At 43.3% G+C, this 243,793-nt stretch overlaps 1 protein-coding gene across 1 annotated transcript; it reads left to right on the forward strand.

The window, feature by feature from the left end:
• Window positions 1-127,065: 127,065 nt before the first annotated feature.
• SRD5A2 (steroid 5 alpha-reductase 2) lies at window positions 127,066-239,887 on the forward strand. The gene is made up of 5 exons (XM_089669829.1): window positions 127,066-127,420; window positions 204,969-205,132; window positions 231,728-231,829; window positions 234,751-234,901; window positions 239,556-239,887. The coding sequence occupies exons 1-5, from the start codon at window positions 127,140-127,142 to the stop codon at window positions 239,620-239,622; spliced, it is 765 nt and encodes a 254-aa protein (XP_089525955.1). The 5' UTR covers window positions 127,066-127,139; the 3' UTR covers window positions 239,623-239,887.
• The last annotated feature ends 3,906 nt before the right edge of the window (window positions 239,888-243,793 follow it).

The following is a 243,793-nucleotide window of genomic DNA, read 5'->3' on the forward strand; positions in this document are numbered from 1 at the left end:
ACAGCATTGCATGACTGAAATAGTGCAGCGCCGAATAGCAAAAAAAAAGGCCTGGTCAGGAAGGGGGATAAATCCTCAGGAGGGCAAGTGGTTAATAAATTCACAGACATTTTTAAAATTCTGTTCGAAGTTTGTCATTATGGGGTACTGATTGTAGATTAATGTAAAAAAAATACCTTAAATTGTAGTATCAGACCGCATCACAACAAAAGTGAAAAAAGTGAAGGGGGTCTGAATACTTTTTGAATGCACTGTATACATAACATATATAGACAACTATAAAGTCACAGTCACCTGTATATATAATTCTTTGTGGGTCTTACCCTTAGAAGAAATAAGATCATCCATATCATGGTTTGCTGATAGATTTCAAGTGTATTGAGCTTTGTTTACCAGCTTCACTCTATCTCCTGGTAACTTTTTAAGTGAGTTTTAATGCCCAGAAGGCAGAGCAGCTTACTTATCATGTGACTGCTCTAACTGACTCTCAGAACGGTCACATGATAGTGAGCCAGTTTCGCTGATCAACTACTAAGAAGCTGTGACTGAGAGCTGTCTGATACAACTCAGTCAGTGTGCTATGATCATGCTGTGGGTTTGTTTTCTTCTTTGCTGCAGCCTTTTTGATATACTGTAGATGTGATCTGAGTGCATGGGAGGGTGATTGTCACCCCCCCCATACCATGCTGTCTGGGATAAAATTCATATAGCTTTAACATACAGTATACTGTATATACATAAAGTTATAATTGACCACAAATGTGACTACATTATCATTTGACATTCTACACACTGCTTTGCCACCCTGTACATACTTCTAAGAAATTTTTGCATAAAAATTTTGGTTTGCATTAATTACAATATATGGCCAGGCTGGAAAACTACATCAAAGTGGTTCCTGTCTGTCCAATTACCCCTCTACGTTACAAAATGGCAGAATCTTGCTAATAGCATACTTTATTGGACATATAGTGCCAATAAAAGTGACTGGCTCGCGTTTTGATGCATTTTTCATGTCGTTTTTACTGCATTTTGCGTTTTCTTCAGCTCTTTTTTTTTAAACTGGAATTAGTTTTTTGCTGGGCAGAATAAAAATGCAAAACGCAGCAAAAACGCACTATCATGCATTTCAGAAGATTCTCCATTGAACTCTATTGTAGAAAAAATGCTGCTTTTTGCTTTTAAAAAAAGTCCCTGACCCTTTCCAAAAATGCAGCAGCTCAAAAAAGCATAGATGTGAACATGTTCCATAGGAAATCAGGTTAAATGGACTGTAATGTGTTTCTGCAAAAAGCACTATAAACTCATTGGTGTGAACGGAGCCTTACAGGAGAGCTGGAGACTCAGGTCTGGTCATGGAGGCACCCTGCAATAGAACTAAAATAGTGCCTTGTGTAAATTGAAATAGATGATATATACTGTATATAAAACGTGTGGTGCACAAAGCCACGTGACTACATGTTAACACTCAAAAATTGTCATTAAAGGCATAGTCCATCTTATGGGATAAACAGACTATGTAGGCATAGGGACCCCAATATGCTACAATGCACTGTGCCATTTCAGAAAAATATTGTGTAATGTGACAAGCACACCTGTAGGCCTCCGCTGGCACCCTCAAATTCTGTCTGGTATATTCCCATATTCTTTACCTTTTCTTGTCCCTAATCATTTCCAGGATTTGTTCTCAGCCTCACCACAGCATGCAGTGCACAATCTTTCTCTATCCTAGTAACGTTGAGCTGCTGGACAGCATTTCTTTGGGGGAAGAGAATGCACACTGCATGTGCCCCATTTTGAAAAAAGTGATGTGTGATGCTGAGAACAAGAGCTGATGGCTACAATGGAGAAGTACTTGGGTGAATTTAAAGAAGAACTCTTGGTGGTCACCATGTATGATTTTAATTGCTAATACAAAAAGCAGATAAGAGGCCTAAACTTCAGGATGTGCAAAGTGGTGTTACCCTCCTTATGTTATATGGCCATACAAGACATCAACATGGCTTATGTAGAGCTTAACCCCTTCATGCCAGCACCTCCCAGCCATTTAAAGGTTTCAGAAGCCGGGAGGCGGGGTTTAGGGTCATGTGACCACCGTAACACGCCATCACGGCGGTCACATGACCTGGAAAGGTCCCGATCAAAGAGGAGATCGGGACCTTCCCATGAGTCCCGGCCATGTGTGCTGAGAGCACGCAGGGCACGCTCTCTCAGCACATATGTTCTTTTTTAATAATGGCAAATGTGCGGCCACTTAGCGTCTAGGCCCAGATGCCAGGAGGCCGCACATTTGCGTTCGGCTGGCGTGAAGAGGTTAAATACTATTTTTGTTTCAAAACTGTGTAGTTACCAGTTTGGCTTGTGTATCCCATGTAGTGCTACACTCTTGAGGGCTAATGAGTTTTGGGTCCCCCAAAGCTCTACACAGCCAGGCAACACGCATTTTCCACACTTTCATCCAAGTCAGTAAACAGTCCATGAGCTTGGCTTTTGTTGTTTTATTAGGGGTTTACAACTTGGATGAGATTCAGGAGTATACGGGATGCCCAATGGAACTGATCAGCTTGGAGGACAAACATGGCAAACAGCACAAAAATGGATTCTAGGCTTTCTACTCCTTCAGGAGTGGCACTTTACTTCTGACAGATTAGCACACAGTCTTTGTAAGGAGCACTTGGTCCCTTTAAATGTACCTCCTCAGACTCCAGATGAAAATCTCCTCATCCACCTGTCTGTTTTGAGAGCATCCCAGTCAAGGGATTCCAAGACACACAAAGAATGTAGTCCCAGGGAAAACTAGATGGGTATTGCACCTGACCGCCCTCTGCCTTCTTTGGCCCAGGGGGTTTAAAGGTTGAAGTTGCTTTCAGGCCTTATGCTGGGTTGGCTCCTTCCCTGCTGAAAGGCTGTCTTGCCCCAGTAGACTACGAGACAGTGGAGGACCGTCTGTCCAGCTTCAGCCTGTAGGCAGACCTCTCTCCTCTGGGGCCCCCTCCCAGGCTCCACACCCGCAGCACCTCCTCACTCCATCTTCCACCCGACCAGGCTCTTTCATATTTAAGGGATGACCTAGCCACCATGCCAGGTCTCTTTCCTGGGGATTGGCCAGATTCCCCTAAGTATGCAAATCAGGCCCTCCTCACCCCCTCCTACTGCTTCTAGAAAGTTCTTCAAGTTTCTAGAGTGGGGGGAGGTGTCGGAGAACTGACCTGCAGAGCCCTTCCGCTTTAACCTGAAGTAACCTCGCTGACTCACTCCCAGGATTCTAGCAAGTTTTTAACTATGCACAGGGGACGCCCTAGAGGGTGCAACATTTATTAATAAATGTTAGCACTGATGCCATCAATACAATACATTTGGTCACATCATCACCATTAACTCCCAAAAGTGATCTTTGCACTTTGATGTTAACCTAGTTTGCATCTTCAGTATGACCCAGGGATTTATGGATTTATTTTATTCTTGTTATGTTTCATGTGGAGCAGATTATACTGCACAGCCCATGTTTGCATCACAGCCAATGTAACCCCTCCAACTGTGTTAGTTGGAGCTGATGGGTAGGATGGAGAAGTACTTGCATATGTTTTAGAAGAGTTCTTGGTGGTCACCATCAGGGATGATGTTAATCACTAATCCAAATAGCAGATGAAAGGCTTAAATTTCAGGATGTGTTACTTTCCTTATGCTATGTGATCATACAAGGCATCAACAGGGCTTATGCACAGCTTAGTTACTATTTTTTTTCAAAACTCAATATTTACTAGTTCTTATTAATAAATGTTGGCACTGATGTTTAGTAAGAAATGTGAATTCCACAGAGTACATGAAGCCAGAAAGAGATCTTGTTTATAACAGTACATCTGGTCACATCATCACCATTAACTCCCAAAAGAGATCTTTGCACTTTGATGTTAATCCAGTTTGCATCTTCAACATGACCCAGCCATATATGGATTTATTTTATTCTTGTTATATTTCATGTAGAGCTGATTATACTGCACAGCCCAGCACATGTTTGTGTCACAGCCAGTGTAACCCCTCCAGCTGTTTTGGTTGGAACTGATTGGTAAGATGGAGAAGTAGATTTATAAAAGAGTTCTTGGTATTCACCATCACTGTATTGGTCACACTGCACAGTCCAGCAACTGTGGGTTTCAGTGACACCAAGTCAGTTCCCCCCAGTGTCAGAATGCCCACTGCAGTCCCGTTAAAAGTTGCTGATCGCCGGCAGTACTAGTAAAAATTTTAAAAAGCCCAGTATATATACCGCTATTTGTAAATACTATAACTTTCACGTAAACCAATTATTTACACGTATTGGGATTTTTTTTTAGCAAAGACATGTAGCAGAATACATTTTGGCCTAAATTTATGACAAAATTAGATTTTTTACATTTACATAGCAAAAAGTCAAAAATATTGTTTTTTTCTCAAAATTGTCGGGTTTTTTTTTCTATAGCAGAATAAAATAAAAAACACACAAGGGATCAAATACCACTGAAAGAAAGCTCTATTCATGGGGAAAAAAGACTCAAATTTAATTTGGGTGCAGCTTTGCATGACTGCGCAATTGTCAGTTAAAATAATGCAGTGCCGTAACGCAAAAAAAAATGGCCTTGTCAGAAAGGGGGTTAAATCCTCAAAGTCTTAGTTAACCTGCAGGCAGTAATAGTGCAGTATAGAAGTTAAGTCAAAAACTCCTGCACTACCAGAAAGATTGTAAACCAAAATTGAAAAGGATCAAGAAATGATTGCAGCAGCTGTTGACGTGTTCCCACACCATAGATTTATATATATATATATATATATATATATAGTTGTGTTCAAAATAATAGCACTCAGACATCACTAACCTGATCAATCACTGTTTTTAGTAGAAATTATATTTCTACATGGCAAATAATTTACTAGCAGGTGTAGTAGAGTAATAGAAATCTAACAGACCCAACAGTCATGACATGCATGCTGCTGATTCTGTGTAGTTGAATCATTAATTGAAAGGGGCATGTTCAATATAATAGCACTGTGGAGTTTTATTAGTGAGGTCATTCATTCTTTGAAAAACAGGTGGCAATTATTACCCTTATTTAGGGAAGGAAGGCAGCAAATGTTGTACATGCTGGTTACAGTGCATTTCTCTCTGAAATTCTGAGGAAAATGGGTCGTTCCAGACATTGTTCAGAAGAACAGTGTACCTTGATTAAAAAGTTGATTGGAGAGGGGAAAACATAAAGAAGTGCAGAAAATGATAGGCTGCTCAGCTAAAATGATTGCAAATGCTTTAAAATGGCAAGCAAAACCTGAAAGACGTGGAAGAAAGTGAAAAACTACCATTCGAATGGATAGAAGAATAGCCAAAATGGCAAGGACTCAGCCAACAATCAGCTCCAGGAAGATCAAAGAAGGTTTAAAGTTACCTGTGAGTACAATTAGAAGACGCCTATGTAAAGCCAAGCTATCTGCAAGAAGCCCCCGCAAAGTCCCACTGTTGAAAAAAAGACATGTGCTGAAGAGGTTACAATTTGCCAAAGAACACATTGACTGGCCTAAAGAGAAATGGCGCAACATTTTGTGGACTGATGAAAGTAAGATTGTTCTTTTTGGGTCTAGTGGCCGCAGACAGTTTGTCAGACGACCCCCAAACACTGAATTCAAGCCACAGTACACTGTGAAGACAGTAAAGCATGGTTACGCAAGCATCATGATATGGGGATGTTTCTCATACTACAGTGTTGGGCCTATTTATCGCATACCAAGGATCATGGATCAGGTTGAATACATCAGAATACTTGAAGAGGTCATGCTGCCTTATGCTGAAGAGGAAATGTCCTTGAAATGGGTGTTCCAACAAGACAACAACCCCAAACACACCAGTAAACGTGCAACATCTTGGTTCCAGACCAACAAGATTGACATTATGGAGTGGCCAGCCCAATCCCCGGATCTTAATCCAATAGAAAACTTGTGGGGTGACATCAAAAATGCAGTTTCTGAGGCAAAACCAAGAAATAGAGAAGAACTGTGGAATGTAGTCCAATCATCCTGGGCTGGAATACCTGTTCACAGGTGCCAGAAGTTGGTTGACTCCATGCAACACAGATGTACAGCAGTTCTCAGAAACAGTGCTTATACAACTAAATATTCATTAAGTGATTCAAAGGAAAGCAAAATCTTCAAACATTTTTCAGTTTATATATTGAATGTTTGAGTTTGTAAAGAAAAATACAAACACTGCTATTTTTTTTAAGTCTAATATTCACTTTTCTTCAATTTTTCTAGAGAAACAACACAAATTTGATCTATTTTTATTCATGTTTTGATTTGGAATAGAATCTGTAGTGTTCCCAATGCATTTGTGTGTATGGAAATAAAAGCTATTAGAAGGATTTTGAGCTTTATTCACTTTTTTCAACACACTGCTATTATTTTGAACACAACTTGTTTTGTAATTGTACTTTCTCCCTTATATTGTAAAGCGCTGTGCAAACTGTTTGCGCTATATAAATCCTGTATAATAATAATTTTATATATATATATATATATATATATATATATATATATATATAAACAGTGCAATCAAATTATATAACCTTAAACACCAAATGGAATCATGTGACTTAATAAAAATCATAATATAAATGCAATACATCCACATACATTTATAAATACTGTGAGGTTCAGCTTCAAGTGGAGCGTGCAGAGAGGTCAACCAAGCTGCATGTAGGGTTAAGGGCTTCCTGCCCACATTTATTAAAAGGCAAAAATAAAGCAAAGGTCCAACATAAGACAGATTGCCCACACAGGGGTAAAGATTACAGTCCAAAACAAAGGTTCAGCAAACAGTTGTTAAGCCTCCTGGTTAGTAAATAGACCTAGCTGGGTCTGCTTCAGTCCTGCAGACATGTTGTTCTCACAGTCCCGGGTGAGGAGCAAGGTATGGTGAGGGCTTAACCTCCTATCTCCTGCTCCAAGCTTCTCACTGCCACCCATTTACCTCATGAATCGCAAAATCCTATACGGCAGATACACCCCATCCACAGCTGTCGGGCTGGTTGTCACAATACATGTGAAAAAAACTCATCTTATTTATATCTTCATTAAATATAATTGCCAATCTCAATTATCTACTGTTGGCAGAGTATTCACATCTGTGCAGATAATGCAAAAAATGGAAACAAAAAAAACTATAATAAATTAATATATATATAAGTGAAAAGTCCACTATATTTCTTCTTCCACCTTAAAATAAGTCCATACAAATGAAAAACATCCACCAGTGTGGGTATTTGAAGAAATCACCACCAAGAGAAGTGCATCTATCACCTTCCAAACAGGCTGCTTACCTCTGATTTTGACCTGTTATACTAGGTCAATATGCGCCTTGCCCTTTAAAAGGGCTCTATTTCCATGCATCTCTATCCATGCCTTATCTTCACAAGAACCACCATTGCTCCATATATTTGCTCAAAGGAACAAAAAAGAACCTCATTGCTCAATATATATATACTCACCATAATAATTTATTAAAAGGGTTAAAAACTCACTAACATACTGAGTGCACTACATCCAGTGCACATAGAATAGATTGCCTCTTTAAAACAACACAATTTCCCTCTTAAGGCTGGTTTTTGACTGCAGATACCTCTCCAAGATGGCCGAGTTTCGGTTCCTGTTTGCGTGATGATGTCATCCAGCCACGCCCTTGAAGTGTTTCGTCATCCAATCATGACTCTATTCTATGTGCACTGGATGTAGTCCACTCAGTTTGTAAGTAGTTAACCCTTTTAATAAACTATTAGCAGTATGGGTGGATAGACTGGGTACACTTGGTTTTCCTGATCTCAGTGGCTCACTGCCCTGTTAGCAGTACCAGTTCCTGGGATGCCATGGTGACCACTTGCTGTAGAAAGAGGCCTCCTCAGTCTCTCCCCAAAAGCCTCTGGTGATTAGTGGTGGGAAAAAGAGTGGACACTCCAGTCTCCCTATGGCAGCAGTGCTGGTGCTCTGATATGGGTGGTGCTGCACCGCCCCAGCTGTCCTCACTCTCAGTCTCAGGCTCTGATCTCCGGGAAGGGCAGAGCTGCTGTGTGTGAGAAGACAGCATTTCTCCTCTCAGAGTCCTTGAATGTAGTGATAGCTATTCTCCCAGAGCTCCATAGAACTGTCAGATTTAAATAAAAGAGATAAGTCCAGGGGGTGCCTGCATATTTTACAAAGTGGTTGAATTCTTGGAGTTCAGCTGTAAGTATGTGCTGAATGTTATGGTTCACATATAGTACCTAAATTGTATTCCAAATAATTAAAAAGTGCATAAAACACTGGCTTAGCCCCATATTAAATATGCAGTGAAGTTTTGTTTATCAGTTCACAAGAAGGATATCCTTGAGTTCAGGGAAGAACAGCAAAATGAATACGGGCTTTGAGGACCTAAGTTATGAGGAATGATTACAAAGAATACATTCATTCACTCTAGAGAAGAGGCACATAAGGGGGATATGATCATGTATAAATATATCAAATGGAATTATATAAACTTCAATAAAATGTTTAATTTAAGGTCCTTGAAGAAGACATGTGACCACAATTTAAGATTGGCTGAAAAGAGATTCAATCCTAAACTCAGAAAGTTCATTTTTACTGTTGGAGCAGTGGAAACGTGAAACTCTTTACTACATGAAGTGGTATTAGCAATCACAGTTGTAAATAAAGGCTGCACGCACAGGCGTATTTACTGCAAGGCAAACAAGGCATTTTCCTAGAGTGGTATTTTTCAGAGGGGTGGTGCCAACCCCCCCCCCCCCCCCCATCTGTAGCAGTGGTATCTCTGAGGCTGGTGACTGAGCCAGAGCTTAGAGTGGTAGGTGACGAATTGAGTGGAGAAAGGCCGTGGTGGCAGGGGCAGTCACACACAGGGTGTTCCTGGGATCTGGTAGGTTGGAGGTGGCCCTCCCGTCCCATCCTTGTGGGCACTCCCTTGCTATGTGTTATGGCTGGGATGATTCATCACAGACTGGCTGATTGTCAGCCAGGGTGCATGGTGAGTGGAGCAGGTAGCTGGGGCATTTCCCTGCCTGGGGATAATCTGTCAGAGCCTCAATGATTGATCTCCCATCTGATGATGGGTGTAGTGCTATATATATATATATATATATATATATATACAGCAGTAAGTCTCTTTCTCTCATTTCCATCTAAAAATAAAATATTCTTACGTTCCAATACACCCCTCGCTACAATTTAGATCGCGGGGGGGGGCAATTTAGTGTTGCCCAGGGCATCACAAAACCAAAATACACCACTGGCTGCATGCTGAAGTTTGTGCTGTTTCCCCTCACAGCAACTGACTGTGAGAGGAAACAGAATGTTTCCAACTGAGATCAATACTGTCGGAAATATTCAGTGTGTGGAGAAAAAAAACTGATCAAAGTCTCTAAGTCTCTAGAGCAGTACAGTGTCAGTATGGTGACACTGGGACTGGTGTTGCTAGTGATCAGGAACACTGGCTGGCTGCTCTGATGACAATGTATGCCAATGCAGCCAGCCAGTTTCCCTGATCACTAGTCATACCAGTCCCAGTGTCACCAGACCAATGCAGTCAGTCACAGTGTCTGTGCTTGCCTCCACACAAGTACAGTGGCACCATGCTAGCGTAGCCAGAAACAGTATTCCTGATCGTAACCATACCAGACCAGTGTAGCCAAAAACAGTGTTCCTGATCATGACCATACCAGACCAGACCAGTGTAGCCAGAAACATGGTTCCTGATCGCCATCACACAAGTCCCAGATTATGCACCACCAATGTAAGTTTTACCACACCAGTGTAAGTAAGCAACAGTGTTCCTGATCACTGTCACACTGATTCGGTTGTTACAAGTGTGTAAACCAAAGTTCCTGATTATGCGCCACCAATGTAAGTTTTACCACACCAGTGTAAGTAAGCAACAGTATTCCTGATCACTGTCACACTAGTTCAGTTGTTACAAGTGTGTAAACCAAACCAGCCCCAGTGTCCCCAGACAGTATAAGCTAGCAACAGTGTTTTGATGAAAGGTCCAGCCAGTGTCAGCACAACCACTGCAGCCAGCAACAGTGTCCCTGGTCATCACCACACCAGTCCCAGTGTCACCACACCAGTGCAAGCCAGCCACAGTGTTTTTGATGGCCACCAGTAGAGATGAGCGAATCGAACCTGGCGAAGTGGAATTCGTTTCGAATATTAGGAAAAATTCAATTCGCGCCGAATCCGAATATTAGCAAACTTCGGATGCACGAATCGAATTTTCCCCGATCGGCCGATTTTCATCCCTTCTACAGCCGGCAAAAAGTGTCCCTGCAGAGAGCTCCGCTATTTCTGACAGTTCTCTGACAGTTCCTTCACATTTACAGCAGTTGAAACATTGTATCTATTTGTTTCCATTTAGGATTTAGGATACAGATGTTTTTATTCGGAAACAAATAGATACAATGTTTCAACCGCTGTAAATGTGAAGGAACTGTCAGAGAACTGTCAGAAATAGCGGAGCTCTCTGCAGATACACTTTTTGCTGGACTGGAATTCTTCTTCATCCTCATCCTACTTCTTCTTCTTCTTCTTCTTCTTCTTCATCCTCATCCTACTTCTTCTTCATCATCCTCATCCTACTTCTTCTTCTTCTTCTTCTTCATCCTCATCCTACTTCTTCTTCTTCTTCTTCTTCTTCTTCATCCTCATCCTTCTTCTTCTTCTTCTTCTTCTTCTTCATCCTCATCCTACTTCTTCTTCTTCTTCATCCTCATCCTACTTCTTCTTCTTCTTCATCCTCATCCTACTTCTTCTTCTTCTTCATCCTCATCCTACTTCTTCTTCTTCATCCTCATCCTTCTTCTTCATCCTCATCCTACTTCTTCTTCTTCTTCATCCTCATCCTACTTCTTCTTCTTCTTCATCCTCATCCTACTTCTTCTTCTTCATCCTCATCCTACTTCTTCTTCTTCTTCATCCTCATCCTACTTCTTCTTCTTCTTCTTTTTCATCCTCATCCTACTTCTTCTTCTTCTTCATCCTCATCCTACTTCTTCTTCTTCTTCTTCATCCTCATCCTTCTTCTTCTTCTTCATCCTCATCCTACTTCTTCTTCTTCTTCTTCTTCTTCTTCATCCTCATCCTACTTCTTCTTCTTCTTCTTCATCCTCATCCTACTTCTTCTTCTTCATCCTCATCCTACTTCTTCTTCTTCTTCTTCTTCATCCTCCTTCTTCTTCTTCTTCTTCTTCTTCATCCTCATCCTACTTCTTCTGCTTCTTCATCCTCATCCTACTTCTTCTTCTTCTTTTTCATCCTCATCCTACTTCTTCTTCTTCATCCTCATCCTACTTCTTCTTCTGCTTCTTCATCCTCCTCCTCCTCCTCCTCCTCCTCTTCTTCTTCATCCTCATCCTCATCCTCTTCTTCTTCTTCTTCTTCTTCATCCTCATCCTCTTCTTCTTCTTCTTCCTCTTCCTCATCCTCATCCTCTTCTTTTTCATCCTCTTCTTCCTCTTCTTCATCCTCTTCTTCATCCTCTTCCTCTTCTTCTTTTTCTTATTTTTGTCTTCCTCTTGCAGGTCACTGCTCATGCGCAGATTTTTTATCGGCAAAAAATCGTCCGATTTGCCCACTATTGCCGCGGGTGCTGTATGGCCTCCCATTGCTGCTGCCTCCACCGCCACACTGTGGCTCCACACTCTGGTTTTGGCCCCGTGACTGCCCAAATGAGGGAAGTGTGCGGTGATTCTAAGATCGACGGCACTCATCTGCATGTCATACTGACTGACAGTATTATTTCTCTTCCCCAGCAGACTCCAAGGGCATTTAAATTAAAGGTACAGTGTTCTGCACTAATATAAAGGCTCTCTGAAGCCTAGAAACCCTTTTTATAAGTTAAATTCGCAGCGAATAAATTCGCATCGAATCGAATTTATTCCACAAATTCGGCGAATCAGCCGAATCGAATTTTTGAATAATTCGCTCATCTCTAGCCACCAGGAATGAGCTCAGGCGTGTTCAGTTCCCGAGAGTGCCTCTTGCATACATGTGGCTGGCTGCAAAATGACTCTGCTGCCTCTGATTGGCTGTGACAGCTTCCCAGCAGGGAATATCCCAGAGCTCATCCCTTATCACCAGAACACCAGCCCCACTTTTACCAGACCAGTGTAAGCAGCAACAGTGTTCCTGATTGCCACGAAAACCAGTCTCAGTGTCAGTAGATTAGGGCAGCCAGCAACAGTGCTGAACCTGGCATGTTTGTTAACCACATTTGTTCCTGCTACCTGTACTGATCCTTTGTCTGTTTGCTGACCATGTCTCTGCCAGCCGCCTTACCTGACCCAACTGCACATCCTCCTGTTCCTGTGAGACACCTTTCCTAGCCATCCCCTGCACTAATGGAACCACAGGAACTCTTTTGCTCACCCTTTGTACTTCCTGGCCAGTGAACATGGCATCCTTGGGGTCAGCCATGAACCAATAGGCTAGGCCTACTTGGCTTGAAGGAATGGGGACTGCTGTATGTGATGCTACACTAAGCTAAATTCCCTAACCATTCCTGCAGCGGTGAACATTACAGTACACTGTTTTTGATACAGTGTCAGTTGACTTTTGTGATGCACAAGATACAATGTTTTGTGGATAATCAGTCCAAAATTTAAAAAGTCTCACACATGTGGTATCCACATACTCGGGAGGAGTAGCAGAATGTGTTTTGGTATATAATTCTAAGAATACCCATACTGCGTGTTAGAAATATCTTATTAAAGGGATTCAAAAGGTAATTTTAGAATTGGATAAAATGCGTAATTTAGGCTGTCACATGTCAGCCGCAGATTCTTGCATGTGTATTCTTACCTCTTTGCTGCAGTGCTTTGCCTGCCATGATTCCTTTCACATCTGTGGTTTGGCTGTGCTCACCTATGGGCATCCCTTGCCATTCTGTGGGTCTCATTTCCTTCTCTTCCGTCACTTCCTGGCCCACCTCCTAGTTTGCTTGCCTACATAAGACATGCTCAGTCTAGCCCACAATGCCTGAGCAACTTCACCATTCTCTGAGCTCCTGCCCATTGTTACTTGTGTATCCTGTGTGCTTGACTACCCGAGTACTGAACCCATCTTCATTCACTGTCTGTGCTTGTTTGCTACCTGTCCAGACCTTGGCTTGTCTCCTGGATTTCCTTTTGTCTCTTGCTGGTTGTACTCTGCACACATGGGTGCTCTCCACATCCGCAGCTGGGCGACCTGGTTCCAGCTTTCTGCAAGTCCATCCTCACCATCAGGGACTCTGGTGGAGAAGCTTAGACTGCATGCCCTGGGGAACCTCAAGTTGGTGATCTACAAGGGCTTACTACCACAGATGCTTGACATGCTTGACATTGAGTTTGGACCCCTCTATGTAGCTAGGATCCGAAAAAGTCTTACACAAGTGGTATCCTCATACTCAGTAGTAACAGCATGTGTTTTGGGGTGTAATGCTAAGTATGTCCATGCTGTGTGGTAGACATATTTAATCAAGGCACTATCTTTGTCTAAGAAAATTAATTTTCTATTTTTTTTTTTGCATTCTCCGAAAACTTATGGCAGAAAAATTAGATCTTCAACAGACTCACCATGCTTCTTAAAAAATACCTTGGGGTGTTTACTCTCCAAAACAGTCAGTCATTTTGTGGGTGTTTCCACTGTCCTGGCACTCCAGGACCTCCAACACTAGAGAATTAGTCAGGAAATTAGGTAATTTATGCACCTTGAAAACTTGAAGGTGTGCCAATGTTGTGTCCGAGAAATCTCTTAAGTCATTAAAGTGGTTCTAAAGGTATGAAGGTGAAAAACCTTTTGTGTGTAGCATCACCCCCAGCCCCCCTAATACTCACCAATAAGCCCCCTCTCGATCCAGCGATGTGCACTGGAGTCTCGGCTATCCCAGGACTCCCTCTTCTCATTGCCTGAGACAGAAGCAGGAGCCACTGGCTCCCACTACTGTCAATCACAGCCAGTGAGCCAATGAGAAGAGAGGGGGTGGGGCCAAGCCACAGCTCCATGTGTTAATGAACACACGGAGCAGCGGGTGCCCCCATAGCAAGTGCTTGCTGTGGGGGCACCAGACAGGAGGGAGGGGCCAGGAGAGCCTACGGGGGAACCTAGAAGAGGAGGATCCGGGCTGCTCTTTGCAAAACCACTGCACACAGCAGGTAAGTATAAACCTGTTTGTTATTTATTCTTAATTTTCTTTCTTCATTCCCCAGAACTTCTGGCAAAAATGAAATCTTCAAAAGCCACACCATGACTCTAATTAAATATATTGGAAGGTCTACTTTGCAAAATATGGTAATTTTGTGGGTGTTTCTACTGTCCTTTTTTTGTTAGGAAATCAGATGCATTATTTATGCCCCTTAAAAGCCTAAAGATGTTTATTGGATTTTGGACCCCTTTATGCACCCAGGCAGCAAAAATGTGGTATCCCTATACTTTGAACAAGTAGAATAATGTGTTTTGGAGTGTAATTGGAAGTATGCCCATGCTGTGTAAGAAATCACTTGCTAAAATGACAACTTTATTTTCTTCATTTTCTAAAAGATTGTTGCAAAAAATTACAACTGCCCTGCGCAAAATCATGCATATAAACATGATCCACACTCCCGCACCAATCACTCACCAGATTCAAACCAATAATGTTTGGCCTGGACCTGCTGATTGGTTGTACCGAATTAGAGGTCTTTCTGTGCCTGTGTTTACATTACAATCTTCTCTCCCTGGAGCGCATTCCATTCCAGAGAGAGAAGAAAGCAGATCTACAGTTGCAAGAAAAAGTATGTGAACCCCTTGGGATTACGTGGAGTTTTGCATGAATTGGGCATAAAATGTGCTCTGAACGTCATCTAAGTCACAAGAATAGAAGAACACAGTCTGCTGAACATAATTCTACACAAACATTAGATGTTACCATGGTTTAATTGCACATAACATGTAAACATTCACAGTGCAGGGAGGAAAAAGTATGTGAGGCCCTAGCTTAATGACTTCTCCCAGAACTAATTGGAGCCAGGAGTGAGCCAACCTTGACTCCAATCAGTGTGATGATATTGGATGTGTTGCTGACAGCTGTCCTGCCCTTAAAAAACACACACCTGTTTTGGGTTTACTGGTTTCAAGAAGCACTGTCTGATGTGAACCATGCCTCGCAGAAAAGAGTTCTCAGAAGACCTACGATCAAGAATTGCTGATTTGCATGAAGCTGGAAAGGGTTACAAAAGTATCTCCAAAAGCCTTGATGTTCATGTGTCCACGGTAAGACAGACTGTCTACAAATGGAGAAAGTTTAGCACTGTTGCTACTCTCCCTAGGCGTGGTCGTCCTGTAAAAATGACTGCAAGAGCACAGCGCAGAATGCTGCATGAGGTAAAGAAGAATCCCAGAGTGTCAGCTAAAGACCTACAGAAATCTCTGGCACATGCTAACATTTTTGTTGACACATCTACAATAAGGAAAACATTAAACAAGAATGAAGTACATGGGAGGACACCACGGAGGAAGCCATTGCTGTCCAAAAACATAATTGCAGCACGTTTGAAGTTTGCAAAAGAGCACCTGGATGTTCCACAGCACTACTGGCAAAATATACTGTGGACAGATGAAACCAAGATTGAGTTGTTTGGGAAGAACACACAACACTATGTGTAGAGAAAAAAAGGCACAGCACACCAACATCAAAACCTCATCCCCACTGTAAAACATGGCGGAGGGAGCATCATGGTTTGGGGCTGCTTTGCTGCCTCAGGGCCTGGACGGATTGTTGTCATTGATGGGAAAATGAATTCCAGAGTTTATCAAGACATTTTGCAGGAAAACGTATGACCATCTGTCCGCCAACTGAAGCTCCGCAGAGGATGGGTGATGCAAAAGGACAATGACCCAAAGCATACAAGTAATTCAACAAAACAATGGCTGCAACAGCACAGAATACGCCTTCTGGAGTGGCCCAGTCAGAGTCCTGACCTCAAACCGATTGAAATGCTGTGGAATGACCTTAAGAGAGCGATTCACACCAGACATCCCAAGAATATTGCTACACTGAAACAGTTTTGTGAAGAGGAGTGGTCCAAAATTACTCCAGATCATTGTGCAGGTCTGATCTGCAACTACAGGAAACGTTTGGTTGAGGTTATTGCTGCCAAAAGGAGGGTCAACCAGTTATTAAGTCCAAAGGTTCACATACTTTTTCCTCCCTGCACTGTGAATGTTTACATGTTATGTGCAATTAAACCATGGCAACATCTAATGTTTGTGTAGTATTATGTTCAGCAGACTGTGTTCTTCTATTGTTGTGACTAAGATGACGTTCAGAGCACATTTTATGCCCAATTCATGCAAAACTCCACGTAATCCCAAGGGGTTCACATACTTTTTCTTGCAACTGTATGTGAGTCAAAGCACTTCACTGAGACAGTAAAAGCACAGCTAGGTCACATTTAACCCCAATTGCCCCACCAGTTAACCCTTACATTGCCCTCTCACCAGTGTCATTAGTACAGCGTTAGGTAGTCAGGAAACTGGCTATTGCATTTTGAGAGTCCCTAAAATTCTGGAAAGTTGATGTTCTGTTGTTACTGTGTTTTATTGTTAACCAGTATGGATTCAAGAAAGACAGAAGTTGTCAAACAAATATGATTTCTTTTTATGAGGAGGTGAGCAAAATCTTGGACAGAGGGGTGACTGTGGACGTGTTATACTTGGATTTTGCAAAAGCGTTTGACACAGTTCCCCCACACATGGCTAATGTGTAAGGTAAAGTCTACAGGCTAAGAAAAATCAGTATGTAAATGAATAGGAAACTGGCTAAAAGATCGTATTCAGAGAGCAGTGGTTAATGATTCATACTCTGAATGGTCTGGGGTTATCAGTGGTGTACCCCAAGGTTCAGTGTTGGGACTCTTACTTACTTACTTAATATACTTATAAACAATATAGGGTCTGGGATTAAAAATACTATTTCAGTCTTTGCAGATGACACCAAGCTGTGCAGTATAAAAACGTCCGTACAGGATTTCTCCAACTTGCAAGCCGACCTCAATGCACTGTATAATTGGGCAACTATGTGGCAAATGATGTTTAATGTTGATAAATGTAAGGTTATGCACTTGGGGGCTAAGAATATGCATGCATCATACATACTAGGGGGGGTACAATTGGGGGAATCAATGGTGGAGAAGGATCTGGGAGTTCTGGTAGATCATAAGCTTAACAATGACATACAATGCCAAGCTGTGGTTTCCCAAGCGAGAAAAATCCTCTCTTGTATTAAAAGAGGTATAGACTCCAGAGAGAGAGATATCATTTTAATCCTGTACAAATCATTAGTAACACTTCATCTGGAATATGCAGTTCAGTTTTGGACACCAATTCACAAAAAGAACATTGGGGAACTGGAGAAAGTACAGAGAAGGGCAACCAAACTGATAACAGGCATGGAGGAGCTCAGCTATGAGGAAGGATTAGAGGAATTGAATTTATTCTCTCTTGAGAAGAAGAGATTACCGGGGGATATGATCAACATGTATAAATATATCAGTGGTTCATATAGTGAACTCGGTGTAGAGTTATTCACCCTGAGGTCATCACAGAGGACAAGGGGGCACTCGTCTGGAGGAAAAGAAATGTAATCTCCAAATATGGAAAGGTTTCTTCACAGTAAGAGCTGTCAAAATGTGGCATAGACTCCCTCAAGAGTTGTTTCTAGCCAGCTCAGTGGATTGCTTTAAAAAAAGACTGGATTCTTTTTTGGATACACATAATACAACTGGCTACTAACATTTATAGGTAAAGTTGATCCAGGGAATATCCGATTGCCTCTCAGGGGATCAGGAAGGAATTCTTTCCCCTGCAGTAGCAAATTGGATCGTGCTTTGCTGGGTTTTTTGGCTTCCTCTGGATCAACTGTGGGTATAGGATTATAATTTTAGGATTATATTTTTTTTATTTTAGGATTGAACCGGATGGATTTTGTCTTTTTTCAGCCAGACTAACTATGTAACTATGCAATTGTTGTTTTCTTTCCAGAAACGCCATTCAGCTGCAGCACCGATCTGTTTATTCTGACAGCAACAGGATGTGCTCTCAGAATTTGCATCAGTGAGTGCAACGCTGCTGGGTGAGTTTTCTAATCTACAGTTAAAATAAAAAAAAAGAACATATATGTCAAAACATGGAGGCCTGGGGTGGTCAGTGGGTAGATCGCTCTTATGCTTCAGGATATATTTAAAACATTTTCATATTTTAAGTGGATGGATGCAGGGCAGTATATTCTAATGATGGGCATACCATACACTGTTTCAGATATTTCTTCTCTTTTTTTATTCAGCCCACAGGCTGCATAAAAAAAATAGAACAACATGGAACAGCGACGTACTGGTACATCACTGGACTTTGTGTTTTTATACCAGGATGATGCCTGTAGGTACAGGCAACACTCTGGTATTTTTTTTTTTTCAGCCGGCGGTTGGCTTTCATGTAAAAACAGTCCTAGCGACTAATTCTCAGAAAAGAATAGGTGTCACTGCCCATTGCTATCACAGGGGATTTTTACATTCCCTATGATGACAAAAATTAAAGGGAGAGTGTAAAAAAAACAAATCCATTAAAGCACCCTCGTCCCCCCACGCTTGCGCACAACGGTGTACGCAAGCATTGGCCCCGTGTTGGTATGTAAACAGAGGTTTTTCCGTAAACATCAGATCAAGGGCAGTAATTCTAGCACTAGGCCTCCTGTGTAAATCTAAAGTGGTAGCCTGTAAAGGCTTTTAAAGCATTGCCTATATATTGAAAATGTATGTAGTTTGTCGCTGTTGCGTGGGGCGTGCGCAGTTTCAAACGTCATGTTTGGTATCTATTTATTCGGCATAACGTCATCTTTTATATTTTACCAAACAATTGGAAAATCGCTGTGCTTGTACTGAGTAACATAAAAAATTGCGAAACCCCCCATTTTATTCTCTAGGGTATCTGCTTTAAAAAATATATAATGTTTGGGGATTCAAAGTAATTTTCTAGTAAAAAAATACAGATTTTTTCATGTGAACAAAAAGTGTCAGAAAAGGCTGGGTCTTCAAGTGGTTAGAAGAGTGAGTGATGTGTGGTATAAGCTTCTAATGCTGGGCATAAAATGCCAAATAACAACACCCCCCCCAATGATCCATTTTTGGAAAGTAGACACCCCCAAACTCTTTGCTGAGAGGCCTGTTGAGTCAACAGAATTTATTTTTACCACAAGTTTTTGGAAAATGAAAAAAAAAAATTTTTTTTAGAAAACATTGTCACTTAAATTATAACTTGCTCACACATGCCATGGGTATATGTGAGAATACTCCCCCAAATTCTGCTACTTCTCCCAAGTATGGGGATACCACATGTGAGTATAGCCACATACAGGACCCCAAAATCCAATAAGCATCTTCAGGCTTTTAAATGGTTTTATTCCTCATTACACTTCCTAACACCTATCATAGTTTCGGAGGCTCTGAAATGCCAGAATCGTACATCACCCCCCAAATGACCCCTTTTTAGAAAGTTGACACTCCAAGGTATTTGCTAAGAGACATGGTGAGTATTTTTCAGATCTAGTTTGTTGCCACAAGTTTTTGGAATATGAAGAAAGAAAATGAAAGCGCCCCTGAAACTGTGATAGTAGTGAGGAATTACGCACCTTTAGGCTTTCAAAAAAGTCATTGGATTTCAGTCACCTGTATGCAGCTAAGCTCCCAAAAAGTCTTACACATGTGGTATCCCCACAATTGGGAGAAGTAGCATAATATATTTTGAAGTGTAATTCCAAATATAGCTATGGCATGTGTGAGAAATATACCATTTAAATGACAACTTTGTGTAAAAAATTATTTTTTAAAATTTTTCAAAAACTTATGGAAAAAAATAAATCTTCCATGGACTCAAGATGCCTCTCAGCAAATAGCTTAGGGTGTCTACTTTCCGAAAATGGGTCATTTGGGGGATGTTCGTACTGCCCTGGCATTTTAGCACTTCAAGAAATGTGATAGTCAGAAGGTAAAAGCTGCGTAAATTCCAGTTCCTATAACATAGTTTGTAGATACCTTAACTTTCACACAAACCAATTAATATACACAAAAAAATATAAATTTTGTTTGGGTACAGTGTTGCATGACCACACAATTATCAGTTGAAATAGCGCAGCACCAAACAGCAAAAAATGGCCTGGTCAGGGGGGTTGTTGTAAATCTTCCAGAGGGCAATTGGTTAAAATAAAAAAAAGTGTTCACTTGAGTGTGTTTTTACTGTTCTGGTGTTTATATATATGTGTATATTGTGGGAACTAGCATCAAATGTAGAGTTTTTTTAACGCACACAGCCACTCGCTTTATTCCTTTTTAAAGGCCTTTTAGCCCAATTTTATTTAAAAGAAAGTTTCACAACATGCTTCCCACGCAGGGGTGTTCACCATCAAAACAAATGAAAATATTCAGCCTCCTGGCCCTCTTTATCAGCCCTGCTGGTTAGCAGTACCTGTAATTATATGGGTCTCCCAGACCACTGGCTAGTCCCAGCACACAGCAGTTGGACTCCTTGAATGCACACAGCAGTTGGACTCCATGAATGCACACAGCCTCCTTCCAAAATATGGCTTTTTGCACACAGTTAGCAGCCACTTGCACACAGCTGCCCAGCCCCCTTGCTGCTCTGGCTTCCACCTCTCCTAGGTGGAACCCTCCTGATTCCTGGCAATGACCTCCTGTCTGTTGGGGTGGAGCCCTCCAACGCACACAGCCTTGGAGTCCTTGGACCGCACACAGCCTTAAAGTCCTTGAACGCACACAGCATCAGTCTCACACAGAGACACTCATTTAAAGCCCTGCACACACCTGTACCATTAGTGTGCTGGGGGTTCAGAGATTTCATCCCTCCCAAATCACTTAGAAATCTCCAGGCCACAGGTCCCAAAACAGGCTATACCAACCAAAGAGGAAACTGAAAACCCAGTTTCCTCTGCATTAAGAGAACTGCCTGGAGCCCATCAACCTGTATGGTTGAGAATCCTGGGTTATAACCTTAATTTTCACTGTGGCAGGATACCGCACTGCCACAGTATATATATATATATATATATATATATATATATATATATACACATATATATATACACATACATACATACATACACACACAAACATACACTATATTGCCAAAAGTAATTGGACATCTGCCTTTACATGCACATGAATTTTAATGGCATCCCAGTCTTAGTCTGTAGGGTTCAATATTGAGTTGGCCCACCCTTTGCAGCTATAACAGCTTCAACTCTTCTGAGAAGGCTGTCCACAAGCTTTAGAAGTGTGTCTATGGGAATGTTTGACCATTCTTCCAGAAGCGCATTTGTGAGGCCAGGCACTTATGTTGGACGAGAAGGCCTGGCTGGCAGTCTCCACTCTAATTCATCACAAAGGTTCTATCGGGGTGAGGTCAGGACTCTGTGCAGGCCAGTCAAGTTCCTCTACCCCAAACTTGCTCATTCATATCTTTATGGCCCTCGCTTGGTGAACAGGTGCTGTCACGGTGTAAGGTCAGGTTCAGAGACCAGTTGCTATAGCAGTAAAAGGCTTACCTGGAACCAGCAGGATAGGTACACCAGCGGATCCCCCTGGGAATGACGCAGGCTCACCTGAGGTGCGGGGTCTAAGTATTAACCGGTCTTCACCAGAGCTCCTAATGGTGGAGATGGATTGGGCTGCGTGTTAATACCAGGTCGCAGGTCTCAGGATCACCCCACCAGGGAATGAGCAGACTGGGAACCAATAGCGGATCAACAGGTTAGGGATCAGACGAAAGCAGAGTCGGTCACAAGCCAAGGGTCGGTCACAAATGGTAGCAGATCAATCGTGGTCAGGAACAAGCCAAAGGTCAGTAGCGGAGGTGTAGACAGCAGCAGGAACAGTAGCAGGATATTGGCTGGAAAGGCACAATAATCTGGCAAGGAGGAAGTCCAAGGACATGGCTTATATAGGAAGTTCATGGGAGGAGCAAGGAGTTCAAGGTTCAAGAGCAAACAAGGCACAAGGCAGGATTATTCAATAGATGAGGCAAAGTGTAGTCCAGCATCCTAGGTAGCTCAGTGAGTAGAGTTACTGCCTGACACAGTAGAAGTCCCAGGTTCAAGTCCAGGCCCTGACAGTACTCCCCTCCTCCCAGGACGTCCTCTGGACGTCTTAGGACTAGGCTTGTCTGGAAACCTCTGGTGGAATTCTCTTGTTAGTCTAGGAGCATGAACATTCTCCTTAGGCTCCCAAGAATTTTCTTCTGGTCCATATCCTTCCCATTGAACCAGATACTGTAACTTATTCCTAAAGATCCTGGAATCAAGGATTTTCTCCACCACAAATTCTTCTTCACCCTGTACCTCAACAGGTGGAGGAGGTGGAAAAATTCTTCCAGGGAAAGGATTTTCCTGAAACGGTTTGAGTAGTGATATATGAAAAACAGGGTGAATCCTCATACTATCCGGAAGCTGTAAGCGAAAGGTGACTGGGTTGATTTGGGCAGAAATCTGAAAAGGACCCACAAACTTTTGACCCAACTTAGCAGATGGCACCTGGACCTTCAAATTCTTTGTTGATAACCAAACTTTTTCACCCACATGAAAAGTAGGAAGTGTTCTCCGGTGTCTGTCTGCAGACTTTTTGTAATACTCCTGGGCTTCCCTCAAAGTCTCAATCAATTTCTCTTGAATCTCCTGCAATGTAGTTAGTCTATCGGTAACAGCAGGAATTGGAGTTGTGATAGGGAGATCAGGAATAAAAACTGGATGGTAACCGGCGTTTAAGTAAAAAAGACTTTGAGAGGTGGAACTATGTTTAGAATTGTTGTATGCAAACTCTGCAGTGGGAAGACAGTCCACCCAGTCATCCTGAAGATAAGTGACAAAGCATCGAAGATACTGTTCCATTGTTTGATTAGTTCTCTCAGTCTGACCATTAGACTGGGGATGAAAAGCAGAGGACAGATTAATTGTAACACCTAAGGCTGAGCAAAAACTTCTCCAGAATTTCGAAGTAAACTGCACACCTCTGTCCGACACCACATCATCAGGGATTCCATGCAGTTTAAAGATTTCTCGAACCATCAGTTCAGCAGTGTGTTCAGCAGTGGGCACCCCCTTAACTGGAACAAAATGGGCCATTTTAGTGAGACGGTCAACCACTACCAAAATGGTGGTCATTCCTTTTGAGGGAGGTAAATCCACCACAAAATCCATAGAAATAGACCCCCATGGTCTTGATGGAACAGGGAGTGGCTGAAGCAACCCCAAAGGGGAGGCTCGGGGAATCTTATTGCGTGCACAGGTCAAGCATGAGGTCACATAGCGTTTGACATCTTTCTTGTACCCCGGCCACCAAAAGGAACGTGATAATAGTTCTTCGGTCTTAGCGACTCCAAAATGCCCAGCAAGTTTGGAATCATGAACCAACTTGAGAGCTTCCACCCGAACAGATTCAGGTACATAAAGATGATGTCCTTGAATCCAAAAGCCATCCTTATAAGTCAGGTTAATGTCCGTAGGTGGATGATTGAGAAGTGGGTCATTTTCATACCCCTCTTTAAGAAGATTCAAGAATGCCTTAGGACTTGTGGCCCCTAGAAAGTTCTTTTGAGGCAGGATTGTGCATTCAGAAGCGTTCTCCTGGAGAGGCCCAGACGACATTCGTGATAAGGCATCAGCCTTTCCGTTTCTTGACCCAGGTCGATATGAGATAATAAAATTGAACCTGGAAAAGAACAGTGACCAACGTGCTTGTCTAGAAGACAATCTCTTGGCAGAACGGATGAATTCTAGATTTTTATGATCCGTGAAGACAGTCACAGGATGCTTAGCCCCTTCCAACAGATGCCTCCATTCGGAAAAGGCTTCCCTAATTGCCAGCAACTCCTTATTCCCAATGTCATAATTCCTTTCAGCAGATGACATCAAACGAGAAAAATAAGAACAGGGATGAAGCTGCATTTTTTCTCCTCGTCGCTGAGAAATGATAGCTCCCACGGCGGAGTCTGAGGCATCCACTTCCACAATAAAAGGTAGCTCAGGATCAGGATGTACCAATATTGGTGCAGATGTGAAGAGAGTCTTTAGCTTACTAAAAGCAGTTTGTGCCTCAGTTGACCATGCAAAGGGCACTCCTTTCTTTGTCAGCTGTGTAATTGGTGCTATTACCTTAGAGACGTTTCTTATGAAATTCCTATAAAAGTTTGCAAATCCAATAAATCGTTGTATTTCCTTAACGTTTCCAGGGGCAGTCCAATCCACCACTGCCTTGATCTTTTCAGGATCCATGCTCACTCCTTCTGAAGAAACGATATATCCCAAGAACTGGATCTGGGCTCGTTCAAACTCACACTTCTCCAGTTTGATGTAGAGTCGGTTCATCCTTAACCTTTTGAATACAGTGCAGACATGCTTGCGATGCTCCACCAGGTTGTCCGAAAAGATGAGGATATCGTCCAGATAAGCAATAACAAACTGGTCCAACAAATCTCGAAACACATCATTTATGAAGTGCTGAAAAGTCGCGGGAGCATTACATAGGCCAAAAGGCATAACTAGGGACTCAAAGTGTCCATATCTGGTTCTAAAGGCAGTCTTCCATTCGTCGCCTTGACGCATGCGTACCAGGTTATATGCCCCCCGTAAGTCAAGTTTTGTGAAGACTTTGGCAGAGCGGAGTCTTTCCAACATCTCTGCGATTAAAGGGAGTGGGTAACGGTTTTTAACAGTGATTTTATTCAAGCCCCTAAAATCAATGCATGGACGCAAGGTGGAGTCCTTTTTCTCAACAAAGAACAGGGCTGCTCCTGCAGGAGATGTTGAGGGTCTGATAAAGCCCTTCTCCAAATTCTCATCAAGCCACTCCCTTAGCACCTTTAACTCAGGTTCTGATAAATTGAAAATGCGGCTGAATGGTATTTCTGCTCCTGGAAGCAGTTCAATGGGACAATCATATGGACGATGAGGAGGTAGTTGATCCGCATTTTTCTTATCACAGACGTCTCGAAACTCATGGTATTGTGGAGGCAGATTGTCATATGACTGTGTAGTTACCATATCAGCCTGTGATTTCCTGATTGGTAGACAACTTGTAGCACATGGTTTCCTACAATGTTCCTTACAATGGGGGGATGTAAAATTTATGGTCCGTGCTCCCCAGTTGATGAAGGGATTATGGGTAGTAAACCAAGGGATGCCCAGGATGACAGGAAATTTAGGTGATGTAATCAGCTGAAAGCTGATGGTCTCAAAATGGTCAGCCTGAAATTGGAGTACTAGAGGAACTGTTTCATGAGTAACTGGTCCTGATGATAAAGGTGAACCATCAACTGTCTCCATATCAATAGGGGCAGATTTGTTTCTCCTGAGAATATTATTATTGTGGGCAAACTCTATGTCCATAAAGTTTCCCCCAGCCCCAGAGTCCAGCATAGCAGAACAAGGAATTTCATGGCCCTCAGTAAAAAGTTTGATAGGGACAACAAAATGAGACTGTTTAGGACCAACTTTATTTTCTTCATCGATCAATGGGGAGATAGACTGGGTAATTGAATTTATGCGTTCAGGCAGGATAACATCAGTCGCAGCAATTGTTCTTTTGACTTTATTAGGACAATTGACTGCGTAATGCCCAGAGTCCCCACAGTATAAACATAAATTCTCCAAACGTCTTCTCTCCTTCTCTTGAGTAGAAATTGATCTTTTAACAGTATCTACTTGCATAGGTTCAGGTGTGTAATAATCTGAAGAAATGTTTAAATCCTTCTGACTGAACTGATTAGCAGAAAAACGCATGCCACCATTACTTCCCAATCTCTCCTTTCTTCTTTCTGTCAGTCTCTGGTCAATCCGAATGCATAATTGGATGAACTCCTCAAGATCGTTAGGAGTCTCTACTCTGGCGAGCTCATCCTTCACCTGTTCAGAGAGCCCCTGCTGGAACTGACTCTTTTGCGCTGCTGGGTTCCAGGTGGTGTCTGAGATCCAGCGTCGAAATTCAGTTGTATACTCCGCAACAGGGCGTCTACCCTGCCTCAAACTATGCAGCTTTGCTTCAGCGGTAGCGCAGCGGTTGGGATCATCAAAGACCTGGTTCATTGCAGTCACAAAAGTCGCAAAACTGTTTAACATTGCATTGTTTTGCTCTATATAGGGAGAGGCCCAAGCTAGGGCTTCCTCAGTCAGGAGGTTTATAACAAACAATACCTTCTGCCTCTCAGTATTAAATGCAGCAGGTTGCATCTGGAAATAAATGCGGCATTGGTTAAGGAAACCCCTGTAGTGGCGGCGGTCTCCATTGAACTTGAGTGGCAGAGGCATGCGTGTATTAGCAACATCGCGGGAGCACATGTCCAGCAATCGTGTCTGCAGAGCATGGATCTCTTCCTGTTGCCCCTCTACTACACTTTGCAGTTCAGCAAATTTCTTTTGGTAGGTAACACCAAACTCTTGTAGCTCTGAAATTTGCTGCCTGACAGGAGCCATGGCATTTGCTATAGCGGCCTCCATGTGTGGGCCAGATTATTCTGTCACGGTGTAAGGTCAGGTTCAGAGACCAGTTGCTATAGCAGTAAAAGGCTTACCTGGAACCAGCAGGATAGGTACACCAGCGGATCCCCCTGGGAATGACGCAGGCTCACCTGAGGTGCGGGGTCTAAGTATTAACCGGTCTTCACCAGAGCTCCTAATGGTGGAGATGGATTGGGCTGCGTGTTAATACCAGGTCGCAGGTCTCAGGATCACCCCACCAGGGAATGAGCAGACTGGGAACCAATAGCGGATCAACAGGTTAGGGATCAGACGAAAGCAGAGTCGGTCACAAGCCAAGGGTCGGTCACAAATGGTAGCAGATCAATCGTGGTCAGGAACAAGCCAAAGGTCAGTAGCGGAGGTGTAGACAGCAGCAGGAACAGTAGCAGGATATTGGCTGGAAAGGCACAATAATCTGGCAAGGAGGAAGTCCAAGGACATGGCTTATATAGGAAGTTCATGGGAGGAGCAAGGAGTTCAAGGTTCAAGAGCAAACAAGGCACAAGGCAGGATTATCCAATAGATGAGGCAAAGTGTAGTCCAGCATCCTAGGTAGCTCAGTGAGTAGAGTTACTGCCTGACACAGTAGAAGTCCCAGGTTCAAGTCCAGGCCCTGACAGTTGCGCAGTCGTGTTGGAACAGGATGGGGCCATCCCCAAACTGTTCCCACAAAGTTGAGAGCATGAAATTGTCCAAAATGTCTTGGTATGCTGACACCTTAAGTGTTCCCTTCAACAGAACTAAGGGGCCAAGCCCAACCCTTGAAAAACAACCCCACACCATAATCCCCCTCCCACCAAACCTTACACTTGGCACAATGCAGTCAGGCAAGCATCGTTCTGGCAACCGCCAAACTCAGACACATCCATTAGATTGCCAGACAGAGAAGCGTGATTCATCACTCTAGAGAACACTTCTCCACTGCTACTGGTGGAGTGCTTAACATCACTGCATGTGACACTTTGCATTACACTTTTTGATATAAGGCTTGGATGCAGCTGCTTGGCCATGGAAACCCATTCTATGAAGTTCTCTACACACTGTTGTAATCTGAAGGCCACATGAAGTTTGGAGGTCTTTAGCTATTTACTCTACAGATAGTTGGCGACTTCTGCGCACTGTGCGCTTCAGCATACGCTGACCCTGTTCTATCATTTTACATGGCCTACCACTTTGTGGCTGAGTTGCTGTTGTTCCCAGTTGCTTCCACTTTGTTATAATGCCACTAGCAGCTGACTATGGAATATTTAGTAGCAAGGATATTTCATGGATGGACTTATTGCACAGGTGGCAACCTATCACAGTAACACGCTTGAATTCACTGAGAGAGACCCATTCTTTCACAAATGTTTGTAGAAGCACTCTGCATACCTAGGTGATTGATTTGATACACCTGGGGCTATGGAGGTGATTGGAACACCTGAATCCAATGATTTGGAGGGGTGTCCAAATACTTTTGGCAATATAGTGTGTGTGTGTGTATACGTATATATATACATATATATATTTATATATATATATATATATATATATATATATATATATATATATATATAAAAGAAATACAGCAGAATACATTTTGGCCTAAAACTATGAAAAAAGATTATTTATTTGCAACATTTTATAGCAGAAACAAACTTTTGTTTTTCAAAAATGTTGCTTTTTTCCTTTTTATAGTAAAAAATCCAGTGGTGAATAAATACCACCAAAATAAAGCTCTATCTGTCTCAAAACAATAATATAAAATTAATTTGGGTACAGCGTTACATGACTGAGTAATTGTCATTCAAAGTATGACAGTGCTGATAGCTGAAAAATGGCCTGGACAGGAATGCAGTTTATCATGCCGGTCAACAAAATAATCACTTGTGCTAGGTCCCATTTTCAATGTGTCACACTAGCCATTTCAAAATCAAGAAATCAACAATAGAGTGTGATTATTTCACTGAAAAAGGCCCTAAAATATTGTAGTGAGTATGTGCACAGTCTTAAAACACTTTGACTAGGCTGGTTTGTCAACAGGTCCCATGCTATGAAAAAAAAGAGCTATAATCTATTTATTTCATTGTAAAAATCCCAGAAAATATTGTTGTGAGTACGTGTACATTATCACTAGGCCAACAGGACCTACACCAGCCAACTTTTAAAAATCAGCGTACTGAGTACACTCCCAGGCTTCAAACAATTTGATTAGGTTTCTTTGTTAACAGGATCCACACCTGCCAGTTTTGAATAAAAACCCAGGATTAGAGTGCATTTATTTCACCATAAAAAGCCACCAAAACATTGCAATAGATACATGCTGTCTTTAAATACTTTGACTATTGGTTTTGTCAATAGGACACACACTAACAAGCTTTTAATATTAAAAAAAAATTTGTATATTTATTTTACTGAAAAAGTCCCCAAACTATTGTAATTGGTATGTTCGCAATATTTAAGTTTATTTTCAAAAAATATACCCAGGCCACCCTTTTTTAACCCAACAGAAGAAAAAAAATAACAGGCCCCCATTGGGGAAGTGTCCAGCAACCAGACTGCAGCAGAAGTTGTAGCTGACACATACACAAAACGGTATATCTGTAAGGGAATTCCCGTGAGACGGCTGGTGAATAGACGTGCGCATGTGCACAGAAATGCACGATCACGCACACGCACGGTGAAGATTGGCGCCAGACGGACTATTTAAGAGGTGCCTCTGCCTGTGCTGAGTGCTGACTGGTCTTCAACTGTTCCCTGTTTCCTGCTCGTTCCTGTGTGTGACTTCCTTGTTGCTGACCCGGCTTGTTCCTGACCTGACTCTGATTCCTCTCCTGCTTGATACTGGTTCCTGACTTCGGCTCTGCTCCTGACTTTGGCTTGCTTATGATTTGGTACCTCGCTGTCCGCCCATTGATGACCCTGGCTATTCCTTTGACACTGCTCCTGTCTCCTATCCCTGCTTCCTGCCTTGCTCTGGTGCACACCTGGCGATCTACCATACCAGCTCTGCATATTACTACTGTGCCTGAATTGGAGGTTCATCAGTCTTCCAAAGTCTCCAACTGCAAGAGCTGCAAACAACATCTGCTGGCGCTCTTGTCCCCCTGGTCCCTAGACACCCCCTGTTCCACTTCCAGTGGGGTCAGGGCTAGTGACACAAGTGAGGCCGACCTCGTCATTTCAGTCTCCAATCAAGTACATGACAATATCTTCCTAAACACACTCTGATGCTTCCCCCATGATGGGCCTTTCTAAACAATTTTTGACACAGTTCCGAGGCTAGGAAGTGCATTGTTTGTAATTTGATGTTATGGGCAGGAACAGCTGTATTAGTTTTCCATCTTTTTGAACTGTGAATAACTGTTGGGTCAAACTCATAGTGACCTGAACCCAGAGGTTATTCCTACAGATGACGTGTGGTTTCAGATCAGGACTGTGTTAGGCAAACCTGACCCATGAATATGGTAACTCTTATGGTCATGATCAATGTGAATGGACCTGTCAGGAATGGACTGGCCAGCTATGGTGGGACTCACCTGCCTTTTGATCTGCAGTACTAGGGCTGGCCAGCGGGTGTTCCCAGCAATCAGAGACTCAACTTTGCAGCCAGCTAACACCTGTAACTGATTATGCTGGGGTATTTAAGGGATGGCCAGACCCACAGACTCTGCCTTGGTGTGTGTTTGTCCTGGGCCCTGTATCCTGTTTCTGTCCTGCATCCTGTTTCTGAACCGCTGCTGACTTTTCCTGCTCTGATCCCGGCTCGCTCCTGACCATCCCTCTGTCTGACCCTCTGTACCACGCTGCTTGCTACCTGTTCTGATCCCTGGCTTGTGACCCTGACCAATCTCCGCTTGCTCCCCCTGTACCTACCTGCCCTATTGATATTGACCCGGCCTGCCTGACGACGCTTGCTTGTATGTACTGTTATCTGTGGGTGGTTTGGTTTGGTTTGTTTGCACTGTATTATGTTTTAGTATTGCACTGCGTTTATGTTTGTATTGTTAGTGTTAATAAATTATATTGTTTATAACATATCTGAGGTCTGCGTTTCCCTGCGTCAGTCACACATCTCTGGTCACACCTGGGAGCCCTGACAGGACCTTTAAAGAAAAGCAAATCATTTTTAACAGGGTTAATATAAAAGAGCATTTCCTACTCCTTTGCTTCTTAGACACAGGAAATTGTCTCCTGTATATGTATCAGTTTACATTTCTTTGTAGATGACTCATTGTTGAGAGCCAGATCTGTCATTTGTTTCATTTTCCAGTATTCAAGAAATAATGTATTACATTGCTACATATTAGTATTTCCTATAGTGTTTCCACAGTTCAAAGTTGTTCCCCCAGCACCTGCACTGCTAAAATAGCCAATTCGAAGGCTAAGTCATTTGGGCTTATTTAAATGTGCTGTATTTTTTTAAATGAATTTTAAATATCCAAAGTGACATTTCTTTTATATACACAGTGAATGAATGATTTAATGATGATATAGTAAATACTGCTAACCTTTATAATTGGACAGAAAACAGTGATAGGCAATATAATAAATATAGAAGGCCTCCGGTGCGGCCCTCTATCCTAAAATACACTATATTGTCAAACGTATTGTGACACCTCTCAAAAAAAAATAGAATTCAGTTGTTCCAATCACCTCCATGGCCACAGGTGTATGAAATTAAGCACCTAGGCATGCAGACTGCTTCTACAAACATTTGTGAAAGAATAGGTCGCTCTCAAGAGCTCAATAAATTCAAGCGTGGTACTGTGATAGGTTGTCACCTGTGCAATAGGGAACAACAGCAACTCAGCCACGAAGTGGTAGGCCATGTAAAATTACAAAGCGGTGTCAGCGCATGCTGAAGTGCACAGCACACAAAAGTCACCAACTGTCTGCAGAGTCGATAGCTAAAATTTGTGTGGTCTTCAGATTAGCACAACAACCATGCATAGAGAACTTAATAGAATGGGTTTCCATGGCTGAGCAGCTGCATCCAAGCCTTACATTACCAAGTACAATGCAAAGTGTAGGATGCAGTGGCATAATGTACACCACCACTGGATTCTAGAGCAGTGGAGACATGTTCTCTGGAGTGATGAATCACTCTTCTCAGGGGTCGGACTTGGCCTCTTAGTTCCAGTGAAGGGAAATCTTAAGGCATCAGCATACCAAGACATTTTGGACAATTTCATGTTCCCAACTTTGTGGGAACAGTTTGGGGATGGCACCTTCCTGTTCCAACATTACTGTGCACCAGTGCACAAAGCAAGGTCCATAAAGACAATGTAGTGTATTTCATAAAGATCAGATGAAATCAGGTTTGCATGCAAAGAGATAAGGATTATGGGGAGATTTTTAAAGGTTTGATTTCAGCAAAATTCTGAATGACCTTGAACTCACTCATGCAAGTTTTTCACTCTCATGCAGCAGACACAAATATCATTCATTCAGTTAGCATTTTGGTCTTGTCACACAAAAAAAACCTTTATAGAAAAGCAAATATCTGCAGAGTTTGAATGCTGTCTGTTGCAGAATACTGGTATCCAGGGACGGACTGACAACTCATGGGGCCCCCGGGCAATAGAGGATCATGGGGTCCTTGTGTCCTTGCCCAAACCCAAAAAAGCCTATGAAAAAGGTACCAGGGGCATCTCATGGGGCCCCCTACCGACCCTGGGCCCTCGGGCGGTGCCCGAGTTTCCAAATGTCAGTCCACCCCTGCTGGTATCCCTAGGTCTGCTGAGAAACCAAGACTTCTAGAAATATAGATTTCTTGGATCCCCTGCAATTCCTCCAGCTGAACTCCCACTTTAGCTCTTCCCTGCTGGCCAAAGGAGAATGGTGGAGCATAACATCAGTATCTCAGTAGAGGGAGAAAAGAATAAAAGGCAATGTCTCCTTCTCCATATTGCTGTAGCCCAGCAACTAGCTGCATACTCCCCCCACTAAAACTATTTGGTCTCCAAAAATGGTAGAAAGTCCTTCAAACACATAGCGTCCATAACATCAACATAACTGGAACAAGTAACTTAAAATGAGCATCAGTTAGCATGCACATAGACCTAAATAATTATCACTGACACCTGAGACCAACAATGAAACCTCCTACCTATTGTCAGGGGGTGCAAGGATATCTTGTTTATTGGCCATCAATGTAGGCATGGCCTACCTCAGTGTGTCATGGGGTAAGTACAAGTCACCCCCTACCAAATTTATTGTAAGGACGGTCAGCTTATCATTAGTCCGTTTTGTCGTGTAGATTACTTCTTCTGAGCTTTCTCCCAAGGTGTAAAATATCAATCTATTTGGGACTGAATAGCTCACTTGGTTTGTGGTTTCTGTGATACAGTGGGTTCAGCATCTTCTATTTCTGTTGTTACCTCCATGTGGTCATTTTATATATCTTTTGCTGTTGGTAATATTACAAGGTCTTCTGGGGCCTCTAACAGCTGGGGACCCCCGGGTCTGTTTCTTTGGTTAGAGAAAATATAGTAGTCTCATCAGGTGGAGAGAGCCACAGCCAGTCTATAAGAATGAGATAAGTAATTTTTCCCCTTCACTGATGTGCACTGATGAGGCTGCACTGATAGGCTGCACTGATGGGCACTGATAGACAACACTGATGGGCACTAATAGGCAATGCTGATGGGCACTGATAGGAGGCACTAATGGGCACTGATAGGTGCCACTGATAGACGGCACTGATGGGGAGGCACTATTAGGTGGCACTGATAGACAGCACTGATGTGGCTTCACTGATCATCAGGGCACTGATGATCAGTGTCCTGATTATCAGTGTAAATGTCCTGTCAGAATTGCTGGCTACTGGTTCTCCTCTCCTCATGCTGTGACAGCACGTGAGAAAAGGACTGCCAAAAGGACTGTCTGTTTACTATGTGATTAGCATTGATTGGGCACAGCTGACCCCAAGGTAAAGAGCCACCGTGATTGGCCCTGTATTGCGATCTGTGATCAGAGGTGTCCCCTCTTGGGGTGTGGTTCTGGGAGGATGTCTATAGTGTGGTCAAGAAGAGGTTAAAGAACATCAGTAAAGTGAGGAAACTAAAATATTTTTGTAGACATTCCTTTCTTCTGAATATAGGCTAATGGCTGGATATGTCGTGGGAAGGCCTCTGGAAAGGAATAGGGCATAATATGGTGAAAGTTAGACTATCTGTAAGTGGGTACCTGTCCTATCCAGGAAGAAGGGGGCGGGAGCTTGTGTGGTTTAGAGTCAACTGTCAGACAGTCACAAGCCCCCTTACACGCTGTCCCTGCAGTCACCTATTCCACATCTCACCCAACTTCCTCAATCCCACTTTTCTCTTCCTCCCCTCTTCCCATGCCCCTTTCCATACCGTTCTCTCCTCCCCTTTTCATTTTTAACTTTTCTGATTATTTTCCTTCACCTTTCTTTTGTAAATTCTTCTTTTCTAGCTTACTGGACATCGGCTTCTTCAATCTCAGACTTTTCCATGTGGTGTCCTCCATCATGCAGTCCCAATGAGTACCAAAGTTTACGTTACTCTTGGAAATTTGAATGATTTCTGTACTATTTTCACCTGCCATGGGGTGGGAAAGATTTGTCACCCTGCTAACCATGTCAAAGTTGTATTCTGCTATTATGTTTACTTTACTGTTTGTAATCTATTGTACCTGCTTTGGGTATGCTGTACTCAACTGTCACCTGAATCAATCATGTCTGTATTATTTTAAATCTTGAAAATAAAAAAAATTTACGAACAAAAACTATTTTGGGTTTCTTTTTGTGCACATATATTTAAGTGCATTTATAGGCAAACCATTTATTTTAAGTTTAGGATAGAATGAACCTATGTCAGGTTTTTCTTGTTGTCTGTCCCCACTGAGTATAATCACCTTCTCTATTTGTCCCGGTGTCCAGGACAGAGTAGACATGGACACAACCCGCTATTCTCTATGGGGAGAAGTCCATATGTTCTCTTTTTCTGAAGCAGCACTTATCCCTCTAGTCAGCTCCCTCTGGTCAGTTTCCCCTGCAGAAGCTCTCTCAGAGGCTCCAAGCACCCTTCTGCCCAAGCATACATAAACCGAACACTTTTCCTGAGATCTACACTGGGGAAGCTCTATAGCCCTGTCCCCAGGCCCCCGGGGTACAGCTTACAGTATCCCTGGGCACACACAGGCTCCCCCATGCACTTGCATGATCTCTGTTCATGTGATAGGTGGAGTTATCACCTCCTGGCCATGAAGAGGCCACTTGGGATCAGTTTTTCCCACTGGGCATAGTCCTGGCTATGGCAGCAGTCAATCAGTGTCCTAGTTTGCAGCAGCAGCCAATTATAGTTTGTCTCTCTCCTCTTATCACTCCCTGCTATTACCTAAGATTGCAGGGCTGCATTATGTATGGGTGGCTGCAGACCAGGGGAGGACTTACCATTTGGAAACTCGGTCAGTAGGGGGCCCCATGAGATGCCCCTGGTACCTTTTTTATAGGCTTTTTGAGTTTGGGCAAGGACACAGGGGCCCAATGATCCCCTATTGCCCAGGGGCCCCATGAGTTGTCAGTCTGCCCCTGCTGCAGACAGCTACCCATACATAATGCTGACAATCAACAACACATCCCCATGAAAACAGGGTTCTACGTTGCCATCCTGACAGTTATGGTTTGCTGTCCTGCTGTAGTTGGCATAGAAGCAAGAAGTATTATTCCACCCTACAGAGGGCCTCCTCTCATTACTCCGGGTGATCAAATGGAGTGGCCTGGGAGTGAAAATAAGGTTGTTATGTGCAGCAGAGGTAGGGATGGCCGTTAAGTAAATCTGTTGCCTGTCCAGTTGGGTAGTACCTCAATCTGGGTGTGTAGATGTGTGGGTTGCTCTGTCATTCTTAAAGCAGTATTAAACCTAATAACAAAAAAGTATTAAATTGCAGCTCACCAATTTTTAAATGTGGTGGCTGCATCAGTTTTCTTTTTTAGGTTTCTTTCCTTTATTATCACCAGGCGATCCAGCTAGTAAGTCTGTAATTGTTCAGCAGACCAAGCTGTCCAGACAAAGTAGCAGTTAGAGGGTTGAGGCAAATCATTTACCACTGACAGCAGTGCTTACAAAGGTCAGCTTTTATTCATTTAAAACCTTTATCCCAAAAGGAACAAAATCTGTTTGCTGTAAGTGTTTATAAAGTGTTAGCTGGAGTTCAGTCAAAATCTGCTACATATCAAAAGATGCATTTCTTGGCCATTCTACAATCTTTAGCCTGCATTCACACCTGAGCAGAGGGTATTCCTGGTGATTTTGTAGCATTTTGCTCAGGCATTTTTCAGGAATTTTACATGCATTTTTCAAGCATTTTACAGACATTTGTGCATGTGTATCAAGCTTCAGGAGTTTGTTTCCTGGGCTGGGCAATGGGAGGAGAAAAGTTTAATAGCAAGAGTAGAGACGTTCAGGCATAAAACCATATGCAACAATGCAAATCTCTCTCATTTACAGGCACTTCCATTGAAATCTATGAGACCAAAAATGCCTGAATACACACAAAAAATATGTCCTACACTCAAAAAAAGACCTCATGTACTTTTTTGAGTGTAGGATGTAGAGCAGGGATCTCCAAACTTTTTAAACAAGGGGCCAGTTTACTCTCCCTGAGAATTCAGGGGGGCTGGACTGTGGCCAGCAGGAGCAGAAAATGTGCTGGTGTCACAGAGAGTAAACAATGTCACATCTTTAGTGGGAGGAATAGTGTTCCACCATTGGAGTCAGTAGGAAGAATAGTGCCCCATTGTTGGTGTAAGTGGGGAGAAAGGTGCCCCATCATTGGTGTTAGTAGGCAGAATAGTGCCTCATTGTAGGTGTCAGTGGAAGAAATTATGCTTCTATTGGTGGTGTCAGTGGGAGGAATAGTGTCCCATCATTGATGTCAGTGAGAGGAATAATGCCCCATCACTGGTGTGAGTGGGAGGAATAGTGTCCCATCATTGATGTCAGTGAGAGGAATAGTACCCCATCACTGGTGTCAGTGGGAGGAATAGTGCTCCCTTGTTGGTGTCAGTGGCAAGAATTATACCCCCATTGTTGGTGTCAGTAGGTGGAATAGTGCTCCAAGGGCTAGTAAAGGCAGGCAAAGGGCCACATCTGACCCCTGGGCCACAGTTTGGAAACCACTGATGTAGAGCATAGGGTGAATGAATATACAAGTGTGAACAGGGAAAATTAGAATGAATTGGATTCTACTTCTACATAGTGAGGCTTAGCAAGGCATAATCAGGCGTAAGGAAACAAGCAGAAAAATGCTAAAGTGTGACTAGGGGCTTGCAGTCAGATTTTTTTTCAGTATTAAAAGTTAGTGATGTAGTATAATTTAGTATATCCAGAGCTCTTTGTCTGCAGCAAAAGATCAAAGAATAGAGAGCAGAGTGGAAAGAAGAGCATTGGTAAAATCACACGAGAAGAAAAGAAGGAGCAAAGCAGGGGGCATCCTGTAAAAATACTTTTTCTGGAGCACGTCCACATGAAAGCTGTATTCCTTTGGCCAGCTATATAGGGCCTCAATATACATGCATAGCACCAGTCTGTAATTTGAGGGGTCCTATTTCAGCCAAACCCCTTCTTCCTTAATTCTATGGCTTCAACTGAGTGTCTGTCTTGAAGTTTTGCCCAGCTTCCACATTTATGTATTGTATTGAGTTTTAAATGTCAAATAGGAATTGTACTAGTGTATTAAAGTGATTTGTATTTTGTAATATCCTTTTTTGTTGAGGTGAGCTGTTGTTGGTATTTGTAATTAAATGCAATTGGGTCTATTGCTTATGAATTCTTGCTGTCATGTGTCCTGGAACGCTTAGCCCCGGTTCACACTAGAAAGTGGTGCAGGAAACCCACAATCCCTGCGCATTTCCCACAACGCATTCAAATCACACTGCCCTTGCGATCTGCAGCAGGTGTCAGTGCAACAAAACTCCACACTCAGCTTGCAAACGCAAAAACGACCATGCAATTCAGTTGCAGTACAATTCAAAATTGGTGCATGCACTACTTTGGTGCCATGCGGTGCAAATCGAGCCCATTCAAAATTAATAAGCTCAATCTGCAGAACACCGAATCGCATGTGAATTGCATAGGAATGCGCTGCAAATTCTTGTACGATTCATGTGTGAACCTAGGCTTATTATGTATTCAGTACTGTAGCTTTGGACTTCATTATGTATATATTAAAGCCGTAGTAAAGTACGTTTTGTGATTTTTACCTGCAGGCAAGCTTATAATAAAACTTGCCTGTAGGTAAAATGAATATCTCCTAAATGTGCATAGTTTAGGAGATATTTGCTCTTTTTGACAGCTGGTGAATGCGCTCTGAAGGAACAGCATACCTATGCCCTTCCTCCAGAGCACTGTGGCGCATCCTGTGACCCATGCGTGACAGCAACGCGGCTCAGCCATTTAAACTGTCACAGCCCGTGAACCCATAAGGGAAACCGGGTGAACATGGAAGCCCTGTCAGTGGTGACAGCGCACTGCTGGAGGACTTCATTCTAAGGTAAGTATTTAAAAATGTGGTAGTATGTGATGCATACTAGCACATTATGCAACTGCCTTGCAGGGGATATAATTTTTTTCTTTTTAAGGCTGCAGTTTACTTCCTCTTTAATGTCCTGATTCTGACCTCTATTGCCATTTCATTGTGACTACAACTTATTTCTATATTGTCAATGGTAAAACCTAGCTCCCTTGTCTGTTCTGGTTAGTTAGATTAGTATTTTAGATAGTTGATTCTCCATGTTCCCTAAGTAAGCTGCCCGCTTTCATGACAGGCATAAAACTTTAAATTCAAAAGACCACTGAACATTCCTGGAGTTACGTTTTAGAAAGTAAAACTATGGGATTAAACTTCCGTGTCTTTTTGGAGAGTTAAGCTGTTTTTGAAGGGTGCTTACTCAGAGCGGGTCAATCTGACCAGATGGGTGTAAAGGAGGTATGTCAATGCATAAAGCTTGAAACATAAAAGCGTGACTGGACGTCTGACAAGTGTGTGTCTTTAGCTTAAATATTTTAGAGCCTAAAGGTATTCCTCTATCCTATCTTAGGTGTCCGTTTATGAACCAGTGGTAATAGATCGCTGCTCAGTTCTCCGGCATTCTCGGAGAACACAGTTCTCCTGTAAATGCAGTTTATGAAGCAGTTCTCCGAACGAAGGGAGAACATTCTCCAAACGCTAGAGAACGGTCTACAAACTCTGGAAAATGGCTGATTTTACTATAATCTCGTGAGATTACAGTAAAAGATCAGTTTACTAAGCAGAGGTAAATTATCTCTGCTTAGTTTGCGGTCCCTCTGATTCTCCAGCTCTGGGCTGGAGAATCTGGAGGGAGAACACAGATCTCCAGTGAAGGGCTGACACGATCTCGTGAGATTACAGTAAAAGATCAGTTTACTAAGCAGAGGTAAATTATCTCTGCTTAGTTTGCGGTCCCTCTGATTCTCCAGCTCTGGGCTGGAGAATCTGGAGGGAGAACACAGATCTCCAGTAAAAAGCTGACATGATCTCCTGAGTGTCATAAACTGTGAATGACCAAAGAATAGCTGAGATCCGTTGAATCGCAGCTATTCTCTGTGTCATAAACGGACACCTATGTGAGTTTGAGATAGTCATATCCAATTTGGCAGTTGTGTATATTTGACAGGGAAGCCAGATCAGTGCTTTTGCAGTTTAATGAATTAAGAGTGTTTATAAGTTATAACATATTAATACACAGTAGCATGATATGAGCAAGATTGGTTCTCATTTCATAAGGGATGTACAATACACAATAAAATATTATAGCTAGTGGTATGTTACAGTAAGGTGCTTTTTTATTACAATTTCTGTATACAGACCTACAGAACAGACCACAGTCCACATGTGCTTTTCTACTTTACTGCAACAAGGAAACAGGAAATTCAGAGATAAGACATTCACCATAGATGCAGCCACAAACTCATAAACACTGCCATCTATTGGTTGAAGAATATATCTCTACTGAATACTGATGTAGTTGCACAACATACATAAACACTGTATTCCAACAAACCTACTCAACAACTACCCATTATATTAGTCCCAATTCGGATCTCTTCATCAGCAGCTCTGATTTTTTTTTTTCTCATTGGTTGTAAGTCTATTCATCCCATGAATCTGATTTTAATGCTACGCGAGCAACATAGGACAGATGTTTGGCTGGGATGCCTATATTGCTTCTGGTGGATTTTCTGATTTAAGCCTCTTATGGCCTGGTTTCTTCTTTTACAGTATTTGGATTGTCTGCAATAATTTCTATTTCTATGTCACATTGTTGTTTATCTTCATGTAATTCTGGTGTGGAATTTCTGAAGCGTTTATGTTAGTTCATGTAATTTTGAACACTGAAGTTTCATCAACAATTACACTGCTACTGATGGTTTCCTTGTTTGTGTCTTGGTGTAGAGTTCTGTATCCCTTTTGAGGTTCACTGTACCCCCAAAACACCTTCCTATACACAAGCATCCCATTTTGGTTGTTTTTGTTGTAGGATGTGCGCATAGGCTTTGCATTCAAAAATTTTTAGGTGGTTCAAATGCTGGACCTTTCTATTCCACAATTCATTGGAGTTTTCTCAGTTGATTTTCCTGGTAGTCAACTTTGGAGATAGAATGTGGTCATAATTGCCTTCTTCAGTATGTGGTTGGCATATCTGCATCAAACAGCATGGTTCTTCCACTCTCACACAGAATATGGTTACTTTTTTTCTGCAACCCTGTTTTTTTCTGGGTTGTATGGTACAGTGGTTTGAATTATTATGCCTTGCATTCAGAAACATGCCTGTGTGTTATCCCCTGAGTATTCAGTTCCATTGTCTGTGCGCAAAATACTCAGCAATTTGCCAAATTTGTTGCCCACTTGCGCCAAATACTGTTCAAGTTTCTCTGGTACTTCACTTTTGTTGTGTGGCAGACATAGTGTAGTATACCTGGAGTAATCATCTATAAAAGTGAAAAAATGCCTCTTCTTTCAATTTTTCCATTGGAACATAAAGATCTGAATGCATTAAGTCTAGAAGTTGTTTTAGCGCTGCTGTTACTCTGCTTTGGAAAGGGTTTTCTTGTCATTTTTCTTTTTATTCAGCTGGTGCATTTCATCATTTGATCACATGGACCAATTTGTATTCCACTTGCATGGTCATTCTCAGTTAATTTTTTTATTATGTCAGGTCTTCTGTGCCCAAGTCATATGCACCATCTGGTAATGCAGTTTGAATGTTTTCCTCTTTGGCAGTATTAGCCACCTCATTACAGTTTAGCTGATACAGTTCACCTGTTATTTTAGCCTTTGCAAGTTAGATATCCTATCCCTTTTGTGATGGCACAACTGTCACCTTGGAAGGTCACTACATTGCTTTAATTTGTGAGCTTCTACACTGACGAAAGAAATAGTTTCAAGAACAGGGACATATAGGACATTTTTCACAGGTATCTTTCTGGTGACACTCTAGGAAATAGGATAGTAAAGAAATCCATCTCCTATTCCTTCTAAATCCATTATTTTCCCATTAGCTGTGGTGATTTTTTTCTGTTTACTCTGATCCAGGTGGATAAAGAAATTGTTGCCATTTGTCATGTGACTGGTAGCTCCTGAATCAACACACCATGCCTGAAAAGATGAGTTGCAACTTTTGGATAGAAAAACATATTATCTGAAGAAAAATCAGTTTCTTCCTTCACACTATTTGCTTTTTGTAATATAGTTTGTTTTGTCATTCTAGCTTTCCAGATTCTGCCATCTGCTTTTAAATGGCCTTTTTTCTTGCACACAAAGCATTCACGTGCTTCTTGTTGCATTTTAATGTTTTTATTCCCATTTCTCATTTTTAAAGCAGACCTTGTGAAAGAAGCACTGTCACTATTAACGCTTTCTGTTTTACGCTTATATTCATCCATAACTTGCCCTTAATATATTCCAATGTCAATTCATCATCTGGGTGTGCATCAAGTGCTGTGACGAGCTTTCCATAATTTTATGGTAAACCACTAAGTAATAGTGCTGTATACATTAGAGTTGAAGTCCTCTTGGGTAGAAACAAGATCTCCTAAAAGGGTACAGTAGTAGAAGTTCCCCTTAGACTGATGGTAAGAAAAACTGGGGAAAAGTCTCTTTAACAAAGAAGATGAATGCAAGAATTGTCAAAGTTGAGAAAGGGGCGGGAGTAAACTATAGTAGAATTGAATCCCTATAGCTGGTGAATTAGCCTGATGAAGCAAGTTCCTTTGCATCTGGAGGAGGTTTGAGATGAGATACTAACAGTTTTCCTGCCTGCAAGGACACATGTGCAAGTAGCAAGAGTCCTGAGTTCAAAGCAATTGGGAGACAGTAAAAACAGTAGACCGCAGTATTGAATGGGCTAGGAAGTCTGTGTTTCTTGAGTGGCAAACTGTGATGAAAGGTGTACTGAACTGAAGAAACTGAAAACAATTAAATCACTTGTACCTTGTGACAGTCTGGGTTATGGAACCTCTCACCCGGTTTGTATTCCTAGCAAAGCTAATGATGATCTTTCGGTTGGTCTATCTGAGGAAGAAGCCATGCCAATGATGAAACCACAATCCGCCTGCCTGCAGAGTCAACTTTCCTGCTTGTCAGCGATAACAGCATTCTGTAGTCCCTCTTTCCGGCTCTCCGGTGTGACCAACTCTGGCCTGTGTCCTCTGAGTCCCGCACTAGCTTCTCACACATGTCCTCACTCTTCCACAGTCCCCTTCCTTCCTCTCCAGGAAGTTCCCGGACTTTTGATTATATAGACTCCCACCCCTTTGCCAGCTCTTCTGGGAAATGTAGTCTATTTCAGCTTGTCTGGTTACAGAAGTCCTGCTATCAGAATACAAGTTCAGCAGTAGTTTGCTTTGTTATATTAAAGTCTGTAATAACTAAACTGCAGATCACTTCCATCTTGTGGTTAAATAACATTCTGTAATCAGTAAAAGTGTGTTACGTATTCCCCACACTTTAAGTGTTAGTAAACCACCGTCAACAGATAACAAAAAAAAAAAAAAATGTCTCCTGCAAGGTAATGTCATCATGTGCTATTATGCATTACACACCAGCACATTATGTAAAACTTACCTTAAAATGAAGCCCTCCAGCGGCGTGCTGTCACCGCTGTAGAGGCTTCAATCTTCATCCGTCCTTCCGGGTTCTCGAGCTCTGACATTCTGACAGGGCAACAACATCACTTTAGCATATGTGTGTGGGAGTCCCAGGCCACTGCACACAGCTCTGATGGAACAGCACGGGTATACCGTTTCTTCAGAGCGCAAGCATCAGATTAAATGAAGAAAGAATATCTCCTAAAAGGTGCATATTTAGGAGATATTCATTTTACCTACAGGTAAGCTTTATTAAAAGCTTACCTGTAGGTAAATGAAAAAACAGAGTTCACAACCACTTTAAAGTCTTTGATCCCCAAAGACCTAATGAGTAAAACCAACAGCATTTGAAAACAAAACATATGAAACAGACTTAATCACTTTACTTTATCAATCAGGAGGCAGAATATTTGGTAGCTTTTCGTTATAAGGCAGGTTTAGCAGAAAGGTTTCCCACCAAGACTCGAGACTTTAATTGGCTCTGAGAAGAGGTTACTGTCTCCACATTTATCACATCGGTAGTGTCAGTGGGGAATCTGCAAGTTTGAAGTGCAAATAAACAAATAACAGGTGTAGTTGATCTATCAGCACCACATCCCAAGTAGGTGTATACAAAAACTAGATAAAAAAGGTTTGGGACTTTTAAGGTGCTATTTCCCCCTTTAAGAAAAATACTCGAGCATACTGTTTATGAAATATACATGACTTTATTACAAAACAATAAAATCAATAATTATAGTCATAAAAACTGTAAGTATACAGTAACTCATGAAACAAACTGTACAGTGAACCCCATAACACCTTCCTTAATCAAATACTTCACATGATACCATATATTGATAAAGAAAACAAGGAAGGTGTCGTCTCCCAATACGTTTCCAGGTAGGCTTCTTTAGGGAATTCAATTAGGGTACACTGTAAAGACTTTGAAGGCTTTGAAGTGCAGTCAACTGCATGAGACACGAGGGCTTCAGGGGTCCTTTGACTAAAATGAAATACTTCCTTGGAATTTTTACCAAGTGTCACGGTCAGGTGTCAGGCTCGGAGGCCAGTAGCTATAGCAGCGGAGAAGCTCCCACCAACGAGCAGGATGTATACAAGCAGGTCACCCTGGAAGATGACGCATGCTTACCTGAGGTGAAGTGGTCAAAGCACTATTTACCAGAGCTCCTGATGGTGGAGTTAGGTTTTGCTGCATGTCAGTATCAGGATCACCCCACCAGGAGGTGAGCAAGCTAGGGTCAAGTAGCAGATATACAATAGCAGATAGGGATCAAACAGAAGCATAGTCAGTAAACAAGCCAAAGATTGGTAACAAGTGGTTGCAGGTTGGGATTGGGCAGAAGCATAGTCGAGGAACAAGCAAAGGTTGGTAACGAGTGGTAGCAGAAGTACAGAGGGCAGCAGGAGAGACAAGAGCAAGATATTGGCTGGAGAAGGCACAATAATCTGGCAAACAGGGAGTGCAGAGACATGGCTTAAATCAGGAAGTTCATGGAAGGAGAAAAGAGTTCAAGGTTCAGCAGAAAACAAGGCAGGATTGTACAATGGATTAGGCAGAGTGCTGTCCAGCATCTCAGGTAGGTCAATGAGAAGAGTTACTGCCAGACACAGCAGAGGTCTCGGTTTCAAGCCCAGGCCCTGACACAGAGTGTCATTGATTAGTCTTTTGGGTGGCTTTATGGATCTCTTTTCCCTAGATCCAGTATAGGGATTGATTTCATCTTCAGCCTCTGAGGCTCTTAAATCCTGCTCCAACACATTTCCTAAGTCCCCCTTGGCTAAGGGCTCCATTAGGTCCTCTACCGTGACAGAGTCTGAGAGATCTGGTTCAGGTTCAGAGGGGTTAGAGTCATTACAGCCTAAGTCTAACTGAGGTACTGGTAGATTTGAACTGGGAGAAGAAGATAGTCTTTGATGGCAGATAGAATCTGTCACCAATCAAGCCCAATATACACTCCCTTTCCACTTCTGTCCCCTCCTTATCTGAAGTTTGAGTACAGCAAGGAGGGGATGGAGAAGGTCAAAGTCAGCGGGCTTCCCCAGCAGTGGACCTGCACAGCATCAGATATGGGCAACAAATTATTCTGTTTTTTTTTTTTCTAATTTAAATATTTATTAATTTTTCATTTTAAATACATCTCATCATCACAATATATATATATATATATATATATATATATAAAAAAGTATATTTTATAATATTATAATATCCAACATTTCTGCTTTATTTACTCTATGCAACTTTCCCTCCCACCTCCACCCCCCACCCTAATCCCCTCTGCCTATCCTACCTTTTCTCTGCGTCTTCTTATATCAGCAAGTGAAGTTTTTCTGTTGTTTTCTTTATTCTTTCCTATACTTCATATATAATCTAGCTTTTTCCCAATTCTCCCATTTCCCATAATAAGCCTCCATCCTATCTTCTTGGATATGACACAACCTTTCCATCTTTTTGATCTGCTCAACTCTTTCGATCCAATCCTCTTCCTTCGGTATCTCTATTCGCCGCCAGAATTTGGGTATCAGAGCTTTTGCAGCATTTATATAGTACCATATCCCTGATTTTTTATATTTATTTACTGTTATGTCCATGTTATGCAAAATACATACTTCTGGATCTAGAACTATGTCTATTTCTGTCAATTTTCCTATCAAGTGGATTATTGTCTTCCAGAATATCTGGATTTTTGGGCATCCCCACCATATATGGTATATTGTGCCTATTTCTCCACATCCCCTCCAACACAGTAGTGAACTCTCTCCACACATCTTATTTTCTACATTTGGTGTAATGTGCCATCTTGTCAAACACTTATAATTCATCTCTTCTTCTCTCATAGAAACGTTCTCGTGAGTTAGTCTATACATTCTCCTCTGCTTTTCCTCATCTATCACAACTCCCATATCCATTTCCCATTTTGTTATATATGTTGGCTTTGTGTTTGTATCTAATTCAGTGAGTATTTTATAAACTTTAGCAATCCCATGTTTCCCATCACCTTGTATTCCCAATACCTTTTCAAACAAGTTCCAATTGTCTCTTGTCCTTAAAGGTTTTGGCAAACTTCCAACAAAACACCTCAAATGAAAATATCGCCATTCATCTAATTTAGTGAAAATCTCTCCCTCTTTTTTTTTCAATTCCCCAAATGATCCTATTTCATCCCCCACTAAAATATCTCTTAATTGCACCTTGTCCTTTTTAAACCACCTCCCTCCTATTTCTTCTCTACCTGGGGGAAAAAACTCTGTGTTTTTTAGTGGAATCAGTGTTGAATTAAAAGTCCATTTCATATTTTTGTGTAGATTATCCCAAATTTTTAAAACATTCAAAGTGTATGTATCATTTAAACCCCTATACTGTGTTGGCACCCATATCACCCTACCCAGGTCTATTCCACTGAGTTCATTCTCTATTCTCACCCAGCTTTTTTTATAATTATATGTTCAATCTATGGTTCTTGCCAATATTACAGCTTTATAGTATCTTTTAAAATCTGGGAGCCCTAAACCACCTCTTTCTTTCCTCCTACTCAACAGCTCGTATGACAATCTTGGTTTTTTATTCCTCCATATGTATTTTGTTATCAGTTTCTTAATTATTCTAAAAAAGATCTCTGGGAGTTTAATTGGGATCATTTGATATCTATATATAATTTTTGGTACTACTACCATTTTTACCAGGTTAATACGGCCTATCCATGTCGGGGTTCCTCCCTCCAATATTTTTAACTCCTCTCTAATCTCATTAATCAATGAAATATAGTTTAATTTATATAGATGTTTATATGAGGCTGTAAGTTTTACTCCTAGATATTTTATATCTCTGTCTTTCCATTTAAAGGGAAATTCCTTTTGTATCTTTTCTTTTTCATTTTTTAAGATGTTTATATTTAAAATCTCCGTTTTTGTTGGATTAATCTTTAGGTTTGATAGTTCTCCATATTCCTTTAATGACTTCATTAAGTTTGGAAGTGTTATCCTGGGATTTCCTACGTAGAACAACAGGTCGTCTGCAAAAGCAGCGACTTTATGTTCTGTGTCCCCTATCAGGATTCCCTTTACGTCTCTATTCAGCCTTATTGTTGACAACAATGGTTCTAATGATATAACATACAACAATGGGGACAATGGGCATCCCTGTCTTGTTCCGTTTGACATCTCAATGGGTTCTGACCTCTCCCCATTTACCCCAATAACCACAGAAGGATATCTGTACAACTTTCCTATCCACTCTCTCATCCTAGGCCCAATTCCCAAGGCTTCTAGAGTATCCATCATGAATCTCCAGTTCACTCTATCAAACGCTTTTTCAGCATCTATAGAGAGTAACACCACCGGTTCTTTTCCCTTTTTGCTCTTTTGGATTAAAATCAGTGATCGTAGCCCATTATCTTTACCCTCCCTCCCTGGGACAAAGCCCACCTGATCCTCATGTATCCTTTCAGGCATTAGCTCTTTCAATCTATTTGATAGGACCTTTGCGTACAGCTTAGTGTCGGTGTTCAATAATGAAATAGATCTATAACTCGAACACTGTAAGGCGTCTTTTCCCTCTTTTTGAATGAGCACGACTTGGGCTTGTAATGATTCTCTTATTACTTCCATCTCTCCACCTAGTGCATTCATATAGTTTCTAAGTTTTGGTACTAAAATTTCACTGAATTTTTTATAGTATTTCACTGTATATCCATCTGGTCCTGGACTTTTCCCCGCCACTGTCCCCTTCAATGCTAATTTTATTTCGTCCTGTGAGATATCTGCATCTAGGGAGTTCAATTGATCCTCGCTTAATTTTAGTAACCCAGCCATCTCCAGATATTTCTTTCTTTTTTGATTCTTCTCACTTTCTATATTTTCTGAGCCTTCCAGGGGGCTTATATTGTACAGTTTCCTGTAATAATCTATGAAGACTTTGATGATATCTTTATTTGAATGCATCAGGTTTCCTTTAGCATCTTTTATTTTTTCTATATAATTTCTATTTTTCTTTTTCCTCAGAGCTCTCATCAGATACTTTCCAGGTCTTTCTCCCCATCTATATCTCTCACTCAAAACTCTATTATATACTTTTCTCCTCTCCTCTTCTATCACTTCTTTCAATTCTTCTTTCTTTTTTTTTAACTTCAACTCTATTTCTTTTGTTATTCTATTCTTGTGTATTTGTTCTAATTTACTTATTTCTTCTAAGAGCCCACTCATTTTCTCTCTTCTTTCTTTTTTCTTTCTTGCCCCAATCGCTATTAATATTCCCCTTATGTATGCCTTGTGAGATTCCCACACTGTGGCTGTTGATACCTCACCTGTCTCATTCTCCTTAAAAAAGCGTACGATCTCCTCCCCTATTTTCTGAGCTATTTCCTTTTCTACTAGGAGTGTCTCATTCAATTTCCATCCCAGCCCTCTGATTTTCCTCCTCCCTATTCCATTTTCATAATAACTGGGGCGTGGTCTGATAGAGATATTGTCTCTATATCTACCTGGACCAGATGATCAATTAGTTGATGTTCTATTAATATATGATCTAATCTTGAATACCTCTTATGCATGTTTGAAAAGAAAGTATAATCTCTATCTTGCATATGTGTAATTCTCCAGGCATCTACCAATTGACTTATATGTAATTCTTTTTTCAATAATTTCAGGGCCCTACTTCCTTCTCTCTGTATATGGGAGGTAGCGTCTCTTTGTGGTTCCATAGAAAAGTTAAAATCCCCTGCCAGAATCAGACGTCCTTTTTTAAAGTCCATCAACTTCCTCAACACTTTTTTCAGATACGCCTCCGGTCTTTTATTAGGACAGTAGATATTGGCCAGTGTACACTCGATCTCCTGTAACTTGCCCTTTAAAAACCAGAATCTCCCCTCCGGGTCTGTTTTTCTATCTTCCAACTCAAACCTAATATTCTTTGCCAAACCTATTGCTACCCCTTTTGCTCTTTTAACCGGGAAGTCTGCGTAATACCATGTTGGATGATTTCTAGACCACAGCCTAATATTTGATTTTATCTCAAGATGTGTCTCCTGTAGAAATATCACTGAGGCTGCCCTATGATGTAGTTCTTTAAATAATCTATATCTTTTCCCAGGGCAGTTCAACCCATTTACGTTATATGTTATAAACTGAATCTCTTCCATCTTCCTTAAATTTCCCCTTTTCTCCTCCATTTATATTTTTCTTTTCTCTCCCCTTTTCTCTTTTCCTCTTCTCCTCCCTTCTTCTCCTCTCCTCCTTCTCCCTTCTCACTTGCTTTTATATCTTCTTTTATCTTGCAGAAACCCCCCCCCCTCCCGTTTCCCACCCTTCCAACCCCCTCCCTCCCCCCTCCCCTCCCCCCTCTTTTTAGGCCTGTCATTTGCCTACTAATCATTTATGGAAAAATCCACTTTTGATTTGATCCTTGGGCTGAAACTCCGTCCATGGACGACTATCCCCTTGTCTAACCTCCCCATAACCCCCCAAGTCCTACCCAGATTTATCTCAGGCACAGTAAGACATGGGTGAGGGCAGAAAGAGATAGAGGAGAGAAAAAAAAAAAAAAGAAAAAACCCTATTTCTCCTCCTCCATCCCTCTCCCCCTCCCCCCTGCCCCCCGCCTCCCCCCCCCCCCCCCACAGATTGCCAGTCCTCTTTTCTCTTCATTCTATTTTCCCATTGTTCTTCTTCCCAGCCAGGGATTTCAATTCTTTGGATTTTTAAGCTGTCACAAAAAATTTTCAAATCTTCTGGAAACCTGAGGTATGCTGTAGTCCCATTTTTCCATCCTATTAAGCATTCGGGAGTCCCCCATCTATATTGCGCATTATGTTCTTTCAACCTTTCCAATAGGGGTCTCAAAAATCTCCTTCTCCACAGAGTCTCTGGGGCCAGATCCGCATATATCTGTGTGTCTCCTCCTTCATACTTAATTACTGGTTTTCCCTTGATCTTCTTCCAGATTTTTTCTTTATCCCGAAGCTCATAAAATTTAACTAGTATATCTCGCGGCCTTTCTTTCCCCAGAATTCTCTGAATTTTTCCTTTTCTAAAGGTTCCTTCTATTTTAGTCCTTTCCATTTCAGAGCTGTCTGTTATAGTATTAAGTATTTTACAAACCACCTCTTGCAGACTTTCTCCCTTTGAGTTCTCTGGGACCCCTCGTATCAAGACGTTTCTCTTCCTGTCTTTGTTTTCTTGTATCTCAACCTTATATAACAATTTTTCTTGGGCTTTCCCTATGTTAATTATTTATTTTTCTAGTTCAGAGATAGCCTGGGTCTGACTTTTAACTTTCTCCTCCGTTTCTTCAACTCTCTCCAACAGGTGTCCCAGATCGCTGCGGATATTTACCATTTCTTGTTTTATTGTTTTCTCCAATTCTTTAAACATTTCTGCCATTTCTTTTTTATTAGGTATTTGTAGATCTTTTTCCAACTCTATATTGCCTGATATTTGCTGGTTACTAGTATCAAGGCCTAATGATACTCTAGGACTACTTTCCATACTAAGATCTGCTTCTCCTTTTTCAGTCCTGCTCTGGGGTCTTTCTGGGGTTACGTTTCCTTGGGAGGTATATTTTTTAATTGTACCAGTCTGGGACCCTTTAAGCCCACTTCCTTTTACATTTTTATTTTTCATTTTTCTCTGTAGCTCTTATCCTTCTTATACTCCTTTATAAATTCGTGGGTAGGGAGGGGAAACAATTCTTTAACTTCCAAATCTCTGCCCTATCCCCCTGCTGATTTTTTAAGTTTTTCTTTCCACGGGCCTCTTCCACCTTTTAGACAGTCTCTGGGGGTCCCCCCTTTCACTTACACCCTGCTTCTCTTTAGGGGTCAACTCAGTACTTCACACCAATGCAAGTCAGAGATCAGCCATGATCACTCACCCTCCTCATATGTTTTCTTCTTGTGAGTGCTTCTCGCTCCGTTCCCCTAAGGTTCCGTTCATGGGGGGGAACTCCCCAGGATCTCCTCGATCTCCTTGTCCAGGTCTCGGTAGTTCTCCTCCCGCAACTTTTAGCTCGAGGGGTTTCAGGGGGATAGGGGGAGAATGAGTTGGCCACCGGCAAACAGGTCGGCGCAGCTCTCTCACTGCAAAACACCGGCCGGCCGGCTTCCCGATCTCCCAGTGGTGCCTTGCGGCCGGTCACGTGATCACGCCGGCTTCCTTCGTCTCTCAGCATCCAGGGACTCTCTCACTGCCAGTCTCCAGCCGCTCCCCTCTCTCCTCACGCCAGCATCCACCTCTCCTCCACAGGGAGCCGTCAGGCCAGGGTAAGTCCCACACCACAGGGCTCTAGCATGCCTGAGGGGGTAGACCCGGAGGCCTGGGGAGGTCAGACAACGGAGCTCCGTCCAAGAGCTCCTACATGGAGCTCTCCCCTGCCGCCATGCTCAGGCCCCGCCCAGTGTGAGCAGCTAGTTTTTGTAGCTGCTGACTTTTAATAAACACAAAACCGTCTGGAACTGCGCTTTGACATCAGATCAGTTGAGTGTCCTTAGTGTAATACTTGAAAGTTACCGCTAGGTGTCATGTGGCTCAACAAATTATTCTGTTGCTATGACTTCACTGGTCCTCTCTTCCCTTCTGGGCAAATCTGATAGAAGAGCAAGCCTGGTAACTTCCGACGGATGACATAGGACTGTAGTCTCCAGCGAGCTGCTATTTTGTGTTTCCCCAGGACTCCAAGGTTCCTCAAGAGCACTTGCTCTCCTGGCTGCAAGTCATTTAATTTCACTTTTGATAGTTTCTCTTATTCATTTGCTCCACCACTTTGGAGGCCTGATGTGCCTTCTCATAAGCAGTTTCTAATTTGTGTTTCAACCTCTCCACATATCCTTGATGTGATGAAGGAGTACTGTGGTTGGGGGCAGTATCAAAGGTTAGGTCCACTAGTAGTTTGGCCTTTCGCACAAACATTAGGTGATAGGGTGAATTGCCCATGGCGTTGTTTTCCATGTTGATGTATGCGTGCACCACGGCAGCAATATGCTGACTCTACTGCTGCAAGGTGCCAAGCATATTCAGAAGAGTATGGTTAAACCGCTCCAGTTGATGGTCACCTTGGGGATGGTAAGGAGTAGTTCTAGATTTTTTTTATGCCCAAAAGAGTCAACAGTTCCTTGATCAATGTACTCTCAAAGTTTCTGTCCTGATCTAAGTGAATGCTTTGTGGAAGTCCATAGCGCACAAAGAATTTCTCTACTAGGACCTTGGATACCGTAGAGGTCTGTTGATTCTTTGTAGGAAATGCCTGGACATATCTTATGAAGTGGTCTGTTACCACTAGAACATATACCCGGCCACTGAAGTCCAGCTCTAGACACAGGAAGTCATTACACACCAACTCCATTGGTCCCTGGCTCTGAAGGTGGCCCATTGAAGTGGTCTGTTTAGGCAAGGTCTTCCTGTGGATGCAACTCATGCAGGTGCGGCAATACTCCACTTTCAATTTTAATTTGACGCTAGCAAAAACAGTCCCTTACTAAAAGGAAAGTTCTCTCCAGCCCCAGGTGTCCATGTTCATCATGCAATGACTTTAGCACGATTTTTATGAATTGTCAACTGCCATAGGACATCACTTTTGTCTGAGGGGCCCCTTTGGTAGACCACCCTGTCCCTCAGCTTCAGCCTATCCTATTCCTTGTGAATGACCTTGGCATCCACCCAGACCAAACTGGACTTCGCAATCCTAAGGGTTCTCTCTGTTAGCTGGCAGAGCGGGTCTTGATACTGGGCCTCCTGAAGATCTTTCCTAGTGAGTTGATTTAGCTCATCACTTTTCAACTGTGACATGTTGCAGTAGTACTGTGGAATGCAAGCGCCTCGTGCTCCTACAACTTCAACATACACCATCTCCTTGGCAACATATTCAGCTCCCTGGCTCAATGCCTGCATTCCTTCAGGAGACACTTGCATCCACTTTTGGTAACCCATGTTTCATAAGGTCTTTGGGATAGTACATCAGCATCCTTGTTTCCTACTCCAGGATGATACTTCAGACTGAAGCAAAATCCTGAGAAAGCAGCTTACCACCAGTGCCCAGTGGCATCTAGCTTCTCTCAGCAGGAGAAAGACTGTGGCTCACAAAAGCTACTGGTTGGACAACTCAGCATGTCCTTGATATAGTACAGCCCCGAGACCCTCTCGACTGGCATCCACATGTGGCTTGAAGGGCTTGGAAGGATCTGCATACACCAACAATGGGGCCTGAGTCAAGCACTGCTTTAACTTATTGAAGGCCTGTTTGGGTTTCTGTGAACCCTTCATTGAAGGAGTCTTAGCAGTCCCGCAGGCTTCTCCTTCACTATTCTTCAGTAGTTCCATGGGGGGTGCAGATGTTTTTGCAAACCACCCAACGAGACGGTGGTAATACATACAGAACCCCAGGAATGATCTCAGCTAGGTGACATTGTTGGGCTGAGGCCAGGTGGTTACAGCTTCATTCTTTTTGGGGTCCATGGCCACTCCTTCTACTAAGACCACATGCCTTAGGTAGGTGACTGAGGTAAAACTGTCACTTCTTCAAATAGTTTCAATCCTTCATCATGGAGATGCTGTAATACTTTTTCCAGCCATGCTTCATTCTCCTCCAGGGTCCTTCCAAACACAATTATATCATCCAGATATATCGCAACCTCGATCAAGTTCCCGAATGTGCACTCCATCAATCTCTGGAAAGTGGCAGGTGCCCCCGACAGGCCTTGAGGCATGCAATCAAACTCGAAGAAACCCAGTGGGCTAATGAAAGCTGTCTTTTCTCTGTCCTTGGGATGCAATGGCATTTGGTAGTACCCACTCTTCAGGTCTAGAACACTGAACTATTTGGCTCTCGACAAGCATTGTAATGCATCCTCAATTCTGGGGGTGGTGTATTGATCCGGTATAGTTGTCTGGTTGAGAATTCGGTAATCTATACACATCCGCAAGGTGCCATTCTTCTTTCACACCACTACAATGGGGGAAGCATAGGGACTTCTGAATTCTCTAATGATACCAGCTTTCTTCAGCTCTGCTAACTGCTCTCTCAGATCTTTCAGATCCCCTAAAGGAACCTGTCCAGTTCATTCTTAAATTGGTTTGCCCTCACTTGGATCTGGTGCTGAGCACTCTTCGCTCATCCAATGTCATAATCATTCTTGGAAAACATTTTCTCTCAGCCTAAACTTTGCTCTATGTGTCCATTCTTCTGGCAAAGGGGAGTCTTGCAGGCTGTAACCCTCTCTGAAGGTGTCTTCGAGTGGATTGGGCACATTGACCAGGGTCACAGCATACACTTGGCCAACAGCATCTGGGGTTTCAAGGTGATAGAAGCTGCTGAGTTGTTGCAGACTCTAACAAGTGCACTGCCATTACTGCTTTGCAGAGCTCTTGTAGTGGTCACCTCTGGAACTACTTCTACTCTGCTCTTCTACTAGGGCCAGTCTTGAGAACAACAAATGGCCCAGGTCGATCCCAGGTCTAACTCTCTCATACAAGTGACTTCACCCAGCTGAAGCACTTTCTCTTCGGGCTTACTCTTCCAAACTCTCCTTGCTTCCTCCTCAGGAACCTTCAATTCTCTGACGACCAGCTGGTAAACTTGATGAAGCTGTGAATGGATACTTTAGATGGACACTGCATTCTGCTTGGCCAGCAGAGTGAGTAACCTGTGGACTAGGTTAGCTTTGGTGCCAGTTAAAAGGGAGCACTGTTGGGGGCATGGCCGGCCGGAGCCCAAGATGGACGCTGTGCTCTAAGGCTCTGCACACTGGATCAGGCACAGACATCATCCAGCGACAATCCATGGTGCACATGAGCGGCATGGCAGCCAAAAGGAAAGAGGAACGGCACCCTCAGAAGCTTATCGATTTCTTGTTCCAGCCTGTGGAACGGCACAGGCAAGATTGAGCCAATACCGCGACTCCTGCATCCATGTCTGCTCCTCCCCTGGCCTCCCAGTCTAAAGCGCCCCTGACTCAGCCAGACAACCAAATAGAGGTTCAGCCTCACAACTGCCTCTCATCCTGACAATTTCTGGCAGGCCAGGCAAAGCAAAGATGCGCATGGATTATCGTGCAGCAGATCTGAGGTGAGCCGTTCTATACACACTTTTGGATCACAAATTACTCATCCAGATACTATTGCTTTCTTCCTTGCCTCTAACCAACCAGTAACGGACACCACTGTTAATGAAATGCTAATGTCACTCAGAAGTCCACTAAAATCTAACATGCTTACTCTTATGCAGTAATGTAAACAGGACATCTCGTCCTTAGAGAATAGGGTGGAACATGTGGAAGCAAAAATGAGGATTACACAATTATAGTCAATGATCTAATAGATGCCCACAATATACATGTAGAAGAGCATAATTGGATTAAAGATAAAATAGCGAACCTGGAAGATTGGTCCCGCCAAAATAATGTAAAAATCAGAGGGCTAATTGAAGATGTGCAGGATCATGAACTATCCACCTATGCCCAAGGCATAATCAAAGCTCTATTGCTACAGCTAAAAAAAAATTGAGCTAGTCATTGACCATGCACATAGACTCCCCAAGCCTTTGCATCTGCCAAATTTAGTACCCAGGGATGTTATTTTACACATCCACTTTTACCATGTCAAGAATCCGCTTATGCTAAGAGCTGCAGGGAACCTGCCCGAACCTTACACTCACCTACAACTGTTTGCAGATTTATCGCAGCATACTCTACAATGCTTCAGACATCTGAACACAATAACCAAAGTGTTGCATAACCATAAAATCCCATATCAATGGGCCACTCCTTCAAAACTAATGGTTACATTCCAAGGATCCAAACATATAATTTCTTCACTCCAAATTGGTCTAAAACAACTACATTCCTGGGGCATCATACCAGAGCCCCCTGCATCAGAATCCGCACATTCTGAGAAAATGGCAACATCTCATAACCTTCGGCAGCCTCGACGTAACTGCAACAGGTCTAGACCACGCTAATCCTGCACCGTGGAACACCTAATATTGTAAATGCCCAACCCGGTGTCTATCTCCAACCGTACACTCAAATCTGTAACTGTACAAAGACTTCCTTTTTACCATCAACTCTTCCGCAAGGAGTTGTATTCTAACAACTAACATCTTGATCAGCTACCATGACCATTAAAATACTCTCCATTAATACAAAGGGACTCAATCATCCAGCCAAAAGATCCTCACTTTGGAAACTGGCTCTATCACCCAAGTGTGATTTTCTCTGCACAAAAGAAACGCACTTTCATGCTCACCACCAACCAACCTGTACCAATCAGTCTTTCCCGTACATCTTCCCTGCAAGTGCACTGGCCAAGAAGGAAGGTGTTCTTTTAGCCGTTTTTTTACACCGTATCCTTTCAACTTCAGTGATGTACTGAAAATCCAGAGGGTCGTTACCTTATTCTCCTATGTCACCTTAATAATTTTCCTTACAAAATTGTCAATGTGTATACACCTAACATCCATCCAATTCGCTTCCTATAAACTAATTTAAACTTAATATAAACGTATGTGGGAACTCTGCCTCTTTTGTTAGGGTTGTCTTCGTTTTGTGTGCCCAGCATGAAAAGGGTCTCTCATATTCATTTCCCACATAGGGGGACCTGTTTATGGCCTTACAGAGCAATGGGGGAGGCAATATCTCCTTTCCTCTTGTTTTTCATGCACAGTTTTGTGCAAGCCATCTCTTTCCTTGTTGGCGGCGGTCTCCAATATGGCCCCTGTGCGGTCTCCGGAAATATGTCTTTTTGGATGTGACGTCAATGTGCATAGCGCATTGGCGCATGTGCAGTTTTGGAGAACACCAAGGAGCACATGATGGGCGTCATCATCCGCCCCCCACATCCGGCAGACTTGGTTGGCTGGAGGGAGGAAATAGGAAACACCACACCTATTATTTGCCCTATTTAAGGCTACAATTAGAGCATCTGGGTGAGGATCTCAGAACCCAGTTGGAGTCACTGTTTCATGTTGCTGGATGATTTGGAGGAATGCTGTTTTTTCTTATTACAATCATTGGTGAGTTGGGAAACAGGCATGAGTGTTGGTTGCTGGTATTTATAGCAACTTTTTGAACTTTAGTAGAGAATAATAAAATGTTTGAGCTTTTATGTCTCACTATTTGGCATTTTATAAATTATTCTTCATGCCTTTTTGTGTAGTACCTGTTATGGACCACCTGGTGTACTCTAGCAGTCCACAGGACAGGATTACCCAGAGCGTGGAGTCTAAGCCCCAGCCTGCTTGTTCACCAGAGCCCCTGATGGTGGGGATGGGCTTGGAGCGGACAGTGACCAGGTTGCGGCCCCTGAGTACACCCACCTGAGGTAGAGGAATCACCAGAGGTAATGACAGGTAGAGAGCCTGATGTGAAGAGGCAGACAGGTCTGGAGAGTAGCAGCTAATCCGTGTGGGTCGGATGGATGGCTGAGCAATAGCGTGGTCAAACGGGCCAGGTCGGTAACAGAGGGGTCAGTGTAGTACAAGGCAGCAGGCAGAAGGATAGTCAGGTCACTCGCCGGGGTCGGTACCAGTAGTTCAGATCAGGTAGGGATATCCAAAAGAGAGGTCGAACTTAGCCAGGGGTCAGAGCAGGAGAAGTCAGCAGGGGTCAGGTCCAGGCAGGTCAGCAACGAATCTCAAACAACGGCAATACAGGAACACAAGAACAAGATCAGACCATACGGCAACTTGTGTCTGTGCAGGGCTGGTTTAAGTAGCCCACCCTGCACCTGACAGGTGCAGCCTAGGTCCTAGTGCTTGCCCAGCACTGCCATAGGTGACGGGTGCGCCTGGGTCCTAGTGCCCTGCTGCCTGCATGTCTTGACAGACACCTACGCATGTTCAGACCCATGCGTCGTGATGGTCCCTGACAGTACCAGTTGATGGGTACTAGTTGAAATGTATGCCTTTATTAACATCTAGTAAAGGGGTTCATATATTGATATTGCTATTTTGATATTGACCTCTATTGATCTATATATATGATCAGCTGATGGTGATTATGTTTCCCTGCGCTCCTACTGCTTTATCACCAATTATTTGATAAAGAAGAGTAAAAAACTTATAACAATCTATTGGATGTATAAATAAAATGTTGATTCTTTTAAAGAAGTAGTTTCCCTTGTGTATTTAAAGGTTGTCTTTAAAATCCCATCAAATGTAAGAAAAAAACTTTTTATATGATACAAATTGGGATTGATGGCAACTACACCCTGAGCTACACTGAATCATTTTCTTATAATATCTATATTGCTACCTTTATTGGTTTTATTACTGATTTCCTGAACTCTGCTTTACGTAACAGAGTTTGACTTTTGATATTAAGAACCTAATGTACCATTTTTCTCTCCTCTTCTTCTTCTATCTCTCCTGATTTTTGTTATCATTAGTAAGTTAGCATTTTACAGGACCACTTTTTCACGCTTTCTGTTTGTTGATAAACTTAATAAAAGCTATTGAAACAAAAAGGGAGCACTGTTTTACTCCCAGAGGTCACTTCTTTGAGAGACTTTTTCTGGAGTGTACAGAGTAGTGTGTATCAGCTCCCTGTGTCCAAAAACCAGCTAACAGAGTTGAATGGTGGGCTGGCTCTAGGGGACAGCTATTAGGAAATGTCTGAGTAGTTTTGTTCTTTCAAGTCTGAGAAGTGGAGCTCATAGTTTTTTTTTGGCCCTCAGTTGCCTCCTTCACTGAGGCCACCTGAAGTTTCCCACTGGCTTTGGGAGAGACAGCTTCTTTAGGCTTGTATTACTTTAGCTGTAAAGTCAGCTGCACAGATGTTTTGTGGGCATTGTGCCCGAAAGCTTCCCGGCTCACCACAGACCTAATGGGCCCAGCGCCAGGTTCCACTTTATCAGCAGCCAACACCATCACTGTCTGTCCTATCTCAAACTTCTCTCAGACATCTCAGTTTTCTGGGCAGCAGGGTAGGTCCATGATGTCTTTTGATTTTCACCAACGGACTGTTAAATCATGGCTTGAGCTAGCTGGGACATAGTCTGGACCATAGTTTCTACTGGAAACATAGCTTGGGCTTCAGGGGTCTCCTCACAACCAGAAGTAGTCTGGGTGACACAGGAGGAGGCCCGTGGCCTGGTTCCTTGCTAGACATCAGCCTTCTGAGCTTTGGCTGCATTCAGGGCCTCTTCCTTGTGTATAGTCTGTAAAGGTTTTGAGTCACAGATCTATAGGGGTAACTATAGGGGTAACTGATATTTGCATAACGGGATCAAGTGGTTGGGCCCTTTTCTGCACTTAGGCCCAAGGGGCCTTGCTAGCACCTTCCACTCAGTCCCCCTTGTACGATCACTTGATGGAGAATCTTATCTAGCCTTTGGACATAGTCAGACAGATTCTCGCGTTGGAATGTATGCTCAAACAAGTACATCAGTTCCTTGCAATTTTTGACCCTATCAAACACTTCTCGCAAGCTCTCAAGACACTCTCAGGCTGTACACTCTGGCTTGTCTCACTTCAGGTTCTGCATGATGTCAGAAGTGGGAGTCTGCAAACTCTCCACTACTCTGCCTTTTTACAGCATTGGCTACTTCCCATTCTTCTATGGCCTGTATAGACTGATCGATCCAACTGTCAAAGTCATCCTCTCTGAGGGGGGTGGACATCTTGTAAGCAAAGAATCTCACCATTCGATAGTTATAACTAGTGATCAAGCTCTTCAAGAGTGACATTATGAACTTTCCTAATTCAGCCAGACTGGCATGTGTTTCCCCAGTGACATCAGCAGAAGTAGAGGGTTCAGGGTTGGGTATACCCCTTTCGGTACCCTCTGTGCTAGCATTAGGGGACCAGGCCACGGAATCTGTACAACAACTGCTTCAGACAGATGAATAGTCTCGTCTCCTAGCAGGAAAGGGATCCCTTTCTTCCATTCAGCCAGTACAAGGGTATGGGATGATTGTGTACCACCTCTCATGTCCAAGATGCTCATTCTTGGGTCAGGAATTTGTGTGGTTAGTGTCTGTTCAACCTGCCCTTCCGTCCAGTCTCCACCTGGAAGAGTCAAAACCACACATAAATCTGGCCACCCATACTTTTCTAGGAACCATGCAGTAATATCGTAGCATTCCACGCTCTCTTCTTAGGGTTCATAAACTCTGTGAACAGGGAAATCATGGACAAGCCCCCATATGTAGGGCTACCCTCTTAAGAGCCGCTAAGTATTTTGGGACCCTGTTCGCTCTGAGCCTGATTTGGAGAACAACCCCTGATGACATCACAGTATACCCTTGACCAAGAGAACCCCCTGGCTGTGAAACAAAATAATCACACTGTTTAAGGTGAACCGATGCTCTGATTGTATTAAACAAAATTACAAGTATCCTCCTGCGCTCAATACAGGCAAGGTCCCTATCTCAACAGCTGCTGTCACTTTACCTTAAACCATTAAGTAGCCAAATATATACTATAAAATAGTGAAGCGCTAAATAAATAAATATATATACATATTAAGGTGCCAACAGTGAGTGTAAGTGCTATAGTGTTAACAGTTCCTTGTTAAACACTGGAACATTATAACCAATAGTGTATATTAAATAGAAAAAATCAAACTGAATCCATAATATATCAGTGATGATAAATAAATAAACAAACCAGTGACAAATAATCTTATATCTCCAAAAAATTCCTTCTTCTCATTCACTATTTAAAGTGAAGAGTGCTCATCAATAATAAAAGGTGAACACGTGTATACAAAAAAACTTTTTTAAGTGCATATATAGAAAATATATATATGTATAAATAATATATCATATATATATATATAAATAAATAGAGTCCATGCAAGTGTAACTTGCGAGGGGAGGGGCGGTGACGTCATCACGCATCCACAGAGGAACGGCGAGTATATTCAGTGAAGACAAACACACTTGCAAGGCTGTTTGTAGTAGGATCTGGACACATTTTATACAAAGCGCTACTTTTATTTATACCATGTGAGTGGGAGATCAGAAGCTCAATAAACTATTGTTATCCCGGATAAGACACTATGTTTCTTTTCCCTTCTCTGTATGTAGCGTATATGGAGGAATAAATCAAGCAGCCAGTGGAGAAAGTCCTATTGAGAAGGCAGAGAGGCTGTCAGGTAGATTCAGTGTGGTATTCTGAGTAACAGAGTGCTGTGATTGATTAGTCAGGTCTGCTCATGATGATCTGGTGCTGTTGGAGTTTGTCTGAGTTCTGCTCACCTTCAGGAAGCTATGAGATCCTTCCCAAACATCTTTTGTTATCTTATATTATTTATACATATATATATTTTCTATATATGCACTTAAAAAAGTTTTTTTGTATACACGTGTTCACCTTTTATTATTGATGAGCACTCTTCACTTTAAATAGTGAATGAGAAGAAGGAATTTTTTGGAGATATAAGATTATTTGTCGCTGGTTTGTTTATTTATTTATCATCACTGATATATTATGGATTCAGTTTGATTTTTTCTATTTAATATACACTATTGGTTATAATGTTCCAGTGTTTAACAAGGAACTGTTAACACTATAGCACTTACACTCACTGTTGGCACCTTAATATGTATATATATTTATTTATTTAGCGCTTCTCTGATTGTATTGAAGTTAGAGTAAAAGTAATGCAAGCGTAAAAAAAGAAAAAATGGTAGGTGTGTACAAAAGATAATTATTCTGGAAAACCTATCGAAAAGGAACATACACAGTACCACTTTAAATAGACTCATTTGTCCTGCAGGACCAGAGTTTAAACATCAATCCCACCACTGAGATGTTTTCTTTCCCAAAGTGAGCTGAAATAGAGTATAACATAAAGTTGGGCTAACTCACTTGTGGGTTCTCAATGACCAGGAACAAGGTTCAACTCTTGAAATGAATTTGCATGTAATAACATTGTCAGGGTAAGGAAGCTTCGCGTCGGCGCACATCTATGCGCCAACACTGGGTACCCGCCGGCTGTGCCGATGCACAAGCGCATGCGTGCGCGCCAGCCGTGCACAGACGGGCTATTTAAACCCCTGCTGCACTTTTTTTTTATTATTTAAATATTTATTGATTTTTCATAAATCCCTGCTGCACTTAAACCTCTGGTCTACTACGTTCTGTGTTTGTTGCTTGTATCCTGATTTCTGTTACCTACCTGATTTGACCTGACCGCGATTGAACTCCGCCTGCACCGACCTGGCTCATCCCTTGACTATCCGCTTACCCGCTCCTCTGTACCTGATCTGCCCGATTGATCCTGACCCGGCTTGTCTGAAGCTGAAACCTCTCCTGCTTGTGACTATCTCTGGCTGCCAGCTGCCTGCGGTTGTCCAAACCTCCACTGTAACTTCCTGCTGCTGCACCTGCTCACCTGCATCCGCAACCGACCTGCATCCTGGTTTTCTGGGTCATCACCTGCCAGCTGTCACCTCAGACCCATCAGGCACTCATGCCCCTCCTGGCTCTGTGCCTTCTGTTTACCCTGTCAGGAGTCCAGAGCGGGAGTGGTAAGAGGACACCCTCTCTCCACGTCAGGCTCCCCAACCAGGTACGTGACAGTACCAGAAGGCCATGTCTGAGTTTGAGAGAGGGGCCTCTCCTTTAGATGAGATCTGTCATCACATTTCAGCACTAACACAAGCCGTCAAGGATTCACGACTTGAAAACTGCCTTCAGACCGTGCCCTCACCTGCACCTGCACCTTCCGCTAGTGCCGCAGCAGCACCTGTCTCCGTTGCAGCTCCAGGAACCGTGATGACTCCTGCTGTAATGATGCTACCCCCGGAACCAAAGTTCCCCACACCTCAGATTTTCTGGTGACCACAGCAAATTTCGGCCGTTCCGCAACGCTTGTGAACTTTATTTCACATTACAACCCCGTACCTTTTCACTAGAAGCAACTAAAGTGGAGTTTGTGATATCACTGATCCAGGGTGAACCGCAGGCATCACTTGCTGGAATAGGAGGATGCCAAATTAGCCTCCTTAAATATCTTTTTCTATTCCATGGCCCAGCTTTACAATGACCCCCAGCGATCAGCATCAGTAGAAGCAGCTCTTCACTCACTCCAGCAGGGACACAGGGCAGTGGAGGACTATGTTACCGAATTTAGGTGCTGGAGCGCTAATACCAAGTGGAATGACGCTGCCCTACGTTACCAGTTCCGCTTAGGCCTTGCTGAGCCCCTCAAGGATGAACTAGCCTGCGTAGGAGTACCCAACACGCTGGAAGAACTCACTATACAACACTATACTATCAATCTCACTATACATATTGACCATTGTCTTAGGGAGCGAAGATTAGAAAGATCTACCGGGCTAGGCTGCTCCATATAGATGCTACCCAGGGTGCCACCACCCGCAAACATGGCACCAACCAACTCCGCCACACCCTCAGTTGATGAACTTGAACCCACACAACTGGGACTGTTATGAACCTCACTTACACCTGAAGAACGCCGTCGCCGTCAGAACAACTTGTGCTTCTATTGCGGAGAATCCGGGCACTATGTACGAAATTGTCCCACCAAGTTGCGTAAGTCGCCAACCACCTTACCCACCAGTCCACCTTCTGCTCCCATCAACCCTGTTCACATCTCTATTCCCGTCTCATTTCAGCTTTCAGAAAGTGCTCTTCCAGTCTCTGCTATCCCTTACTCCAGAGCTTGCAGCTGCTTTATTGATGTAATCTTTGCCTGGCAAAACCAGATACCCCTACAAGCCAAAGCGTAGAGACTTACAGTGTACTTGGCTGATGGATCCAACATCAAATCCGGAGCAGTCACCCAGGAAATGACTCCCCTACCAGTCATGATATCTGCTGGCCACAAGGAACTACTATGTCTGGATGCCATTGCTTCACCATTATTTCCGATTATCTTGAGAATCCCCTAGTTGCAGGCACACAACCCTAACATCGATTGGGTATCTGGTGAGGTGAACTTCCAGTCTGCCTACTGCCACAAGCATTGCCTGCCCCAACTTCCGGCTCCATCTGGGCCCCTACTGTGTATAGATGCTGAAACTGAAGTGCGTCAAATAGTCCCGACGGTCTACCACAGCTTCCTGGACGTCTTTAGTAAACATGGTGCTGACACCCTGCCACCGCATAGACCGTATAACTGTCCAATTGAATTATTACCTGGGGCCGAGATTCCCTTTGGCCGGATTTTCCCCCTATCAGAGCGTGAGTTGGAGGCACTGAAGGATTACCTTAATGACAGCCTGAAGAAAGGGTGTATCCGCCTAGCTACCTCCCCGGCGGAAGCAGAAATCTTCTTTGTAGAAAAGAAGGATCACTCTCTACGTCCATGTGTGGATTACCGCAAGCTAAACAACATCACAGTCAAGAACAGATACCCCTACCATTGGTTTCGGAACTATTTCAGAGACTGAGGTCCGCAACTATGTTTACCAAACTGGACCTAAGAGGGGCATATAACCTTGTACATATCCGAGAAGGAGATGAATGGAAAACTGCCTTCCGCACCAGATTTGGACATTTTGAATACTTAGTTATACCCTTTGGCCTATGTAACGCACATGCAACCTTCCAGCATTTTGTGAATGATATTTCCAGGGACTTCTTAGACATTTTTGTTATAGTCTACCTTGATGACATTTTGATTTTTTCCGCATCCATTGAACTCCACCAAGGACATGTACAAAGGGTCCTCAGTTGCCTGAGACTTCATGGTCTTTATGCTAAACCCGAAAAATGTGAATTTGAACACCAGAGCATTCAATTCTTGGGATTAATTATCTCCACCGAAGGTTTCAGGATGAATCCCCAAAAAGTCTCTGCCATCTTGGAATGGCCTGCACCATCAGACAAAAAGGGAGTACAACGCTTTATAGGGTTCGCAAATTTCTACAGGAGATTCATCAAGGGCTTCTCAGCTATCATTGCCCCCATTAACCAGCTGACCAAGCAAGGCATCCGATTCTGTTGAACATCCAAAGCTCAAGCAGCCTTCGACTCATTAAAGAGACTATTCATTTCAGCACCATCCTAAGTCACCCAGGTCTAACACTGTCCTTTGTGGTGGAAGTAGACACCTCAGAGAATGCAGTTGGGGCAGTCTTAACTCAGCGGCAGGGCCTGCAACTCCTACTACACCCAGTGGCATTCTTTTCCCGCAAATTATCCTCTCCAGAGAGGAACTATGATGTAGGGGTTTGAGAACTGCTGGCTATCAAATCAGCTTTAGAGGAGTGGAGGTATCTCTTGGAAGGAGAGGCACACCCCATCCTGATCTATATGGACCACAAGAACCTTGAATACCTGATGATGGCGAAACGTTTGAAACCCTGACAAGCCAGGTGGGCACTTTCATTTTCCCGATTTACATTTCACATAACCTATAGGCCAGGATTCTGTCCTATCCTGTCTCGGATGTTCGATGATCCTAGGGATCTTCCCATTCCTGACATGGTGCTTTCAGCAGGAAATTTCTGTCTCTTACAAAGAGAACTGTTCTCACAAGTCCAGCAGGCATCATTGGGAGCTCTCTCACCACCAGGAGTAACTTTATTGGCTAGAGAGGGCTTACTGTGGTCTGGAGACAGAATTATTGTACCAGAAAGTGTGTGATTAGCAGTTTTAGGATTATATCATGATCATCCCCTGGCAGGACACTTTGGGGTCCACAAGACTTCAGACTTGATACAACGCCTGTTCTGGTGGCCTGAATGGGTGAAAGACTGCAAAGCATACATGAACTCTTGCCCTACGTGTATACGTAATAAGAGTAATAGGAGCAAAACATGGGACTACTGAGGCCCTTACCAGTCCCTGATGGGCCTTGGAGGATGATCCCAATGGATTTCAATTGCCCTATCAGAAGGATGTTCGGCCATCTTTGTTGTGGTGGCCTGATTTTCCAAAATGGCTCATTTCATTCCCATGAAAGGAGTACCCTCTGCAACAGAAACAGCCCAAAGCTTCATTAAAGAAGTAGTAAGACTCCATGGAGTTCCGGGAAATATTGTTTCCGATCGAGGAGTACAATTAACCTCAAAATTCTTGCAAGGACACCACAAAAGCACTTTGTGAGAAGCTAAATTCTCTGCCTATCACCCCCAGACCAATGGGCAAATGGAAAGAACTAATCAGACTTTAGAACAGTATATCGGTTGCTTTACCTCATTTTCACAAGACGACTGGGTGTCATTATTTCCCTTGGCTGAGTTCGCTTATAACAACTCAAAGCACTCGGCCACAAAACAATCTCCCTTCTTCTCAAACTATGGATTCCATCCGTTATTTCTATCCAATGCAGTGCCTGAATTGCCAATTTGGGCAGTACAGAATACTTTTGAGTTTCTTCAACAGAAAAAAAAAGTACTACAAGAGGTTCTTTGCTAAGAAAAGGAAGGGGGACTTGATCCTGGAACCTGGTGAGGAGGTATGGCTATCTACAACCAATTTAAAATTGACTTGTCCTTCAAAGAAGCTTGGTCCAAAGTTCCTGGGGCCTTTTCCAGTAAAGAAAAGAATCAATAGTTTATCATATGAGCTTACTTTGCCAGAAACACTAAGGATCCACCCTGTATTTCACGTGTCACTACTTAAATCCTCATTTCCTAACCCTTTTCCTGACTGGAAGTCAAAGCCAACTGAACCAGTAATGGCGAGGAAAAATATGAGGTGGAAGCGATCATTGATTGCAGAAAAAGAAGGAATCAGCTCCAATACCTAATTAAATGGAAAGGATATGGACTAGAAGACAATTCATGGGAATCAGAATACAACATCCACGCTAGAGACCTAATCTTGTCGTTCAGATGCAAGCACCCTGAGAGAATGGCCCAGTTGGGCATCCGGAGGCTGCCCTTAAGGGGGGGGGGGTGCACTGTCATGGTAAGGAAGCTTCGCATCAGTGCACATCTATGTGCCATCGCTGGGTACCCATTGACCGTGCCGGTGCACATGCACATGCGGTTGTGTGCACGCAAGTGCAGCAGGTGGGCTATTTAAACCCCTGCTGCACTTAAGCCTGTGCCTTCTGGTCTACTACGTTCTGTGCTTGTTGCTTGTATCCTGATTCCTGATTACCTACCTGATTTGACCTGACCATGATTGAACTCCACCTGCACCGACCCAGCTCATCCCTTGACTATCCGCTTGCCTGCTCCTCTGTACCTGATCTGCCTGACTGATCCTGACCCGGCTTGTCTGACACTGCAACCTCTCCTGCCTGTGACTATCTCTGGCTGCCAGCTGCCTGTGGTTGTTCGAACCTCCGCTGTACCTTCCTGCTGCTGCACCTGCTCACCTGCATCTGCAGCCGTCCTGCATCCTGGTTTTCCGGGTCATCACCTGCCAGCTGTCACCTCAGACCCATCAGGCACTCATGCCTCTCCTGGCTCGGTACCTTCTGTTTACCCTGTCAGGGGTCCCGAGTGGGAGTGAAAAGAGGACGCCTTCTCTCCACGTCAGGCTCCCCAACCAGGTATGTGACAAACATTACTACTAGCATCACTCCCAAGTATAGAAATAGATTCTTCTGCATGCTTAATGGTTCCCTGGTTGGTACATATTTCAACCAATGACTTCTTGGGTGGAAACAAGACCTCCTAAAAAGGGTACAGTAGTGAGAGAAGCTCCCCTTAGACTGATGTTAATACAAACTGGGGAAAGGTCCCTTTAACAAAGAAGATTAATGCAAGAATTGCAAAAGTTGAGAAAGGTACGGGTGTAGACTTTAATAGAAATGCATCCCTATATCTGGTGAATTAGCCTGATGAAGCAAATTCCATTGCAGCTGGAGGAGGTTTGAGATGGGATACTAACAGTATTCCTGCCTGCAAGGACACACATGCAGTAGCAAGAGTCCAGCTAAAACAGTGAGCTAGAAAGTCTTTGTTTCTTGAGTGACAAACTGTGATGAAATGTGTACTCAGCTCAAGCAACTGAATCATTTGTAACTTGTGACATCTGGGTTTTGGATCCCTTTCACCCGGTTTGTAATCCTAGAGGAGCAAAAGCTGATCTCTCAGTTTGGGGGCCCCCTTGGGATGCCAATGATGAAACCAAAATCTGCAACTCTCCTGCTTGTTAGCAATACCAGCAATTTGTAGTCCCTCTTTCTGGCTCTCCGATGTGACCAACTCTGGCCTGGGTTCTCTGATTCCCTTGCTAGCTTCTCACACATGTCCTCACCCTCTTACAAACAAACGTACATATTCGCCAGCACACCACGGATCTCCAATATAGTCCAAATAAGGTTTTTATAGCTGCTGACTTTTAATAAACACAAAAACGTCAGGAACTCTTCTTTATCCTGTGTATTTTTTACTGAAATTTTTCGTTTGTTAGACCTTTGTGGTAATATTATCTGATATACATAACTATCAATATGTTATTCTCTAGGGCCTCTGCTTTCAGAAAACATATAATGTTTGGGGGTTTTGTGTGATCTTCAGGCCTAAAATGATTTGTTAAACGTTTTCAAAAAAGGCAAAAACGGCTCTGGCAGCAAACAGGATAAAGGATACGCCTGACACTCCCCTTTCCTGACAAGCACCCAATCAGTGCTCATTACACTGCAAGGTCTCTTTCCTCCCTGCTAGTCCCTGGGTGCAATGCTGGTGACAGGCAGAGATTAGCTTTCCGGGACAGCGTGCAACAGTGAAGTACACCCCGCCCACTAGTAAAACACTGCCCTCACACAGTTAACCCTTTGATTACCTAAAAAAATTACCCCCTTCCTCCCCAGTGCCATTAGAAGTGTTAGTGGTTTTTATTTTGCACTGATCACTGTATTGGTGTCACTGGGGATGTCAGTGACTCCAAGTCAGTTCCCCCCCAGTGTCAGAATGTCCACCGCAGTCCCGCCATAAGTCGCTGATTGCCGCCATAAGTTGCTGATCGCTGCCATAAGTCACTGATCACCGACATAAGTTGCTGATCGCCGCCATTATTAGTATAAAAAAAAAATAAAAATCCAGTATCTATACCGCCATTTGTAAATGCTGTAACTTTCACGTAAAGCAATTAATTTACACATATTGGGATTTTTTTTTAGCAAAGACATGTCGCAGAATACATTTTGGCTGAAACTTATGACAAAATTAGATTTTTTAATTTTTTTACTGGACATGATTTATAGCAAAAAGTCCAAAATATTTTTTTTTCTCAAAATTGTCGTTTTTTTTTTATAGCGCAAAAAATAAAAAACACACAGGCGATTAAATACCACCGAAAGAAAGCTCAATTTGTGGGGGAAAAAAGATGTAAATTTCATTTTGGTGCAGCGTTGTGTGACCGTGCAATTGTCAGTTAAAGTAATGCAGCGCCGTAACACAAACCGCTTATGTAACCGCTTCCTGACTGTCCTATAGCAGAAATACTGCTACAGGGCGGCACGGGTGCGCAAAATCACATATATATACGTGATTGGCGCTCCCGTGGTTTTCACACCCCTCCCAGATGGTGTCAGATTGCCCGTCAGTACACTAGTAATCACATTTAACCCCTTGATTGCCAGGAAGACGCTCATACACAATAACCCTTCATTGCTAGTATAGTGTCTGAACGGATCAATATCTCTGATCAGATTAGCACTATACCAGCGTTCACATTAGTATAGCATCCCCAAAAACGCAGCATTAGCGGGATCAGCCCTGGCACCTGCCAACACCTGTGTTTAGCCCCTATGCTTACCCCCCTTCTCCCCCAGCAAGTGCAGTGTCAGTAGGTCACTGTCACTTGATACATTGCACACAAAACCGCAGTGTTGGCAGAATCAGGCCTGATCTCTGTTAGCACTTGTCACTAAATTTTGATGACTCTGATATGCAGCAGAGAGCCAGTACTAGTGCCGCGATACCTTTTGGTGAACTGGCGACACCAGCAGTCTAGTACATCCTGGTCTTTCACATACCTCTTAGATTGTAAGCTCCCAGGATCAGGGCCCTCCTAACCCTCTTGTATTGAACTGTATTGTTGCTGTATTGTCTCCCATTATATTGTAAAGTGCTGAGCAAACTGTTGGCACTATATAAATCCTGTATAATATTAATAATAATAATACTAGCACTGCAGTATGACTTGGCGATGTGGCAAGTCCCATAAGTGTAGTACAAACTGGTGCGGTGGCGAACACAAGTATTGTTTGGATTTACGAGGGAAAAGATAGTCACGTGGAGCCCCCCAGATGCCCAGACTACATGGGGAGCAGTGGCAAGATAGTTTGGGACTTGGTGTCATCCTTCTCCATATGGGGTACTACTTATACATGGACAATTTTTATTCAAGCGTGCCACTATTTAGACATTTATTCAATCTTGGAACTGGCCCATGTGGCAAAGTGTGACCTAATGTGCGCCCACCATTAGAAGTGGGTGGATGCAGGGCGGTATATTCCAATGGTGGGCATGCCACACACTTTTTCTGGCAGAGATTTCTTCTCTTTTTTTCATTCAGTCCACAGGCTGCATACAAAAAAAGAACATAGCATATATAGTAATACCTCAGTTTACGAATACCTCTGTTAACATAATTTTTGGTTTACGAATGAAAATCCATTGAAAATAATGCCTCGGTTTACACATTTTTTACTAATTATTTTCAGAATACTAAGCGTATGTCAGTGCTGATTTTTAAATGCAATTGCCATCTTTTTTTTTTTTTCAGTATAGCTCACATTAGCTGTCAGTTTCCCAGAGCTAAAGAATACTTTGTATATTTTAAGAAACTGAAAGGATACATTGTATCTTTTAAGAAACTGAAAGGAAACATTGTATATTTTAAGAAACTGAAAGTAAACATTGTATCTTTTAACTTGGGGAAATAAACTAAAAGAGAATTTCTCTCTTTCAGCTGTAGGGGGACAGTAACTGCTGAACTACTGTATGGTGAAAAAAAAAAATGGTAATTACATTTAAAAATTGGCACCTGACAGCTGAGTGAATTGCCTGCAATTAAAATTTTTTTGGTAATTACCAGCAATTCTTTTACATTCATCTGTCAGTGGGGAACCCCGCTGACAGCTGAAATATTAACACATGGTTGTCACTACTAAAATACTGCATGAGTTTATAAAATAACTAATGCGGTATTTTAGTAGCTTTTAGTGTTTTTCTGTCCTTCTGAATGGATTAATTGGTTTTTTAATGCATTCCTATCGGAAACAGTGTTTCGGTTTACAAATTTTTCACTATATGAAATGTCCTGCAGAACGAATTAAATTCATAAACCGAGGTACTGGTACATCACTGGACTTTGAATGGTTATACCAGGATGATGCCTACAGCTGCAGGCATCATCCTGGTATCGTTTTTTCAGCCAGCGATCGGCTTTCATGTAAAAGCAATCCTAGTGGCTAAATAGCTGCAGGATTGCTTTTACAAGCAGCGGAAGATGATGACCCCCTCCCACACTGCCTTCCACGGCCTTCTCGGGCAGTCCTGTGCCATCGAGGCAACCTGAGAATGCAGCCGATGTTTCTGCTAGCTGGCCATAGAGCTGATTGGAGACCAGAATGGTGCCAATCATCTCTATAGCCTAAGAAATTGGAAGCTACGAGGATTTCATCACTTCAGTTTCACAGGATATAATCAGCACCATTTGTAAATTGGGAAAGCATCTGATCACACCGATCTTGGTTTGATTAGATAATGTAAGGGCAGAGGAGATATGTAGAGTCTGATAGAACCCAGATTTCTCAAAAAAGAATCTATGATAATGCCCATTGAAGTTATAGAGGATATTTGAATTCCCTGTGATAGCATTAAAAGTGATAAAAAAAAAATGAAGGGACAGTTTAAAAATAATAAAAAAAAAACAAAATAATATCTGCGTTCGTGAGCATTGACCCTGTGCCAGTATGTAAACAGCAGTTGCACCATGCATGTGAGGTATCGCCACAAACATCAGATCAAGGGCAGTAATTCTAACACTAGACCTTTTCTGTAAATCTAAAATGGTAGCTTGTAAAGGCTTTTAAAATGTTTCCTATGCACGGGGCATGCGCAGTTTTAAAGCATGTCATGTTTGGTATCTATTTACTCGGCATACCATCATCTTTTATAGTTTACCAAATAATCGGCCAATATTTAGTGTTTTTATGCATTACAAGTAAAAAAAGTGTATTTTTTTTTAAAAAATTGCTTTTGAAAAACCGCTGCGCGAGTACTATGTAACATAAAAAATTGCAACACTAGGGTGTTTGCTTTAAAAAAATATACAATGTTTGGGGTTTAAATTAATTTCCTAGCAAAAAATACAGATTTTTTTCATGTGAACAAAAAGTCTCAGAAAAGGCTTGGTCTTCAGGTGGTTAGAAGAGTGAGTGATGTGTGGCATAAACCTCTAATGCCCCTACCCACCTAAACTACCCCTTTTTGGAAAGTACACACCACAAACTATTTGCTGAGAGGCATGTTGAATCAATAGAAAAACTTTATTTTTTTTACCACAAATTTTTGGAAAATGACAAAAAAATGTTTAGTTTTTTTACACAAAATTGTCACTTAAATTATTTATTGCTCACACAAGCCATGGGTATATGTGGAATTACTCCCCAAAATACATTCTGCTACTTCTCCCGAGTATGGGGGTACCACATGCGAGAGACATTTAGGCAGTCTAGCCAAGTACAGGATCACAAAATCCAATAAGCACCATCAGGCTTTTAGGGGCTTTATTTCCTCATTACACTTCCTGACTATCTATCACAGTTTAGGAGGCCCTGAAATGCCAGGATAGCACCAACCCCCCCCCCCCCCCCATGACCACTTTTTGGAAAGTAGACACCCCAAGGAATTTGATCAGAAGCATGGTGAGTATTTTGCAGATTTGTTTTTTGCCACAAGTTTTTGAAAAAACATATTTTTTTCTTTTCTTTTTTTATATTTCAAAACCTTGTGAGAAAAAATGAGATCTGCAAAATACTTGTCCTTTCCAACATAAGTGGCTAAATATTTTGCAGATCTAATTTTTTCTCACTCATCATGCCTCTTTTTAAATTCCTTGGGGTGTCTACTTTCCAAAAAGGGTTAATTTGGGGGGGGGGGGGTTGGTGCTATCCTGGCATTTCAGGGCCTCTGAAACTGTGATAGGTAGTGAGGAAGTGAAATGAGTTACGCACCTTCAGGCTTTCAAAGTGGTCATTGGATTTCAGGCTCCTGTATGTGGCTAGGTTCCCAAAAAGTCTCACACATGTGGTATCCCAATACTCGGTAGAAGTAGCAGAATGTATTTTGGGGTGTAATTCCACATATACCCATGACTTGTGTGAGAAATATATAATTTAAATGACAACTTTGTGTAAAAAAAAAAAAAAAAAGTTTTTGTCATTTTCCAGAAACTTGTGGGAAAAAATAAATCTTCTATGGACTCAATATGCCTCTCAGCAGATAGCTTAGGGTGTCTACTTTCTGAAAAGGGCACTTTTGGGGGATTTTACTGTCCTGGTATGTTAGCATCTCAAGAAATGTGATGAGCAGTCAGAAAGGAAAAGCTGTGTAAATTCCATTATCTATACCATAGTTTGTAGACGCTATAACTTTCACACAAAGCAATCAATAAACACTTTTTGGGATTTTTTTAACCAAAAACATGTAGCAGAATACATTTTGGCCTAAAGTTATGGCAAAATTTTAGGGTTTTTTTTATATTTTTTATGACAGAAATGAGAAAATATTGTTTTTTTCAAAAACATTTTTTTTCTCAAAATTTTTTTTGTTTATAGCGCCAAAAAAAAAAGCACACAGGTGATAAAATACCACCAAAATAAAGCTCTATTTGTGTGAAAAAAGGACATAAATTTAATTTATGTACCATATTGCATGACCGCGCAATTGTCAGTTAAACTAGTGCAGTGCTGTATAGCAAAAAAATGGCGTAACTTGCAATATCTATACCATAGTCTGTAGACGCTATAACTTTCACACAAAGCAATCAATATACACTTATTGGGATTTGTTTTACCAAAAACATGGAGCAGAATACATTTTGGCCTAAATTTATAACTAACTTTGAGTTTACTATATATTTTTTATAGCTGAAACTAAAAAAGCGCACAGGTGATCAAATACCACCAAAAGAAAGCTCTATTTGTGTGAAAAAAAGGACGTAAATTTAGTTTGGGTGCAGCATTCCATGACCGTCCAATTATCAGTTGAATTAGTGCAGCGCCGAGTAGTAAAAAGAGGCCTGGTCATTAAGGGGGGTAAATCCTCAGGAGGGCAAGTGGTTAAATATAGTTTGGGATTAAAAGTACGATTTTAATGTTTGCAGATGACACCAAACTATGCAGTGGAATAACGTCCTTAAAGTATGTCTCCAACTTTTAAGCCAACCTCAACACATTTAATTGGGCAATTATGTGGCAAATGAGGTTTGATGTTGGTAAATATAAAGTTAAGCACTTGGGGGCTAAAAACATTCCTGTATCATACACATTAGGAGGAGGACAACTGGGGAAGACAATGGTGGAGGATCTGGGAGTTCTGGTAGATCACAGACTTAATAATATCTTGCAATTCCAAGCTGCAGTTTATAACGCTAGCAAAATACTTTCTTGTATTAAAAGAAGTATAGATTTCAGGGAGAGAGACATCATTTTGCCCCTGTGCAAATCGTTAGTAATACCTCATCTGGAATATGCAGTTCAGTTTTGGGCATTCTCCAAAGATATTGGAAAACTGGAGAAAGTGCAAAAAAGGACAACCAAACTAGTAAGAAGCATGGAGGAGCTCAGGTATGAAGAAATAATAGCTGAACTGAATATATTTTCTCTTGAAAAGAGGCTATTATGGGGGAACATGATCACTATTAGAGATGAGCGAATCGAAGTAGGCGAAGTGGAATTCGTTTAGAATATTGGAAAATTTTCGATTCGTGCCGAATCCGAAAAATAGCCTACTTCGGACGCGCGAATCGAAATTTTTCCTAAAATGGCGGCGGACATGTGCGGCGACGGAGCGGGGATGTCTGGGAAGGCGCGCAGACAAGGCGCGCTGACCCATAATGCATTCCTTAATGACATGTGATCGCATTAGCCAATCAGCAGCCAGCCAGCCAGCACTGTGTAATGGTCGAGCTATAAATGGCGGCCATTTTAGAATTCTTCATTTGCCTCCAGTCATTCAAGAGAGGCAGACCGCTCTGTATTAGGGACAGAGTTAGGGCCACAGAAACGTTACTTGGGGACAGAGAAACGTTACTTAGGGACAGAGAAACGTTACTTAGGGACAGAGAAACATTACTCAGGGACACAGAATTGTTAGTGAGGGCCACAGAATCGTTACTTAGGGCCACAGAAACGCTAGTTAGGGCCACAGAATTGTTACTCAGGGACAGACAGAATTGTTACTGAGGGCCACAGAATTGTTACTTAGGGCCACAGAAACGTTACTCAGGGCCACAGAATTGTTACTGAGGGCCACAGAACTGTTACTTAGGGCCACAGAAACGTTAGTTAGGGCCACAGAATTGTTACTCAGGGACAGACACAGAATTGTTACTGAGGGCCACAGAATTGTTACTTAGGGCCACAGAAACGTTACTCAGGGACACAGAATTGTTACTGAGGGCCACAGAACTGTTACTTAGGGCCACAGAAACGTTAGTTAGGGCCACAGAATTGTTACTCAGGGACAGACACAGAATTGTTACTGATGGACACAGAATTGTTACTGAGGGCCACAGAACTGTTACTTAGGGCCACAGAATTGTTACTCAGGGACACAGAATTGTTACTGAGGGCCACAGAACCGTTACATAGGGCCACAGAATTGTTACTCAGGGACAGACACAGAATTGTTACTCAGGGACACAGAATTGTTACTGAGGGCCACAGAACCGTTACTTAGGGCCACAGAATTGTTACTCAGGGACACAGAATTGTTACTGAGGGCCACAGAACCGTTACTTAGGGCCACAGAATTGTGACTCAGGGACAGACACAGAATTGTTACTCAGGGACACAGAATTGTTACTGAGGGCCACAGACCCGGTACTTAGGGCCACAGAATTGTTACTCAGGGACAGACACAGAATTGTTACTGAGGGCCACAGAATTGTTACTTAGGGCCACAGAAACGTTACTCAGGGACACAGAATTGTTACTGAGGGCCACAGAACTGTTACTTAGGGCCACAGAAACGATAGTTAGGGCCACAGAATTGTTACTCAGGGACAGACACAGAATTGTTACTGAGGGACACAGAATTGTTACTGAGGGCCACAGAACTGTTACTTAGGGCCACAGAATTGTTACTCAGGGACACAGAATTGTTACTGAGGGCCACAGAACCGTTACTTAGGGCCACAGAATTGTTACTGAGGGACACAGAATTGTTACTGAGGGCCACAGAACCGTTACTTAGGGCCACAGAATTGTTACTCAGGGACAGACACAGAATTGTTACTCAGGGACACAGAATTGTTACTTAGGGCCACAGAAACGTTACTCAGGGACACAGAATTGTTACTGAGGGCCACAGAACCGTTACTTAGGGCCACAGAATTGTTACTCAGGGACAGACACAGAATTGTTACTGAGGGCCACAGAATTGTTACTTAGGGCCACAGAAACGTTACTCAGGGACACAGAATTGTTACTGAGGGCCACAGAACCGTTACTTAGGGCCACAGAATTGTTACTCAGGGACAGACACAGAATTGTTACTGAGGGCCATAGAATTGTTACTTAGGGCCACAGAAACGTTACTCAGGGACACATAATTGTTACTTAGGGCCACAGAATTGTTACTCAGGGACAGACACAGAATTGTTACTGAGGGCCACAGAATTGTTACTGAGGGCCACAGAACCGTTACTGAGGGCCACAGAATTGTTACTTAGGGCCACAGAAACATTACTCAGGGCCACAGAACCGTTACTTAGGGCCACAGAATTGTTACTCAGGGACAGACACAGAATTGTTACTGAGGGCCACAGAATTGTTACTGAGGGCCACAGAACCGTTACTTAGGGCCACAGAATTGTTACTCAGGGACAGACACAGAATTGTTACTGAGGGCCACAGAATTGTTACTTAGGGCCACAGAAACGTTACTCAGGGACACAGAATTGTTACTGAGGGCCACAGAACCGTTACTTAGGGCCATAGAATTGTTACTCAGGGACACAGAATTGTTACTGAGGGCCACAGAACCGTTACTTAGGGCCACAGAATTGTTACTCAGGGACAGACACAGAATTGTTACTGAGGGCCACAGAAATGTTACTTAGGGCCACAGAAACGTTACTCAGGGACACAGAATTGTTACATAGGGCCACAGAACCGTTACTTAGGGCCACAGAATTGTTACTCAGGGACACAGAATTGTTACTGAGGGCCACAGAACCGTTACTTAGGGCCACAGAATTGTTACTCAGGGACAGACACAGAATTGTTACTGAGGGACACAGAATTGTTACTGAGGGCCACAGAACCGTTACTTAGGGCCACATAATTGTTACTGAGGGACACAGAATTGTTACTGAGGGCCACAGAACCATTACTTAGGGCCACAGAATTGTTACTCAGGGACAGACACAGAATTGTTACTCAGGGACACAGAATTGTTACTTAGGGCCACAGAAACGTTACTCAGGGACACAGAATTGTTACTGAGGGCCACAGAACCGTTACTTAGGGCCACAGAATTGTTACTCAGGGACAGACACAGAATTGTTACTTAGGGCCACAGAAACGTTACTCAGGGACACAGAATTGTTACTGAGGGCCACAGAACCGTTACTTAGGGCCACAGAATTGTTACTCAGGGACAGACACAGAATTGTTACTCAGGGACACAGAATTGTTACTCAGGGACACAGAATCGTTGAATTAAAGAGTATGTCAGACAACATGCAGAGGAGTGGCAGAGGAGGCAATGTTTTAGGAGTGAGCAGACGTGGCAGCAGAGGAAGGGGTCGAGGCAGCACTATTCGCAGCCAGAGGCCAGTGCTCCCGGTGTCATCCAGCGGTCGTGTCTCCACCGACAAACCTGCCATCATCGATTGGTTGGCTCGGTCGTCTTCCTCTTCCCAGGTCACCTCTGACACCTACAGCCAACGGTCGGTGGGTACGTCAGACACAACCGTTAGTTGGCATGGCCCGGGACCAAGCCCACTGAAATCACGTGTCCTCTACCTGCCCCTGTCCTTTGGTGTTCCCTCACCAAGCGAAGTATCGCATGCTGTGGGCTCAGCCCCACTGTACAGTGAGGAAGAGCTAACAGAGGGCGGTCAGGAACGGGGGGAGACATCCGCCTTTTCAGAAGCCAGGCGAAGAAGTACTGGCGAGGAGAGTGGCTCGGTAGCCGGTCTAGAGACAGGTCTGTCTCCTGACCCAGACGCAGCCGAGGGGGCTAGTAGTGAGGCGGAGACCCTACTTGATGATGAGGAGGTTGATTGCACTTGGCAGCCTCGTCGTCATCAGGCAATTTCTTCCGCATCATCAGGAGAAGAGGGTGGCAGCTTGGCAGCGAGCGAAACAGTCGGTGGGTTGCCCAGGAGGCAGCAGGGTCGCAGCAGTGTCAGTGGAGCCAAACGGCCACGGAGTAGAGCACCAGCTCCACTGCAGCCTACCACCACGGCCAGTAGTGGTGCCGGTGTGCACGGAGGAAGCAGCAGTCAGCCAGTGAGGAGTATCGGGGGCAAAGTTTCCTACTCGGCGGTGTGGCAATTTTTCGTCAAGCCGCCCGAGGAAGTAAACGTAGCCGTATGTCGACTATGTGGCCAGAAAGTCAAGCGTGGCCAGGGGGCCCATGTTGGGACTACAGCGTTGCGGCAGCATATGCAGCGTCGCCATTTGGTGGCCTGGGAAAACCGTGATAAAGATACGGCGGTTCTGCCCGCCCCAGCCCCGGCTCCATCACCCGCTCCGTTACTTGCTCCGTCACCCGACGTCAATCGCCCTCCATCAGCCAGTCAAGGCTCCAACACCTCTGCTGAGGGGAGTTGTCGCTCGTTGGCATCTTCCGCTCGTTCAGATGCTCCTTCTCCTGCTACTCCTCTTCACGGATTCCGTCAGCAGTCTTTCTTGGAATCCGTTTCCAAGAGACAACAGTTTGCGAGCACGCACCCGACGGTGCAAAAGCTGAACGTCCTCCTGTCCAAGTTGCTGGTGCTGCAGTCCCTCCCTTTCCAAGTGGTGGACTCAGCACCTTTCCGAGAAATGATGGCTTGTGCCGCGCCGCGGTGGAGAGTGCCAAGCCGTCATTTCTTCGCCAAAAAGGCAGTGCCAGCCCTTCAACTACGGTCAGGGACAGTACATGTCATTTACGGCCCACTGGGTGAACGTGGTGCCGTCACAGCCGCACCAGCAACTTGGACAGGTCACGCCGCTTTTGCCTCCACGTTTGCACGTCCTTGGTCCACAAAAGATGTCCGCCTCTACCACCTCTTCTTCCGCCGTGTCCTCAGCCGCCACCCCCGTGCCAAGTCCCATTACCCGACCGGCATATCACATGTGCAGGGCGCAACGGTGTCACGCTGTTCTGCACCTGGTATGCCTTGGCGAACGTAGTCACACAGGGGAGGAACTTCTCAGTGTAATGAACAGAGAAATCGACAGATGGCTGTCTCCGCGCAAACTGAAAATCGGAACCATGTTGACCGACAACGGAAAGAACATGGTGTCTGCTCTGCGTCAAGGAAGGTTGTGCCATGCGCCATGCATGGCTCACGTGTTCAATCTGGTTGTCAAGCGGTTCCTAAAATCCACCATCCCACTGCAAGACATCCTTAAAATGTCACGTAAACTTTGCATGCATTTCAGCCATTCCTACACCGCAAAGCACACCCTCCTTGAGCTGCAGCGGCAGAACGGAATTCCACAGCATCGCCTGATCTGCGACGTTGCAACAAGGTGGAATTCAACCCTACACATGTTAGACCGCCTTTACGAACAGCGAAAGGCCATCACCGATTTCCTGATGTTACAAGCGGATAAAGGTACTCCCCTGTGTAACTTCGATGTCAGCCATTGGCAGCTCATGCGTGACACCTGCCGCTTGCTGAGGCCCTTTGAGGAGGCCACGCTATTCGTGAGTCGGCAGGACTATGGGATGAACGACGTCATTCCTCTGTTGCACGTCCTGGAACAAATGCTGTTAACAATGGCTGGTCAGGGTGCGGTAGACGTGGCGCACAGATCTCAACGCCACATGACCCCTGTGGGGGCAGGACAGGAAGAAGAGGAGGAGGTAGAGGAGGACATTTGTGCTCAGGAATTATTGAGTGAAATGGGTGGTTTTTCCACTCAGCGGACAGGAGTGGAGGAGCAGGAGCATCTGGTAGAGGAGGAGGAGGAGGAGACAGAGGACCCAGACGCACCGTGGCAGTATGCTGTGGAGATGGAGGCAGGGAGTCCCTCGCATTCCTTGGCACAAATGGCCCATAGCATGCTCGGTTGCTTGCGTAGCGACAGCCGAATAATAACCATCAGACAGAGGGATGACTTTTGGCTGTCCACCTTGTTGGACCCTCGCTACCGTTCAAAAATGGTGGCCTTTTTCACACCTGCTGAGAGGGAGGCCAAAATAACGTACTATAAAAACCACCTGTGTAGTCAGTTGGTCTCTGCCTTTGTGGGCCAACGTCCATCCTCAGACACTGTGGGCCCTGTGCGCTCGCGTTCCGCTGCCATGGCAGCAGGGGAGGGGTGGGGTGGTAGGAGCAGTGGCAGCTCCACCAGCAGCGGCTGCCTCAGTCTGCAGTCGATGATGAGTAGCTTTCTTCACCAGCGCAGTGAGGAAACTACTAACCAGCCGCAGCAGCAGCAGCATCAGGTGGACCTGGAGCAGGACCTCAAACAACAGGCTTGGGCCTACTTGGACAGCACCCTGCCAACCGAGGTAGACAATCCCCTTGACTACTGGGCAACGAAACTTGACCTTTGGCCCCAACTAGCTGAATTTGCCCTTGAAAGGCTGTCATGCCCAGCCAGTAGCGTGGCATCGGAGCGCGTGTTTAGTGCGGCAGGAGGTATTGTAACTCCGCGGAGGACACGACTGTCCACCCAAAGTGTGGAGAGACTCACGTTTGTGAAAATGAATCAGGCGTGGATTAGTCTGGATTTCAAACCACCAGTTCCTGACACAACTGACTAAATCCGCCATGAATCATGCCCCAAACATGTGCCACTTTCAGGTCTCCTCACACTGCTGGTGTGTTGAATTTTTTGACATAGGGTGCTGGCAGATTACGGGCCTCCCATAGCTGCTGCCAGGCCCCTAATCTGCCATGGGCCCCTATATACCGCCTCCTCATGCTGCTGCCAGGTCCAGAGTCTCTCATGGGTCCCTGTACGGCCTCCCATTGCTGCTGTCTCCATCGCCACACTCTGCCATGTGCCACTTTCAGGTCTCCTCACACACTGCTGGTGTGTTGAATTTTTTGACATAGGGTGCTGGCAGATTACGGGCCTCCCATAGCTGCTGCCAGGCCCCTAATCTGCCATGGGCCCCTATATACTGCCTCCTCATGCTGCTGCCAAGTCCAGAGTCTCTCATGGGTCCCTGTACGGCCTCCCATTGCTGCTGTCTCCATCGCCACACTCTGCCATGTGCCACTTTCAGGTCTCTTCACACTGCTGGTGTGTTGAATTTTTTGACATAGGGTGCTGGCAGATTACGGGCCTCCCATAGCTGCTGCCAGGCCCCTAATCTGCCATGGGCCCCTATACCGCCTCCTCATGCTGCTGCCAAGTCCAGAGTCTCTCATGGGTCCCTGTACGGCCTCCCATTGCTGCTGTCTCCATCGCCACACTCTGCCATGTGCCACTTTCAGGTCTCTTCACACTGCTGGTGTGTTGAATTTTTTGACATAGGGTGCTGGCAGATTACGGGCCTCCCATAGCTGCTGCCAGGCCCCTAATCTGCCATGGGCCCCTGTACCGCCTCCTCATGCTGCTGCCAGGTCCACAGTGTCTCATGCCATGTGCCACTTTCAGGTCTCCTCACACTGCTGGTGTGTTGAATTTTTTGACATAGGGTGCTGGCAGATTACGGGCCTCCCATAGCTGCTGCCAGGCCCCTAATCTGCCATGGGCCCCTATATACCGCCTCCTCATGCTGCTGCCAAGTCAAGAGTCTGTCATGGGTCCCTGTACGGCCTCCCATTGCTGCTGTCTCCATCGCCACACTCTGCCATGTGCCACTTTCAGGTCTCCTCACACACTGCTGTTGTGTTAAATTTTTTGACATAGGGTGCTGGCAGATTACGGGCCTCCCATAGCTGCTGCCAGGCCCCTAATCTGCCATGGGCCCCTATATACCGCCTCCTCATGCTGCTGCCAAGTCCAGAGTCTGTCATGGGTCCCTGTACGGCCTCCCATTGCTGCTGTCTCCATCGCCACACTCTGCCATGTGCCACTTTCAGGTCTCCTCACACACTGCTGTTGTGTTCAATTTTTTGACATACGGTGCTGGCAGATTACGGGCCTCCCATAGCTGCTGCCAGGCCCCTAATCTGCCATGGGCCCCTATACCGCCTCCTCATGCTGCTGCCAAGTCCAGAGTCTGTCATGGGTCCCTGTACGGCCTCCCATTGCTGCTGTCTCCATCGCCACACTCTGCCATGTGCCACTTTCAGGTCTCCTCACACTGCTGGTGTGTTGAATTTTTTGACATAGGGTGCTGGCAGATTACGGGCCTCCCATAGCTGCTGCCAGGCCCCTAATCTGCCATGGGCCCCTATACCGCCTCCTCATGCTGCTGCCAAGTCCAGAGTCTGTCATGGGTCCCTGTACGGCCTCCCATTGCTGCTGTCTCCATCGCCACACTCTGCCATGTGCCACTTTCAGGTCTCCTCACACACTGCTGGTGTGTTGAATTTCTTGACATAGGGTGCTGGCAGATTACGGGCCTCCTATAGCTGCTGCCAGGCCCCTAATCTGCCATAGGCCCCTATATACCGCCTCCTCATGCTGCTGCCAGATCCAGAGTCTCTCATGGGTCCCTGTACGGCCTCCCATTGCTGCTGTCTCCATTGCCACACTCTGCCATGTGCCACTTTCAGGTCTCCTCACACACTGCTGGTGTGTTGAATTTTTTGACATAGGGTGCTGGCAGATTACGGGCCTCCCATAGCTGCTGCCAGGCCCCTAATCTGCCATGGGCCCCTATATACCGCCTCCTCATGCTGCTGCCAAGTCCAGAGTCTGTCATGGGTCCCTGTACGGCCTCCCATTGCTGCTGTCTCCATCGCCACACTCTGCCATGTGCCACTTTCAGGTCTCCTCACACACTGCTGTTGTGTTCAATTTTTTGACATACGGTGCTGGCAGATTACGGGCCTCCCATAGCTGCTGCCAGGCCCCTAATCTGCCATGGGCCCCTATACCGCCTCCTCATGCTGCTGCCAAGTCCAGAGTCTGTCATGGGTCCCTGTACGGCCTCCCATTGCTGCTGTCTCCATCGCCACACTCTGCCATGTGCCACTTTCAGGTCTCCTCACACTGCTGGTGTGTTGAATTTTTTGACATAGGGTGCTGGCAGATTACGGGCCTCCCATAGCTGCTGCCAGGCCCCTAATCTGCCATGGGCCCCTATACCGCCTCCTCATGCTGCTGCCAAGTCCAGAGTCTGTCATGGGTCCCTGTACGGCCTCCCATTGCTGCTGTCTCCATCGCCACACTCTGCCATGTGCCACTTTCAGGTCTCCTCACACACTGCTGGTGTGTTGAATTTTTTGACATAGGGTGCTGGCAGATTACGGGCCTCCTATAGCTGCTGCCAGGCCCCTAATCTGCCATAGGCCCCTATATACCGCCTCCTCATGCTGCTGCCAGGTCCAGAGTCTCTCATGGGTCCCTGTACGGCCTCCCATTGCTGCTGTCTCCATCGCCACACTCTGCCATGTGCCACTTTCAGGTCTCCTCACACACTGCTGGTGTGTTGAATTTTTTGACATAGGGTGCTGGCAGATTACGGGCCTCCTATAGCTGCTGCCAGGCCCTTAATCTGCCATAGGCCCCTATATACCGCCTCCTCATGCTGCTGCCAGGTCCAGAGTCTCTCATGGGTCCCTGTACGGCCTCCCATTGCTGCTGTCTCCATCGCCACACTCTGCCATGTGCCACTTTCAGGTCTCCTCACACACTGCTGTTGTGTTCAATTTTTTGACATACGGTGCTGGCAGATTACGGGCCTCCCATAGCTGCTGCCAGGCCCCTAATCTGCCATGGGCCCCTATACCGCCTCCTCATGCTGCTGCCAAGTCCAGAGTCTGTCATGGGTCCCTGTACGGCCTCCCATTGCTGCTGTCTCCATCGCCACACTCTGCCATGTGCCACTTTCAGGTCTCCTCACACTGCTGGTGTGTTGAATTTTTTGACATAGGGTGCTGGCAGATTACGGGCCTCCCATAGCTGCTGCCAGGCCCCTAATCTGCCATGGGCCCCTATACCGCCTCCTCATGCTGCTGCCAAGTCCAGAGTCTGTCATGGGTCCCTGTACGGCCTCCCATTGCTGCTGTCTCCATCGCCACACTCTGCCATGTGCCACTTTCAGGTCTCCTCACACACTGCTGGTGTGTTGAATTTTTTGACATAGGGTGCTGGCAGATTACGGGCCTCCTATAGCTGCTGCCAGGCCCCTAATCTGCCATAGGCCCCTATATACCGCCTCCTCATGCTGCTGCCAGATCCAGAGTCTCTCATGGGTCCCTGTACGGCCTCCCATTGCTGCTGTCTCCATTGCCACACTCTGCCATGTGCCACTTTCAGGTCTCCTCACACACTGCTGGTGTGTTGAATTTTTTGACATAGGGTGCTGGCAGATTACGGGCCTCCCATAGCTGCTGCCAGGCCCCTAATCTGCCATGGGCCCCTATATACCGCCTCCTCATGCTGCTGCCAAGTCCAGAGTCTGTCATGGGTCCCTGTACGGCCTCCCATTGCTGCTGTCTCCATCGCCACACTCTGCCATGTGCCACTTTCAGGTCTCCTCACACACTGCTGTTGTGTTCAATTTTTTGACATACGGTGCTGGCAGATTACGGGCCTCCCATAGCTGCTGCCAGGCCCCTAATCTGCCATGGGCCCCTATACCGCCTCCTCATGCTGCTGCCAAGTCCAGAGTCTGTCATGGGTCCCTGTACGGCCTCCCATTGCTGCTGTCTCCATCGCCACACTCTGCCATGTGCCACTTTCAGGTCTCCTCACACTGCTGGTGTGCTGAATTTTTTGACATAGGGTGCTGGCAGATTACGGGCCTCCCATAGCTGCTGCCAGGCCCCTAATCTGCCATGGGCCCCTATACCGCCTCCTCATGCTGCTGCCAAGTCCAGAGTCTGTCATGGGTTCCTGTACGGCCTCCCATTGCTGCTGTCTCCATCGCCACACTCTGCCATGTGCCACTTTCAGGTCTCCTCACACACTGCTGGTGTGTTGAATTTTTTGACATAGGGTGCTGGCAGATTACGGGCCTCCTATAGCTGCTGCCAGGCCCCTAATCTGCCATAGGCCCCTATATACCGCCTCCTCATGCTGCTGCCAGGTCCAGAGTCTCTCATGGGTCCCTGTACGTCCTCCCATTGCTGCTGTCTCCATCGCCACACTCTGCCATGTGCCACTTTCAGGTCTCCTCACACACTGCTGGTGTGTTGAATTTTTTGACATAGGGTGCTGGCAGATTACGGGCCTCCTATAGCTGCTGCCAGGCCCCTAATCTGCCATAGGCCCCTATATACCGCCTCCTCATGCTGCTGCCAGGTCCAGAGTCTCTCATGGGTCCCTGTACGGCCTCCCATTGCTGCTGTCTCCATCGCCACACTCTGCCATGTGCCACTTTCAGGTCTCCTCACACACTGCTGGTGTGTTGAATTTTTTGACATAGGGTGCTGGCAGATTACGGGCCTCCCATAGCTGCTGCCAGGCCCCTAATCTGCCATGGGCCCCTATATACTGCCTCCTCATGCTGCTGCCAAGTCCAGAGTCTCTCATGGGTCCCTGTACGGCCTCCCATTGCTGCTGTCTCCATCGCCACACTCTGCCATGTGCCACTTTCAGGTCTCTTCACACTGCTAGTGTGTTGAATTTTTTGACATAGGGTGCTGGCAGATTACGGGCCTCCCATAGCTGCTGCCAGGCCCCTAATCTGCCATGGGCCCCTGTACCGCCTCCTCATGCTGCTGCCAGGTCCACAGTGTCTCATGCCATGTGCCACTTTCAGGTCTCCTCACACTGCTGGTGTGTTGAATTTTTTGACATAGGGTGCTGGCAGATTACGGGCCTCCCATAGCTGCTGCCAGGCCCCTAATCTGCCATGGGCCCCTATATACCGCCTCCTCATGCTGCTGCCAAGTCCAGAGTCTGTCATGGGTCCCTGTACGGCCTCCCATTGCTGCTGTCTCCATCGCCACACTCTGCCATGTGCCACTTTCAGGTCTCCTCACACACTGCTGGTGTGTTGAATTTTTTGACATAGGGTGCTGGAAGATTACGGGCCTCCCATAGCTGCTGCCAGGCCCCTAATCTGCCATGGGCCCCTATACCGCCTCCTCATGCTGCTGCCAGGTCCACAGTCTCTCATGCCATGTGCCACTTTCAGGTCTCCTCACACTGCTGGTGTGTTAAATTTTTTGACATAGGGTGCTGGCAGATTACGGGCCTCCCATAGCTGCTGCCAGGCCCCTAATCTGCCATGGGCCCCTATATACTGCCTCCTCATGCTGCTGCCAAGTCCAGAGTCTGTCATGGGTCCCTGTACGGCCTCCCATTGCTGCTGTCTCCATCGCCACACTCTGCCATGTGCCACTTTCAGGTCTCCTCACACACTGCTGGTGTGTTGAATTTTTTGACATAGGGTGCTGGCAGATTACGGGCCTCCCATAGTTGCTGCCAGGCCCCTAATCTGCCATGGGCCCCTATACCGCCTCCTCATGCTGCTGCCAAGTCCAGAGTCTGTCATGGGTCCCTGTACGGCCTCCCATTGCTGCTGTCTCCATCGCCACACTCTGCCATGTGCCACATTCAGGTCTCTTCACACTGCTGGTGTGTTGAATTTTTTGACATAGGGTGCTGGCAGATTACGGGCCTCCCATAGCTGCTGCCAGGCCCCTAATCTGCCATGGGCCCCTGTACCGCCTCCTCATGCTGCTGCCAGGTCCACAGTGTCTCATGCCATGTGCCACTTTCAGGTCTCCTCACACTGCTGGTGTGTTGAATTTTTTGACATAGGGTGCTGGCAGATTACGGGCCTCCTATAGCTGCTGCCAGGCCCCTAATCTGCCATGGGCCCCTATACCGCCTCCTCATGCTGCTGCCAGGTCCAGAGTCTCTCATGGGTCCCTGTACGGCCTCCCATTGCTGCTGTCTCCATCGCCACACTCTGCCATGTGCCACTTTCAGGTCTCCTCACACACTGCTGGTGTGTTGAATTTTTTGTCATAGGGTGCTGGCAGATTACGGGCCTCCCATTGCTGCTGCCAGGCCCGTAATCTGCCATGGGCCCCCGTACCGACTCCTCATGCTATGACGTTGCAACAAGGTGGAATTCAACCCTACATATGTTAGACCGCCTTTACGAACAGCAAAAGGCCATCACAGATTTCCTGATGTTAAAAGCGGATTAAGGTACTCCCTGTGTAACTTAGATGTCAGCCATTGGCAGCTCATGCGTGACACCTGCGCTTGCTCAGGCCCTTTGAGGAGGCCACGCTATTCGTTAGTCGGCAGGACTATGGGATGAACGACGTCATTCCTCTGTTGCACGTCCTGGAACAAATGCTGTTAATAATGGCTGGTCAGGGTGCGGTAGAAGTGGCGCACAGATCTCAACGCCACATGACCCCTGTGGGGGCAGGACAGGAAGAAGAGGAGGAGGTAGAGGAGGACATTGGTGCTCAGGAATTATTGAGTGAAATGGGTGGTTTTTCCACTCAGCGGACAGGAGTGGAGGAGCAGGAGCATCTGGTAGAGGAGGAGGAAGAGGAGACAGAGGACCCAGACGCACCGTGGCAGTATGCTGTGGAGATGGAGGCAGGGAGTCCCTCGCATTCCTTGGCACAAATGGCCCATAGCATGCTCGCTTGCTTGCGTACCGACAGCCGAATAATAACCATCAGACAGAGGGATGACTTTTGGCTGTCCACCTTGTTGGACCCTCGCTACCGTTCCAAAATGGTGGCCTTTTTCACACCTGCTGAGAGGGAGGCCAAAATAACGTACTATAAAAACCACCTATGTAGTCAGCTGGTCTCTGCCTGTCTGCGCCAACGTCCATCCTCAGACACTGTGGGCCCTGTGCGCTCGCGTTACGCTGCCATGGCAGCAGGGGAGGGGTGGGGTGGTAGGAGCAGTGGCAGCTCCACCAGCAGCAGCTGCCTCAGTCTGCAGTCGGTGATGAGTAGCTTTCTTCACCAGCGCAGTGAGGAAACTAATAACCAGCCGCAGCAGCAGCAGCATCAGGTGGACCTGGAGCAGGACCTCAAACAACAGGCTTGGGCCTACTTGGACAGCACCCTGCCAACCGAGGTAGACAATCCCCTTGACTACTGGGCAACGAAACTTGACCTTTGGCCCCAACTAGCTGAATTTGCCCTTGAAAGGCTGTCATGCCCGGCCAGTAGCGTGGCATCGGAGCGCGTGTTTAGTGCGGCAGGAGGTATTGCAACTCCGCGGAGGACACGACTGTCCACCCAAAGTGTGGAGAGACTCACGTTTGTGAAAATGAATCAGGCGTGGATTAGTCTGGATTTCAAACCACCAGTTCCTGACACAACTGACTAAATCCACCATGAATCATGCCCCAAACATGTGCCACTTTCAGGTCTCCTCACACTGCTGGTGTGTTCCATTTTTTGTCATAGGGTGCTGGCAGATTACGGGCCTCCCATAGCTGCTGCCAGGCCCCTAATCTGCCATGGGCCCCTATATACCGCCTCCTCATGCTGCTGCCAGGTCCAGAGTCTGTCATGGGTCCCTGTACGGCCTCCCATTGCTGCTGTCTCCATCGCCACACTCTGCCATGTGCCACTTTCAGGTCTCCTCACACACTGCTGGTGTGTTGAATTTTTTGACATAGGGTGCTGGCAGATTACGGGCCTCCCATAGCTGCTGCCAGGCCCCTAATCTGCCATGGGCCCCTATATACCGCCTCCTCATGCTGCTGCCAGGTCCAGAGTCTGTCATGGGTCCCTGTATGGCCTCCCATTGCTGCTGTCTCCATCGCCACACTCTGCCATGTGCCACTTTCAGGTCTCCTCACACACTGCTGGTGTGTTGAATTTTTTGACATAGGGTGCTGGCAGATTACGGGCCTCCCATAGCTGCTGCCAGGCCCCTAATCTGCCATGGGCCCCTATATACCGCCTCCTCATGCTGCTGCCAGGTCCAGAGTCTGTCATGGGTCCCTGTACGGCCTCCCATTGCTGCTGTCTCCATCGCCACACTCTGCCATGTGCCACTTTCAGGTCTCCTCACACTGCTGGTGTGTTGAATTTTTTGACATAGGGTGCTGGCAGATTACGGGCCTCCTATAGCTGCTGCCAGGCCCCTAATCTGCCATGGGCCCCTATACCGCCTCCTCATGCTGCTGCCAGGTCCAGAGTCTCTCATGGGTCCCTGTACGGCCTCCCATTGCTGCTGTCTCCATCGCCACACTCTGCCATGTGCCACTTTCAGGTCTCCTCACACACTGCTGGTGTTTTGAATTTTTTGTCATAGGGTGCTGGCAGATTACGGGCCTCCTATAGCTGCTGCCAGGCCCCTAATCTGCCATGGGCCCCTATACCGCCTCCTCATGCTGCTGCCAGGTCCAGAGTCTCTCATGGGTCCCTGTACGGCCTCCCATTGCTGCTGTCTCCATCGCCACACTCTGCCATGTGCCACTTTCAGGTCTCCTCACACACTGCTGGTGTGTTCCATTTTTTGTCATAGGGTGCTGACAGATTACGGGCCTCCCATTGCTGCTGCCAGGCCTGTAATCTGCCATGGGCCCCCGTACCGCCTGGTCACGCTGCTGCTGGGTCCACAGTGTGACATGGGTCCCTGTACCGCCTCCCATTGCTCCCACTCTGCCATGTGCCACTTTCAGGTCTCCTCACACTCCTGCTGGTTTCCATTTTGTCATAGGTTGCTGGCAGATTACAGGCCTCCTATAGGTGCTGCCAGGCCCCAAATCTGCCATGGGCCCCCGTACCGCCTCGTCACGCTGCTGCTGGGTCCACAGTGTGACATGGGTCCCTGTACCGCCTCCCATTGCTCCCACTCTGCCATGTGCCACTTTGAGGTCTCCTCACACTCCTGCTGGTTTCCATTTTGTCATAGGTTGCTGTATGGCCTCCCATTGCTGCTGCCTCCACCGCCACACTGTGGCTCCAAACACTGGTTTTGGCCCCGTGACTGGCCAAATAAGTGAAGTGTGCGGTGATTCTAAGATCGACGGCACTCATCTGCATGTCATACTGACTGACAGTATTATTTCTCTTCCCCAGCAGACTCCAAGGGCATTTAAATTAAAGGTACAGTGTTCTGCACTAATATTAAGTCTCTCTGAAGCCTAGAAACACCCTTTTTTAAGTTAAATTCACAGCGAATATATTCGACTCGAATCGAATATTGTCCACGAATTCGCCGAATCAGTCGAATCGAATTTTTGAATACTTCGCTCATCTCTAATCACTATGTATAAATACGTAAGTGGTCTATATAGTGAACTTGGTGTAGAGTTATTCACCTTCAGGTCATTACAAAGGACAAGGAAGCACTCTTTGGGGTAGATTTATTAAAACCGATGCACTCAGAATATTGGTGCAACTGTGCATGGTAGCCAATCACCTTCTAATTTCAGTTTATTCAAATAGGCTTTGGCAATAAAATGTGGAATAAACTGACCTAAGAACTAGTTCTGGCCAGCTCAGTAGATTGTTTTGAAAGAGTTGAATGCATTCCTAAATGCAAAAGATATAGCTGGATACTAAGATTTCTAGGTAATAACACCAGGGGTAGAGTATCCAGGGAATATTCGATTGCCTCCCGGGGAATCAAGAAGGATTTTTTTTTCAAATTGACTGTTATGTAACTATATAAATGTTTGGAAAAATACAAGCAAAAGAAAACCTGTTGAGGCGTGTGGCTTCATAAAGTCAGTAACTATTTTCCTTCTTGTCTTTATATTTAGTATTAGTAAATCATTTTTATACAGGGAAATGAAAATGATGGTATGTAGGAGCACGCATGGGATGTTTCAGCTGGACGCACCCATGACTTCAAGGCCAGCTTGTGGATTTGTGGTGCTCTTTTCACTTAGCTTTCAAAGGCATCACCTGTCAGCCACCAGCCCATCAGCCTGTACAAATATGATTCCTTTTCGCTATGGCTGGACCCAGTGTATGTGTGACATTTTAGAACTTTAGCCACAGCGGAATGGGATATACACTGTCTGTCCCTGGACAGGCCATTGCAGAGAGCGAACATGTTGGCTTTTTGTGTTTATCATCCACACTTACAACATTTGATTGCTGAGTTGTAAAAGTATATTTAAATAATGTGTTGCAGCAGAAAAAAATTATGAATCCAGTAACTATATAGTTAAAAATTCTCTATTTTTTCCTATGAAATGAAATACACGTCTTTGAATAAGCAGAGAATTTGAAATTCCACTGAAACTGTGAGACTGAATTCCTTAAGGTTTGCTAAGCAAAGGAAAGAAATCAAACATTTTTTTTAAATCGTCTAAATGAATGTCTTTGTGTGTGATGACAAAATTTATGATGTTCAAAGCTAGATTTGCCAGCATCCCATGATGTTTATGATGTTTTAGAAAATAATTAATTTGCCAGGCACACACAGATTTTGATGTACAAATTTTTTTATACACACAAAACCTTTAGAAAAATGTTTGTTTTTCTTTGGTTGCATGTTTAATCCTACATACTGTATAAAGTGGTTATAAAGGCATACGATTTTTTTTTCACCTTAATGCATCCTCTGCATTAAAGTGGTTTATGATGTTTTAGAAAATAATTGATTTGCCAGGCACACACAGATTTTGATGTACAATTTTTTTTTATACACACAAAACCTTTAGAAAAATGTTTGTTTTCCTTTGGTTGTATGTTTAATCCTACATTTAAAGTGGTTATAAAGGCATACAATTTTTTTTCACCTTAATGCATCCTCTGCATTAAAGTGGTTGTAAACCCTCAGACATGAAAGAAAAGATATCCCTCTATAGTGTGTACATGTTTCAATTAAGAGCACTAAGTGTCATTTCTGTCTGTTGCTTCGTCCCCCTGCTATCAGCATGAGTCACTTCTGACAAGGTTTCCTGACACTGAGAGAAAAATGGTGACAGGGGAGGGACCTTCAGCAGAGTGACAGCCTCAGCTCTGTTCCTGTGAACTGTGTGGAGGGGGTGTGTCTCTTCCCGCAAATCAGCTCAGAGCTCTGCAAAGTGTAAATTCTGCTCTCCACCCCCCCTTTTTCTAACAGCTCTACAAGCTTTATAAGTTCAGCATTTTGAATAGATGTAGAGAAGAGAAAACTCCAGATAAACAGGTACGACATATGTAGGAGGATTAGTTTCATCTCTGTGTATCAACCAAGATCTGTCACTTCACTGGGTATATGTAAGTGATTACAACCACTTTAACGTAAAAAAAACTCTTGATAGCTGTTTCCATCAGCCCCACCCATCCTAAATACTTACCTGAGCCCTCTCCCAATCCAGCAATGTGCCCATCTGCAGCAATTGTTCTCCCCTCTCTCTCTTCTCACAGAAGTGTTTGCAGCAGCAAGAGCCATTGCCCCCACTGCTGCCAGTCAAAGCCTGTGAGGAGTGAGTGGCAGGTGGTGCCAAGCTGTGCTGTGTGTGTCGATAGACACACATAATCCGGCTCAGGAGCGAGTGCATACCTGTGCCCCCATAATAAGCAGCTTGCTGTAGTGGTGCATGCAGAAGAGAAAGAGTCTAGAGTGCCGATGGGATATCCCAGAAGAGGAAGTTCGGGTCTGTTCTGTGCAAAACTATTGCACAAAGCAGGTAAGTATAACATATTTGTTATTTTAAGGGAACAAAAAAATAAGCTTTACAACAGCTTCAAGGGATTATTCACATTTTTGCTTTTTTCCTCCTGCTGTGTTTTCTTAAAATTTGCCTTTTACAATTTGTCTTGTACATTGCTATAATGGTGCACACAGAAAAGAGGAGTGGGTCTAGTTAGAGTGCCGGTGGGAGATCCCAGAAGAGGAGGTTTCAGGGCTGTTCTGTGCAAAGCCATTGCACAAAGCAGGTAAGTATAACGTATTAGTAATTTTAAGAGAACAATAAAAAAAGCTTTACAACTGCTTTAAGGGCTTATTCACATCTTTTCTTTTTTCCTCCTGCTGTGTTTTCTTAAAATGTGTCTGTTACAATGTATTGAATTTTAACGCATGTAATAATGAATATCACATCATAATGTCTTGATGTGTAATAACATGCATCTCAGCACGTTTTGATGTGTTTCCCTTGATTTCAATAGAAAACACATCTGTTGAGTGCTGTCAGTAACACTTTTGCACTTGTGCATGTTACATTTTCAGGAGGTGATTGTAGCCGTATTTTCAGCCACATTTTCAGGAAAAAGCTTTTGAGGATCTACTCTCTTTTTATACGGTTTAAACATTAGTCATACACAATGGTTTGGCAATATATTAAGAAGAAATCTGCAAAGATAAAAATCTCTGGAAAACACACAGTTACTCTTAGAAAAGTAAGAAAGTTCAGCTGGCCATACAGCAGGGAAATTTCGTTCAAACATTTTAAGGAAATTCTGAACAATAAGTTGTCTGTGGTTTTGGCATCCTGCCATCAATGAGTCAAATCATTTTGTTTGAAAACCCTTCGGGTTTTATCCAGGCCTGCCACTTGAATACAAAGAGACTTCTTTTGTGTGTAAGCAGGTGGAGTATGGGAGGGTTCCCCTTTGAGTAAGAAACCTACCCTAATGGGGAGTCCCTAGTAGGTACGTGGTTGGGGTGCTTGGAGATCAGTTTAGGTCTGAAACAGGAAGAGAAGAGAGGCATAGCTGTGAAGAAATGTCACCAGCACACCGAGGATTCCTCCAACAGGTCCAAAGCTATTAAGTGGTCACATGGTGCACACAAAACCTCAGTTTCAGAAGCCACACAGTGCCCCTTCATCAGGCAAGTGGAGGCATAGCAGGTCTCCCTTGCGGGGGGGGGGGGACAAGGAAGCTGGAGCAAGCCCTGTGAAGCCTAACTGTGTATGTGGGATGTTCCTGGACATTGCTGGGTTCCCTCAAGTGATACAGTAAGAGTGGAGGTGAAATGGTATATGGACAGCCACCATATGCAGCCGCCTTCCGCATGCCAGCCAAACATCTACCTGGCTATTGACTGTAATTGCCAAACAGCCATTATTTTTTGAGGTGTGCCTTTCTTTATACTGACTATACTTCATCAAGTCACTTTTCCAGTAAAAACGTTTTGTTGGGAATCTGGCCTCGGTCTGAATTTGTCCACATATCACTGTAGTTCTGCGGAGAATACAGAGTATCACAGTGTCAACCTAGCTGTAGAACCCAAGGAAGAATAGGGTCAGCATCTGGATACCCCTGGGAGTGAGGGGGTGAAACTGCACAGTCAGTTGAGTGGAGAGGGGTCCATGCTCCGATGGCCACCCACACATCCGGGAGACTCATAGGTCAAAGCTAAATGATTAGCCTACATTAGGGGTGGCCCTGCTATTTGCTATGAGGCAACCCATCACCCGCTAATACGTGCCTAGAACATGCACATCACACTATGTATGATTTTACCAAAATGAAAATCACATTCTGCTACTACAATTTTCCTCCTCACTATGTTTGAAAGCGAAGGCTGATTTGACCAAGCTAGAAAACTGAGCAAAGATTTGGGTAAGGAAAATGTTCAAACAGAATTCTACTGGTGTATCTCCAGCTTTAGTGAGATACGGAGTAGAGATGGGGGTTGTGAAATGAGAGGGAAGGAAAGGGTCATAGAAAAGGGGCATAAAACTAGTTGAGACTGATCAAAGCTGGCCATAAAAACTGACCCGATTCCCCTAGCCACACTTTCGATGTGGATGCGGGAATCCTCCATGCTGTGTCATTGTATTTTGACAGACTCCTCAGAATACACAGATCAGAGCTGCAGCCTATCCTGCGATGCTGATTCAGTGAAATTTTATCGACAGGGTGGTTGAACAGAAGTCAATCAATAGATCGACTTCTGTTTACCACATTGACCACACATATACTGAAATGTGGCCAGTCCCTGCTGAACCAGCCTAATTTTGATCCATGTGTAGCAAGGTTTAGTAAGCTAAGGTGCGCAGTATTGACAATTTATAAATGCAGTAAACAATAGATAAATTGCACTTTCAAGATACATAGTTAAAGGTCTGAAGAAGGAGCCTACTGAGCATGCTCCGAAGCGCGTTACCGCCCCCTTCACCTCTTACATCCGTCTCTGCTCTCCAAGCCTCATTTTGACGCACAGGCACATCCTGGGCTCTAATTCCTGATCCTAAAGACAGAGTTTGCTGCTGGACGGCTGGATGTCCCACCTGGATCTTATTACACCACACAATGAGTCTTTTTAACTATGTATCTTGTAAGTGCAATTTATCTATTGTTTACTAAATAAATTGTCAATACTGCACTTAGAGGTGCCTTCCTCTCTTTTTCATTCCACATTCAAGTCCATTATCTCGTGTCAAATAGAAAACACATACTGTAGGTGTGAGTGCATCCAAATAAATTACCAACTGAAATACATATGTGCAAACTGTCACAAAAAAATTTGTCATTCTAGTTACTTATTTTTCTAATCCAGATATCTCTACAAGACACTACACAAGGTCCTGACCAATCTGACAGTGCAGTCAAAACAATATATATTGGTCAATATATTATTATACGTTTATAATACATATGTTTCACAGCAATGTGAAATGCATGTAAGCCTGACAGTCTTTGAATAAAGATAAAGAAAGGACGACGTTACCCATCGCTCTCATTTTGGGTGACCATGTGCAGGGGGCAATTGAGCCTTTAATGAAGCTGGTGTATACCAGCGAAACCGATCAGACTGCCATTTCTCCATGAACCCCTCCACTCTTTACCACTTGTACATAGATAGATAGATATAGTGGACTGATAAGTAAACCTTCATGTTCTCTCTTATTTCCCTTCAACGATCAGGCACAGGCTTTGGCTACCCCCTCCCCATTATGGTGGGTGACTGAGTTTCAATACCTGGGTGTTCAGGTGACCAGAGATGTATCCCAATATTTTATATGCAACCTTCTTCCCCTCCTCTCGATATTTAAGGACAGATGTGCCTCGTGGGCTGGGCTCCCCCTCAAACATTTGGGACGTATAAATCTTATCAAGATGACGTTCCTGCCTAAATTTAACTACAGTTGCAAGAAAAAGTATGTGAACCCCTTGGGATTACGTGGAGTTTCGCATGAATTGGGCATAAAATGTGCTCTGAACGTCATCTAAGTCACAACAATAGAAGAACACAGTCTGCTGAACATAATACTAACAAACATTAGACGTTGCCATGGTTTAATTACACATAACATGTAAACATTCACAGTGCAGGGAGGAAAAAGTATGTGAACCTTTGGACTTAATAACTGGTTGATCCTCCTTTGGCAGCAATAACCTCAACCAAACATTTCCTGTAGTTGCAGATCAGACTTGCACAACGATCTGGAGTAATTTTGGACCACTCCTCTTCACAAAACTGTTTCAGTGTAGCAATATTCTTGGGATGTCTGATGTGAATCGCTCTCTTAAGGTCATGCCACAGCATTTCAATCGGGTTGAGGTCAGGTCTCTGACTGGGCCACTCCAGAAGGCGTATTCTGTGCTGTTGCAGCCATTATTTTGTTGAATTACTTGTATTCTTTGGGTCATTGTCCTGTTGCATCACCCATCCTCTGCGGAGCTTCAATTGGCGGACAGATGGTCGTACATTTTCCTGCAAAATGTCTTGATAAACTCTGGAATTCATTTTCCCATCAATGACAACAATCCGTCCAGGCCCTAAAGCAGCAAAGCAGCCCCAAACCATGATGCTCCCTCCGCCATGTTTTACAGTGGGGATGAGGTTTTGATGTTGGTGTGCTGTGCCTTTTTTTCTCCACACATAGTGTTGTGTGTTCCTCCCAAAAAACTCAATCTTGGTTTCATCTGTCCACAGTATATTTTTCCAGTAGTGCTGTGGAACATCCAGGTGCTCTTTTGCAAACTTCAAACGTGCTGCAATATTCTTTTTGGACAGCAATGGCTTCCTCCGTGGTGTCCTCCCATGTACTCCATTCTTGTTTAATGTTTTCCTTATTGTAGATGTGTCAACAAAAATGTTAGCATGTGCCAGAGATTTCTGTAGGTCTTTAGCTGACACTCTGGGATTCTTCTTTACCTCATGCAGCATTCTGCGCTGTGCTCTTGCAGTCATTTTTACAGGACGACCACGCCTAGGGAGAGTAGCAACAGTACTAAACTTTCTCCATTTGTAGACAGTCTGTCTTACCGTGGACACATGAACATCAAGGCTTTTGGAGATACTTTTGTAACCCTTTCCAGCTTCATGCAAGTCAACAATTCTTGATCGTAGGTCTTCTGAGAGCTCTTTTCTGCGAGGCATGGTTCACATCAGACAGTGCATCTTGAAACCAGTAAACCCAAAACAGGTGTGTGTTTTTTAAGGGCAGGACAGCTGTCAGCAAAACATCCAATATCATCACACTGATTGGGGTCAAGGTTGGCTCACTCCTGGCTCCAATTAGCTCTGGGAGAAGTCATTAAGCTAGGGCCTCACACACTTTTTCCTCCCTGCACTATGAATGTTTACATGTTATGTGTAATTAAACCATGGCAACATCTAATGTTTGTGTAGTATTATGTTCAGCAGACTGTGTTCTTCTATTGTTGTGACTTAGATGACGTTCAGAGCACATTTTATGCCCAATTCATGCAAAACTCTACGTAATCCCAAGGGGTTCACATACTTTTTCTTGCAACTGTACATGTTCCGTAACTGCCCAGTATGGATCCCACCCTCTTTCTTTTGGGATGTAGAGAGATGTGTGAGCTCCTTCATATGGAATGGCGCCCTCCCCCGCCTGGCCAGGTCTACCCTATACCTTCCTATCCAGTTGGGAGGCTTAGCCTTACTCAATTTCCAAGTATATTACTGGGCAGTGGTGTTGGTTTGAGAGTTCCCTTTCTAATGCTGTGGTGTGCGTGGAGGCTTTCTGTCTGGGTAACTTGACAGACCATCATAATTTGGTCTATAGGGGAGCTAGGGCATATGATGATGTACCGGGTCCGACTAGAGCGATTTGAGGGTCTGGATAGTGGAAAGATGCCAGATTATACGAGAACCGGGTTGGTCCCCTGATCAGCCTCTCTGGTGTAACCCCAACCTACCTCACTTTCTGTCTGCCCCTGACCCCCAGCTATGGGCAAGATACAAGGTAAAGACGTGATATTATGCCTGCGGGCACCTTGCTGTCCTTCTCTCAGCTCTTTCAATCGTTTCCAGGCTGGATGTTTTTTTGTTATGTCCAATTGCATCACGCTGCCAGATCTCAGTTACCTACCCGGCCCCTCCTCCGGATAGATCCTGTGGAAGACCTTTTATCTCAGGATGCTCTTGACAAGTCACTATCTGCTCTATACAGGACCTTGCTCATCACTGACTCTTCCAAAATTGACAAGTTGTGGGACCTGTGGTACGGGAAAATACCATCCCTGGATAGAGAGGATTGGGAGGACTGTCTTGAACAATGCTTAAACTAGTGGTCTCCTCTAGGCATAAACTAATCCAGATTAAATTTCTGTATCGCATATATTATACCCCTATGAGACTCACAAAATGTACCGGGACAGTTTTGGGAATGTCTTAGGATTCAGAGGGCTTGGTCGGAAGTTTTCGATCTTATCAACCTTAGACTTCAGCTGCCGATCCCTAAAACCCCGGAGCTGGCCCTCTTAGGGATTCATGATGACGATCAGCATCCCCATCATTGTAAATGATTGATTTCTTACCTTTTATTCTACGCTAAGAATGAAATCCTTTGTAAATGGACATCCACTGCATCCCCAGACATGTCCTCATGGGTAGCTATCATCAACATTGCTCTGCCACTCTACAAGCTGACATATATTAGTTGAGGCTGCCCTTAGAAATATGATAAAGTATGGCAGCCATGGGTGTCCCAACTGGATGGGGCTGTTTAGGACCTTCTCTATCTAACTGTAAGTTAGGTGTTGTGTGTGTACTTGGCTTTCACAGATATTTACTAGGTATTCCCCCACTCCATACCTGTGTTCTCTTGTCCCCCCCCCCCCCTTCTTCTTCTCCTGACAAATTGCCTTTCCCTGAGGAGTTAGAGCTGATCATCATACTAAAATTGTTGTGGTCGAGCCTATGACTGCAGTATTACATTCTGCATGTATTTTATGTGGTGACGCTGTATTTTTTTTTTTGGATACCTTGTTAATCCTTTCAACTTCTATGTTCTGCTATGTCAACTGTTGTTTTTCTGTTTTAATGTTATGTACAATGCCTTTATTTATTTCAGAACTCCTGATTGTTAAAAAAAAAAACCTTTATGTTCTCATATGGGCATTTCTCCCGTGGCACTACTTATTTTTAAACTGATGCATGGACATTTGCTGTTGTTATGGGAGGACATTTGTGAACTTTAGAAGTTATAAATGAGTACAAGCCTTTATGGTTCATGTGAATGCAGTATACACCCCTGGTGGGTCACTATATTACTCATCCTCTGCTACTATATGTAGCCTCTGAAGTCTTTTTTGATATAACAATTGGCATCACTAGGCTGGTTTGCATGGAACCCATTTTGGAGATATACTTTGGACTATATTGATTTCAGGAAGTATATGGGGTCCTTTCACACGGGCATTCCGTATGTCCGTTTTTCATCTGTCTGTTTACATATGAAAAACGGACACCCATGTATTTCTATGGGCTAACGGATGTAAACGGATGATCATCTGTTTACATCCATTAATGTCCGCAGCCGTCAACATCCATTTTTTTGAATGGAAGAAAGCCCTATTCTAAAAAAAAAAAAAAAAATGGACAAAAAACTAATGTAAATGGACATACGGTCCATTTTTGCATCTGTTTTTGTATTGGTAAAGGATGTAAAAACTGACAAGAAACTGATGAGAAACTAACGAGATACTGATGAAAAAACTGATGTAAACTGATGAAAAACTGATGTGAACTGAAAAAACGTGACTGAACTGATGAAAAAAACGGAACGCCCGTGTGATAGGACCCTAACTCAGGACAGAGATACAGATGAGAAAACATCATGAGCTAATTTACCGACACTCCTCCGGATGTGGTGGAAGATGGATGCATAGGGGTTGATTTACTGAGGGCAAATAGACTGTACACTTTGTAGTAGAAGAAAGTGTTATGGGGTGCAAATATGAGTATGCCAATGCTACAAGTGAGAAAAAACTTGCTAAAATGACAACTTTGCAAAATTAAATCACATTTTATTTACTTATTTATTTACTGGTTATTTTGAGGATGTTTTACCCGGGCTTGGGTGTTTTCTTCGTAAGAAAAAGGCTTCCGACTTGCCACTCTACCCCATAGTTCAGACATATGAAGTATATGGGAGATTGCTGTCATATGTACCACACAGCCAGTACTTGCCAGATATTCCTGCAGCTCATTTAATGTTGCTGTAGGCCTCTTGGCAGCCTCCCAGACTAGTTTTCTTCTCATCTTTTCATCAATTGTGGAGGGACGTCCAGTCTTGGTAATATCACTGTTGTGCCATATTTTCTTCACTTGATGATGACTGTCTTCACTGTGTTCCATGGTATATCTAATGCCTTGGAAATTATTTTGTACCCTTCTCCTGACTGATACCTTTTAACAATGAGATCCCTCTGATGCTTTGAAAGCTCTCTGCAGACCATGGCTTTTGCTGTAGGATGCAACTAAGAAATGTGGCAGGTGTGTACTGACTCCTATTTAACATGATTTTGAATATGAATGCTTAATTCTGAGCACAGCTACATCCCCAGTTATAAGAGGGTGTGCACACATATACAACCACATTATTTTAGTTTTTTATGTTTACTTCCCCTGCACTCCCTTACTCACCCCCCTAAAAGATTTCAGTTTGTTTTTCAATTGAGCTGTACAGTTTATAGGTCACATTAAAAAGTAGACTTTTAGGGGTTTATTTACTAAAGCTGGAGAGTCCAAAATCAGACTCCCTTCTGCATAGAAACCAATCAGCTTCCAAGTTTCATTGCCAAAGCTTCATTAAACAAGCTGAGGTTAGAAGCTGATTGGTTTCTATGCAGAAGGGAGTCTGATTTTGGACTCTCCAGCTTTAGTAAATAAACCCCTTAATATCCACTGTCTATTTTTTGGACAAGCTTAATAACATACACTTATTTATTTGTTTTTAATCAAATATATATAGTAGAAAGGAAAACTGGGAAACAGTTTTTTTAAAAAATGTCTGTATTTTTTCCCTTTATATAGAAGAAATAAAAACCCAGTGGTGATTAAATACCACCAAAATAATGCTCTGTCTCAAAAATTATTTCAAATTAATTTATGTATAGTGTTGCATGACTGAGTAACTGTCAGTCAAAATTTCATGGTAATGAAAATTGAAAAATGGTCCGGACAGAAAGGGGGCTTAACATGTTGGGCTCCAAGTAGTTAAGGTAGGCTCAGACAGAGTGTTAGCTCTACATCTTTATTCTGTGTGCACAAAAGCATATGTAATAGAAGAGCTTGCTTTTTTCTCACTAAAAATCACATCAATATTTTTTTGCTATTGCTTACAATTACTGTTTTTCCATTTTCTAGTTCTATGCAGAGTTTCAGAAAGTAAAGGGAGATTGCTTCATCTACCTGTGCTAAAAATGGCCACCATGAGAAGAATGGGGGAAAAAAAGATATGCAAGGAATAAAACTCCACAGTTATCTATAAATATCTGTTTCTAGATTGTCATTACTGAATATTTCTAAAGGTGTTTTGTTACAACTTTAGGATAAAAATTTTTCTTTAAACTGGCCATACACTTAGTTTTTTCCTTTGAGCCTGCATCCAAAATATTCCCCCATCATTGCTTTTGAAACAACTGATCTCCTGTCAGTCAATGACCTGGAATATCCATGTAGCACGTGAGTTAGGAAACCTTATCAAAATACTTCAGTAAATTGTTCATACAACAGAAAAATCAAATAACATTTTCAAAAGGAAAGGTTAACAAAGGTCAAAAGGAAAGGTCAGCATTTTCTACACATCTTGGCACAGGTTATCCTTAAAAAAAATACACCAAAGGCCTTCTCTGGTCTATGAACTCAGAAATATGAAAACATAGGTACAAAGTGCACTCTTCCATTAGATAAGATAATACAGCAGTAACAAAGGTAGAACTGTAGAACTTTCACGTGCCATTAGAAGAATTTACTGCAGTCTATTATTTGTATCTGTAATGAACTATTGCTAAGTCAGCACAGGGCTTCTGACAATAGATAGCCTATATTGATTACCTTTTATGTCAATTCTCTAGTAAGCTATGTGATATGCTATATATACAGTATAGGTATACAACGAAATTGCAGAAAGTTGTTTGGAGTGAAATTACAGTCTTCAGATATGAGTTTTAACACATGCCAACTTTTTTTTATATTTATTGGTCATGTCATGAAAATCAGCACCATTGGAGAAGCATTACTGAATTTTTTAACCTCTTCCTGACGATGGGGCGCATATGTGCAGCCTCTCGGTGGGTAGGCTTTAATGCAGAGAGACCGCATATATGCGGCCCAAAATAAACAACACTCTGTGTTGAGATCATGCACCCTAGTGCTCCCAGCACAGACACTGGCAGGGACTGCAAAGCTCTCAAAGCTTAACCTCCCTAGCGGCCTGATTATGTCAGTATTTCTGTGCTCAAAGCGGTACAGTATTTTCAATGGAAATATGTTGTTTTTTTATTGTAGGCCTGTAATTCTTAGGAATAACTCACTGAAATCTGTCCGTAGAAGAGTCTAGTAAACATCCCGGGTCTGATAAAATTTGAAACAAGAAATCATAAATTATAATATAATAAATAATCATAAAAAATAATAATAATAAATTTAATTCAATAATGGAATCAAACCAAAAACACTAAAATTTGTAATAGAGCGCATCACTGAGCTTAGTCGCAAAATTGTTTTCAGTGTCTGATGACAAATTTCCCCACGAATCATTATCACTCAATTCTGCAAGTGGTTCTAATTTACTATCGCTGTTCTCTAGCTGGTCTAAAACTGCTTTTGACCTAAAGGGACGCTTTTTGGACGCCATGGACGTTTCTCAGTTTCCAGGCAGAAAGAACGGTAAAATTGCAGGCAGGGCACAGGACAAAGCACTAGGGACAAAATGTATGTGAAATGGTTTGATACAGTAATGGAATACTATCAGATTTTAGTGTATTTAGTGAATGTCACATTTTTACATTTTTGAAATTCTCGCCTGTTCCGTCCCCCATAGGTCCCGTACGTCCCGACGCTCTCAGGGAATGGAACCCGGAAGACAAATTCCGGCATCGGCCGGAGGACATGGCCGGGGGCACTGCAGGGGGACATCGCAGGAGCACAGGACAAGGTAAGTGCTGGAGGGATCCCAGAGCAACTCTGCAGTGTAATCCCGAGTGTAGCTCGTGGTTACCGCTTCTGGTACTGAAAGTTTTCCCCGAGCTACACTCGGTAATACCACCAGGGCGGTTAATAGTGATTGGGAAATTTCCGATCATCCAATCACAGCGGTCACATGACTGAACTGCCCACCTTCGCCTCCCAAAATTTAAATGCTCTTAAAGGGCCAGGAGGCGGTGGTGGGAAGGGGTTAAAGGATAACTCCATTTTTGTTTAGAAAATGAACCAATCCCCTCTGGGTGTTCAATGTACATTGAGAGGATTTTAACAAACTTTGTTGTAGACTTATACCAGTTTCTGGTCTGAAAAAATAGCTCTTTAGTAGATCATGTCTTGTGCTGGACTGATTCTAAATGGGAGTGGCTAAATAATTTTAATCAACTGGTGCACTTTCATGGTTTCTTATTAAAAAAAAGCTACAGTGTCTACATCCATTTGAAAGTAATTACCTCTTGGGGAATACTACACTAAAAATATTTTTTTATGCAGAGAATGCCTAAAACCTGACTTGTGAGTTCTTCATCCAAGCAGGAAATTACCTTTTTTGGAGGAACTCTGTACACCAATTGTGTACAGAATACCTCCCACTTGCTATATTGCATTGACGTTTAAAGGAAACTACAGTGATGCAGTTAAAAAGGAAAGCCATGTTTTAATGACATTAAAGTGGAGCTCCAGTCTCCCTCCTAAAAAAAAAAGTCAACAGCTACAAATACTGTAGCTAATGACTTTTAATATAAGGACACTTACCTGTCCAGGGATCCAGGGATGTCCTCATCTGAGCCGTTTCTTCAACTGGCTTCGGGTGCAGGCGCCGGCATATTGGGTAAGGGAAACCGGCAGTGAAGACTTCCGACTTCACAGATGGCTTCCTTACTGACCTGTGATGTGTCCCAGAAGCTGCCGAGGGAAAGAGAAGGGGTCCAAACTTCCTCACAGATAGCCATGGTGATCTGACCCAGAAGTGGGAGCGGGTACCTGTCAAAACCAGGTACCCACTCCCCCCCAAAAAAATTGGAAGTTGAACGCTTTAAGTTGAAATATGGTTTGTGTAGCTATTGTATGTGGTTTTTTTTTGTATTTGCTATATTTTTCTTCCACAAAAGAGTTACCCTTTAATACGGGGTTTAATTTTTTTTCTTACTGTCACCCCTCCAATCAGTCTGCAGGTGATGCTTGGTTATATAGTAAAGATATCTTGATTTTCTGACTTTCATGTGGTACACAGATTTGCAATGAGTAAGCCTCAAACCATAACACTTTCTTGAACCTGAAAAGGTTAATACAGATGTCAGACAACACAAGTATACACATCTGAAAAGGTCAGCCTGATAATATTTTTGAAAACTGTAATAACGGTTGACTGTGAAGATTCTACATTTTCTGCTGGTACTTGATACTCTACTGTTTGACTTTGACGTACGTTCTCCTCCTTTCCCAGGAGTGTAACTACAGGGGTGTCAGAGGTCGCATTTGTGACCTGGCCTCATGCTCTGGGGGCCCATGTGGCTCCCCTGTACACTTGGATAGGAGAGGTGGTGAAGGCATCATATAGAGCAGGGGTCTCCAAACTTTGTAACCAAAGGGACGGTTTTTTGTCCTTCAGACTTTAAGGGAGCCGGACTGTGGCCAGTGGAAGCAGAAAATGCCTTGGTGTCAGTGGGAGTAAACAATGCCCCATCTATGGTATTAGGGGGAGGAATAGTGCCTCAGTGTTGGTGTTTGTGGGAGGAAAAATGGCCCACTGTCGATGTCAGTGGGGAGAATAGTGCCTTTTATCAGAGGGAAGAAGAGTGCCCCAATTGCCAGATAAAGATAAGCAAAGGGCCACATCTGGCCCCCGGGTCGCAGTTTGGAGACCACTGATATAGAGGAACCAATGGCCTCCAATTTCCACCCCTCCTAGCCAGGTTACTCCTGGTGCACCTGGGCCCCTGCGTGCTCCCTTGGCCCCTCTGGTTCCTCCTTTACCTCCCCTGCTAGCTGTAGGGGATCTGTCAGAATGGACAGCATGGAAGGGGCTGGTAAATATGACATTTACCAGCCCCTTCTTTTCTGAATGGACACAGTGAATTATTGGTAACTATTCATTCATTCATATCTGAGGCATAGTAAACTGTCTCACAGGTGAAACATGTTTAGACCCCTGATATTTCATAAGCTCCTAAAAAAAATTGTAAACAATAATAAAAATTTAATGAATGAATAAAATGGCAAAAAAATAAATAATATAAAAAACTGCTATATTGTAAAGCGCTGAGAAAACTGTTGGCGCTATAAAAATCCTGTATAATAATAAGAATACTGACACCAGTGGCGCAACTACCAGGGCCTCAAAGGTCACACTTGCAACCGGGCCCATACTTTCCGCCACTGTGAAGGGGGGGGGGCAAGATGGCTGGAAAGAGGCTTGCTGCAAAGCATGTGAAAGGGTCCTGCTGTTGGACCACAGATTATATACTATATATATGCTAATATATATGGCTAAATGGTTAGCACTGCCGCCTGGCAGTACTAGGGCCGTTGGTTCACCTGCCTGGAGTTTGCATGTTCTCCCTGTGCCTGTGTGGGTTTCCTCTGGGTACTCTGGTTTCCTCCTACACTCCAAAGACATGCTGGTAGGTGAATTGGATCCTGTCTAAATTGGCCCTAGTATGTATGAATGTGAGTTAGGGACCTTAGATTGTACACTCCTTGAGGGTTAGGGACTGATGTGAATATACAATATACATGTAAAGTGCTGTGTAAATTGACGGTGCTATATAACTACCTGAAATAAATAAAAAATAAATATACATACATACTGTACTAATCAGGGGTATGGCTCCTCAGGATCATGTGCAAAGCCATTTGTCTTAAACATAAAAGTGTTTCATTATCTTTAAATGCAAACAAAACAGTACCTTCAGTAGCAATTCACTTAACTCCCGAAAACATAAAAGAAAAAGTCTGCTTATCCTCAGCACAAACAGCATAAAGGAAACATAAAGAAATTTAAACTTAGACGGGATATACCCCAAGGTTACCACAGTCCAACTCTGGCTGTTTGGCAGCTCCCAGCACACATGCAGCACTTCAACAGGTCTCTATCAAAACTGCTACTTCCTACACCACACCGAATGGCACTCCAAACCTCCAAAATTCAGGGTCCCAAATACATCTCTACTAATACAAAGAGGACTGCGAGCCAGTCCTCTTCTTTACATGACAACCCCGGAATACCTAGCCCATCACGAGTGTGACCCCTGAGTACACACACCTTTCCCTTAAAGGGACTGTAACCCAAATATTGGTGCCACATAGCACCTGTCCATGATCCATCCTTGGTGTCCTGTACATACCCCCCCTATTCCTTATCGCTAAGGTGTTAGAGGCACCATTTGACATCATACAATGTACTCAGGTGAGGGCATCAGTATTTTGATGTGGTTCTGTGCTCTACTCCGAGATTGAACTCCTGAAGAGAAAGGGACCATCTCGTCACCCTGGCATTGGCCTGCTTGTTTTGTCGCATCCTGGTCAATGGGGCATGGTCTGACACCAGGTGAAACCTCAGAAAGTATAGATCCCATTTGATGGCGAGACACTTATGTTCCACCACAGCGTAGCTTTTCTCTACTGCCTTCAGTTTCCTAGTTTGAAAAACTATGGGGTGCACTTCCTCATTGACCGCTTGAGGGAAGACCACTCCTAAGCCCTCACTTGAGGAACATGTCTACACCACAAACTCTTAAGCTTCTGAAAAGATTCATTGGCATCTGAATTTCACTTTATCGTTACTGACTTCCTGCATTTAAGTCAGTCAATGGTACGCCAATGGTGGCAAAGTTGGGAACAAACCTCCTATAGTAGCCAACACTGTCCAAAAATGCTCTGACCTGTTTTTTGGTTAGGTGACAGGGCCAGTTCTGTATAGATTCCACCTTATTCATTTGAGGTTTCACTAGCCCCCTACCCACAATGTACCCTAGGTACTTGGCCTCCTCCATCCCAATTGCACACTTCTCTGGATTGATTGTGAACCCTGCTTTTTCAAGGAGTCTATGACTGCCTGAACCTGGGGAAGATGAGCCTCCCAATCGGTACTCAAATTGACAATATCATCCAGGTAGACCGAAGCTTATTGTCGATGCATACATAATGTTTTGTCCATTGCCCTTTAGATTGTAGTCGGAGCAGAGGGTAAGCCAAATGTGATTCTTTTATACTGAAAGTGGCCTTTAGGGGTGGAGGAAAAAAAAAGAAAAAAAGGGTTGAATACTCCTCAGGTCTAGGGGGGGCTAAAAAGGAGGTAATACATAAGCCAGCCATAGATTGATCAAATCTCAGCCAGTTTAGCAGGATTCTATTAATCTATGGACAGAATGATTTGATCAACTTCAGTGCAACCAGCCTGTCAGAATTTTTGTATGTGATAACTGCCATTGGCTATAGCCACAAGCAGGGCCAGTGCTACCACTAGGTGAACTAGGCAGCAGTCTAGGGCGCACTGCCACCTAGGGCAGAGCCACGGCTGCTGTTTTCCCTACTCTCCGCCATGGCTGGATCTAGGAGTGTGTTGGGGTGGGCTACACCCCCCGGATTTCAGTTGTCTCCCTCAGGCTGGTCTTTCTATGGATGCTATGCCTGGCCACTGTGTGCCTTCCCCATCCGCACACTCAAGGCTGAGACAAGGAAAGAGCAGGCTGGAGCAGTAAAGCCCGCAAAGGAGAAAAGACCATAGAGAGCCAGGAAGTGCAGGCTGTGCTCTCCTGTCAGTGGAGCAATCCTCCATAAAGCAGATGACACAGGATCGCTTTTACATCTGCATGTTCAATGTTTGATTCATTCCCTGGTTTCCTGATGACCGGTCATTGGAGGAGATAGGGGTTGTGGTAATCAAACTGTGTACAGCCCGAGACAAGAGCGATCCTTTGTCATCTGTTGTATGAAGGATCGCTCCACTGACAGGAGTGAGAGCACAGCACAACCCCCACCTCTACCTGGTTTCCCACCGGTTAGTTTGGGGGGAGCTCACAGGCCGGGGGGAACTGTACACAATGGAAGGGGGGAGGGGTAACAATCATTTGTGCTTAGAGGACGTTTGTACAGGGTAGTGGGGGTATCTGTGCTGGGAAAGGTAATTGGGATGATGGGAGGGAATTTGTGCTAGGAGAAGGAATGGGGGGAATATGTGTTAGGAGTAGGAGGGAGATTTTGGGGGGGAGTGGGGGTTAGGGGGATTTATGCTAAAAGTGGGGAGGATTTGGGTAAGGTGGGAGGATTTCATGCTGGGAAAGGTAATTTGGAGGGGGTTTAGCTAGGGAATGGATTTGAGGGAATTTGTCCTAGGTGGGGGGATTGAAGGAAGGGGATTGTGCTGGGAGGGGAGATTTGTGCTAGGTGGGGGGATTGGGGGGGATTTGTATTAGAAGAGGGGATGGGGGGCTGCGTTAGGAGAAGGGATTGGGGGGAATTTTTACTAGGAGGGGGAGATTTGTGCTAGGAGATATGACTGGAGGGGGGATTTGGGCTAGGAAGGAAGATTGGGGGGGGGGGGAAATTGTGCTAGGAGGGGGGGATTGGGAGGATTTGTGCTTGGAGGAGGGATTGGTAGGATTTGTGCTAGGAGGGGGATTTGGGAGGGAAATTATGCTAGGAGAGGGGATTGAGGGGAATTTGTGCCAGGAGAGGGGGATTGGAGGAGGGATTTAGGGGGATTTGTGCTAGAAGGCAGGGATGGGGGGGATTTATGCTCGAATGGGGGAATTGGGGGAAACGGGTTTGTGCTAGGGTGGAAATTTTGAGAAAGAGGATGTGTGCTAGGAGGGTTGAAGTAGAACTACAGGTGAAGTTTTATTTTTTTTGGGGGGTACAAGTAACTGGTCTTGCCTAGGGTGCAAGATAGTCTAGCACCAGCAGCAATTAATGTGTTCTGCTGGCAGGGACGGCTCCTGGACATGGGCTTCAATTGTCGTATTCCTCTTGTCAAGCCGCTCAACAAACAATGTCAGAAGCGTCTTACCTGGGCTAAAGAAAAACAGACCTGGTCTGTTGCTCAGTGGTCCAAAGTCCTCTTTTCTGATGAGAGCAACTTTTGCATCTCACTTGGAAACCAAGGACCCAGAGTATGGAGGAAGAATGGAGAGGCACACACTGCAAAATGCTTGAAGTCCAGTGTGAAGTTTCCACAGTCTGTGTTGATTTGGGGAGCCATTTCATCTGCTGGTGTTGGTCCACTGTGCTTCATTAAGTCCAGGGTCAACGCAGTCTACCAGGAGATTTTGGAGCACTTCATGTTTCCTTCCGCAGACGAGCAGAAGGGGCATTGTCAAGAGAAAGTTAAGAGACATGAGACCGAACAATGCAGAATAGCTGAAGGCCGCTATTGAAGCATCCTGGTCTTCCATAACACCTCAGCAGTGCCACAGGCTGATAGCTTCCATGCCATGCCGCATTGAGGCAGTAATTGCTGCAAAAGAGGTCCAAACCAAGTACTGAGTACATATGCATGCTTATACTTTTCAGAGGTCCGTTATTGTTCTGTGTACAATCCTTGTTTTATTGATTGCATGTAATATTCTAATTTTCTGAGATTGTGGATTTGGGGTTTTCATGAGCTGTAAGCCATAATCATCACAATTATGACAAATCACGGCTTGAACTATCTTGCTATGCATGTAATGAGTCTATCTCATATATTAGTTTCACCTTTTAAGTTGCAATACTGAAATAAATGAACTTTTGCACGATATTCTAATTATACCACCTGTATATTAGGCTGTTTGTAGTAAAAGCACTAGGCGTTTGCGCCCTCCTGTGTGCTTTTTTACAGTTACTCAATAGATTCCCCGATCTTACTTTACCCATCTGTGGTGGTCTGCTGCACATTGAGACTGTATAGCAGAACTCCAAGTGCTGGAATTGATTGAGTGATTTTCTCTGTCTCTTGTATCATATCTTCTGTCTCTGGCCATCTCTTGTATCGTGTCTCTAGTCTGTGAGACATTTAAATGCTCATCTCTGTCTAGGGGACCATTTAAAGCAGTTTTACGCACCTTATTCTTGGTTACCATAGTATTCCTTCTCTCTCTTTGTGATTATGTTCATCGCAGGCACTCTGATATCATCATGTACAGTGGAGGAGCTCCATTGTAAATTAGGCCACTGAGGATTCATCCAAAACCCAATGGGAGAGGGGAGCGCCGTCTTCCAGGGAAGCAAGGGATAAGGTACGTAGCTCTCTCTTGTGTACATAGTTTGTAGTATAGTTAGAGGTTTGTAAAAGCCTGGGTATGAGTCAGTAGGTTCAGTGTGAGGTCAGGCTGTATAGCTGGATGGCTCCACAGAACAGGCTTCTGGTACCAAGCTCTAGAAGCTTGGAGAAGTTTCTGGAAGCTAGTGGGTGGAGGCCAGAAGGTGCTCACAAATATGAGAGAGCCTGGCCAACAGGAGAGTTGGTGGAAGACGGAGTGCTAAGGGGTGTGCTGATGTGTAGCCTGGGAGGGGACCCCTGAGAAAGGGGGTTTTGCCTCCAGGCTAGAGGTCGGAAGGATGGGAGAATGGGAGAAGGAAGTTGACAGAGGACAGCCTGTTATCCTGGAAGGAAACCAGCCCAGCAGAAAGTCTGAAAGTAGTTTATCCAAAGCGGGACTCAAGGATAGTGTGAGTACCTCTACAAGAGAGAGGACTGCTAGGTGCTATACCCAACCAGTTCTCCTTGGGATAGCGCTACAAGTCTGTTCTAGAATTGCTTGCTCCAGGATACTCTTCAAAGACAGCCAGGTGGATGGGTAGTTTCTAACTGGGGTTTGAAGAGATTCACTTGAAGGGGACCAGGTGCTCCTTACAGAGACTGTATTACTGATCCATCAAGAGCCTGTTGCCACTCCGGAGAAAGTAGAAAGTCCAGGATCCTTCATTTTGTACAGAAATTAGGAAGCTGGTTTTAAGTCAAGTTGGGCAACCCATACAGCCCTAGACCCTATCCAAGTTGTTTACCCCCAAATAAAACAACAAAAATAAGCCCTTGGACTGGTTACTGACTCTGAATGGAAGTTGAAAAATGCTTGTTTCCTGGCTGTGCGGGAAAATATGGGGACCCAAATCAAGGGGCTTTCAAGGGGGTAGCACTGCAAGTATGTAAATCTGCCTTTTAATGGTACCCTAGACTAAGACAAGCATTTACCCTTGCACTGCAGGGAGAGCCCCACTGCAATGGTAACTTGGTACTCTTTTTCTCAGAATTGGATCAGCTTTATAAACAAACCAAACAATTCTGTAAGTTAACCATAGAGGTTGCCAAAAACATTTCAGTAAATCTGGTGTATGTGGAAGGTAGAATCTTCTACTTGCTGTCCATCAGACACAGCTCCTGCTTGATTTTGAATTGTGGCTTCTATGTGTTTAGGTCCGATGTACTCAGGCTGCAGCGCCATCTACTCATGTGTCTAACGGTATTATTAGGTTCTAAATATTCCTATATTTGACATGGCATACAACACTTGTAAAATATAGATTTGTAGGAAATATATGCACTTGATATACTATATTTTATGGTATTATGATGAGACATGTCTCCTGTCTTAGAAAACAAAAGCTTTTTCTTTGTGCCTTCAATAGCATATTAAAGCCAAATGTTATGCAATGTAATTAAGATTGTCCTTTTGCCTTTAAATCCCTGTGAGTAGGGTAGAAGCTAGTTCATAGACTATGTGTCTTCATGGGTCATATGGCTTTTGAATGCTAAGTTGGCTGATTGTTTATGTCAGGAGATAGGATAATGAACTTGTAGAACTTGACAGCCAGCTTTAAAAACCGAGACTCCATTAATATTGGTTAGGTATCACAAATCATTGTAGAATTTGATTGTATTGAGAGTCACTCTTATATATGATTGTGCCAGTGATGGCATTAAAAACACCAAGTGGTTCGTCAAGCCTGCCCTTTTTTTTATTTATACATTTGTTTGTTTTTTGGGTTTTCTTTTTGTTAACTTTTCTAACTGAGTATAGATCAATGTTTGCCCAAGCATATTTAAAGCCACTTACTGTTGACTGACTCACTATCTCTGCTGGAAATCTATTCCAAGCATCAACTACCCTTTTAGTAAAGAAATACTTTTAAAGATTAGTCTTGAACTTTCCTCCAGCTAGTTTGGGGTCATGTCCCTATGTTCTTGATCTTGGCTTCATATTAAAAATACTACCCTCTTGAACCTTATTCACCTCCTTGCTGTATTTAAAGGTGTCAGTCATGTCTCCCCTTTCCTTGCTTTCCTCTAAATCTATGTTTCTCAAGTAATGGCTCACGACCCAAAAGTGGGTCGCAACCAGGGGTTGACTGGGCTGCGGGGCAAGCGCCCCCCAGGCCTCTCTAATGCCCAAGTAAACCGTCTGGTGCCCTGACAACATAGCTTACCGTCTTCACGCTGGCCACACACAAATGTGCGGCCTCCCGGCGTCTGGGCCTAGACACCGAGCGGCCGCACATTTGCGGTCAATTATAAAAAAACATATGTGCCGAGAGCGCGCGCCCTGCGCGCTCCCAGCACATGTGTCCGGTACTCACAGAAAGGTCCCGGTCTTCTCTTTCGATCGGGACCTTTCCCAAACATGTGATCGCCGTGGCGTCTTGTCATGGCGGTCATATGATCCCTAAACCCTGCCCCGCCCGAACCGCCTCCCAGCTTCTGAAACTCTTAAAGGGCCGGGAGGCGCCGGCGTGAAGGTGTTAATAAAAACTGCTGGCCGCACTAATATAAATGTTAAAATGGCCGGGACTTTCATTTTCACTAGCACTGTGATTACTGCACTATCCATTTGTGGAAGGAAGCCGTCTGTTTACTTTTTAAAAAGTGCATATACATTGTAGATCACTGCACAAGTTGTTTTCTGGAATAAATTACAATGTTTTGGAAATTTTATTATTTTTGGGTTGCGACTCAAAGTGATTCTAAAGGCTTTTTTTTTTTAATAACAAACATGTCTATACTTACCTACTGTGTGCAGTGGTTTTGCACAGAGCAGCCTGGATCCTCCTCTTCTCGGGTCCCCCGCAGGTTCTCCTGGCCCCTCCCTCACGTCGGGTGCCCCCACAGCAAGCAGCTTGCTATGGGGGCACCCTCTGCTCTGTGTATCCATTCACACAAGGAGCCGTGGCTTGGCCCCACCTCCTCTCTCTTCTCATTGGTTCTCTGGCTGTGATTGCCAGCAGTGGGAGCCAATGGCTCCTGCTTCTGTCTCAGCCAATAAGAAAAGGGAGTCGAGGGTTGGCCGAGACACCAGTGCACATCGCTGAATTGAGATGGGGCTTGGGTGTGTATTAGGGGGGGCTGGGGGGTGATGCTGCACACGGGTTTTTGAATGCATGAAGGTAAAAAACCTTGAGCCTTTAGAACCACTTTAAGGACCAAGGACAAATATGGGTCCTGAGCTTCCACAGGTTGAGAACCACTGCTCTAGACTGTACATATTAAAGCGGAGTTCCACCCAAAAGTGGAAGCTCTTCTTTTCTGTTACCTCTCCCCCTCCGCTGCCACATTTGGCACCTTTGGGGGGGGAGTGGGTACCTGGTTTGATCCCCCACAGTCCTCTTGGACACTTCCCAGAGGACTGTGGCCCATTAACAAATGGTGAAGCTTCAAGGCTTCACTGTCAGTTTTCTTTAGTCAAAAAAGCAGCATCAGCACCCAACAGCCAATTGACGAACAGGCTTGGGGTGAGGACACTGCTGGATGCATGGACAGGTAAGTGCCCTGATATTAAAAGTCAGTAGCCACAGTATTTATAGCTGTTGACTTTTATTTTATTTTTTTTTTGGGGGGGGGGAGGCGGCGGGGGCCAGAAATCCGTTTTAAGTTCCTGGAGTCTCTCCTGGAGTCCCTAGATTCTATCCCTCAGACTTTTTGCAATTTTTGTTACTCATCTCTGGACTCGTTTCATTTTATCAATATCTTTTTTGTAAGTGAGGTCTCCAACACTAGACACAGTATACTAAATGAGGCCCCACTAAAGATCTATATAGGGAAATCAGGGCTCCTTCCTCCTGCTGGTGACCCCTCTAGTGATCCATCCTAGAATTCTATTTGCTTTTCCCTCTGCCTAGTCACACTCTGTGCTCATTTTGCAGTCACCTGAAGTAATCACCCCCAAATCTTTTTCTTCTGTTGTGCTGGCCAACACTGTACCCCCAATGCTGTACTCTGACAAGGGATTCTTTTTACCTAATTGCATTATTTTACAGTTAAAACATTGAACTGCATTTTCCACTACTTTGGCCAATCTTCCAGCAATCCCAATCATGTTCCATGTTACAGTGATGTGTCATCAGCAAAAAGATATACCTTACTGAACAACCCTTTAGTTATGTCACTTAGTACAGACCTAGTACAGAGCCTTGTGGTACACCATTAGTGACTGGTCTCTGTTCCAAATGAACCCCAGTATGAGAATAGCAGAAGATGGGCCACTGGGGGAGCTAGACTGGAGAGACCTTCACTGTAGACATGATGGGGGAGATCTTGACTGGAGGATGACTGAGAAGAGTGGTAATATTAGATGTGCTTGCAGGCTAGAGTTCTTTGATGGTTTATTTCAGTATTGTTGCTGACAATATGTGCCTGTAAGTGATATTCCACTTAGAATTGGTTTGTTAATATTGGTGGAGTGTTTTCTTGGTAGTCTTTGTCTGTACTTCTTATGTCTCTAAAGTATTGGTAGATTAATTCCTTATCAGTATCTAAGTTGTTCATGTTTAATTCTTGGTACAATATAATCATTTTCACCTACAGTGTGTGTTGTCTGTTTCATTGCTGACCTGAAGCGGGAATGGAATAATAATATGGATATTATTTAGTAATGTCCGTGTTATCATTTGTTTCATCATCTACCCACTTCCCCATTTTTTTACATTTGTACTCTAATTATATGGTATAGTACTGTATATGGAATATTATTTTGCACTTGTTCTGTTGAATAGTTTGTGATTGGGGGACTCTTTTCATTCAGCTATTTGATAACTTGTCAAGTATCTATGTAATACATTCCTACTGTGTATGCTATATTGCAGAGACTGTCCTTTATATTCCTTTGACTTAATATGTACAACATAGGTGCATGTTTTGTCAAAACGTTTAAATACATTAAAAGCCCTTTTTAGTGAGTCCAATTAAATGTAAGCCAGCTCATTATGTTATAGTGTGGTCTCAATGGTCCTATTAAATTCGATTATGCATTATTATCCATTATCCAATCTTTAACAAACTCGTGCAGACTCCACCTCCGCAACATCGGCAAAATCCGCACGTTCCTAACTCCAGAAACCACTAAACAGCTCATCCACTCCCTCATCATATCACGACTCGACTACTGCAACTCCCTCCTCACTGGCCTGCCTCTCCGCTGGCTATCCCTGCTTCAGTCCATCCTGAATACGGCTGCCAGGCTCATACACCTTTCCAACCGCTCCGCCACCCCTCTCTGCCAATCCCTCCACTGGCTTCCGATTGCGCAACGGATCAAATTCAAAATCCTAACGCTGACGTACAAAGCTGTCCACCATACTGCCCCGAACTACATCACTGACCTAATATCCAAGTACCGCCCAACACACACACTCCGCTCCTCACAAGACCTCCTTCTCTCTAGTTCCCTGGTCTCCCCCTCCCATGCCCGCCTCCAGGACTTCTCCAGGGTGTCACCCATCCTCTGGAACTCCCTGCCCCAACCCATCAGATTATCACCTACTCTCCTCTCCTTTAGGCGCACCCTGAAAACCCATCTCTTCAGGGAAGCCTACCCCACCCCCTGCTAACTTGTCGACCTCCTCCACTCTTCCTACCACTCCATCCCCCACAGCTATCTCCTCCTGTACCACTATCCCCTCCCTCCTAGATTGTAAGCTCGAAAGAGCAGGGCCCTCGATCCCTTCATGTTTTGCATTGTATTGGTATTGTTCTGTCACATGTTCTGTCCCCCTTTGTAATGTACAGCACTGAGCGAACTATTGGCGCTTTATAAATACTGTATAATAATAATAATAATAATTATGCAAAAAGATATTCATCACAGCCAAGACAGAGACCATATTATAGTAAACCAGGTGGCAAATACTTAATATTAGGGGGTTTTTTTTTTCATTTTATCTGAAAATCTTTTAGTACAAATATTGCCCAAATAGGCGTATCATAATCACCAAGTTCATTTTATAACAACCAGCTATCCTCTACCACTTACCACATTAAACAAGACTACATTGTCTTTACACACACAGTTCTTCCACATAAGAACTTTAAGAATGCTTATTTAGGCATGTCAACCACTACTGAAACATAATTTAGCTGTTAACAAGCGATTGGCATTTGCCACTAACTGGTTGCCATGCATTTTATATACCATATGTGATGTCCGGACACATTTCCTATGTGTATAAACACAACTTTGTCTTGTTTTAATGTAGTAAGTTTTGGAGGGTAGATGGTTGTTACAGTGGGGATCGAAAGTTTGGGCACCCCAGCTAAAAATTTGTATTAATGTGCATAAAGAAGCCAAAGAAAGATGGAAAAATCTCCAAAAGGCATCAAATTACAGATTAGACATTCTTATAATATGTCAACAAAAGTTAGATTTTATTTCCATCATCTACACTTACAAAATGACAGAAAACAAAAAAAATGGCATCTGCAAAAGTTTGGGCACCCTGCAGAGTTAATATCTTGTACAGCCCCCTTTGGCAAGTATCACAGCTTGTAAACGCTTTTTGTAGCCAGCCAAGAGTCTTTCAATTCTTGTTTGAGGTATCTTTGCCCATTCTTCCTTACAAAAGTCTTCCAGTTCTTTGAGATTTCTGGGCTGTCTGTCACGCACTGCTCTTTTAAGGTCTATCCATAGATTTTCAATTATGTTGAGGTCAGGAGATTGTGAAGGCCATGGCAAAACCTTCAGTTTACGCCTCTTGATGTAATCCCCCGTGGATTTCGAGGTGTGTTTAGGATCATTATCCATTTGTAGAAGCCATCCTCTCTTTAACTTCAGCTTTTTCACAGATGGCATCAAGTTACCATCCAAAATTTGCTGAAATTTTTTGAATCCATTTTTCCTTCTACTCGTGAGATGTTCCCTGTGCCACTGGCTGCAACTCAACCCCAAAGCATGATTGATCCAACCCCATGCTTAACAGTTGGACAGAGGTTCTTTTCATTAAATTCTGTGCCCCTTCTTCTCCAAACGTACCTTTGCTCATTCCGGCCAAAAAGTTCAATTTTAACCTCATCGGTCCACAGAACTTGTTTCCAAAATGCATCAGGCTTGTCTATATGTTCATTTGCAAAGTTCAAACGATGATTTTTGTGGTGAGGACGTAGAAGAGGTTTTCTTCTGATGACTCTTCCATGAAGACCATATTTGTACAAGTATCTCTTTATAGTGGAATAGTGTACCACAACTCCAGTGTCTGCCAGATCTTTCTGGAGGGATCGTGCAGTCAAACGTGGGTTTTGAATTGTTTTTCTCACAATCCTGTGAGCTGTTCTGTCTGATATTTTTCTTGGTCTTCCAGATATTGCTTTAACTTCCACTGTTCCTGATGACTGCTATTTCTTAATTACATTCCGAACAGAGGATATTGACATCTGAAAACGCTTTGCTATCTTCTTATAGCCTTCTCCAGCTTTGTGAGCGTCAACTATTTTCAGTTTCAGTTTTCTAGACAACTGCTTAGAAGAACCCATGGTGCTGATTGTTGGGGCAAGGTCAGATGAGTCTGGGCATTTAAAACCTTTGAGATTGACATAACCTGGTCTTCCATGACGATGATTGAGAACAATCTATGACACTGGCAGGTCTCAGCTTTGCAAAAGGGGTAGTGCATGCTATAAATTCTGCAGGGTGCCCAAACTTTTGCAGACGCCATTTTTTTGTTTTCTGTTATTTTGAAAGTGTAAATGATGGAAATAAAATCTAAGTTTTGTTGACATATTATAAGAATGTCTAATCTGTAATTTGATGCCTTTTGGAGATTTTTCCATCTTTCCTTGGCTTCTTTATGCACATTAATACAAATTTTTAGCTGGGGTGCCCAAACTTTCGATCCCCACTGTATATAAATAACTGGGCAATTATGATGTCTGGTTATCTCTTTTATCTTGTCTGTAGTATCTGGCCATCCCTTGTATTATGTCTCCAGTCATTGACCATCTCTTGTATCATATCTTCTGTCTCTGACCATCTCTTGTATCCTATCTTCTGTTTCTGACCATCTCTTGTATCCTGTCTGCAGTCTCTGACCATCTCTTGTATCATGTTTTACAGTCTCTGACCATCTTTTGTATCCTATCTTCTGTTTCTGTCCATCTCTTGAATCCTGTCTGAAGTCCCTGGCCATCTCTTGTATCATGTCTCCAGTCACTGATCATCTCTTGTATCATATCTTCTGTCTCTGACCATCTCTTGTATACTGTCTGCAGTCTCTGACCATCTTTTGTATCATGTCTCCAGTCTCTGACCATCTCTTGTATCACGTTTCCTGCCTCAGACCATCTCTTGTAACCTGTCTGTAGTCTCTGACCATCTCTTGTACCATGTTTAGTCTTTGACTATATCCTGTTGTCTGCCTTCTCTGACACTTTTATGTGCAGCCTTTTGGTGATGTTGAGGGCCGTACTTGAGGGCTCCCTGTGAGTCCAGGTGCAGAGTAAGAAGAATATATTGCAATTGGAGTTCGGCAATACACAACAAGCCAGGCAGGAAGGCAACCTGGCCAGGAACACCCACAGGATGTAACAGTGATGTATCCATAGCAGGTCTCAGGGGTACCGACAGCATCTGTCTCAAGGAGTGGAATGTGTGCCAAGCCTGGAAGCCAGTGTCTGAAGTAGACTTTGCCTGACCCAAGATGGCTAGCCGGATCTAGGGGGGTGATGGGGTGGGATGCACCCCCCAGATTTCAGTTGTGCCCCCCCTCCCCAAAGCCCCAATGGAGTAGAGGTCTAATTTGTGAGCTCTGCTGCCTCTCTGCAAAAAAAGAGCCTCTGCGATCTCATTGTCAGATATTCTCTTCTGCAAGGTCATTCTCTCCCTGTCACTGCTGTGTACTCTCTGGCAAGCAGCAGTGAGCATTCCCTGTTCTCACCCAATCTCCTGAGCCTGGGGACCGCCGCACTACTGCTCTACTGCTCCCTGGACTCTTCCTGCTCTCTCCTGGGCTGAACAGCAGGTAAAGAGCTATGAATGCTGCTCCCTGGATTGGTTGCCAATCTGCCACTCTCCCTCCCAATCCAGCTGCCTCATGTGGTTTTAGCACATCTGAGGTGGTTCTGTCCCCCTAAACTGGCTGTCTTCTCCACTTCCCTCTGCCATAATTTTAGAAACTAACTACCTGTGCATACTTCTCCTTCAACTCTGCCCTCCAGAGTTGCTGCTACATCTAGCACAGGGGTCCAAGCACTGTGATCCTTCAGTTTCCTCTTACTTCCTCCAGGATTAAAGGATAAGTTTACCTTTATGGAAAAAAATAATAAATGTACATACTCTTGCAGAAAAAAATGTGCATTTATTATTTTTTCTGCAGTAGCCTAGAAAGCATTGCACCCGTGATCAGTGGATCATGGGTGTAATTAGGGATCCTGTGACATGTCGTCCAGCTTTCAGCCTTTACCTCTATTTAAAAGCTGGAAGACATGTCACTGGACTACAGGAGTGCTCATCCTCACCCTGCAGCCCAGTGAAACTACAAGTCCCTCTACCGTGGTGACAGAGAGTACTTGTAGTCTATTCATTCACATTAATTCACACAGCCACGCTGTTTTCAAAAAGTGACAGTGGATACAGGAAAAAGACCCCCACTCGCTGTCACAGGGAGGGGGAGTAGGGGCAGGAGCTGGAACATGTTACATGTTCCACCCTAAATGTGTTCTGAAGGTGAACTGACCCTTTAAGAAGTGGGAGAAAAAGATCACTGTCACTCCCTGCTTATCATAGGCTGCTGCCCAACACTGTCCATCCAGGTCCTGCTGCTTCTGCATTGATATAGTTGTGATTTCCTCCTGCTATTCCCCACTTACATTTGTAGAAGCCAAACCCCCCCTTCCCTCACCCCACCCCTCCACCTTGGACGCTGTGCCTGGCTCTGAGCTCCTTCTCCCATCCCTGCACTGCATACAACCTGGGCACAGACAGCAAAACTCCTCCTCTATTATAAACAAACAGTAGTGCAGAGCTTGAGAAAAAGTCGGAAGTGACGAAACGCATCAGGGTCGTGACGTCAGACGCAAAACCGGAAGGAGCAGCGTGGCCATCTTGGATAGGGTCTCAGCATAGGATGGACGGTTTTTTCCTTAAATGTAAGCGGATAATAAATTTGTGATTTTCATATATATACTCCACTGAGTTTGCTCTTCTCTGCCCTGTGAGGAACGGGGGATCCCAATGCCCACTGCCCTGTGAGGAACGGGGGATCCCACTTCATACTCCCATAAGAGGAAAGCCATCTGGCATATGAGGAATTGTGAAACGCCTGTGCAAGCTGAAAGAGGGTAATAGCATGTTATCCTAACGCAGAGTGGTGGCACTTATCTGGTCCTGTACACTTTTTCACTGGACACATACTTTGGATTTGTTGTGTTTCACTTATTGGAGTGATTATTTCACAATATCACTAGTGGAGTTGTGTGGATCTTTAATTTCAGGTGTTGATTTATAATATTGCTTATATCATGTTTTACATCACTAGTGCTTTTGCATGATATCACATAATATTATATTTTGAAAGATAATGCACTATATTTAGTTTATTTTTTTGAGGTATCTTGGATTGGAGTGACGAATCGGATATTTATCACAGTTGGAAGATTGGATAGTGTGGACAATTTTGGATTTTGTATTGTGGACATTTTGATATATTGGGAATGAGGGGTAGGATTTGAGTTTTTGGGGAAGGTTATAGAAAAGGTTTATGATATTTGCACTTTCAAGGGTGAAAGATTTACTTTTCTTTGGGGATTCACAGAGATTTTGATTTGATAGTAGTGCAGAGCTGATATGTAAAAACCACCATATCCCTAGTCTTCCCTATGCAAGGACATCTGTATAGTAAGTGCACCCAAAATATCATAAATCAAAATGAAAAACAATCTAAGGTGCAAAAAAATAAACTACATGATAAGGACGTTTCATCAGATAATATAAAGTACCAGGTAGTAACCAATAAACTACATGAAGGAATGTTCATCAGATAATATAAATGTGCAGATAGTAATCAATTCTTCTGATTATACATTTATATTGAGCATCAGATTACACCCTCCTGCTCCAGAAACCCACAGCTCTCTGTGAACCACCACCAGTTGTGCTCTCACCTCATTGCTATGACCTCTCACATATATGTTTGGTCATCAGGCGCTTTTGTCCAACCCAGAGAACTACAGTCTCCTCTTTGATAATGATCACACCATCCGTGATAGAGATTTCCTTCTCTTGCTGTTTCCGCTCATCACCAAATAAACAAAACACCATCTATAGTGCTTTATCCTTATAAAAATGTATATTTGTATCAAAAAGATAAAACCTACTCACACTGCTGGTGCTAGTTCGCACCAGATATAGACAGCCTGAAATAGATGTGAAAAACACTCCATAATAGCATTATGTTAAAGAATGGCAATCAGAATAACAGACACTTGCCGTCTCGTGTATGAGTATTGTGACATCATCCAAGCCCCGCCTCAATGTGTTTCATCACAGGGCACGTGACTTCCTCAGGATTCCTCTTTGCACGATGTCCTTGCATAATGGAAGATTAGGGATATGGTGGTTTTTACATACCAGCACTGTGCTATTGTTTGTTTATAATTTTGGTATATGATCAGTATTTGGGTGCACAGCAGCTGGTTTACCACGTTGTTTTTAATATTATGTTGTAACAGTATATTATGGTATATATATTACAGTACGGTAGAGGTTATTTCTGCACTGTATTTTGTATAGTGTACATATAAGTTTATTTTATATGGTGGATATTGCACATTGATTTGTGTTTATTTACACACTTATGCACGTTTGTTGACACTATATTTATTAGTCTAGATTAGGTTAGTTGTGGACAAAATACATTGATTTGTATTTATTCATACACATATGCACATTCTTTTGGCTTTAATATATTAGTGACACATAGCAGCTAACAAGGGTTTAGTGTGACAAGAACTCCTCCTCTAGACACTACACATAGCTCAGGTTGCATTTCCTTACACACAGCCATAATCTGCACAGTGTGTAGCTGGCTACTGCAGATGCACTGCTGTTCCAACTAGGGAATTTCACATGACTAGTGCATAAGAGATATGCTAGTTAAGACCCCCCCTACACCACTATCTCACTCTCTCACATACCCCCTAACATACCATTAAAGGAAAAACATAACACCGATTGGAGTATAATGGCCAACACGGCCTTTTATTAACAATTCAACTTCAATACACAAAACATTCCTTAAAACAGAAGCATACAGGAGAAGTTGGTCTTCGAAGGCACCAAACAAAACATTGTTATTCCCCTGTGGAACCTATATTATATATAGGCCCCCAGCCACAAAGTACCTGCTCGGAGACAAAAACATACCATCCGCAGTGCAGAACCTCCACCTTCCAGTTAAACCTCGGTTAACTGGAATGCACCCGGGCACACCATACCACCGATGGGTCCCAACCATTAGCTTTAGCTTAAAAGTATGTGCCGCCTCCAAAGATCAACAAACGCCCCCAGAACCAGAACAAAAACCGGGAATCGAAAAAACACCCACACGCCCCAACGGTGGGTGGGAGGGAAGCTCGCTCCACCGCTGTCTCCTCCTGCACTGAACTGGACAACCCTCCCAGCCACATCCAAAGGTGTCGAAGACCCTACCCTGCACACCCATCAGGTAATTTGCCCATATTCTAACGCCCACCTTTTTTCTTTAACCCTTTCCTGTCTTTCCTACCCCCTCTTAACCTAATTATGTCTGCCCTGAGCTATTTTTCTTTTCTTCCTTTTCACAATGGGCATCTCTTGACTAGTGCATAAGAGATATGCTAGTTAAGACCCCCTACACCACCTTCTCACTCTCTCAAATACCCCCTTAACATACCATTAAAGGAAAAACATAACACCGATTGGAGTAAAATGGCCAACACGGTCTTTTATTAACAATTCAACTTCAATACACAAAAAATTTGTTGGTCTTCGAAGGGAACAAACTAAAAACCGATATCTTCCTGCGGAACCTATATTAAAACTATGCCTCCAGCCGCTCAGAGACAAAAACATACCATCCGCAATGCAGAACCTCCACCTTCCAGTTAAACCTCGGTTAACCGGAATGCACCCGGGCGCACCATACCACCGATGGGTCCCAACCATTAGCTTTAGTTTAAAAGTATGTGCCACCTCCAAAGACCAACAACCGCCACAGCACACTGGGTAAGCCCTTACCAATGCGTGCCACGTCCTGGCGCTCACGGTACCAGGCAGAGAGGTTTCAGTAACACGCTGACAGTATTGTATCAGGAATTCTGACAAGCTGAAAATAGCTGGTGTGATTGAGCACCGAAAGCATGTGAGTGGCTCATTTGTATGTTTTTTAAATAAAGGTGTTTTTAGTGATAAAGCACTATGTTTTGCTTATTTTGATATTTATGCTGAGCGGTGGAATGTGACGGAGGAGATGGTCTACAATTGACCCAGAAGGAGAAAAGATACCTCAGGATATACCATTACTTTGTCCGTTTAAAGGGACACAAGCAATATTTGACCAAACATTGTGAATGTGAGCTCAACACAGCTCCAGGTGAGAGCACATCAAGTGTATTGGTGATGATGCACAAATTTTGGGAGATTTGAATGTATCGATGGAATATTCACAGATGCGGCATAAGCAGGGGCGGACTGACCATTTGGAAACTTGGGCACTGCCCGAGGGCCTGGGGTCAGTAGGGGGTCCCCGAGGGCCCGGGGTCAGTAGGGGGCCCCATGAGATGCCCCTGGTACCTTTTTCATAGGCTTTTTTGAGTTTTGGGCAATTACACAGGGGCCCCACGATCCCTCTATTGCCCAGGGGCCCCATGAGTTGTCAGTCCACCCCTGGGCATAAGATAATTTTTTTAAGGACCATGTTAATTCAAGGGACATTTTTTGGAAGCACATTGATTATGTATATTGTATATAATAGTACAAGTTTAATCACAGAATGATTATGATGGAAATGTTGTAGATGGAAGCACGGCATGGTGTTTTATATTAGGTTTGTGGCACATTAATATAAGTATGTGTAGTATGTGAACTGCTTCCAAATAGGTACACATAGATTTGGTATCACTTTCACTTTATATATTTTTAACATATTTTATTGCGGATTGCTCGCAAGAGTTTATGGGTTTATTGCTTTCATCCTCCTGCTGCCTCTGGTCGAAGAACCTCTGCTGTCCAGATGTGCTACAATCTGTTCCAGGATTGACCAGTCTTCATCCAGTAGTGCCATCACCACTAGCTCTGCAATCAGCTGGATGGGAACATGATACAAGCACACAGCACTTTCTTGTCTCTCCTCCCATTCACCCAGGGTAATATTGGAGCCATTAGCCTTTGATACCAGAGTCAAGGCTGATTCTAACAATGCCATAATGGTTCCTGCTCCCCTTTCAGCACCCGCTGCAGAAAGGGATATATCCTGTCTACCACCAAGTGTGAGTAGGTGCAGCGTGATGTGTTGGCCAGGTGCAGAATAACAGGAATATATTGCAATTCAAGTTCAGCAATACACAACAAGCCCAGTGGGAAGACAACCTGACCGGGTACACTCACAGGATGTAACGGCAATGTATCAGTAGCAGAAGGTCTCAGGTGTGCAGACAGAATGGGGTTTATTTACTAAAGCTGGAGAGTCCAAAATCAGACTCCCTTCTGCATAGAAACCAATCAGCTTCCAGGTTTCATTGCCAAAGCTTCATTGAACAAGCTGAGGTTAGAAGCTGATTGGTTTCTATGCAGAAGGGAGTCTGATTTTGGACTCTCCAGCTTTAGTAAATAAACCCCAATCTGTCTTGAGGAGCGGAATGCAGCCTGGCTGGCTGGTCCATACCCAAGTGGGGAGGCTTCCAGGTAGGTTGGCATGTCCCTACTCTTTTGGACCTTTCCCTGAAGCTAAGCACTGTCCCTGACAGATGGTAGACCTACTCTAACCAAACACAAAATGTGTACCAAGCTATTAGACTGTGGGAGCCAATAGACTCTGCCTGACCCAAGATGGCTGTTAAAGGGGTACCAGCATTGCATAGCTGCCCCCTGTGACCCAGGAAACCATAGAAGAACTAGGCTCCTCTTGGCTTCTTCTCCCTCTGCAATGCTGCTATGGATGAGCACCACCTGCAGTGGAGAAAAAAAATGCACCTGCCTATACCCCCATATCAAGAAAGCTGACCACCATTGACATAATACATAGTCCATCGTGATAGAAGGCAGGTAAGTTCCTACATTCAGAGGGACCATGGAAAATGAATTTAGCCACCCTCTAAAAGGAAGTCCGATCAGAACAGCAAAAAAAAGGAATTTAAAGATATGGAGGAGGCTGAGAGTAATAGAAGGTACTTTTTGAGTTAGGAATACATACATAAACAGATATTGCTTTTTTAACCATGGCTCAGTGTCTCTTTAAGGTAAGCCGGGTTTCTTTCCTTTTTCAGCAAACTTAAAAAAAAAAAAAAAAAAAAATAGGATTTTTAAAAAAACAAATTTACCTTTTGCATTGCTTTAAACGATTATGTCAGAGATCTTATTGGATTAATTATAAAAATCTGTCCATGTATGGCCAGCATTAGACTGAATATTGCATATTAGACTGTAAGTTTCTTCACTGTATGTGAATTAAATCTGTACAGTTTCACAATGTGTGTATTGGAGCAGCATGGTGGCTAAATGTTTAGCACTTCTGTCTAGCAGTGGTTCAAATCTCAATGATGGCATCACCTGCCTGGAGTTTGTATGTTCTTTCTGTGCTTGTGCGGGTTTCCTCCCCCACTCCAAAGACATGCTGGTTAATTGGTTAATTGGCTCCTGTCTAAATTAGCCCTAGTATGTGTATGTATTAATGTGAGCTAGGGACCTTGGATTTTACGCCCCTTGAGGGTTAGAGACTGATGTGAATGTACAATATATATGTAAAGTGCTGCGTAAAATTGACAGTGATATATAAGTATCTGTCATAAATAAATAATAATCTACTCTTCCTACCAGTCCATCCCCCACAGTTACTACCTTTTGTACCACTAGCCCCTCCATCCTAGATTGTAAGCTTTTATCCTCCTATCCCTCTTGTATTGAACTGTATTGTTGCTGTATTGTCTCCCATTATATTGTAAAGCGTTGAGCAAACTGTTGGTGCTGTATAAATCCTGTATAATACTAATAAAAGGACAAATGAATATCAGGGGCTGGGACTTTTGCCACAAAGTATTGTATATATAATTCAGTTGCAAATGTGAAAAGCAATTGAACTCATCACCCTTTTTGGAATGTCTGTTGTACAAATGTTGTAGTATTACAATTCTGTTTAATAGAAATGTAGTAAGCTAACTATCTCCATTATCTACATACCCTGTAAGCTTTACAGCAGTCATGGGATGTTCCTTAAACTGTACACTTTCATCTTACTTTATGGGAGGATACTATTACAGAACATTCTTCCCAGCAGTTTCCTAGAAATGTGTGAGCTTCCTCTTGTAGTATTTATAGTGAATGGAGAGCTGGTGAAAACACCTCCGAGCGTCTCCTCTGTCAGTAATCCTCAACTATGCAGTGCACACAGGAACTGGACTTTTACTTGAGTTCAATACTTATCATTATTGGACTATTGTTTTTTCTCCGTCAAGTGACTGAACCTGCTGGATATGGGAAACATGTTTCTAAAAAGTTCACATCAAAAGATTATCTGATTTCTGCCAAATATGGCTGGTTCATTCAGGAATCACCATCATTCTTTGTACCTGTTTTGACAGTGCTATACAATCAACGATGGGACACACTGGGATGTAAAATGCTCCTGCTGATGTTTTGTGGACACTACTTTCAAAGGTAAGACATACAAAAGAATTATTAAGTAAGAAATAAGTATATAGATATCATCTGCAATATGATGTCAGTGTTACGCTTCGAAGGTATCTTCAGAACTATTATGTAAGATATCATAATCCATTGGGTGTGTTAAATTTGATCTCCAGGGAAGTTTCAAAGGTGGGGAGCACCATTTACATGCTCATTTTTGTCTAGGAGACAATTTAAAAGCAGTTTTATTTACCTTAATCCTCATTACCACTGGATTCCCTATCTGATGTCATAGTGTACAATGGAGGACCAGAAGTCCTCCATTGTAAATGAGGGGGCTGAGGACACAACCACAACCCAAAGGGAGAGGAAAGCCCCGGCATCCAGGAAAGCAAGGGATAAGGTATGTAAAACTGCCTTTTAATGGTATCCTAAACAAAAAAGATTTACCATTGCAATGTAGGGAGAGCCCCACTGCAAAGATAACTTAGTATTTTTCTCAGAATTAGTTCAGCTGTAAACACAAACTCCATAATCCTGTAAGTTAACAAACTTGTCACAGCTGACCAGAGGTTGCCCAAATTAAATTCAGAAAACCTGATGTATGTGGCAGGCAGAATATTCTACTTACATCAGACACAGCTCCTACTTGATTTTGAACTGTGGCTCCTATGTGTTTAGGTCCAATGTACTTAGGCTGCAGTGCCTTATACTCGTTTGTCTAAGGGTACTATTAAGTTCCATATATCCCTATTTTTGACACGGCACACAACACTTTGGGTTTAGGTTTTCATTGCTTCTCAACTGAGAAAGAAATAGCATTGTCCAGTAAAATATAGATTTGTGGGAAATATATGCATTTCATTTATTTTATGAGATTATTATGAGATATTCCATTCAATCACTACCTTGAAGAAAGATATGATTGTGCCATTTGGACCAATCAGAGATTCTTCCACGATGGTGAATGGAGGGAGCATAGAACCATAGAAAAGTGACGTCAGAAAGAAGACCAAGTGGTCCATTGAGTCTGCCTGTTTTTTTTTTAATTTATTATTTAGTTACACATGTTTTTGTATTTTTTTTGTGTTGAGTTTTTGTCTGAGTATAGGTCTATGTTTGTCCCAAGCATTTATTTATGGTACTTATATAATGCTGTAATTTTATGCAGTGCTTTACATATATATTGTATATTCACATCAGTCCCTAACCCTAAAGGGGTGTACAATCTAAGGTCCCTAACTCACATTCACACATACACATACCAGGGCCAATTTAGACAGTATCCAATTAACCTACCAGCATGTCTTTGGAATGTGCGAGGAAACTGGAGTACCCGGAGGAAACCCACGCAAGCACAGGGAGAACATGCAAACTCCAGGCAGGTGGTGCTGTGGTCGGGATTTGAACCGATGACGCTAGTACTGCCAGGTGGAACTACTGACCATTCAATCACTGTGCTAGTTTATATCCATTTACTGTTGACTGACTCACTGTTCTACTGGAAGCATCAACTACCCTTTCAGTAAAACAATACTTTCTAAGATTAGTTTTGAACTGCTAGTTTGAGGTCCTGTCCCCATGTTCTTGATCTTGGTTTTATATTGAAAATACTGCCCTCTTGAACCTTATTTACCCTCGTTATGTATTTAAAGGTTTCAATCATGTCTCCCCTTTCCCTTCTTTCCTCTAGACTGTACATATTAAGTCCTGGAAGTCTTTCCTGATATGTTTGATCCCTCAGACCTTTCACCATTTTTGTTACCAGTCTCTGGACTTGTTCTATCTTATCAATATCTTTTTATCCTTTTTATCTCCAGAACTGGACACAGTATTCTAAATGAGGCCCTAATAACGATTTATATAGGGGAATCAGGTCCTCCTTCTTCTTGCTGGTGACCCCTCTAGTGATGTATCCTAGAATTCTATTATTTTTCCCATTGCCTGACCACATTCTTTTCTCATTGTGCAACCATCTGAAACAAGTATCCCCAAATCTTTTTCCTCTGTAGTGCTGGTCAACATTTTACCCCCAATGATGTACTCTTTCAAGGAATTCTTTTTCCCTAGATGAATTTTTACATTTAGAAACATTGAACTGCAGTTTCCACTGCTTTGACTAATCTACTAGCAATGCCAACCATGTTACATGTTACAGACACCTCTAGGGATATCAGCCCTATTGAACACCTTTGTGTCATCAGCAAAAAGACATACCTTACCCAACAAACCTTTAGTTATATCACTTACATATAGATTAAATAGAACAGGACCTTGTACCGAGCCTTATGGTACACCATTAGTGGCTGGTCTCTGTTCCCAATCAACCCTGGTATGAAAATAGCAGAAGATGAGCCACTGGGGAAGCTAGACTGGGGAGACCTTAATTGCAGACTGGGGAGACCTTGACTGGAGGCTGATTGAGGAGAGTGGTAATATTAAATTTGCTTGCAAGCTAAGGATCTTTACAGTTTGATGGTTTTGGGGCATTGTTGCTGAGAATATGTGTCAAATGGTTCTGTAATATTGGTGGACTGTTTTCTTGGTCGTCTTTGTCTGCACCTTTGTATGTCTCTAGAGTATTGTAATAATTCCTTATCATTAACTAAGTTGTTCATGTTTAATTCTTGGTACAGTACAGTGTGTGTTGTCTGTTTGATTGACGTACCCCTAACAAACGATGAGAAGTTGTAGTGGAATAATAATATGGATATTTTATACAGCATTATGTCTGTGGTATTATTTGTGTAATCACCCCCCCCCCCCCATTTTCTTTCATATCTACTCTAATTATATGGTATAGCATTGCTATATTATTTTGCACTTGTTCTGGTGAACGGTTTATGATTGGGTGACTCATTTCATTCACCAATTTCATAATTTGCCAATCGTCTACGTAATACATTCCTGCTGTGGGTGCTATATTGCAGAGACCTTGTCTTTTCAATTCCTTTGACTGAATATGTACAACATAGATGTATGTCTTTATCAAAATGTTTAAATACATTTAGAAAACGTTTAGGGAGTCCAAATAAGTGTAAGCCAACTCATTGTATTATAGTGTATTCTCAATGGTCCTGTTATATTCCATTCTGAAAAATGATGGGCTATGACATAATCACAGCCAAGACAGCGACCATAATAAAGGAAACCGTGTGCCATATACTTAACAAATCTTTTTGTTTTATCTGAAAAATGTATTAGCACAAAATCACCAAATTAATTATATCACAAGCAGCTACCCTCCATCACTTATCACATTAAAACAAGACTACGTTTGTCTTTATACACTTAGGGGTTGATTTACTAAAACTGGAGAGTGCAAAATCTGGTGCAGCTCTGCGTAGAAAACAAACAGCTTCCAGATTTTTTTTTTTTGTCAAAGCTTACAGTGGAACTATACTCACCTCAGTTCCAGTGATGCAGCATCCCTCGTCTACCCGCCCGGCCACTGACATCTTCGAGCGGTCGGCTTCTGGGTCTTCCCGATCACCGGGCGCTGTCATTGGCCGGGCAGGGATGATGTCACTCCTGTGCGTGCACAGGAGTTCCATCAGATTCAGCATTGCTGAATGTGTATAGTGAGCTGCGAATGCACGGCTCACTGTACAGGGGCAGACAGGCAGGTAAGTAACTTGAATAAAGAAGAGGCAAAACATGTCTCTTCTGCATTAAAATTCCTGCGAGTCTGCCAATTTTATTTTTTTTTTTAGTTAAAGTTCCACTTTAATTGAACAAGCTGAAGTTAGAAGTTGATTGGCTACCATGCACAGCTGCACCAGATTTTGCCCTCTCCAGTTTTAGTAAATCAACCCCACAATTCTTACTGCAGCATATATTTACACATCAGCCACTATTGAAACTTAATTTGGTGAACAGTAGGCAATTGGCATTTGCCACTAACCGGTTGCCATCCATTTTATTAAACCTATGTGATGCCTGGACATGTTTTCAGTGTGTATAAAGACAATAGGGTTGATTTACTAAACTTGGAGAGTGCAAAATCTGGTGCAGCTGTGTATGGTAGCCAATTAACTTCTAACTTCAGCTTGTTTTATTAAGCTTTGACAAAAAAACGGGAAGCTGATTAGTGTCTATGCAGAGCTGCACCAGACTTTTCACTCTCCAGGTTTAGTAAATGAACCCCAATACAGTCTTGCTTTAATGTGGTAAGTGGTGGAGGGTATCTGGTTGTTATATAATTCATTTGATTATGATACACTTCTTTGGGTGATTTTTGTACTAATACATTTTTAGATAAAATAAAAAGAACTACTAACTACTGTGTGTGCCACTTGGTTCTTTTTAAATAGTAAAATTATTTTTCTCAAAGATATTGTATCACTTGTGCATGGTCTTTATTACTCTTTGTATGTTATACGAATAATGATCATTTGAAATTACTCATCTTTTTGGCATTTATACAGTTGAGTACCCAACCTTTGTATTCAGCAGATATTTGACGTAACTCTTCATGCCCACAAAACAATGTTTCAACTATTGTTCTGTATTACAGCACATGTGTTTTCAAGGACAGCGTGTCTGCTTTGACCATTTTTTATTTCCTACCAAACACTGTGTAAAAGGAATTTGTTTTGTGCTCTAAACTGACAGTAGATCAAGTTGGGATTTTCTACTCCCTCTAGAACTGAGGTATCTATTGTATTACCTTTTTCATGTTATTGCTTGTTGGCCATATTAACACACACGGTTTGTGAAAATAATACCCACAAAACATATTATGTTTAAACTACTACTACAAGCAATGCAATTAGAATCACAGCATGTCCCATAAAAACAGTATTGGTAGTCAGGGGGTGCCACATTCCACCGAGAACACTTAAAGGATAAGTCCACCTTTAGTAGCATATCACATGGTACACCCATACATAAAATGTAACATGTTACTAAATGAGCAGCCCCTGCGCCCCCTCAATCCCCGTTGTGACAGCCACCCGGGGATCTTCCCCCCCACACCCACTGTCACGATTTTATTAAAAAACGCATCCAAGTGGGGCTCTGCCCACCTGCCCGCATCATTCTTTCACAGAGTTCTGTTAATGGAAGAACTACAACTACCGACAACCATTGTGGCTGACAGCTTGTAATTCTCAATGAACTATGAGAGAGTTGGTGAGCGCTCTAGGTAGTTAATTGATCTTTCCTGTCCTTTAGTAACTGCCTGACCGTACGAGGTATGGGCAGACAGCTACACTGACAGTCTGCAGGAGTCTGACATTGCACCTGCAATCTGCTGATCGAGGATGCAATGTTTTACAGACTCCTGTGAAAAAATTAATAAATTCTAGTGTTTTTACCTGCATTTTGCATGTATTATTGCATGCAGTTACGTGCATTTATTTTTTTTTTAAAAAGGTGAACATATCTTTTAAACAGTAAGGGGCGTATTTATAAAGAGATGACTAAGACATTTACCAAATATTCACCAGGAAGATTGGTGAATGTCAGCTAAACTGCTTTATAAATACTGTATACCCGTAAGTGTAATTTCAGTAAACATCCCAGATCCAGTCCAATCTTCTGTATAAAATTAATGAATTCACCCATAAAAAAAGGAAAAATGTGCATTTATCATTTTTTGCATTGAAGCCTCCAAAGCTTTCCAACTACAATCAGTGGATCATGGGTGAAATCCATAGGTTCCTGCAGACTATTCCTCCAGTCCCGGGTCTGTATGGAGGTGTGGACCTTCAGTTAAAGTGTTAATAAACCCACAACAGAAGAATAAGTCTGTATATGCAGTAAAGCTTGCTTGTTATACTCACAGTGAAACCGGAAGGGTGTGTAAAAATGCGGTTTGATCCTGTCTTCTCAGATCCTCCCCTCCTTTTACTGTCCCAATCCATCTGCTAATAGAACAGAGCCTTCTTACCACCTTGTGAATGAGCCCTTAGTTGCATTTGGCAGCGGCACCCTTAGGGCTCGTTCACATGTAAAGTTGGGGGGATGTAAAATCCCGCGGTTGAGTCACGGTTTTACCACCCCAATCCCTACCCTTAGATGCTGAAGCAGCAGCCAAAGATGTATACATGCCCAGGGGCGGACTGACTATTTGGAAACTTGTGCACTGGCTGAGGGCCCAGGGTCAGTAGGGGGCCCCATGAGATGCCCCTGGTACCTTTTTCATAGGCTTTTTTGAGTTTGGGCAAGGACACAGGGGCCCCTTGATCCCCTATTGCCCGGGGGCCCCATGAGTTGTCAGTCCGCCCCTGTACATGCCACAGCAGGAATTAAACCCCTGTTGTGTTTGGTGGGTGCTACCACCTGCCAATCAGACCCATTCAACTGTGTGCTTCTGCAGGGTCCCAGGGGTTAAAGCAGGTGGTGAAAAAGCAATGCTGCCTGCCTTAACCCCTTGTTTGTTGTACTGGACAAGGTTGTAGGGCACTTGCAGTTGGCCTCACTCACTTGAATGGGTCAAGCTTGGCAGTTGCTACAACCACCAACCATGACATGGTGTATAACTCCTGCTGCGACTGCGATATGTGTACACCCCTGGCCACTGCAGCCAAATGGGATGTGGTTGGGGGTGGTAAAAACATGTCTTAACTATTGGTTTTTACCACCCCCCAACACTGAAAATTTAAATTAACCTTTACTGTTGTGATCCCCCTATAAGGCTGCTTTCAGACTGATGTGCTGCAGGTTAACCCACACCGTGGGTGCAGCACAGTGCATCTGCGACTTTCCTGGGTTAGCTACGCTTTGCCATAGACCTCTATTATATCCTGCAGGTGTGGTGCACTTTCTGAAAATGCACCAAACCCACAGGTTATTATAGAAGTCTATGGATAAACATAGCAAACCCACAAGAAAGCTGCAGGTACAGCCCCCACTCTGTGGGTAAACCGCAGCACATCAGTGTGAAAGCAGCCCTATACTATTATACCCAGTGTATTGCTTCACAATGACCTAAAGATCTCTTCTTTCCTGCTGCTGGCACCACTCTGGAGACTGCTAGCCGGGATAAGAGGGGGAGTGCAGTTGGTATCACTCCCCATGGGACAGGAGCCAGCACTACAGAGGAAGCATTGGTTTATGCAGCTCTTGCTCCCTACTACAGCTACAACTTTATAGGCAGTCCCTCTGTATTGCACTCTTTTTATGCTTCGGGATGGCAGGTCAGCAAGCTCATATGCCTGACGAAGAGGCCTGCCCAGCTCCAAAATGTTGCACTTTCTTTTATGATGTGATCTTTTTGCAATAAAAACCTTTTTTGAACTATATTAGAGATCCATGGTGTGCTGGCAAATATGTACATTTGCTTATGAAGTTTCAAGTCCCAGCTGGTAGTCACTATAGCACCCTCCATTGATGATCCGTACTTCCAGGAATGTGTGCGAGAGGAATATACAGTTAGGTCCATATATATTTGGACACAGGCACAATTTTTAGTTTTTTTCAGGTATTTGCCAAAACATATTCAAGTTATAGTTATATAATGGATATGGGCTGAAAGTGCACACTCTCAGGTTCAATTTGAGGGTATGTACATCCAAATTGGAGGAAGGGTTTAGGAATTACAGCTCTTTAGGGTCCTTGTGCACGGCCTTTCTGTTTTTTCCATCAGTTCAGTCATCTTTTTCCTAAGAAAATACAGATCAGTTCACACCAGTTTTTCATCAGTTCACATCAGTTTTTCATCAGTTCACATCAGTTTACATCTGTTTTTCATGAGTTTACATATATTTACATTTGTTTTCCATCCGTTTACATCCTTTTTTGTCAGTTTACATCCGTTTTCATCTATTTACATCCGTTTTTCCTCTGTCCCGTTTTTTTCAATGGAAGAAAAATAGGGTTTTGGGTTTACCGGTTTCCGTCCTATTATATTGGTTGCAATGTTCTTTTGAGATGCATCTGTGACTGCATTGTATGATCTCTGTTGGCTCTAGAAACGGTTTGTAAGCTGCTTCTATCTGCTGCCTTTGTTCAATAAATAGTTTTATCTGTAGAAAAAAAAAAGCGCTTAGTGCAAAGTCCTTCTTTTTGGATAGATTTTAGAAGCGCAGAGTTCCTGACAGGTTTTTCTGCTGTCTGGTTTTCCATTGGGTAGGTTTCCCTTCATTTCGAGTCCTCAGGACTATTTACAGTAGGGCTGCTAATATTGGAAATCTCCACAGTGGAAACAAATAGAGTAATAAAACCTTGAAAGAAGCGCTTGCCTTTCCCCTTTCTCTTAAAAACTAATTTCACCTTGCAGGTACACAAAAATCTGCATTTATTTTTTTTTTTTACTAGAAGCCTGGAAAGCATTGTATCTGCGAACAGCATTCCTGCAGACTTGTCAGTATATCTGTCTGCTCGTACCTCGTACGAGAAGACACTTATACACTGGCAAGTAGAGACAATGAACTACCTGGAGCACTCAGCAGCTTCCTGGTACTTCATTGAGAACTACAAGCCAACAGCTGCAAAGGCTGACAGTACTTGTAGTTTCTTATTCACAGAACTCTGTGAATGACTGATGCATCCAGGGTGCTGCATGGCTGCGTGTTTTTTTTTGTTATTTTTTTTTTTAATCGTGACGGCAGGCGGGGGGGAAGAAGGTCCCCTACTTGCAGTCCATAGATGCAGTGAATTGGTGAGATGCTCAAGGAGGTGGAACATGTAACATATTCCAACCTAAAAACTGGTGGAACATGTAACATTTCCAAAGGTGTACTTATCCTTTAAGGTTTTTGTGTCCCCCACTATCCTGAAATGAGGAGCAACCCCCTTATTTTTGGATTTGTGATGGAAAGCAGGCATGAAGATATCGTATGTTTTTAAAAGGAATTGAACACAGGAAACGTTGCCTAAAAACGAGTTAAAAATAACTGACTTACTATGCATTGTTCTGCACCTATATGGAAGTGACCATTTTGGTAGGGGCAGGGCTCTGCTTCCTCATGTCAGAGCCTCCAGCAAGGAGAATAGTGAGCAGCAAAGTGGTGACATCATTAAATTTCATGAGACTAGCAGAGGCAAGAGTGCCTTAATCCTCACATACCAGAAAGTGCAGTATTAGGAGGAATTCCTGGCAAAAGGTATATTTCCACAATTAACAATTGTAAATTTTCTCTATAACATAGAAATGTTTCACTCACTGAATTAATTTCTATGTTAAGATGGCTTTACTGTGTTTTGAACTAATTAAGTGTGTATGTGTGTGTGAAGGCTGGGTGGAGCAGCACTGCTGCTCTTGTCACTGATCCCTAAGACCACCTCACCCGATTCTTCTTGCTCTACAGGCTTTTCTGGCTCATTCAGCCTGTAGCTACAGCCCCCTGCTGTACAGGCCTACCCCTAGCCTCTTCAATAGGGGTTCTCCTCACTCCCTGAGCTCTCTCACTTATCTTTGAGACTTCCTCAGTCCCCTGCACTTGCCTAGTTGTTCCAGCTCTCCAAGTCTCCTGACTCTCACAATCTCCCAGACTTGCTTAAAGGAAAGAGAGGAGGAGCTTCTAAGTGTAATAACCTAAAAAAGTTTATTGGACACAGAATAAAATTCACTTACTAAAACCAAGTGAAATGTCAGCATATCGATCCGATAAACGTCAAAGGCAAATCACCTGTGCAGGTGATCACCCCCTCTCTTTCCTTTCTGCTGTTAGAGTCTGGATTCTCTCTCCTGAAAGTGTTACTAAACCCTCAACAGTAAAATCAGTCTGTATATGCAGTAAAACATGCCTGTTATACTCACTGTGGAACCTAAGGGGTTAAACCTCTGAATGTGTAAAAAGGCCGTTTGGTCCTGTTTTCTCTGCTCATCCTCTTGTTCAAATGTCCACCTGATAAGACAGACTGAACCCGTAGCTACTTGCACATGCTCAGTTTTGTGTGTATTGGCAAAGAGGTTTTTTTTTTTCTTGGGAGAAAGCATGTGATCAGCACAGGGCCAATCAGCACTGTCCAGACAGAGGGTCAGGGGTTTTGCATCCTCCTAGAGCAGAAAGAAATCTCCTCCTACAAACTTTAACCAGTACTCTGCTGAAGTCACAAGACTGCTGTAACTGCTGAAGAGAAAAGGTATTTATCAGTTTATAGTTACTGAAATAATTGCATTTCAATGTTGTATGTACTGTGGGAAACCATATATAGTGAATGCAGGGTCCTGGGTTTAGTAACACTTGAAGTGCTGCTGCAAGTGTTTGATGGTTATCCACCTCTCCTCACTTCCATATGGCTGCTTCCAATGTAGTCACATGATTGCTTTGGATCCTCATGGTCTTTACCAGAGCGCCCTGTATACCCTACCAATGTCTCACAGGCTCCTGTAGCTTACAGTTAATGGCAAATAAACTGTTGCTTTAACCAATCATTTTTTGAGTTGGCAACACTGGGGCCATCTACCAGGAGTACAATAACTTATGCCAGAAGGCCTCAAGGCAGATTTATTTGACCCTGGCAACACATGATGGCTGTCATGGCTAAAATATGATTGGACAAAAGCTCTCACATAAAAATTAATTGGATTAGTTTTACAAATTGAAAGTCATTTTGTTACACTGGGAATGTGAAATGCAGCGTATATTAAAGTAATATGTGTAGTACCCTCCTAGTCAGCTAGAGGAACCTAGATCCTAATGGTTAGACAAGGGCTGAATAGCAGCCCAGGTGTAATAGTCAGAGAAGGGTCAAAGTGTGGTCTTTGCAGGCCAGCCCCTCTGGAATTTACCCCTGTTCTAGGGCTTTTAGAGGAAGGCCTTAGAGGCAGTGGGTGGATCTGAGGAGTGGCTGGTTGCACTCTTTGGGTCCTAGCCAATCTCCACCCAACAGGAGGTTTGCAAAGAGCTGGTCACCCTTAAAAGTGTTGGAGCCTGCTCAGTAGCAAGTGAGTTGGAGTTTAGAGTCGGGTGGAAGAAGGAGTGAGGAAGATGTGAAGTTGTGAGGAAGGAGGCTGTGAGGAGGCCCAATAGGATGGGGCCTACCTGCAGGTCTGGAGCTGGATGGGAGGAAAGCTTGGAACTCACTGCCCCCCCAGAGAGAGGACCACTTTTGCGGCAGGGAAGGAGCAGCACAGCTGATAAGCTTGGTAGCAGCACCAACCCACCAGCGGTACAGGAGAGGATCTGAGTGAGTACACCTACATCCCCTGGGCGGATAGGGGAAGGTACACTCTGATGGGAAACCAGATTAGCCCTCTGCTTGTGACAGTTCACCTCTTTAAAGGGACAGGAGCTGCATCTCTTGCTCAGGGATACCTCCAGATTGCTGAGTGAAAAAAAGTTCATCTAGGGTCTGGGGCAGTACGCTAAGGAGATGCTGGCTAGCTCTCCATCAGAGACTGTGCTGCAGAGAAGGCTTGTAAATAGATCCAGGAAGTTGTCCTCAGTTTGTCAGTACCCTTGGGCATTTTGTACACCCCTAACCCTATCCCAGTTCAAATCCCCTCAATAAACAACAAGACCAAAGCTCAAGGACTGGTTTTCTGACTCTGAATGCAAGCCTTTGGGAAGTTGTGTGATGCCTGGCTGTGTAGGACTATAGAGGAACCCAATTCATCAGCAACTCCTAAGGGGGTAGTGCTACATATGCTTCAAATAAAAGTGCAGCTTGTTCAGTAAATAAACTAAACTTGCATTTTAAAATACATATTCTGACTCTCCTGGGAAATGGTGTGATGGTCATAATCATTTAAAAGCTTCCTGCCAATATGCATTTTCCGATACTGATAATGCTGATCCAGAAGCATATATTGCTTTAGCAAGAGCTTGATCAATGTTCTCCAGATTTTCAGGTGTCATTTTATCCATAAATTAAGATACTGTGCATTTTTGCGAGGCAGCGGTTTGCAACACGTTCTTACTTGAAGATGCTGTTGGTGAAGAAACATTTTCTGATGATCCAGAGGCAGCAGGGTGTTTCTGGAATGAGGACAAAGCTACTTGCACTTTCATTATGATCCCCATCATTAGGGCACCTCTGGCATGCATGGATGTGTTTTGTCATCCTTGTAGCATTTAGAAAATAATATTTCTTATTGCAATATTTGCAAAATGCAGCTTGCTCTCAGCATAAATTGCACTGTGGAATGTTTCCAAACTCTAGATTATGGTCTCACCAATTTAATGAAAGGAACACAGTGACTAGATGGTTAGTACTTCCGCCTGGCAGTACTAGGGTCATTGGTTCGAAACCCAACCACGGCACCACCTGCTTGGAGTTTGCATGTTCTCTCTGTGCCTGCATGAGTTTCCTCTGGGTAGTACGTTGTCCTCCCACACTCCAAAGGCATGCTGGTAGGTTAATTAGATCTTGTCTAAACTGGCCCTAGTATGTGTATGTAAGTTAGGGACGTAGAGATTGTAAGCCCCTTGAGGGTTAGGGACTGATGTGAATGAACAATATATATATGTAAAGCACTGCATAAATTGATGGCGCTATATAAGTACCTGTAATAAAATAACTAAAAAAGGAGGAAAATCAATTAGTACAGCACCAGCAACATACAGAGGTACGTTGCTGGTCCTGAAAACCTGTTCCAGAGCTCTTTGGACCTAAGACTGGGGCGACAGTTCATCTTTCAACAGAACAACGACCCTAAGCACACAGCCCACATAACAAAGAAGTGGCTATGGGCCAACTCTGTGAATGTCCTGGAGTGGCCCAGCCAGAGCCCAGACTTGAACCCGCTTGAACATCTCTGAAGAGATCTGAAAATGGCTGTGCACTGACTCTGCCCATCCAATCTAGCTTGAGAGGTACTGCAATGAAGCATGGGAGAAATTGCCCAAAAATAGGTGTGCCAAGCTTATAGCATCATACTCAAAACGACTTGAGGCTGTAATTGGTGCTAAAGGTGCTTCAACAAAGTGTTGAGCAAAGGCTGTGAATACTTACTGTATGTACATGTGTTTATTTTCATTTGTTATTTTTAATAAATTGCAAAGATTTCAAAACAAACTTCTTTCATGTTGTCATTATAGGGCAGTGGTTCTTAACCTGGGTTCGATCGAACCCCAGGGGTTCGGTGAGTCAGTCTCACGGGTTCGGCGGAGGTGAAGACCCACACCCGACTCATATGATTCGTGATGACATGCCCCGCTTGTCCATCATTGGCTGCAGGTGGTCACGCAACATCGCTTAGCCCAGTGGTCGGCAAGCCGCGGCTCGCGAGCCACATGCGGCTCTTTACACGCTTTAATGCGGCTCTTGTGTGCCGGGCGCCCGCTCCCCTCCCTCCTCATCAGCCCCCATCAGCCAGGGCAGCGCGCTCAAATGAAATGATTGGCCAGTCTCGCTGCCACTCACATCCTGATAGCCAGTGATTGGCTGTCAGGATGTGTGTAGGCGGGGCAGCGTGACGAACGTGAGAGGAGCTAGGCTCCTCTCACAGTCCGCCCTGAAGACCGGAACGACGCGGGAATACGGCGAGAGGAACGCGCGGAGCAAAGGTAAGTGAATTGACACAGGGGGGACTTGGCTTACTACTTGCTACTTACTACTTACTTACTACTACTATATAAGGGATGAATTAATATGGGGGATGAATTACTATATGGGGGATGAATTACTATGGGGGATGAATTACTATATGGGGGGTGAATTACTATATGGGGGATGTATTACTATGGGGGATGAATTACTATATGGGGGATGAATTACTATGGGGGATGAATTACTATGGGGGATGAATTACTATATGGGGGATGAATTGCTATGGGGGATGAATTACTATATGGGGGATGTATTACTATGGGGGATGAATTACTATATGGGGGATGAATTACTATATGGGGGATGAATTACTATGGGGGATGAATTACTATGGGGGATGAATTACTATATGGGGGATGAATTACTATGAGGGATGAATTACTATGGGGGATGAATTACTATATGGGGGATGAATTACTATGGGGGATGAATTACTATATGGGGGATGAATTACTATATGGGGGATGAATTACTATGGGGGATGAATTACTATATGGGGGATGAATTACTATAGGGGGGATGAATTACTATGGGGGATGAATTACTATATGGGGGATGAATTACTATATGGGGGATGAATTACTATGGGGGATGAATTACTATATGGGGGATGAATTACTATGGGGGATGAATTACTATATGGGGGATGAATTACTATAGGGGGGATGAATTACTATGGGGGATGAATTACTATATGGGGGATGAATTACTATATGGGGGATGAATTACTATGGGGGATGAATTACTATAAAACAGTGGTTCTTAACCTGGGTTCGATCGAACCCCAGGGGTTCAGTGAGTCAGTCTCGCGGGTTCGGCAGAGGTGAAGACCCACACCCGACTCATATGATTCGTGCAGTAAATATTCATTATTATGTTTTTGTTTTTGTGTGAAAATCATGTTTTAATGGTTTTGTTCTTTGTTCTTAACGGTTTTGTTCATTTTGTGCACCTATGTATAAATATATACCTATGTTTTGAATTTTAAAAATCATATTTTATTTTTCCAATTAAGAAGGGTTCGGTGAATGCGCATATGAAACTGGTGGGGTTCAGTACCTCCAACAAGGTTAAGAACCACTGTTATAGGGTATTGTTTGTAGAATGTTGAGGAAAAAATGAATGTAATCCATTTTGGAATAAGGCTGTAACATAACAAAATGTGGCAAAAGTTAAGTGCTTTGAATATTTTCTGGATGCACTGTATGCCAAACAGTTGCTTAAATAAATACTGTATTGAGGTCAGCTTTTAAATTAGAGACATCCTGTAAGGATGTACTTTCATTGCATAGCTTGGTGTCATCCGCAAATACTGAAATGGTACTTTAATCCTGGACTCTATATAATATATAAATATGTTAAAAAGTAAAGGTACACCACTAATATCCTTAGACCATTTAGAGTATGAATCTCTCTGAATACTGTCTGATTTTCTATCCATTTGCAAACTGAATTTTCTATGCTTGTAGACTTTAATTTACAGATTACCCACATGTGCAGAACTGGGTCAGACTTCTTCATAAAAAGAAATCAGATTTGATTGACATCCAATCCAAGCTAACTATTGCTTAAAATATAATTTTCTTGGCAAAATCTCTTCTATATGGTCTTTTATTAAACTCTCAAATATCTTCCCAACTACAGATGTCTGTAGTTACTTGGTAAAGACTTTTTAAAATATTGGCACCACATTGGCCTTCCATCAATCCAGTGGTACCATGCCAGGCATTAAAGAGTCTCTAAAAATTAAAAAAATGGCTTAGATATAACAGAGCTTAACTCTTTGCGGACCCTTGGGTGTAAGTCATCTGGTTCAGGTGCTTTATTCACATTTATTTTGTCTAAATGTTTCAGGACCTTGTCAACCTTGAGCCATTGTGGATCATTTGAGGCTATGCCATTGTTATCCCCATTAAGGTCTTGAGCCTCCCCATTTTCTTTTGTATACACAGAGCTGAAGAAGGTATTTAATAAATTACCCTTCTCTATGTCCTCAGTAACCAGCACAAGATTATCTATTAAAGGGCCTATATGCTCAGACGTAATCTTTTTACTGTTAATATATTTGTAGCGTTTTTTTAAGGTTTGTCCAACTCTTTTGCAACCTGTTGTTTGTTTTCAATTTCTGCCGCCTTGATTTCCTTTTTACATATTCTTTTTAACTTTTAAATTATGATAATGTTCCTTATTTTTTTTTAAAGCTCTTTGCTTATTTATAGTTGTTTTAACTTTGGATTTAAGCCACATAGGTTTCTTTTAGTCTTTTAAACATATTTCCCATGGGAATATATTTTGCAGAGTGATTGCATATAGTCGATTTGAAGCATTCCCATTCATTCCCTCCCAGTCTAGGTCTTGTAGAGCAGCCCTCAGCCTTGGAAAATTTGCTTTTAAAATCAAGTGTTTTTATCTTTCCAGTATGTGTTTATTGTTTACCGCTTACATTAAATGAAATTATTTTATGGTCACTGCTACCCAGATTTTTTTTCCTATATACCAACATTAATAATAATCTCTACTTGGATTAACAGGTCCAGCAGAGCATCATTTCTAGTTGGGACTGTACAATAACACTGTCTTGTAATAGGTTTATAAATTTCTGCCCTTTTACTGTTCCAGCAGTGCCATTACTCCAGTCAATATCAGTGTAGTTAAAATCCCTCATTAATATCACTGTCCCAGCCCATGCGGGCCTTTCTACCTGTGCAGAAGCAGAATTTCTATCTTCTCATTAACACTGTGTGGCATATAACATACTTCAGAAATTACCTTTGAAGTACGCACACCCATATGCAGTTCCACCCATAATGTTTCAGCACCATCAGACTTTCCATCAATAAGGTCTTCTTTCACACTTGCTCTGACATCACTTCTCACATACAGACAGACACCATCACCTTTACCTTTTACACTGTGTTTCAGAAAGAGAGCATAGCCATAATATTAATAGCCCGTATGTGTGAAGAATGAAGTCAAGATTCAGCAATACCAATTAAATCATAGTTCTATTCATGCACCAAAGCTTCCAACTCTTTAACTTTGCTTGGCGTTGGTGAAAAAACACCTTAACTTATTCTCACATTTCCACTTGTGTTTTGTTTTTGTTTTTTGTAGTACAAATAGTACTATATATTCCATTTTACTTTTTTTTACATGGGAACCTTCTTATCACTTGCCATAGCCCTCCCCCCCCCCCCCATCTTCCTCCATTCCACCCACCATTAGGATCTGACCACTGTCTGACCTGCCAGCCCCATTATATTCTAATTCACTCTCTCCCCTCAGTTCTAGTTTAAATACCCTATCCAGCCTTCTCATAAACCTCTACCCCAGCATAGCAGATCCCCTTCCATTTAAATGCAAACCATCATTAGGTTGCACTCCAATGAAAAGTCATCCCAGTCCTCTAGGAACCCAAATCCTTCCCTTTTACACCATGGGGTTGATTTAAAAAAATTGAAGAGTGCAAAATCTGGTGAAGCTCTGCATAACAACCAATCAGCTTCCAGGTTTGTTTGTCAAAGCTTAATTGAACAAGCTTAAGTTAGAAGCTGATTGGCTACCATGTACAGCTGCACTATATTTTGCACTCTCCCGTTTTAATAAATCAACCCCATTGTCTTTAGTCATGCGTTCAACTCTCATCTTCCCCTGTCTTTCTTGTGTTGCACATGTCACAGGCAAAATTCCAGAAAATATCATCTTGGAGGTCTTTCCCTTCCATCCATACTTCCATGTGTTGTGTCTTTGGTCCCAACATAGACCAAGACAGCTGGGCCATGCTCAGCCCCCCCCCCCCCCGGTAATTTATCATCCTAGTCCACCACATGTCAAATCCTGGCACCAGGGAGACAGCAAACCATTCAGTTGAGGTGATCCTGGCAACAGATTATTTTATCAGCCCTCCTGATTATAGAATCCCCCACTACTACCAACTGTCTAGGCCTACCTGCACTACCCTCGCTACCCCTACTAGATAGGCTGCTCTCCCAGCTGTTAGAGGCAGCAGTGACATCTAGGGTTGCCACCTCTGAGTTTGCCATCTCCACAACTTCACCCGATTTGGCAAATTTGTTTGGGTGCTCAAACAAAGGATGTGCCTTCCTTTTCTTTGATCCCCTACCCCTCCCTCTAACTGCATTAACCCATCTTCCTACCAGATAATTCTGGCTTACCACTCCACATAAATCCCATTAACCACCTGTTCAGTGAGCAGAAGACTCCTTTCAAGGTTGTTTTTGCACTCAGTGTTGTAATTTGCTCCTCCAGATTTCTAAAGTGAGATTCCAGAAGGGCAATCTGCTCTCATCTGTCACAGCAGTATTTATCCTAGAACTGTTGCTCCATTATTGTATACATGCGGCATACTGTGCACTGTGCAAAATCTTCAACCCTGATAGCACACATTATCTCAGTTACAATATTATTATTACTTGTATGAAACTTAAGATAATTACAGGTTAGAAGACTCTCTTGTTTTAACACTCTGTTTTCATATCCTAAACAAGCTAAATGTGAGCAAACTCAATGTGGGCTCTACAGAAAGTTATATAGCACCTCCAGCATCTGTGAACAATTACCCACTCCCCCTTAAAGAGGAGTCCCAGGCTCCCCCCCCCAAAAAAATACAATTACTGTAGCTGCTGACTTTTAGCATAAGGACACTTACCCATCCAGGGGTCCTTGCGGCTTCACAGCCATTCTCCTACTGCGCATGCCCAAGTCGCATTGCACCTTGTGATTGGTCCTGTAGTCTTCTGGGACCTGTGAAGTGTCCCAGACAGCTGCGGGGGGGAAGGAGGGGGGCGAACTTCTGGCTCAGTTAGCCATAAACTGGGCCAGAAGGTGGAACGGGTATGTGGCAGTGGAGAGGGGGAGGGTGCAAACAAGCAGCTTCCTCTTTTGGGTATAGCTCTGCTTTAATTAGCAGACTCAAGGATGTAAAAATGCTGTTTAGGCTACTTTCACACTGAGGAGTTTTTCGAGCATTTTTGAGTTAATAAAAGCGCCTGAAAAGCTCAAGAAAACTGCTTCCCTGTGTATGTGAATGTATATCTACATATGTTTTCACACTGAGGCGTTGTGCTTGCAGTGCAGTGTAAAAACTCCTGTTTGTAGCATCTTTGGGGAGCTAAAATAAGCCCCAAAAACTCCTCTCCCAATTGAAATCAAGGGAAAACGCCTCTGAGAAGCATTTTTTGGTGCAATTTTAAGTCACGTGTCCTTTAAAAAACGTGGCAAAAACGCTGTAAAAATGCCTATGTATTTCTGTGGCAGATCAGTGTGAAAGTAGCCTTAAAGTGACAGAAAAGCTTTAAAAGCTGCTAACAACGATCCCAAAGAAGAATATAAAACTTGATAAAACTTCCATTTCCAACCACAAGCAATCACAAACAAGTAAAAAGCACAACAAAATTTCCACTCTGTCAAATTTCCAGAAAGCAAAATGTGAGCAAACATAATACCATACTATAACATACTATATAATATATCATGTAACATAATAGCACCCATATGGACCCCTACCTATCCAGCCATTTCTCCATACTTTATTTTGTTTAGAAATCCCGCCCTCCCCCCAGCATTTCTAGCTGAGGCTATTTTGAGTAAAGGCAGATGATTCATGTAGCATTTACTTTCTGGAATCAATTTGCCCTTAGCTCAGGCATGTAGGCAGGAGGGTGTGCTTAGCTGAGAAAGTCCCTCCTCCAGATGAAAGAAAAAATTACCCATGAAAACTCCTGGGATGTACGACATCATTTGCCTAGGCCAGAAACCAGGAAGCAACCAAAGAAATGTAAAAAAGTTTAAAACAGGTAAATATAATATAACTTCCTATCTATTTTCCGATGCTAGCAGCATAGAGATTAAAATAGTTAATATCAATGGACAGAGTTTAATTCCACTTTAAAGTGGTTGTAAAGCCTGAGGGTTTTTTACCTTAATGCATTCTCTGCATTGATGTAAAAAAAACTTCTATTGTCTGCTCTCCCCCCCCCCAGCCCCCCAAATACCTAAACCTAATCTTGATCCAGCACTGTGCCCAAGAGCACTGGCACTGCTCTCTCTCCCTCCTCTCTGGACACAGTGAGAGCAGTGGGAGCCAATGCTGGCAATAAAATCCAGTTGCGAGGGAGTGGGGGGTGGGGCTAGGCAACACTGTGTTTTCTGTAATCAAACACAGCGTGGCTTGGGATGAAGCCAATGTCTGTGCCACCATAGGAAGTGACTTCCTATGGTGGCACAAGGAAAATAAGAGAATCCAGGAGTGCCAGTGGTGGACCCAAGAGGAAACGGGCTGCTCTGTGCAAAACCATTGCACAGAGCAGGAAAGAATGGCATGATCGTTATTTTAAAAAAATACTTTACAATCACTTTAAGTAAAGAAATCATATAGCTGGTCTGGCATATCTTCTTTTTATTTGATAACACCAATATGTATGACTAAAGTAACTTTGATCCTATGTGAGCACTGGATATACAGTAATCAAGACATGTAAAAGAACCTGTATTATAAGGTCTTAAAAATCTGTCCTTAATTTGAACATCTGGAGAAAAATGTGATTGCACTATATAATAATGTCCATTTATATCAATTACCTCCAATCTGATCCGGTCTGCTAAAAAAAAAATGGAAGGTAATCCATCCAGCAAGGCAGATCCTATCGGAGGGTAGTCAGGTGAAAATGGACAGCGGAGTCTGTTAATACCCACCCACCAGTCCATAGAGCAGAGAGGACTTTGTCCATGTCCGTTCTGCACAAACTCTGCAGACACGCACCTGTCATCCACCCACTTTGCTCTGATCAGCAAGGGAGCAGTGCAAAGATCCCCTGCTGATCATAACGGAGTCCACCTTGTGTGAAAGGGGTCTAACATATAAATAGTTCATTAGTGTTTCTCCATTGGTAAAAATTCTTGTATCCTCAAATTAGATAGAATGTCAATCTGAAAGGATGTTGAACTCCAAGTATGGTGCCCGATTATTCAAAAAGATGTAAATAAAAAATTACAAAGACTCACTGTCATGCCCATGTTGGTTGTCAAATCAAAATGAAGGGTTATTACACCTGCCAGGGTGGGGACTTGGGGGGAGTGGGCGAGCAGGTACCTGCCCTGGGCACTGTGTTGAGGGGGGGGGGCGCTGCCAAGTTGGCCGCTCATCCCACTTCTTACTGACAGGAGTGACTGCAGTGTCACTGCTGTCAGAAGGAGCAGCAGCTGATAGCTGCTGCTGTAAGGAGATTTTGGCTTTCTCCAACCTCCAGCCTGCATGGGATGGAAAAGAGCTGACACTGAGACAGAAAACTTTCCTCTTAGGCCCATAGGGTGGACTGTGTCCTTCCTCTCTCTCCCTTGTCACATGACTGGAGAGAAGGAGACGATGCGAGTACCAATCTCCCAGTACAAGCAGGAAAGGGGGGAGGGGGAACAACTCAGGAGCATGGAAACACCTGATGCAAAGGGGGACTCTGTTGGGGACATTTGATGTAAAGGGGGACTGTTTTGGGGACATGTGATGTAAAGGGGGACTCTGTTGGGGACATTTGATGTAAAGGGGGACACTTGATATAATGGGGGACTCCACCTGCAAGGGGGGGCTCAATTTGCCATCTCCGCCCTGTGCGCCGGATGACCTTGTCCCGGAACTGCTTGGCAGACCAGCTACGTGGTATACTCTATATTTACTTAATTGTCCAGGTGGATACCATTATACTGGGGAAACTACACAGAAATTGGAACGTGCACATTAAATTACAATTAAAATTTATGGTGATCGATCATGTAGAAAAGAATAGAAGAGGGAGCAAAAGAGAACTGATAATAAAGAAACAAAAGGTTTATTGAATTGTTATTCGAACACCGCAACATCATGGTTTAAACTTTGATTTTGATTTTCTTTGAATAGAATATATGGGTAAGTTAGTATAGGATGCATTGGATTTGAAATATGTTCATATTTATATAATTTTATGTTATGTTTTAGATTACTTTGTAACAATCTTATTATTGTGCTGTGCTGAATGATAGATTTTTTTTTCATTCAAGTATAATATATAGTTCTTCTTCCACTTAGGTGAACTATCCAGGGAAAATGTCTCCTAAATTTGTGTTTTGTGTAACAATGTGATTTCTAATTGACACTTGGTTTCTGTTTCCTGTATGCATATATACAGTGGGGATGGAAAGTTTGGGCACCCTAGCTAAAAATTTGTATTAATGTGCATAAAGAAGCCAAGGAAAGATGGAAAAATCCCCAAAAGGCATCAAATTACAGATTAGACATTCTTATAATATGTCAACAAAAGTTAGATTTTATTTCCATCATTTACACTTTCAAAATAACAGAAAACAAAAAAAATGGAGTCTGCAAAAGTTTGGGCACCCTGCAGAGCTAATATCTTGTACTGCCCCCTTTGGCAAGTATCACAGCTTGTAAACGCTTTTTGTAGCCAGCCAAGAGTCTTTCAATTCTTGTTTGAGGTATCTTTGCCCATTCTTCCTTACAAAAGTCTTCTTTTTATCTTTTACTGCCCCTTTTGGCAAGCTGAGACCTGCCAGTGTCATGGATTGTTCTCAATCATCGTCTGGGAAGACCAGGTGATGTCAATCTCAAAGGTTTTAAATGCCCAGACTCATCTGACCTTGCCCCAACAATCAGCACCATGGGTTCTTCTAAGCAGTTGTCTAGAAAACTGAAACTGAAAATAGTTGACGCTCACAAAGCTGGAGAAGGCTATAAGAAGATAGCAAAGCGTTTCAGATGTCAGTATCCTCTGTTCGCAATGTAATTAAGAAATGGCAGTCATCAGGAACAGTGGAAGTTAAAGCAAGATCTGGAAGACCAAGAAAAATATCAGACAGAACAGCTCGCAGGATTGTGAGAAAAACAATTCAAAACCCACGTTTGACTGCACGATCCCTCCAGAAAGATCTGGCAGACACTGGAGTTGTGGTACACTATTCCACTATAAAGAGATACTTGTACAAATATGGTCTTCATGGAAGAGTCATCAGAAGAAAACCTCTTCTATGTCCTCACCACAAAAATCATCGTTTGAACTTTGCAAATGAACATATAGACAAGCCTGATGCATTTTGGAAACAAGTTCTGTGGACCGATGAGGTTAAAATTGAACTTTTTGGCCGGAATGAGCAAAGGTACGTTTGGAGAAGAAGGGGCACAGAATTTAATGAAAAGAACCTCTGTCCAACTGTTAAGCATGGGGTTGGATCAATCATGCTTTGGGGTTGTGTTGCAGCCAGTGGCACAGGGAACATCTCACGAGTAGAAGGAAAAATGGATTCAATAAAATTTCAGCAAATTTTTGATGGTAACTTGATGCCATCTGTGAAAAAGCTGAAGTTAAAGAGAGGATGGCTTCTACAAATGGATAATGATCCTAAACACACCTCGAAATCCACGGGGGATCACATCAAGAGGCGTAAACTGAAGGTTTTGCCATGGCCTTCACAATCTCCTGACCTCAACATAATTGAAAATCTATGGATAGACCTTAAAAGAGCAGTGCGTGACAGACAGCCCAGAAATCTCAAAGAACTGGAAGACTTTTGTAAGGAAGAATGGGCAAAGATACCTCAAACAAGAATTGAAAGACTCTTGGCTGGCTACAAAAAGCATTTACAAGCTGTGATACTTGCCAAAGGGGGCAGTACAAGATATTAGCTCTGCAGGGTGCCCAAACTTTTGCAGACTCCATTTTTTTTGTTTTCTGTTATTTTGAAAGTGTAAATGATGGAAATAAAATCTAACTTTTGTTGACATATTATAAGAATGTCTAATCTGTAATTTGATGCCTTTTGGGGATTTTTCCATCTTTCCTTGGCTTCTTTATGCACATTAATACAAATTTTTAGCTGGGGTGCCCAAACTTTCCATCCCCACTGTACATTGTGAAATGTTTCCTATTCAGTTTTGCTGACCTAAGGAAGGGCAGATCTCCCTGGAAAGTTTGCAGATGCATTAAACACTGTTATTGTGTGGGATAAATGTACAACGTGCTGCAACCATGGACTTAGTTTACATATATTGTATGTTGTAAGGGAAACATGCTTAAAGTGGTTGTAAAGGCTCAATGTTTTTTACCTTCATGCATTCTATGCATGAAGGTAAAAAACCTTCTCTGTGCAGCTTCCCACCCCAGCCCCACCTAATGCACACCTAAGCCCTCTCTCAATCCAGCGATGTGCACTGGAGTCTTGGCTATCCTGGAACTCCCTCTCCTCATTGGCTGAGACAGCAGCATGAGCCACTGGCTCCCACTGCTGTCAATCACAGCCAGTGATCCAATGAGAAGAGAGGGCGGGGCCGAGCAATGGCTCTGTGTGTGAATGGACACACGGAGCAGCAGCTGGGGAGGGCGCATGCTCGGGTGCCCCCATAGCAAGCTTCTTATATATACTGTATGTTGAATTGATCAATATTTATTCATGCATGTGAGGGGAAGTCAGAGTAGTGGGTTTTAGTTTTTTTTTTAGGGTGCTTTGTAGTGAGCTGTATATGGTCATATATTCATTATATCATTTTGTTGGTATTAAGCATAGCAGCTTTTTAATATTGAATAGATGTAGAGATATAGCACAGAACATTTATAGCGGGGGTCAGCAACCCATTGATTGCGATCTACTAGTCCCTCCCTTGCCAACCCTCAGAACCTGGATAGGAGCAGGGATGGCATTTACTGAAATGAATACCCTGTATTTTCCCCCTGCAGCAGCTGCAAGATCACTTCTCTTCCTCTGCCTTCCTCTGGCATTCAGTTGCTGAAGGAGGAAAATACAGGGGACTGGTTCCAGTAAATGCCACCCCCACTGCCCCTCTTGTCCAAGTTCCCTTCTTTCTGCTGCCCAGGCCCCCTGTGTGCTCTCCTGCCCCCCCCCCCCTCCCCTCTTCTCCTCTCCCCCTGGCTGCTGCAAGGGATCCTTTCAGGATGGAGAGCGGGGGAAGAGGCCAGTAAATTACATCTTTTTGTGAATGAACACATTGAACGATCAGGTGCCAATCTCTCGCTATGTTCATGCATAACTGAAGCACAGTGAACAGTGCAGAACTCTTCCTGTTGATTTATTCTGTAAAGCTGCAGCTACAGAGATGGAGATTGCGGACACAGTCCTCAATCTCCTTTCTCTGTCTCAAAAGTGAGACATCAGGGGTCTGTTTAGACTCCTGATATTTCACCAAATTCCCCAACAGGGCTGTTAAAAACCCTGTAAAAAATAATAAAAATATAAACATAAAAAACTACTCACAGCATCACTTGCCCAACTGAACCATCCACCGCTCTGCTGTCACTGTCCTCTGCCCTGCTGACACTGTCTATTGCTCTCTTGACTGACACCAGCCATTGCCCTGCTGACACCTTCCACTGCTCCACTGACGCCGTCTACTACACTACTGACAAAGTCCACTGCCCTACTGACACTGTTTACTGCTCTATTGACTAACACTGTCCACTGCCCTACTGACACCAACCTCTGCTCTACTGACACATCCACTATCCTACTGACACCACCCACTGCCCTACTGACACCGTCCATTGCTCTAATGACACATCCACTGCTCTACTGACACCTTCTTCTGCTCTGCTCACACCAACCTCTGCCCTACTGACACCATGCATTGCCCTACTGACACCGTCCACAAACTGTCCATTGCCCTACTGACACTGTCCACTGCCCTACTGACTAACACTGTCCTCTTTTAAAGGTAGGCTAAGTTTATATATTTACAGCCACATTTATTTTATTATAATATTTTTCGAAGTGTTCCTTACTATTGATCTATTTTGTGTTGTTCTCGTAGATCTCCGCCTCTCAAAGTTTTATTACAATATAACATCATAAAACTATCATAAAACCTCAGTTCTCTAGAAACTCAAGGTTATAGTCTCATGCAGGAAGTATGGGTTTAAAAATATTCAATGCCCTAGCTTTAGCTCCCAATTTGGCCCTTTAGCTTTTGCTTCTTTAGCATGTTTTAACTTTTGCCTACTTCTTGAGCATATTATATTTTTATTTTTACTGCAGACCCTGAATGAAAATGCAAGGTCTGTTTATTTTCACCCCCCACATAATAATGAAGAGTTTAATATGGAAAAAAGCAATCATTAGATATAAAAAAAAATATTAATAAAACACACTTATTCTACACCTCCCTCTGAATTTCGCCTGACTTTTTATTCTCATGCAACCATGTTTTGCCTCAAAACAAAGTGTTTTTAACACTACTACAATCACTCACTAATACAAGGATTAGGCTTAATAAATATTAAAGCAAAACATGATTTATTGAATAAGTTCTGTTAGTATAATAACATAAGAATTGTCAGAATTGCAAATCATATTTAGATCATATTATAGCAAGAATAAAGCATCAATACATCACCGGATATTGTAGCATCACCCGTTGCCCAACGATTGGGGGACTCAGCAATCAGCAAAGGGGAAATCCGGGAAATCACTGCAAGGCACGTCTGCCACGTCTTCAATGGGTCCCAAATTCCCCTAGAATCCCCCGTCTTTTATATACATAATTTGCAGCGTCCTTGTTTACTGCCATGCGCAGTAGACTCTGTTTATGTAACTATTGTGACTATTAACCTTGCCTTGCTCTACTATATACCTTTAACTTTAAATCCTTGACTGATTGCAACTGCACATCTGGTAACTATGAATCATAGATCTAGCCTTGATAGATCTTAACAATGTCCTTGTCTTATTATTCTAAACTCTAGTTACCCCTCCACTGATATATCCTACTACAATTATGGCAATTGAGTGTCAATCATCCTTCACACATACATTCTATACTCCCATGTCACATTTGTATCACAAACCAGTAGGCTGAAAGATAAAAATTGACCCGATTCCCCGTCCACACATTCGAGGTGGATGGGGGAATTACTCCTGCTGAGCAATAAACGCTTTAGAGCCCCAGAGCAGTTTCATTTTTAGAATTAGGTGAGATGGACAAAGCTCTGCAGAACACTAACCGGTGTTCACTTTGCAAGAGCCGCAGCTGACTTCCTAGCACCGGAGGGGGTTAAACAGCACTCAAGTCTCTAAGATCTTTTAGGGATGTCTATATTCACAAGGGCCAAGAGCAGCTGGATGCCTTCCTCCATGATATGAGACCAGATCTTCAGTAGACAGCCCATCAGTCAGCATAGCACAACCCGGGTCTCAGAATTCAGGCTCTCAGGTCGCCCACCTGGGGCCGCATGGCAGTAGATGCCTGGGAGGGCATCTCCCAGCCTGGATCAGTCCAGGGAAGAAAAGAGCCCAGAGCCCCATGTGCTCACTGAATATATACAGTTACCCAGCTTGCCTTAGAACTCATCTCTCTGGGATAGGCTGAGGCTATATGAATATTCATGCCTCCATTTGTATAACTCCACACCTATCATCCAGGAGCTTCTAAATTTCCCTGGATACAGAGAAGCTAGGCAGACTAGCATCATCTGAGCACACAGAGCAGACATGACAAAATGATCACAGCTCACCAACTACAGTACATTGAGCTAACTGTGCTTTTTCTTAACAAATATTTACAGCCACTCTGACTACAGAGCAGGGGCGGACTGACCATTTGGAAACTTGGGCACTGCCCGAGGGCCCGGGGTCAGTAGGGGGCCCCATGAGATGCCCCTGGTACCTTTTTCATAGGCTTTTCGGGCAAGGACACAGGGGCCCCATGATCCCCTATTGCCATGAGGTGTCAGTCCGCCCCTGCTACAGAGTGACAACTATTGTAAATTTACCTATCAAAAACACAACTAATTCTATCTATCTAACCCTAGTACCTACCTAGGACAGTGCTACATGTGATATCCTCCTGCAGCTGTACAAGTTGGCCTCTGCAGTTTCTCATATCTTTTAGGGACTTTGTAAGATCTCTGCATCTGAATTCCTGGATCTGCCAACCAGTTTTGGCCATTATGAGTTGATTCTTTTCTACTATCCTAGTTGAATTATTATCTATTTTATTATTAATATTATGAAAAATACAACATGAGATGCAGGAGATGAGGAACATACAGAGGAGATTGGGAACACCCAAAATTCAGAGGTGGACAGGAAAAGATTCAGGCATTCTGAGAGGAGATCTTGCAGTTGGAATATCCAAAAAGCCAAAGGTAACCTCACCCCATCAGTCTCTACCTATAACTACAATATCACATTGTGGTGGCCTGACCCCTTAGATTCAAATTCTTCACAAAGAAAGTAGATGTTTGCAGTTTTTACAATATTTTGTGAAATACTGAGCAAGCTGACCATGCGTGTGTATATATTTATATGTCATCCATGTCACTATTATTGAAGCGCAACTTCAAAAACCCCACTCCCTCTATTTGTTCGTGTCGTGCATGAGTGGTCACTAAAGTTGTGGCAGTGCCTCAAGAAACATCATGGATAAACAGTTCAGTGTAGATCAAAAAGGAACATCTGAGCCAAAGGTAAGCTTTACAATGATACAGACTATCAGCATGATTACATGAGTCTACGTTATTGTTATTAAAGGTTACGATCATCAAAGTATGAAAGAAATAACCTTTTAAGAAAAGTTCAAGCATTAAAACCAGGCAAACAATGCACATAACATTCAAATGTTTTACGTGTTTAGAAAGGAACAGAGCAGGGTGTGCCTGCCAGATATATTGGGCATCAAATTTTAGGAGCAAAAAGATGAAATATAAGTATATTTATTTTCAAGGAAACTTGAAAAATATTTTTTGGTAAAGTCTGTTGTAGGTAAGGAACTATATTCTCCTCACAGTGTGCACCCATCAGTGATTCTTATGTAAAACTTGAAGTCCACGTCCAACCAAAGCTATTTTCCATTTAGGTTATGGTGGAGAATACAGCACAGTGGCTAAATGGTTAGCACTTCCGCCTGGCAGTACTAGTGCCTTTGGTTTGAATCCCAACCATGGCACCACCTGCCTGGAGTTTGCATGTTCTCCCTGTGCCTGCGTGGGTTTCCTCCAGGTACTCTGGTTTCCTCCCACACTCCAAAGACATGTTGGTAGGTTAATTGGATCCTGTATAAATTGGCCCTAGTATGTGTATGTATGAATGTGAGTTAGGGACCTTAGCTTGTACGCCCCTTGAGGATTAGGGACTGAAGTGAATGTATAATATATATGTAAAAGCGCTGTGTAAATTGATGGTAATATAAGTACCTGAAATAAATACATTGGTAAATGTGTTGAGGATGTAGCAACTAGAAAACACTAAAGTTATTTTCCAATCAAAAATCTTGGATGAATGGGATGATGCCGGTCTTGTTAAATGAAAAAAGAGTAGGCACTTTAGATCAGGACATAAGGAAAATGATAGCGTTGCTAGAGCCAGGTTAAAATTTGCATTAGTGAGGCTAAATAGAAATATCAGTTTAAGACTGGAGAGGGATTGACAAGCAAATAATTCTAAAGCTGGGTACGCACTGAAAGTGTTTTGTTGTTTTTTTTTAGTTCAACCCAGCAGGCAGAACGAAAAAAAGAAATCACCAAACTAACTCAAGTGATGTTAGTACAGCGATTCCCACCACTGTGCCTTTGTTAGACATACGCCTTTCATTTAGTTTCGATTCGTTTTTTGGATAAAAATGTTATTTTCGGAGATTGGTATGTATACAAATCTCCAAATGGACATAGTAACATATGTCAATGAATCAAAACAAAAAGTTATAACAAAATTAACAAATGCATTTGTTTCATTTGGATGACATCACAATATTTTCCATAGGGAAATGAAATACATTTTCAAATTTGTTCGATAATTCGGATTTGGATAACAAATAGATATGAATTTCATTCCATTCTTTTCATTTGGATGCACATGGGGCCAGCTGAATGTCCAATCAGCTCATGCCATTTCCCTTTATGGATTAGGCTAGTGCGGGGGGTCGGCAACCTGTAGATCGTCATCTACCAGTAGATTGTGGCCAGGTGACTGGTTGGTCACAGACTGGTCTTGATGACCTGCCATCCCAGAGCATCAGAGTGCAATGCAGAGGGACTATTTGTAAAGTTGGAGCTGCAGTAGGGAGCAAGAGCCGCATAAGCTGATGCATCTTCTGTAGTGCTGGCTCCTGTCCCATGCGGACTAATACCAACTGCACTCCACTTCTTATCCCGGCCTCCAGAGTGGTGCCAGCAGCAGAAAAGAAGAGATCTTCAGGTCAGTGTGAAGCAATACACTGGGCATAATAGTATAGGGCTGCTTTCACATTGATCTACTGCAGTCTACCCACACTCAGGTGTTGCAGTTTACCCACGCCCAGGTGCAGTGTAGTGTACCTGTAGCTTTCCTACAGGTTAGCTGCGTTATCCATAGACTTTTATTATATCCTATGGGTTTGGTGCACTTTCTAAAAATTCACAAAACTCCTGAATGCAGCAGTTTTAGTGCTCTTTCAGAAAGTGCACCACGCCTACAGGATATAATAGATATAATAGAAGTGTATGGCAAAGTGCAGCTAACCCAGGAAAGTGGTAGATGCACTGCGCTGCACCGACGGTGCAGATTAACCGCAGCACATCAGTTCGAAAGCAGCCTTATAGGGGGATCAGAACAGTATGGGTTCATTTACATTTGCAGTTTGGGGGTTGGTAAAACCCCATAGTTAAGACATGTTTTTACACCCCCTTACCTGCAGTGGCCAGGGGTGTACACATATCGCAGCTGCAGCAGGGGTTATACGCCCTGTCATGGGTGGTGGGTGTAGCACCTGCCAAGCATGACCCATTCAAGTGAATGAGGCCGATCTGCAAGTGCCCTGCAACCTTGTGCAGTACAGCAAAAAAGGGGTTAAAGCAGGCTGCTTCAACCCCCTGGACCCTGCACCAGCATGCAGTTGTGGGGCGCTTGCAGAGTGACCCCATTTACTTGAATGGGGCTCTATTTGGCAGGCGGTAGTACCCACCAAAATCAACAGGGGGATTAACTTCTGCTGTGGCATGTGTACACCTTTGGCTGCTGCCTCAGCAGCTAAAGGGGGTAGGGATTGGGGTAAAACTATGACTCGACCGCAGGGTTTTACTACCCCAAAACTTTACACATAGGGGCTCATTCACAAGTGCAGCAGGCAATGCTGCTCCTCTGAAAAGTGATCCAAGTGTGTTTGACAGGTGGCGAGGAGGCAATATGTTGCCTCTTCACCACCTAAATTAAACCCATGATTGCCGTGCATTGCATGCGATTGCGACACGGTAGTGTGGCAATTAGAGGTTTAAATCGAGTGTGAGGAGGCAATACTGTGCCCGGTGATCTTTGACTTCTCCTTGTTGCTCCGGTAGGTCTCCACCTCTTTAAGGTTGCCTACCTGTGGCCTAGTGTCTGAAACTATCCATCCAATTTGAATCCATCCAGTTCAATAATATATCAAAATATAGCAATCTTCCAGAAAAACTGCATACTTTTTCAAATCCACCTGGACTAACAAGTATACAAGATGACAAATGAATTCCAAAAACGAATCGGCAACATAACAAATATGACAAAATTAATTTCTTCAATGAACAAATGCATCCAAAACAAACAAAAATGCACATATCTAGCCTTTGTGTTCTGAGAGGGGGACTGTCCCCCTAGTTTTCCAGAATACCCAATCGAAAGAAGCTGGCTGCTACTAAAGTTGTATACACACAGGTCTCTCCCCTGTCAGCTTTGCATGGCGAAAAGAGAGGATGTAATAAATAAGAAAAAAGAAGAAAGAAAAAAGAATAAGGTATCCTCTCTTTTTTCCATTTGGTTTCCTTTACCCCCCCATTTAACATCCATGACTTTACACTATTCACCTTACAGCAATGATCAATCACTGGTTAATTGGTTAATTGATCAATTAGACTCACGTTCCCTATATATTCACCCCTGTTCATCCACCTCCCCCTGCTTGAAAAAGGAGCGCACTTCCGCCTTCCATGGCCAGTGCATGCTCCGAAACGCGTCGCAGTGCACCCTGGGATCTGACGTCATCACGGCCATGCCGCTGCTACGTTCCAGCGTGCGTTCCATCCGGCTCTGAGGGAAGACGTGCACGCCGGCCGGCCTTACCGCTGTTCCCCTCCAGCCACCACACTGTTCCAGCCGAGAGCTGACCTTCCCACATCGCAGTAAGATGACGGCTCTTCACCCGGGTTACCACCCCACTGTTAACTATTGTTAACCACGGTTTTTATGCTTATCATTACTTCACACATGTGAGTGTTTCTACATTTAGACTTGAATAAAAAGACTTATTGCACTTAGAGGCGCTTCTCTCCTTTTCTCATCTAAAGAGGTTGCTACAGCTTATTTGGAAGCCTTGCCCTCAGTGCCACATGGAATCCTATGCTCTTCATACAGTAACCACTAATACCACGATCACCCCATACTACCATTTCTCAGGACTTTGCAGTGTTTGCGCTGTTACAACCCTTCCTCATTTTTTCTGAATAGGCGATCATGGGGCCCCTGTGTCCTTGCCCAAACTCAAAAAAGCCTATGAAAAAGGTACCAGGGGCATCTCATGGGGCCCCTACTGACCCCGTGCCCTCGGGCAGTGCCCGAATTTCCAAATGGTCAATTCGCCCCTGGATGCTACTGTCCCGGCACTGAGGAGGAAAAAGTTGCATCTCAGTCTCATCTGTAAGTGTCCCTGAATTGCAGAAGGATATAGCTGACACTCAGCTACACAATTTTATATGTTTATCTCATAAGGCTCCATGTACACGGGACACTTCTGAACGATGCAAACTGGCTACTGGAAAACATAGGTTAAAAAAACGTCTGTTTAGCTGCGTTTGCATACCACATTTATGCTCATTTGCGTTTAGAAGCGTTTTTTAAAGATAACCTCATGAGACCAAAATGCCCAGAATGCACTGAAAAACAGTAAAAAATTAACTATTTCAGACATTTTGAGAGAAATAGAGCAGAAGCAGAGAGAGCAGTATTTGTTGGGATTAGCTGTCTTTTTTTTTTGTTTGTGGTGTTTGGATGTGTTCCAGCTCATTTCTGTGCAGAAATTATTGCAGCAGTGTCTAAAATATTTTTTTTCATGCAAAACCTCAAAATATGGTGTACCGGGTCCATTTGAGTACTGGGAAAATGCTTTTTCATGATGAAAAAAAGGCTCTGGACAGCATATGGAAATGGAAGAGTTAAAAAAAATTGCAAACGCTTATAAACGCGGTTAGCCGCGTATACACGCATTTACAAGCGTTTGGAACACTGATAAAATCTACTCCTGAACGCAAGTTTGGTGTGTTAAAAAAAACGACTGTAAACTCAACTGCCTGTAAGCGACTGTAAACGACATAGTGTACATGGACACATAGGAAAACATTAGGGAGAGTTCAGGGGCTGCTGAAAAAAAATGCAGGAAAGGTCCTAAACGTGAGTTTATCAGCTGCAGTGTACATGGAGCCTAAAAGACATAAGCCCTGGGGAAGTGGATACAATTGTTGCTTCATGTGGGATTATTCTAATGGGTGCAGACCTGTGTACAGCATGAAGCGCCATTTTAGTTTTTTTGTGCCAGCATGTAGCTGTATGTAGGCAGCCTATATAAGTGAATGGATGTGCGTTAGCTATATGTACTCATCTGGGCAGCCAAGTTTGACAGGTATTTAGGGATGGGTGAATGCCCGCTAGTACAAAAAAATTACAAATTTCAAAAGCACAGTGATGTGCTTTATAATTGTGCTTTGCACTCTGCTGGTTTAGGTAGCCAGAAGTCAGTGAGCACAATAAAACCGAATTGTGTTTTCAAAAGTAAAAAACCAAGTGGAGAGCTCAGTCATGTGACAAGCTCCACTCACAGCATTTTGTCCACTGTGATACTAAACCTCAGACCCTGCATTCAATATATCTGGTTTCCCACAGTACACAGAACATAGAAATTTAATTATTTTTAGTAAATATAAACTGCTAAATACATTTTCCCATCAGCAGTTAGAGCAATCTTGTGACTTCTATCAGTGTCCAGCTGAGCACTCTTTAAAGCTTGTAGGAGAAGTTTTCATTCTGCTCTAGGAGGATACAAAACCCCTGACCTCTGTCTGGACAGTGCTCATTGGCCCTGTGCTGATCACATGCACTCTCTAGCAGTACACATCAAACTGAGCATGTGCAGAGTAGCTCCACACAGGTGTCTTATCAGGAGATAAGAGGGGAGACTGGAAGAAAGGGAGGATCAGAGAAGTCAGAATCAAACAGCGTTTTTATACAATGCAGAGGATTACCCCTTAGGTTCCACAGTGAGTATAACAAGCATGCTTTACTGCATATACAGACTGATTTTACTGTTGTGGGTTTAGTAACACTTTAACCATTTCCATACCGGGCACTTTTACCCCCTTCCTGCCCAGGCCAGTTTTCAGGTTTCAGCGCTCTCACACTTTGAATGACAATTGCGCGGTCATACAACACTGTACCCAAACTAAAATTTTATCATTTTCTTCACTCAACTAGAGCTTTTGGTGGTATTTAATCACCACTGGGGTTTTTATTTTTTGCTAAATTAACAAAAAAAGACAGAAAATGTTGAAAAAAACAAGTTTTTCTTTGTTTCTGTTATAAAAGTTTGCAAATAAATAATTGTTCTTCATAAACTAAGGGCATGATGTATTATGCTACATTTCTTTGGTGACAATAGCCCAAATTAGTATTTTTTAGTCTGTAGGAAAGTTATAGAGTTCACAAACTATGATATATATCTGAAAATTGATCAATCCTGAAGTACTGACAGCCAATCTAATTTGTTGAGGTCCAAAAATGTCAGAACAGTACAGATATCCCCCAAATGACCCCTTTTTGCAAAGTAGACAGTCCGATGTATTTCATAAGAGGCATGGCAAGTTTTTTGAAGTTGTAATTTTTTTGTCATAATTTTTCTGAAAATTAAGAAATGAAAAAAATGATTTTCACTATTTTATTTTTACATACTGTCGCCAGTGCAGTACAGCATCATCATATAACTAGCATGACGGGACACTGACTGGCGACAGTAGGAAAAAAAAATTGATAATTTTTTTAAAATTATTATTATTATTAATTTTGTATTAAATTTTTTCTCAGGATTTTTTTTCATATTTCACTATGACCAAAGTAGTATAATGTTACCATAGTAACATTGTATTACTTTGGGGAAGTGATCAGTATTTTTTTTTTTTTTTTACAGTGCAGAATTACTTTGTTATAAGCAAGGATTTACCTTAATGAAATCGATTCATTCAGGGGTTTTTTTTTTGTGATTAGCTGTGACTTGGCCACGGCTAATCACATGACATAGCTGGGCTGTGATTGGCCCAGCTTGTGCATGTGATCACTGTGACCATTCACAGCTAGACACACTTGTATACAATGGATGGCATGAAAGGAAGCCATCCATTGTATACAACTGTCACGTGACCTGCCGTGATTGGTCAAAGTAAGTCACATGGTACTGGCAATGGGGCCGGTACACAGATCTGTCATCGGCCGTGTCCGAGGTACACGGCCGGTGACAGATCGCACCGCAGCGCGGCCCTGCGGGCATGCGCAATGCACGCTCTAGAAAGGACGCCATATGGCATCCATCCAGAGGGACAAACTCTTCGCCCGGCCACCATCTATCTGTAGGCCAGGCGGCAACTGCTTAAGCAAGTAGAACAACCTGCATTTTGTGAAAGGGTTTCAAAATGCAGTCCATGTTATTGAGCAATAATAAGGAGAAAAAATAAAACTCCACAACAGGACGCACTCTACTCATGCATTACTGTAGTATCAAATGCTTTATTAAAAAAAAAGTGACAAGTTCATACTCACAAAAAAGACCATGAAAACAGACATGTAGCCAAGTGAATCAGTCCTAGGTAGCAGGGATCCTGTAAACATGTTATCAGTTGTAATAGCTGATGCGTCTCGGGAGACACACTCCCTTCCTCAGAGCCAAGGCAACCAGACAGCTCTGAGGAAGGGAGTGTGTCTCCATCCACTGCTTTACTGACACTGTCCTCTGCCCTGCTGGCATGTCCACTGCTCCACTGATACCATCCACTGGTCTACTGACACCATCCACTGGTCTACTGACACCTGTCAAGGTCCTACCTTTTCCCTGAGGTTATGTTACTCCATGTGCTGGCGTCCATCTTGGATTTCTGCTGAGCATGGTGGGAATCCTTTATGCCTTCAGGTCTCTGAGGTCCATCCCCCAGAGGGGTGTGGCTGATGACATATAAGCCTGTGGTCCGCACATGCTCTTTGCACTTGTGTCTTGTGTCTTTGTGTTGCTATTACTCTGTTCTGACTCTCGTGACTCTCCTGGAATCTGACTCGGCTTGTGACTTGACTATTCTTTGTGTTCTCCTTTGATCTGACCCTCTGTTGCTGAACCTGGCTCGTGACCTGTGATTCTCATCTGCTGTCCTGTACCGTTTTGTCCCGTTGTTGTTTGACCCGGTTTGCCTGACTACTCTTTTGTCTTTTCCACCAGCTAAACGCCATTGGCGGAGGCCATTACCGCAACTGAGGTGTCTCGGGGGCCGCGACCTGGTTCCTGGCTGCGTCAAGTCCATCCCCACCATCAGGGGCCCTGGTGAAGGGCAGCCTGGGACTTAGACTCCGCGCCCTGAGGGACTTCAGTCTGTGGGTGGTGGTTGTCGTCAGCCAGTGCGTTACATTGTTAGGCCTGCCTGTCCGTTCCTCAGCTCCTGCCCTGACAACACCATCCACTGCCCTACTGGCACCATCCACTGCCCACTCCCCTACTGACACTGTCCACACATCGTCCTCTGCCCTACTGACACTGTCCACTTTTAACCATTTCCCAACCACCCCATGCAGATATACGGTTGCAGGGCAGCCGCTGTACGCTGGATCATGTATCTGATACGTGATCATCAATTCGGGTAGGCACAGCACAAGCCGATCAGCAGGTCCTGGCCAATGACTGATCGTTGGGACCAACTGATCAGCTCAGTGATTCACAGAACAGAGCTCTGTGATTGTAAACAACACAGAGCTCTGTACAGTGACAAGCTATCTTGCTGTTTTTTATTAGCAGAGAAAAAAATAAATTGCTAAGCATTAAAAAAACAAGATCTCTTGGTAAAAGCACCACATATTACGCACATTAACACTTGCTAGGCACATAGTTAACCTCTTGATTACCCCTAGATGCTAACTCCTTCCCAACCAGTGTCAGCTAGTGTCAGAATGCGTGCTGCACTATTATAGTCCCACTATAAGTCACTGATTGCCGCCATTATTAATATAAATATATAAATAAATATTCCAGTATACTGTATATACCGTCGTTTGTAGACGCTATAACTTTCACACAAATCAATTAACATACGCTCATTGAGAATTTCTTTTGGCCAAAGACATGTAGCAGAACACATTTTGGCCTAAACTTATGAAGAAATTAATTTTTTTTTTATTTATTGGATATATTTTATAGCAGAAAGTAATAAAAAAAAATTTTTACAAAATTTTGAGTCTTTTTTAATTTATATAATAAAAAATAAAAACCCTAGTGGTGATCAAATAACACCGAAAGAAAGCCCTATTTGTGTGAAAAAAAAATTAAATACATTTCATTTGGGTACATTGTTGTATGACTGCGCAATTGTCAATTAAAGCAGCACAGTGGTGAATAGCAAAAAAATGGCCTGGGGCGTAAATCTTTCAGAGGTCAACTGGTTAAGGTAAACTAAGTTTATATTTTTACTGTGACATTTGTTCTACTATATTTTAGGTTTATATGTTTTTCTTACTATAAAGTTACATCTTGCCAGTTAATTTCTGTGACGAAAAAAAAAAGAATGTTGCACTCTGGTGATCTTTGATCTGTTTCATGTTGTTCAGGTAGATCTCCACCTCTCAATGGTTGCTTACCCCTGCTCTATTGAACTCTTCATGCTCAGATATAGCTGTTAACCAGTTCAGCACTGTGGGGCAGCAGCTACAGAGCGATTTAAAAAACAATAAATAGGATTGCGACAAATGACGTCCCACAGGTGTGCAATGGCCCTCTTCCCTATGTTCTTTTATGGTGTGTCCATGTAAATGTATTCTTTTTTTGGAATTTCTGTCCTATTTAACCAATATAAAATCATTAGCTGCATTTTTTGCATTGAATACAGTACACCACATTGCTACAGCTGTATGATCTCTGCAGATCCCTTTTGCATGTGTGACACTTTTAGGCTCCATATTTGTAAGGGCTCATGTACACTGCAGCTGATAAACTCGAGTTTAGAAGATGTTCAGCGTTTTTTTCAGCAGCCCCTGAACTCTCCTTTATATTTTCCTATGTGTCCATGTACACATCTTCATTTACAGTCATTTAGAGGCATTTGAGTTTACAGTCGTTTTTCTGAACGCAGAAAACTTGTGTTCAGCAGTTGATTTTATCAGTGTTCCAAACGCAAAATGCTTGTAAACGCGGAAAATCGCATTTATAAGCGATTGCGTCTGAAAATTTTTTTTAACTCCAGTTCCCAATGCTGTCCAGAGCGTTTTCATAATGAAAAATGCATGCAAAGCGTTTTCAATGTACTCAGATGGACAAAACACTGAAAACAGGATGTTCCTACCAGGCTTGTCACACATTGGAATGACCAATTCACACCTCAGACCTCTCCCACAAAAGATATGTTAATGCCCATTCACACCTCAAATTCCTAATGAAGACCCCCTGCCAGGTGACCTTAATGACTCACTCCAGCAGACACCTTCCCACCCTTGGAAACAAAAGAAATGTTAATGAGCAACTCACACCTAGCTAATGTCAGCACATACTGCTGTCTCTGCTTCTACTCTGTATTTCTCTGAAATAGTCTGAAATAGTTAATAATTTACCACTTTCAGTGCATTTTGGGCATTTGGGAGGTTCTCCTGTGCTTATCTTTAAAAAACGCTTCTAAATGCAAACGCACATAAAAGCATTATGCAAACGTGGCTAAGCAGACGTTTTTTGACCTACGTTTTCCAGCAGTCAGTTTCCATCGTTCAGAAGTGTCCCGTGTACATGGGGCCTTAAACTCTTCTGAACGATGATAACTGACTGCTGGAAAACGTAAGTTAAAAAATGTCTGTTTAGCCACGTTTGCATACTGCGTTTATGAGCTTTTGCGTTTAGAAGTGTTTTTTAAAGATAACCTCAGGAGACCTTCAAAAAAGTCCAGAATGCACTAAAAAACAGTAAAAAATTAACTATTTCAGACATTTTTAGAGAATTAGAGCAGAAACAGAGAGAGCAGTATGTGTTGAGAGTACCTGCCTTTTCTGGTTCTATTCACTATGGATCCCATCATGAGCATAATGCGGCACTTTCTACCATTTTTTCCTTCACGCAAAACCTGGAACTGACTGCACTGGTGTACCGGGTCCATCTGAATACATGGAAAACACTTTGCATGCATTTCTGATGATGAAAAAAGGCTCTGGAAAGAATCTGGATATGGAACAGATAAAAAACACTTCTAAACGCAAACGCTTATAAACACGGTTAGCCGCGTTTACACGCGTTTACAAGCATTTGCCGTTTTGAATGCTGATAAAATCTGCTCCTGAATGCAAGTTTGGTGCGTTCAAAAAAACGACTGTAAACTCAGTTGCCTGTAAACGACTGTAAACGACTATGTGTACATGGACACATAGGAAATCATTAGGGAGAGTTCAGGGGCTGCTAAGAAAAATGCAGGAAAGCTCCTGAACGTGAGTTTTAAAGCTGCAGTGTACATGAGCCCTTAATGGATTGATTTGGCTGCACAGTTTGCCAGATTTGTTTTGCAAGCTTTTGCTCCCCTGTTTGAATCTACATAATGATTCTCCTTAGCAATGCATGCGGCAAGGTACCTGAGAAACCAGAGAGCAAATATACATTTGTATCAATGTTATACAAGCAATGTTATGGGTGCAGAGAGTTATGTAAGAGCTGTAGCTGCGGGCAGGCGTAAATCAACAGTCCCATTTTACCATTAGTCAAGAGAAACTGGAGGAGATCATAGGAGAGAAAACAAATGGAAAAACATACAGAGCAGAGGAAAAAAACAGGAGTCAGCAGCACTGAGGTTATGTTTAGTGTGTGAGAAAGAGAGGAAAGAAAACAGACAAGGAGAGAGTATAGTGAATGCAATGCTTTAAGCCTAGTACACACAATCAGAAAATAATACGAAAATTACTGCTTTTGAAGCTATCGTACGATAATCAGATTGTTATTACGCAGCTTTTGTCTGAAAATCTTTCTCGTATGATACCAGACAGTACAATTTTCGTTTAATCAGTACAGTTTTCATTTGAAAATACATTACATCACTTTCAAATTTTTATTCTGTCGTACCAGAATTTTCGTAACTTTAGTAACCTCTTCACTTTCAATATGAAACTAGCTTGCAATAAAAAACAGACGATCATTGTCCGATATTCTCATTGTGTGTACGGGGTCTTAAAGGATTTCAGAGAAATATAATTATTTGTCGAAAAGAAAAATAATTGAACATGTTGATTTATTGGTAATGATGGATAAGTTATACACTGCTGAAAAAATTAAAGGTACACTTTGAAAACACATCAGATCTCAATGGGGAAAAATATCATGTTGGATATCTATACTGATATGGACTGGGTAATGTGTTAGAAACGTAAGGTTGCCCCATCGTTTGATGGAAATGAAAATTATCAACCTACAGAGGATTGAATTCAAAGACACCCCGAAAATCAAAGTGAAAAAATAATGCAGCAGGCTAGTCCATTTTGCTGAAATTTCATTGCAGGAACTCAAAATTATTATTATTATTATACAGGATTTATATAGCGCCAACAGTTTGCCCAGCGCTTTACAATATAAAGGGAGACATTACAGCAACAATACAGTTCAATACAGGAGTGATAGGAGGGCCCTGCTCCTTGGAGCTTACTGTCAGGAACCATCGCGACGCATGGGTCTACACATGCGTAGGTGTCTGCCGAGACGTATAGGTGGCAGGGCACTAGGACCCAGGCGTACCTGTCGTCTGGACAGTACTAGACAGGCACTAGGACCCAGGCTACGCCTGTCAGGTGCAGGGCGGCCTATTTAAGCTAGCCCTGCACAGACACTTGTTGCCGAATGGTCTTTGTATCTTGTTACCTGTGTGTGAGTACTTCTGACCTGGATTGTTTTGACCTTGTTGCCTTCTCCCGTCCTGACCCCTTGGCTTGCCTGACTCTGCTCCCGGATGTTCCCGTTTAGATCTGACCTCCTGGTATTGACCCTGCGTGTGACCCGACTATCCTTTGCCTACCGTTTTGTACCTTACCGATCCTCTAGTTATCGTCCCGGCCTGCATGACTCTGATTTAGCTCATCCATCCATCCACCCCGCAGGGATCACTAGGCTCCCTTACATCAGACTCCTAGCTCCCTGGAGCCCCTGTCAGACTCCTCTACCCCTGTTGGAGATACCTGGTAGTTGCGACCTGGTACCGGAGCGCTCCAAGTCCATCCCCACCATCAGGGGCCCTGGTGAACAAGTGCTCCGGTGCTTAGACTCCGCACGCTGGGGAGGCTCTACCGGGGGACTGATAGAGGTGCTGTCAGGCGGTCCCTTACAGTACCATTCGGCCATGTCTGAGTCTGGAGGGTCGCCTTCTCCATGGGATGAGATGTGACCCAGGCAGTAACTAACCTGCAGGACAAGTGTAGTCGGTTAGAAAATCAATTTGACACCCTAACGTTATCTGGAGTGTCCCCTCAGAGTCAGGCCTCAGCTATTGACACTAGGGCGGTTTCTGAATCTCCCAGTGGGGCTGCGGCTGCAGCTCCACCAGCCGAACCCCGCGTTCCCATGCCTGAACGTTTTCAGGGAGATCGAGCACGTTTTAGAACGTTCAAAAACGCATGTTACTTGTTTTTTGAACTGCAACCACGTGCGTTTACCACAAAGTCGGTCAAGGTGGGATTTGTAATTTCTCTTCTACAGGATGAGCCCCAGGACTGGGCCCTTAGACTAAGGGAAACGCAGGACCCTCAGTTACAGACCTTAGACGCATTTTTTAAGGCCATGTCAGTTCTGTACGATGACCCCCAGCGGGCGGTTTCGGCTGAAACCACCCTTTATGCCCTACGACAGGGTCGTCGAGCTGCGGAGGAATACGCCTCCGAGTTCAGGCGATGGATGGGGGACACACACTGGAATGACGCCGCCCTACGTCACCAATTTAGGGTCGGACTCTCGGAGGGCCTAAAAGATGAGTTAGCTCGGGTTGGCCTCCCCGGGTCTCTAAAGGAGTTGATCGACCTGGCGATTCAGATTGATCGCAGGTTAAGGGAACGCCGGTCTGAGAGGACAGGTCAAGGCCAGGGTCAAGGAGTTACCTGGATACCCCCCAAAGGCACAGGTCATTCCGTCCCTGCTCCTGTTCCACCAGTTGTCTCCACTGATGTGCCAGAACCGATGCAGCTGGGTTTGGCGCGGCAGACCCTTACTCCAGAAGAACGCCAGAGACGGCGGGCCAAGAACCTGTGTTTCTATTGCAGGGGAGCTGGACATGCAGTGCGAAACTGTCCAGTGAAGACATGTAAGTCTCGATCTTCAGTTCCTGTTTCCTTGAGTAATATAAGTCAGTCCAATTACTTAGCGGTACCCCTTTTGTTTCAGCTGCCAGAGAAAACCGTGGTAACCACTGCAATCATTGATTCGGGGGCCTGCAGTTGCTTCCTGGACCTTGACTTTGCCCGCCAGCAGGAGATACCATTACAGGCCAGGAAATGGGGGCTCAATTTGTTCTTGGCTGATGGTTCCCAAATAAAATCAGGTTTAGTGGACCAAGAGACCCCTCCCATACTCACCACCGTAATGGGCTCCCATCGGGAATTACTACACTTTGACGCCATTGCGTCACCCCTTTTTCCAGTGATCCTGGGGCTTCCGTGGCTGCAGGCCCACAACCCCCAGATCGACTGGAAAACGGGTCCCTTAGTTTTTCTTCAGACTATTGTCAGAAGAACTGCCAGGCCTCTGGGCCCCGGGCCCCCCAGATCCTCTTATGTGCAGAAGAGGACGCTAACCTAAGACAGATTGTACCAACCGTATATCATGAATATTTAGACGTGTTCAGTAGACGAGGGGCTGATACACTACCACCACATCGACCATATGATTGTCCCATTGACTTATTGCCAGGTTCTGAGATTCCTTTTGGCCGTATCTTCCCACTATCGGAAAAGGAATTAGGGGTACTGAAGGACTATATTGAGGAGAACCTCCAGAAAAAGTTTATTCGCCCTTCCACATCTCCGGCAGGGGCGGGTATCTTCTTTGTGGAAAAGAAAGATAAAACCTTGAGACCCTGTATTGACTATAGGGAATTAAATCGGGTGACCATCAAGAACCGCTACCCTCTACCTCTGGTCCCAGAGTTATTCCAGAGTCTGGGGACAGCGGTCTGCTTTACGAAGCTGGATCTGCGTGGGGCATACAATCTGGTCCGCATCCGGGAGGGGGATGAGTGGAAAACAGCTTTCCGTACTCGATTTGGGCACTTCGAGTACCTGGTCATGCCGTTTGGACTTTGCAATGCCCCAGCCACGTTCCAACACTTCATAAATGACGTGTTGCGTGATTTCTTGGACATTTTTGTTATCGTCTACCTAGACGATATTCTGATCTTTTCTCCATCTCTAGATGTCCACAGAAACCATGTAATCAAGGTTCTGGAACGGCTGCGCCTGCACGGCCTATATGCCAAGGCAGAAAAATGCAGCTTTGAGCAGCAAAGCATTGCGTTTTTAGGAATGATTATCTCCACTGCGGGGATCGCAATGGATCCCCAAAAGATCTCGGCTATTCTTGATTGGCCAATTCCAGCCGATAAGAAAGGCGTCCAAAGGTTCATTGGATTTGCCAATTTTTACCGTAAATTCATCAGGAATTTTTCAGGTCTGGTTTCCCCCATAACGCAGTTAACCAAGTCAGGAAATCGCTTCAAGTGGACACCAGGAGCTCAAGAAGCATTTGAGACTCTGAAGCGACTGTTCACCACCGCTCCCATTTTGGGCCACCCGGATACGGCTCTGCCTTTTGTGCTAGAGGTAGACGCATCCGAAAACGCGGTTGGATCCATCCTCTCCCAAAGAAAGGGTCCCAAGGAACTTCTACACCCAGTGGCGTTCTTTTCCAGAAAACTAACCCCGGCAGAACGCAATTATGACATCGGGGACCGGGAACTATTGGCCATCAAGACGGCATTGGCAGAATGGAGATATTTACTGGAAGGAGCTGCTCACCCAATCCTGATCTTCACAGACCACAAGAACCTTGAGTACTTGAAAACAGCTAAACGCCTAAGACCACGCCAAGCCAGGTGGGCCCTGTTTTTCTCGCGGTTCACCTTTCACATTACATATAGGCCCGGTTCAAAGAATACAAAGCCTGACGCCCTGTCTCGCATGTTTGAGGACCCTGAGGAGGAACTCAAACCGGATACCATCCTGTCTGCTGGTAATTTTTTGGCTCTGCAAACGGAACTAAGGGCTAGGTTGCAGGACGCATCTGAAACTTGTTCCACAATGCCAGACATGCCACTCTCCCGCCAGGAAGGGTTAATACGGAAAGAAGGACTGATTGTGGTTCCAAAGGAGGTGCAGACACAGGTGTTAGGGCACTGCCATGATCACCCCATGGCAGGGCACTTCGGAACGGCAAAGACTCTGGAGTTACTCAAACGCACCTTTTGGTGGCCTAAGATGAACCAGGATTGCAAAAGATACGTGGAATCTTGCGAGATCTGCCAGAGGAATAAACCGACCAGAAACAAGGCCTGGGGGCTGCTACGCCCACTACCCATTCCTACACGATGCTGGCAAAAAATTGCCATGGATTTTATAGTGGAGCTACCCCCATCCCAGGGTCATACGGCAATTTTTGTTATCGTGGACAGATTGTCAAAAATGGCCCACTTCATACCGCTAAGGGGGACCCCTTCAGCAGAAGAAACGGCCAGGATCTTCATCAAAGAAGTAGTTAGACTACATGGGGTTCCTGAAGATGTGGTATCCGACCGTGGGGTGCAATTCACCTCAAGATTCTGGAGAGCCCTGTGCAAAGCTCTGGACATTAAGCTTTCGCTTTCCTCCGCCTTCCATCCTCAGACGAACGGGCAGACAGAGAGAACCAATCAGACGCTGGAACAATACCTGAGGTGTTATACATCTTTTGTACAGGACGACTGGCTGACACTCTTACCCATGGCGGAATTCGCATTCAATAACGCGAATCACTCGGCTACAGGGCAGTCTCCGTTTTTTTCAAATTACGGGTTCCATCCCACGTTCATGCCTGACCTGTTGGCAGAAAGTACGGTGCCAGCCACTCAAAGCATGTTGGAGTTTTTCTCGGACAACAACAAACGGCTACAAGAAGCTATGACTAAAGCCCAGGAGGACAACAAGGAGGCATTCGATAAGAAACGAAGGGGAGACTTAATTTTGCAGCCCGGAGACAAGGTCTGGTTGGCAACAACTAACCTGAAACTACAGTGTCCATCCAAGAAATTAGGACCAAAATTCTTAGGTCCCTTCCCGGTGAAACGCATGATTAATGAGGTTGCTTATGAGCTGATCCTTCCTGAAACATTTAAGATCCATCCTGTGTTTCACGTCTCCTTGTTGAAACCAGTAGCCACAGACCCATTTCCAGATCGAGAAGCCAGACCCCCAGAGGCTATTACAGTAGGGGATCAGGAAGAGTTTGAGGTGGAAGCAATCCTGAACTGTCGTAGAAGGGGGGGCCAGACCCAAGTCCTGATAAAGTGGAAAGGTTATGGTCCTGAGGAAAATTCTTGGGAACCTGTTCAAAATGTTCATGCTCCTAGACTTATGCGGGAATTCGTGCGTGGTCACCCGCAGTGGAGAGATCAATTGGGCACCCGGAGGGTACTCATGGGGGGGGGCAATATCAGGAACCATCGCGACGCATGGGTCTACACATGCGTAGGTGTCTGCCGAGACGTATAGGTGGCAGGGCACTAGGACCCAGGCGTACCTGTCGTCTGGACAGTACTAGACAGGCACTAGGACCCAGGCTACGCCTGTCAGGTGCAGGGCGGCCTATTTAAGCTAGCCCTGCACAGACACTTGTTGCCAAATGGTCTTTGTATCTTGTTACCTGTGTGTGAGTACTTCTGATCTGGATTGTTTTGACCTTGTTGCCTTCTCCCGTCCTGACCCCTTGGCTTGCCTGACTCTGCTCCCGGATGTTCCCGTTTAGATCTGACCTCCTGGTATTGACCCTGCGTGTGACCCGACTATCCTTTGCCTACCGTTTTGTACCTTACCGATCCTCTAGTTATCGTCCCGGCCTGCATGACTCTGATTTAGCTCATCCATGCATCCACCCCGCAGGGATCACTAGGCTCCCTTACATCAGACTCCTAGCTCCCTGGAGCCCCTGTCAGACTCCTCTACCCCTGTTGGAGATACCTGGTAGTTGCGACCTGGTACCGGAGCGCTCCAAGTCCATCCCCACCATCAGGGGCCCTGGTGAACAAGTGCTCCGGTGCTTAGACTCCGCACGCTGGGGAGGCTCTACCGGGGGACTGATAGAGGTGCTGTCAGGCGGTCCCTTACACTTACAATCTAGGAGGGAGGGGTTAGCGGTACAAAAGGTAATAACTGTGGGGGATGGACTGGTAGGAGGAGTAAAAGATTACATAATTAGCTGAGGGCAGGATAGGCTTCCCTGAAGAGATAGGTTTTTAGAGATTGCCTAAAAGTGAGCAGAGTAGGCGATAGTCTGATAAATTGGGGTAGAGAGTTCCATAGGATGGGGAAGCTCTGGAGAAGTCCTGGAGATGAGCATGGGAGGAGGACACAAGGGAGCTAGAGAGCAGAATGTCTTGGGAGTATCGAAGAGAGAGTGGTTTGGTTGATGTTTTGAGACTAGGCTGCTGATGTAGCTGGGGGCAGAGTTGTGGATGGCTTTGTAAGTTGTTATTAGTATTTTGAATTTTGTTTGTTGGGCAAGTGGAAGCCAGTGGAGGGATTGGCAGAGAGGGGTAGCAGACACTGAACGGTTGGTAAGGTGGATGAGCCTGGCAGCAGTATTCATGATGGACTGGATGGGGGATAGCTTATGTAAAGGTAAGCCAATGAGGGAGTTGCAGTAAACTACTTGAATAAACAACAAGTCCTGTCTGTCACCATGGCAAGATGTTTATCCTGCCATGGTGACAGATGTGACTTGTAGTTTATGTTTATCCTGCCTAGCCATAGAGTTGTACTTGATGTGTATCCTGCCTAGCTATGTTAAAGTGACCTTATTGCAATACATTTTTCTACATCAATCAACAATCTTTCTTGCTTTTACATCAATCAAGCTTCTTTAAAGGGGAACTGTACCCGAACATTGTTAAAAATATTGAACGGAAAAGGTCCCTATCGCAAGGGGAGATGTCTTGTGAGGAGCAAAGAGTACGGTTTGGGGACAAAATTGCTGATGTAATTTGGGGCGGAGTTATATATGGCTTTATATGTTATTGTTAATGTTTTGAATTTTATCCGTTGGGCAATGGGAAGCCAGTGGAGGGATTGGCAGAGAGGGGTGGCTGATACAGAACGGTTAGTAAGGTGGATGAGTCTGGCAGCAGCATTCATGATAGACTGAAGAGGGGATAGCCTGCGATGAGGTAGGCCAATGAGGAGGGAGTTACAATAGTCAAGGCGAGATATAACAAGGGAGAGAATAAGTTGCGGAGGTGAAGTCTACAAGATTTGGACAGCGATTTGATTTGGGGCTGAAAGAACAGATGGGAGTCTAGGAGTACACCTAGTACCCTGGCATGAGGGGAGGGAGTGATGATTGTGTTATTGATTTTGATGGAGAAGTTAGGGGAGGAGGCACTGGCTGGAGGGAGCTCAGTTTTGGAAAGATTGAGTTTGAGGAAGTGGAGTGACATCCATGCCGATATGTCGCTTAGTAGGTTAGTATTGCGAGAGGAGACTGAAGGGGTGAGGTGAGGGGTAGAAAGATAGATTTGTGTGTCATCAGCATAGAGATGGTACTTAAAGCCATGGGAGTTTATCAAGTGACCAAGGGAGGAGGTGTAGATAGAGAAGAGTAGGGGCCCAAGGACGGAACCTTGAGGGACCCTTACAGAAGGGGGGAGTGAAGAGGAGGATCCAGAGTTATAAGTAATGCTGAAGGAGCGCTGCGATAGGTAGGAGGAGAACCAGGAGAGAGCAGAGTCTCGGAGGCCAAGAGTGTGGAGTTTTTTGAGGAAGAGGGGATGGTCAACCATATCAAAAGCCGCAGAGAGGTCGAGTAGTAAGAGTACGGAGTAGTGGCCATTGGTTTTAGCAGTTAGCAGATCATTAGTGAGTTTTAATAGAACAGTAAGGCTCACTAGGGGGGTGGAGCCTGACTATGGCGGCTCGGGAGTGTATGTAGCAAGCACTCTCCGTTAGCCTCCCCTCGTTTATCCTCCACATGAGGCCCCGTAGATAGAGAGACCAGCAGCATGGAGAGGGATCAGCAACTCACCCTCTGAAGAGAGATCGCGGAGGTCCGGGGACGGTTGGGCTGCTGAGACCCAGGAGAGCGCCAGAGAGAGAACCGGAAGGAGGACGCCTTTGGGTTATCCCCTGACGACCGCCGGCGCCTGCAGAGGAGGTGCGGAATTGTCGGGGAGACAGTCGGAGCCTGGACCCAAGAGAGAGCCGGGAGAAGGACGCCTCGTGGCTTCCCCTGCTGTCTCGCGGTGGCCTCGGAGGAGGAGTAGGGTTGCCAGGGAGACGCCAGTGAGACGGCCGAGGCATTGGAGCGGCGTTGACACGTGGGAAGCCGCAGAGGAGCTCTGGGAGCTCCGAGTGTGAGAGAGAGAGAGGTGCCCGACATCTGACATCTGAGCAAGTGGGTGAAGAGATGCTGGGTAGATATTGTATTGCCCCCACAATATAATATATTACAAATATTTATAGTTGCCCACCATCGTCCTGTCTCCTCTATTCACCCACACCCCAACACTACCTATATACCATATTATATCAGCTCTGCAGTTTAATAGTTTTATATTATCACCTCCTCAAAACGGCTAAAACCTCCAACTTCCACATTACTCCTGTTGTTTCATTATGTTATCAACTCGTGTACCACCTTCAATTTAAGGAGACATGTGATGAGAAGACAAGCTATATGAGGTATATGAGACCCTTAGGAATCCCTTCAAGAGGACATTAAAGGACATAATTACAGAGGAGGAACGCTCCTGGAGTGGAGTTCCAGCGTGGAGGGTGAGTGATGACCGCTGGTCTTCCTGCAGGTCCTCTTTAATACTCTATATACATTGGATTTGTATATCAGACTTATATACACATTGAGTTTCCGCACTAGATTCCTATGTGCCTATAATAAGACTTTGCATTAAAAATTTAATCTGAAGAAATATGGGATTCCTAGGGCGGGTCTAAAGATTGGGAGGTGTAAGAGAACAGGAGTTCCTTGAAATAAGAGTAAAAAGTTCCAAAAACAACATGAAAGGTAAAAATACCAAAGGGAGTGGGCCTAAGAACACCCAAACTGGTACGATTAAGAAGTATGTGTCACAAGGAAATGTTACCCCAGAAAGATCTCAAGGAATAAGTGAAAAAAGTGATTTGGAAATAAGCTTGGATAATAGCCCGAGACTCTCCCTGGGCCCAGTATATAATAGTCAATTGGAAGGCATTGAACCGAGAGAACTTGAAAGAGATATGCAAATACCTAATAAAAAAGAAATGGCGGAAATGTTTAAAGGCTTGGAAAAATCAATAAAGCAAGAGATGGGGATGATCCGAGAAGACTTGGGACAATTATTAACTAGGGTGGAGGAAATAGAGGAGAAGGTTCATGCCCAAGACCAGGCCATCCCTAAATTAGAGAAGTGGATAATGGAAGATAGAAAAGAACAAAAGAGATTGCTTTATATGATGGAAGAACAACAAAATAGAGAAAGGAGAAATAATTTTAGAGTAAGAGGAGTCCCGGAACTGACACAGGGAGAAGATTTAAAAGAACTAACTGCCAAAATTTTGATCTCTATAATGGACAAATCGGATGAGGAGATGCTTAAATTGGACGAAGTATACAGGATTGGGAAGTATCAACAAGAAAAAGGGGTTGAAAAACCAAGGGATATAATTGTTAAACTCCATAACTACAGAGATAGAGAAGAAATATGGAAAAAGATTAAAGGAAGAACAAATATTACATACGAAGGAAAAAGTATCCAAATTTTTGCAGATTTAACAGCAGAGACTCTGAGAAGGAAGAGATCACTGAAACCCCTTCTAGAAGTGATGAAAAAACATAATGTGAAATACAGATGGGGCCGGGACACAAGTTTAATTGGGTGGAGGGATGGAACTACAGCTATATTGAGATTTCCGGAAGATATGGAAGAATTTTGTGATAAATTGAGACTGCAGAGACAAGAGATACCTGGATGGGATGTGGGGGAGGGAGTGCTGGACAGTGGTGGGTCAAGAAAGTGGCAGCTGGTTGAAAGAGGAAATAGAGAAACAATAGATAAGGTGATACTGGGGAGGAGGGGGGGAAGGTGAGCGGTCATTGTCAGAGTCGAACCCTTATAGAGGGATCAGAGGTGGAAAATGATCCATAGGCACAGGAGGCCTGGGGGGGATGGGGAGAGGGGAGGTTGGGTAGGAGGGAGATTTCAGGGGGGGAGGGATAGGGAGGATGGGGTTTTTAGGGGTAACACTCTGTATAATGGGCGAGAGAGAGATAGGAAAAGAGAGAAAGGATAAGACATGAAAGATGGAAGATCTCCGATTTATAACTTATAATGTAAAGGGATTGAATTGTCCTGGGAAGAGATTTAAATTATTTAAGGAGCTACAGTATAGGGAGGCTTCGGTGGTATTCCTGCAGGAGGCACACCTAGAGATTAAGTCAAATATAAAGTTGTACTCTAGAAGTTACCCTACATGGTTCTATGCGGATTCCCCAATCAAGAGAGCTAAGGGAGTAGCAATGTAAGGCTGGAGATAGATGAGAGAGAGGTTGATCCTGAGGGAAGATTTCTGTTTTTAAAGGGTAGATTACAAGAGCAAGAATGTACAATTGTAAATATCTACTGCCCAAATAAAAGACCAGAAGTTTTTCTGAAGGGTGTCCTGAGAAAACTGATGGCCTTTAAGAAAGGACGTTTGATAGTGGCAGGTGATCTGAATTTTTGTATGGACTCACAAATGGATACGACATCTTCTGTGCAAAGAGATGGAGGTAGAGCTCTGAGAATCCTGAAGAGGGTGATCCAGGAGTGTCAACTGGTGGATATTTGGAGAGTGATTCATGGAAAAGAGAGAGATTATACCTTCTTCTCTAAAGCACACGAGATGTACTCCAGATTGGATTATATATTAGTAGATCATCAGCTTATAGATTTGGTGGATAAAGTAGAAATTGAGGCGATGTCTTTTTCGGATCATGCCCCTGTTTCATTGAAAATGAGGTGGAGTAGACGATTGACAGGAGGGATAGGTTGGAAGCTGAACGAGGCTCTCCTCCTGGATCAGGAAGTGGATCAAAAAATTAGAGAAGAGATTGAAAGATATTTTCGAGAGAATGAGACAGGGGAGGTATCGATGGCTACAGTGTGGGAGTCCCATAAGGCTTATATAAGAGGTATCCTGATTGCGTCTGGAGCAAAAAAGAAAAGGGAAAGAAGAGAAAAATTTACTGGGCTGTTAAAAGAAATAGCTGAGTTAGAGCAAATACATAAAAATAAAAGATCAGAAAAGATAAATCAGAAGGTGATAAAAAAGAGAGAAGAACTAGAGCTATTGCTGGAGGAGGAGAAGAGAAGAGTCTCTTTAATAAAGTTGCAAGTGAGAGATATAAATGGGGAGATAAACCAGGAAAATATTTAATGAGAGCTTTGAGGAAAAAGAAAAATAGAAATTATATTGAGAAAATAAAAAACCCCAAGGGGGAAATGGTTTACTCTACTAAAGAGATCATAGAGGTGTTTAAAGAATATTACAGCAAGCTATATAATATCGCCTCCCAAGACCCAGTAAATATAAATGGAAATGAGAGAAGAGAGAAAAGAAGGGAATATTTAAAAAATGCAGGTTTACCGAAGTTAAAGTGTGATCAACTGAATTCCCTTGACTTGGAAATTACACAGGAGGAAATAATAAGAGCATTAAAGGACACTCCGACGGGGAAAAGTCCGGGCCCAGATGGATATACAGTGAGATACTATAAAAAATACAGTGACCTGTTAATACCCAAACTGAAGAGATATATGAACGCCCTGGGAGGAGAGATGGAGGTGAGAAGGGAATCTTTACAGGCCCATGTGGTGCTGATACAAAAGGAAGAGAAGGATCCCTCTCAGTGCTCTAGCTTTAGACCGATATCACTTTTGAATATAGACATCAAGCTATATGCTAAGGTCCTAGCAAATAGACTAAAAGATCTCATGCCAGAATGGATTCAGGGGGACCAGGTGGGTTTTGTCCCGGGGAGGGAGGGCAGAGATAATGGCCTAAGAACTCTGTTGCTTATCCAAAAAGCTAGAAAGGGGAAAACCCCGGTAACAGTACTTTCGATCGATGCTGAGAAGGCATTCGATAGAGTAGATTGGAGTTTTATGATGGAAACTCTAGGAATAGGAGTGAGAATGAGAGAATGGATAGGAAAGCTGTATAGAGAGCCCTCAGCGATAGTGATGGTTAATGGAGAGAGGTCGGAACCTATCAGAATGTCAAATGGAACTAGACAGGGTTGCCCATTATCTCCATTGTTGTATGTATTGGCATTGGAACCATTATTGGCAACTATTAGGAAGAACTTAGATATAAAAGGAGTGCAGATTGGGGAAGTCGAACATAAAGTAGCTGCCTATGCGGATGATCTTTTGTTTTATGTGGGAAATCCTAGGATAACACTCCCAATTCTAATGAAGAGCTTAAAAGAGTATGGGGAGTTATCAAACTTGAAAATTAATCCAACCAAAACTGAGATCTTGAATGTAAACCTTTCAAACAGTGAAAAAGAAAAAATACAAAAAGAATTCCCCTTTATATGGAAAAATAGAGAGATAAAGTATTTGGGGGTGAAACTTTCTGCCTCATATATAAACCTGTATAAATTAAATTATATCCCACTCTTAAATGAGATTAAGAAGGAACTAAGGAGATTCGAAGGAGGTAACCCATCCTGGATAGGCCGTATAAACCTGATAAAAATGATAATTGTACCAAAAATCCTCTATAAATTTCAGATGATTCCAATCAAAATTCCGGAGGCCTTTTTTAAAGTAATAAAAAAGATGTTAACAAAATATATATGGAAAAATAAAAAACCCAGAATATCATATGACTTGTTAAATAGAAATAAAGAGAGAGGAGGCTTGGGAGTGCCAGATATTAAAAGGTACTATAAAGCAGTAGTCTTAGCGAGAATCTATGATTGGACATATAATTATGAGGGGAAAAAGTGGGTTCAGATTGAGAATGAACTAAGCGGAGTTACCTTGAAGAGAACTATTTGGGCACCAGCACAATATAGGGGGTTAAAAGATACCACGAGTGTTTTTACATTAAATGTTTTTAATGTTTGGGACAAATTGCATAAATTTATGAAATGGGATTTTAACTCACAACTAATACCACTGAGGAATACGGATTATTTTCCCCCAGGCAAGGAGGAAAGTGTAGGGAAATGGATTAGAAGGGAAGATATCCAACTGAGAGACATAATGGATGGACAGGAATTGAGAACACTTGGTGATTTGAAAGGGGATAAAAGGGAACTTTTTATCAAAATAGATGAATGGAAATATTATCAATTAAAACACTTTGTCAGAAACCTCCCAAGACCGTTCAGATCGAGAGAGGATTGGAACAGCTTTGAGAGGTTGTTAGAAACACGAGGTGATGGTAGGCGAGGCACCGCAAAAATTTATAAAATCCTCACTGAGTTAGACACTTACACAAAACCAATGTATATAGGTAAATGGGAAAGAGATTTGGGAATAGAGATTGACGAGGATAAGCAAAGAAAAATATACAGATTAATACACGAGAATATAAGTATGAGAGAGGTGGAGGTAAATTACAAGTGTTTAACGAGATGGCACATCACACCGAACATTGAGTATAAGATATGTGGGGAAAATTCACTAGAGTGCTGGAGGGGATGTGGAAAAATAGGCACCTTATATCATATATGGTGGGAGTGCCCAAAAATTCAAGGTTTCTGGGAGATGATCGTTCAATTAATTGAGAATATCTCGGGGATAAAGATAGGACTGAACCCAGCAGTATGTCTCCTACATAGTACAGAGTTATCAGTAAATAACTACAAGGATTCGGGTATATGGTGCTATCTAAATGCGGCGAAGGGGTTGATACCTAAGTTTTGGCATAAACCAGAGGTGCCGAAGATAGAGGATTGGGTGGAAAGAACTAATCAAATTTATAAGATGGAGAGACTGTGCTATATGCAGGAAGACAGAATGGGGTTGTTCAATAAGAGGTGGAGAACATGGGAAGAATTCATGGTGAAATATATGAAGTAACTATGTGAGAAAGATAGAAGGATTCGTACCCTATATTCGCGTATGAAGAGGGATAATAGAATTATGCAGAGTGGGTGGGTTTATTTTGGGGGAGGGAGGAAAAAGAGAAAAAAAAAAAAAAATTAGTGAGTTTTAATAGGTCAGTTTCAGTGGAGTGTAGTGAGCGAAAGCCAGACTGTAAAGGGTCAAGAAGGTTGTTGTCAGTGAGGTAGGAGCTCAGGCAATTGTAGACTAGGCATGCTAAGAGTTTAGAGGTAAATGGGAGCAGGGAGATGGGTCTTAAGTTGTTCAGGTTGGTGGGGTCCAGGGAGGGTTTTTTAAGTATGGAAGTGATGTGCGCATGCTTTAGAGGGGAGGGGAAGGCACCGTTAGAGAGGGAAAGATTGAAGATGTGAGTGAGGGAGCATAGGACGGAAGAAGAGGGTGACCGTAGTAGTTGTGAGGGAACAGGATCCAGGGGGCAGGTAGTGAGACAGGCTTCTGAGAAAACCTTAGTGACCTCTTCAGGAGTAGCAAGGTCAAAAGGGGAAAGTGTTGAGGGAGGTTTAGTATAAGGTATGCTAAGTGGGATGGATGTCTGTGCAGTGGCGATGCCCCTACGAATTGCATCAATTTTGCTTTTGAAATGATTTGCAATCTCGTGAGCAGTGAGTGAGATGCTGGGCGGAGGCGAAGGTGGAGAAAGTAGAGAGGTAAAAGTAGAGAAGAGACGACGAGGACTTGATGATAAGCTATTGATGAGAGTGACGAAGTAGGCTTGTTTAGCAGCATGGATGGAGGAATTGTATGTTAGGAAAGCAGATTTATATAGGGTGAATGCTTGGTGAGATTTGGTTTTACGCCACAATCGCTCCAGCGCACAACTATGTCGTCTAAGGTAATGGTACTCAGTAGTTCGTATGGCCCCCATGTGCTTTTATGCATGCCTGACAACATCGGGTCATGCTCCCAATGAGATAACTAATGGTGTCCTGGGGTATTTACTCCCAGATCTGGACCAGGGCATCACTGAGCTCCTGGACAGTCTGAGGTGCAACCTGGTGGCATCGGATGGACCGAAACATGATATTCCAGAGGTGTTCTATTGGATTTAGGTCAGGTAAACGTGGGGGCCATTCAATGGTATCACTTCCTTTATCCTCCAGGAGCTGCCTGCATCCTCTTGCCACATGAGGCATTGTCATGCACCAGAAGCCCAAGATTCACTACACCAGTGTAGGGTCTGACAATGGGTCCAAAGATCTCATTCTGATACCTAATAGCAGTCAGGGTACCATTGTCTAGCCTGTAGAGGTTTGTGCGTCCCTCCATTGATATGCCTCCCCAGACCATTCCTGATCCACCACCAAATTGTCATGCTGAATTTACCTCAGTCCCCTGTCCAGCCAATCACGGTCACCGACAGGAGCACATAGACATGCAACAACAAATAGACGTGAAGAGGAGGCGGGACTTTTCACAGTGACTGATGTCCGGTGAGCATGCCGCAGCTAATACGTAGTGGGCGACATTGGCTCGATGAGCCGCAAATTGCTGGGTGCAAACAAAAGGCGGGCCCAGCTCAATGAGCAGCCACAAGGTGTTGCAAACGTGCTCCGTAAGTGACAGCAACACAGTTCAAGCCACTCAGCAGCCAATAAGAGCCTGTCAACCAATGAAAAGTGAAGAAGGGTCAGCTTGGCCAATCAGAGGCATTCTACAGCATAGCTAGCATACGTGGATTAGGCTGAGGAAATTTTAAAGGAAGGTGTGATGTGGAACATCAGCGCAGTGGGTGGGGAACATCAGTGGACTGTGTGGGAAAGCGGAGTGTTAAGAAGTAGGGAAACCAGCAGCCATGGCTGCGCCCTAGGCAGCTGCCTAGTTTACCTAGCATTAGCACTGGCCCTGCTCACACCCTCACATAGGAATTCTTGAGTCATCAGTATGCCTATTTCCCCCTGAATTTGTCCCCTCATCAGTTTCCACACCACTAAACTTTCTCTACTGTTTAGCTACTGTTGCAGCTCTGCCCACACTGCCTGTATTAGCTTTTCTGGCAGATCTCCACCTGTCATCTCTCCACCTGTTCTATGTTCTCTGGCATCTTACCTCTATATTATTTTCTAATTTTCTGAGGTTTTTGTACATTACCTATGTTAGAGCCATCCACCCAAGCAGCACTGGAATGTTTTTTGATTTGGGCAATTGTATTCAGTTATGTGAGTGCATTCTCTTCTTTCTTTTATACATAAACATACCTCAGTGAGCACTATGTCAGCCTTTGTATTTTTTCAGCACTAATCCATGCTTTATCACCTGAGCTGAAAGGAGTGCTGGATTTACTGAGTGACAATTCTGGGTAGGTGTCAGGGATCTGCAGTAGACATGGCCAGATCTGCGTGGCTACACTTAATAAATGTACTTTACTATACGTACATAGTTTGGTTTAAGTTATTAATAGTAAAACAAAAGACATCCAAATAACAGCAAACATAAAAATACAAGTGAACCACAACCATATAACTAAATAACATGAAGTCGGAGACTACAACTAACTTTATACAATATGCACGAAAATGGGGAACATGGATAAACAACATAAACTGGAGATGCAGGAAACAAATTACAAGGGGGAACCATGACTACGATCTAATACAGTGGAAGCAGAAAATAGGAAGCAGGGTACAGGATGCAGGACAACAGCAAGATCAGAAGCAGGAAAAACAGCACTCAATATCTGGCAGCAAACACTGATGTGAAGTGTATTAGCAGAGGAGGACCTAAATACTCACCCAACAGCCAGCATCAGGTGGAGCCTGGTTACTAGAAACTGCTGGTTGCTGGGAGACACCTGCTGGTTGACAGCAGAACTACAACCTCCTGCTCTGGGAAGCACAGTGCCACAGCAGGTAATCCAGGTCCTGACAGGAGGTTTGTTTAAACCTTATTACCGTATTATTTCAAATTTTCTGAGGTTTTTGTACATTACCTATGTTAGAGCCATCCACCCAAGCAGCACTGGAATGTTTTTTGATTTGGACAGTTTTATTCAGTTATGTTTATGTGTTACACTATTTTGATTTGGTTGTTTTTTTATGAATCAGCTCAGCATGTTTCTGTAGACATGTGTTAAGTGATTGCTTGCAGATTTAGTTTAATCTACAACTGGTGTGCATAGTCACATTTTTCACATCGTCTTTTTACTGCTTTACATACAGTATGTGTCAGCTTTTCCCTGCTTACAGCGGGTACTGTGTTCTGGGCCAGTTATATTCCAGGTGGCTGTGTGGAACGATCAGTGGCACCTTGGTAATTGTTTCACCATTCCTGGAGTTTCACGGGTCATCAGTGGGCAGGGCAGGGGGATCCAATCAAATCCAGCAGCTATATAGGGGATAAGTGTAACATACAACTCAGAGGGAAAGGTATAAACTACCCATATATCCCCTTTAAGAGAGAAATGACAGTTCGTACATAACCACTACCCGAGTCCTTGATCAGCTCCCTTTTTACCTCTTCTTCCCTTTTCACTTTCTGGTCTTTGACTTCTCTATATCTCCTCCCTGTAAAAGACAATCAACTGTCATTCCTCTCTCCCGTCTACAATTATCTCCAAATGTAGCTCACCCCTTCCCTAGCCATAATCATCTTCTCCTCCGCTACCTAATAAGCATCAGATATACTTTACCGGTTTTTCCAAGAGTCCATGGTCACATTATGCTCAGTCTCCACCAAACTCCGATCACAAATCAAACTGTAGGTGGCCCTCAAGCACCACCTAGCTGGACAAAAGTCAATGTAAAAATTGATTGCACTTAGTGTAAAATTATGAGCCGAACAGAGACTGCATCCTACTAAATGTAGTCATTGCTCTGCAGCGCCACTGCATTCAGGTAGCTGAATCAGTGGATGGGGATTTTGGAAATGAGCCATCCAATTGAAATTTTTAGTATTTGCAACATAGCTGAACAGACAAACATTAGAACTTCTTTGAAACAGTGCTTACAGATAAAGGTTCTTCTTGAATAAAGACACAAAGAGAAATTTGCCTTTTCAATAATTTATTCAACAAAAATATCAATAGATATAGTATTATTATACAGGATTTATATGGCGCCAACAGTTTGCTCAGCACTTAACAATATAACAGGAGACAATACAGCAACAATACAGTTCAATACAACAGGGTTAGGAGGGCCCTGCTCCTTGGAGCTTACAATCTAAGAATTTTGTTTTGTTTTCTTTCTTTGGGTTCTTTTACACAACCGTTCCGTTTTTTTTCTTCAGTTCAGACACATTTTTTCAAAGAAAAAACGGATGAGTTTACATCCGTTTTTCTTCATTTACATCTGCTTTCTCATACTTTTTTTATCCGTTTACATCCTTTTTCATCCGTTTACATTAGTTTACATCCGTTTAGATCTGTTTACATCCATTTTTCGTCCGTTCCGTTTTTCTTTTTGTGGAAGAAAAATAGGGTTTTCTTCTGCTAAAAAAACAGATGTTAACAGATGCGAACATTAACGGATGTAAAAAAAACGTTCATCTGAAATACATGGGGGTCCAATTTTCATCCATAAATGGGCAGATGATAAACAGACATACGGAACACCCGTGGGAAAGGGGCCTATCTGCTTCTGCTTCTCCCAACACTCAGCTTTTACTCTTCTCTGCCCTCTGCCCTCTTTATGTTCCCTTTTGCACAACTCTTTGCTATTTGTCTCCACTGTGTCTCCCCTTCATCCCCAATTCATGTTCTGCTATCATTAATCCTCTTTCTTTCTTTCTTTCTTTCTTTCTTTCTTTCTTTCTTTCTTTCTTTCTTTCTTTCTCCTCTCTCTCCCCTGCTCTACACTCTGTTTACCCTTTGAGAGATGTAGTAAGATGGCACACTCATATCTGTCCTGCTAAAATATTGCCGTTAATGCATTCCAGACGTGTTATGAATCACCCAGGGCCCAAAATAAATTTACTCTAACTGTATCCATTCATGAACTAGCACACATTTGCTAGTATTTGTAAAATTTCACAAACTGCAGATATGATCAGAGGGCTGAGTTTAACCTCCTTGGCGGTATGATTCTTTCCGATTTTTTGTGCTGAAAGCGGTACCATTTTTTTGCATGGAAATATGTAGTTTTTTTATTGTAGGCTGTAATTTTTAGGAATAACTCACTGAAATCTGTACGAACAAGAGTCTATTAAACATTCCGGATATGATAAAATTTGAAACACGAAATCATAAATTATAATTTAATAAATAATCATAAAAAATAATAGTATAATAATAATAAATTTAATTCAATAATATAATCAAACCAAAAACACTGAAATTTGAAATACAGAGGCAAATTCGCACATCGCTGAGCAAAGTCGCAAAATTGTTTTCAGTGTCTGATGACGAATTTCCCCACGAATCATTATCACTCAATTCTGCAAGTGGTTCTGATTTACTATCGCTGTTCTAAAACCGCTTTTGACGTAAAGGGACGCTTTTTGGACGCCATGGACTATTCTAAGTTTCCAGGCAGAAAGAACATTCAAAATGCAGGCAGGGCGCCGGACAAAGCAGCAGGGACAAAATATATGTGAAATGCATTGAAACAGCAATGACAGCAAAAATGACATTTTTTAAAAATTTCAAATTTCCCGCCGGTTCCGGCGCCCGTCTGTCCCGACGTCCCAGGGACCGGAACACAGAAGCAGGATGCCGGCATTGGCCGGAGGAGATGGCCGGGGACGCTGCAGGGGACACATCGCGGGAGCGAAGGACAAGGTAAGTGCTGCAGGGACCCCCAGAGCAACGCCGCATGGTAAGCCCGAGTGTAGCTCGGGGTTACCGCTCTTGGTATAGAAATTTTACCCCGAGCTACACTCGGGAAAACCGCTAAGGAGGTTAATGAACTCTGTAGTGAGAATGCTATATAAGTTGTAATTATTTACCTCTCCTTTTGAAAATGCTAGATGCCTGGCTTTCATGATGATTAATGTTATGAATATATTCTGTGTTGCTAACCCAGAATTTAAAGGCTTAAGTAAAAAAAAAAAATTAAAAAAAACAAACAAACATGTCTACACTTACCTGCTGTGTGCAGTGGTTTTGCACAGAGCAGTCCGGATCCTCCTCTTTTCGGGTCCCCCGCTGGCACTCCTGGCCTCTCTCTCCTGTTGGTTGCCGCCATAGCAAGCAGCTTGCTATGGGGCACCTGCTGCTCTGTATGTCTATTCATACACAATGCCGCAGCTCAGCCCTGCCCCCTCTCTCTTTTCATTGGCTTATTAGCAGTGATTGGCAACAGTGGGAGCCTATGGCTCCCGCTTTTGTCTCAGCCAAAGAGGAGAGGATAGCCAAGACTCCAGTGTACATCGCTGGACCGGGAGGAGGCTTAGGTGAGTATTAGGGGGGGCTGGGGGACTGCTGCACAGAGAAGGTTTTTTACCTTCATACATAGAAAGCATGAAGGTAAAAAACCTAGAGCCTTAAGAAACACTTTAAATCCAGAGACAACCAGGCAACTAACATATATAAGGAGGTCAGCAATGCAGCCACAATATCTGTTATTTTTTTTCTATATTATACTATTCTCTACTCACCTTTGCTCTAGTGATGTGACATTCCCTAGCTCCCTTGCTGGTGTGTATATTTTCTCACTGGCTTTTTCTGGGTTGGGATCTTCAGCCACCTTGATTCACATAGTCAGAATGGCTGACAGCATTTCATTTATCCTGGTAGATTCTGGAAATGTACACTGAACTGCACATGTGCAGCTCAATGTACAGCTTTAGTGTTGATGGAGCACATCACCTTTTGCTCGGTCTTTCTAGATGCGCCATAATGATGAGAAGATATCACCAACCACTGCTGGAACAACTGCACAAAGTGAAGATTTCGCACCAGTGGGGTTTCCCTAGTGTCTAATTACCTGAAAAGGAGGTAGGACAGTCATCTTTTAGACAAAAAACATACCTGCCTCGCTTCATAGATCAGTTGGGCCTCTCAGACATCACCATACTAGACTAGTAGGTTATGAAAAAGGTTCCTGTTCCTCAACATCTTGCTCCATGGTGAATCACCAGGAAGGGTTTGTTCACACATGTTGATTATCCCCTTGACGCCAACCGTACGCAAATATGCAGCCTCTTGGTGGCAGGGCCTTGATGCTAAGTGGCTGCATATTTGCATACCATTTGAAAACACCAATGTGCTGGGAGCGCGGTGTCTCACGGAAAGGTTCCGATCTCCCCTTGCGATCGGGACCTTTTCCGTTCAATATTTTTTACAATGTTCGGGTAAAGTTCCACTTTAAAGAAGCTTGATTGATGTAGAAGCAAGAAAGATTGTTGATTGATGTAGAAATATGTATTGCAATAAGGTCACTTTAACATAGCTAGGCAGGATACACATCAAGTACAACTCTATGGCTAGGCAGGAGAAACATAAACTACAAGTCCCATCTGTCACCATGGCAGGATAAACATCTTGCCATGGTGACAGACAGGACTTGTTTATTCAAGTAGTTTACTGTAACTCCCTCCTCATTGGCTTACGTTTACATAAGCTATCCCCCATCCAGTCCATCGTGAATACTGTGCCAGGCTCATCCACCTTACCAACCGTTCAGTGTCTGCTACCCCTCTCTGCCAATCCCTCCACTGGCTTCCACTCGCCCAACAAATAAAATTCAAAATACTAACAACAACTTACAAAGCCATCCACAACTCTGCCTCCAGCTACATCAGCAACCTGGTCTCAAAACATCAACCAAACCGCTGTCTCTTCGATCCTCCCAAGACCTTCTGCTCTCTAGTTCCCATGCCACCTCCTCCCATGCTCACCTCCAGGACTTCTCCCAAGCTTCTCCCATCCTATGGAATTCCCTACCCTAATCTCTCCAGCTATCTCCTAATCTATCCTTTAGACGATCCCTGAAAACCTTTCTCTTTAAAGAAGCCTATCCTGTTTCTAATTAGTAAACTGCCATTTATTTCCTCCATCAGCTCATCCCCCCTATTGCCTTTTGTATCACTCAACCCTTCCTCCTAGATTGTAAGCTCTAACAAGCAGGGCCCTCTGTTTCCTCTTGTACCAAATTGTATTGTAACTGTAATGTCTACCTTCATTTTGTAAAGTGCTGCGCAAACTGTTGGCACTATATAAATCCTGTATAATAATAATATTCATTCACAGATCTCTGTAAATGAAGGATGCAGAGCCCACACAGCTGAGCTGATTTTTAATGTGACAGCGCATGCAAAGGAGAGGAACACACATACAATGTCACAATGGATGGAGCTCTGGCTGTGGTGTGAGGGTGCTTAGGAACATAGTACACCCTAAATCTGTTCCTAAAGATGAACTCAGCCTTTAATGCCTCAAAAATATTCATAGAAAATGTAGGTTCATCTAATACAATACAGTGCATTAATTCAACCCATACTAAAACTAGTCATACCTCGAGTTGCTTTTCAATATAATGCAGGGAATTTACCAAAACTGGTGCATACTGATTCTGGAGCAGGTGTGCATAGTAACCAATCAGCTTCTATCTTAAAGCAGAGCTAAACTTACCTTTCCTTCAATAGTTCCTGCCCTTGCCAGTACTGGCATCTTCTACAGGCGCCGGTCTTCAGCCATTTTCACTGGCCAGCACATGCGCAGGAATCAGTCATCCCAGTAGGGGCATATTTATCGCAAGGCAAAGTAGGCATTTGCCTTGGGCGGCAGTTTTTGAGGGGGCAGCGCCTCCCCAGGCTGCTTCAAATGCTGTGCGGTGCAAAGTGCTCCTGCTCCTATCCAGGTCCTCCAGTACCACCTGGAAAAATCAGCAGTGGGGGGATGGAAGCAGGGAGGGGACTTTTTATTCGCTTTCGAGTGCAGGCAGAGTAATGTCCTGCACTGCATTTCCCAACAATTAAGTCCCGGCCTGCACGACAGATTGATATAGAAGAGGCAGTGACTTAGCTGATGTGAAATGTGGTGAATATTACTCGCCGTGCACTTGAAAGTGATTAAATATTCCACCTTATAACGGTACAAGAGTTTGGGGCACCATTACTTCCTAAAGGTAAGATGTGTGTGGCAGCTTTGTGTCCTGGGAGTAGGCTGAAAGATGGACATGCCTTTCATATTCTGCAACCTGGGATCTTCTTTCTCCTCCCTCTCTCTCTCTCCCTCCCTCTCTCTCTCCCTCCGTCTCATTCTCATTCTCTCTCTCTCTCTCTCTCTCTCTCCCCCCCCTCTCTCTCCCTCCCTCCCTCCCTCCATTTCATTCTCTCTCTCTCCGTCCCTCTCATTCTCCCTCTCTCTCGCTCCTTCACTCTCTCCTCTCTTCAGAATGATTTTTCTGCAGGCTTGACTGCCTGTGCAGTTTTTGACTTGACGTTCTGCAAAAAATAATATTGTGTGCCTCTCCATTGGGACCGAGAAAAGTCCATAAAAACACCTAAAGGCAGATCCACCGGGAGACTGGAGTTTATCTCTGCAGAAATTAAAAGGAAAACAAGGGGGCGCCTCTAAGTGCAGCATTAAAAAATAATTTAATGAGCCATAAATTGTTGCACTCACATTTGTGAAGACATAAAATAATCATAAGAAGTGTGAGAACCGCAGCCACTCATCAGGTGTGTTAGTAGCAGCTTCCAGGACCAGATGGAGCCAAGAGATGAACTGGACATCTGCGCTCCATGGAAGGCATTGGCTTCTATTGTAGAAAGGGAACACGAAACAAGAAGTGACATCAAAAATCCACCGTGGACCTCAAGACTTTTGTCAAAACCTGTTTGACAACGGAGCTGATTGGTGCTCTGAAACGCGTTACCTAGGCTATAGATCCACTTTCCATGATGCCACTTCCGGTCTTATGGTCCACTGTGTTTTGTTGACGGCACTTTCGGTTCTGTGTTCCCTTTCTACTATAGGAGCCGATGCCTTCCGTGGAGCGCAGATGTCCGGTTCGTCTCTCAGCTCCATCACTCAATGTGAGTGTTACAATTTATGGTTCATTAAACTATTTTTTAATACTGCAATTAGAGGTGACCCCTTGTGTTATTTTACATGTGCACCACGATAATCACGTCTATGGCCACAAACCCAGAAGGGGCAGCATAAGAAAGCGCCGATGAGCATGTGCGTGCCCTAGGAAGCCTCCCAAGTTACAGAAAGCTGGGGAACAGCATCTTGAAGGGAAAATAAAAGGCACCTACATTTTGAGAGCTCTCCTATCCCAGTGAAATATATACCACCATATTTTAGGACTCAGCACCCTCGGGTACATCCAATATGTTGGATTTACCAGGCCACATGGATGTCTGCCACCTTGGAGAGGCTGCACCATAGTGGAAAATGGCAGCTAAAGTAAAGTCAAATGAGGTGGATCTGGTGCGAGGTTGGAAAAAAGAACGCTGGGTAAGAACTAACTCTTCTTTTTATTTGCTACGAAGGTGGTGCTGACGTCAGAGGGGCAGAGCTCACCCGCAGTATGCTGTCATGCGGAAACCCAGGAAATTTTTTTTTTTTTTATTTGGGTTTATTACCGCTTTAATTTAAACTGGTAAAAGCCGATTTCTGCTGTAATAATAGTTTGTGATTAACATAAACCGGGATACTATATGTGGTTTTAAGTAGCTACTAAAGCTTTGCAAATATTGCTAACTCAGGGCAAGATGTCTTGCCTCAGCATTTGCATTTACTGCAGTCAACAAATTTCTTATGCAGTTGTATAACACATTAATTTATGCACGTAACAAAATATTTTTAAACAGGTTTGCTTTTAGCAGGCACAGCAGCTAATAACTATTAGCCAATTTTACAGAAAACCTTGCTGAATCCAGAAATGATAATTAAGGCAAACACAGTTTATTACTGAGCTATGAATTTCTCATATATTTAAATAAAACATAGAATCACAATTGCAAGTTATTAGGAAAGTAGGTATCAACTATCTTCTTTAAATGGCTGAGTAGCTCTGAGGAAAGGGATTTGTCCCCGAAACGCGTCGGAACACCCTGCCCTTTGTTGCGGCCAACTCTATCATACAAAGCTTTACATATATGCTATGTCTGTGAGTATGTTTTTGTCTTTTTACTTCTCAATAAATCTTGGATAATGCGTTAGGTGTTTGCTCCACCTGTTTGCTCTTTTTCCAGTTGTTGATTCCCCCATCTGAGGAGGGCTGCATCCCTGAAGCATTATCCATAGGCCACTCCTGTCCTGGTTCCCTGGGCCTCCCTTTGGTATTTGATTCCTGGAGCGCTGGAGAGTACTCAGTATACAGTGAGGAACAGAAGTATTTGAACACCCTGCAATTTTGCAAGTTCTCCCACTTAGAAATCATGGAGGGGTCTGAAATTCACATTGTAGGCGCATTCCCACTCTGAGAGACAGAATTTTAAAAAAATTCAGGAAATCACATGATGTATGATTTTTTAAGAATTTATTTGTCTTGCACTGCTGAACATAAGTATTTGAACACCTAAGAAACAGCAAGAATTCTGGCTCTCAAAGACCTGTTACTGTGCCTTTAAAAAGTCCACCTCTACTCCACTCATTAATCTAACTTAGTAGCACCTGTCTGAGCTTTTTAAACACACCTGTCCACCCCACAGTCAGTCAGACGCCAACTACTACCATGGGCAAGACTAAAGAGCTGTCAAAAGACACCAGAGACAAAATTGTGGACCTCCACAAGGCTGGAAAGGGCTACGGGGCAATTGCCAAGCAGCTTGGTGAAAATAAATCAACTGTTGGAGCAATTGTTAGAAAATGGAAGAGGCTAAAGACGACTGTCTCCCTCAGACTGGGGGTCCATGCAAGATCTCACCTCATGGGTTATCACTGATGATAAGAAAGGTGAGGAATCAGCCCAAAACTGCAAGAAAGGAACTGGTCAATGACATGAAGAGAGCTGGGACCACAGTATCAAAGGTCACTGTCGGTAGAACAGTATGCCATCATGGTTTCAAATCATGCATTGCACGGAAGGTTCCCCTGCTCAAGTCATCACATGTCCAGGCCCGTCTGAAGTTTGCCAATGACCATCTGGATGATCCAGAGAAGGCATGGGAGAAAGTCATGTGGTCAGATGAGACCAAAGTAGAACTTTTTGGTCTAAACGTCACTCGTCATGTTTGGAGGAAAAATAAGGATGAATTGCATCCCAAGAACACCATCCCTACTGTGAAGCATGGAGGTGGTAACCTCATGCTTTGGGGGTGCTTTTCTGCGAAGGGGACAGGACGACTGCACTGTATTAAGGAGAGGATGAATTGGGCCATTTATTGTGAGATTTTGAGCAACAACCTCCTTCCCTCAGTCAGAGCATTGAAGATGGGTCGTGGCTGGGTCTTCCAACATGACAACGACCCGAAGTACACAGCCAGGATAACCAAGGAGTGGCTCCGTAAGAAGCATATCAAGGTTCTGGAGTGGCCTAGCTGTTCTCCAGACCTAAATCCAATAGAACATCTTTGGAGGGAGCTGAAACTCTGTGTTGCTCAGCGACAGCCCCAAAACCTGACAGATCTAGAGGAGATCTGTGTGGAGGAGTGGGCCAAAATCCCTGTTGCAGTGTGTGCAAACCTGGTCAAGAACTGCAGGAAACGTTGGACCTCTGTAATTGCAAACAAAGGCTTTTGTACCAAATATTAACACTGATTTTTTCAGGTGTTCAAATACTTATGTTCAGCAGTGCAAGACAAATAAATTCTTTAAAAATCATACAATGTGATTTCCTGAATTTCTTTTTAAATTCTGTCTCTCAGAGTGGGAATGCACCTACAATGTGAATTTCAGACCCCTCCATGATTTCTAAGTGGGAGAACTTGCAAAATCACAGGGTGTTCAAATACTTCTGTTCCTCACTGTACTTGCCACTAAACTACATCTTTTCCTGGTTTGAAAGCCTTGTAGAGAGGGACACTGTTGTATTTATTTCATTTCATTTGCAACAGAAGATAAATAAACAATGACATACTTTATTTTGGGGTCAAAGCTACAAAGCTGAGGCCCCCACAACCTAGGTATAGTCCTTGAGGACTTCAGCAACAAAATCATTGCACCTGTGTTCACATCTCATATCTCTCCCCCTGACTATTATAGGGGGTATGCTGTCCTACTAACAGCAGACAGCTAGCTAACAAAAATGCCAGAAGCAGCGTTGTGTTTCATTCCAAAACTAAATTTACTTCTGTGAATAGTTCTGTAAAACTGTAAGGCCCCATGTACACGGGACGTTTCTGAACAATGAAAACTGACTGCTGGAAAACGTAGGTTAAAAAACGTGTTTAGCCGCGTCTGCATAACGCATTTATGCATGTTTACGTTTAGAACCGTTGTTTAAAGATAAGCACAGGAGAACTTCCCAAATGCCCAGAATGCACTGAAAAGTGGTAAATTATTAACTATTTCAGACTTTTTCAGATAAATACAGAGTAGAAGCAGAGACAGCAGTATGTGCTGACATTAGCTAGGTGTGAGTTGCTCATTAACATTTCTTTTGTTTCCAAGGGTGGGAAGGTGTCTGCTGGAGTGAGTCATTAAGGTCACCTGGCAGGGGGTCTTCATTAGGAATTTGAGGTGTGAATGGGCCTTAACATATCTTTTGTTTCCAAGGGTGGGAGAGGTTTGAATTGGTCATTACAATGTGTGACAAGCTTGGTAGGAACATCCTGTGTTAAGTGTTTTCTCCATCTGAGCACCTTGAAAACTCTTTACATGCATTTTTCATGATGAAAAAAGGCTCTGGACAGCATTGGGAACTGGAAGAGTTAAAAAAAATTTCAAACACAAATGCTTATAAACGCGATTTGCCACGTTTAGACGCGTTTAGCTGCGTGCACAAGCGTTTGCTGATAACATCGACGTCTGAACGCAAGTTTGTTGCATTAAAAAAACACATGTAAACTCAACTGCCTGTAAACGACTGTAAACGAAGATGTGTACATGGACACATAGGAAAATATTAGGGTGAGTTCAGGAGCTGCTGAAAAAAACACTGAACAGCTCCTAAATGTGAGTTTAGTAGCTGCAGTGTACATGAGCCCTAAGTCCTCATGCACACTGGACGTTTTTACAGCGGCAGTTTTTGGCTTTTAACATTTTTTTCTACAGCCAGTAAACCCCCCAGCATGTTATCCTATGTGTCCATGCACACATAGACTGTAATCAGCTTTTTTTGGCAGGGGCGTTTTTTGGCTGGGAAAAAAACCCAGAACTAGTGGGTTTCCAGAGGAGCTTTTTAGCTGTAAAAATGATCTAATGCTGAAAAACGCAGTAAAATGTGGTAAGTCACGGCAAACCAGTGTTTTTTTGGACTTTTTTGGTCATAAAAAGCGCTAACAACCCCAAACGCGAAAAAATGCAGCTAAACACTAATGCAAAAATGCTAAAAAAACGCTGAAAAACTCATGATTTTAACGTGACTTTACACAGCTAACATTATCAGCGTTATTAAAATGCGCAGTGTGCATGGAGCCGAAATATGTTTGTACACATCTTTCACAAATGCATACAATGAATACATTTCTTGCAAACACCTACATACAAATCACATTGAATACTTTAAAATGCGATCTAACTATTTATGTGACTTTGACAAACAACGAGAGAACTTACAGGCATGTGTATCAAGGGAGGGAAGCCTTCAGTGATGTGTTCTTCTGGAAGCTAAGCTGGAACTGGCTGTTATGAGTGAAACTTCCTATTGTTTCAGAAAATAGACTGCAATTGCAGTGAATGCCCAGTAGATAGCTCCCTAATCAACACATTGATAATATACAATAATACAGAACACTCCCCACCTGGTATAAATATATACCCCTACTATATACTAAATCTCTTTGAATTACTGTAACATTTAACTAGGTAGCTCTTTATTCTAGAAAAGGACTCTTAAATCTGAGAGAGGTTGGAGGTATGCTGTAGTCTCTCTACTTTGCGAACTTTACCATAACCACTGGGAATGGCTTTCATAATAAGACCCACTGGCTATACATTGCACTTTGCTTGAGGGTCTTTCAACAAAATAGGATCTCCTACTTGAACATTTAGTTTTTCCTCTTTCCACTTTCTTCTTGTTTGGAGGTAAGATACTGTAAATACTTTTGCTTCCAGCAAAAGGTATCAAAAAGGTTCTGAACTTGTTTTTACTGGCACTTGTAAAGATATTTTAAAGTGAACTCACCAGGTGATGCTAATACTACCCAAGCCTGCTGAATCAAAAGCATTAGATTTGCCCATAATCAAGTCTACATGACATTGACCACTACTGTCTATGACCTTGAAATACACTACAGCTGCTTTCGCCACAGTAGAAGCACCAGAAAAGTCACATATTCCTCTTCACACTAGATGTTAGCGACACTGGCACATAGGGTCTAGGAATACTGAGATCTTCAAGATGAATCAACTCTTCTGTCTCCACTGTTTTTCTCTTTCTGGAGAGAGTGGGGAGTCCCAGTCACATTGATCTATTGAGAGCTTTCTAATGAAGGCTTTGCCTTGCAGAGTGATCAGGGCTGCAAACTCAATGGATTATAAAGACTGTTTGCTGTGGCTAGGATACCTCTTCATTTTTATGGCTTCACCTCTCTGGACACTTGAAAGGTAAAACTGTCTGTCTGAAGATTCAAATTTACTCCTAAACTCTATTCAAGGGGCAGAAGATTGACACCTAGAACAAGGTCTTTTAACTCTTTAGCTCTGTCATGTGCAGGAAATGCTTCCATTACTGAACTTCTATTGGATGCCACCTTGTGTAGCTTAAGATTAGACAAGCAACTCCCTTGCTCTCTGCAGGAGACTGACTGCTTCGGTTTCAGTAGGCACAGATGTAAATCCATCATCTATGTAGAAATGTCTTAAGATAAACTGTTTTACATCTTCTCCATACTCACTCTCTGCTTAGCTATTTGTCTTAGACAATAAATTGCTATAGAAGGTAAAGGACTATTTCCAAAGATGTACTTTCATCCTGAACTCTGTAATTTCTTTGTTGAAGTCAATATCTTGAACCTCAAGTAGTTGCGGTGATCTTCTCTAACCACAAAATAGTAAAAAATGTGATGCACATTAGTAGTAACTGCAACTTGCTCTTTGCGGAAACATATAAGGACACCTTGCAGCATATTATTCAAATCAGGGCTGCTAAGAAGTACATCATTCAATGAGATGCCATCATACTGAGCACTAGAATCAAAAACTACTCTGATCTGCCCTAGTGTTTGAAGGTGATAGATGCCAAAGATTGGTAGGTACCAACTCTCTTCACCCTGTTTCAGAGTGGGGAAGGTTCTGGTTGGTCATGGTCAAAAATCTTTTGCATAAAGTTCACAAAATTTTCTTTCATTGTTTAGGCTTTCTTGCAAAGTAGAGCTGTAGAACAAGGAGTCTCTTCTGTGTTGCTACCTGTTGTTTGGTAGTCTAGGGTGTGGTGAGCAAAATGGTAGGGGTGCTACCCAGTGGTTTGCTTTGTCCACAAACATCTCCTTTTCAACTACATCAAGCAACATATGATCTTCAATGGACATAGCTGGTCTTTCATCATTTGGAGTTCTAGTGAACATGTCACCTAAACTGTCCATGCTATGAGCTGTGGTCCCTGTATGGCATAATGAGGGAGTGCATGGCTGTAGTTCACAAGCATTAAAGGTCTCTTTTACTCGCATATAGCTTGTGCATGGGCTGAATAGAGAGACACCCATTAGGCTGCACGTTTGTCTTCAATGAGTTCACGTCTGCTGGTGTGTGAGCCCCACCTAAGCATACTTTTCCAACTATGACCCAACCTAAATCTAAATGTTGTGCATAAAACATGTTATGGGGTCTGTTAATCTGCTTACGCTCCTTGTGCACCCTGAGACTATCTATCTCTAGCAGGAGGAGTATTTGGGCATTAGAGTCAATTGCAGGAATCTTATCTGTTAAGGAATTCAAGGAATTCAAATGAGGAAAATGCTGTGGGGGTTGTTATTTCTGACTTGTCATCCGTCATCATGTCACATTCAATGAGAGTGGGAAGTTGTATGTGTGTTTTCCCATCAATAGACTGAACAGTGAAGTTAGATGCCCTACGCCCTGTTTTTACCATAGTACCTGGGCATGTTTTTAGTGTGTAAGAAAATGTATCACCACTAATGTTAAACATATTAAAGAACTCTGACTTGACTAATGAGCGATTACTTTGATCATCTAACAGTGCATACATTTTCACAGAACAGTCAGGTTTGTTAGAGGGGTATACAGTCACTAAACAAATCTTGAAACATGATCTGGGCCTCATCCCTTGCGCACATATAGTACCTACATACACTTAGATACAACATGCTGGTTACTGCTGCACTCTCTGCACTTTATCTTGACCTTGTAGTCTTTAGCAATATTTTTGGTGGATGTACAACATCTGACACAGATAGCATTTTCTTTCACATAAGTTTTATGTTCGTCAATGTGCTTGCTTCTGAATCCAAAACACTTTGTCAATGGGTGTGGTTTTTTATGGTTTGGGCATGAACTGTCTGGGTCCATAGACTTCTTTTCAGAGTTGTTATGATGTAAAGTTGAATTAGTGGCTGACACCTCTGTCTTCTGACAGAAATTGAATGGTGGGAAGGAGACACAATGCTCTTTTTTTGTACTTAGAGCCTTAAGAAATCCACTTATCTTGCAGATTGTATGGGAGCTTTTCAATTATTGGTTTAATCCCACGTGCTGTGTCTAGATATCCCAGTCCTGGTAAGGTGGCCTTCGGTATTGGCTGAACTGACCTCCAACAACATGTCACCAAGTTCTCTTAACTTTAGGTTGTCTTTTTTAGAGATTTTAGGGAAGTCTTCCAGTTTCTTCAACAGAGCATTCTAAATAGCTTCAGGGCTTCCATAACAGTCCTCTAATCTCTGTCATACCATTTTAACCCCAGCAGCTGGATCATGAATTTGAACAGATTTGATTTTCTTGGCCTGTCAAGATGACTCTGGTCCGAGCCACTTTGTTAGCAGATCTAGCTCCTCTCTAGCTGTAAGACCGAGATCTCTGATGATGCCTAGGAAAGATGTCTTCCATGCCCAGTAGTTCTCGGGGCAATCATCAAATGTTAGTATCTAATAAAAAATAGTGCAGAGCTAAAAAACTTAAAACAATAATATTAATCTAATAAATAAATCATGCAATTGTAACACACAACACAATGATTAGTGATGAGATCGAAGATCTAAATGGTGTACATACTGACTAAAGTGTTCAAAATGTGCATACTGAGGTCATCTCCACGACCTCAATAAAGTGCGATCAATACCACACAAATTAGTGCAAACATACGCCCCTCCACACCTCCTACTGAAAAGTAGGTATATCCTAAGTCCCCTACAGTTGGGGAAATGACACACAAAGTGATTTGTGCACAATAAATAAATACCTTACAGTGATCAAACTGATAATAAATAAATAAATACCAAATGCAATCATAAAATGAAATAGTAAAAAATATATATATGTAGCAAATAAAGTCTCTATTAGTCCATAGATCTTCCAATCAATTGTGCTTGAAAAACAACCTTCCATGCAGATTAAAAACTTTGTGAAAATTGTGATTGTGTCAGCAAATATATCCTCAATGGCTAAATTGCCCCCTCACCTCCTTTTAGCGACCCACTGGGCCACCTCGCTTTCAGGATCACTCCAGGAAGCTGCATCACCTCGTACCAACACGTTGCGTCACTAAAATCACGTGACTTCCTCAGGGTAATCCTCAGGATTACCCCTCATACAAACGCGTTGTGTCACGGAAATCACGTGACTTCCTCAGGGTAATCCTGAGGATTACCCTGAGGAAGTCACGTGATTTCAGTGACGCAACGCATTGGTACGAGGTGACACAGCTTCCAGTACGCGGAGATGCTCATCCGGCGTGGATGCCATCTTAGGACACCCAATATTCCTAACCCTTGCAGTACACCAAAGCATGAGGTTCATATGCGAGTTTGTCACATTATACAAGTGAGTGGGCATTTGTTACTTTAAATAAAGGCTTTATTACTTTAAATTACTACACTATGGAGGATCTTTTGTCTCTCACAGTGGTTCATGTGGGAAAGTATGTCATATAGCAGATGTACATGTCGAGAGAGGCCTGGAGTACCGTGCTAACCAGCAGAGAGGGGGACCACAGGTGGATTACTACTAATACCAGCTATTGCCTGATAAGGATCCTGGAGTGATCCTGAAAGGGAGATGGCCCGGTGGGTCGCTAAAAGGAGGTGAGGGGGCAATTTAGCCATTGAGGATATGTTTGCTGACACAATCACAATTTTCACAACGTTTTCACTCTGCATGGAAGGTTGTTTTTGAAACACAATTGATTGGAAGATCTATGGACTAATAGAGACTTTATTTGTTACATATATATATTGTTTACTATTTAATTTTATGATTGCATTTGGTATTTAAAAAAAAATAAAAACGACTCTGAGTTTCAGTTGCACAGCACAGTTTCTGCAGATGGGAAGCTCCATTCCAATTTGGTTGGAAGATCCCCCTATGACTGCTGATCTTGTCTTTAGGTCTTGGAGAAAAAGACAGGCGCCACATTGTTCTCAGGTCATCTGCAACTGGACATTGCTGCAATATTCATCTGGACGTATCTCTATCAATAATTATATATACCCAGGACCGTCACAGTGAGCTTCAGTACGTGCAACTCAACAGTGCTGTTTCGATTGGAAAGAATTATACACAGCAACAACTGGAGGATCTCAAGACTGAGTATTTCTTATTAGAAGCACAGAGAGAACAAGACATAGAACAAAGGGCTCGTTATCTACAGAAAGAGGAAACCGGAGCACCCGGAGGAAACCCTCGCAGGCACAGGGAGAACATGCAAACTCCAGGCATGTGGTGCCGTGGCTGGGATTCGAACCAATGACTGCCAGGTGGAAGTGCTAACCATTTAGCCACTGTATTAAAGTGTATCCAAAGCCAAAAGAGTTTAAGTGGGAATATTGAATTCTGAAAAGCGTTTCTGGAGTGCTGTGGTGCCTGGAGGATCTGTGAGAGGGATCCATTATTGCTCTTTGATCCGCAAGGGTCAAAGTGATGAGGTGAGAGGCTAATCCAGAAGGTGGTTGGATTCACAAGTTCTATCTACACTCAGATACCTGCACGATTTGTTTCACCTGTGGTCACTTTATAATATTATTGGAAACACCGTTTACATTTTTTCACCTTTAACATCTATATATTGGACTTTTTTTTTTGCGCTTAATAAGTAAATATTATTTCACTTCACATTTGCACGTGTGATGTAACTATATGTATGTGTAATTTATGCACATGCGTATAGATTTAAGTGTTTGGTTTTTCATCTTTTGGGTGTTTGATTTAATGATTTTTGTTATTATCAAGCACTTATATATTTATTTCCATATTATTGTCACTATATTGGATTTGTGTCATTGGATTCCACATTCACTTTAATTTGAATGTAGCGCAGCATTTATATGGTTTATATTCACTTGATCACTGGTATATGATTTAATGCTAGCAGCTGTTTTGGGGTTCATATATTTAATTTGTTTAATTGTTTAAACACAATATTTGGAGCGCAGGAGGGTCACACCACTATTGCATTTGGTATTTATTTATTATCAGTTTGGTCACTGTAAAGTATTTATTGTGCACAAATCACTTTGTGTGTCATTTCCCCAACTGTAGGAGATTTAAGATATATCTACTTTTCAGTAGGAGGTGTTTAGGGGCGTATGTTTGCACTAATTCGTGTGGTATTATTCGCACTTTATAGAGGTCGTGGAGATGACCTCAGTATGCATGTTTTGAGCACTTTAGTCAGTATGTACACCATTTAGATCTTCGATCTCATCACTAATCATTATGTTGTGTGTTACAATTGCATGATTTATTTATTAGATTATTGGTATTGTTTTAAGTTTTTTAGCACTGCACTAATTTTTATTAGATTATTTCACTGTTAAGGTATCAGTTTAGAGTGTTGGCAGCTTCATTATTTAGGTATCACTTCCTTTAAGCGCAGGAGGAATTTTCCAGTTGATCAAATGTTAGTAGCCCGGTGCTCACTAATTCTCGTTGAATTAAGTGCTTTGCTAGATCAGTTGTCCCTGAGGATCCTAACAGGCCATTTCTGAAGGACACATGGTATCCCGTGCCGCATGATGGATGCTGAGGGTTAACATTGTCTTTGCTTTCTGGAATGTGTACCCTTGGTGTTGGGACAGTTTCAGAGTTAATATGAAAAGCGGGAGACAGTACAGGCATATCTGGAGAAAGCGGTCAGTATGTCCAGTTAGGAAACTGCGGGAATGTGTTTTCTTTGTTTAAAAGAATTTAAATGTATATTTTTTTATTACCTTGTACATAAAACAGTTTTAATTATGAACATGTCACAAAATAAGTATTTTCTATGTTATATACATAATAAATTATCTATATTACATTCAAAGATTAAAAGTATATCTAAAGCCAAAACTTCATTTTTCACTTTGGACAAAGTAAGGAAAGGTTAAAATCACTTTCAGGATTTTTCACTTCCTGTCATCTAGAAAATTAGGATATCTTTCTGATGAGAAGAAAATCCCTCTTATCAACATGGGAACTACTGTCCCAATTGGGAGATTTCCCCTCTATTACTGTGGTAATGCAAAATTTTGGATACACCCTCACATTCATTCCCTGTGACATTGGCAATTAGGGCAGTTAAATAGTAAATCTTCCTAATGGGGACATATACAGCAATAAAATTCTAACCCTCTATCCAAATCCCAAAAAGGTTTTGCCATAACCTCCCTGGCGGTATTCCCGAGTGTAGCTCGGGGTAAAGTTTCAGTACCACAAGCGGTAACCCCGAGCTACACTCAGGAATACATTGCAGCACTGCTCTGGGATCTCTTCTTCACTTACCTTGTCCTTCGCTCCTGCGATGTCCCCCGATGTCTGCAGCATCCACGGCAATGTCCTCCAGCCGATGCCGATATCTGTCTTCCGGGTTCTGCTCCCTGCGAGTGTCTAGAAGGTACGGGGACGGAACTGAAGGGAAATTTGAAAGTTGTAAAAGTGACATTCACTAAATTCACTAAAATCGCATAGTAAAACATTACTGTATCAAACCATTTCACATACATTTTGTCCCTAGTGCTTTCTCCTGTGCCCTGCCTGCATTTTTACTGTTCTTTCTGCCTGGAAACTGAGAAAAGTCCATGGTGTCCAAAAAGCGTCCCTTTAGGTCAAAAGCGGTTTTAGACCAGCTAGAGAACAGCGATAGTAAATTAGAATCACTTGCTGAATTGAGTGATAATGATTCGTGGGGAAATTCGTCATCAGACACTGAAAATGATTTTGCGACTTTGCTCAGTGATGTGCGAACTTGGCGCTATATTTCAAATTTCAGTGTTTTTGGTTTGATTACATTATTTAATTAAATTTTTTTTTTATTATATTAATATTTTTTAGGATTATTTATTAAATTATAATTTATGATTTCGTGTTTCAAATTTTAACATACCTGGGATGTTTACTAGACTCTTGTTCGAACAGATTTCAGTGAGTTATTCCTAAAAATTACAGAAAAATGTACTGCTTTGAGCACAGAAATATGGACATAATCAGCCCGCTAGGGAGGCTACAGGATAAGTTCACCTTTCGTAACATGTTACACCCATATTCAGGGTGTAACATGTTACGGTCAGAATGGCACACCCCCAATCATTGCTGTGACATCTAGCAGGGGATCTTCTCCCCCCTCGCTAGCTATCACAATTTAAAAAAAACATTGTCGTGCACGGCTCCACCCAACAGGCCGCGTCCATCATTAACAGTATTCTGTGAATGGGAAAACTACAAGTCCCGGCAGCCTTTGTGGCTGTCAGCTTGTAGTTTTCAATGAACTGGAGTACTGTGGTAGTTCATTGATCCTCCCTGTCAATAAGTATCTGCTTGCCCGTATGAGATATACAGGCAAGCAGATATACTGACAGGCCAGGAGGAGAGCTGCATGGCACCAGCAATCTGCTGATCACCGGTACAATGCTTTAGACTTTAGAGGCTCCACAAGCAAAAAATAATGAATGCACATTATTTTACCTGCAAAAAAATGTGCATTTATTATTTTTTGTTAAAAGGTGAACTTATCCTTTAAATTATACTTTAATATGCTGTATTAATTGGAATTAGAGACAAAAAAATTAAATCTCAGAAATAAAAATTCAAATACAGTTGTGTTTGCATAGAGAAAGGTTTATGCAGTGTGTGTAAAGGCAAATTATATTATCAAGTGTTTCAAAAAAGATTACTGAAATACTGTAAATACATATCACATTAGGATTTTAATCATTCTCATTATTTCTTAAATTACAAACATAAATATGAAAAACAATGTATACAATGAATATTTCCAGTGTTTTATACTGTCTCTTTATAATATGAAAATCCATAAGGAAATATGGATATGAAAAGCACAATTAAAATTTCTTCATATTCACTGTCATTTGTTATTGTTTACATGCTGTAGTATTGCATAATATGTGTGGATTAATTTACACAATCTTTTAATTTCCATATCTTTATATTTCTCTAGGACCTTTATCTATTCAGCAATCACAAGAGGAAGACCTACACCTTTATACATAGTAATTTTGGCTGTGATATTTTGTTCATACAATGGTTTCTTACAAGGTCATTGCATGGTTTATGCTGCAACCTATCCACAAAATTGGTATACAGACATCCGATTTATATCAGGTAATTTGTTTTATTAAACATGAAAAAAATTAGTTTGAAATTATGGTGGAAATTGCAGTTTCCTGTAAATAATAGTTAAAAAAATGTCAAAAAGAAAAAAAAAGCAATCCCCGCAATGGGAATAGTTAATACTTACATACCCAAAAACAAAAATGTAATCCATTGCAGTTAGATGTGGTGGCTGTATTCATTTTCTTTTATTAAGCTTTTTTTCCTTTGTTTCACTTGGTGATCTAGCCAGTAATCTGTGTTTCAACTTCCTTTAACCACTTCCTTACCGCACCACAGCCAAAATATGGCTACAGTGCCTCTCTCTCAATCTGGGAGGGTGTACATTGATGTCTTTCTGTGAACGAGCTTCCTGCGTGCCTGTTGGGTCATCCATCGATAAGTAACTGTGATTGCTGTGTGCATTGGACACAACGTATCACAGATGGGGATAAATGGCCAATCACAGCGGCCCTTTACCATGTGATCGCTGTATCCAATAACACACGATCACAAGTGTAAATAAAGCATGGTCATTGTGAGTTTGATAGGTCTCCTTCCCTCACACAGAGACAGAGAGTGAGCGAAGGAGATTATATGTACTGGAGATAGTGAGTGATTCATTAGTGCTCCCTCATCAATGCCACTTATCAGTGCCACTCAGGGCTGCCTCACCAGTGCCGCTTTTCAGTGCCTATCAATGCTGCCACATTAGTGCTGCCTCACAAGTGCTGCTTATCAGTGCCCATCAGTGTGGCCATATCAGCACTACCTCACCAGTGCCACTTATCTGTGCCCATCAGTGCTGCCACATTAGTGCTGCTTATCAGTGCCCATCAGTGCTGCCCCATCAGTGAAGCCTCATCCGTACCCATTAGTGGTGCCTCATTAGTGCACATCAGTGTAGCTTATCAGTGCCCATCTGTGGAGCCTTATCAACACCCATCAGAGCAGCCTCATCAGCACCCATCAGTGCAGTATCATCAACGGCCCTCATTTCAGCCTGATTAGTGAACATCAGCACCCATCAGTGCATCCTTATCAGCACTCATCAGTGCAGCCTTTTCAGCTCCCATTAGTGCAGCCTTATTAGCACCCATCAGCTCAGCCACATCAGCACCCATCAGCTTAGCCTCATCAGCACCTATTAGTGCAGCCTAATCAGCGCCCATCAGCTCAGCCTCATCAGTGCCCATCAGCTCAGCCTCATCAGCACCCATCAGCTCAGCCTCATCAGCACCCATCAGCTCAGCATCATCAGCACCTATCAATGCAGCCTAATCAGTGCCCATCAGTTCAGCCTGATTAGTGCCCATCAGTGCAGCTTCATCAGATACCATCAGTGCAGCCTCAATAGCACACTTCATTGCATCCTCTTCAGTGCAGCCACATCTGTACCAGTGTCCCCATTACAGCAGTGTGTCACCACAGCTCACAGTCACCACAATGTCTAAAAAATTATTTACCAGTGAGAAGGCATACCAAATCCTAAGTATGGGCAACTAGAGCAGTGGGGAGCTCTCTGTCTCTGAATCTGATTCTGGTTCAGAATACGAACCAGTTTTAAGTAGTGGAATCAGAGGAGGAGGAAAGTGTGCCCACCAAACGAAGGCATTCTGGCGAGAAGCAGACAACTACTAGTAGCGTAGAGGCATCCACCAGAAATGAAGTACCTCTGCAAAAAAGGCCAGGTATTAGTGGGCTGTCATGTCAGTCCCAAAGGGTTAGGGCCCATGACAATCTTCCATATGTCAAAACCCTCTGTGGCTTCCCCCAAACTCAGGAGCACCTAATATCTCCCCTTTTACTGCACATCCAGGTGTCCAGAACATATCGGAAAATTTTGCCCCCATTTATTTTTTTTATTTAGTTTTTCACCACAGATTTACTAAGCTCAATTGTGGACCAGTTCAACCTCTATGCCCAACAATTTATAGCCAACAACCCAACTTCATATTATGCCTGTCCCTAAGAATGGAAACCATTAATGGTTGAGGAGTTCAGGATCTCTTTGGGCCTCACATGTATTTTGAGACTTACAAAAAAGATGAATTATACTCCTACTGGTCCACCCACCCCATTCATCACATGCCCATTTATTCATCAGTTATGGCCAGAACACATTAATTTATGATCATGTGGTTCCTCCATTACAATGATAACCCAGTTTTCTCCCCAAAATGACCCAGCATATAATAAACTATATGAAATTCAGCCACTTCTTAATTTTCTTACAATTATATATCCTGAACAAAAACATCTGTGTGGATGAGTCGTTTGTTCACTTCACTGGAGGCTGGGCATCAAGCAGTTTATCCCCAGTAAAAGGGCCCGATATAGGGTGAAACTTTACAACTTTACAGAGCCACAGGATACATGCATGCCTTCTATGTATACAAAGGAAAGGACACTCAGCTGCATCCCTCTAACTGCCAATATTATATTGGAACATGTGTGAAAATAGTTTGGAACCTTGTATTCTCACTCTTTGAGTAAGGTTATCATCTCTACGTTGATATTTATTATACCAGCTTTCCCCTTTTCCGCATTCTCTACCAGAAGGTAGAGGCAGCATGGCACTGTGAGAGTTAATAGGAAGGGCTTCTCTCAAAGGCTGGTAAATACAAAACTAAGACGAGAGGAGTCGGTGAGTTTGCGGAACGAGGAAATATTGGCTATTAAGTGGAGGGACAAAAGAGACATCTACATGCTTTTCTCAATCCACAGTGACACCACCGTTCAAATCCACAGAAGGAATGGCCCAGCCAGCAGCCCGAATGTGTCCATGAGTTTATGTGGGGAGTCAACTACAACGATCAGATGATCCAAACCTACCTTGCAACAATAAGAAACCACCACTGGTACAAGAAAGTCCCGAACCCTTTCTCCTATGCCAAGAGGAAATCATCACTGCCCTTGTGTACCAGGAAGGCCCCCCACCAGAAAGCATTCACTCAAATGCAGTGAGCAGACTGCATGAACGCCGTTTTCCCAATAAAGTCCCTCCCAGAAAAACATCCAAAAAATATAGGTTGTGCTCCAGAGGGGGAGTTAGACTAGATACCACTTATTATTGTCCCCAGTGTCCTTCCCAACCAGGCCTATGCATAGGAGAATGTTTATTAGTGAAGTATGGTGAACGTAGTTCTGAATTCTTGCCATTTCCCTGTATTTGACCATTTGACATAACAATAATCATGCCTCTGTTATTCGACCAAGCCTCTGCCTGCCGCTTAAACTGACCATTCCTCTGCCTGCCACCTGAATGGACCCTGGCTTGTTTATCGATGGTGCTTCTGCCTGCCGCCTAAACTGATCATGCCTCTGCCTGCCACCTGTACGGACCTTGGCTTGTTTATCGATGATGCTTCTGCCTGCCCCCTAGACTGTTTATCAACCACCTTTCTGCCTTCCCCCTGAGCTGACCTCGGCCTGTTAATTTACCATGTTTTTTGCCTTCTGATTGGATAACACAGTAGTCTCGCGTATGTGAGGGGCCACAGAGGAGTTTTTCCAAATGAAGAGAACTGTTTTTGGTTTTCTCCAGGTTTTGTAAATCTCGGATTAGGGTCTGTATACTGTAGGCTTTGAAGAGATTTGGGTGGGAAGAAGCCTCTACCCTTGTGCCCAGGTCTTACCTGCTCTAAGCTTGATATTTCTGCCTGCTGTCGACTGACCATGGCCTGTTAATTGATCATAAATATATCACAACCCTAGCGCACAAGAAAACCTTTCGACAGATGATATAGGTAAAAAAATGTTGCTGTGCACTGGTGTAATACACCACTAAGTAGAAATAATATATAAACAGCGCAAATCAGAAGACCTAAAATTAAAATAAAATAAAAATAAAATGAATTAATATTTTTATTTTATTTATATTTAAATATATTTTTTACACATTAAAAAATTTTTTGGACACTTTATAAATTATTTTATTTTCAACAATATTCATATTGATTTATATATTGTTTTTGTTGATTGATGTTATATATTTGGTGAGGAGGTCTTCTGATTTGCGCTGTTTATATATTATTTCTGTTAATTGATCATGCCTCTGCCTGCCACCTGAACGGACTATGGACCCTTATCCTGCCTACTGCTAGGACCAATACTTTGGCTGTGCTGACAATGTTTCTGCCTGGACAATTCATTTGGCTGTTACTGACCACATCTCTTCCTGCTGCCTGGACCAATGATTTGGCTGTGCTGACAATATCTCTGCCTGCTGCCTGTACTGACTATGGGCAGTTTTCCTGCCTGCTGCCTGGACGATTCCTTTCGCTGTCACTGACCTCGTCCCTGCTAAAACCACAGGTAATGTTTTTTATCCTTTTGCTCAGTGAAATGTATTTTGGGGTGTAATTCTTGGTATATACATGCTGTATGTTAGAAATATCTTATAAATGGAAAACTTTGTGTAAAAAAAAGTTTTCATTTTCTTTCCATATTTTCCAAAAACTTGTGGAAAAAAATGACATGTTGAAAAGACTCATTATACCTCAAAGAATATACCTTGGGGTGTTTGCCATACAAAATGTGGTTGTTTTGTGGGTAATTCCATTGTCCTGGTGCTCCAGGTCCTTCAAAAAATATGGAATAGGTAGTCATGAAATTAGATGTGTAATTTATGCCTCTAGAATATCTAAAGGTGCTATTTGGATTCTGTGCTTCTGTGAAAAGAAAAATTATTTAAAAAATAGTTTGAATGACAATTACTCATGCTGTACTGTACCCAAAGTATGAGAGCACTGAAAGCTGAAAACTGGCCTAGTTAGAAAGAGGGTATAAGTGCCCAGTAGGCAAGTGGTTAACAGACCAAGCTTTCCAGAAAAAGTGGCAGTTATCAGGTTGAGGCAAACCTTTTAACACTGACAGGAGTGCTTACAATGGTCAACTTTCATTAATTTATAGAATACCCTTTTCCCAAAATGAAAAATAAAACTATTGCTTTAACAGTTTAAAAATGGTTAGCTGGAGGTTGTTTTTAATTTGTTAGTAAAGTCTGTCTAAATCTTTTAGTATACTACCATCTACCTATGTTGACAATGCTGCTGTCCAAGGGTGGCTCTGTTGCGCCTCAAGTAGAGTGGAGCCACCATAAGACACGAAATGTATTATTGGCTGGATTACCACGTAAAAAATAGATGGACTCTGGCAGAAACTCCATGTCACGTTTTTTCCTTTTGCTCCTCTGTAGGTCCCTCGGATGGGACAAATTGAACAGTTCCACCCCTACAACTGGGACACTCCTTGGTATTACTTGGACATTTTTAAGTTTATCAAGGAGCAGGGGCTACATGGAGTCAAGCCTGACTTGTGGAAGCCAAAGACCATCTACAAGCTGCTTAGAGCCAAAGACATTTTGGAGTCGGTTCCAGGCCTGCCTTCAGCCACTTGTAAGGTGGTCTGGAGAAATATTTCTTTAAAGAGACTCACCAACAGGTACATGGACCTGACATGGATGGCGATCCAAGGGGGGTTGCCACTTAGGGCATTTATGCATGCCAGGAACCTAAGCAGATACAGACACTGCCCTTTTTGCATCGTCCAGGAGGAAACAGCTTAGCACGTTTTCTGGGAGTGCTCTTTTGCTCAGGACCTGTTGAGGGCCTAGGAACCAGAACTCAAGGACTTTGTGCCACAGGCAGCCATCACACACTTTGGTGTGTTGAATGGACTTTTCTGTGGGACTTTTACCATGGAGGACATTGACGGCGCCTAGCAGGTGCTGTGTTGTTTCAAGGACGCTTTATGGTGTGCCAGAAAGCGCCTCATTCACCGACGGCAGAGGATGTCCATTGAGGACTGTCACAGACTGGTCCACAGTCTGCTCAGAGGCTATAACTTGATGGACTTTAAGGAGGAAGAGGACGTCTGAAGATTTCCCCTTCCCCCTACTCTCCCTTGCGTGTCTTTGTCCTTTCAATAAAGCTAACTCTGTTCCCCCTCCCTCAGCCCTCCTTCCTACCTCCCCATCACACCCGCTGCTAATTTGAATTGTTTTTGTTCATTTGGTAATGTTTTGCATGCTACAGTTTATGTTGCGGTATTATGTAGGATGTGAGACAGGGGTCTAACTCAGGCACTGCACATCTGACATTGCGCTGACACTTATGCTCTGCATCACAGTACAGGGTGGAATGTACCCAGATTAAGTATTTTGTTTTTTTATACTTATGTAAAAAATAAAGTATATTTAGAAAAAACACAGGTAAAAAATTGAGAGAAAAAAGGCCAGCCTAAAAAAGAAAGCAAATGCAGGCACCACATTTGATGATTGGTAAGCTGCAATATATAACATTTTGCTTTTTTGAGAATAAATAAATATATATATCACACTGCTCAAAAAAATTAAAGGAACAATTTTAATCAGAGTGTAGCATCAAGTCAATTAAACTCCTGGGATATTGAACTGGTCAGTTAAGTAGCAGAGGGGGTTGTTAATCAGTTTCAATTGCTTTGGTGTTGATTAAATTAACAACAGGTGCACCGGATGAGAACAATGACATGAGCCCCAAAACAGGAATGGTTTTTCAGGTGGAGGCCACTGAAATTTTTTTCCCTACTCATCTTTCTGACTGTTTTTCACTAGTTTTGCATTTGTCTAGGGTCAGTGTCACTGCTGGTAGCAATACCTGGACTCTACAGATGTTGCACAGGTAGTCCAAGTCCTCCAGGATGGCACATCAATACATGCCATTGGCAGAAGGCTTGATGTGTCTCCCAGCACAGTCTCAAGAGCATGGAGGAAATTCCAGGAGACAGGCAGTTACTCTAGGAGAGCTGGACAGGCCATAGAAGGTCCTTAGCCCATTAGCAGGACTGGTATCTGCTCCTTTGTGCAAGGAGGAACAGGATGAGCACTGCCAGACCCACATGGAAGAAAAATATATTTCAAATATATTTGAATATTCTTCCCAAATATATTGACATATATTTGAAATGCTACAATTTTGGCCATATTCAATATATTTAAAAAAAAAAAAAATATATATATATATATATATATATATAATTATTATTATTTTTTAAATAAATTTCAAATATACTGTATGTCTTTAAAAATACAAATCTACATTTCTGGAATGCATTTATAAATATATGTAAAAATATATGTTAAAATTACTTTTTTATATGTTGAAAAAAATCTGAAGAATATGTATAATATATATATATATTTTTAAAAAAAATTTTTTAAATATATTCTTCAGATATGTCAATATATTTGGGAAAAATATTTTTAAAATATATTTCAAATATATTTTTCTTCCAAATGGGGAGCCCTACAAAATGACCTCCAGCAGGCCACTGGTGTGAATGTCTCTGACCAAACAATCAGAAACAGACTTCTTGAGGGTGGTTTGAAGGCCTGACGTCCTCTAGTGGCTCACTGCCCAGCACCATAGAGCTTGAATGGCATTTGTCATTGAACACCAGATTTGGCAGGTCCACCACTGGCGCCCTGTGCTTTTCACAGATGAGAGCAGGTTCACTCTGAGCACATGTGACAGACATGAAAGGGTCTGTAGAAGCCGTGGAGAATGTTATGCTGCCTGTAACATCGTTCAGCATGACCGTTTTGATGGTGGGTCAGTGATGGTCTGGGCATATCCATGGAGGGACGCACAGATCTCTACAGGCTAGACAATGGCACCCTAACTGCCATTAGGTATCAAAATGAAATCCTTGGACCCATTGTCAGACCCTACGCTGGTGCAGTGGGTTCCTCCTGGTGTAGGACAATGCCTGGCCTCATGCCCGGCCTCTTGTGGCGAGAGTATGCAGACAGTTCCGGAAGGATGAAGGAATTGATACAATTGACTGTCCCCACACGCTCGCCTGACCTAAATCCAATAGAACACATCTAAGATATCATGTTTTGGTCCACCCGACACTGCCAGGTTGCACTTCAGACTGTCCAGTAGCTCAGTGATGCCCTGGTCCAGATCTGGGAGGAAATACCCCAGGATATCATCCGTCGTCTCATTAGTAGTATGCATACAAGCACGTGGGGGCCATACAAACTAATGAGTACCATTTTGAGTTGCTGCAATGAGATTTCAGCAAAATGGACTAGCCTGCTGCATAATTTTTTTCACTTTGATTTTCGGGGTGTCTTTGAATTCAGCCCTTTGTAGGTTGATAATTTTCATTTCCATCAAACGATGGGGCATCCTAACATTCCTAACACATTACCCAATCCTTATCAGATTAGATATCCAGCATGATATTTTTCCCCTTTGAGATCTGATGTGTTTTCAAAGTGTTCCTTTCATTTTTTTAAGCAGTGTATTTTAGCACGAAACAAAGGATAAATTACAAAGCAATACTAGTTGTTAAAAACAAATATGTTTTGATACCTTGATAATGCCTGTTTTAAAGTGTGCGCCAAGAAAAAAACATCATCTGTCATCTCATTAGGATCATGCCCCGACGTTGTCAGGCATGCATACAAGCACATGGGGGCCATACAAACTACTGAGTACCATTTTGAGTTGCTGCAATTAAATTTTAGCAAAATGGACTAGCCTGATGCATCATTTTTTTACTTTGATTTTCAGGGTGTCTTTGAATTCAGCCCTCTGTAGGTTGATAATTCTCATTTCCATCAAACGATGGGGCATCCTTACATTCCTAACACATTACCCAGTCCATATCAGTATAGATATTCAGCATGATATTTTTCCCCATTGAGATCTCATGTGTTTTCAAAGTGTTCCTTTAATTGTTTCGACCAGTGTGTGTGTGTGTGTGTATATATATATATATATATATATATATATATATATATATATATATAAAACACACACACATTTATATATATATATATATTGCCCTGTATTGTACCTTAGCAGTCTGTAGTCCCTGTGGGTACAGCTGGCATAAGGGTAAACAATTTGGTGGAATTTGAATGTAAGTGCCCATCCCAAAAAATATTTGTGTATCAACAAGAAATGTACTGGGTGGCAGGGGTCTTCAGGGCACCATAACAAGAAATAACTCCTCGTTAATTATCTCATGAAATGACACCATTAAATGTTTTATGCAGAATAAAGTTACAAAAATAAATATTAACAACAACTTTAACAATATTAACATAAAGTAATGTAAACATAAAAGGAAAATAAGTGCTTTACATCAATAGGGAAACAAAGTATTACATCGAGTGTCCCCAACAGAGTCTCCCTTTATATCAGGTGTCCCACTTCACATCAGGTGTTCCAATCAGAGCCCCCCTTTACATCAGGTGTCCCATCAAAGTCCCCCTTTACATCAGGTGTCTCCATCAGAGTCCCCCTTTACATCAGGTGCCCCTATCAGTGTCCCCTTTGACATCAGATGCCCTCATCAGAGTCCCCCTTTACATCAGGTGTCCTCATCAGAGTCCCCCTTTACATCAGGTATCACCATCTGAGTCCCCGTTTACGTCAAGTGTCCCCATCAGAGTCCCCCTTTACATCAGGTGTCCCACTTTACATCAGGTGTTCCAATCTGAGTCCCCTTTTAAATCGGGTGTCCTGTCAGAGTCCACCTTTACATCAGGTGTCTCCATCAGAGTCTTCCTTTACATTAGGTATCCCATCAGAGTCTCCCTTTACATCAGGTATCCCATCAGAGTCTCTCTTTACATCAGGTGTCTCCATCAGAGTCCCCCTGTACATCAGGTATCCCACCAGAGTCTCTCTTTACACCGGGTGTCCCCATCAGAGTCCCCCTTTACACTGGGTGTCCCCATCAGAGTCTCCCTTTACATCAGGTTTCCCCATTAGAGTCCCCCTTTACATCAGGTGTCCCTATCAGAGTCCCCCATTATATCAGGTGTCCCAGTTAGAGTCCCCCTTTGCATCAGCTGTCCCCATCACAGTACCCCCTTACATCAGTTGTAGCCCCCCTAACCCCCTTGTACTCACAGATGTCATGTGAATGCAGATTATCCTGCCTTTCGTCCTCCGGTCATGTGATAAATCACATGACAAAGGGAGAGAGGAAAGGCACTCTGTCTTCACTGCTTAGTGCAGGCGGTCTATCGTCCCCTGCAGACTGGGGCGAGGAGAAAGCCTAATTCTACCTCCAGCAGGTGTAGACAGCTGCTCCTTCTGACAGGAGTGAAATCTCAATCACTCTGATCCATGAGGAGCTGCACCAGCAGTGCACCCCTCCCCCCCCAACACAGTGCTCGGGGCAGTTTGGTAGCACCCACAACCCCCCCTCTCCCCCGGATGCCCTGCCCAGGAAACACTCGTCCCCATGTTAGTTCCACTCACCAAATGTAAGCAGGGCAAGTGGAAATTTTGAGCCCTGATATAGCTATCTCTATAGATAAACAACCAGCCTACACATACATGGGTCCAAATTTGACCGATCCCTGCCAAACCAGCTGAATTTCGATCCACATATGGCCAGCTTAAGAAGCCTCCCTTACATCTAAGAAAGGGGAAGTTGGGCCAAAGTTCTGTCGGCCCTATGTTTCTATGGGTCCCAGGAGTGTGCTTAGTGCTTCACTGTGACTAAAGTCCACTGTCGGCTGACATCACTGGCCCAGTCCAGGCTCTGGAGAGATTCCAACTTTAAAGGTGCAAGGACAACTTGAAAGGTGAAATCAATTTCTCAATAAACCAAACATCAGATCTTGTAAAAAGAATAAGGTGGCCAGTGCAACACACAGCAAACAAATGTGCTCTTCACAGTGTTTCACCAGTACTGTAAAGCTCCAGATGGTATAGATCTCACAAGAAAGAGATCAACTGTGGCTAGCTGCCACACAGCTATGATGTTTACAGACTCCCTGGTGATCCAGCGCATTGTATAAAAGTCACATACAGGATAGAGAACAAAAAGGCACATCCCATAGTGTAGTATTTTTAAAACAAAGTCACATTTATTAAAAATGTCACTCACATTTGGGGTACGAATGACCAACAGATACAAAAAAAAATCTCTGCTGTGAGTCTACCAGCTGGCAAATGATGTCATGAAACAAGCCCCACCTAATGCGCTTTGTCTCTACACATAGTGTACATTGTCAGGGGAAATAGGCTGGCCAGTGACGTCCATGTACAGTGCCTTGAAAAGTATTCATGCCCCCTGAGATTTTCCACATTTTGTCATGTTACAACCAAAACCGTAAATGTATTTTATTGGGATTTTTTGTGATAGACCAACAGAAAGTGGCACATAATTGTGAAGTGGAAGGAAAATGGTAAATGGTTTTCAACATTTTTTACAAATAAATATCTGAAAAGCGTGGCGTGCATTTGTATTCAGCCCCCCGAGTCAATACTTTGTAGAACCACCTTTCGTTGCAATTACAGTTGCAAGTCTTTCGGGTATGTCTTTACCAGCTTTGCACATCTAGAAAGTGAAATGTTTGCTCATTCTTCTTTGCAGAATAGCTCAAGCTCTGTCAGAATGGATGGAGAGTGTCTGTGAACAGCAATTTTCAAGTCTTGCCACAGATTCTCAATTGGATTTAGGTGTGGACTTTGACTGGGCCATTCTAACACATGAATATGCTTTGATGTAAACCATTCCATTGTAGCTCTGGCTGTATGTTTAGTGTAGTTGACCTGCTGAAAGGTGAGCCTCTGCCCCAGTCTCAAGTCTTTTGCAGACTCTAACAGATTTTCCTCTAAGATTGCCCTGTATTTGGCTCCATCCATCTTCCCATGAACTCTGACCAGCTTCCCTATCCCTGCTGAAGAAAAGTATCCCCACAACAGGATGCTACCACCACCATGTTTCATGTTCATGGTGTGTTCAGGGTGATGTGCAGTGTTAGTTTTCTGCCACACATAGCGTTTTGCTTTTAGGCCAAAAAGTTTAATTTTGGTCTCCTATTACCAGAGCACCTTCTTCCACATGTTTGCTGTGTTCCACACATGACTTCTCGCATACTGCAAACGGGACTTCTTATGAGTTTCTTTCAACAATGGCTTTCTTCTTGCCACTCTTCCATAAAGACCAGATTTGTGAAGTGCAGAACTAATAGTTGTCCTGTGGACAGATTCTCCCACCTGAGCTGTGGATCTCTGAGCTTCTCCAGAGTTACCATGGGCCTCTTGGCTGCATCTCTGATTTAATGCTCTCCTCGTCCGGCCTGTCAGTTTAGGTGGACGGCCATGTCTTGGTAGATTTGCAGTTGTGCCATACTCTTTACATTTTCAGATGATGGATTGAACAGTGCTTCGTGACCAGGGGCGGACTGACAACTCATGGGGCCCCTGGGCAATAGGGGATCATGGGGCCCCTTTGTCCTTGATCAAACTCAAAAAAGCCTATGAAAAAGGTACCAGGGGCATCTCATGGGGCCCCCTACTGACCCAGGGCCCTCGGGCAGAGCCCGAGTTTCCAAATGGTCAGTCCACTCCTGTTCGTAACATATTCAAAGCTTGGGATATTTTTTTATAGCCTAACCCTGCTTTAAACTTCTCCAGAACTTTATCCCTGACTTGTCTTGTGTGTTCCTTGGCGTTCATGATGCTGTTTGTTCACTAATGTTCTCTGACAAACCTCTGATGGCTTCACAGAACAGCTGTATTTAAACTGAGATTAAATTACACACAGGTGGAATATTTACTAATTAGGTGACTTCTGAAGGCAAGTGGTTCCACTAGATTTTAGTTAGGGGTATCAGCGTAAAGGGAGCTGAACACAAATGCACGCCACACTTTTAAGCTATTTATTTGTAAAAAATTTTGAAAACCATTTATCATTTTCCTTTCACTTCATAATTATGTGCCACTTTGTGTTGATCTATCACATAAAATCCCAATAAAATACAGTTACATTTTTGGTTGTAACATGACAAAACGTGGAAAATTTCAAGGGGTATGAATACTTTTTCAAGGCACTGTACATGTTATATATCAGTCAGGGTGAGGGTACTGCAGTACTGCAATAAGAATGTAAAGCAAAAGTGATCAAAACCAACTTACAAGTAATTGTATTAAGAATGCTAATGGTGTATGCTGAAAGCCACTGAAAATTAAACATAATTAAAATATACACAATAAAGCAACTGATTTATCACCATCTAGTGGACAAAAAGGAGATTTACACGAGAATCCACATTGGCTCATTAATAACAACCTAAGGGGAAAAAATTAAAAAATCCCAATATTGTAGTATTTAAAATCTGGAGCACCAGACTTTTTTATTTTTCCATACCCCCCCCCCCCCCCAGACCTAAATGAGCAGTCAGCCCCACTTCAAAGGAGAATTTTCAGCTTTAATACAGCATACTGGACTGCTGCTTCCTAAAAGTGTATATATAGCCAAAATGTATTTGTTTTGTTTTGGATAGAATAGGGAAGTGTTAAAACCCAAGTCCATTTTTTTGGTACCATTAGGGAAATTTAGCTTCACTTCCTGTACCAAATGTGCAACAGGATATTAAAAGAAATCTCCCAGGGTGAAATGAATTCTCCTCTCAGGTCCATTAATGATCGTTAAGATTCCTATCTGCTTGGAGCAGATAGGGCGGTTGACAGGTCCATGTACGCTCATTTTATGCAGAGCCCACTTTGTTCTATGGACAGGCAACTGCCCTCCAAAATGCCTAGATCATGAGTCAGCAACCAGTAGTTCGCGATCTACCAGTAGATCGTGGCCAGGTGACTGGTTGGTCACAGTCTGGTCTTACTGACCTGACATTCCAGAGCATCAGAGTGCAATGCAGAGGGACTATTTGTAAAGTTGGAGCTGTAAAAGGGAGCAAGAGCCTCATAAGCTGATACCTCCTCTGTAGTGCTGGCTCCTGTCCCATGTGGAGTAATACCAACTGCACTCCACTTCTTGTCCCAGCTAGCTGCCTCCAGAGTGGTGCCAGCAGCAGGAAAGAAGAGATCTTCAGGTCAGTGTGAAGCAATACACTTGGCATAATAGTGTAGGGCTGCTTTCACATTGATTTGCTGCAGTTTACCCACACCCAGGTGCTGCAGTTTACCCACACCCAGGTGCAGTGCAGCGTACCTGTAGCTTTCCTACAGGTTAGCTGCTCTTATTCATAGACTTCTAATATATCCTGTGGGTTTGGTGCACTTTCTAAAAGTGCACCAAAACTAAAGGCAGCAGTTGTAGTGCGTTTTCAGAAAGTGCACCACACCTGCAGGATATAATAGAAGTCAATGGCAAAGTGCAGCTAACCCAGGAAAGGCGTAAATGCGCTGCACTGCACAGGCGGTACTGGTAAACCACAGCACAGCAGTGCAAAAGCAGCCTTATAGGGGGCTTAGAATAGTATGGGTTAAATTACATTTGCAGTTTGGGGGTTGGTAAAAAAATAGTTAAGACATGTTTTTACACATCTTAACCGCACCCCCTTTAGCTGCAAGGGTGTACACATGTCGCAGCTGCAGCAGGGGTTATATGCCCCGTCATGGTTGGTGGATGTAACACCTGCCAAGCATGACCCATTCAAGTGAATGAGGCCGATCTGCAAGTGCTCTGCAACCCTGTATGGTACAGCACAAACGGGGCTAAAGCAAGCAGCCTTGTGTTGCTTTCTCACCACCTGCTTTAACCTCCTGGACCAGGGGTCCTCAAACTACAGCCCGCAGGCCACATACGGTGCACCAAAGCCATTTATCCGGCCCACTGGGTCAGCCGAAAGAAAAAAAAATTGGAAAAGACGACAAAAAAAAAATGGACTGGCAAATAGCTAGGCTGCTCATTGGGTCCTCGACCCCGAGGACCCAGTGAGCGGCAGCCTGGAAGCCACTGATTTCACCTGCTGCAGCCAGAGGACCAACAGGAGAGAAGGAGAGCACGCCAGGCACCAGGTACAATGCATTGCGGTGTGTCATTGTACAGTGAATTTTGCATTGTGGTGTCCAGTGCATTACAGTGTACAGTGCATTGTGATGTCCAGTGTGTTACAGTGTACAGGGCATTGTGGTGTCCAGTGCGTTACAGTGTACAGTGTATTGTGGTGTCAGTGTGTTACAGTGTACAGTGTATTGTGGTGTCAGTGTGTTACAGTGTACAGTGCATTGTGGTGTCCAATGTGTTACAGTGTAAAGGGCATTGTGGTGTCCAGTGTGTTACAGTGTACAGTGCATTGTGGTGTTCAGTGCGTTACAGTGTACAGTGCATTGTGGTGTCCAGTGCGTTACAGTGTACAGGGCATTGTGGTGTTCAGTGCGTTACAGTGTACAGGGCATTGTGGTGTCCAGTGCGTTACAGTGTACAGTGCATTGTGGTGTCCAGTGTGTTACAGTGTACAGTGCATTGTGGTGTCCAGTGTGTTACAGTGTACAGGGCATTGTGGTGTCCAGTGCATTACAGTGTACAGGGCATTGTGGTGTCCAATGTGTTACAGTGTACAGTGCATTGTGGTGTCCAGTGTGTTACAGTGTACAGGGCATTGTGGTGTCCAGTGCGTTACAGTGTACAGTGCATTGTGGTGTCCAGTGTGTTACAGTGTACAAGGCATTGTGGTGTTCAGTGCCTTACAGTGTACAGGGCATTGTGGTGTCCAGTGTGTAACAGTGTACAGTGCATTGTGGTGTCCAGTGCGTTACAGTGTACAGGGCATTGTGGTGTCCAATGCGTTACAGTGTACAGGGCATTGTGGTGTCCAGTGCGTTACAGTGTACAGGGCATTGTGGTGTCCAATGCGTTACAGTGTACAGGGCATTGTGGTGTCCAGTGTGTTACAGTGTGCAGTGCATTGTGGTGGCCAGTGCGTTACAGTGTACAGGGCATTGTGGTGTCCAGTGCGTTACAGTGTACAGGGCATTGTGGTGGCCAGTGCGTTACAGTGTACAGGGCATTGTGGTGTTTAGTGCGTTACAGTGTACAGGGCATTGTGGTGTTCAGTGCGTTACAGTGTACAGTGCACTGTGGTGTCCAGTGTGTTACAGCGTACAGTGCACTGTGGTGTCCAGTGTGTTATAGTGTACAGGGCATTGTGGTGTTCAGTGCGTTACAGTGTACAGTGCATTGTGGTGTCCAGTGTGTTACAGTGTACAGGGCATTGTGGTGTTCAGTGCGTTACAGTGTACAGGGCATTGTGGTGTCCAGTGTGTTACAGTGTACAGGGCATTGTGGTGTCCAGTGCATTACAGTGTACAGGGCATTGTGGTGTCCAGTGCGTTACAGTGTACAGTGCATTGTGGTGTCCAGTGTGTTACAGTGTACAGGGCATTGTGGTGTCCAGTGCGTTACAGTGTACAGTGCATTGTGGTGTCCAGTGTGTTACAGTGTACAGTGCATTGTGGTGTCCAGTGTGTTACAGTGTACAGGGCATTGTGGTGTCCAGGGCATTGTGGTGTCCAATGTGTTACAGTGTACAGGGCATTGTGGTGTTCAGTGCGTTACAGTGTACAGTGCATTGTGGTGTCCAGTGTATTACAGTGTACAAGGCATTGTGGTGTTCAGTGCCTTACAGTGTACAGGGCATTGTGGTGTCCAGTGTGTTACAGTGTACAGTGCATTGTGGTGTCCAGTGCGTTACAGTGTACAGGGCATTGTGGTGTCCAATGCGTTACAGTGTACAGGGCATTGTGGTGTCCAGTGCGTTACAGTGTACAGTGCATTGTGGTGTCCAATGCGTTACAGTGTACAGGGCATTGTGGTGTCCAGTGTGTTACAGTGTGCAGTGCATTGTGGTGTCCAGTGCGTTACAGTGTACAGGGCATTGTGGTGTTCAGTGCATTACAGTGTACAGGGCATTGTGGTGGCCAGTGTGTTACAGTGTACAGGGCATTGTGGTGTCCAGTGCGTTAGTGTACAGTGCATTGTGGTGTCCAGTGTGTTACAGTGTACAGTGCATTGTGGTGTCCAGTGCGTTACACTGTACAGGGCATTGTGGTGTCCAGTGTGTTTCAGTGTACAGGGCATTGTGGTGTCCAGTGCGTTACAGTGTACAGGGCATTGTGGTGTCCAGTGCGTTACAGTGTACAAGGCATTGTGGTGTCCAGTGTGTTACAGTGTACAGGGCATTGTGGTGTCCAGTGTGTTACAGGGTACAGGGCATTGTGGTGTTCAGTGCATTACAGTGTACAGTGCATTGTGGTGTCCAGTGTGTTACAGTGTACAGGGCATTGTGGTGTTCAGTGCATTACAGTGTACAGTGCATTGCGGTGTCTAGTACGTTTCAGAGTGTAGTACATGGCGGTGTCCAGTGCGTTAGAGAGTACAGTGCTTTGCGGTGTCCAGTGCGTTGCATAGTACAGTGCATTGTGGTGTCCAGTGCGTTACAGTGTACAGTGCATTGTGGTGTCCAGTGCATTACAGTGCACAGGGCATTGTGGTGTCCAGTGCGTTACAGTGCACAGGGCATTGTGGTGTCCAGTGCGTTACAGTGCACAGGGCATTGTGGTGTCCAGTGCGTTACAGTGCACAGGGCATTGTGGTGTCCAGTGCGTTACAGTGTACAGGGCATTGTGGTGTCCAGTGCGTTACAGTGTACAGGGCATTGTGGTGTCCAGTGCGTTACAGTGTACAGGGCATTGTGGTGTCCAGTGCGTTACAGTGTACAGTGCATTGTGGTGTCCAGTGCGTTACAGTGTACAGGGCATTGTGGTGTCCAGTGCGTTACAGAGTACAGTGCATTGTGGTGTCCAGTGTGTTACAGAGTACAGTGCATTGCGGTATCCAGTGCGTTACACAGTACAGTGCATGGCAGTGTCCAGTGCATTACAGTGTACAGTGCATTTTAAATATTGTATTGTTTTTTCCTGTTTTTTTTTAAATAAGATACGTGCAGTGCGCATAGGAATTTGTTCATATTATATTCAAACTATAGTCTGGCCCCCCAACTATGTGAAGGTCTGTGAACTGGCCCCGTTTAAAAAGTTTGAGTACCCCTGCCCTGGACCCTGCAGAAGCATGCAGTTGTGGGGTGCTTGCAGAGTGGCCCGTTTACTTGAATGGGTTGCTATTTAGCAGGCCATTGCACCTACCAAAAGCAATAGGGGCTCATTTACAAGTGCAGTAGCACTTTTCCTTTGAAAAGTTATGGGAGTGTGTTTGGGCTCGTTCACACTTGGCTGTTTTGCCAACGCTTGCCAAACGCCGCTATAGCGTTTGACAAGCATTGGTCCGGCATTTGCGGAGCGTTTTTTAACGCTCGGCAAATGCTCTGCAAACGCCGCATGTGTGGTTTAGCGGCGGTTGCTAGGCATTTGCCAAGCGTTAATAACGCCCCACAAACGCCTATAATGCAGTTTGAGTGGTGTTACCGCTCCGCAAACGCCCCGCAACCGCTTCGCAACCGCACCACAAACGCCGGCCGGGCGTTTGCGGAGCGGCACCATAAACGAGAATAGGAGGCTTCAACGCCTCCTGACTCTTCCAGAGGCGTTGCAAACGCTCCCGTTAGAACAGCACCATGTGCTGTAATGTGCAGAATAGGCAGAGGCGTTTGGGAAGCTGTAAAAACGCTTCCCAAATGCCTCTCTGCCGCCTGCACACAGCGCTAGTGTGAACGTAGCCTTTGACAGGTGGTGAGGAGGCAACATGTTGCCTCTTCACCACCTAAATTAAACCCATGATCGCCGTGCATTGCATGGGATTGTGATGTGGTAGTGTGGCAATTAGAGGTTTAAATCAGGTGTGAGGAGGCAACACTGCCTGGTGATCTTTGTCTTCTCCCATGTTGCTCAGAGTATAGACGTGATCTTCTTCTAAGTCTTATCTGTAGAAAGAAAAATATGTCTTTGTCTTCAAATTCACATGATGGGAGGGGGTTGGTGCATGTGAGCAGACATTTCTTGAGCAAGGACCACAAAGCCCAGCAGGCAGAAAATATACACACAACATATATATATATATTCATACAAAACATTTAGATATATAAAAAAGTATTAAAGTATAAAAGTAGATATGTATAAAATGTATAGAAATATGTATATATTCAATAGGACACCAAATAGGCATTTTACCATATCCATCACAGTCCCCCCTTAAAATGACTATTTTACTCTGTCCCTATAAAGCCTAGCTCATCTGTCCTTATGTACCTTGGAACTCTTTTATGCTGTACGTTAGACAGGTGATGACTATTTCATCACCCCCCTTGACACAGACTTTGTACATAAGGAAGTAAGATGCTATCCCTACAAAATTGTGAGATTACTGTTGGTGGGGAGGGACCGTAATGGGGTATAAGCAAGGGCGGACTGACCATTTGGAAACTCGGGCACTGCCCGAGGGCCCGGGGTAAGTAGGGGGCCCCATGAGATGCCCCTGGTACCTTTTTCATAGGCTTTTTTGAGTTTGGGCAAGGACACAGGGGCCCCATGATCCCCTATTGCCCGGGGGCCCCATGAGTTGTCAGTCCGCCCCTGGGTATAAGGTTTTTCTTCATCCATCATATGGAGATCCTCTTGCTCCTGGTTCAGGAAGATAGGTGTACTGTTGTCTACAGCTTTGCTCATCAATTTCCTCACACATAGTATAACACAGCATACAACCAGGGCCAGGAGAATCACATTTATTAGTACAGTTATCCCTGTTTGAGCAAGTATCTTTTGCCATCCACTCATCCAACTGAAATATTGATCCCACAGGTCTGCGATCCCTGAATTCTTTTTCAACTCAACTGACAGGTCTTCTTATTTCTTTATAGCCAGAGTAACCGTTTGGGCCAGTATTGTCAGGAATATATATACACAACATATTCCGGTTCCTTCTGTCATTTTACAGACACCTCCTTTTTCTGCTAAAATCATGTCCAGAGCCATCCTATTCTGGAATGTCATGTAGGATGTAGGGGCTAACTGGTCAATGATTCCTTGGAGGGCATCCCTGGTGTAATTCACAAACCTCTGTTGGTTGTAGTATATGTAATTTATCCAATCTACATTTTTATTCACAGTTATCATGAGAATCAGGGATTTGAAACCTGCTTTACTTGGTTTCTGGCTTTAAATTCATTAGGCACCCCCCTTGGGACTCCAATGGCATCTATATACACATGTGGGTCAAAACTACCAGAAGGAGCTTTCGCTTCCTCCTACGGCCAGGTATTGGATCATAAGTATTTTCTGCTAGGATGTGGAGAGGCATAATGGCCTTTGCAAGAGCATACTCACCAGTCCAAATCCCTTCCAATCTGGTTCTAATCTTTTGGTCCCCAGTAATCATCCGTGACACATATATATATCTGGTCACTACCATCGGAACATGCTTGTTGTGGCCAGTCAGGATCGTATGGATCACAGTCATAGCACCACATGGGATCTATACTACAGAAATCAAAGGTGAAAATGGCTACATGAGTGTTGGATGAGTTGTACCAAACTATAGTGGTGTCGCCTATTTCGGTGATAGCCACCTGTTGAGCCTCTGTGAGACTCATTAGAAAAAGGATATACAACATAGTTGTCATGGTGTAGCTGACGTCTTGTCAGGGGTTGGGACTTTCTTGCAGTGGGAGGCGTGTATTCAAGTGTTCTTCCTGGCCACCGTGACAGAAGTGGCTGTGGTCAGCAGAACTTGGAATGGACCATCATATCTTGGCTCAAAGGAATGTTTCCTCACAAATTTCTTTACTAATTCCCAATCTCCGGGTAATAGGCTGTAAGTTCCTGTATCTGACTCAGGATCTGGAATGGAAGAAAACACTTGGACATAGATACAGGTTAATTCACGTGATAATACAGTCACATAATCAGTTAACACATCAGATTGTAATGGCAACTGTTGTGGAAAATAACAACCAAGTCTGGGGGCTGAGCTAAACAAAATCTCATAAGAGGATAGGGAGTGTTCTCCCCTTGGTGTGTATCTGACACTAAATAGGGCAATAGGCAGACTGTCTGGCTAACTCATGCCAGTCTCTTGGGCCATTTTTAGCATTCTGGCTTTCAGAGTGCTATTCATTCTTTCTACTTTTCCACTACTTTGGGGGTGATAGAGGGTATGGAACACCAGAGTGACTCCTAATGCAGCCCATATTTCTTTGGTTACTGAAGCTGTGAAAGCGGGTTTCTTGTCACTCTCTATTACCTTTGGAAGCCCATATCTGCATACAACCTCAGTGAGGAGCTTCTTCGCAGTTGTTTCAGCAGTCATGTTAGTTACAGCGAAGGCCTCTGGCCCACTGGAAAACATGTCCACCACCACTAGGGCGTACTCGAACCACCCACTCTTTGGCATCTGGATCCTTTGAAAGGGGTATAGGGGGTATAGGGGTTTGGCCAAGTGTTTCTGTGGTGTCTTCTCTGTGTGTCCCGGATTGCATTTTGCACAGATGGCACATGTTCTGCAAAAATTGTTCGTCAATGTGGTGATTCCAGGTGATATATAGTACTTGTTGATGAGAGAGTTCAGGAGGCTGTTTGACAGATGGGCTGCTCCGTGTGCCCACTGGACTACAGGTGGGAACATGTTCCTGGGTAAACAAAGCCTCTTGTTACACTCAAATAGACAGTTTTTGAGAACACCTCCTCTCCGTCTCCAGCTTTCTTTTTCTTCTGGACTTGCTGCTTCTTGAAGTTCCTTGAGGTAGCTTCTATCCACAGGTAAGGTCTGCAGGGTGAATATTAGTTCCCACTCTCCAGTCACCTCTCCTTCCATTTCTGGTGGTTCCATGGCCACTCGTTTTGCCGCCAAATCTGCCAGATTATTGCCGTTGACTTCTGGGGAGTTTATTTTCCCGTGAGATTTTACCTTCAGAATAACCACTTGAATGGGTAGGAGTGCTTCCATCAATCGTCCAATTGCTGCTCCATGTCTTATGGACGTACCTGCCGCAGTCATAAATCCTCTTGCCTTCCATATGGGTCCGAAATCATGGGCCACCCCAAAGGCGTATGTGGAGTCTGTGTAGATATTGGCCCTTTTTCCATCTGGCATGCTGTTGTGAGTGGTTGAAGTTCTGCTCCTTGTGCAGATATTGCTGGCGATAGGGCTTTTGCCTGTAGGACTGTATCTGCAGTAGTGACCGCAAATACTGTATGATATTTGCCTCCATCATCTGCATATCTGGAACCATCAACAAAGAGGGTGAAATCTGAGTCCTGTAGAGGTGTTTCACATTTTCATCACTTCAAGACCGTTATGAGGCTCAGTGGCTCCATTATCCTCTCCATTTTCTTCATTACCCCCCTCAGCAATTGGGAGGTGAGTGGCCGGGTTCAAGGTTTGGCAATGTAGGAGAGTGACATTATCAGGAAGTTGGAGGGAACACTAGTCTGAGATGCCTCGCTGTGGACAAATGTTTACGTTGGACTTGGTTTAAAATGGCAGCAATATCATGTGGCGCCAGAAGGACCACTTCATGTCCCAGAATGATATCAGAGGTCTTATCCAGCAGAGCTTGAGCAGCAAAAACTGTACGCAGAAACGAGGGTGCTCCTCTAGCCACTGGGTCTAAATGGCATGTGTAGTAGCATACGGGTCGTAGGCGGTTGCCATGAGACTGGGCCAATACTCCCGTGGCATGACCTTGGCGTTCAGACACAAACAGTTTGAAAGGTTTCTTGTAGTCGGGTAGACCTAAGGCTGCGGCTGAAGAAAGTAAGCATTTTAGAGCCAAAAAGTTGGAGGCGGCCTCTTCGGACAGATGGAAGGGTTCAGACTTGAGAGCATCGTAGAGTGGTTGCATAAACCAAGAAGCATCAGGAATCCATGACCTGCAGTAGGATATGGGGCCAAGAAAAGCATGGAGTGGCTTCTGGCCCAGAGGCAGTGGCAGGTTCTGGATGGCCTTAACTCTCTCCTCCGTAAGATGCCTTGCTCCATGTAAGAGGCAGTGGTCCAAAAACACAACTGTTGTAGAGCACCATTTCAATTTTGGTTTAGAGGCCTTACAGCCTTGGTGTGCCAAGTAGCCTCTTGTAGTGCCCGGGCAGCCACAATTGAAACAAATGGGCTTATTTTTTTCTGTGGCCGTTGGCCAGGTGTGTGTCCAGGGGTCTGCTGCCATAATGGGGTTGGCTTCTTGGTAGCTTGTGATGATTCAAGGCCTTTTGCCACCAACAGCAGAGTGTCTAAGGGCACCACACGATACTCAGGCCTAGCCATGATAAGACCCTTTCGAATTGGTTCCCTCAGGCCCGCAACAAAGGCTGATGACAGCATCTGATTATGGGCTTTGCTGTATGTGCTGAATCCCAGGTCTGAGAAGACCTGGGACAATCTGGTATAGAATTTTCCCACTGACTCTGCCTTATCTTGGGTAATATCTTGAAAGGTGGTGGCTTGATCGGCCAGTATTTCTTCGACCCAGTCATGCAGTTGCGTACAAAATTCCAATCCAGAGGAGAAGGCTTTGTCATTGACAATCCAGGTGTCGTTAAGGCTTCATGCCATTATTGGCCCGTATGAGTCTTCTGCCTTTATCTCACACAGGCTGACTAGGTCTCTCCAAGCTGCCTAGTATGTCTTTTGGATCTGAGCTATCATGCGATAAAAGGGCATGGGCTGCTTTTCGGGGTCTGGCAATGTGGTCACCAGGGAAGAAGCCTGGGACGGGGTAAAGATGACATACAGCACCGATACATCTGCCGGGGTGTGGGGTCTTACTGCCTGAGGAGTCCTTCCTGTTGCTTGTGGCCTAAGAGGGGCATCTGGAGAAGCATATGCGGATAGCGTAGGAGGTTCCGGACCTGCGGCCTCCTCATCCAAAGAAGATATGTCTGACCAGGTTGACCCTGAATGCAAATGTTTGCTCCCTTTTGGTCTATTGGGGACAAAATTGTCTCTTGCAGGACCAGCGGTTGTGTCAGGTTCAAGGACTGGCATGGTGGGGACACGCGGCACATCCGGCGGTACGTAGAATGTACCATTGGCATGTAAGACTGGACACATTGGGTAGAGGCGGCTCACTCGAGGTATAGGTCCTCCAGAAGTCTGATTTGGTGTGCCAAAATGGCCGCCTCCAGGAAGTGTACTGGGCTGGACAGGAAATGACAATACAGGTGCAGAAAGATGGTCACTATCAGGAAGTGCACTGGGCTGGGCTGGAACTGGAAGGGCAGGGAAAAAGGCGGTGGGTGTTCCTTTTCAATATTAAAACATAAACAGTTTTTTTTTTCCTGTTGCAATACCTGTTCTGTCCACTGCTCTTTGTGGATAGCCTTGGCTACATTATACAAAGCTTCTGCTGTCTTCAGCAGGTTGTTGTCAACTAAGACACCTTTCTTTTCTTTTCTTTTATTAATTTCCGCCATTCCTCTGACTGTAGCCTAACCTCCTTATCTTTAATTCCACATACTTTTGCTAACTTAACTAATCCCTTCACATACGGTTTCCTCTTCTCTCTGTGCAACCAGGTCACTCGCTAACATTCCTTTCTATGGGTCTTATCAGTGTCTGACCCATCTCCTCCCCCCTTCTCTGTTCTTCCTAACAGAAATCCAAGACTCTTCACACGCTGCTGTATTGACTTTCCTTAGCCCTTAACAAACCCCAACCTTCTGTTATGAATGGCGAACATTAACTCACAGACACACATTTAGGACATGACATAGCAGTCTATCTCGTGGGCTATGAGTACAGATCACTGAATAACCCTTCGTAACCCCACACATGGCTACTGCACCCCGCTGTCACACTACCGTGATTCGTAAACGGACACCTCCTCTTGTTTGGCAACACACAATAATACCACAACCAAGAGAAATTATGTGTCAAAACCCTCAGTAGGTCCTCTCCTCATCCACCTCAAGACTGACACATAAAAAACAAGCACACAACGTAAACCAGGCAGCAGATAATCAATGCAGGTAGGTTCAAAAAGAGACTCCAGGCAAGCAATGTTACCTGCCTTTTGTGACCATTAGTTGAATGAATCAACAACAAAGACAGGATAAGCACTGGTAAGATAGCAAAATATATCTTACCTTGCTCTTCAGAGTTGATCAGGCTCTTTCCCGTCTCCTTGATTGACTCCCATTGCCCTCTCGGGTCGGCTGTCCGTAGGTTTATGACCCGAGTCCCGGGTTTCGGCACCAGCTGAATTAGATAAGGACTAAAATGTCTGGTGATTGTCTGCTCCTGTCCAAATTAATCATTCTAGCTAGCTTTGGAATGTGTGCACACTGGAAGAGACTCATGCTGACAGTTCAGTCTATGAACACTTCTAGTTTATTATAATGAGAAAGTGAACTTATATATGCAAAATGATGCAAGAGTCATGTGGGCGCTGCATAAGAATTATATTAGTCTTTGGTCATTTCCACACGAAAACAATCTTCGTCAGAGTATAGGCGTGATCTTCTTCTAAGTCTTATCTATAGAAAGAAAAATATGTCTTGCATGTGAGCAGACATTTCTTGAGCAAGGAATTCTTAAAGTACCACAAAGCCCAGCAGGCAGAAAATATACACACAACATATATATATATATATATATATATATATATATTATTATTTTTTTTTGATAAAAAACCTTTAAACATATAAAAAAAGTATTAAAGTATAAAAGTAAATATGTATAAAATGTATAGAAATATGTATATATTCAATAGGACACCAAATAGGCATTTTACCATATCAATCACAATAGGTGGACCTGACTGGACCCTCCGTGTGAAAGGGGCCTCAGGCAGTTGTCCCCAGAACAGTTGTCCCCATTGAAAAACTTTCCCTTACCTTTTGTTCTGGGAACAACTCTAAAATTTTGGATTTCCTTTCACCTTCTTTCTTGATAGCAGTGGTCAGTAGTACAAATAGAGGAGTGAATCTCCCCAATGGGGTCACAGACAGCAATAACAACCAAGGTCTACCCCTGCCCATTTTATTTAAAATTAAAATAAAAGCTTTGGGCTAGAGTTACATTTTAATGCTTGGCAAAATGCATAAAAAGTGTGCAATGTATGTAAACATGCTGCACATTATTTTTATGAACTTCTTGATTGCAAGGGCTATAATAAAAATTATAATATAATAATACTAAAAGACTTAAAAAAACTTTGGTAAAGAAAAAGTTGTTGCAGCTCATATAACTGCATCTATGCATAAAAATGTACATACAGGTGTACCTCGATTTACAAATTTAATGCGTTCTGCGGAACGTTTCGTATTGCGAAAAATTTGTAAACCAATAGGCGGTTTCCCATAGGAATGAATGAAAGAGATTGAAAAACAATTAATTCGTTCCAGAGGTCAGAATAAAGTAATAAAAAGGCTTTTATCTGTTCAAAACTCTTTATAAAAATTTAAAAACATGATTAAAAGAAATTCGTAAATGCATTGAAAACCAATTAATCCGTTCCGGAAGTCAGAAAATCAGAAAAAAGTCAAATAAAATCTGAGTCCATACGATGGAACCCTGGATGACCAACTGTCTAACACATTTCGAGGACACAACGCCTCAAAACGCGTTAGTCAGTTGGTCATCCAGGGTTCCATCGTATGGACTCAGATGTTGTTTGGATCATACATCTTGTTCAGTTTGACATGCCTGTGTTATTATGTCCATTGTGAGTATGATACCTATTTTGTTTCTTCAATAAATTATTTTAAACAATAATGCACTAGGTCGGTGCGCCCTTTTTCTGTTTCTCCATTTATATCCTGACATATTTGGGATGTGCACATAGCCTCTGGTTACAGAAAGGCATTATCCAAAAGTGCAAAAATATCTGTCAAGAATGTGTAGATAACTATAAAATAAATGACTGTTGTGTTTCAACTTGTTTTCTGCTTTTAGGGGTTGTCATTTTCATCCTTGGAATGGCTATTAATATTCATAGTGACCACATATTGCGTCAATTGAGAAAACCAAGTGAACTTGCCTACAAGATTCCACAAGGTAAAATCTCTTTCATTACATCATATGTTGCATAATACAGTCTGCTAAAATCTGATTAATCTGTCCATGAAAGTCTTCTTCCAGTCTTCAGTAGTCCTCTGGCAGTGGTATGTAGCCCAGGGAAACCTGTTTTTCCTATAATACACGTAAAGTAAGAAGTTGGAGCTGCCTCTTCTAACACTGCTGCACCAGGTACTGTCCCATGATTGCAAGAGTGCGAGCATTTTTGCATGTTTTGGTGAATTGGGTTTAGGACACCACATTTATTGCAAATCACACAAAAGAAGCAGGTGCACCTTTTTTTTTATATCACAAAAATCATGCTGCATCAAAAAAACATGGTACTTTGATACCATGCATTTTGGCGTGTGATTTCGAGCACACATTGGCAAGGTGCATTGAGGTGCCAGTAAGAAATAAATGGCACCCCAAGGTCCATTAAGGTAAGAATTAATGGTACCACTACATGCCTGCAAAAGGGATGTGCATTTTTTTGTGCACTGTGGAAGCTCACTCAAATTTGCAATACAAACTCATGGCGCGAAATAAATCCTATATAATAATAATAATAACTTAGCCTTAGGCCTCGTTTACACTTGCAGTGCTCTCTGAAGAGTGATCAGATTGATTTTCAGAGAGCATTTGACAGGCAGAGAGAAGGTGTTGTATCACCGTTAAACTGACTGTTTTGACCCCCTATATGCTGGACTGCCGCACTGCAACTGCACGTGCATTGCCATGTTTGCAAGACAGTTGCAGTATGGTCCTATTCATTTAAATAGATGACGTTCCATGGGCAGAGATGCCCACAGAACACAACAGATTGAAGATGTTGCTTGTCTAATTGGCTATTAGGGACAATCTAGGTGAATGAATACATGAACATACGGGAAGCGCCATAGTGTCATTAGCCAAGATACTACAAACCAGGAAGAAGTAAGGGGAACTTACCCAACAGAAACACAGGCAAAAAGGAAAACAGTTTTTTAAGTAGATAGGCCTACAACCTCTTTCATATGTTTATGGGTTCCTGTCGCAGATTTTCCCTCACTTTCTGTTGGGTAAAATTATTGTACGTAGGGCAAGAAGTGAAGGGAAATCTCTTGAATGGAAACCCTGGAAAACCTGCTCTATCCAAAATTAAAAAAAAAAAAACATGTTTTTTACTTGGCGCACACTTTAAAACAGGCATTATCAAGGTATCAAAACATATTTGTTTTTAACAACTAGTATTGCTTTGTAATTTATCCTTTGTTTCGTGCTAAAATACACTGCTTAAAAAAATGAAAGGAACACTTTGAAAACACATCAGATCTCAAAGGGGAAAAATATCATGCTAGATATCTAATCTGATAAGGATTGGGTAATGTGTTAGGAATGTGAGGATGCCCCATCGTTTGATGGAAATGAAAACTATCAACCTACAAAGGGCTGAATTCAAAGACACCCCGAAAATCAAAGTGAAAAAAATTATGCAGCAGGCTAGTCCATTTTGCTGAAATCTCATTGCAGCAACTCAAAATGGTACTCATTAGTTTGTATGGCCCCCACGTGCTTGTATGCATACTACTAATGAGACGACGGATGATATCCTGGGGTATTTCCTCCCAGATCTGGACCAGGGCATCACTGAGCTCCTGGACAGTCTGAGGTGCAGCCTGGCAGCGTTGGATGGACCAAAACATAATATCCCAGAGGTGTTCTATTGAACTTAGGTCAGGCGAGCGGGAGGGCCAATGGTGTCAATTCCTTCATCTTCCAGGAACTGCCTGCATACTCTCACCACATGAGGCCGGGCATTGTCGTGCACCAGGAGGAACCCAGGACCCACTGCACCAGTGTAGGGTCTGACAATGGGTCCAAGGATTTCATCCCGATACCTAATGGTAGTCAGGGTGCCATTGTCTAGCCTGTAGAGGGCTGTGCGTCCTTCCATGGATATGCCTCTCCAGACCATCACTGACCCACCACCAAAACAGTCATGCTTAATGATGTTACAGGCAGCATAATGTTCTCCACGGCTTCTCCAGACCCTTTCACTTCTGTCACATGTGCTCAGGGTGAACCTGCTCTCATCTGTGAAAAGCACAGGGCACTAGTGACGGACATGCCAATTCTGGTGTTCAATGGCAAAGGCCATTCAAGCTCAGTGGTGCTGGGCAGTGTGCACAGGGCCCACTAGAGGTTGTTGATCCCTCAGGGCATCCTTATGAAGTATGTTTCTGATTGTTTGTTCACAGACATTCTCACCAGTGGCCTGCTGGAGGTCATTTTGCAGGGCTCTTGCAGTGCTCATCCTGTTCCTCCTTGCACAAAGGAGCAGCTACTGGTCCTGATGGGTTAAGGTCCTTCTATGGCCCTGTCCAGCTCTCTAGAGTCTCCTAGAGCCTGTCTCCTGTAATCTACTCCATGCTCTTGAGACTGTGCTGGGAGACACAGCAAACCTTCTGGCAACGGCACGTACTGATGTGCCATCCTGGAGGAGTTGGACTGCCTGTGCAACCTCTGTAGGGTCCAGGTATTGCCTTATGCTACCAGTAGTGACACTGTCCCTAGCCAAATGCAAAACTAGTGAAAAACAGTCAGAAAAGATGAGTAGGGAAAAAAAATGTCAGTGGCCTCCACCTGTAAAACCATTCCTGTTTTGGGGGTCGTCTCGATGTTGCCCATCTAGTGTACCTGTTGTTAATTTCATCAACACCAAAGCAGCTGAAACTGATTACAAAGCCCTCTGCTACTTAACTGATTAGATCAATATCTCAGGAGTTTAATTGACTTGATGCTATTCTCTGATTAAAAAGTGTTCCACTAATTTATTTTGAGCAGTGTAGTATATTATATTGGGTTTAATGTATCTTATCATTTCAATAACGGCAGTTCTATAGAGTAACTGTTCATATGAATGTTCTTTTTTGTTACAGGAGGAATGTTCAATTATGTGTCTGGAGCAAATTACTTTGGTGAAATTGTGGAATGGTTTGGTTATGCTATAGCAACATGGTCCCTCCCAGGATTTGCCTTTGCATTATTTACTCTGTGTTCCATTGGACCAAGAGCTTATCATCATCACAAGTAAGATCTGGGACAGTTGAAAAAGACACTTCACTATACAAAGTGTGAATTAAAAAAAATATAACAGACATCCGTATCAGGCATTTACTTTGTACAATAGTATTTATACCAGGAAACAGATGACAATGTGATTGTTATTTTAAATGACATGTTCACTTTATTCTCCCCAGCCCTCCATAACTAAACCAAACTAATTTAAAACTCGACCTCCCTTGCTTGTTTACTGCAATATAACAGCTGGAGCCTCATCAATCATAGACATGAACTCAGCAATCATAGACTTGAGCGGAGCCATACCCCTATCTTTAGCATCAGAGTATGGCCATATATGAGTCTTTTAGAGCTCACTGTGCAGCCAGCATTAAAGAAAATTTCAACCTGAAGGCAAAAGTTATTTTTTGCATTTACATGAGCTAATAAAATCAGAGCTATCAGGTATTTAAAATTAGATACTGCTGTTATGTGCCGATGTTTGTATGTAATTTTAAAAAAGCAGAACACCAAAAACAGAAAGACAATACTAAGGTAAGCCATAGATGATCCGACTTTCTTTCCTGCAACCTGTGGTTGCAAATAAGAAAACGGCTCTTTGCCCCATAAACACAGTCAGTGCTGATGGGGGAATCCCTCCTGCAGAGCTATTGTGTTCACCTGGCAGGGAGGGGGCATGGGGAGCTGTCCCTGCTAGGAGAACACAGTGATTATTACTAGTGGCTATATGCACTGGCAATATTCGCATGCGGAAAATCAGACATGCTGGTTGTGCAATCAGCCTGGCCATACATGGATCAAATCTCGGCTCCCTGCTGAACTGGCTGAGATACAAACTATCTATGGCTGGCTTAATGCTGACCATACATCAGTTTTTTTTTTTTGATCAGACAGTGGACTGAACAGATTCCCTTATTTACACACGATGGAATTGGGCCATGTGACCTAATTTTCCTGTGTTTGAATAGCTTTAACCTCTTCATGTCGGTGCCTCCCGGCCTTTTAAAGGGTTTCAGATGCTGGAAAGAGGGGCGGGGTTTTAGGGTCATGTGACCACCATGACTCACGGAGGTCACATGATCGGAAAAGGTCCTGATTGCAAGGGGAGATCGGGACCTTTCCATGAGACACAAACATATGTGCTGGGCGCATGCAGGGCATGCGCTCTCAGCACATATGTTTTCAAATGGTACGCAAATATGAGGCCGCTCGGCATAAAGGCCCAACCCCCGGGAGGCCACATATTTGCGTACGGTCGGCGTCAAGGGGTTAAAGGATAAGTTCCCCGTTGGAACATGTTACATGTTCCACCTGTTTTTAGAGTGGAACATGTAACATGTTCCCATAGTTGCAGCTGCGCCCACCCCCTCCCCCAGACAAATAATACGGGGAAACTTCTCCCTGTACTATCTGTCAGATTTGAAACCAGTGTGGCCATGCAGGTTTCCTCCCACACAGCCGTGTCACTCATTCAGAGTGTTCTGTGAATGAGTGCCTACAAGTCCCGGCAGACTTAGCGGCTGTGGGCTTATAGTTTTCAGTGAACTACCACAGAGCTGTGGAGCGCTGTGGTAGTTCATTGAAGCTTCCTGTCACAATATCTTTTTGCTCATACATCCCTACAGCAAGCAGATATTCTGACAGGTCTGAAGGAGACCTGCATGGCATCAGCGATCTACTGATCTACTGGTGCAATGCTTTACAGGCTCCTTTGGACAAAAATAATAAATGCACATTTTTTTACCTGCAAAAAAATGTGCATTTATTATTTTTGTCCAAAAGGTGAACTTATCCTTTAAACACATGGAGGAAAGTAAGTGATTAGATAAAATACCAAGAGATATTAATTCTTCTTTTCAGCTTGTACATTCCTCTTCAGAAGCCATTCTTGCTTAAAACTGAACTCCCTAAATCAGACTAAAATCTATCTTTGCACTGCTCCCCGCCACTGCTTGTTTAGTATAGGGGTGCATGATAAGGTGTTTTAGTTACCCTATCCTTCGGTACAGCAGCCTCCAGTTCTCTTCTAACTAAAGCTCTGGTCTGTGGTAGGTCCCTCTGTGTCATCACAAACAATGCAGCGCTGAACCGGTCGCACTGATTTCGGATGCCCATGGTATTTTCCTTATCCCTCTACCCCTAGACTAAATGAGCATTTCACCCTTGCAGTGTTGGGGGGGGGAGCATTGCAAGGGTAGTTTTGTATATTTCCCAAAATTCAGCTTTAAATCTGAACTTCAGACAGATAAAAATACACAATATAACAGGGGATTTATTTAGAAAAGCTTTGGACATTAACAGTGAAATAATTAATTTAATACTTCAAAACACCAGGCATTGTATTCATGGGACTGCTCTAATAAAAATGAATAAAAGTTATTAAAAGAACAAATTACCGTGACCAAATTATGTCCACCCCTCCAAACTCACAGTAAATTATATCTCCTATAGACACACTGTCCAAGCTGTAATGCAAATGTTCCAAGACTCAGCAAAGGAATTCTTCAATGAAGTCAAATAGATTATATCACAGTCACTTGGCAAAGGAATCCTCTAATCAAGATGAGCTTGACAAAAAACAAGGCCAAACTGATTATATCACAGTCACAGCAAATTACATTAGCAGACATTTGCTCAGAAGGTATTCTATTAGTATACAGTATGTTCATGCTGATTAATAACACATGCTTATCTGAATTTGTGGAGTAGAGATGCGAAGGACAGACATAAACCAGAACTGGATGTGGGTGTCATCCTATACTTCAAATGATGTTTGTAGTTCAAACATTAATACAGTGAGCCATTGTCCAAAAATAATAGTTCAACAGGCATTCTCAATTTTGTAAATCAAATTTCTTTATTAGCAATCCTTTCATGTGTACAAACATACAAACACCCCGATCGCTCAGAGGACCATCAAAAGATCAAAGTACTGTGTGGATAGTAAACTCTTCTATTGGAATGCTCCAACAGAGCAGCCCTCCTCAGATAGATGAACAACTGTAAAAGAGCACACAGAAGGGCGCAAGTGCCTAGTGCAATACCATTAGATTTATTATTATAATAAACAGAAAGCCAAATCCATGCTCACTAAAGAGGAAAAATATCATATCAAATCATGATCCAGTGTGGCGTCAAGTGACTTAACCCGTGCACCACCTTGTCTACAATCTGACGTGTTTTGGGGGACGCACCCCCTTCTTCAGAGTATGGAGTTGGCTTTCTGTTTATTGTATTAATAAATCTAGTGGTAATGGACTAGGTGTTTGCGCCCTCCTGTATGCTCTTTTACGGCTGTTCCTTTCATGTGTTGTCAGGGACATTATTAGCAATCCTGCAGATTAATGTACTGCTATTGCCTTCATTAGGCCCTATAATGCTTGTTAGTACATCCAGAACCAGAAAGATCAACTCATCTCACAAGATGTGAGCCAGTACTGTTTGAAAACAATGTCTAACCTGTGTACATGTGTTGACATGCTATAAAACACATAGGTGTCATTGGGTATTATACTTTGCCTCTCTAAGAGTAGACCTTTGTCAGATGTAAAAAATACTAAGGTTTTTTGGGAACTGCAATGTATTGATGTATTATTGCTATTTTGATTTCTACACTATTCAAAATGTTACTACACCTTATATTGTACTTCAGCTTGCCCCAACCCCCTTGAAAATCTTAAGCCAGCCATAGATGGTTCGAATCTCAGCTGGTTCAGTTGGAAACGGCTCAGATTCGAACTCTCTATGGGCAGGCTGATTGTACCCAATTTGATTGTTGTATGACTTGGGTACAATCAGCCTGTCAGATTTCTCATGCGATTATTGCCAGCTGCTATAGCTTCTAGCAATAATCGCTGTGTTCTCCCTGTACGGATGCACCCCCCCCCCCCAGGAGGAGGACACAATAGCTCCACGGGAGGAATTCCCCCATCAACACTGACTGTGTTAATGGAGAAATCAAGTGATTTCCTTTCCTGCAACCCATAATTGCAGAATAGGAAAAATTACATCATCTATGGCCGACTTTAAAATGGAACTGAGCATAACTATAAAACTATTACAAAACTGTGAGCAGGCAGCTCATTGCAGAAGACACATGCAATGTCTCTTCTGCACAAACAAACATCTACCTGCCTGTTCATAGTCTTCTGTTGAATGCACACTGAGCTGAGCATGCGTAGATCAGCATGCAATTCCAGTACGCTCCAAATCTTCTGGAATGGCTGACTACTGTGCGCATGCGAGGAATAATGTCTTTCCACCACCAGCCAATCAAGTGGTGGAAAATGCAACACCTGGAAGTGACCAGGGATGTAACCACCGCATTGCTGGGAGGTGGAAGTAAGTATTTCTGGGGATTTAGTTCTGTTTTTAACTCACCTGTCTCCATTCAGGGCAACTTTCTGCATGGAGCTTGCTGCAGAGATTTGGCCAAGCCTCTCTGCAGCTTTGTGGATATCTCAATATATGGAGGATGGGTAAGTATAAGGCTTGAAGTGAGGGAGAGGGTGAAGAGCAGGCCATGGTACAATATAGGTATAACTGCACCAAAAATACATGGCTTTGGCAGGAGTTGCACTCTCTAATCAACTAAATAACAATTTTCTTTACACGTTTGCTATTTATTTTAAAACCTTTTTTATGTGTGTGTTTTTTTTCACAGGTTTTACCTCCAGGAGTTTAAACACTACCCCAGAGAAAGGAAAGCTGTGATACCTTTTATTTTTTAACCCTGTGAATGGAGCTAATGGAATACCTGAGATTGGACATTTGAAATTAAACTGGACCACATTTTTTTATGTCACATGTGAAATCGACTCTTCAATTTTTTATATTTCATTATAATTGTTTTAGAGGTAGCTTGTTTGTTGGATATTATGTATCTGTATATGCTCTCAACTATTGGTATGTGTGCCCTAGGAGGTACATTTGTTCCTTGCAGTAAATTCATACAATGTTTTAAAATTGTAATAAATAAATTAAATATAAAACCAACCTGGATGAGTAATTCGTAGTCATTTAAAACAAAAGGATTTTTGGGGAAACTACTAAACACAAAAACACTAGCAGTTACAAAAGTGTACATACAAAAGTTGGAATGTCTTGGATTAACAAAAAAAAAAAAAAAGACAAGCACCAAAAAAAAACACAAAGCCCTAAATACAGGGGAGTTTTTTTTCAAAGCAGTATTAAACACAAAACCAAAAGTGTATTATATTGCAGCTTACAAATCATTAGATGTGGTGGCTGCATTAGCTTTCTTTTCTATAGCTTCTTCCCTTTGTTTTCACCTGATGATCTGGCCAGTAACAGGGGTTAATAGCGGACTACATGTCTCTTTCTTTTTTGAGTGTCTCTTTCAGGACTGTTGTCGCAGTTTTACCTCCGCTTCTATCACTTTATCATCATGACATCCATCTGTACCATCTCCATGCCATGTATGACTGCTAATTGACACTGCTTTGCTATACGGTAAATGTCTGTGTGCAATATTCATCTGTACCATCTCCATGCCATGTATGACTGCTAATTGACACTGCTTTGCTATACGGTAAATGTCAGCGTGCAATATCCCTTAAACTTGTCTATATACAGTATTTGGTGATTTGAATCTTACCTCCTTTTTGCCTTAGTAATCAAAGAATCAACCACATTTTATGACTTTGGCCTGTGTCTGTGGATGGTCTGTTTTTGTTTTTTTTTTCCCCTTTCCCTCCCTGTCATAATACACATGACTGTCATATGCCCTTGTGTTCCCTGTATTTTGTCTCTGCTCCTCCCTTTCCTTTGGTTTAGTTAATGCTGTATAGATAGCCCACCCCTTTTCCCAGAAATGCATTGCAGCTTCTAGCCTCATGTCACGAAGCAGATCACATTATGATCTTTTGACCTATCCGGTGTTCATTTTTGTAAGATTCTCTCAGTTTATGGAATAAACTTCACAAGTTCTACAAGATGTCTTCTAGATTGAGTCACTGCCTGTGAAATTCAACTAAGATTGGAGTTATCGCTATCTCATCACAACTGTAAGTTACAGAGATCACACTTTCAGTGCTTAGATTGGAGAGACAGAACACTCCCCCTCCAATTCAAGTGTCTGTAATCAGATCTTAATTTCATCAGTTGACATATGTTTGCCAGCCCTATCTCCCTATAAATTTAGTTCAGCTTAGGAAAAAGTCGCAAGCAATATGTCTCTTTCACAAGTGCTGTCGCAGGTTTACCACTGCAGGTTAATGAAAGCTGCATGAAGATACAACAAGAACTCTGGAAGGAGGGCAAGCAAATCAACATTTGATATTTCCTTTCCTATGAAGTCTGATTCCCACTAATATGCTCCCTCTACTCCTCCTTCTCACATTAGTGTTGTCTTTACCTTACCCCTTATCTCCACCCCACAGCTTATACATATCACCCTCACTCCTACTATCTCCCTTTTACTGCACCCATCACCTCTTTCAAATACTGAACCCACATGTTGACACAAACACCAAGGCAGTGAAATATGTGTGCTCATATACATCCCACTCCCATCTTATTTTCCTCACCCTCCCTTCTTCTCCTGATTTTGGGGGACGTTTCCCCCAATCCTGGCCCACCATTTTCTAACTGCAAACCCCACATCCAGCCTCCTTCCTCCTCTGGCCGCAATCTACTCAGTTTAATTTCTATACCCCTGCTCCCAAAAACCAGCTTCCCAATCTCTTTTGCCCTTTGGAATGCCAGGTCAGACTATAACAAGCTCACATCTGTGCATGACCTTTTTATCTCCCAATGCTTTAACATACTTGCTATAACTGAAACTTGGCTTCTAGATTCTGACTTGGCTTCTGCTGCTTCCCTCTCCCTTGGTGGCTGCCACTGAACTTACCCAGACCAAGTGGATGGAAAGGAGGTGGAGTTGGATTCCATCTATGCCCACAGAGCACCTTCAAAGTCCTTCCTAACCCTTCCTCTGTCCCTCCTTTCTTTTGAGATGTTGAGATGCACTGTATTCATCTGTTTTCACCAATTCCTCTGAGGATTGCAGTGATTTATTGGCCTTCTGGACCAGTATCATTCTATTTTGACTACTTCTCTGCCTGGCTACCCTACTTTCTCTTCTCTGAAATACCCACTATTATTCTTGGTGACTTTAACATCCCTGTCAATGTTACCAGCATGGCTATGCTCAACTTCTCAACTTAACTTAATCTTTTGACTTAACGAAATGGACACATACTTCCACTCACTCCAATGGTAATACCCTTGACCTTGTATTCTCCCATCTCTGCACTCCTGGCAACCTTACCAACACCCCCTTTCCTCTCTCTGATCACAACCTCATCACTTTCACAGTATCCTTGTCTTCAACCACATATCCCTCCAAGCAGCAAATGATTACTTGTAGAAATCTTTACCACTTTAACCCTTCAATTCTCTATTCTGCTACTGACCACCTCTATGACAAAATCTCTTCCCTTTCCTGTCCTAACCTGGCCACCTCTGTCTACAACAGTTCACTCTCATCTGCTCCGGATGCACATGGTTCTCCATGAAGAATCAAGCCCTGACCATTACAACCCTGGCAAACAGACACCAGAAATCTCAAGAGATGTTGTTGTGCTCTTGAACAACTGTGGCTTAAAACCAAATCCATGCAGGACTTCACCCTATATAAATCTGCCCTTCTAAAATACCATTACTCCCTCCATGCTCCCAAACAAACTTACTTTTCTCTCAATAATGCCCTGTCATCCAGTCTTTGCTGGCTCTTCAGTACCTTTTCACTCTCTGCTTTGTCACCCATCTCCTTTATCCACTAACTCACTCACTGCCCCTGAGATTGCCAATTGCATCAAAGACAAGATTGATGCAATACGTGAGGACACTTATCATACCTTGTTCAACATCACAGTCAACACTTTCCTCTTTTGACCCGGCTACTACTGAAGAGGTTGCCAAACTGGTCTCAGATGGCCACGTAACCAATTGTCCCCTGAATCCTGTTCTCTCACAACAACTACGGTCACCCTCTTATTCTATCCTCACTGACATCTTCAATCCCTCCCTCTCTACTGGCACCTTCCCCTCCCCCCTAAAGCATGCACAGACCACTCCCATACTTAAAAAGCCCTCACTGGACCCCACCAACCTGAACATCTCCTTGCTCCCATTCACCTCCAAACTTCTAGAACGCTTAGTCTACAACCATCTTAGATCCTACCTCACTGAAAACAACCTTCTTGACCACCTACAGTCTTGCTTTCACTTGCATCACTCCACAGAAATTGCCCTACTAAAACTCACTAACGATTTACTAACTGCTAAAATCAACAGCTACTACTCCATACTCTTACTACTAGACCTCTCTGCAGCCCTTGATCTGCTCCTTGTCAATAAACTCCACAGCCTCGGTCTCTGAGATTCCACTCTATCCTGGTTCTTTTACCTGTTGCTCCTTCAGTGTTACCTATAACTCTCTCTCCTCCTCTCCACTTCCTCTTTCTGTAGGGGTCCCCCAAGGCTCTGTTCTTGGACCCCTTCTCTACACCCCCTCTCTTGGTCACCTGATAATCTCCTATGGCTTCAAGTACCATCTCTATGCTTATAACACCCAAATCTATCTCTCTACTCCTCACTTCACTCCTTCAGTTTCTTCTAGTGTTACTAACTTACTAACTGACATATCAGCATGGCATGGATGTCACACCACTTCCATAAACTGAATCTCTCTAAAACTGAGCTGATAATATTCCCTCCCCCTTGTGCACTCCTACATGACTTTTCCATCAAGATCAATAATGCAGTCTCTCCCCTCAAGCCAGGGTACTAGGTGTAATCCTAGACTCTGACCTACCGTTTTGGCCCCAAATCCAATCACTGTCAAAAGCTTGTAGACTTCACCTCTGTAACATTTCT

This window comes from Staurois parvus, unplaced genomic scaffold, assembly GCF_062004578.1.
Source record: "Staurois parvus isolate SC_StPar_1 unplaced genomic scaffold, SC_StPar_1.0 ptg000081l, whole genome shotgun sequence".
NCBI classification, from domain to species: domain Eukaryota; kingdom Metazoa; phylum Chordata; class Amphibia; order Anura; family Ranidae; genus Staurois; species Staurois parvus.

Bases quoted from the DNA above. Each gene is read 5' to 3' on its own strand.
- SRD5A2 (XM_089669829.1), top strand. From the start codon at position 127,140: ATGCAGTGCACACAGGAACTGGACTTTTACTTGAGTTCAATACTTATC. The intron at 205,133-231,727 runs GTAATTTGTTTT...TTCTGCTTTTAG, and splicing joins AGACATCCGATTTATATCAG to GGGTTGTCATTTTCATCCTT. The intron at 234,902-239,555 runs GTAAGATCTGGG...TTTTTTTCACAG, and splicing joins AGAGCTTATCATCATCACAA to GTTTTACCTCCAGGAGTTTA.